The sequence below is a fragment of the Pinus tabuliformis genome, chromosome 2_2 (assembly GCF_031772625.1).
Source record: "Pinus tabuliformis cultivar Carrire ecotype Pingquan chromosome 2_2, CPIR1, whole genome shotgun sequence".
NCBI classification, from domain to species: Eukaryota; Viridiplantae; Streptophyta; class Pinopsida; order Pinales; family Pinaceae; genus Pinus; species Pinus tabuliformis.
Genome location: NC_142300.1, coordinates 603,837,395 through 604,125,752, shown reverse-complemented (window position 1 = coordinate 604,125,752; position 288,358 = coordinate 603,837,395).

The following is a 288,358-nucleotide window of genomic DNA, read 5'->3' as shown; positions in this document are numbered from 1 at the left end:
CTCGGTCCTTTTCATGTTTAGAGAATTTGAAAAGGGACAAAAAGAAAACTCCACAAGTTCTTTTTCGTAGATTTGTCTCTCAAGCCTAAAAAAGTGTAAAACAATATGAGAGATAACCTATTGACCATGTTTGGTCAACGTATTCCTTTTTGTTAAATAATCTATCTCAGCGCGAAAAAGGGTTAAACTTATACTGAGTAGATTTTGTTTCCAATCTGTTAACAAGCTGAAAAGGACAAGCACTTGACAATATTTTCATATTTAGAGAGTCTAAAAAGAGCTTAAATAGGACTCTAAGGGGGTTCCCTTTTTGATGTTTAATAGATCCCAAAAAAGAGATAAAAATATGCTCTGTGGTCAAAGATGCAATTTACAATTGAGCATGTCAAATTCTATAAGTCAGCTGTAAAACCTACTCAAAACAACACGAAATGGATTAAACATACTTGTTTTATGAATAAAAATATATTAATACTAAGGTTTATTCGATTAATTAACATGAAATAAACATAAAACAAGTATTTACCATTTGATATTTACCATTCAGTTTTGTGCTCTGGGCTAGTTTTTTACCTTGAAATTTAGCAGCTGATTGCGATATATTTTGTGGACGATTTCTCGAGCTGTCTAGACCAGGTAGGAGATCTACCTCTCCTCTTTCTTTTTATGTCATTCTTTTACTGTTTCATGCAAGTTTTAGGGTTTTTTGGGTCCTCTGGGGTTTGATTTTTCACCCTGAGATCATCACAGGATTTCCTGTCAAAAAATGTGCTAAATAGCACCCAGATAAAAGTTTTCTTTCTTTGCAGTGCACTGTCTCCTTGCCTGGGCTGCGCTGGGTGAGTTTCCCAAATTTGTTTCACTTGTTTGCTCCAAAATTTGTCCTGTTTTTTGCTTGGAAAGGATCCTAATTAAGCTTATGGTTTGATTGAAGCCTTTCATCGGATAAAAATGACCATTACTTGGTGAGAAAGAGAGCATCAAGAACAAGACATGATTTCCATAAATAATCCAGGTATAGTTGAGGCACTCAAAAATTGTGGGTTGCTCAAATACTTCAGGTTATCTGGAATGAGGAAACAAATAGAACTATTGTAGTTCCTTGTTCATGCATGGGATTCGATAGATCAGGCTTTCCACATAGGGGAAAGAGTGGTCCCTATTATAATCGATGATGTTTACTTTCTTACCAAACTGTCGAGGTGAGGTGTCCCCATCTCACTTTCAAGATTTTCCCGTGGAGGTGAATCAGTGAGAGATTATATTCAACAATTTTGTCAGCCAGGTACATAGTCTAGCAAGGATGGAAAAATAAACATCAGAGATGTAAGTGATTTTCCTTTGAGAACTATCCTTTTCACTATTGCAAAATTGGCTGGAAGTATGACACTTCATCTGGCGAACATATAATATATGCAATATGCACTAATGTGTCTTTAGCCAAAAGTATTCAACTGGTGTGAGACCGTACTTTATTCACTAAAAGAACAATTGACAAAGGTAAAATGTGGTAAGATGAAGAATTTTAGCTCTGGTTCGATCTTAATTGCTTTTACCTTAGAAAGAACTCCATTGATGCAACCACAGCATGTAACACTGGGTGTTGTTGGTCCTAGAGATCCACAGATGTAGAGGTGGGTCAAATTGATGGCTAGACATGCGGGTCAGACAACAATCATTTTTTCCACTCAATTCTTTAGTCGGATTGATCAAAAACCCATTGTCATCGAGGAGCATCCATACTCAGGGATGGATTTTCGTGGAGATCCAAATTTGATTTTACTAGTGGGCACTCAATGGGGTGCTATAGGTAAAATTTTGACCAAAATATTTTTAATTTTCAAGTTTCTACATGTTTTTCTGTTTTTAATGTTTCCAATACTAAACTAAAATCATTCTCATGCATGCAGATGTGGGTATTTTTCGACCTATGAGGCACCAACAAGAGGCAGGTGGGCCAACGAGGATGAACATCGGGAGAGCGGTTCTCTAGGAATTGGATTTGGCCAAAACCTTGGCAGAGTTGCAGGATCATGTGGAGGGATTAACCCTTGGTATTCCAGATTTATAGATCGAGGAGTTACCTATGAGGCTGCATCGCTATACTATTGGTGTTCCAGGCTGTTGGATGCAGCTCTTTCACATGATAGCTCAGGTTGTGACCTGTTATCATGAGCATCACTAGGTCTACTTAGGATGTTTTTGCATGCATTTTGAGATTTTAGGTCAGATGACCAAACTTATCTTGGACACAAGTTTTGTAAAAACTTTTAAAACATCTATATATTTTACTTTCTGATTTTTTATATGTATGGCTATATGCAATCCTATTCAACTAATGATGTGAATTGAAAATTTTACTTTTACATGTGTCGCAAATGTCGATTTAACACATAGTTTGCTAATGAGTTGGTTAATGTGTTAAAGATTATGGAAATATGTTGATATTGAATGTACTCAAAATGTCTCTCCAAAAGATGAACTCTAGGGAACATACGAATAATTATTGGATTTCAGACAATATAAATGTTTGTTAGTTGTAGTACAACAAGTTACGAATCCAACCTAATGATGATTCGATGGATGCAAAATGAAATGGAATCAAAGAGAAGTTCAATCACTGCACTATACTCAACGATATTGTTCATCGATCGACTGATAAAAATCCCTTGAAAACTCACTAACTTGCCACTTGGAGCGAAAATGGCCCATGCTGTAGAAGATAGGTTCTACGTCCTATGACTAGCACCATCAACGTAACCAACAAATGGTTCCAAAGGTTTCGACATCTGCAACAAATGCAAAGCAGATTACTTAACCACATAAAAACTCTAAAAGACACACTGACACACACATATGCAATTAAAGCATATATACAGTGATTTTTACTGCACTTAATTAAGCATAGTAATGTTTGAGATACAACCCATTTCGGGGCTGTGACAATGGGATTCCATCATAATCCACCAACTCATAGGCTCATTTTTCCAAAACACGCTTGAAAATATAAGGACCCATCCAAAGTAGTTTAAATTTTCCTACTCCAAATTTATTAGCTTCTTGATCGTAAAGCAAGACCAGGTCTCCTTCTGAGAAAATGCAAGGCTTGACATTTCTATCATATTGTGCCTTGATTCATTTCTTGTGCACTTCGTTAGCCAATGCGGCTTCACAACGAGTTTCATCCTAATGGATAAGTTCCAAGAAACACACTTCTTCTTTAGAAGTGTCGGGTAAGAGGTCAATCACGAGTTTGAGAGATGAAATTTGGCATTGTATCAGCAAGATTGCCTCCAGACCATACACCAATTGAAAGGGTATGAATCCAGTTGCATTTCTCACCGAGGCTCAATATGCCCACAAGGCAGAGTATAGGATTAAATGATAGTTTCGTTTATGAACCCTTATCATTCTTTGAAGCATTTGCTTCAGGACTTTGTTGATGGCCCCGACTTGTCCATTCACTTGCAATAATAAGGGGTAGAACTATCATGTGACATTTCTAACTTAGCAATCAACTCAGCCATCATGTGACATTTCTAACTTACCAATCAACTCAGCCATCATGTGATTGCGAAAATTTGACCCATGATATGTAACTATAGCCTGTGGTACACTAAACCGGGCAACCACGTGGTTGAAAAATAAAAGAGCAGTTGTTTTGCCACTATTGTTTAATGTTGGCATCGCCTTAGCCCATTTGGTAAAATAGTCAACGACAACTATAATTTATCCATGCCCCCCGACCAAGGTGGGGTTACATGTCATGAAGTCAATGCCACATTTGGCGAATGGTCCAACAACAATGACAGGATGCAATGGTGCAAGTGGTAATCTAGCTTTACGGTCATGATCTGGCACACGTGACAACTTCTGACGATAATTATGCAATCTTTGAATATACTAGGCCATAAGTAACTAGCACGAAGAATTCTCTGTGTTGTAGCATAACCAGATAAGTGTCCACCACAAGCACTTGAATGAAAATCATTCAAAACTTTCTATGCTTCCTCATGGGTTAGGCACCTTCGTAAAATCGTATCAATACCACGATGATAAAGAGTGTCACTAATAATAAGATAATCTTTGGCTTGGTATCAGATACGTCATTGTTGTGAGCAAGAGGTGATGGCTAGAAAGTTTGGGTCTGGAGATAAATTAGTATATCTCCATACCAGACATCAGATGATGAAATCATGAATAGTGACTCATCTAGAATTGATGGTTCTGATCTTGAATCGATAGAAGTCGAGGGAAGGTCACAAAGTAGCTCAGTGAAAACTAGAGAATTCTTTGATTTCGACTTGATTAATTCCATATCAAACTCCTACAAAATGGCTATCCATTTTAATTAGTCCCCCCACCAACAATTGATGTGACAAAATGTATGTCATAGGGTTACAATCTGAAATGAAAATGGTCTTTCGGGGCAGGATATACTGCTGAAATTTCTGTACAGCTTGAACAACTGCCAAAGCTAGTTTCTTGACATAAGAGTACTTACTTTCGGTATCATTGAGATTGAAAATCAAATAATATATAGGATGTTCAATCCCATCTTCCTCTTGGACTAAAACCATTCCAATGGTTGTATCTGCAGCAGCGAGATACAAGAAATAGTTGTTTTGATAATTCGGGGAATACATTAAAGAGGCTCTAATCAAGGTATCTTTAAGATCATAAAAGGAAGCTTGCACAACCTAATCCCAATGAAAGGGTATCACCTTTTTCAATAAACGAGTAAATCCTTTAGCTATTTTAGCATAATTGGGAATGCACCTCCTCAGAAAGTTAGCGTTCCCTTGGAGTCTCTGTAATTGTAGTAGATTTGAAGGTGGAGGAAAATCAAGGATTGCCTGAACCTTAAATGGATCAAGTTGAATTCCCTCTTTAGACACTACGAAACCAAGAAAACGACCAGAACAAACAAAAAACACACATTTGTGTGGATTGAGTCATATTTTGTAGTGTCGACACCGTAAAAATATAGATCTCAAATGCTGCAGGTGACCCGTCCGCTTTTGTGAATGAGTAGGTCAATCATCAAGGTAAGGTTGAATAATATGGTTGACATCATGAAAATCATAATTCATTTCCCTCTGAAATGTGGCCCTTGCGTTTCTCAAACCAAATGGGAGTTTTCAATAGGAGAATGTGCCCCATGGATAAATAAAAGCAGTTTTTGATTGGTCCTCTAGGCGAATATTGATTTGATTGTAGTCGGAAAATCCATCCATGAATGAGAATATTTCACATCGAGCACATTAATCAATAATTTGGTTGATAGAGGGAGTGGGATAGTTGTCTTTTTTACAAGCCTGATTTACATCCCTATAATCGACGCACACTCATATTGTCCCTTGTTTCTTCATGACAGAAACAATATTGGAAAACCATTCAGTAAGAGGAATAGGGTAAATGAAACCACCGTGAAAATGTTTTTCAACTTCTGCCTTAATGGAAACAACCTTCTTTGGATGAGTAGCTCAGAGGCACTTTCGTATTGGTTTGACATCAGAATACATTTTTATTTCATGTTCAACTATACTAGAGTCTATACCTTGCATCTCCTCATATGACCATGAAAATATATCTCGAAATTCATGAAAGATAGCATGGTAAATATCAAGTTCGGATGGAGAACAAGATTTACCAACATGAATGTTTTCTACAATGCTAGATTTGGTCAAAATATTGATAGAAATGGTCTCTTCAATATTTGATAGGTTTCGCTCGGAATCTACTCTATTTATGAATAGAATTTGAAAGGAAATCGACAACAAGGGTGATTAAGTTCATTTGAATAATCTTCGATGTGATATGGAAGATGGGAACGATGATGATAATCCTCCCATGGTTCTCCTTCCATCATCAATGAATGACCTACCTATACAATTGACGAAAATGGATTTGGGTTTGTTGCGCAAGCTAGAAAGATTGAATTTTATGCTAGCTCAATAGGGCTTAGCGGCGTGATTTCAGAAATACCATCAACTTCAAAACTATTGGTAATATTCCTCAAGTCAAATGAAGTGGAAGATATCATGTTGCAAGTCTCTACTTTTGCCACTTTCACCAAATTTGATGGTGGTGGTAGTGAAAAACTACCCATTAGGGAAGAGTCTTTAAAGAGACCTACACCAATGTTTTGGAGAGATAGCGGGGGTCCGTGTACCAATGAAATGCTTCTAGTAACCTGTGAACTAGAGGTGAAGAAGGCAAGTTGGTTGATAATTGTGATACCACCTTTATGAGGAAATGCAATCATATGAAAGTATGTTGAAACCACAACAGTCGTGGAATAAACTCATGGTCTTCCTAGAAAAATGTTGTAGTCAAGGGGTTCGTCAACTACCTCAACTTCAACAGTTACCGTTTTGCCTCCTAGTTCGATCTGCAGATTACTCAATATTCCACAAGGCATATATGTACGACAGTCAAAAGATTTTAATGTTGTAGGTGAACATGACAATGACGGTGAACCAAGTGTTTTCCAGCAACTCATAGACATTATACAAGTAGATGCCCCCTCGTCAATAATAGTTTGATGAACAAGTTTATTGAGAACGTTTACTTGAATAAAAAATGCTAATTGTGCTGGTAACTATGGTGTATAACCTGCATGGTTGAAAACCACAAGATTGGAACCAGTTGGATCGATTCCACCAATTTCTGACAACAAAGCCTGCTTTTGGGAGGGATAGTTCTACAACACCTCAAGCATAGACATAGTAGAAGGTGACTGAGACAAATATTCTACTATGTTATAATTCTGTGCAGCTCGAGCTCGAGGGTTAAATTTCAATTTGTGTACAACTCCCTTGGGATGTTTTATTGTTAACTCTGGTGCAATAGGTGGTGGAATAGGATCATTCGAAGTTGCAGTCGAAGGGTTAGGTAGATCAGCCTAGTTATTCGACGATGAAGGTTGATTTCCATAATATTTACTTCGTGTTGACACCAAAACATCATGTTTCAGCTTAGAGGCGGATAACATAAGCACTTGGGAAGTGGAAGCTTGGTCTGTAGCAACCATATTTGTCTTCGGTTTTGGAAAAGGATCAGTCAATACCACAGATGTATTAGAATTCTTCAAAAGCTTTGAGACTTTGGAGCGGTGCAAAAAATCTCACATAAAATTCTCATCATTACAGATCAAACAAGGGTAACAAGGTTTCCTTGCTTAAGGAGAGGAATCAGATGATTTCTCTTGAGGGGAGTTGTTTTGTTTCTTCTTGTTTTTCCCCTTTTTCTTACCTTCTAGTTGATTTTCATTCTTTCCCTTGTTAGATGACATGGCATTTATATCCGAATTAAGAGTGTTATCAGGTGCATTTGTAGTTTGATTGGTAATGGCAAGTGTTTGACCAGATGGTCTACCTACCATTTGTGTGCTCGAAGAACAAATCACACCGTCACTAGCATGAGATTCCTTACTCAATGGTGGAGGAGGAACAGTAAAAGTTGGTTGAAGTGCATTCAAGACCTTGTCATAGAGCATGTCGGATTGTGTATAAATCAAATCCAAATATTGGGCACGAGAAATTACTTGCTCTTCTATGACAACTCCACATTTCGCACATCCTCAGTGATAGATGGGAGCAAGGATTTTATAAACCACTCAGCCAAAAGCTAATTAGGAACAAAATTTTTAACCATGTGATGATGACGATTCCAATCATGAATATGATTAGAGATATGAGTAGAAGTAGTATATTTAAAGTTGGTTAATAGTTTAGTTCCAGTCTCATATCATATGGGTAATTGGAAGTGGGATAAAAATGTGGTAGCTAAGGAAATGAAGTTATCAAAAGGAGCTCATGGTAACTCGATGTACCATTTGGCAGCTCGACCAATAAGCATTCTTTGGAAAAGACGAAGTCTAACAGAATCATCATTCAAGGAGTTTGATGAACACCATAAATGAAAGGTCATGACATGGTTGGATGGGTCTTCTCCAGGATTTCCATTGAATTTTGGAATATTGGAAGGTAACTTATGAGGAATCTGACCACCAAGGTGCATAAATAATTGGGTCATTGGTGAGCCAATTTAGATCTGGTAACTCAAGTGTTGGAATGAAAGGCAACTTTCTATTAAGTTCAAGTTGAGCATATCCAGGCTAAGATGGAATTGCCTGGGAAATGGGCCTTTCTTTACCAACATAAGGCATCTGCTGCTAGTAACCTTGATATGGGTAAGTTTGTTGAGCAAATCCGATGTAAGGTTGTTGTTGTTGTTCACCAAGGTAAGCTTGCTGTTGTCCAAACCTAGCATAGGCTTGTTGACCAGGACCTGGATAAACTTATTGTCCAAGTCCATGTTGAGGTTGGTATTGCTGGAATTGTTGTTGTTGATATTGGGGTTTCCAAGGCTGTTGAATCAACTGTTGTTGTTGTTGGTATAACGGTTGTTGGTTTAACAGTTGTTGTTGCCCACCAATGTAAGGTTGACTAGGTTGTGAATACACTAAACCAATTTAAGTCCATGTCATTCGAGTAAAAGGTAAGCTAGCCTGAAGTTGTTGGGATCCAGACACAAGTGGTTGTTGTAAAAGTGCCTGAGAAAGCTAGATCTGTATACCTAAACATGGGGGTCTGAGGTTAAAGGGCCAGCTTACATAGGTTGCGATACAACAATGTGGGCTTGTGACTGCGGCACAGCTGTAATAATAGGTGTTGTAGGTATGGATGAGACAAATTGCATAGGTTGTAATGGATACACAAGCCTAGGTTGAACGAGCATGGTTGGCTGCCACTGACAGAAAGTCATTCTAGGCTGACCTAAAGATGATGACATACTGACATATGGTTGCCCCCCAGAATATGGAGGATAAGGAGAATATGCATATTTTTCTCCATATGGGGGTAGTCCAGTGTTAAGAGGATACAGAGGATGATAACTAGATGAACCAGCTTGATATGAACTTGATGGGTCTAGCTGTTCGGTACCTATAAATGAGGAACCAGATAAAATTCAAGTAGAGGACATTGGTGAACACCAAGGGCTAGAAGCAACACCTAAGTGGGTTCCCAATAAATATTGGTAACCCAATGGGATGGATGGAACACCATAAAAATTTGACTCAGGTGTTGTAGTAAATATCGAAGAGTTTGTGACAGAAAATTCTACCATAGTTGTAACAAATGGTACGGTCTGGGATGTTGACTCTGCCATAGTCAAATGTCCAAATATGTTTCCTAACGAATCAATAGGTGTATGAAAGTAATCAAGACCAAAATGAGCAGTAAAATGAGGAGTATAAGGATACAAATGCAATCCAGTTCCAAAATGGAATGGAGTTTTGGGTGATTATACCTCAGGTTCCTCTTCTATTGAAATCAAACCAGGTGGAAGAATTTCACCATCTAGTCTGTAATAGATTTCTAGTTGTTGCTGGGGTAAAGAGAAGGTCTCGACAGTTACGAATGTCTGAGGATCTACCAATATGTCTTCTTCCAATAGGGTAACAACTTCTAATTGTTCCACCTCAAGATCCAAATGTTCTGGTAAAAGAACAAGTTCAGGTTGGGATTCATGAACAACTTCTTGCTCAGAAGTAACTTTTGATTTAATAATGATAGGTTCAGGATCCAGTTCTATTTGAACAGATTCAGGTTTAGAAGTAATTTCTTGTTGAACAACTTCGGACTGAGAATCAACTTGTTGTTGAACAACTTGGGTTACCGTTTCACTATATTCAGTTCTAGTTTCCTTAAGTAATTGTGGAGATTCCACTTCAGTAACAGATGTACCAGTAACTGTAGGAGTAACTGGGGTCACAGTACTGACTGGTATAGGTGTTTCTGGTAATTCAGATGAAGAACCAGATGCTTGTGAAGTACTGGATCTAGTCAAACGAGACCTCTTTGACCAAATAGGTGCAGCTTCGAGCGGTAAAGTTGGTTTACTCACTGCTCTTCGCGAACGACGGGGTAAGGGTTGATTTTCCTCCATGATTGCTGATTGATTTTATTACAGAAAGAAATAAACAAAAAGGGGTAAGCTAGGAAAAAGGTTTACCAAGAAACTATGAACTATAGAATACCTCCTGGAAAACCAAGAAGTACGGGCAAGCAATCTCCCAGAATGTTGTTTTCAGCGTATCATAGTGTACAAGGCAGCCGAGTCATTTACTTAAGGATGGATAGCAACGTAGTGTTGTCCTCCCATATATACCTGAAAGTACGTGGAGGCCTAATCCATATTATCACTTTCTAATGCAAAACCGTACAGTGAGAGCATTCCCTTATACTTTACGTAATGTAACACCACCCTACATACCCGAAGGTACGTGGACAAGCTACGATATACTCAGATACGTGGAATGAGATATCACACTCGTGGTGTATTGCAGACAAGTTAATGACAACTGCTATGTTTTATGACATTGGAACACATCTCTAGCCTATAACCTTTAAATGTTATTCGTTAGGTGACAATGCTCCATTAGGTAAATTGATGTTAATTTTAAATTGATCTTGCTTAAGAATTTTCCTTTTATGATTCACCACATGATGTATTTTCAATTCCTAGAATGCAACAAACATGATAAGCATTCTTTCCATTCAATTTAGCAATGAGAATCTTAGCTAGTAGGGATAGAGCGATAAAATTTCTTTCGATCAAAGAGCAAAGAGCACAATCTAATGAAATTTACCTAAACTATTCGTCTGAGCACACACAAAATTTCTATGCACGATGCAAGATTTTCTTTTTGATTCCCTTAATGTTTAATGAAAAAAAGGAAAATAATGCACATACAATCAATCAATTTTTTTATAAGAACGAAGACTTAATGACAGTTCAATTTCAAAGGAAAAGAAGACTTTTACGACACTTCCTTTCAAACAAAGATTAATTGACTATAATCTAACTTTGATGATGAATAGATAATGACAAAGAAATCATTTAAGAAACATTAATCAATCAAGTGAAAGTAGGGCTAGCAAAGGAGATACAATGTTGATTTCAGAGACATGGCATTCATTGATCATTCAACAAGCAATCAAACAGAAGAAATTTGGTGAAAAACCCTATCCAAAGGTGAAAAATTGACCCAAGGAGGATCAGTGCAGCCATGAATGGGAGACAATGCTCCTCATAGCACTGTCCCTAAGCCAAGGGTGCTCTATAGCGCACTGTGTCCCTCACAAGCCAGCCATTTCAAGAGGAAACTAAACACAATTTTTACCAAAATTCACTTCAACAAGACTGAAATGCAACCAATGATAGGAAGTAAGGTATATCAGATTGTCCTAGCATGTGATAAGCTACATGGAATGAGGATCGTTCCCCAGTATGGTCGCCAATTTGTTATGAAGAATTTGTATCCATGGATAAATATTAATTCCCTATATAGTTGCTATATCTAGAACAACAGTTTAAAGCACCTTAACCTTTCTTTATAAACAATATATAATACAAAGAGAATGAGAGGACCTACTTGTAATTTCACTTTCCACTTGTCTCCTTTGTATCGATCCTATTGCTCCTTCCCATACTTAACACTCTTGAGAAGTACCTATAAACATTAACAGAAGACAAAGAACCGATCAAAGAAAAAGATCTATTGATTACAAGTAAATGGAATAAGATACATTCATACATATAAGCATCACATATCAAGATACGCATATGGAAAAAGGTGAAACTACTTTATTGAATAGAAGGAAGAATTGCAACCATGAAGCTTGATTCGAAGTCACTCCTCCAACTTTGGTTCCATCCACATCACATCATAAGCATGACAATTTGATAGCATAATGTCACTTACAATAGTCTCAATTCTCAAACTATGATTATCTCCTTACGATCATCAAAGTCTAGCCCCTGATCACTTAGATGAGTGCTCAATTTATGGGAAGATGGAGGAGGTTTTGTCATCAATGAGGGTATTGAATGGCCTTCCAAAATTAGAATTAGTTCCATGGAGTAAGGGATGAGAGCATAATATGTATCTTAACTCATTCCTCATCCATTTTCGAGCTCATAGGAGATGATAAGTGTGGGAATCATCTAGAAGGCTCCAAAAGATAAGAATATTCCCGAAACCCTATGTGAATTTCACCCGATCTCGCCCAGCGCAGGTCAAAGAGTGCTTAAGTGCTCTGTCGAGAACTCTGGCATGGACACAACTGCTCTGTATCGCACCCTTGCATGGGCCTAGTTGTGTTGGTCCCTCTAGAGGTCATTTTAGGATGTCTTCACGCCACAAAACTGTCTAGGAAGGAGGCATTCAAAAGGTTGACTTGTTTAGGGCATGTAGCAACTGAAATTAGGGTTTTATGAGCCCTAAAACAACTGATCTAGATGATGGGAGTGATGTGCCCAAATGGATCTATAGAACCCGCATAACATCTTTATAAATGGTTTTGGAGCCTGTATGTACCTCATTCCATAGTAACAAAAACTTAATATTAACCTTAGTAGGTCCAGCTATATACCTATGCATATTCTATCTATTGATCTCCAAGTCCTCCTTGGTTGTGACCTACTTTAGAATGTCCAAAAACTATTTGATTTCTTTTCTGATGATTTTTTTAACATTTGCCTCGGAAAATGGTCCAATTGAAGGGATATTGTGTTTTCTAGCCAAATAATCTAAACTATTAAATAATTGTGCATAGGCAGTTATTATGTTGGCCCAAAAAGTGTTGATCTGTTTGTTACTCTAAATGAGCATTCTGACCTTGGCCTTACCCAATTGTGCTTCTTTCCTTGTCTTTTTATCCAACTCCATAGATGCATCCCTATAAGTATTGCCCCATTCTTGGATCGTGTTGATGGCTACTTAAATTACTTTCAAAAATTTCACATTTTATTGTGACCTCTTTTGCATATGATGTAGGGGCACTACTGTCTTATGCAAGGTGATCATATCCTCGTAAATATACCTCATTGTGTCTTTCAATTCTTGGATTTCACCATATATTACTTCTTGAATTTATTTCAAGTAAGAATCCGTGGAAGAAAAACATTGGTTCTCAGATTGGAGATATTCTACTTGCTTTCTTGTAGAATCTAGATCTTTAGCCATTTTCCATTCTCTTCCATTAAGAAATCTATATTTTCTTGTGTAGCTCCTACAAAGGCTAAGTTTACTTCTATAATTGTCCGTGGGTTTCTCCTAGTGTTGGAAACAATCACCCTTTCAGTGTGGATGAAAGTACGATGGACCATATCATTAGGGAAGTATTTCATCCTTTCCTATACTATTTTGTTTTCGAGCTGGTTAAAGGTATGGATGGAAACATCCATGATATTGTGAGCATCTTGAGGCGAGACTCCCATTCCACCACCTGGGATGTTCCCATCTGTGAGGGGAGGTGAAGGTTCATTGGTAATCTATTCTACAATGAGCATGATGTTGACCTCTTGGTTCTACTCCACCTTCTCAAAATCCATGTCTTGGGCTAGTGTTTTATCCTCAATTTCTTGTGCAAACTCCTAATATTGCATTTTTTTTGTTATCTTCTTCTTCTAGTGGTTTCAATCTTACTTCTTCTTCTTCCTTTCTTTTCAATTCTTCCTATTCCTGCATTTCCTCCTATTCTTTCCTTTTTTCTCTTCCTTCTGCATTCACTCTTCCTCACTGCTTCTTCTTCCTCTCCACTATCATTGCCACTTTTAGAATGTTTGGATCTGCTTTGAATTTATAGCTTTTTTCCTCTCCTAAGTTATGAGAAACCTTCCTCTTATAGTTGATGCTCATTGGGTGTGCTCTTTTGGCTGATTTTCTTACTCAGTAATACTTTGTTTTAAAATTTCACTAGAAGGGCCTGTCTCATTTCCTAGTGCATGTGACCAAGAGGAATTATAAAAATTCTTGACATTTTCTTCCTCCAACCTATCATAGGTCACATACGGCTAGAATAAGTGCAACTTGGCACAATGTGTCTTGTAGAATCCTCTGGGATCATACCCATGAAAATCCATTGTACCAAACCTAAGGCTTCCCAATTATTTAGCTTCAACTTCTATGACCTTAAAGTTATTAATCTCATAATATCCCACCTACAAAGGAAAGGAACGCTAAGATGCCTTATTATTTCTCTGAAATACTATAGATAGACCTGTGATAAGATGATAGACAACCTCTTACATGATTATTTTATCCATGGCATACCTTGGAAAAAGGTGAGCTGGTTTCTGATAGCTAAACACTTTGAGGTATGTACCATCTCATGAGGCAAGCCAATCTGCTACTTCCCCCACTCACTTCATTGCCTCACGAGACATGCAAGGGGTCTCTTCTTCAAAGATCAGTTATTATAATACATTGAATAAATTCTTAGTAAGTCTATCATAAAATCCTTGGTAGTTGCATTTTGCAAGTAGTTTGCAATAAATGTGGATAAAATGCTCTTTAGGTGTCCATTTCCAATCCAAACTAGGGAATTCATTATGAGCACATATTCTGTCTAGCAGTGTTGTATCTTTATAGACAATCATCAAGTAAAGAAATGTGCCAAAGAATTAACTGTGAGGGGTATGTATGGAATGGGAGATCCAAAGATACAAATACCTATTTATGCTTATAATCCTTATTCCATAAGATCGATCAAAGTGATTATGTTCCAAAATAACAACATACAATCCTTACAAGTACTTTGAAAGAAGAATTAGGAAAAGCTTAGAAGATAAAATATCCTCCCTATATAGCTAATCATCTAAAATGAGAAGAAACATATAGATAAATCTCTCTACTAAACAAAAATACATCTAAATATATCATAGAATTAATAACTTAATGATTTATGGGTGATCAATTACACGAATTGTTCAATATTTTACTTAGTATATAAAATAACATTGCATTAGGCATGTTAGGGAGGCTGATACTCAACCTAGCCCTTCCCAATGTACTACACTACCTCAAATATATGCAGAAAAAAATTATAAAATCACTATCAAACACTCACAAGTACGCAAATTTTGTCACAAGTAGAAGCCAAAACCCTTTGATTATCCTCAAATCGAAAGTATTACAACAATTTTACAAAAAAATTCTCAGGTATCAACCTTTTTTCATTCAAAAATAAAGGTATATAGAGTTCTTTACAAAATATCCTATCCTCTAAAGGATTTACATAAAAAATAATTATTTATCCAAAACTTTGGATAATGTTTAAACAACTTTGACTAAGAATAGAAAAATTGCTCCAAAAATGTCTCCAACTGTGCTTGATTGTTGCATTTGGGTTTGATGTATTTGAAAATATTATGTTTTTGTTGCTTGAGACCCTCATTGGCTTTGATCAGTTGTTGATATGCTGCATTGATATGTTAAACTTATCCAACTACTTTAACTAAATTCTCCCACTCTTCATCTATTGGGTAACCAAGATCAATCATCTGTCTATATGATTCATCTACCTCAGTGTTCTTCTCAAACGAAGTTTTTATTATGAATAAATTTTTGACTTCGTAGCAAATGAAAAGATCATTAGCTAACATCTGAAGTATATTTGGACCACTAATTTATCCATTGATCCAAACAAGTTATGACCTATTCAATGCTTCCCTATTCAATAGTCTTTGCTATTATTCCTCTGTTACCATTTGACTTTGTACATTCTTGAAGGATGGAAGACCCGTTTGCTATAGAATAGAAAATTTCCTGTAGAATTTATTAATTTGTACTTGTAAATTTTCACATTTCTCCTTTGTCTTTAGCATCAAGGTTTTATGCATTAGAAATTTTCTGGTATTAATTACTAATTTTATTCTATCTTCAATTCCCAATTCTTCAAGTTCTTCTTTGGAATTCATGTTTATAGCTTTAATGATTTGAATTCCTTATCCAATTTTGTTTCCATGTTCTATTTTGATTTCATTAATGGCTTCTTTCTCCCTCTATAACAATTCCTCTTGCTCTACAATAATATCAATAGAAGACCAAATGTCAGACACAGAGGACATGATCTCCATCCAAATTTGTTCTTTGGCCTGTGAAAAATGTTGAACACTTTTGAATTAGTGATCGGAGAATCCACAGTTTGAACATCTTGAACACTATTAGAAATACTGAAATAATGTTCTAATTACTTTTGTAAACATGAATCTTTTTGTATCTCGACCACTAAAGAATTATCTAACTTGATTTTATTTTGTTATGCTCTATCCAACTTTTCTTTTATTTTTTCAATTACAACATTCATTAGGGAAAGAGAAGATAATGTTTCAGATAATCTTTATATAGTATCATACCCCGTTGAAACTGTCTCTACTACTAGAATCGATGTATTACCAGTTTGTTCCTTTTCTCTTAATAATTCTTCCATATTTCCTTCCATCTTTTATATTTGTAGGTTTTGTTCAATTACAAAGGATAACAAAGTTGCCTTCTCTTTTTCTAATTCACCTATTTCCTATGTTTGTGGATGTTATATTGTATGTAGTTTCAAGCTTTTCCTCAGTGCCTGAATCTCTTCATTACTCATCTTGATAATCTCTTAAGCTGACTCAATATCTTTAGGATTCAATCCTAATTTAATCACAATATATTTAAGAGACTTAATCCTAGTATCCTTTGCAAGAAAGGATTCTCTTTCCATATTAAGCTTTTTCCAAATAGTATTATGTAATTTGGACATCCTGATAGCAAAATTAGTGAGAATGGATTAAATCATCTCACTTATGTGTATTTTCAAATCTATTTGATCAATTGGGTGAATCTTTTTGGCATCAAAATAAAGCACAAAGATTTTAAAATCTTCATATGCTTTAGATACATGGAATTTACCTTCCAGAAATGCTAATTTAAATTGACCTTTCTTAATATTTAAAGCTAAAATAAACCTATGTTTGTGGAAGAAGTTTTCTTCCAGAATTGACTATAAGTTATTGATTTTAGAGATTCTTTCTTGTTCTTCATTTCCAAGAATTAGAGAATATGTTTTGGTTAGAGGAAGAAGAAGAATGTTCCTTTTTCGCTTCTCCTTTTTGCAGTTGGAATACAAGCTCACCTAAAAGGACCAAAGTAGTAGGTGAAGAGATATTAGAGGACAGTTTCTGAAATTGTTCCCTCCACATTATTTTTTTTCGTCCTCTTATATACTTTGAACTAATCCATTTTTTACTCTGATACATTTTGAATTGTTCTCTTGATCTCCTTTTCATTCATTTGAGGTGTATCTAATACCTTTGGTGCCATTGACTATTCCATTGTTCGCTTTTCTACCAATTTTTGCAAAGTGTTTTCTTCCCAAGTGTCCTTATTGGCGAACTTATCTATCTCTAGTTTAGGAACATGAATATAAGGAGCATAATTTTTCTCAATCCTTAGTGTTGAAATTCTCCTTATTGGGTCATAGGGCCAACTAAAACTCATCTTGAACTTCATTTGTGTTAGTAAACTATTCACCTCTTTATCAACAACTTTAATATTAAGAATAAATGGACCAACTTGAGCCTTAAGTTTGAATTGAGCTTTTTGTGTCCTTGATACAAAATGAATTTCATCAACATTTAAGTTTTGCCTTATGAATTCAAGGGAAAAATTCTCATTGGGAGAAATATTGGTAATTTATATGGTGGGAGCTCACAACCGTAAACTTTGATCTCTGTGAAATTTTGGTACAAATACCAGTCTCCAACCCTGGTTTGTTCACTCAACTATAGAATTCTTTTGATTTCAGTTGAAATCCTTGGAACTACATCACTATTGAGGAGAAAAAATGAAGCATATAGGAATTGATCAACAAAATAACTTAAAGAAAATTCCTTTGAATTCTTCCTCACTAGTGAAGTCCACTAAATGGCATACTTCTGCTTACCCTGCATGATCCAGGTGGATATTGGTGACCACCCACCTATCCCATTTGGAACCCCACAACTGTCTCTTTCAATTTCCTAAATTGTAGCACAGTTTACTATTTTTAGCAGTTTTTCGGGTCCTAAACTTTCGGAGCCATTTTGAGGCCCTAAACAACGTCTTTTTGGGAATCTGGGGCAACATGGGTCCATGGACCGATGTTTCCTCCCAAAGTGGTAGTACTCGGATATATCTTTCTAACGAGCTATCGTACGCGTCAAACGGAGATCGTATGCCAAAGTTACGACCCCGGGAAATTGATGTACCAATTTACCCAAACGGGGCCCATAATTTGGCATTTCATCTTCTAGGGTTAGGTTTCGGGAAGTGAAGGGTTTTCCATTGTTTCTCAATAATAAATAGGCCTTCGAGCCTCATTGTAACTCAGTTCGGAATAGTTCAGAGGCATGTAGCCGCCACATCTCTCCTCAGAGATAAGCTACCATCGCCCTAACTGGTTTCTTTCCATTTCTATTTGTAAGAATATTTCAGTATTTTCCATTAATGAAATGAAGCATTATTTCCACTGCATCTCTGTGTTTATGGTTATTGCATCTCTGTATTTATGGTTATCTCTGTAATATATTGCGTTCCTGCTTAAATCTGGATCAGTGGTATCAGAGCGATCTGCTTTTTCTCTGTTTTTCTTTGCATGTCCCCAATGAGGTCGGGATATAAGGAGTTAGGGCTTGAACTGGTTGAACCTTTGCAAGACCAGCCTCGCAAATTCCGACGGCCTCCCATGGCGGATGAGAAGAAAGACAAGGGGGCAGGAGATCATATCAAAATCTTGCTCGAAGAAGCACTCGAGCGGCAAAGGAATGCGATGATGGATAGCTTTGTGCAGATCCTTCAGCGGCTACCCAGAGGCGACGCATCGGCTTCCAACAACGACTCTGGAAATGCCACACCCTTCAAGGTACAAGTTCATTTTGAAATCCCCATCTTCGAGGGTCAAATAGACGCAGATGTCGTAGATAAATGGTTAAATCTGCTAGATGGGTATTTTTTTGTTCACGAATTTTCAAGTCGGGAAAAGATTGTTTTTGCTCTTCTTAAAGCAGCCCCCCACGTCAAGGACTGGTGGGAAACCTACTGCGAGAAGAAGGATGAAAGTACAGGCTCACTATTTTCAGCCGCACCCACTTGGAATGACTTTCGGGATGCCATCAAGGAGCAGTACTACCCTGTCGGAAGCTATGAGGACAAATCCATCAAATCGACCACATTGCGGCAGGGACGAGACCAAGATGTGCCGGAATTCACAAACATTTTTCATACCCTTCGCACACAGTTGGGTATCAAATATTCGAAGCTGCATCTGGTACTCAAATACCGCGGTTGCCTACATAGATACATCCAGGAAGAGATGGGGTTCTTGAACATCTCCTCACTTGGCACAGCATACCAATACGCTATCAAAATCGAGCAAAAGTTCAAACAGAAGAAGCGAGACTTTGGATCTGCAAATCTGAAGCCCAAAGGACAAAGACAAGGCGGGGTGACCCAAGACAACCCATAGAAGCCGCAAGAAAAGAACAACACCACGAAGCCGAGGAAGGACACAGGAAAGTTGTGTGAGTTGAACAAGAGTCCGACTCATAACACAAGTGAGTGTCGGACCAAGCAGTCACTGGTGGCCGAGTTGAAGGCTTCCGAATCAGATGCATGTTCTGACCCTGAGCTAGAACCCGACAAGGGGAATGGCAAAGGGAAGCAGATCATTGATGCGGATCCCAGCGCCACTGTTGCCACTGCCAAGATCCAGAAGAATGAATCTACAGATCTAGAAGAGGGGGAGCGTCTTTTCCACTCACAGATGTGGGTGAAGGGTTTGCCGCTACAATTCATTGTCGACAGTGGCAGCCAAAAGAACCTCGTTTCAGTAGAGGTCGTGAAGCAGTTGGGCCTACCGACTACACCACACCCACAGCAGTACAGTATCGGGTGGCTTCACGAAGGACGAGATCTGAAAGTTTGCCAGCAGTGCCGCCTTCTCTATAGCATCAAAGCCTTCACATACGAGGTATTGTGTGATGTTACACCTCCGGATGTTTGTGATGTATTATTAGGCCAGCCATACTTGTGGAGGCGACATGCTGTGTATGAGTCAAGGCCTCGTGATGTCATTATTTCTTTGAGTAATTCATTATACAGGATACCAGAGGTAGCCCCACCTACTGCCACATCCTTGATCACTGCTAAGAAAGGCAACAAGCTCATCTCACAGACCAGGAAATTTATCTGTCTGGTTCACTCCCAAAGTAAGGGGAAGATCGTTGCTACCTCCATGACCCCTGCAAAGGGTTCCTCCATGCAGCAGCAGCAGCAAAGGGATACGGTCATGACAGAACACAGGAATAACTTCTCCTCACCCACAAAGATACCACACAAGTTTCAGGTGGGAAACAAAGTCTGGTTGCATCTGCAGAGAGAACGCCTTACGAGAACCCATCAGAAGCTCAAACCACTCCGACCTGGTCCTTACAGCAGCACCAAGGTTGTGGGGAACAATGCTTTGGAGCACATCATTCCTCCATTCCTTTGCCTGCACCAAGTGTTCAATATGGACCATCGTCGACCATGCTTCCCACCATTACTGGACACGTTAGAGATTGCAGGACAAGTTCACCAGATGGAGGAACTCAGCGCAATGGGGACCATTGCTTCCTAAGGGGGGAGGAATGATCCAGGTGGATATTGGTGGCCACCCACCTATCCCATTTGGAACCCCACAACTGTCTCTTTCAGTCTTTTCAATTTCCTAAATTGTAGCACAGTTTACTATTTTTAGCAGTTTTTTGGGTCCTGAACTTCCGGATCCGTTTTGAGGCCCTAAACGACGTTTTTTTGGGAATCTGGGGCAACATGGGTCCATGGATGGATGTTTCCTCCCAAAGTGGTAGTCCTTGGATAGATCTTTCTAACGAGCTATCGTACGCATCAAATGGAGATTGTATTCCAAAGTTACGACCCCAGGAAATTGATGTACCAATTTACCCAAACGGGGCCCACAATTTGGCGTTTCATCTTCTAGGGTTAGGTTTCGGGATGTGAAGGGTTTTCCATTGTTTCTCAACAATAAATAGGCCTTCGAGCCTCATTGTAACTTAGTTTGAAACAGTTCAGAGGCATGTAGCCGCCACATCTCTCCTCAGAGATAAGCTACCATCGCCCTAATTGGTTTCTTTCTATTTCTATTTGTAAGAATATTTCAGTATTTTCCATTAATGAAATGAAGCATTATTTCCGCTGCATCTCTGTGTTTATGGTTATTTCATCTCTGTATTTATGGTTATCTCTGTAATCTATTGCGTTCCTGCTTAAATCCGGATCACTGCATATCCTGATTTTGTAATGGCATTTTGGATATTTCTGATTGATGATATAGAAATAAGTAAACCAAAATAGGTTGATGCTTGAAGGCCATTTCATTCCCAAATCTTAAAACCTACTCATGAATTTTATTGGAAATAAATTGGTTGAAATAGAATAAAAGAGGATCTTTCTTTCTAAATGAAAAAATTGACAAAAACCCTAAAATAGATTCATCGACCAATTCAGCATTTTGATATCTTAATAGTCAGCAAAACATGGAAATTATCTGCATAGACATCTTAGGAAACATATCTGAAGGTTAGGGTGGATTTTGATGAGGAATTTCTTATCCTTCTAGAAAAAAAAAAGACTCAAAAAAAAAAATCTCTTTGGTGGAATATGAGCTTTTGATAAACTTCTAATAGGGCTTCAGCCGAAAACAAATGTAGAGAACTTGGACACTTATATGCAAATCTTGGATAATATATTCAGGGGTTATGTAGAACAAGGGTTTTCCATTTCCAACTATAATTCTTGTTTCACTAGGTACATATATATCTACACACCAGGTTACAAACTTGGGGAAATGATAAGTCTGAGAAAAAAAACCATGGTAACATAGATTCCCATAGGCTAAACTCGTCATTGTTATCTTCAAATTTATGAAAGGCCCAATTGTGTAGCTCATACAAATAAAATTCACACTTAATTTCTACAATATTGGCATCTAAATATATCAAAGGTAATTCATCAATTTTAGGATTTGCATATCACACATGCTTTTCAGATGATTTTGCCTTTCCTTTCTATGTGCTCATTTTGAAAGAAAATGGAAGATACATAAGAAATTTCATACTCATGGAAAAACCGTTGAAGCCTATACAATTGATCTCTTCGATTAGCTACAATCCACTGCTTAGGTTCATTGCAAATTATAGCGAAGGTGGCGAGAGAAATTTTTATAATAGATACGTGAATCAAGATGAATTGAATGTCATATATGTTGACAAACAACAAAATTGTTTCAAACGGTTACCAAGAAATAAAATGGAGACAAATATAGTTGGTGAAAGTTTAAATTGGTCGAAAAACTAAATTTGGCGAGAAAGATAACATATACTAGAGGGCTTTTCCAGTTGGGGGTGTGTAGTTCACCAACACGTGATACATCATTTTTATGGTTTCGGGAAAACCGTCAATTGCAGGACACCCCCCCCCCCTCTTAACCATCAAGCAATTGAATATTGCATGTTGATCTCCGCGGATAGGATCATGATCGTTGAAAAGTGCATCATGCCTACCAAGCGCTTTTTATTTGGAAGAAAATAATAAACTCAACTTTTTCAAGAAAATCAAAGTTTATTATATATGGAATTTATAAAGTCATGCCATATATTTAAAAAATGCATATAAAAAAATATTTTTATCATTTATCAATAAAAAAATTGAATTTTTTCGTAACAAGAAAATGTTACAACATTAGCTCCATTCGGGGACTGTTTCCCCTGTGGGATGCACAAAACCTACAGATCCATTTGCCTTGACGTTGGGCTATGGAGTCAATACTGTAAGAAAATTTCACATCTGATATGGAAAGGTAAATCACACCGATTATCTACAATGAAAAAGAAAGAAACTTGCTTAGTATTGAATGTAGTTATTCAAATATTGATCTGATATGATCATATATTAAATACTGATGTAGAGTTGATTAGCCATTATTGAATTGAATGAAAACCGAAAGCACGGAAAACAAGGAAATCTATTGGAGCAGAACACTTTACAATAACTGATAAACCATAAGAAAGATGCAAAATAGAAGTGTAAATAGTGAAAACGCAGATATACAAGATAGTGATATTGATTACGGTGTTTTCCCCTGATGGACTACATCTTCGGGTCCACTTTCAAGATGGGCGATCGTTTTATTAGGAATGGGAAGAAGAAGTGGATTACACAATGATTTAGTCATACTAAACTTGCACATGGGCAATTATTACCTCTATCATCAGATAGCTCTCTGAACCAACTTTCCAACATCACTTACGGTTTCCGAATCCGACTCCCGATGCTCCCGAAACTCATAAAATTAAATCTACCTCTAACCTCCAAAACCTGCACATGAAAACTGAAAGAGTACTCCCCTTGCCTTCAAAGAACAAATCTTCCTTTATAACCCTGTAAATACATCAAAACCTGCTTGACTGCATTTGAGGTGTATGGGCTGACTTCTGGGTTTGAATTGGTTTTATTTTTCCACCTTAGGGGACACCTTGGTTCATAGTCATGGTGGTTGAATTAATTTAAAAATCAATTTACAAACAAAACCCAAAAATAACATTGGGTTAACCCGAAAGCCGCTAATATCTTGCTAACTGGGCAGATGCATGGATAGCTCATGTGAGCGCTGGACCAAGCCTGCGGTCAGCGCGCTGATGGTTCCGTTGGGGTCACATTCAGCCTTCCCCATGCGGTTATCTCCCAACTAATCACTTGAATGACGGTCCATGTTTCCACGTGGTCAAGAGATGGTGGTTTTCTTCTACTACGATAACTCTGATGGTTTTAGCAACATTGTCCACATGACCTCCGACACGGTTAGGTTGACCACGCGGTCATGTGTCTGTGTATGTTTTGTTTTGTGTGTTTTTCGTAATGTTTAAACATTTTCAAAGGCCGAGGGGTATTAGAATAGGTTTAGGGTTAGGTTTAATACATGTTTGATAGGTTTAGGTTTGGTAATGGATTTTTTTATGTGTGTTTAATACATAGTAATAGGTTGGGACTTGTATTAGGTTTTAGAAATGTGGATAGCATAGGATGTAGGCATAGAATGCATTAGTTTATACTTAGGGAAAAATTCATTACGATTCTTTAGGGTAAACAAAGATAAATAGGATAGCTTAGGAGTTAGGGTTTAGGTCTTAGGCTTAGGTAAACATTTTCTTTTAACTATGCAAAGACCCATGTCAGCTCTGCACAGTAACATCGGCGAAACTGAAAACCTTTACTGTACGATCGACTCTGGTACATCCTTGTGGTCTCCGTGCAACATTCGTAAACATTGCACGACGACGACCATCATATCTTTGAAACTAACACTGGTGGTGATGACATGAAGGCTATGTCGTCGACCAGGTACTTTAACATGAACCCTTTTACACAATCAACTATATCAACCATAAATCCTGCAAAGTTGAATGACAAAACAAATGTCGTCTACCAAACCTTGGTGGAACTGTCGATGACATAAGTTGACATCCAGGTACAACATCACATCAACTGAATGCCATGAAACCATACCATTACCTGAATAACCTGATCATTACCAACACTGTCGATCTGTCGAAACTGAATTGAAGTGACGACAACACTGAATGACACTTATGAATACTGATGACAACACTTTGAACACTTGTGCATTTGGATTGATGGATCCTCCTGGATCATTCCTCTCCACTTGAAAGCTTTTGGACCACAAAGTTTTGACTAATTAAATAGTCGATGAGGGTGGAACTTGTTAGAACTCATAATGAACCTCAAGGCTGAGAAGAGGCAATTCCAAGGTAACCACAGACCAAGCTTTTGATCTGGCATCTAGTCCTGCTAGACCAGAGAGGTCTCTCTCTTTGCTTATAAAACATGGCTATGATAACTGAATCTTAGGCTAGCTATGAAGAATAAGGATTTGGTTCAAAATTGTGGGTTGAAAATAGCAAGAGAAGGGACTATTGGGCTATGGATTTAGGGCTAGTTTCTGTCGGCAAACTTAGGGTGAAGTAAGTGCAATGTACAACCAAATTAAAGATATAATGAGAGAAAAAAAGAAGGAAAATAACGCTACCCTATAGGCATCAATCAGGCGATCGATATATAGTGGTAACTTTAGAAGAAAGAGAAGCACAGGGTTACTCAACAGAGCATCTAACAGAGGATGGATTTTGAAAAGATAACCACTACATCAAAAAACATAATCATTATGAAAGGAGCATAATGCATGGATGGATTTGTAACACTTCCCTTAGAGAATGTTGTAACCAAATTAGCAGAAAAAATAAAGCATAGAAATGAATTTACAAGAAAAACATGTTGCACATTAAACACCGTGATGAATCCCAAATTTAAAGAGTAGAAAAGGTTTCATTAAAATAATATTCAAGGAACACTTTACATAGTCCAATGGAAGCCTCTATTTGCTGCAAAAATCCAACCATTACGCTCTGAAATTCATCAAATATATTCAATTAGCTCATCCTTTTTCTAAGGGATTTGAGCTCAACCATCTCTCTTAAGATAGAATCAGTTACATAAAAATTGGATCGAATTTCTGAAAATAGGTCTCAAATATGAACTTGTATCTCTTGAACCATAATACCTGTTACAAAAATGAAAGAGGTTTTTGTAGAAAAGGTCATGTGTGAGAAAAACCTCTCTCAAATTCAGGAAATTCGTTTCCAGTTGCTCAGAATCTATGCCACAAAATAATATCTAAACAAGAAATCACTAAATATTTAAATCTATAAACGTATGCTGTAAAGATATAGTCAAATATTCGAATTCACGACACTTGTGAATAAACTGAAAGAGGTTTGTGTTCAATGGCTCATCTTTGATAGAAACTACCTTGGGTTTCTCAAAAGTACTTTCCATCTGTTGTAAAATGGTGCCGCAGTACAATGACTAAAACAATAAAACAAACACAAAATTTGTTTTGTTTTAATGTAGGCTTCAATGTCATTGTATATATCCCACATAGTAACACTTGTGCATAAACTAAAAGAGGTTTTTGTTATTTGGTATGTGATGGACAAAAACCTCTTTCACTTTTGTAAAATTCATGTCCATTACTAAGAAGGGTCACAAGAGTTGCAAGAACCTAATTGCCAACCAGACCTTGGGTGCCATTATAAGTTCTTCGAAGTAGGAAAAATAATACCTACCAAGTTTGTAGTTCCAATCCTTCTTTAGGTAGAGAAAGAAAGAGGTAGAAGCCATTAATGGATGAAAAATTCAAAGTACAAAGGGGTTGAGGATGTGGGTTTGATGGAAGAAAAGATGACGAAGATGGGTGAGGAGATGGATAACTTGAGATTCAAAGAGTAAAATATGAGAGAGAAACTACAAATAAAAAATAGGAGACTAAAGGACTAGCTACAAAAGAAAGATGGGAAACTTACAACCATGGAAATCCTTACTATGGAAGAAATTCAATGGAGTAACCCCTAAAAAACCTATGAAATTTTCTTTAAAGAATAGTGGATCCGGTTTTAGATCAAAACACTAGCACAATATGGTTCACCCCCTTTTCAAGATTACAAAAAGTTTATTGAATATTGTCATAAATCTAGTGTTGAGGACAAAGTTGAATGGTTGAATTCTATATGCATAACCTGATATTGATTGATATGAACTTTTGGGATCCAAACTCCAGGATGGGAGATGTACAATTAATGGAATTAGCCTCTTGGCTTACTCATGAAGAAGCAAGGGTTGAGGAGGCCAAAAGGATCATGACTAGGGAGACCAATGAGCGTTTATGGATCAGAGCATAATTGAAAGCCCCTAGACTTGTCACAAACAATCATAGACTCATTGTTGAAGACCCTAGATTGACACCATCCTACACAGAAAACAAAGAAAAAGCTATCTTTCACTTTGAATATATTTTCAGGTTACTAGGAACCGAGAGCTTACAAGCTTGACAAAGTAATGGCACTCTTTACCACATAGCCTAAGAATCAGAAAGTACCACTCTCCATAAAGACTAATAAATGCCTTGTGTTACACTAAAAAATGTCACCTTGACTACTTACAGTTAGTATGGCTCAAAATCAACAGTCATGCTACCCTCTTAGGCAAGTCTATGCCTCTGTTATCCATCTCAAACTCAAAGAAGAGAGAAAGTCTTGTAAAAACTTTGTTTATCTCTGGGGTCGCAGGTTCTCTCTAGCCTTACCTGCGGGGACGCAGGCCATGTTCACAAAAACTGCGTCCAGGGACGCTCTGTATGTTAAAGGACAGGTGCGTCCTCCTGTAAAAGGCAAAATGCGCAAGTTTTATCTTGAGAAAGTTACTTGTGGTTACTTCTAGAACATTCTAGAGGTCGGTTTGATGAAATGGATGCGCCTCCAGTTGGTTCATGTATCTCTATAAAGAGGGAACTTATCCCATCAATAAGGGAGCTATCCCACCCATAGAGGGGGATGATCCCATTGATAGTGGACCTGAATAACCTCTTTACAGCACTATAAATAAAGGCATTGAGCCAGAAGGAGGGGAGGTTGGAGCTATACATTTTCTTTGGGTAAATGCTGCAGGATTTAGGTCTTCCATTAGAACCTTTGTGAGGAGAGATTGTCTTTACATGATTCTACTTGGAAGTGGGTGAGCTTTGTCAAAGTAGAGGAAAACACTTGATGGACCCTGGGAGGAACTTGCACAACACCAAGGCCAGGTTGTAAGAGTTTCTTTGTTTCGTTATTAATACAAACTGGTTTATTTTTCTCAATAGCTTGTGTTAATGAGTTATTTCATGTGTTCCTTGGTCTGCATGTTGAATGTATGTTTTATTATATGAAATACAAGTGCTCGGTAATTGTTTGATTGTTTGTGGTTGCAGGAATTGACTTGAAGGGGGAGCTCATCCGGATCGTCAAGAACGGACTTCAACAATAGCGTTTTGGAATAAGGTAAGCCTAAACACTTGTACTTTTCATATTGTAAAAGGTATATTTAGAGAAAGATCACTCCATTTTGTCTTGTTTGTCGCTAGAGAGTTTATACTCCTAGGGAGGTCAGTTGTGTCAGCCCAAATGACTTTTTCCGCCACGACAAATTGGCGACTCCGCTGGGGACTCCATTAATGGATAAGTCTTTTCCTTTATATGAACTTTGCTTTGTGAAAATCATTTTTATTTTCTGGTTTTTGGCTGTGGGAATTAGTATTTGGGTGGTTTAGCTGTAGATTTAGTTGGATTTAGTTTTTCTTCCTTTTTCCAGAAGGACGCAGTCTCTGTGTGCTGCACAGTGCGTCCTTGGACGCACTGTTGTCGACTGCACAGTGCGGGGCCGCACCTGTGACAACGGGTGGCCTGCGTCTTCCTGTAAAAGTTAAGAAAATTCCATTTTTGCTTTAAATTACTTTTAGATTTTGTTTTTCCTTAGTGTTTTCTGCCCAGATCCTTTAGTACCCTGTCAAGAATTCTCACCTGAACTGGTTTTGTGAGCTTTGGTTGTTTTAGTGGATTTCAACGAAGTTTAGGCCTAGGGTTTGATTTTTGAATAGGTTCTGTAGTGACTTTGAGCTTAGAAAGTTGTCCAGCCTTAGATATCTCTGGTTAGTCAACCTTCTTAGAAGTTGAGCCTGTCGTAAAGTCTCCTTGTTTGAGCAACTTGTCATTTGAGTTGTTTTGGGTCAAATTTCGCATTGCTTGTTTTTAAAGTATTGATTTCCATTTTCAAAAAAGACAAAAAGATTAGAATTTTGTTTTGACTAGTTTTTGGTTCTGCGATAAGCTAGTCCTTGATTCGTTCATAATCAAGTAAAACACCTTAGAATAATCATTGTTAGTTTTGACCTTGTTAGAATTGCTTAGAATAAATTTATCTTTAGTTTGCTTATGAGTGCATTTTCATAGATTTTGATAGTTGTCAAAGATTGCTTTTTGGTTATATTAGTTTTATTTGCTTTATTAAAAGAAAAATACAAAAACATCTTCTTTAAAAGTCTTGTTTCAAGTAGCTTTTTGTTTTTCAAAGAAGAAAAGAGTTTTTTCGTGCATGTAAAGAGAAGTTATGTTTTTATGCTTGGAAAAGAAAATCGAATTGTTTCTTTGATTGTCTTCAATTAAGAAGTTGCTTTTATAAAGATTGCATTCTCTCAACTTTTTAGTTAAAACAATTCATCGAAAAAGCAAAAGTAGTGGATAAATCATCCTAGGTGCATTTTGTAGTGGTTTTCGAGTCGAGTCAACACACCACAAGTTTCACTTCCATCACCTTTTGACTTAAAGAACAACCTTAAAAGTAACGCTTAAATTAAAATTGAACTAGTAACTTTTATTTTTTAGGGTTCTGAAGCACCAACATAGCTTAGGCTAGGGTCTTGGAGTAGGTGAGTACTTAACTCTCCAAGACTACAAAACCAAACAGTTAGTCTATCTTGAGTAGAACAAATCCAATTATTTCAGTTACATTCTGGGAAAGCTCCTCTTAAAGGAAAAGCACGAGCTCGTGTCCGAACCAGTGAGGGGATCATTCCTCCCTCGTTGGGAACGACGCCAGGCAGTACGTATTAAAAACGGTAAACCTCGGATTAACCATTGTCGAGGAGCCAGGGGTCACTTATCGGTAAACCTTGGATTACTGTCAAGGAGCCGGTAAGGGGATTGGAGCTTGTTACTCTGCCCTTGCGTGCTGTCGGAGTTTAGACTGTTCCCCCAGGTGTAATTGTTGTGATTGGTAACCTTAGTGGCCATAATATCTAGGATTCTACCCAAGGTGACGGTGGAGGGAAGGTCCCACTGTACCTGGAGCAGACGTCGGCTATACTCACTTGGATTTTCTGGGGGGTACGCTTCACTTCGAGACGGTTAAAGTGGAGGTACTTGGTCCAGTCTATTCATTAAGCAGGTTGTCGGCGTAACTGTTCCACCCGCCATTTCTGTACTGAATCCTGCGAGGTTGGGCCTAATCACCAACTAGCGCTTTTGGTCCGGAAGATACTATTTGTGTGTGCTTTGACACTCTAGATTATTTAGGCGTATGCTTCAAATTTGTTTGGTTCTTTAGAAGACTTAGGTGGTTTGATTTGAAATTTTTTACTTTGTTTTCGTGTGTTGTAGTTAAAATCATTAATTGTGGCGGAATTACCGAGACGGTCCCGTCGCATTGCGGGCCAGTCTCCTGAAGTTGTTTCTGTGGCCGAATTGTTGAGAAGATCCCGTGAACTTAGGGGTTCACCTCCTCGAGACGACCCCAGTGTTTTAGAAGGTTTAAAGGTCCTTGTAACTCCTAGTGGCAGTAAAGTAGGTTCACCTGAAGAAGGAGAGTCTGCCTTGGTAGTCCATCCAGATTACCAAAGTTTAGAAACAGGTTACAATCCCGAAGCTGTTACAGTTTCCGAGCTTACTGGTAGTTTTTCATCTGCCAGTGAAACAGGCGAAGAACCTGAAATTTCCGAACCTGTTACTCCAACTCCTAGTGTTCCTGATTCACCAAGAATAGAAAGAATTATCACCGAAAATCTTCCTGTTGGGTTAATTGCAATAGAAGAACTTGTTCCAGAGGAAGAACTAGGCGTTTCTGATTCTGAAGATATAATTACCCTTGATCTAAGGGAGCGTGAGTCCATCTTTTACAGTCCTCCTAGAAGTGAACCTTGGTACCTTGCTTTAACCAATTTTTTAGACAACTCAGTAGGTTTTTCTACACCTCGTACTCCTTTTCCACCCGGAGGAATTCATAATCCTGTCAATATGTCTGGTCCGTCATCTATGTTTTCACAAAGTCCTGAATCATTTTTACATGGTGGTCCTTCTGTTCCTGCTGGGTATCAGTCACTTTCTGGTACTTTTTCAGGAGCATCTCCTCGACCCATTGAGCATGGGTTATTCGTTGGAAACAGTGGTAACGTTCCATTGAGTGTAGGTGAAGTTTATATGATGTCAGGTTCAACTCCCGTTAACCAACCTCAAGGTGGCCAATTACCGCCTGGGGGGCAACCTTCGTTAATGCCTGGGGGGCAACCTCAAGGTACTTCATTCGCGTCTGGGGGGCAACCTCAAGGGTATCAACCCCAAGGGTATCAACCCCAGCCTCAATATGTACCCCAAAGTCAACCTCAGTATCAATATCAACCTCAAGGATGGCAACCTCAAGGATGGCAACCCCAAGGGTATCAACCCCAAGGGTATCAACCTCAAGGATACCAACCCCAAGGTCAAGGTCAACCCCAGTACTCGTATTTACCTCAAGGTTATCAACCTACGGGTCAATACCCTGGTCAAAGTTATCAACCACCTCAAGGACAGTCATATGGGACTGCACCTTACAGTTATCAACCCTATCCTCAATACGGCTATGGATCTCAGTATCCTCAACCTGTTACGAGTCAATACCCTGGAATGTTAACATGGGACCCGTCACAAGGTCAACAGATGTTGCAGCCAAGTATACAGTCGGTACCTCAAGCAGGACAACCTGTGGTTCCTGGTCCATCCCAGCAACCGCAACCTGTCCAGTCAAGTGTTCAGACCCCTGTAACTTCGGTAGTTACTCAGCCGCCAATTGCACCTGGTACTCCACCTCACACGGCTGCAGCAACTACCGCTTCATCTACCATGGTTACTTCTGGAGTATCGGCAGCTCCGGTTTCTACAGTCCCTGTAACCACACCTCAGACATCTATACCGTTGTCTGGACCTACGGTCCAAACCACAGTCCAGATGCCTGTAGGCCCACCTGGTACAAGTACGGTTGTTACTACTCAACCTCAATTTGTTCAACCTCCGTACCAGGGACCGTATCAACCTGCGCAAGCTGCCCAACAACCGGCTTACCAGTATCAACCGTATCCTGGGTACACTTATCAACAACCTCAGCAACCCCAGTACGGTCCGGTTAATCCTGGTTTTCCAGGAGGATATAATATCCCCAATGCAACTCCTGTTCCTAGTTATCTTGGATATCCTCCTCCTGGGGCTGGTCTTGTGACTCAGAATTTTAGAGATCCTAACCGTCAGTTACCGTTTATTGCAACTTTAGATTTACCTGACTTGACGCGCCTAACGAACGATCCAATTCAATATCAACAATTCTGGCCGCCAATGCCAAACAAGTTACCCAGTGATATACCTAAGTTCGAAGGTAAGTCTGGAGAGGATCCATCCAATCACGTGATGACTTACCACCTTTGGTGTGCATCAAATTCCATCTCAGATGATTCCATCCGCTTACGTCTTTTCCAGCGTACACTCATTGGTCTCGCAGCCAAGTGGTACATTGAGTTGCCACGGGCTTCTTTTTACAACTTTAGCCAGTTAGCTACTTCGTTCTTAACTCATTTTCAGTTACCAGTCAGATACGATAATGGTACAGAATTATTAACTTCGCTAAAACAATCGACATCCACGTACATTTCTGATCACATCCATGAGTGGAGACGTCGAAGAAGATTAGTGAAAGTTTTTATCCCGGACCAAATCTTAGCTAAATGGTTTGTAAAATCATTATTACCACGAATTACTGAAGATGTAGCTAAGGCCGGAGTAGTTACTGAGGAGCAAGTCATTGCTCAAGCACAGTACCTTGACTTAGTTTATACTCAGTCGGGTACGTTACACGAGAAAATACCGGATCTTCCCAAGTCAAACCAAATCGCTGCTGCTCCTTCGGGATCTCATGCCGCTGATGGTATGATTGGTATCGTGACTACGAAGAGCAAGAAGAAGTCTTCCAAGGCTTCAACTACTCCAATTATCACTTTGCCTGATTCTCCGACAGGAGAGTCTTCTCCTGAACTCACCGCCGACATTCACGCCATAGAGTCATCTACGGCCAAACCAAAAAACGGTGGAAAGAAGAAAGGAAAGAAGAAGACCAAAGCAGACAAGGCTCCAAAGGAGAAAGTAGAAAAATCGGAAACCAATGACGAAAAACGCAAACCTCGTTATCCTTGTCTCATTTGTGAAGAAGATCATTTTACGAGAGACTGCCCTCATCGGGCCGAGGTAGTGAAAATAGTTAAAGGTTCTTCCACTCCTGCTGTGTTAAAGAATCCATTTCCCGAGCAGGAAAATAAGATGATAGGTTCTTCTTCGAATGCCAGTGAAGAACCCATTTTGATGATGTCTCATGTCAGGATTGCGACTCGATCGCAAGATTATGGTAGTAAGGCTCCTGTTGATGGTAAAGAAGCAGAATCTTCTCACTCTAACCCATCAACCTCAACTCCTGGTTCCGATCCACTACAGATCGAGAAACCTAACCCAGACTTAGTGATTAAGCCGCCCGCCAAGGGTGTACTTCGAAGGTCTGCTTTCAATCCACATGCGAGAGCAGCCCAGAATTACAACATTGTTGAAGACTTAGCTGTTTCACCTTCAGCAATGTCGGCACTCGAAGTGCTGCAATCATGTCCAGCGCAACGAAAATTGCTTTTGTCGGCTATCGGAGCTGTCGATGTTCAGGACCCGAACCTAATGATCTTTGATCTAGAAAATAGTACACCACGTCTCCCCCATCAAATGGCTTTCCAAATTCCAGTGATAGTCAAAAACAGGCCTATTCATCGGACTGTGATTGATGAGGGAGCTTCTACGTGTATTATGTCGATTCAATGTTGGAGATCGCTTGGTTCTCCTTCGTTGAACCAATCCCCCACCATCCTTAAGGCCTTTGATGGCCGTGGGTTCCGTCCGTTTGGTATTCTACAAGAATTGCCTATAGGGGTCGAAGGTAAAACCGTTAGTCTGGATGTGGAAGTGGTTGATGCCCCTCTAGACTACAACCTTCTTTTGGGTCGAAGTTGGTCATATGCTATGACAGCGGTCGTTTCATCGGTCTTCAGAGTCATTAAATTTCCACATAACGGTAAGATCGTGACTATTGATCAGCTGACATACTTTTCATCCGACCCATCCTCTTCAGAAACTATCCAACATGTTGGTAAAACGACAATCCCTTATAAGGACATTGGTGTAGGTTTAGTTAAGGATTCCGGTTTACTGGGAACTTTTCCTCTCCCTCCACTCAATGTAGATCCTTCATTTGCAACGATTCATATGATCACGTCAGAAAACATTATTTATGATGATCCTTGGTATGTTTCCTCTGACTCTGAGCTAGACTCACTCGGTGATGTTATGCCGTTGAGTCCGTATGAAATTGCTTATGAAGCTCTTATGTCTTTTACCGATTTTCATTCAACCGAACCCGACCAAATGAATGTGGTCAGTGAAGAGTCACTTTTCACCTCACCTTTAGAACGGATAACGTTTCCCGAAGAAGTGTCATCTGACGAACAACTTCGCGAAATCCTAAGTGTAGATGATCTACCATGGGAAGATCTCCATCACAGATCTTCGTTTTTACCTAAGGGCGATGCATTTGAAAATGATTTTTCATCTATCTTTACCGCTGAATATGTCAAAGACGCTCAGGATCCAACGAAACATTCTGATTCAGAGCTGAATTTAGGGAATATTTCTCGTACTATTCCCATTGATATTTCAGTGAAGCCCGGAATTGAGGAGAACATTCATATAGGTGCCGCTTGTACTGAAGAAGAAATCCAAACTTACAAGGCCCTATTCCAAGAATTCCGCGACGTGTTTGCCTGGTCCTACGAGGAAATGCCAGGAATCGATCCTGCCATTGTTGTTCATGAAATCAAAACCTATCCCGATGCTAAACCCATTCGGCAACGGTTGCGTCAGATTCACCCTCGAAAAGCAGCTGCAATCAAAGCCGAAGTCGAAAAGCTGTTGAAAGCAGGTTTCATTTATCCGATCCCGTTAACGGATTGGGTATCGAATATTGTTCCCGTCAATAAAAAACAAGGAACAATAAGAATCTGTATCGATTATAGGGATATCAATCGAGCTTGTCCAAAAGACAACTATCCTACGCCTTATATCGATCAAATAATTGATGATTGTGCCGGAAGTGAGATGTTTTCCTTCATGGATGGTTTCTCAGGTTATAATCAAATCAATATTCTACCTGCCGATCAACCAAAAACGGCATTCATTTGTCCATGGGGGACATTTGCTTATTGCAAATTACCTTTTGGGCTTAAGAATGCCGGCGCTACTTTTCAACGGGCCATGTCTTATGCATTTCATGACATCAAGCACATTGTGCAACCCTATCTCGATGATTTGCCTGCTCATTCTTTACGTCGAGCTGATCACCTTGTCCATTTACGAGCAATCTTTATGAGGTGTAGGCATTATCGAATTCGGTTGAATCCCCACAAGTGTGTTTTCTGTATAGAAACAGGTCGATTGCTGGGATTTGTTGTTTCCAAAGCCGGCATTCGCGTCGATCCCTCGAAAGTCGAGGCTATCATCCAATTGCCTCCTCCTTCGAGTTTGCGCCAACTCCAAAGTTTGCAAGGGAAAGCAAACTTTTTACGCCGATTCATCCCTAACTACGCCGAGGTCACTAAAGGTTTTACACGGTTGTTGAAACAGAACGTACAATTCTTTTGGGACGAGATTGCCCAACAATCTTTTGATGCACTCAAACACGCGTTGACCCATGCACCGTTATTGCATCCTCCCAACTACAACCAGGACTACTTCTTATACCTCGCAGCTTCGCATTCCACCATTGGAATGGTGTTAGTTCAAGAAGATGAATTCAAGGCAGAGCATGTGATATATTATCTTAGCAGAACCTTAAATCCAACTGAGTTAAAATATTCACATGTGGAGAAATTGGCCCTGGCAGCCGTTCAAGCTGTCCAGCGTTTTCGTCACTACATTCTTCTCCGCAAAACTACTGTTATTTCGGATTGCAACCCTATGATTTATATCTTGACAAAACAACTGCTAGGGGGCAAGTACTCTAAATGGATCGTCATCCTGCAAGAGTTCGACTTGGAGTTTGAGAAGTCCAAGTCTAAGAAATCTTTAGTCTTCGCGGAATTGATGTGTGATTTCCCGAGTGCTGACACAGAGACTGTGGCAGAGGAGTCCATTGCGGACGAATCTTTGTTTCTTATTAGCACTGTAGATCCGTGGTATGGGGATATAATCATCTATCTCCAAACCCAAACCTTTCGGCCTGAAGCTTCCAAGGAAGACCGTCGAAAAATTCGGTTTCAATCCCAGCAATACAGAATTATTGGAGATACACTTTATCGCCTGGGGGCAGACTTAGTTTTTCGACGTTGTTTAACTCACGATGAGGCTGAGAGAGTTTTGAATGATTGTCACTCTGGAGCATGTGGCGGTCATATGTCTGGGTATGCCACAGCTCAGAAGGTGTTGCGCGCTGGCTATTTCTGGCCGTCTATGTTTAAAGATTGTATCCTTGCCGTCAGAAAATGCCACAACTGTCAAGTGTTTGATCGCAAGATGCGCGCTCCACCTGCTCCTCTCCACCCTATAATTGCCGCTGGTCCATTCGCCAAATGGGGCATTGACTTTATTACTTGTAACCCTCACTCGGCCGGGGGGCATGCGTATATCATCCTTGCGGTTGATTATTTTACTAAGTGGGCCGAGGCGATGCCTACATTCGACGCAAGCGGCAAGACAGCTGCACTTTTCGTATTCAATCATATCATAACTAGGTTTGGTGTCCCACAAGCAATCATTACGGACCATGGAAGCCATTTTCGAAATGTCATGATGACTGAGCTTACAAGCCAGCTTGGTTTGCGCCACGATAGCTCTACACCTTATTATCCGCAAGCCAACGGTTTGGTTGAGTCAATCAACAAAGTTCTAGTCGTCATGATTCGACGGATCATTGGTATCCATCGAACGAATTGGCATAACATGTTATTTTCGGCGCTATGGGCATATCGAACTTCAGTGAAAAATTCAACAGGTTTCACCCCTTTTCAGCTAGTTTATGGCTTAGAAGCTGTGTTACCTATTGAGTGCGAAATCCCATCACTTCAAATGGCTGTCGAATTACTTCCAGCTACTTCCGAAGAGGAGAAACGGTTGTTATACTTGGCTAAATTAGATGAGACTCGACGTGACGCTACTTTAGCCATCGAGACTCACGCAAAACGAATGAAAGCCCAGTACGATAAAAATGTAACTCCTCGAAGTTTTTCAGAAGGAGACCTAGTACTATTATATGATCAAGCGAACGATAAGCTAGGTGCTGGAAAATTCGTTCCCATGTGGCATGGGCCCTACATTGTAAAGCGAAAGCTAGCAAAAGGGGCTTATGAGTTAGTTGATTTTGATGGGGACTCTTTGGGCAAACCCAGAAATGGACTTTACCTAAAGAGGTATTATGCTTAAAATGATGGATGGAGAAATTTTTAGATAGGTTAGATTTCTTTTCTAGCTAGCAAGTGTGTTAGTTTAGTCAGTGTGCTTAGTTTAGCGAGTGTGGTTTTTCGTCATTATCCTGGCTTATCTTGGTTTTACTCTTGATATTGTAGATGTCGACGCCTCTCCAAACATACATTGGATTCGCTGATGGTGCTTGTCGTAGTACACGGAATATCTCTTCCGCAGCTTGGGTTATCTATTCACCCTCTGACGAGTTAGTTTCTATGCATGGGGTAAGCCTCGGTCAAACAACGAATAACATTGCAGAATACAGTGCAGTGGTTGAATTATTATCCGAATCTATTTCATTTGGAATTCGACGTTTGATTGTGAGGTTAGATTCTGAACTTGTTGTATTACAGCTTAATAGAGTTTATGCCATTAGAAATCCTGTGTTGTTAAGGTTGTTTTTGAGAGTGCGTCTCTTGGAACGTGAATTTGATTACATTGAATATCAACATATTCCAAGGTCCTGAATACATTAGCAGATGCAATTGCTTCTCGAGTGTTGGACAGACATTTATAATAATCATGCAAGTAAATTTAAAGACATTTCATCATACATGTTAAACAAGATAAGCCGATAATAGTGATATATAGATATAGATAGAAGTGTGTCCAAAAATATATACATCGTCTTCGATCATAGGTTTAACACACCTTATGATCGGCAAAATGATAGTACAAAAAGTCAAAAATGTCACATGTGACTACAAAAGTGACTAGTCAATCACTGGTGGTGCTCTCTGTACGACACCACTGCGCGGGCTACCTTGCGCAGAAATCTCCTAAACGGTCCAGGGACCGCGACTACAAAACGCTGAAGCCTGATAGGAATATCGTCCATAGTAGTCTCAGGTATGTCTGCCGTGAGACGATCTAGGTCATGCTCCAACTCAGCTAGTACGTCCGCAGCCGCGTCCTGTGGGGCCGGTGCCGGTGCAGCTGGATGTCGTCTGTCGTAAGGCCGGAGATTGGCTGGACGCTGTGGTCCAACATCTGCATTTTTAAAATTTTACTGTTAGTTTGAGACGATATATATGAAAAATAAAAAAAATACATAATTAGAAAACTTGTGAAAATGAAAGTACCTCTGTCGTCCCATTGTTCTCCCTGTGGAAGAACCATGTCCGGATCACCTCTGAAATCCATTCCGGCATATGGAAAGTCTTGTATCACAAAAAGCTGGCCCTCTAGCCAGTCGAAGTAACTGTCCGAGAATCGAACCACTGCAGCACCCTCGTCAGGATGCCGGGCCATCACCGCAACCCATCGAACAAGCTTTGGCTCCCGAGGACCCAAGTCATCAACAGTGAGTTGCTGAGGGATCAGCATAGGAACTCTCTCCAAGGCAAAGCTCACGACTATAGGCCCATATCCAAAAGTCTTTAGTCGTCCGTTCTTTGCCTTGGTCAGTTGGCTCTTCATATGAGCCGACACAGCTTCGCACCAGTTGAAGATGGTGCCTTGGTAACAGTCAACTGCCATCCGCATTTGGGATCCGGAGGCAATGTGCAAGGCGGCCGCGCCACAAATCCTGGTGACCGTAAATGCAATAACTCTAAGTTCCGCCAGAGCGATGTGTTTTATCTCCACGCCTTTTTTATGGCGAGTCCCTGGTCTGCACCACTCCTCGCGGAGATCATCAAGGGATTGGCCACCCGGCCTGGTCCCCGCAAGGTTGAGTTGCTCACCTCTGTTTGGCAAGCCAGTGAGAAAGTATACATCCGAGGGCTCTATCTCGAGCTGGTGCCCTCCAATGTAAAAACATTGATCCTGAACGTTCCATCGCTCAACCAGCCATTCCAAAAATCTTACCTGGCCCCTCATGCCCGGTATGGTCCAATATTTGTACAATCCACATGTTCTTAAGGCATCCAGAGAGGATTGGTGGTTAATCGCAGCTTCATCGTCCTCTACGTGCTCTCTCTCTCCAGTCTAACATGTTTAAGGTCCTGCACATCAAAAGAGTCAATTAGAAATTAATTTGAGCAAATTTGGTGGTTTTTTGAGAGAGTTGGGGTTTTGAAATGCGCCCTTTGCAGAGGACGCACCCCGGCTTTGTAGCACAGGGCGTCCGGACGCAGCTTGCCTGAAGGCGGGCTGCGTCCCCCGACCTTTTTCCCGTATGAGAAAAAGTCGGGGGATGCAGGTCACCCGAAGGGCACCTGCGTCCGCCGAGGGGCGCATTTTGAACCCAAAACCCCCCCAAAAAATGAAACAGAGACCAAAAACAAAAAACTAAACGGATAGAAATGAAGAGTGGGATGTGTAAAATACCTCGGTGAAGCGGCGTTCGATTCCGACGGTCAGATTTTCCGCAACGACCACGGGAAGTTTCTTGTCAAAAGCTCCTTTTTCAACCTCCAAAGTCAAACGGTAAAAATGACATGGTAAAAGGTCTTTTTATAGGTTTTTTGGGTGAATGAGTTCATTTTTTACCATGAAAAGATGTTTTTCGATGTATTTTTGCCTATTTTAAACAGGTATGAGTAATGTGTCGCTTTTGTGCAGGACAAAGGGATTTTGAGGGAAATTGTAATTTTCACAAATAAAAATATCAGAGTCATCTTTTAAGCCCTTTTCTGACTCCTAAAACATGAAAAGATCGCCGAGTGTTTCTTTTTCACTCGTTAAAACGGAATTAAAAGACGGTCCCCTTTTAGCTCTTTTCTGACCGTAAAATCAGGAAAAGATTGCCGGGTTTTTGTCGTTTCAAACTCGATAAGGAACTAAAACGACGTGTCTTTGATCGCTTTTTACTTTTCAGGTCGACGACACTATTATGAAAGTACTCCTTGGTCGCAAGATCAAGCGGTTCCCCCAGGTATTATTTTATACTTTTTCGGGCTTGAGGGACACAAACTTACGAAAAAGTTCAACGTGGAGTTTCCTTAAGTTTTTCAGACTCTCTAAAATTGAAAAACGCCGAGTTTCTCCTATACTGGGCTCGTTAAACTTTTACAGTAAAGGACCTGTTCAATTACAAACAGGAACGAACCACTCCTTCCTAGGGTTCGAATTTAAACTAGGTTGGACTCGTCCGAAGGATGAGCTTATAACCAAGCATATGTTATCCTCCTCAAGCTTGTTAAAAATAAAGAGGTACTTGCCAGAAATGGTGGGGGAAAAGAGAGAAGAATGAACCTATTTGTCACCTTTTGTCTCAAATGAAACTTTATTACCACTCTTGGACACGACACTTTTGCATTTCACCTGGATTGGGAAATCTTTTACCTCACAGTTGACCAAATCACTTTGAAAATCTTTAACCGGGTTCAGGGGTTAACTTTGAGTTATTCGTCACCAAACCATTTGTCGTGTCGTTATGTGTTCAAGAGGTCTGTAAGAAAAACTTTCATCTGCAAAATACTTGTCATCCATTCGACCATCCCTGAGTCAGTCCTTACAGCAACATTTCTTCAACTTGAACAATGATTTCGTGTTGCGGGCTTCCCTGCAACGAGTCGCTTTCTATCGACATCGACACATTATCTAGAAAGATGACTTAGGAATCGACAGTACCTTGAAGTCTGCATGCATCAATGGCAGGTTTCTCGCCTTTGACGACAGTTTACATCATTGACTTTCGATCAAAGGATTCCGTGAAGTGTTCGACATCAAAACATCTATTCACATTTCACGGATTGTGCTTGGTACTTTGAGAACCATTGACATTACTGGTGGTCTCTCTCACGCTTGTTAACAGTTCACATCATCGACTGGTAATCAAGTGGTTTCTAACATGTTCGACATCAAATCATTTAATCACATGGTTAGAATCGTACCAATTCGGGAAGTAGAAGTGAAGACCCTGGATCTAGTTTCTACCATCCAGGCTGCGAGGAGTTTTGTATTCATTGTCTATGTAGACTAATCATAAACAGATGGCTGCGTCCATACTATGTCTACAAAAGTCTATAAAAATGATGTACTGCAAGATCATTCCTGTATCAGAATAGTTAGTCCATTAGTTAAAGTTTTGAATCTGAGTATGGGAATGCCTACCTCAGTGATGATATAATCTTATACATGTATTTTGTGTTGAAAATTGCAGGTTCTAACCAGGTCATCCACAAGTCAATCCTTGAAATGATAAAGCGCTTCACCCTTCCTAGAATTATAAAACACCAATCTATTCCAGGCTTCGCACTTTAGGGGGCAATCTGTTACACTAAAAAATGTCACCTTGACTACTTACAGTTAGTATGGCTCAAATCAACAGTCATGCTACCCTCTTAGGCAAGTCTATGCCTCTGTTATCCATCTCAAACTCAAAGAAGAGAGAAAGTCTTGTAAAAACTTTGTTTATCTCTGGGGTCGCAGGTTCTCTCTAGCCTTACCTGCGGGGACGCAGGCCATGTTCACAAAAACTGCGTCCAGGGACGCTCTGTATGTTAAAGGACAGGTGCGTCCTCCTGTAAAAGGCAAAATGCGCAAGTTTTATCTTGAGAAAGTTACTTGTGGTTACTTCTAGAACATTCTAGAGGTCGGTTTGATGAAATGGATGCGCCTCCAGTTGGTTCATGTATCTCTATAAAGAGGGAACTTATCCCATCAATAAGGGAGTTATCCCACCCATAGAGGGGGATGATCCCATTGATAGTGGACCTGAATAACCTCTTTACAGCACTATAAATAAAGGCATTGAGCCAGAAGGAGGGGAGGTTGGAGCTATACATTTTCTTTGGGTAAATGCTGCAGGATTTAGGTCTTCCATTAGAACCTTTGTGAGGAGAGATTGTCTTTACATGATTCTACTTGGAAGTGGGTGAGCTTTGTCAAAGTAGAGGAAAACACTTGATGGACCCTGGGAGGAACTTGCACAACACCAAGGCCAGGTTGTAAGAGTTTCTTTGTTTCGTTATTAATACAAACTGGTTTATTTTTCTCAATAGCTTGTGTTAATGAGTTATTTCATGTGTTCCTTGGTCTGCATGTTGAATGTATGTTTTATTATATGAAATACAAGTGCTCGGTAATTGTTTGATTGTTTGTGGTTGCAGGAATTGACTTGAAGGGGGAGCTCATCCGGATCGTCAAGAACGGACTTCAACAATAGCGTTTTGGAATAAGGTAAGCCTAAACACTTGTACTTTTCATGTTGTAAAAGGTAGATTTAGAGAAAGATCACTCCATTTTGTCTTGTTTGTCGCTAGTGAGTTTATACTCCTAGGGAGGTCAGTTGTGTCAGCCCAAATGACTTTTTCCGCCACGACACCTTGGAAATGACACACTTGTATAAGATAATAATTTAGAGGTTATAGATCAATTGGATTGGGCTTAAATTCATCCCTCCTTTTCTATTGGGACTATATGAAAGAAGAGAGCGGGAAAAAGAGCAACAAGAATGGGTAGAAATAGAGAAGAATGCAGGTTTCCACCCTCAAGAGGTAATTCCATCTAAGGTACCTTGGGATGTCAGGGAGGCCACCAGGGCCATGAAGGAGATGTGACTAAGTAGTTGACTTTCTCAAAGGGTGAGTAACATATTCAGTAGGGGGATGATGATGGGCCTCTGAAATAGGTATAAATCAAGGCCTAGTTGGCCATCCTTCAACATACATTTACCTCTCTCTTTGCATTTGATGACATATTTTTGGAATATAATGTGTTTATTAGGATATTAAGGAATATTTTTCATATCCTATAGCCTAAAATTTTGAATGTGTAGGAAAAATAGTATTTATTGTGCAGAATTACGTTGGAGACCAGTTGGAGGGAATGTAACATACTTGTTCCCTACATTAACACACCAACAACTTGGCTGTCTATTGGATAGTTACTTCACTCAATGGCTGCAGGATATTAGGGTGCTAGATCCATTTTTATAGGGGTTTTGGAGGGAATTAGCCCTCCTTTTAAGGAGCCTGCCCCCTCACTAATTTTGTATAAATAAAGGATCTAGACAGCTCAATGGGATTTGACTTTTTCAAGGAGCATAGTGATGGCTAGAGCTAGGAGTTTGTTACTTGTCATTTCAATTCCCATATCATGTACTTGAATACTTTTTGAGATAAATGAAAATAATTTTGTTTCCTTCAGTCTGAGTGTGTTTTAGAGGGTTGAGTTCCCTTGGGTTAGGGCCCAACCCAAGCACTCTAGTCTCTCTACCTTTTATCTTTTTGTCATGCAATTTCTTTCCTGCATTTAGTTTAGAAATATTCCCTTTTTGTAATATCTATTTATGTAAAAAATTTTCCTCTGTATATTTGTCAATCATTACTCTTGGAAAGTGTGGTTGTAGGTTTTGTAATGGAAAGCACAAAAATATAGTTCTTCTCTTGATGCAATAGTTAGATCTTGATTAAAATTCAACTCATCCTTTCCTTTATAATTTAATTTTCTGCAATTAATATTTTTGACATTCCTTATGGTTTGATACTTTGCTAGTTGAATAACCTTCTTGTATGCAGGTGCTACTACTCACTTGCAGGGAAGAGCACTGTCATTTTCATTTTTAACCCTACTATTAGCCCCCTCCTTCCATTCTTATCCATTTCTTCAAGAGGTATGGACAAAAAAAATCATCATAGATTTATTAGAGGCCATTATCTACATTTTCTCCTTGTGCAAGATGGGCTCTTGATGATTACTAACCTTGGAAAGGTCTTCCATACCCTTCTTCAACCTTCTACCATCATTCCTAACCTTTAGATAATTTTCTAGTCCCTTGGAATGTTATCGGATGTAACCCTATAACATTACAGGGCATCATGTAACATCCTAAATCACTATGCATAATCCATCAAAACTTGACCAAAATTGATCCTTAAGCCTAGTTTTTGCTTATTAACCCTTCCCAATGTCTTCTAGCATTTGGAACCAAGCTTGAGGAAGATCACAAACCACTTAGAACCCTTCTTTTCATCACTGCAATTTATTTCTACAATTAGGGTTAGTTGTTGAGATCATGAATTCAATAGCACAAGAATAATTTACATTGTTATTTCTTGAAGCATTTATTGAAGTTTGAAACTATAATAGGATTTATCTTGGATGTAGTGGTTTAGGTTTGATTTCATGTTATTTACTTTATGTAGCTAGACTAGGTTTATTTTCTTGTCATTTATTTTTGCAATAGATTAGATTTTCATTTCTAAGCATTTATTTCCTTGCAATTAGATGAGAAGTTTTCTCTCATGCAATAGGACAAGCAATATTATTCCTTTGTTGAAAAATTAGATTCAGTTTGGAAAATGGTCTATGTACACCTTGGTTTAATTCATTGCCTTATAGTAGCTTAAGTATAACCTATCTCACTTTGCATACAACATTTCCACCTCTTAAGTTTGAACAAATCCCATATTGATAAATTAAAGTTGGTGGCCCTAGGAGTTGCAACATTCTTGTTGCAATACCAGAGCTCATCAAGGTGTTGAATGGATTAAAGGCTTAAGGGGCTAAGGAATTTGGGTTCTCCGATGGAAGATCATTGATTGATTAGGGAATTCTTCAGTTGGGGCATCAAGGATTACTACAACAAAGAATTTTATCAGTAATATGCACCCATTTGTTGGGTGGGTTACTCGCACAAGTTGGAGGGCTTCTCCATTACTTGAAACTGAACCAAACCCTTTATGAGATTTTGTGGGTTTTTGGAGAGGGATTGGTGGGTGAAATATCAAGCTAATCCATACTATATTTAGGTAGGAAGCCATCATTGTATTTGACAACCAACAACAAATTATTCACTAGGGTAGTGCACATTCTCATCTAGAGCCATCACTCAAGTCAGAGGCATCTTTATGGGTTTTTCTTATCTTTCTTATAAATCCAAAGTTCCATTCATTCATCCCATTTTATGTACTCATATCCACAATTTTAATGTAATGGATTAGATTAATTGGCTGGTGTTAATTGCGTGTTAAATTGTGGATGTGCTTCTTAATTGTTTTTTGTTATAAGTTCATATCTTTTGGTATTTGTTGTTAATTTTTACATCAGGAATATTACAATGGTATCAAAGCATGATCTTGGCCAACTTTTGGGAAGCCAACAAGATCATGGTAGATTTGGGCATGCATGCACAGTGACCAGTGGAACTATAGGCATTCTAGTGACTCAAGGAAGGGGGAGTTACCACAAGGGAAGATGGACGAGATCCTCAGGAATAATTAGGATATGATAGAAATGTAAGTCCATATGAGTAGCAGTAAGGTGAACGACTAGAACTGTCCTCATTTTTATGACATATACCTTAGAGGTGTAGATTTCATGGGGGTGGAGCCATTTAAACCATATAGGAGAGGTCAGCCGAATCAGGACATGTAGAAGACATTAGGAAAAATAACCCTTCCCAGCTTCGATGGTTCAGCTAGGAGTTCTGCTAGAGAGTGGGTGCGAAAGTTGTACACATACCTCGATCTAAACCCCATGGGAGAGGTGGATGTTATTAAGTATGCCACCTTATATTTAGATGGAGATGCACATGAGTGTTGGTATCATGGGTTGATCACTTTGGTTCATGCAAGCATCATTGCATACACAAAGTTCACACAACAAATCATAGAGTGATTCAACTAGAAGTACACCAGACCTCCTCAAAAGGAGTGGATAGGATGAGGATAGTTAGATGATGAGACTAGGAGGGACCTCCAAAGGGGTGAAATTTGCTTCACCGGTCAGGGGTTGTGGACCCTAGGATGCATGTACACTGAGGGTGAGGCCCACTACATAGAGGTGTTTCCTAATGGCGAACCTTAGGAGGATGTTGAGCACGAGGTAGATAACACTAGTGGTTGTGAGGAGGACTTGGATCGACCTAGTGTGACATGGAAGTCCTCACTATTGGAGAACCCATTGATGTCTTAGGTGGATACATTTGCAAAGAGAGTAGGGCATGTAGTCGTAGGGCCATCCATTAATGAGGTGTTAGTAGGCACAAAGGTATTCAAAGCGGTGACAAAATTTTTAGACAATAATTGCCAATAACAGATTTAGCAGCTTAAGGCTAGCCTTATAGTGATGAAGAAGAACAATGAGACATTCTAGGAAACCTTATCACAACATAAATATGAACTAGAGGACATGAGAGAATTTTTTGCCAAGTCAGTGGCCGAGCCAACTCACGTTGGGGAATAGTTGAAATCTCTAATGATGTAACGAGAGGAGTATATATGAGAGTGCCACAACAACCCTATTCAGGCATACATAGATGGGCCTTGCAACACTGTTAGGTTACCTATGCACATTGGACATAGAGAGATAGAGTTACCTAGATATAACATATGTATTGACCAGAACAGTGAGACGAGGTGATATGAGTTGCGCAACATTTGCATGGTAGAATTTTACGTGTACTGGTGTTCTTGCATTCAATCCCTCTCATGGGGTTGGGTGGAGAGATGTATTGAGTAAGTATCCAGTAGAGTAGGCTAGGTGTCTAGATATATCCATAGCCAAGGACATCATTCAGTAGGGTCCATGGGTTATGAGAGGAGCTTGTGGGTCAGATTATGGTTGGGATTTGGTCAGTGATGGTATTAATGGAGTGGTGGATCCAGTGACTGATCACAAACACACTTTCATATCTCCATCAAATCCCTGGACAACACTAGTGATAGGCTGGATTAACAAGGGAGTAGGTAGACTTTGTGAATTGTATTAGCATGTTGGTCATGCTTGTGGTCATACAATGATCAATGTACTCTAGCTAGAGCTTTTCAGAGGAGGTGGCATTGACAAGCCACTTGACAGTGCCTTGTATGGAGATGAGGATTTCTCATGGATGTATGGGGAATAGGGGTCACTAAGGAGCAACACCGTTGTGACACCACCACTAGCACATAGGAAGATTTTCCTATCAAATATTTTAGGGAGGATTAAGAGGGGAGGTCCACTCACCAGAGGTTATGGAGATGAGATAGTGGAGATGGTGATACTAATAGGATGTGGGTTGAGGCATATTGACTCAGTCTTAGACCGTGGCATCCAATGGTGTATAGGGATATGTAGTGAGGGGAAGTGGTATGCAAAGGAGCATGGAGGTGCATGGTGGTTTGTAGTGGTGTGTGTGGTTGCATCGTGGAGTAGGAGGAGTGATTCTCATCGTATTGAATTTCCTCATGGAGTGACAATTACATTGACACAACATGGATACCAGCTAATTCAGAGTGATATGGTAGCATGTAGTGGTGTCAACCAGTGCATAAAGGTGTGAAATTGGGGGCAATTGTATGTCAAGGTGCATATTTTTATGTAGTAGTGTATGAGGCTACACAACAAACTGGGGAATGCTGCTAGTAAAGATATTTATTGATGAGAATGCCAGGCATGCCATTGGGGTGGGCATACCCGAGTTTGAAAAGCAGGTCAGTCATAGGGCTAGTCATGAGCATCCATATGGGTTCTTGATCATACCCATCAGAGCCCACACATATTTCACTCTTTAGCATCACATTTAGTTGAGGGGAGCATTGTTGTGTCTAATTGATGCCCTCAATGTGGGTAGCAGGACTATGAAGATTGTCCAGAGATAGTTCTATGAGATTCAGTGCATCAAAGACACGATAAAGATTCTCTAGAGGAGGAGCAGGGTCAGTGCATGATTTTGTAGCCATAGGTTGGGGGATGAGGTTATCTTCAACAAAGGTGGAATATGTTTCATCCGTGAGTCTACACTTGAGGAGATGGTCATGTGGGAGACGTGTGCCACTCCTTCCATAGGACATGTTGGGATCCTACATGAGTAGAGGATACCATGTATGATTGTGGTAGTTTCAAGTGGGCATTTAGAATTTATACATTGTATTAGTACATTGCGAAGAGTGGGGATAATAGATTGAGTTGTGATGGTTGTCAGGAGCATGATAGATCCGCATGCACTAAGAGATTACAAGTATCATATATCCATCTATGTGCAATATTTAGGGGGTAGCTATATGACACATGTGGTTTCCAGTGGCCATTGATATTATGCAGTGGAAAACTACAAAATTTTGAATTGGTGAGCTTCCAATCTAGCTGTGGGATCTCAGGATCCATTGGGTAAGCGGACCACTTATTTTCTGGAGGGTCATGGAGACTACAACAATAGGACTGCACCTTCTTTGTGATGATAATTTAGGGATTGTCAGGATCATCACTATGGGCTGAGGAAGTCCTTCCCTACCATTATTCTGGTCAGAGTTTGGACATGGATTGGTAGATTATGGCCTTTTCGGGATGCCTTGGAAGGATAAACTTCAACTCTATAGATTTTTCCCTTATTGGTGTTGTGATGTAGGTTTACGAGAATGGATGACTTGGCAGGAGCATGAGAGCATCACAATTATGACTAGATCGATGCAACACTCACATGGTGACCTCACTTCAAGATTATTATGGGACCCTTGAGCTACATGGTTAAGAAGTTAGGTCATAGATTGGGAAGAGTAGGTTCCCACAAGGGAAGTTCACTTGGATCTTCCATTGGGCCTCCATTTGGTAGCAAGCATTTCACTTCTTAGGGACATGTTGAGATGGGATAGCACTTCACTTGGGTAGTTATATGACAGTTAGGAGATGACCGTGATTAACTCATAGGGACGAGGGATCTATTCTATAATACTTGATTTGTACCTTTAGGAGTTCACTCTTGAGGTACCTAGGATCAATTTCTCAATGGGACAACTTCTTAAGGAGTTGAAAAGGGCTTGGATGTATTGAGGTACCCCAATTGTCAATAGTATTTGGGAGGTCTCTTTCACCCATACATTTTAAGATTATGCATGGAATAAGGGGTGATTCACATTGAGCAGGATGAATTGGGATCCTGGTATCAAGGCATTCATTTATGAAAGGATAGTGCATAGATCTGAGATGAACCGGTGGCACATTTGGGAGCCTGGTATTGCTTTTAGTGATAGTTTGGGTCAGCAAATAGAAAGAGCGCTTGTTTAAGCATTGCTTGAGGACAAGCAATTTTAGGGAGAGAGGACTATCATGTACCCAATTATTTATTTACTATATGAGGAGTTTAGTAGAGACTCTCGGGGTTGTGTCAATAGTCATTGGAGCCAGGATATACCATTGATGGGTCAGAGGGGCCAATACAAGGATACAATGTGTGGCGCTAGAGAGAGAGAGTGCAATTTTGAGAGGAAAGTGGGGGCCACCAAAGAGGAAATGGGCACCCCTAGAAAGGGAACACAATTTTTGAGGCAAGGTGGGGGCCCCGCAAGGAGAGCATATGATACCAAGCTTATTTAAAGGCAGGGATGGGGCATTCTAAAGCATTTTTTGGACTACTACACTTATGAATTTCAACCTCTTGTGATTTGTTGAGGGCAAGAGCTTGGAGTGTTGCTTAGCATAAGGATTTCAAGCAGAATCCATAACATTTTCAAAGAACTTCAAGTGTCTCCCTAGGTGGGAATTTGGGGATTCTATTGTCAGGATTCCACTAGGCATCAACTTCATCATATGGAGTCTGTAGTGCAGACTTCCTTAACGCAGAGGCAATTCATATTAGCCTATCATTTGGTCTAGGTTAAGTAATTTGGGAGTGAGATTTGAGGGGTTTATTCCTACCCTTTGGAGCTAAAGTTTGTGAAGATTTTGTAGGTAGAAGATGAGGGAGTTTGTGGGGGATGAATTTCACAACTTCTGGCACTATGTGGGCCTCTTTAGGAAAACCATGTGCATCCATAAGAGTTGAATCGATTAAAGGCTTATGGGGCTAAGGAATTTATGTGTTCCAAATGGAAAACCTTTGATTGATTGGGGAATTATTTAGTTGGCGCATTGAGAATTACTGTAGAAAATACTTTTATCAGCAATACACACTAGTTGGTTGGTTGTGTCACTCACACTAGTTGGAGGGCTTATCCATTACTTGGAATAGACCAAACCCTTTCTAGGTTTTTGTGGGTTTTTGGAGAGGGATTGGTGGGTGAAATCTCAAGCTAATACATGTCGTATTCAAGCAAAGAACCATCATTCTAGTTGGCAACCAACATCATATTATTCACTCAGGTGATGCACATTCTCATCTAGGGCCACACTTCACTTGGACCAGAAGCATTTTTCTACGTTCTGCTCATCTTGCTCAGCAAGTCCTAGTTCCACTCATCTCCTTTTATGTACTTAGATCCACTTTTTTAATGTAATGGATCAAATTAATTGGTTGGTGTTACTTGCATGTTAAATTATTGTTGTGCTTCATAATTGTTTGTTTTTCTAAGTTCATTGTTTTTGGCATATGCTATTAATTTTTCCACTATGAATATTACACACATGTTAGCATAGTATCAAACCACATGTTATCATGCATCAACATGACATAGTGGTGTGTTTGCATAACATTCGACCACATGTTGCTACAGTTTATCCATATTATATATCACCATGTTTTGATATAGTATAAGGTCATGTGTTTATGTAGCATTAATCCACATGTTGCCACATCATTGGAAAAAAATTGAGGTCTAAAATGGGTCCCTTAAGAAATATTATGAAATAATAGTGGAAATAATAAAATAAGATTAGATTACCTCATCAAGTTTTGGAGGGGAAAAAATGCTTTTCCAACTCGTATTTTCAACTTATCTCCTTATGGTTTTACTCAAATTTTGAGTGGGAGTACTTGTTGGATGTCAAACTTAATTTTGCATCCAAGGAATATCCATGTTGCATACTTTTGATGGACTCTACTACACGAAAAATGTGAAATACATGAAAATACATGATTGCAATGATGTTTATTTATGTATTCACATTTTTCGTGTAATAGGGCCCATTGAAAGTATGCAACATGGGTACTCCTTAGATGAAAAGTTAAATTCTGCATCTAATGAGTGCTCTCGCTCAAAATTTTGAGTAAAATCGTAGAGAGATAAGTTGAAAATATAATTGAAAAAATAGTTTTTTTAATTTTTAATTTTTTATCTTTTTACTTTTTTACTCCGAAAAAGGTGAATTATCCTCCATGGTTGAAAAAATTTGTGAATCATCCCCCATGGTTGACCTTAACATATTGAATCCTATTGGCTCATATAAAGTTAATTTTAGTTGTACAATTTTGTTTTGAGGCTCAGTTTTTACCTAAAAATTTCACTAACGGTTGGTCTAGCATAAGGCCACATGTCACCATGTACCAATGTATTAGAGGGCCACATGTTGACATATCATATTATGTACACTTGTTGCCACATGCCGCTCTAAGATAAGGCCCTATGTTAATGTCTATAAAGCCACTTGTTTCCATGTGTCACTCAACTACAAGGCCATGTGTCAACATAACATAAGGCCAATTATCACATTGTTAGTGTATTGTAGGGCATCATGTAATGTGGCACAGAGCCACTTGTTTCCATTTACGTGCATGCCATATGGCCATGTGCTAGTGTAGCACATGGCAACAATGGCCTATAACACCACTTGTAACCATGTCTTAGTATAGAATAAAACCACTATGTTAACATAGCATTAAGCCATGTGTTGTCATATGTCTATGTAACATAAGAACATATGTCAATATAGCATTGGGCCATATATCAGTCTATGTTAGCATAGTGTTAAATCTTGTGTGGTTGTAATCTAAATTTACATATCAACATAACATTCAACGAAATGCAAGTACATTTTGACCAAACCATATGTTACTATGTTTTGATAGAGAATAAGACCACTTATTCCACATATCAATTTAAGATAGAGCAATATGTTGGCATATCATAGTTCCTCTCGTTATTGCATATTAATGCAATAGACATCCATATGTTGATGTAGCATAAAGTGCGTTACCATGTATGAGTATAACTTAGTATGATGATTAGTGATAAAATATGCTACCACATGTCACTATAGGTTGATTAATCACTAACGTGAATTGCCACATGTCATGTCAATATAACATAATCCCACGGATTAACCACAAATCCACATAGTATAGAGCAATCGACATAACATATGGACATTTCTTTACGTAACATAAGGCCACAAGTCTCCTCGTTCGGAGTCCCGCTGATGGCTAGAGGTTGCAAGGATGTGGCTCATTCTAACGCGATATACATCCTTGGGGAAAAAGGAAACCGAAAAAAATTGGTGGAAATATACCATAAAATCAGATATCGCAGATGAAGATTGTGACATTGAAAATCGATTACTCACGGAAATACAATATATGGCCAATAACGTAGAGATTACAATTGTATTCACTGTTGAGCGCGTGAGTCTGGCCTGCTTTTAGACTTTGTATTATTTCTGTTGCCGCTCACCCACTTCTTTTCCGGCGGCCTTATCGGCACTTCCGTGTTCTTACTCAAATTCTAGTTTCCACGCTTATAATCCAGTGGGATCAAAGTGGCAGCCCACGTTTGTGGTTTCATTTTCTGTCCCTACATAATATTTAGCTGATCTGGTTTGATGAATCGTATTCTCATTAGCCTTTATGCTAGAGTTGGTGGAGAACAAGAACAGTTCTTTATCAATCCCTGTCAATCACGTGACAGTAAACAAACTAGACAACTCGAACAACGGCAGTTGTTTTAATCAATCCCTGTCATTCACGTGACAGTAAAGAAACGAGAATCTAAATGGAAATAAACAAGCCACCAGAAACTGATATGTTTTCACATTCAGTTGTGCAGTGTGTTTTAATGGATGATTTTAGAACTTTCCGTTTGTCTAGTGGAACTTCAACTAGTCAGCTGAGGATGATCTCACAAACATGTAAAACAAAATTGGATATTGGTGGGTTGTTCAGTAAATTTAAGGTCTTTGTTTTTGCTTTTACTGGGGTTGATTTTTTTGATCAAAGCAGATGGTTTCAAGGGCATGTAAGGATGGCATAAATGTCACGACACTTCTCGGAAATAGTCGTTCCGTCGAAAACTAAGGAAATTCAAGAAGATTGATTCATGGATATATGGTTCGTCCAATTTTTTAATTTTGGAAAAATATTGGAAAAAATGATTATTTAGGTAGTGTAGTGTTAATTGGGTTGGTTATAAGGTTTTTTTCTGGAATTAGGTTGAGTTTAGGCCATGGTTAATCTTAATGTTGGATGGAAGAACAATATATTTATTAAGCTTGGATATCTCTTGAGATAGTGTAATTCTCTCAAGTGTGGTTTCCATCATCAACCTCTTTCCATGAAATTTGAAACTTTGATCTAGTGGGGACTAAACCTCATACAAACCAATTGGTCTACACCTCATCAGTGGTTTGATAAGGTTGTCTATTACAATCATATTACACTTGAACTATCTATAATTTCACCTTAAATTACTATCTGTCAAATGCAACTAATTTCTATTCAATTAATTTTTTTAATAGTAGACACACATCCAACAACAACCTTCAAAACCTCTTAGCAATTCTTAGCTAATACAAGGAATAATAACATTTAACAAATAAAGAGTCCAGAGCAATGTATAAGTGACACCAAAGGTAGGTGCTTTAACTTTATTTAGATGAAGAATGTTACAAATGTACATCAAGGGAGTTTTAGCCTCTTGCCTGCAACTCTATTATAGATGTACAATGAGTCTAAAGCAATACATCCTTCTCTATACTACCCAATAGACTTGTGCAATCCAACCCCTAAAGCAACCACATGCTTGCCTCTTACAAGCCCCATTTTCATCTTTCTCAGTTAGCTATTGCAATTTTCCCCACTATGCCTACCTAAACTTAGAGAAAACCAAAGTTCCTTTTCACTCTTTGTGAATGATCATTCAATGATTGATTCCTTAGAAACTTTGAGGTGTCCACTATTTATGCAAGGCTTGTCTTGCACTTGCAAGCCCGTCTAAGCCTAAGTAGACCCAAGTTCCAATATTGCCAACTTCAATTGTATGTTGGGCCCTCCACCCCTTCATGATTTGTTCATGGACCACCCAATAGCCAATGATGTTATGGTCAAAGTTCCATGCACCTCACTAGTGTGCCCAATGCACCCAAGTACATCTAGTTCATGTGTGCCTAGTGGATGTATACTCAATGAGTGCATCCCAATATTATGCTCCATGGACGAATGTGCTCAAAGGAACTTCTACCATCCACCGTAACTCCAAGTGCCAATTTCCTAACTCCTTGGGTCTACATATAGTCTAAGTACCCAAGTCTATAAAATCTAGTCAAGTTCTCTATACCAATTTTATTTATCAGACATCATACTTGTGGATTGGACAAATTCCTTGATCACCCCCCCTTCCTCCCCTCACCACCCTCCCCCCCCCCACTTGTCATTCCCTCTCCAAGTTCCCTTCTAAGATTTTTATGTTCTCTCAAACTAGTGTGAATTACCAAGGTCAATGATGTGCCTAGTCTAAGTAAGGGCACCTCGCATATCCATGGTGCTCATTTCCATTATGCAAGGGCACCCAAAACTAAATATTCATGCGATTGAACTTCAGGCCCGTCCATCCACGTCCGTGAATGACCACCAAGGTGATCATGTGGTAGAGGTGTTTGAATTCATTCAAGGCTATCCCCTCACATCCTCTTCCATTAGAATTCATTTTTATCCCTGAAAAGATCCCCAGGAACTTGTTGTCCAAGAGATCTATTTCCTAGACCCATGCATCCACTTGCAATTGGATCCTTCAATATCCTCTAAACTATCAATGCCATAATTTCTATACAATTTCCCAATGTTGATTCTTCCTTTGAATGGAGTACCTTTTCCCATTGTCCACTAGAAATGCCTCTTGGATATCTTTTGTTGCTGCTATTGTCTTCTAATGTGGATGTAGTCTAAATCCTACATTGCTAGGCCTACCTACTATTTTTGTAATCCAACCTTCATCAAGAAAATTAAAAAATGTCGAATTATTGTACCCTCCGAGCCTACTACTAGATTATTACTTCAAGTGAATTTTCCATGCTTTTGTGTGTTGAACTCTCCATGCCTTGAACTAGTTAATTGGCCAATCCAACTACCATTCCCAAGCCATAAGAATGCACTTCTTTATGATGAGGATGGTAACTTCCTTCTATACTCAATATGCTTGTAAAATTATACTAGACCAAGGCAAGGTCATCATTTCCACCTCCAAACTATCATGTCACCCTCTACAATCCAACACTCTAACTTCTTAATTGAGCCTATCACCTTCTCTTAGTGCAATTAAGCTCCATTTCCATATTTTTGGCAATAAATTATGCTAAGATCTACAATAGAGAAGAGGGTTGTATAACTCCTATAAACTCTACTACACCTAAGGAAGGCCATCATTTCTACCTCCAAATTATCAACTCCCCTCCTACAACCCAACACTTTAACTTCTCCATTAAACATAACACCTTCTCTTAGTGCACATAGGTTCCATTTCCATATTCTAGGAAATAGATTATGCTAAGATCTACAATCAAGAAGAGAGTGGTAGAATGCCTATAAAACACTACTAGACCAAGGCAAGGTCATCATTTCCACAACCAAATTATCAAGTCATCTCCTACAACCTAAAACTCTAGCTTCTTCATCAAACATAACACCTTTTCTTAGTGCACGTAGGATCCATTTTCGGCTTCTAGGAAACATATCATGTTAAGATACATAATCAAGAACAGGGTGGTAGATGGCCATCACTACCACTCCACTCAAATACTCTAATTGATCTGATTTAGAATATTAGTTTGCAGTGCTAAGATCTTCCTCATATTATAAAAAAATGCTTTCATTGTGCTTAAGGATTCAACAATTTTTGCAAATAAAATGAAGAATTTTTATGTTAATTTTGTGAAAAATTTAACATAAGCGAGAAACTTAACAACATCATAAACATGTACAGAACATCATCAAAAACACATTACAACAAACAGATAATAAAGGAGTCTACCCCTCTTGGGATACGTCTCCCTGGTCCAGCTTCCATTGGCTTCCACCTCTGTATTATGCTCAAAAGTGTAAAAATATGTGTTTACAATGCCCAAATGCTTTTGAAACATGCTCCAATCAGTCCAGAATACTCAAAAATGGACATCTAGCCTTTTTTTGCATCAAATTTGGTGGAAAACTGAAGAAGTTATGACTTCTCCTTGTTTTCCCACTATTTGTTCCACAAATTGCTCCAAACCCAACATGATCCTACAAATTAGCTCTGGAAATCCACTAACTGCGCAAAATTTTTGCTGCGCATCATGTCATAATCTACCGCCACTAATTGTCTTATTACAAATCATAATCAGCGGATTCCTGTAGGCTTATGGTCTATGCACAAGGCATGCAATGTGAAACTGCGATGTACGGGAGTATTAACTGGAACCGATAAACATTTCACATCCGGGGACATCACATTTCGCATTTCGGCAGATAACTTGGTTTTATTTATGCCAAAAAAAATTGACCATTGCGATTTGTGATTGCGATATCTCATCAAAACACGGTACGTTCCGGGGGCTACTTCTGTAACATCGACCCTTGTCCAATCTGCAATTGTGATCCATCACATCGCACCTTTGGTCATTTCTTAAAGACATTCCCACCTGCCTTATCGCATCACACCGTTCCCTACTCAAGGGCTGATTTCTAATGCCAACCTACCTACTATTGCGATTTGCGACATGTGGGGGCCAATATCAGCTTGCCACTTGGTGCCTCGTCATTTGTTGAAGGGCCTTGCCACATCATCCAATCTTGCCATGTGAGTAAGTCAAACCTAAACTTTGAATTTCTCTAACTTCTGCATACGAGGTCGGATTTGAGTGACATTTTCAATGTTGGAATCAAAATGGCGAGCTCTTCGATCTGAAGCTAAGTTTAACAACATTCTAACACTTTTATTTTTTAGCCTAATTTAAAACACCTAATCACTCCTCCCCACTGAAAGCCTTTTGGACCCAAAAAGGATCACTTTCAATTGTTCAGCAGGTGAGGGTATAGTTCCCTCACCCTTCCAACCTCTATCCATTTGGATTTTGAAAGAATTTTACCCTTGAGCCCTAATCGAAGATAATCAATACTTCCCCTTTTTGTCATCCTGGTTCTTCTGTCAATTATAATGTCTTGTTGAAGCACATCAAGAAATTCTAGAGAAAATTCCTCAATAGATGGAATTTGGATATTCTCTCCTTGATCTTCAATAAAACGAGGCTCATACAAACCTTAAATTCTCAACATTAACAACAACATAAATTTGCATATATGAAGGCAAATCCAACCTGAAGGCATTATTACCAATCCTTTCCAAAATTTTGAATGGACCATTGTCTAGTCAATTTAGTGTCCTAAATTTATTTACATAAATTATCAATCCGGATATCATAAATTGATGAAGTGTGGTGCACCATATGTTCTTAGTTAACCCTTTTTCTTACTTCATTGTTTTATAGTTTATTGTTGTTTTTAGGGGTTTTGTTTCTTATGCCTAATCTAAGAAAGAAAAGCTATGCTTCTAGGTGAAATCTCTAAATGTTAATGGACAATTAAATCTAATGACTTCTAATGTTAGAACCTAATTTTTAAAGAAAGGAGAAAATGAAACAAATCAAAACTTTAATCTAAGCCGGCAAAATGTCTATGAAATGAAAGCAAAAATGATAACAGCTAAATGAAATCCAAGAAAGAAAAAATAAAACTACTGCAATTAAAAAGTAAAAACTTGAAACTGCTTTTAATGGTTAGCCAATAATCTCATCTATAATCACAACATTTCGCCAATTAAATTCTAAATCGGTGTTAAGCTAAAGACTCCAGAAATATCATCATATGGCATAAGAGAAATGATATCTAAACTATCTGATTTCACACTAATGAAAAGCAAAGCCAATTATCTCACCTATAATCACAATATTTTTCCAATTAACTTCTAAAATAGTGTTAAGCTAAACGCTCTAGAAATATCATCATATAGCATGAAAGAAATGATATCTAAACTATCTAACTGCACACTAATGAAAAGCAAAGCCAATCATCTCACCTATAATCACAATATTTCGCCAATTAACTTCTAAAACGATGTTAAGCTAAAGGCTCCAGAAATATCATCATATAGCAAGAAAGAAATGACATTTAAATTATCTAATTGCATACTAATGAAAATCAAAGCCAATAATCTCACCTATAATCACAATACTTTTTCAATTAACTTCTAAAATGGTTTTAAGGTAAAGGCTCCGGAAATATCGTCATATAGCATGAGAGACTAATCTAATAAGAAAATACAAGAAACGTGTAAAGAAAACTAATCTACAATCAACTGGTTGAACACACTTGCATGAATTAAAATTGCATGAATGAAAACTCTAATCTATCAAACTTGAAAGCAATCAAATGACATACTTGAATGAAATCAAAGCAAAACTACAAAACGAAATCTACTCTACCTTACGTTCTAATATTCTCCATGACATTTACTTCACATCTCCTTCCATGTTGAGAACATCAAAGCTTTATTCAAATTCTTCAAAATCACAAAGCTCAACAAAACTTTCCAAAGCTATCAAGACTAAAAAGATACAAGCTTAAGAACTAAAAAGCTAATCTAACAAATGAAGGAAAGAGATATCCTATTTATACAAAAAGATGAGAAGCCATCTCATTAATGAGAGTCCATGAATCTCTCCCTCTACCTCTAGAGTCCTAATCAAAATAGGAATTGATAAGACACATGTCTTCTTAGAGTTTCAATACAATTAGGATATGTGACACATATCCTCATGATCCCATGATTCTCTTCACTCAAATTCGAATTTGGCCTTAGAGTGCCACATAAAGGTCTTCTAGAAGCCTCCTTTTGACCTACACATATCAACGATCTCAACCCACTTGTTAGGTATAAGCATGTGCGCATTATTTTCTAATTTTAACCACAAATTCACTTAAAAAGGCTAAGAATTAATAAAGTTTGGAAAAACATAAATGTGGCCCAATGATAATGAAAGTGGGATGAATATAGTGACATAGTAGTAAAACGGAGGTGATATAATGGACATAATAATGAAAGTGTAATGGAAATGAATGACATTTTTAGGACCCATCATACCCCCCAACTGAAGCTATTGTATGTCCTCATGCAATATATATTACATTAATTCTTTTGACTCTTGAGCTTTGGCTTAACTTTGCATGATATCATTTGATAACTTCATACTTTCGCAAAGTGTTTTTCTTGAATTGCAATATGGTTGGTTCTTGTGTAACAACCATATTTTGTTGTTGCATTCTATTTTGATCTTTGAACTTTGAATAATTATATTTTGATTATTGTTGCAAAGTATATCTTTATTGGATTGCATGATGGTTGGTCCTTGTGTGACAACCATGATTGTGTTTCTATCAAATTTATCTTTTAAGCAATTTTTGAAAAGCCATCATATGCTCATAATAACAATATAATAGTTAATATATTTTGGAAGTATGTGGGCTTCTGAATATGATATGGACATGGCAAGATATGAATATGAATGTATTCCCCCCCCCAACTGATGGTATTGGCAATTTTATGAAATGAGGAAGAGAAATGTTTTTCCAACAATTATCATTCTAGCTTTTTATGGAATTCTATGGTCAAAAGTTAGAAAATGACGTACCTTAACTTACCCTTTGGAATGGATGAGTTGTATGTGTGGTGGCTGGAAAATTCTGATCATATTCTTCTTCAAGTGGCTAAACAAGAAGAGTCATGGATAAAGAGTTAAGATGACTTTTTATTGCTTCTACTAAAACTTGTTGAATCTGCTTCAAAATGTTGAAAATAATAGTCTTCATGTCTTCAAAACTCATTGGCAGAATTCATACTATGTAAAAAGATGTTCTGATGTTGAACATAGCAGGAAATTGTTGACTTAGTGGTCATTAATGGATGCCACTAGTCAACATGAGAACTCCCACCATTGATGACAATGAGAGTCAAGATGCCCAAACACATCTTGCTAGGTATGAATAGTTTTTCCGATGTCGAGTCACCTAGAAGATCTGATGACCAAGGGATATTAATGTATTCCCATTGTTTGTCAGCATGAGAACTTGCCATTAAGGCATGCAAGACTCAAGGTGTCTTTAGAAGGAACTTAGACTCAAAGGACTATGGACTCAATAATTTACATTGAAGTAGGGCTTATTTGTGAAATGAAAATGACAAGAAAGGGAAGATGAAAATGGAAGATGGCAATGGAGAGTAGAAATGGTAATGGGCAATAAGCATGTGAATGAGCCTCTTGCTTTTATTTGTGGGTTATGAATGGACAAAAAGAAATGGAAAGTGTATGTGAATTTAAATGGAAAATATGAAAAGAAATGAGGTGAATGGTTTATTATGAAGTATGGATGTGATGGAGACAATAGTATCTGAAAGTTTTTTCAAATACTTGGATCTGATTTGGCATTAGCATATTTCCTCTTTGTTGTTGATAATCCTTTTATGAAACAAATTGGTCTCTTAGAGAGACACCACTCGCTTATAGTCATTTGTCCTTCCTCCTGGAACCTGCAAAAAAACTAATACTTCTTCTGCAATGGAGTGTAAGATTATCAACAGAGAGAGGTGATCAATCTCTCTAGTTATGATATTTACACACAAAACGAAGAATTTGTATTAATGAAACAAGTTCTCAAAGGAAAAATCAAAATAATTAATACCTGCTTTGGAATTGGTGCCTCAAATTGAATTTTTCTTCTTTTTAGCAATTTATTTCATTATTTACTGTTTCAAGCTCTGATGATGGATTTCTCATTGTGTAGATCTTGTTGAGATCTTTCCAATGACACTTGATGTTGGAAATAATACTGGGGGGGGGGGGGGTGAATTAGTATTATCAAGCCAAATATTCCCTTTTAAAAATCAGAGGATATACGCTACTTCAGTTAGTAAAACCCGCGTATATACGCAACTATCTAGAAGGAAACCCGCGTATACAATGAAAACTTATGATTTACTTTATCTTTCAGATGTTGATTATTAATCTATGTATCTGAGTGAAATAAATAGTAACCAGACTAGTAAAACAAAACAAAAGATAGTCACACACAAGAACACAAGATATAAGGTGGAAACCCAATGTGGGTGAAAACCACCTGCTGCAATTCATCTCTATCTTTCTTTAATTAGAAACTTCCTTTTACAATGTACTAGTGCAGTCCTTTACCAGTACGCAGGCTACAACCTATAGAGAGCTAAAACCCTCTCTCATTTTCCAGCTTCTCCTGGAAGGGAGCTACAACCCCCTTAGCTCTTGTACTAGCCAAGATACTAGTACGTAGGTGCTGGCCTACTGAAGGCTACAACCTTCTCTTTCTTCCAGGGACCACGTTTCATAAATTTTCAGACTGGATCCATGAAGATCAATCAATCATCAAGTATATCTGCATCAAACAATCTCCTTTTCCCCAATTAGCACTGAATCAAGTAAACACTTCTCTGACAGCTGTATCCAGAACACAGTAACAGTAACCACACACCAAATTCTGAACCAAGAATACTGCAGCAATAAACACAGGCAGCTAGATCATAATTTAAAAGATATACGCTACTTCAACAACCTAAAACTTGTGTGCATACGCTCCTGTGTTTGGACCAACCTGCGTATACATCGTTTTCATTCACTGAACCAAAGTGTATACACTATTTCACTTCACTGAACCTGCGTACAGATCTATAAAGGATAATTCATTCTTTCAAATATTCAGACACTAATTAATCAAGATTGTCAGATTTATAGATCAAGCATGCGCCTCATATAACAGATCAAAATCATACAAAGATACTATTATTCAAGCTTAAAGATTATGACCCATCAATAGAACTTATCCTTCTTTATGCGCTAAGGTTCCTCCTTCATTCAGATCCAGATCTGCACCATAACCCCAATCACAAATATTTCAGATCTAGCACTTATTAGATATTCAATTCATTCAAATTAATTGCCTTGCCAAATGATCTCCTTCCTCTTTTATAGTCTTAGGCCTTTCACAATACCACGGTCCAAAACCATAATAGCACAATACCATGAACCCAATACTTGGGGTCAACACATTTGGATGCAATACCACGGACCAAAACCATAGGATCAAAAACTGTCAGAATAATACCATGAGCCAACCATGAAAGTGCGTGAAATTTTCTCTTCATGAAAGGAACTTTTCTCCACATGAAAGTGCGTGAACTTTTCTCTATATGAAAAAAACTTTTCTTTGCATGAAAGTGCACGAAATTTCCTCTACATGAAAGAAACTTTTCTCTGCATGAAAGTGTGTGAACTTTTCTTTACATGAAATAACCTTTGATCTTCATGAAAGTGCATGAACTTTTCTCCACATGAAAGAAACTTTTATCTTCATGAAAGTGCGTGAACTTTTCTCTACATGAAAGAAACTTTTATCTTCATGAAAGTGCGTGAACTTTGCTGCACTATAATTTATCATCTGAGATGAGTGGGTTGCCATCAAGTACAACATATGTATCATAATGCCAACAATCTCCCCCTTTGGACTTGATCGCAACAATAACCAATCACTCTCCCCCTTTGTCATCAAGGGCAAAGGGCAAACCAAGATAATCTCTTTCCTAGATAAACTTTCCGTTGCCCATACTCCCCTTGAGTACCTGCTGAAATATCTGAATGAGCTCCCCCTTTGTATATGCCAAGGTGTACCACTTTGTCCATGCTTCCTCTGAGTACATGTTGAAGTATCTGCTCTGCTGAAGTGTGTTGTTCATGCTCCCCCTGACTATAAGCAAGGTCTGCAAAAAGATGTTTTACAAGAAGAATGATGACTTATACATCATAAAAGACCTTCGTATCACCAAAAGACTCAATACGTACATCCATCACCCAACCAAGCGGGGATACATCAGAGAATTACAGGTGACAACCAAATACATTACATTTTCATCCCAGGCATAGTGGGGAACCAAAAATAGGTCATTACATGACCTTGACACCATAAAAGAGATACATGACATAGAGACGAAATATCTAGAGAAAGGCTTATGAAAGTCACAATAACTGATAGCAGTAGCATCTGTCAATCACCATTCAGATCAGCAACCATGATTTCCTTCTATTCTCCCTCTGCATTTGTTCCTCCTGAATCCAACAACAGTTGTGAACTAGAACCAACAACTTCTGAGATAATGTCAACAATGCATCATTAGAAGTTTATCTGCTCCCCTTGAACGTGTGCCAGATGGTCTCTATCAGACCCATACCAGATTATCTTCAACCAGAGCCTGTCCCTACTGATATCCATCAAACCTCCATATACGCGACTGTCTCTACACAAACCTGCGTATGTACGCGGATCCTCCTTAGGCAACTCGCGTACCCCCATTCTTCTCTGAAACAGACAAGATTTAACAGCAAGATGATGCATCAACTACACCCAACTTCTGTCTGAGGTATTCAAATGTCTCCCTGGGTAATGGTTTGGTGAGAATATCAGCAAATTGTTCCTTAGAAGGAACATACTCCAACTTGACCTTTTGTTCCAACACTTGTTCCCAGAGAAAGTGATACTTGATTGGTATGTGCTTGGTTTTTGAATGCATGACTGGGTTCTTTGAAATGTTGATTGCACTTGTATTATCACATAAGATGGAGATAGGTGGTGTACAACTGATTTGAAAGTCTTGCAAGGTTTTCATCATCCAAAGAAGTTGAGTGCAACAAGATGCAACAGCCACATATTCCGCTTCAACTGTAGATAAAGCAATCGAACTCTGTTTCTTGCTGAACCAAGATACTAATCTGGAACCCATAAAGAATGCTCCACCACTTGTGCTCTTTCTATCATCCATGCTTCCAGCCCAATCTGCATTTGTATGAGCATGTAGAGTGAGATCTGTATCTCTAGGATGCCATAAGCCATAGTTTTGAGCTCTTTGAAGATACTTGAAAATTCTCTTTACTGCCTGAAGATGGGTTTCTTTAAGATTTGCCTAAAATCTTCCAACTATTCCCACTGCATGCATGATGTTTGGTCGAGTACCTGTCAAATAAAGAAGACTTCCAATCATGGACATATTCTTGGATATTTCTAGTAAGTATTCCTTGCATGGAGAAGGATCTATTATAGGAGACTTGAGGACTTGTGGCCTATATATTGAGGCCTAGGTATTCCATGATTTTCATCTTCTGATTGAAGATCATCAGAGTACAGAGAGAGTAGGATAGTTATTGAGCTAATTCTTTTTGTATGTTGAAGAGGATTTCCACTTGATTGATAATATAGTGTTGGGGTATTATGTTGGTGCTTTCCCCAGTGATATATTTTGTGTTATGTGTGATTGATTTCTCTTGATCAGTTATGCATGTTTCTACTTGATGTTGCTCATGAATTCGATTATGATTCCACTTAATGTTTTGTAGAAGTAGAACAAGTATTATTCTTTAGGACATTGCATATATCGGTTTGTTCTACAGGTGAAAATTCTACATTGTATTGGAGAACAGGTGATCAAGCAAGAATAGTATACTAGAAAGAGAAATTCGAAGTTTATTATTCGGGATATTGATCTCAACTTCTTATCACATTTATTTCATCGATGTTGTTCTATGGTTTGAGGCTTTAGTATGCCCTTGATGACAACTCAAACTATATAGCTTGGAAGGATCGCATGGAGGCAGTTTTAGAAGATAATGGCCTTAAGGATTTCATTGATCAAGAAATCCCTAAGCCTACTGACAAGATTGAGCAGGTGGAATGGAGGAAGTTTGTGGCTAGAGCTAGGAGAATTCTCTTGGAGGGAGTGCGGGATCACATTGTCTCAAGCCTCAATGGGAAGGAGACTCAGCATGCAATGTCGAAAACATTGAAAGATTTATATCAGAATAGCAGTGATCAGAGGAAGCTGACATTGAAGGACAAACTTCGAAAGATCAAGTGTGAAAGGGATGAGATGATCTCTATGTATCTGACCAAGCTCATCACATGCAGGGATGAGCTTGCAAGTGTAGGGGTCGTGACATCGGATGAGGATATGGTGCGTCTAGCACTCCTTGGCCTTCTTAAGAGCTGGCATAGCTACCAGGAATCGGTGAATGGAAGGGAGAAAATACCAGATTAGGAATGACTATGGTCATATTTGATGCAGGAGGAGATTAGACGGAGCACCAGAGACAGTTCTTCATCCATCCATGATGAGGAGAATTGTGCCTTAGCGAGTAAGGTGAAGAAGGGGAAGGAGAAGGTTTCTCTTTCCGAATCTAGTTCTTCCAATGATGGGAAGAAGGTTGACAAATCGAAAGTGCGATGCATTCCTTGTCATGAGGTGGGACATTATGCTGCAAATTGTCCACGGAGCAAATCCAAGAAGGGATCCGGGGAAGGATCTGAAGGTGAGGCGCTTGCTTCACAGTTTGAGTTAGATTTCACACTCTTCGCATGCATGGTTTCATCCATGGTGGGAAGTGGTTGGTTTCTTGACAGTGGAGCTTCTTTCCACATGACCGACAACAAGAGTTTGTTCAGTACTTTGGAGGAGAAAGATCTCCAGATACTCATAGTGATGGGTGATGATGAGAAGTATAGTGTCTCAAGTGTAGACACGGTTATTTTTTAGAGGGAGCATGGATCTCGCCTTACCTTGACCGATGTCAAGTATGTACCAGGACTGAAGAGAAACTTGGTGTCGATCATGATGATCAAAGACAGAGGCTATGATATAGTCTTCAGTAAGGGAAAGGTTTTCCTTAGACGCATCATCACTAGACAGGTGAAGCATATTGGTTCACGGGTCAAGAACCTATATGTTCTTAAGGTTCAAGATGCATGCGAAGCCTTGAGGAGAAAAGCAAAGGTTAGAGACTTGGTGGTTGAGAGGGAGGGTATATTACCTCTCAACATGCAGAGCCAGAAGAAGTATCAGACAATTGTGGAGGAGCCACGATTGGTGCAGCAGCTTCAGGAGGTTGTGCAATAGCCACAGTAGGGGAAGCTGAGAGGAGATCGAGTAGAGACATCTAGTAGGGGGAAACTTCGAGCCAGGTGGGCAGAGGGATCACATGTAGCCATACCTCCAGGTAGGAGGTGGGGTAATATAGAGTGATTGTCCCAAGGAGGAGGGGCAGGATCCTTGAGGTACCCAACCTCTTGGATGAGACCTTGCTATGGTAGCCCCAATGTGGAGTAGTCAGAACTAACTAATTGGGTAGAGACAGATCCGGATGGAGTGGTAGAGAGAGCGACGATGCAGGTAATCCCAGGATAGCGCATAGCTAGCAGGTTGCAGTAATGTGATAGGCACAAGTGTTTTTCACAGTGTTAGGTGTCACAGAGAGGTGTGCAATGGTGCAAGATGCATGGAGATGTTGCAATAGCACAAATGTCAGAGAGGGAGCACTTGTCAGTAGCAAGTAGAGCTTCAGCATCAAAGTATGTTCCTAGCCCAACAGAGTGGTCAGTTGGGAGTGTTTTTGTTCCAAGCGTTGTTGGAACAAGTGGACTGGGTAGATGTGTTGCATGCAGAACATTTGAGAGTTACAAGATCAGGTTCGAGAGAAAGCCTTTCTTGTTGAGAGGGAGCGTTGAAAAATGTGCAACAAGAAATGTTAAATTTATAATGTGCTAAAAATAGACCTGCTAAAAATAGCATGTCTAAAAAGAGCATGCCTAAAAATAGCAGTTTGGCCAGTGAGGTGATTGGCCACATTGGGTGAAAGGTGAAACTGCTAAAAATAGAAAGTTCTAAAAATAACATTTCTGGGTCCCTTCCTATTTATAGCAGTCCCTAGTCTATCTATAGGAAGTAAAATTAATTTTGGTCTTAAAAGTAGTTGGAAATATTAATTAATTAATTCAGTTGAGTTAATTAGTTAAGGAAATTCGAATTTGAAGTCTTTGTGAGCATGCACATGAGTTGTCCCACTGATTGGGGAATTTATCCTTAATTTCCTCCACTAATTGAGGGAATAAGTATGAGTTCTATAACGAGAGAATTAGTTGACTTAGTTCTAACTATTCAGGTCTAGTTTGATTATTTTAACAAGTTGTTAAAATAATAAAATATAGTTTGTTAATGCTTGGATGCATGTGACAACTATTATTTTAGATAACTGAGAATTCACTCATAGATAACTGTTGCATGTCAGTTTTGTCACAAACCCAGTTGAGATCAGATGTGGGACAATGTACTATCAGATGCTTGGATATTTCTAGTAAGTATTCCTTGCATGGAGAAGGGTCTATTATAGGAGATTGGAGGACTTGTGGGCTATATATTGAGACCTAGTTAGTCCATGATTTTCATCCTCTGATTGAAGATCATCAGAGAACAGAGAGAGCGAGATAGCTATTGAGTTGATTCTTTTTGTATGTTGAAGAGGATTCCCTTTGATTGATAATACAGTGTTGGGGTTTTATGTTGGTGCTTTCCCCAATGATATATTATGTGTTGTGTGATTGATTTCTCTTGATCAGTTATGCATGTTTCTACTTGATGTTTCTCATGAATTCAATTATGCTTCCACTTAATGTTTTGTAGAAGTAGAACAAGTATTATGCTTTAGGACATTGCATATATTGGTTTTTTCTATAGGTGAAATTTCTACAGTCACATGCACCAAGAAATAAGGCAGTGCCTTCTAGTGAAATTTTAGAACAAAGTATTACCAAGTAAGAAAATCAACCAAAAGAGCACACCCAATGAACATCAACTATAAGAGGACGGTTTGTCATAACTTAGGAGAGGAGAAAAGCTATAAATTCAAAGCGGATCCAAACATTATAATAGTGGCTATGGTAGTGGAGAGGAAGAGGAAGCAGCGAGGAAGAGTGAATGTAGAAGGAAGAGAAAAAATGAAAGAATAGGAGGAAGTGCAGGAATGGGAAGAATTGAAAGATAAATGAAGAAGAAGAAGTAAGACTAAAACAACTAGAAGAGGAAGATAACAAAAAAATTCAAGATTAGGAGTTTGTACAAGAAATTGAGGATAAAATACTGGCCCAGGACACGGATTTTGAACAGGTGGAGTAGAACCAAGACGCCAACCTCATGCTCATTATAGAATAGATTACCAATCAACCTTCACCTCCCCTCACAGATGGGCACATCCCATGTGGTGAAATGGGAGTCTCTCCTCAAGATGATCATAATATCATGGATGTTTTCATGCATACCTTTAACCAGCTCCAAAACAAAATAGTACAGTAAAGGATGAAATACTTTCCTAATGATATGGTCCATCGTACTTTCATCCACACTAAAAGGGTGATTTTTTCCGAGACTAGGAGAAACCCACAAACAATTGTAGCAGTAAAATTGGCCTTTGTAGGAGCTACATAAGAAAATATAGATTTCTTAATGGTAGAGAATGGAAAATGGCTAAAGATCTAGATTCTACAAGAAAACAAGTAGAACATCTCCAAGTTGAGAATCAATGTTTGTCTTCCATGTACTTGAAATAAATTCAAGAAGCAATATATGGTGAAATCCAGGAATTGAGAGACACAATGAGGTATATTTACAAGAATGTGATCACCTTGCATAAGGTAGTAGTGCCCCTGCATCATATGTAAAAGAGGTCACAATAAAATGTGAAATCTTTGAAAGTAATTTAAGCGGCCATCAAGATGATCCAAGAATGGGACAATATGTATAGGGATGCATCTGTGGTGTTGGATAGAAAGACAAGGAAAGAAGCATAATTGGATAAGGCCAAGGTCAGAATGCTCATTTAGAGTAAAAAATAGATCAACACTTTTGTGGCCAATATAATAGCTACCTATGCATAGTTATACAATAGTTTAGATTATTTGGTTAGAACACATAATATCCCTTCAATTGGACCATTTTACGAGGCAAATGTTAGAAACATCATCAAAAAATAAATCAAAGAGTTTTTGGACATTCTAAAGTAGGTCACAACCAAGGAGGACTTGGAGATCAATAGACAAAATATGCATAAGTATATAGTTGGACCTACTAAGGTTAATATTAAGTTTTTCTTACTATGGAATAAGGTACATGCAGGCTCCAAAACCATTTATACAGATTCTATGGAGGTGTTAGAGATCCATTTGGGAACATCACTCCCATCATCCAGATCAGTGTTTTAGGGCTCATCAAACCCTAATTTTAGTTGCTACATTCCCTAAACAAGTCAACCTTTTGAATGCCTCCTTCCCAGACCGTTTCATGGCCTGAAGACATCCTGAAATGACCTCTATAGGGACCATCATAGTTAGGCCCATGCAAGGGTGCGTTGCAGAGCAATTGAGTCCATGCCAGGGTTCTGTGCAGAGAACTTAAGCCTTCTTTGACCTACGTTGGGTGAGATTAAGTGAAATTCACATAGGGTTTGGGGAATATTCTTATCTTTTGGAGCCTTCTAGATGATTCCCACACTTATCATCTCCTATGAGCTCGAAAATGGATGAGGCGTGAGTTAAGATACATCCTATGCTCTCATCGCTTACTCCATGAAACTAATTCTAAGTTTGGAAGGCCATTCAATACCCTCATTAATGACAAAACCTCCTCCATCTTCCTACAAATTGAGCACTCATATAAGTGATCAGGGGCTGGACTTTGATTATTGTAAGGAGATAATGTTATTTTGAGAATTGAGACTATTGTAAGCGTCATTATGCTGTCGAATTGTCATTCTTATGATGTGATGTGGATGGAACCAACGTTGGAGGAGTGACTTTGAATTAGGCTTCATGGTTGTAATTCTTCCTTCTATTCAATAAAGTATTTGCACCTTTTTCCATATGCTTATCTTGATATGTAATGCTTATATGTGTGAATGTATCTTATTCCATTTACTTGTAATCAATAGATCTTTTGCTTTGATCAGTTCTTTGTCTTCTGTTGACGTTTACAGGTACTTCTCAAGCGTGTTAAGTATAGAAAAGAGCAACAGGATCGATACAAAGGAGACAAGAGGAAAGTGAAAGTACAAGTAGGTCCTCTCATTCTCTTTGTCTTATCTATTGTTTATAGAGAAAGGTTAAAGTGATTTAAATTGTTGTTCTAGATATAGCTATTGTCTAGGCAATTAGTATCTATCCGTAGATAACAAATTCTTCATAACAAATTGGCAACCACACTGGGGAACGATCCTCATTTCGAGTAGCTTACGACATCCTAGGGCATTCCAGCAGACCTTACCTCCTTTCATTGATTGCCTTTCAGTCTTGTTGAAGTAAATTTTGGTCAAAAACTGTGTTTAGTTGCCTCTTGAAATGGCTTACTATCATCAATGCAGGCTTGTGAGGGACAGAGTGCACTGCGGAGCACCCTTGGTGTTGTGGGGAAAAATGCCTATGCAAGACGATCCTATCCACCTAAGGTGTGACAGTGCCTTAGCAACAAACAGAGACAGCTATTCTGGTTTCTTCCTTTATGAAATGTGAAAGAAGAGAGATCAATAGACTTACCGGTGTCTTCCGTTTGTCCCTCGATCTGGTCTCTCTTATCTTTGGGAGTTCACAGCTACTTGCCTTCTTGCTTGTCCAGCTTCAACGGGTTCCTGCAAGATCACAAGAGAACAGCTACTTGCGACAAGAGAAGAACACTACACAAAGATAGATATTCACATTCATAACTAGTTTAGGATTAGAAATAAACTAAACATACTAATGCATTCATACATAAAAAATACATCAACATATAGGAGAAACCAAGATAGCTTTATTGATGAATAACAAGGTTCAGGAAGAGATACAACCCAAAGGGCTCCAATCCAGCATCTCCTTCCCAGCAAATGGAATTCCTATCTTCACCCCTTTCAAAGCATTAAGCACCCAATGATTCCAATCTCAAACCAACATCAATTCTTTGCAATAACAAAATTCCAGCCTCTCGATCTCATGGAGGAGAGATCTATATATAGATGTTTGGAGAGAGGATGAGTCAGCTTGAGATATGACTAGTGTCCTCTCCCTCTGTCAGTTCTTGAGTCCACTTGGAGGTTCTTTCTTCCACTTGGAGATTTGGAACCTCTTACTCATCACTAGTCGAATTCCCTGAGGCAAGTGTCATTTTGGAAGCTCCCTGGGTTTTGACACCTTGAGAAATGAGCCTGCCACATGTCCACTCTCGTTCAGCGCAGGTAGCCAGTGTTCCAATTGACATTAAACGCAGGTAGCCAGTGTTGGCTTTGACATTCAGTGCAAACAACTAGTGTAGCCACTGAAATGATCCTGAATTGACTTGCTTTTGAGCAGTTTCTGGTGGAGAACTTCTGTGAATTGCTGTGGTTTGTTAGCCTTGTTCCTCTAGGGGTAGGAACAACATGTTTAGGGACTTTGGATCCCTTAGATTATGGACATTTCATGCTCAATGCTGTAAGGCACAAAAATGTCTATAACAGTTGCCCCCTAAAGTATGAGGCTGTTTATCGGGTGAAATGCTTTATCAGGGGGATCCGAAGTTCATCCAATGCTGGGAGGAGACCTGTAATAAGATACAATACAATACATTATTTTTCATACTGCTTTCATGATCTAGATGAGGCGGGCATTCCCATGCTCAACTTTATAAATTCATTTTTCTGTACATAGAACAGACAATCGTCTGATGGCAGACTGATAATTTTGATGAAATTATCATCCTTTGAGTAGGATGATTATCTGCTGCAATGATGTACATGTCAATGTCTTTATCTTTCCTGAATATATATCACAGCTCGGATGGATGAAACTAGATCCAGGGTCTTCAAACTCGTTCGATCTTCACTCTAAGTACAAGTCGATCCATGTGAGATATGTTCTGAAGTCGAACATGGAAAGACATCGCTTGATTACCGGTCAATGATGTAAACTGTTAACAAGCGTGAGAGGAATCACCGATAATGATAATGACCCTCAAGGTACTGCAGTACAATTCACGTGGTGTGAATAAAGGACTTGGCATCGAACACCACGCAAAATCTTTCGGTCGAAGGTCATTGATGTATACCTGTCGCCGGAAGTGAGAAACATGCCATTGAGGCACGCAAGCTTCAAAGTACTGAAGGGAGTTGTTCCTAGATCAGCTTCTTGGATAATGAGCTGATGTCGACAAGAAGCGATCCATCAAAGGAGGGCCTTAATGAATCCCACATCAGTGACACGGAACGGAGCTAATGATTTTAATGGAGGTGAAAACGATATGTGACATATGATTCAGGGTGGCGGTCATGAAAGGATGAAGGATAATGTATGGCAGTGGATGGGACACAGCTGACTTTTCTGAATGACTTCTCTTGAACATATGGCGACACTGATGTGATGGATCGGTAGCATTACCCCCAAATACGGATGGTATGGCGAGACCATGGATGTGACTGGTGAATGAAACAACCCAACCCGATTTGTGGTACGGAGGAAAAGTGTCATGTTCAAGAGTGACTTGCTACCATCAAAGTTTTCTTTAGTTTCTCCCAATTTTCCTCCAGTCATTGCTGACCAGTACCTCTTTATTTTTGTCAAGCTTGAGGAGGATAACATATGCTTGTTCTATAACCTGCCCTTCGGGCAAGCCCATCTCTATGTTTTAACGAGCCTAGCGATAGTGAAACTCGTTCTCGTCTAAAGACAAGTTTGTCGCTATTTAATGATTTTAACGAGTCTAACGACAAGGATAACTCGGTCCTTTTCATTTTTAGAGAGTCTGAAAAGGTACATAAAGTTAACTCCAAAAGTCCTTTTTCGTCATCTAATCCCTTAAGTCCGAAAAAAGTATAAAGCAATACAAAAGGGATGAGTTTTCGATAGTTTTAACGAGCCGAACAAAACAAGCGCTCGATCTTTTTGTGCAATAATCCCTCAGGTCCAAAAAGATTAAAATCTAGAGGAGGGATAGCTCTTCTTGTCCCTTTAACGAGCTGGAAGGCCAAGGACTCAGCAATCTTTTCATATTTTGCGAGTCAGTTGAAAAGAGCTTAAAGAAGACTCGTCTTTTGAGGAACGATTGATAAACAGGGTTAGCAGCTGATTCCAGGTACAGGTTGGAATTTTCCAATCATGGCAGTGTCACAAGGATGGCTAGGTGAAATCACTCTTCGCAGCTGTTCCTCAAAATGGGTAAACAAACATATGGAGGTGAATGATCGGCCAATGGAAAAGTAGAGGTGACGGTGCAAACACGACCAAGGCTTTAATGGCTGATGATATTACATTCACAGTGGTTATTTACCGGGATAGTTCATTTTTTAATGAGATTAAGCGCGGGTGGAAACATTTGCTCGATCTTATGTTTATTTTTTAACGAGCATGAACTATGTGCTAAAACTGCTCGGATCTTGCGTTTATTTTTTAACGAGCATGAACTTTGTGCTAAAGCTGCTCGATTACCCAGTCATATGATAAGAGTGTCTCATTAAGATTCTATTTTTATGGAGCTTCATCTCACAAAGCTATGCCCCGCATCCTTTCTTTATGCAAGTTAGGAAACGGCTAACCCAAAAAACAGATAAATAACCACTCTTTGCTTGCACTCCAAAAGGTTTGCATGCCCCCAGGTATAAAGTATGATTTCAAGGTTACCTCTACTTCTCTTCCGTCAAAACATTTGTTTTAACGAGAGAGGCTTACCTCTTTCAGGTTACCCAAAGATTGTCTTGTTAATCTTTCAAACAAAACACTTCCTCGGCAATGACTACCGAAATAGACAAAGGTGAGAGACTTAGATCGTCAACTCACATAACTTTGACAAAATAATCTTATTCTAGAACAACCCCTCTTCCTAGACGGACGGGGTACGGACTAGTCATATTCTCCCGCGGAAACCTACCCTATACCCAAACTTTTCCTGCCGAAGCAGGCCAGGACGCATGCCCCCTGGGTTCCAGTCATATCCTCCCGGATTACTCGCGCTCATCAAGAGGACGGACCGTGGGTTGAGACACTTCTTGCGTGAATAGACCATTTAGGGATGGTACATGACTATTTGCGATGCGTGATCCAGGAAATGAAAGTTGGTCCACGAGCTTGACCACTCTTCCTTCATGCGGAAAACACATTACTCTAAAGAGTGAGGAGACGATGGCTCCCATGCAATATATATAGTCTCGTCCAAGAAGTAGGTTATAATCCAAGGGTCCTTGAACGACCATCACGTTCATTTGAACGGTCTTCCCTTTCAATGTAATAGGCACATTGGGGAGGATCCCTATAGGTCGACTGGTTCCTTTATCAAAGCCTGATAGATTTCTCATTTCAGGCAAAAGCGTCGGTGAACCAAGTGCTTTCCAAGCAATAGAGGAAAGGATACTCACAGATGCCCCCTCATCAATGATAGTGTCAGCCATTACCATTCTGTATATTTGAACGATAATTCTGAATGGTATACTGGCTGGCAACCGGGGTCTACCTAGTTGGTTCCAGTCAAAGGACACAACCAGGTTGCTTGGTGGTGGTACCGAATAGACGGCCGGGTATGACTTTGACGAAGTTCCTTCCTGCGATAAAGGAATGGGCGAATTGCCCCCTTGTTCGTCGGAGTATGTGTTGATGAAGAGAATTTGGACGGTGTCGTCTTTATTCTCCTCTGTGATAGTATCATTCGAAGATAGAGCCTCTGAAGGCAAAATCGGGTCAACTGCTGTCTCAACCTTTTGACTTTCGTCAGGCATGGATCCAGACAGTTCATCTTCAATGATAGGTGCTTCGGCTGACCACCTGGGCGGGCCAGCCGGGTTCTCAACTAGTGAAGGACTTGGCAGGAGTTTTTGATATCCAGGAGGAAGTTGCGCTTGTAAAATTGGGCGATCTTCCAAAACTCTTTTGGCCTCGTCTAAGAAGGGACAACGGTGGATGGCGTGATCGCCTTCACACAGTTTGCAGGGAAATCTAGCTTTCCCTCTCTGTCCTGGGACTTCACTTTCACTAGTCGACAGTGAGCAGTCAACATGGCTATCAGAGGTTGATGCTACCGAATTGTGCAAACGGGGAGACCAGTCCCTTAGTATCTGAGGGATGCAGGGACAATCTTTTTGGAAGTGGTCTCCCTTGCATATGACACATGGCGATTTAGGCCTGGTCAGTGCTATGTGTGGATTTTTGTTAGACGACACTTGTTTGCCCCTAGTCGCCTTTGGCTCCTTCTTCTTCTTCTCTTTCTTCTTCTTTTCCTTCTCCTTAGGAACTTGGTTTTTTGTTTTACCAGTTCCGTCAAGTGAAGAGGAAGGAGGAGAGGAAGAGTTAGATGAAGTAGAAGGCTGGTTGGCAACTCTGGTCTGGTCTAACTGTTGACTCGACTGTTCAGGAATGGTGGTGTTCTAAACGACATTGGTTGAAAAGAGCCAGACTGGCAGGCCAATTTTCAGTCCTGGAAGCGACAATGTGGCCATGTGGGGCGCACCAACATTTCCCCAAGAGGAGAAGGGACTAGGATTTCCACCAAGGGGAATTCCTTGGTTGGTGTGCTCCATTTTTTCAACCTAAAGATCAACGCAGGAATAAAGGGTGATTGTTCCGTTTAAAATAAATTTTAACGACGCTTTAGAAACAACTTACTTTTTCAGTTTTAAAGAGTCGAGAAAAAGCTAAATATGACTCTAGTCTCCTTCGATGTTTTAATGAGCCCGAAGTGACAAATGCTCGAATGGACTTTTTCCGTTATAGAGTCTGAAAAAGGCCAAAAGGAACTGCTATGGAGTTCTAGGCAGAGGGTGTGCCAAACTTTTCGGAAAACCGCAGAATACTTTTTAGGGTACGGGCGATCGATCTTCCTGAATGCTGTGTTCAGTGCATTGCGATCAGTAGGGCAGCCGACACGGCTTCCTAAGGATAAAGGTTTTATGCCTATAGGGGTCTCCCAATATATACGCGACGATACGTGGGAGAAAAATCCGTACTGGCGCTATCGTCCCTCAGGAGGAATCACCCACCATCCACGAGATCGACAGTCACCAGGCTTAACGACGCCGGAACACGTCTCTAGCCTAGACCTCTATGTTGTGCGTTATGTTGCAAAGCGTTGTTAAGTTCATTCAATTTATTTTAGGTTGATCTTTTTAGAAGTTTCCTTTTCAAGTTTCACCACGAGATGTATGATACAATTCCTAAATGCAGTCTAAAGATGATAAGCAAGCTTTATATCTTTTCAACTTTGAAAATCCTAGCTACTAAGGGAAAAGAAAGACACCTTCTTTTCTCAAAGAGCAATTAGCACACTCTAATGCACTTTTCCTAAATCAAGCATGCAAACTATCAAAATGCAAATGCACAATGCAGGGGTTTATTTTCCGCTTTCTTAGTATTGATGCCTACAAAGAAAGCTTTTTGTACAACTTTGAATTTGTTTTTAAATGACAAATACAAACAAGTTTACTTTATCGAAATCAGAGAAGATAGAAGAGATTACAACACTTAACGATTTTCGAAATGAATACTTGTTTCGACACTTAAAAGAGACAAACTCAAACCAATAAGCAAGAGTAAATGTATAATCAATCTGCAAATAGCCAATGAACTCTCTTCTAAGATCACAATCAACAGATCTGAATCAAGGGCTACATGATGATTATTTCACTCATGCAAAGGAAAACTGTAAATGACGCCACAAACACATAAAAACACTCACAATATTTTTGTACAAAAGGAGGCGGAATTTAAGTAGAGAAAATGAGTTATCAGACTGGTACCTATGCTGGTTACAGGCTGCAAAAATCAGAGATCAAAACAAGGCAAAACAGAGCAGAGAACCCCAGCTGCACAAGGGAAAACTGGTTCAGCGCAACCTCAACACAGGGGTTTTGACATTCAGCGCAAGTAGCCTTCATGGGAACTGCATTGAAATGCAGAATCCCTTCACTGGGTCTGCGCTGAAGGAAAAACTCTCGTTTCCCACAGGTTTTGGGTCACAGATTGCTATTTAATTCACTGTTTTAGGCCAAATAAAAGCAACAAGCAAGGTGTAATCAAAGGGATGCTTTGAGGGGCTACTAAGATCTATCATAAGGATCATCAAATCATTTCTGAATCCATTGTTCAGATCATAGACAAGTCTAGTGATTGGAACAAAGTAGCAACTGTCTACTTTGCATCCCAGAAAGATGCAGTTCGATTGTTGCTGTCAAGTCTATGAAGCAAACAATGATAGAAACAAAAATAAAATGACTAAACAAATGTCCCCAGCGGAGTCGCCAATTTGCTATGGGGAAAAATGCCTATGCAGGACGATCTTATCCACCTAAGGTGTGACAGTGCCTTAGCAACAAACATAGACAACTATTCTGGTTTCTTCCTTTATGAAATGTGAAAGAAGAGAGATCAATAGACTTACCGGTGTCTTCCATTTGTCCCTCGATCCGATCTCTCTTCTCTTTGGGAGTTCACAGCTACTTTCCTTCTTGCTTGTCCAGCTTCAACGGGTTCCTGCAAGATCACAAGAGAACAGCTACTTGCGACAAGAGAACAGCTACTTGCGACAAGAGAAGAACACTACACAAAGACAGATATTCACATTCATAACTAGTTTAGGATTAGAAATAAACTAAACATACTAATGCATTCATACATCAAAAATACATCAGCATATAGGAGAAACCAAGATAACTTTATTGATGAATAACAAGGTTCAGAAAGAGATACAACCCAAAGGGCTCCAATCCAGCATCTCCTTCCCAGCAAATGGAATTCCTATCTTCACCCCTTTCAAAGCATTAAGCACCCAATGATTCCAATCTCAAACCAACAACAATTCTTTGCAATAACAAAATTCCAGCCTCTAGATCTCATGGAGGAGAGATCTATATCTAGATGTTTGGAGAGAGGATGAGTCAGCTTGAGATCTGACTAGTGTTCTCTCCCTCTGTCAGTTCCTGAGTCCACTTGGAGGTTCTTGCTTCCACTTGGAGATTTGGAACCTCTTACTCATCACTAGTCGAATTCCCTGAGGCAAGTGTCATTTTGGAAGCTTCCTGGGTTTTGACACCTTGAGAAATGAGCCTGCCACATGTCCACTCACGTTAAGCGCAGGTAGCCAGTGTTCCAGTTGACATTCAACCTAGGTAGCCAGTGTTGGCTTTGACATTCATCGCAAATAGCTAGTGTAGCCACTGAAATGATCCTGAATTGACTTGTTTTTGAGCAGTTTCTGGTGGAGAAATTCTGTGAATTACTGTGGTTTGTTAGCCTTGTTCCTCTAGGGGTAGGAACAACATGTTTAGGGACTTTGGATCCCTTAGATTATGGACATTTCATGCTCAATGTTGTAAGGCACAAAAATGTCTATAACACTTGGCTTAGGGATAGTGCTCTAAAGAGCACTGTCTCCCATTCAGTGTTGTTTTGATCCTCCTTGGGTAAGTTTTCCACCTTTGGATAGGGTTTTTCACCAAATTTCTTCTGTTTGATTGCTTGCTGAATGATCAATGAATGTCATGTATCTGAAATCAACATTGTATCTCCTTTGCTAGCCCTACTTTCACTTAATTGATTAATGTTTCTTAAATGATTTCTTTGTCATTATCAATTGATTGTCAAAGATAGATTATAGTCGATTAATCTTTGTTCGAAAGGAAGTGTTGTAAAAGTCTTCTTTTCCTTCGAAATTGAACTGTCATAAAGTCTTCATTGTTATAAAAATATTGATTGATTGTATGTGCATTAGTTTCCTTTTTGTTCATCATAACATTAAGGGAATGAAAAAGGAAAACTTGCATCGTGCATAGAAAAAGTTTGTGTGTGCTCATAGGAATAGTTTAGGTAAATTGACTTAGATTGTGCTCTTTGCTCTTTGATCGAAAGAAGTCTAATTGCTCTATCCCTACTAGCTAAGATTATCATTGCTAAATTGAATGGAAATAATGCTTATCATGTTAGTTGCATTTTAGGAATTGAAAATACATCACGTTCTGAATGCTAAAAGGAAAATTCTTAAGCAAGATCAACTTAAAATTAACATCAATTCACCTAATGGAGCATTTTCACCTATCGAATAACATTTATAGGTTTTAGATAGAGGAGGAATGACTTGTTGTAGAGTTTTGTAAACCCAACGTTTTGGACTACCAAGTGAGTCCATCATCAAGGGAGGATGCGTCAATAGATATTCTCCAGATCTTAATGATGTATCCAAGAGCTATAATTAGGGTATATATATAGGTTATTAAAGAAAATAAATAAGAAAATAGGTTGGATCTTATCCTACTAGAGCCGACCTATTTTCTTATTTCTTTTCTTTAATAACCTATATATATACCATAATTATAGCTCTTGGATAAATCATTAAGATCTGGAGAATATCTATTGACGCATCCTCCCCTGATGATGGACTCACTTGGTAGTCCGAAACGTTGGGTTCAAAAAACTCTACAACAGGTCATTCCTCCTCTATCTAAAACTATCCTCACTTGTATGGATTCATTATTTAACAAAATTTAGAGGTTCTAGGCTAGAGATGTGTTCCGGTGTCATAAAACATAGCAGCTATCACTAACTTGTCTGCAATACATCCTGAGTGTGGTATCTCATTCCACATATGTGAGTATATTGTAGCTCGTCCATGTAACTTTGGGTATATAGGGTGGGGTTGCATTACGTAAAGTGTATGGGAATGCTCTCACTGTGTAGTTTTGCATTAGGCAGTTCTAATACGGATTGGGCCTCCACTTACTTTCAGGTATATATGGGAGGACAACACTAGGTTTCTATCCATCCTTAGGTAAACGAGTCAGCTGCCTTGTACACTGTGATACATTGAACACAAAATTTAGGGAGATTGTCTGCCCATACTTCTTGGTTCATCAAGAGGTATTCTACAATTCACAGTTTCTTGGTAAACCTTTTGCCTAGCTTACCCCTTTTTTTTATTTCTTTTTGTAATAAAATCAATTAGAAATTGTGGAGGAAAATCAACCCTTACCTCGTTGTTCACGAAGAGTATCAAGTAAACTACCTTTACCACCCGAAGCTACACCTATTCAGTCAAAGCGGTCTCATTTGAATAGATCCAGTACTTCACAAGCATCTAGTTCTTCATCTGAATTACCAGAAACACCTATATCGGTAAGTACTGTGACCCCAGTTACTCCTATGGTTATCGGTACATCTGTTACTGAAGTGGAATCTCCACAATTACCTGAGGAAACTAGAACTGAATATAGTGAAACGGTAACCCAAGTTGTTCAAAAACAAGTTGATTCTCAGTCTGAAGTTGTTCAACAAGAAATTACTTCTGAACCTGAATCTGTTCAACTAGAACTAGATCCTGAACCTATCATTGTTCAATCAAAAGCTACTTCTGAGCTAGAAGTTGTTCATGAAGCCTAACCTAAACTTGTTCTTTTACCAGAACATATGGATCTTGAGGTGGAACAATTAGGAGTTGTTACCCTATTGGAAGAAGATCAATCGGTATATCTTCAGACATCCGTAACTGTCGGGACCTCCTCTTTACCTCAACAACAACCAGAAATCTATCACAGACCAAACGGTGAAATTCTTCCACCTGGTTTGATTTCAATAGAAGAGGAACTTGAGGTAGAATCACCCAGAACTCCATTCCATTTTGGAACTGGATTGAATTTGTATCCTTACACTCCTCATTTTGCTACTCCTTTTAATCTTGATTACTTTCAAAAACCTATTGATTTGCTAGGAAACTTATTTGGACATTTGACTATGGCAGAGTCAACAACCCAAACTATACCATATGTTATGGCTATGGCAGAATCTTCTGTCGCAACCTCTTCGATATTTACTATGACACCCGAGTCACATTCTTATGGTGTTCCATCCATTCCATCAGGTTACCAATCTTTATCGAGAACCCACTCAGGTGTTGCTTCTAGCCCTTGGTCTTCACCAATGTCCTCTACTGGAATTTTATCTGGTTCCTCATTTACATGTACCAAATAACTAGACCCATCAAGTTCATATCAAGTTGGTTCATCTAGTTATCTTCCTCTGCATCCTCTTAACACTGGACTACCCCCATATGGAGAACAATATGCATATTCTCCTTATCCTCCATATTTTGGGGGGAAACCATATGTCGGTATGCCATCATCTTTAGGTCAACCTGGAATGACTTTCTGTCAGTGGCAGCCAACCATGCCCATTCAACCTAGGCTTGTGTATCCATCACAACCTATGCAATCTGTCTCATCCATACCTACAACACCTGTTGTTACAACTGTGCCGCAATCGCAAGCCCAGATTGTTGTATTGCAACCTATGCAAGCTATCCCTTCAACCTGAGACCCCCAAGTTCAGGCATAAAGATCAAGCCTTCTCAGGCAGTTTTACACCAACCACTTGTGTCTGGAGCCCAAAAACTTCAGGCTAGTTTACCTTTTACTAGAATGACACAAACTTACACTGGTTTCGTGTCTTCACAACCTAGTCAACCTTACATTGGTGGGCAAAAAAACTGTTAAACCAACAACCATTGTACCAACAACAACAAAAATTGATTCAACAGGCTTGGCAGCCCCAATATTAGTAGCAACAATTCCAGAAATATCAACCTCAACATGGACTTGGACAACAAGCACAATCTGGGTTTGGTCAACAACAAGTTTATCCAGGTCCTGGTCAACAAGCCTATGCTAGCTTTGGACAAAAGCAAGTTTACTCTGGTGCACAACAACAACAACCCTACACTGGATTTGCTCAACAAACTTACCCATATCAAGGTTACCAGTAATAGACATCTTATGTTGGTATGTAAAGGCCCATTGCCCAGGCAATTCCATCTTACCCTGGATATGCTAAACCTGACCTTAATAGACAGTTGCCTTTTATTCCAACAATTGAGTTACCAGATCTAAATCGGCTCACCAATGACCCAATTCTTTGTGCACCTTGGTAGTCAGTGATTCCTCATAAGTTACCTTCTGATATTCCGAAATTCAATGGAAATCTTGGAGAAGACTCGTCCAACCATGTCATGACTTTTCATTTATGGTGTTCATCAAACTCCTTGAATGATGATTCTGTTAGACTTCATCTTTTCCAAAAAATGCTTACTCGTCCGACTACCAAATGGTACATCGAGTTACCACGAGCTTCTTTTGATAACTTCATTGCCTTAGCTACCACATTTTTAACCCACTTCCAGTTACCCATATGATATGAGACTGGAACAGAACTATTAACCAACTTTAAACAGACTACTTCTACTCATATCTCTGATCATATTCATGATTGGTGTCACCGTCATTGCATGGTTAAAATTTTTTTTCCTGATCAGCTTTTGGCTGAGTGGTTTATAAAATCCTTGCTCCCGTCTATCAATGAGGATGTGGCGAAAGGTGGAGTTGTCACAAAAGAGCAAGTAATTGCTCATGCCCAATATTTGGATTTGATTTATACACAATCCAGCACGCTCTATGACAAGATCTTGAATGCATCTCAATCAAATTTTACTATTCCTCCTCCACCATCGAGTAAGGAATCTCATGCCAGTGATGGTGTGATTGGTTCTTCAAGCACACAAACGGAAGGTAGACCATCTGGTCAAACACTTGCCATTACTAATCAAACTACAAATGCACCTGATAACACTCTTACTTCTGAAATAAATTTCGTGTCATCTAACAAGGGCAAGAATGAAAAGCAACAAGGAGGTAAGAAAAAGGGGAAAAACAAGAAGAAACAAAACAACTCCCCTCAAGAGAAATCATCTTATTCCTCTTCTTTAGCAAGGAAACCTTGTTACCCGTGTTTGATCTATAATGATAAGCATTTATGCGAGATTTTCCGCACTGCTATGAAGTCTCAAAGCTTTTGAAGACTTCTAATAAATCTACGATATTGACTGATCCTTTTCCAAAACCAAAGACAAATATGGTTGCTACAGACCAAGATTCCACTTCCCAAGTGCTTATGTTATCTGTCTCTAAGCCGAAACATGATGTTTTGGTGTCAACATGAAGTAAAGATTATAGAAATCAGCTATCATCGTCGAATAACTAGGCTGATCAACCTAACCCTTCGACTACAACTTAGAATGATCCTATTTCACCACCTATTGCACCAGAGTTAACAATAAAATTGTCTAAGGGAGTTGTACACAAATCAACATTTAACCCTCGAGCTCGAGCTTCACAGAACTATAACATAGTAAAATATTTGGCTCAGTCACCTTCTGCTATGTCTATGCTTGAGGTGTTACAGAACTGTCCCTCCCAAAAGCAGGCTTTGTTGTCAGCAATTGTTGGATTCGATCCAACTAGTTCCAATCTTGTGGTTTTCAACCATGTGGATTATACACCACAGTTACCAGCACAATTATCATTTCTGATTCAAGTAAACGCTCTCAATAAATTTTTTCATTGAACTACTATTAATGAGTGGGCATCTACTTTTATGTTGTCTATGAGTTGTTGGAAAACACTCGGTTCACCGTCGTTGTCACATTCACCAACAACATTAAAATCTTTTGACAATCATACATATACGCCCTGTGGAATATTGAGTAATCTTCAGATTCAACTAGGAGACAAAACTGTAACTTTTGAAGTTGAGGTAGTTGATGGACCCCTTGGATACAACATTTTGCTAGGAAGACCGTGAGTTTATGCCATGGCTGCTGTGGTTTCAACATACTTTCGTATGATTGCATTTCTTCATAAAGGTGGAATCACAGTTATCAACCAACTTGCCTTCTTCACCTCTAGCTCACAGGTTTTTGGAATCATTCCATTGGTACACGGACCCCCGCTATCTCTCCAAAACGTTGGTGTAGGTCTCTTTAAAGACTCTTCCCTAATGGGTACTTTTTCACTGCCACCACCATCAAATTTGGCGAAAGTGGAAAAAGTAGAGACTTGCAACATGATATCTTCCACTTCATCTGACTTAAGGAATATTACCGATAGTTTTGAAGCTGATAGTAATTCTGAAATCATGCCGTTAAGCACTATTGAGCTAGCTTAACAATCAATCTTTCTAGCTTGCACAACAAACCCAAATCCATTTACGTCATTTGTATGGGTATATCGTTCATTAGAATTTGGTACTTCTTCTGATCCTTTTTCACGTATATGTTCTATTGATGAAGGAATCATCCAATAAATGATGATGGAAGGAGAACCATGGTAGGATTATCATCATCATTCCCATCTTCTAGATCACATCAAATATTATTCAAATGAACTTAATCACCCTTCAGTTGTTAATTTTCCTTTCTAATTTTCATAGATAGAGTAGATTCTAAGCGAAACCTATCAAATATTGAAGAGACCATTTCTATCAATATTTCGACCAAACCTAGGATTGTAGAAAACATTCATGTTGGCAAATAGTGTTCTCCATCAGAACTTGATATTTACAGTGCTCTCTTTCATGAATTTCGAGATATATTTTCATGGTCATATGAGGAGATGCCAGGTATAGAGTCTAGTATAGTTGAACATGAAATAAAAAATGTATCCTAATGTCAAACCAATATGATTGTGCCTTCGACCCATTCATCCAAAGAAGGCTGCTACCATTAAGGGGGAAGTTGAAAAAAATTTGCATCCTGGTTTCATTTACCCTGTTACTATTACTGAATGGGTTTCCAATATTGTTCCTGTCATGAAGAAACAAGGGACAATATGAGTGTATGTCGATTATAGGGATGTAAATCAGGCTTTTCCAAAAGACAACTATCCCACTCCCTCTATCGACCAAATTATTGATGAATGTGCTGGATGTGAAATATTCTCGTTCATGGATGGATTTTCCAGCTACAATCAAATCAATATTCACCCAGAGGACCAGTCAAAAACTACTTTTATTTGTCCATGGGGCACATTCTCCTATCAGAAACTCCCATTTGGTTTGAAGAACGTAAGTACCACATTTCAGAGGGAAATAAATTATGCTTTCCATGACATCAAACATATTATTCAACCTTACCTTGATGATTTACCTGCCCATTCACGAAAGCAGTTTGATCACCCGCTAAATTTGAGAGCTATATTTTTACGGTGCCAACACTGCAAAATATGACTCAATCCACTCAAATGTGTGTTTTGTGTTGGTTCTGGTCATTTTCTTGGTTTCATGGTGTCTAAAGAGGGAATTCAACTTGATCCATTTAAGGTTCAGACAATCCTTGATTTGCTTCCACCTTCAAATCTACTACAATTACAGAGACTCCAAGGGAAGGCTAACTTTCTGAGGAGGTGCATTCCCAATTATGCTGAAATGGCTAAAGGATTTACTTGTTTATTGGAAAAGGGGATATCCTTCCATTGGGATTAGGTTGCGCAAGCTTCCTTTGATGATCTTAAAGATACCTTGATTAGAGCCTATTTAATGTATTCCCCAAATTATCAAAACGACAACTTCATGTATCTCCCCGCTACAAATACAACCATTGGAATGGTTTTAGTCCAAGAGGAAGATGGGATTGAACATCCTATATATTATTTGATTCGCAATATCAATGATACTAAAAGTAAGTACTCTTATGTCGAGAAACTAGCTTTGGCAGTGGTTCAAGTTGTACGAAGATTTCGTCACTATATCCTGCTCCGAAAGACCATTTCCATTTCGGATTGCAACCCTATGACATATATTTTGTCACGTCAATTTCTAGGGAGAAATACTGAAAATGGATAGTCATTTTGTAGGAGTTTGATCTAGAATTCATCAAGTCCAAATCAAAGAAATCTCTAGTTTTTGCCGAGCTACTTTGTGACCCTCCCTCGACTTCTATCGATTCAAGATTAGAACCATCAATTCTGGATGAGTCTCTATTGAACCTCCATTTTGTCCAAATTTTCAGGATTTACGTAAATAATTTTATGTCTATACTAAGTGTCTATAATCATTATTATTCGTTTTACGCATTATTAAGTTATCATTTAGAGGCATTTAGAGTTGACTATTGTCAATCTACGAACTCTTCTTGTTTTGTTAATTTAATGTGAAAATATCATTAATGTCAAGCTCTTTTGTGGCATGTGTTAACATTCCTATAGTAGCAGTTCCTATACTTTCTATGCCTGCACCAACATTCTTGTACCAGCGCTGCCTACAACAACATGCCTGCACTAATTTGGGGCTTTAATACATTGACACATCTATAGGGAAATATGAAAGAGTTTTTTGTTCAAAATGGTGTTTGAACACTTCCACATAAGCTAAGATACACCCAAGTCATACGGATTTATGTTTAGGCAATAATTAATGCCTCATCCCCAAATTTACAGTAATTTCCAAAATGCCAACTTCCGCCTCGTTTTCCATGCACTTGAAAGCGAATGAAGGAATTCTAGAACATGGGTTTTGGTCTCAGTATAGAAGATTGACAAAGCCTCAATTTTATTTCTAAAATTCGTAATGGTATAAAAGTTACATAACGGTATTTGAGGCAGTTTTCTAAAAAGAAATCGTTTTTCCATAATTTTATCATCTCAGATTTCAAACATTCATTTTCAGGAACGATTTATGAGGCAATGGATCTGAACCAGAAAATTCAGAGAGAAATTATTGTTGAAAATATAACAAGCTATATTTCCTCCAAATAGTTTTCCGGAACTCGTAATGGTTAAGGAGATACACAGAATTCTTTGGAGGCATTTTGTTAAAAAAACCAATTTTTCCAAAAGTGTAGAAAACAACCAGACTTGGGAAATTCGTGCCAGATCTTCATTCCTTCAATGGGTAAATGGTTGTATAGATATTATATTGATGAATATCAGTTGGGATTCAAACCGCATGTTATTTGCTAAAGAAACTATCATGTAAAAACCAATATAAAAGAGAGGAGCTACGTAGGTGTGCGGAGGATGGTAGTTTGTAGTTTGTAAATTTTATTTCATTTGTAGAATAGGGAATTAGATCATGTTGTGTAGGGAAAGAGGAGCTATGCACCAGTGGGATGATCCCTGGAGAGGACCAATGGAGCCAGCACTGCATTGTTTAATTAATATGTAACAAGACTTCTGAAATGAATTTCTTTGGCATTAAATTCTGAATTCTGCTTTCTACTCTGAAATGAGTTTATTTGGCAATCACTTATGAGTAATTTTTATTCTCTATAATGTTCTAAGATTGTGATTTAAATTTCTGCAAGGGCAATGAGCTGGATGGTTGGGCCCACCAGCGAGTCCGTTGCCCCAAACCTCTAAACTTTCATTTGCTACATTTTAGTTTGCTTGGTGTGAGTGTGATCTTAGATAATTTTGCAATTACTTTTCATCGCTCTTCTTTCAGTCATTTCATTTTCAATTTCATTCCAAAAGCTTTATTTTACTGTTGTGGTTATTTAAGTTTAATATCAATTCTTTTGGATGTATTTTCATCAAGGCTGAACTAAAGTAAACGATGAATGTTTTAACTGTGTCTCTTATTTATTCTTACAAAGATCTACCCTGATCTCATTACTGCGTAACAAATTTTATTTCCAAAACGCAATGGTGAAATAATTGCTGAGCAAGAATTATGGTTAACTTAACTGAACATATACTCATAATTTCCTTTGAATATTCTATGAGACAGATTCCTGCACTTTTGTTGAAAAACATTTATTCTTGCACTTTTGCAGAAAAACATTTATTCCTGCACTATTGCAAGAAAACATTTATTCCTGCATTTTTGCAAGCAGATGCTCGAATCAACAAGAGCAAAGATTGTGAATCTTGTTGACAAAACGCTCACATAATTCTTCATTATAATTAAATGTTGCATATATTATAAGGAAGTATTTAATAAGATCAAGGTAAACAACATGAATTATATATTGGTTCTTATTTCATATTTCTCTTACAACTAAGGTACCAAATTTTCTTTAAAAGAAGCAGTGCATTATTATTTTGATTCTTCTTAAAGCATTCAATTATTCCCTTAGATTAGTTGGAATGAAGTTGTTGTGTGATTTCTAGTTTAAATTCATGTTTGCAACATAGCAATAATGTTTTAGGAGGTTTCGCATTATTTATTTCTTGAATCACTTTCTTTTGAATGGGGCCTACATTCCCTTGTCCCCTGGACAATTGAGGAAGACTTACTACAGGAGTCAACTCAATCCAGAAGGGGAGCCAAAAGTAGATTCCCGGAGTGTGTTTACTTTTCTTGAAAGAGTCTTGTTTATTTTTCCTGAATGATGCTCCTTTTGAATTTCTTGCAAGAGTTTGGTTTTTATTTAACAGATCCCTAAGGTTGTATTCTGGCATATATTGTGCTATGCCTCTAAGTTTACTTACCTGGATTGACAAATTAAATGTTGGTGTAAATATTTCATTTATACCGCCCAACATTTTGGTGTCGTTGCTGGGGAGGTGTTGTAGGATAAGGCCTCAATGATTTGTCATGCTTTTCCCTTTCCTTTGCAATTGAATTTCTAGATTAACAAGTGTCAGGCGGAAAGAGTCGATTGTGCGGACACAACCGACCTTCCTAGAAGTCTAAGACATTCTAATGACAAACAAAACAAACTAGAGCTATCCTTCTCTAAACATGCATTATGATATGAGAAATCAAGTGTTTCATTCTTACCTTTGTCCAAACGCTGTTGTAGAAGTCCAAGCTTTGTTGATCTGGATGAGCTCCTCCTTTTCTCCAAAACCTGCAATCACCAACAGTCAAACAATTAAATAGCACCTGATTATAACATAAAACAAAGCATGTTCAACATATAGACCAAGGAGTACATGAAATAACTCATAAACAACAAGTTATTGAGAAGAATGGACCAATTTGCATTAAAGGTAATCAAAAGGAACCATTACAACCTGAGCCTTGGTGTTGTGCAAGCTCCTTCCAGGGTCCACAAGAGTCTTCCTCTACTTTGACAAAGCTCACCCACTTCCAAATAGAACAAGCAAAGATGGCAATCTCTCCTCACAAGCTTCTAAATGGGAGTCCTAATTCCTGCAGCATTTACCCTTAGAAATGTATAGCTTTCAACCTCCCTCCTTCTGGCTCAATGCCTGTATTTATAGTGCTCAAGAGGAAGTTAATCAGGTCCACCATCAATGGGATAGTCCCCTCTTTGGATGGGATAGCTCCCCTATTGATGGGATAAGTTCCTCTTTGGTAGGAGTGCATGAACCATCTGGAGGCGCTCAATACACGTCGAACAACCTTCTAGAATGCTCTAGAAATAACCACAAGTGACTTTTTAAAGATGAAACTTGTGCATTTTAACCTTTTCAGGGGGACGCACCTGCACCTTTACATACAGAGCGTCCAAAGACACAGCTTTTGTGAACATTGGGTGCGTCCCCACAGGTAAGGTTGAGAGAACCTGCATCCCCAGAGATAAATACATTTAGAAAGACTTTCTCTCTTTTTGGAGTTTGACATGGAGAACAGAGGCATAAGACTTGCCTAAGAGGGTAGTATGACTGTTGATAGAGTCATCCTAACTGTAAATAGTCATGGTGACATTTTTTAGTGTAACAGATTGCCCCCTAAAGTGCGAAGCCTGGAATAGATTAGGGTTTTGTATTATCTAGGAAGGGTGAAGCGCTTTATCATTTCAAGGATTATCTCATGGAGAGCCTAGTCAGAACCTGCAATTTTCAACACAAAATACATGTATAAGATTATATCATCACTGAGGTAGGCATTCCCATACTCAGATTAAAACTTTAACTAACAGACTAACTACTCTGATACAGGAATGATCTTGTAGTACATCATAATCATAGACTTTTGTAGACACAGTATGGACGCAGCCATCTATTTATGATTAGTCTACTTAGATAATGAATACAAAACTCCTAGCAGCCTGGATGGTAAAGACTCGATCCAGGGTCTTCATTTCTACTTCTCGAATTGGTACGATCCTAGCCATGCGAATAAATGAGTTGATGTCGAACATGGTAGAAACCACTTGATTACCAGTCGATGATGTGAACTGTTAACAAGTGTGAGAGAGACCACCAGTAATGTCAATGGTTCTCAAAGTACCCAGTACAATCCATGAGATGTGAACGAATGAGTCGATGTCGAACATTTCACGGAATCCTTCGATCGAAAGTCAATGATGTAAACTGACGTCAAAGGCGAGAAACCTGCCATTGATGCATGCAGACTTCAAGGTACTGACGATTTCTAAGTCATCTCTCTAGATAATGTGTTGATGTCGATAGAAAGTGACCCGTTGCAGGCAAGCCTACAACACGAAATCATTGTTCAAGTTGAAGAAATGTTGCTGTAAGGACTGACTCAGGGATGGTCAAATGGATGACAAGTATTTTGCAGATGAAAGTTTTACTTGCAGGCCTCTTGAACACATAACGACACAACAGATAGTTTGGTGCTGAATAACTCAAAGTTAATCCTCGGAACCCGGCTGAAGACTTTCAAAGTGGTTTGATCAACTGTGAGGTAAAGGATTTCCCAACCCAGGTGAATGAAAAGTGTCGTGTCCAAGAGTGGTAATAAAGTTTCTTCTGAGACAAAAGGTAACAAATAGGCTCATTCTTCTCTCTTTTCCCCCACCATTTCTGGCAAGTACCTCTTTATTTTTTAACAAGCTTGAGGAGGATAACATATGCTTGATTATAAGCTCATCCTTCGGATGATTCCAACCTAGTTTTGATTCGAACCCTAGGAAGGAGTGGTTCGTTCCTGTTTGTAATTGAACAGATCCTTTACTGTGAAATGTTTAACGAGTCCAGTATAGGAGAAACTCGGCGTTTTTCAATTTTAGAGAGTCTGAAAAACTTAAGAAGACTCCAAGTTGAACTTTTTCGTAGATTTGTGTCCCTCAAGCCCGAAAAAGTATAAAATAATACCTGGGGGAACCGCTTGATCTTGCGACCAAGGAGTACTTTCATAATTAGTGCCACTGACCTGAAAAGTAAAAAGCGATCAAGGACACGTCGTTTTATTTCCGTATCGAGTTTGAAATGACAAAAACCCGACAATCTTTTCTTGATTTTACGGTCAGAAAAGAGCTATAAGGGGACCGTCTTTTAATTCCATTTTAACGAGTGTAAAAGAAACGCTCGGCAATCTTTTCATATTTTAGGAGTCAGAAAAGGGCTTAAAAGATGACTCTGAGGTTTCACTTTTTCGTAAGTTTTAACAAGTTCGAAAAAGGGATAAAAATGTACTCATGGTTTTCATTTTTTCGCAAGTTTTAACGAGTTCGAAAAAATGATAAAAATGTACTCATATGGTCGACTTTCAATTTAATTTACAAGCAGGAAAAGACGGGAAGAACTCGGCATTTTCATTTGTTTTACGAGAATGAAAGATAGCAAAATAATCTCGAGATTTTCATGAGTTTAACGAGTCTTGAAAATAACCGAAATTGACTCGAGATAGGTTTCATTTTTACAAAAGCTTGAAACAGAGAAAAACTATGCTTTAAAGTAGTTTCATTTTTACACAAGCTTGAAACAGAGAGAAAACTGTGCTTGATGACCCCTAAGCATGATTGCTAGAGCGCATGCCCCCCAGCTTCATTTCATTCAACCAAGTACAAGCTGGATGGAATGAAGGTTCATGAATGAGATCTTTTGAAAGACTTGACCTAAAACTGTAAGAAAATTATGCAAAACACTGAAATAACTAACCTAAATATACAACTTTAACTTTTACGAGATCTAGTCAAACTCTCGATTCAAGTAGAGGAGGATTTGTTTCATTTTTTAACGAGCTTGACACAGGAAAAGAACCATGCTCGAGTTCGGTTTCATTTTTACGCAAGCTTGAAACGAAAAACTATGCTTTTTATAAGTTCACATGTCCCCAGCATAATGACGCAAAACGAGGTACATGCCCCCAAGCTTCATTTCATTCAATGAGGTGGATGGAATGAAGCTTTACTTTCAAGATCTTAGAAAGACTTGTGGGAGTTGTTTCATTTTTTAGTGAGGTTGACACAAGAAAAGAACTATCCTCAAAACCCTTGTTTCATTTTTTAAACGAGCTTGACACAAGATAAGGAACTATGCTCATAACTACTCTACAATCTACTTAACAAGGAACTCTACTCTAAAAACCTTGATTCATTTTTTAACGAGCTTGACACAAGACAAGGAACTTTACTCGAAAATACTTGATTCATTTTTTAATGAGCTTGACACAAGACAAGGAACTATGCTCATAACTACTCTACAATCTACCTACTTAACCTACCCTTGTTTCATCTTTTAACGAGCTTGACACAAGACAAGGAACTATGCTCAAGACTCCTTGTTTCATTTTTTAACGAGCTTGACACAAGACAAGGAACTATGCTCAAAAAGTTTGCATGCCCCCAGGATAATGATGCAAAGCGAGGTACATGCCCCCCAGGCTCCATTGTATTCAATGAGTTGGATGGAATGAAGGTTTACCTTCAATATTTAACTTGAAAAGGGAGTTGTTTCATTTTTAAGGAGGTTGACACAAGAAAAGAACTATCCTCATACCTGATTCATTTATAACGAGGTTGACTTAGTAACAGGAACTATCCTCAAACCCTACTTTCTACAATCTATCTACATATCTTAAAATCTACCTGATTCATTTTTTAATGAGGTTGACTCAGTAAAAGAACTATCCTCATGCTAGCCTGTTTCATTTTTAACGAGGTTGATACAGGAAAAACTATCCTCGTAAACTGATTCATTTTTTAACGAGGTTGACACAGTAAAAGGAACTTTCCTCGAAACCCTTGATCATGGCTTCCAACTGGAAGAAAGACATGTCAATGGACACACCTTGATCATGGCTTCCAAGAGGTCTTCATCAGAAGGAAGAATACTCCTCTGGAAGGTACACATGTCAAGGGACTCAAAAGGGATAAAAACATCGTGTTCAAGTAATCCCATAGAGTTTTCCATGTCAATTACCGGATCTAAATCAACAGTGAGAGGCTCACTTACATCGGTAACTGAAAACATGGGACCAGTCGCCACATAATTAACCCGTGGTAGGGTAGATACCACTTTAGAATCAGGAACATTTAGGGCTGCCATATTATTGGTAGTTGAAAAAAGACTAGCGAACGAAAGCTGGTCTACAGTCACAATACTGCCATTGTGAGGGAAAGACATCACACGAAAGAGTTTCGATACGACAGCTTTCATTGCATAAACATAGTCTCGCCCAAGGAGTAAATTGAAATCCAAGGGACCTCGAACTACCATAAGATCAATACAGACAGTTTTACCTTCCAAGGTAATAGAAAACTTAGGAAGGATCCCTAAAGGTTCACTAATGGTTTTGTTAAAAGCTTTCAGATTCTGCGTAATAGGCGCAAGCTGAGGGGAACCCAAAGCTTTCCAAACAGTTGAGGATAAAATACTAACAGAAGCACCTTCATCTACCTGAGTACGATGGATATCCCTACTACCAGCCTTGACAATGATTTGAAAAGGGATGGAGGAAGGAAGACGAGGTTCTGTCAGTCTATTCCAATCAAAGGAAAAGACCTTAGTGCTTGGAGGGGGTTCTGTAGAAACATGTGAAATGCCCCTCGGCATAGAAGAATCTGATGTAACAAGAAGAACCTGAGCGGTATGAAGTTCACTCTCTAAAGGGAAAGTGGGATCGACCGAATGTGAAATTGAATCGACCACTTGATCAACTAATGGATCATCAACCTGAGTAACATGAGTTTCACTCTCCAATGGAAGAGTGTGATCGATTGAATGTGAAATTGAATCAATCACTCCGTCAGTTGACGGTAGGTTGGGAGAAAGTTTACGGTAACCAGTTGGAAATTCTTGCTGTGGAACAGTAAGGTTTTCCAACAATGTTGAGGCTTCATCCATGTGAGGGCAAATGTGAGTTTGATGACTCCCTTTGCATAACTTACAAGGAAACCTAACGTTACCCTTTTTCCCAGGAACCTGACTATCACTGGTTGATGGATCAATAGAAAGTTGATGAGATTTTTCTGACCAAACTTCCAGGACCTTTGGAATACCAGGACAATTGACAAGGAAGTGGTCACGCTTACAAAGCCTGCAAGGGTATTTGGGTTTACGATGCATGTCGGAATTTTCCTCAACACAACTAACACTTACAGCCATGGTTGGTTGGTTGACTTCTTTCTTATCTTGCTTCTTCTTCTTCTTCTTCTTCTTCCCTTTCTTCTTCTTCTTAACCTCCTGGTTACTAGAATCAAGGCTTTTACCAGGCGAAGAGGAAGAAATGGAGGAAGAAAAATTAGGCGAAGAAGGTAAAGGGTCAACAGAAGGTTGGTGATGTTGAGATGGTGAACTCTGTTGAGGTGAAGCATCCGGTTGAGATGGAACAATTGGAGTATTTTGGGCCAACAAAGTTGAAAATAACCATATCGGTAAACCTATTGTAAATCCAGGTAATGACAAGGTAGCCATATAAGGAGGACCAACATTTCCAAAGTAAGGAAAAGTACTAGGATTCTCATTAGGAGGGGTTCCTAGGTTGATAAATTCCGGAACATTTGCCATTATAGTCAACTTCAGTGAATTTTATTAACAATTTAAAACTAAAAATAACAATTCACAATTCACACCTAACAATTAAAATTCACAATTCACACCTATGTTCTCTAAAACTAAAAACAAACAAATTAACACGCGCTATCAAATCTAGGAGTCAAACCATACACAAACAATAGCCTTCCGGACCGAAAACACTAGTTGGTGATGAAGCCCAACATCGCCAAATTCAGTACAGAAGTGGTGGGTGGAACAGTTACGCCGTAAACCTGCTTAATGAATAGACTGGACCAAGTTCCTCCACTTTTAACCGTCTCGAGTGAAGTGAACCCCCCAAAAAATCCAAGTGAGTCTAGCCGACGTCTGCTCCAGGTACAGTGGGATCTTCCCTCCACCGTCACCTTGGGTAGAACCCTAAAGATAATGGTCACTAAGGTTACCAACAACAACAAATGCACCTGGGGGAACAGTCTACACTCCGACAGCACGCAAGGGCAGAGTATCAAGCTCAATCCCCTTGCCGGCTCCTTGACAATAATCCAAGGTTTACCGACAAGTGACCCCTGGCTCCTCGACAATGGTTAATCCGAGGTTTACCGTTTGTAATACGTGCGTGTCTGGCGTCGTTCCCAACGAGGGAGGATTGATCCCCTCACTGGTTCGGACACGAGCTTGTGCTTCTCCTTTAAGAGGAGCTTTCCCAGAGTACAAATGAAACAGTCGGATTTATCCTACCACAAGATGAGCTACTTGTTTGGTTTTGCTGTCTTGGAGAGTTAATTAATCTCCTACTCCAAGACACTAGCCTAAGCTATGTTGGTGTTTCAGAGCCCTAGAAATGTAAAAATTACTAGATGAATTTTAATTAAGCGCTGTGTTATTAAGGCTGTTATTACTCAAATGGGTAAATGGAGATGAAACCAATGGTGTTATGACCCGACTCAACTGAATGAAATCGAATATGATAATGTAATCGTTTCAATTTGATGAATCCTAACTAAAGTAAGGAGAGAGTTTCCATTCACTTCCAACAATGCAAAAATTGATCACTAAGAGAAAATATAACAAATTCTCTAATGCACTAATTTCGTCAAGAAAAACTAATGCAAATCAATTCCAAATCATTTTTTTTATTTTTATTTTGTAAATTCAAATCAAAGAAAACTGATCTAAATCTACCATTGATTTTTCAGAATGTAAACTATGCAATTGTAATCTATGCACAATTCACTTGAAAAGTATGCAAATGTAATCTATGCACATTTTTCATTCATGTTATAAAAATGAGAATTCTCAAACACAAGACGATTCTAATGTAATCTAAGAACCAATCAAGTGCAAGTTGAGGAAATTGGGTGAGAGTTCCAAAGATCAAAACATAAAAACACTCAAAGGCGATTAACACTCATACACAATTTAGCCCCCCCCCGGCGAATGAGGGGGAATTTTTTTTGCAAAAACAAAAGCAAAAAGATGCAAATTTGTGAAAAGACTGAGAGAAACCTCCAAGTAATGACCAAAGGAAATCAAATTAAGAATTTCTCAAAAAAGAGACTCAAAACACCCAATTGATGAAAGCTTAGAGCAGGAATGCTAATGAAACAAGCTTAGGTGAAGATTTTTGACAAGAGACTAATGGATCTGGGCAGTAAAAAATAAGAAAAAGAAAAATCTTAGAGAAAAAATGCAAAAAATGGAATTTTCTTAAATTTTAGCAGGGGACGCAGGCAACTGGTTAAGCCAGGTGCGGGCCCGCTCTGTGCACACAGCGACAGTGCGTCCAGGGACGCACTGTGCAATACTCAGAGGGTGCGTCCTACTGGAAAATTCAAGAAAAACTAAAATGAATCTAACCCTAAGCTAACCCACCCAAAAACAAAGTCAGAGAGCCAAAAACCAGAAAATAAACCAATTTGCTCAGAACAAAGTTGCATACAAAGGAAAAGACTTTCACATCAATGGATTCCCCAGTATGGTCGCCAATTTGTCAGGCGGAAAGAGTCGATTGTGCGGACACAACCGACCTTCCTAGAAGTCTAAGACATTCTAATGACAAACAAAACAAACTAGAGCTATCCTTCTCTAAACATGCATTATGATATGAGAAATCAAGTGTTTCGTTCTTACCTTTGTCCAAACGCTGTTGTAGAAGTCCAAGCTTTGTTGATCTGGATGAGCTCCTCCTTTCCTCCAAAACCTGCAATCACCAATAGTCAAACAATTAAATAGCACCTGATTATAACATAAAACAAAGCATATTCAACATATAGACCAAGGAGTACATGAAATAACTCATAAACAACAAGTTATTGAGAAGAATGGACCAATTTGCATTAAAGGTAATCAAAAGGAACCATTACAACCTGAGCCTTGGTGTTGTGCAAGCTCCTTCCAGGGTCCACAAGCGTCTTCCTCTACTTTGACAAAGCTCACCCACTTCCAAATAGAACAAGCAAAGATGGCAATCTCTCCTCACAAGCTTCTAAATGGGAGTCCTAATTCCTGCAGCATTTACCCTTAGAAATGTATAGCTTTCAACCTCCCTCCTTCTGGCTCAATGCCTATATTTATAGTGCTCAAGAGGAAGTTAACCAGGTCCACCATCAATGGGATAGTCCCCTCTTTGGATGGGATAGCTCCCCTATTGATGGGATAAGTTCCTCTTTGGTAGGAGTGCATGAACCATCTGGAGGCGCTCAATACACGTCGAACAACCTTCTAGAATGCTCTAGAAATAACCACAAGTGACTTTTTAAAGATGAAACTTGCGCATTTTAACCTTTTCAGGGGAACGCACCTGCACCTTTATATACAGAGCGTCCAAAGACGCAGCTTTTGTGAACATTGGGTGCGTCCCCGCAGGTAAGGTTGAGAGAACCTGCGTCCCTAGAGATAAATACATTTAGAAAGACTTTCTCTCTTTTTGGAGTTTGACATGGAGAACAGAGGCATAAGACTTGCCTAAGAGGGTAGTATGACTGTTGATAGAGTCATCCTAACTGTAAATAGTCATGGTGACATTTTTTAGTGTAACAACAAGATTCCCCTTGTTATTGAAGAATACTTGATGACATTCCCAGAGAGCTCACAAGCAAGGTTTTCCTTTCTGCAAATGAATGATTTCCTTTACTGCAAATTGTGATGCCTGATTTGTTTCTTTTACTGCAATTTGGTTTTTATGAGTATTTTTCTTTCTACAAAGTGTGATGCTTGATTTACTGCAATTGATTTTTTATGAGCAATTTCTTTTACTACAAAGTGTGTTACTTTTTTTTGCAATAGAGTTTATTTAATTTTCGCAAGTGTGCTTTCCTTCGTTTATAATCTTGGTTTGTTCTTTTTACTGCAATTGATATTTTGAGTTTTTCAGGTGTTGAAAGAACCCCCCACCATACATATACACCATTCATATTCTAACAAATGTACCAGTTGGCTTGCTAAAAATAGGAAAATGGTATTTGGAGGAATCATCTAATGAGGAATCTTTATGCTGCTACAGAGACATACAATTCATCCAATGAAGAATTAACAATTGAAATTTTAATATTTTGTTTGAACATAAAAATGATATCATTAAATCTTTAATTTTGAAATTGGATGATTTGCAAGAAGAGTGGGAGCAGGATGAAAACCCACCACTTATCATTTGCGCCCATTGTAGAAAGAAACACCTACTTGGAAAGTGTCCACTTAGTAAGCTGAAAATTTGCAAAATTTGTGAAGAGGATCATCTAACAGAACGTTGCCCATTACTACCAGGATTACTAAAAGTACTCAGGAAATCAAGTAAGGATTCAAATAGACTACCAGGTATAACTCAAAACCCCTTACTATTTGATACTTGAAATAATGCTTATTTTCCTAAGTAGGTTTCTCAACATGTTTATAATCTTGCAATTTCATGGAAAACTTTTAATCCTCCTCCAATTGAATATCCTATTGCATGGTCACAATGGCCCTCATCCTCGAGCCAGATATCTCCATGGCCTCAAGAATCGTTTGGATCCTTATCTATATCTCCCATGCAAATTCAACCATATGAGCACCAACAACAGCCACAATTTCTTTCCAATGCACCATTAAGTTATCCTTCCCCATGGTCTCAGTTGTATGTGCAACCATACCCTAGCCTCAATCCATACCCTACCACTTATCCTAATCCTTACCCTACTCCTTATCCTTACCCATACCCTAGCTCTCATTCAAACCCTAATCCATACCCTTATCCATACCCAAGACCTAACCCTAGTCGAAACCCTAATCCCAATCCAAACCCAAGCCTTAGTCCAAGCATTAACCAAAACCCTAGCCCAAACGATATCATAAACTCTAACCTAAACCATGAGGTTGCACAACAGTTGGAACCACCTATTCTTCTGGTTGATTTCCATGTTGAACAAAATACTAAATCTTCCATGTTTGAAAAGGGAATGAATTTGGAAACCTCCCCCATTACTGTTGAACATTCACCCCAGGAAGTTATCATTCAAATACCACTAGAGGAGTAATATTTCATTGGAACTTGTTCTCAAAACGTTGTTGAAGCTCAAAACCCTAGAATCTCTCTCAACCATTCTTGTCAATTTGGAAATCAAATATTTGAGCCTAAATTTGAGAGATTTATCTTTTGTCTTTCACCAGATTCTTTGTGCCTCCAGGAGAGTGACTATCAAATTGTGGAAGACTTGCATCAGTTGGAGAATCATACATATGTGGATTTCATTGAATCCCGGTTTCAAGTAATCATCAAGCCACCTTATTTCCTCATTATTTGGAAACTCTTGGTACCATATCAATTGAAGCAATTGATTTCTCACGCTTTGGTATGTCTTGAAGTTTATTCTTTAAAACTAAGTGTGAGTATAATCAACATTTTGTCGCGCACTTGGTTCGAATGGAAGTCATCCTTTACTTAAAAGGGAGTCTTCTGCTTCTTAGGATAGAGTAGGGTAGAAGAATAAAGAACTGCCATGAATAAAGTTTTTACAGCAATGTAATTGGGATTTTGACTTTCAAAGAATAGCCACTGAAACCGCTTTTAATCCACATCAGTTTTTAACACACACATCTATGACAAATCTTGTTGAGTATGATTCACTCTAATACCTCATGATTTTTCAAAAGTAACCATGATTAACCACTCTAAAGAAGTTTTCATATGAGATATATACTTTCAGTTTCCCTGAGAAGGTACTATTGGAGAGCCCCCTATGGTGGACCACTCATGTAAAGATCATAATAAGCTATTCATAAGAATGCTAGCATTATTAACTTAAAGAATCTTTCATTCATTATCTGGGATATTTTTAATAAGTCTTTAAGATAGAGGAACTAGCCAGTAATGATTAGTCATTAGAAAAATTTCACGCCATCCCACACTCTTGAGTAGATCTGTCTCCCCACTTATTAAGTAACCTTTAAGGTTAATTACAATCAGAATTTATAAAATATTTAGGGGAGGATAGGAGGTCTAGTGATGAGCTGACCTACCATGATCATGAGACTTAACATGCATGACATTACTGTTGTTGGTCACCAAGCTAGAGTAATGGATTTCAGCTGAAAATTTGGAAGACATGAGGTCTCAGCATGAGCCGACTTGTTCATCTGTATTATTTCTTGTGAGTGGCACTTCCATCAGCTGGTTACCAAGCCAGGACAGTGACCTACATCTAATATTTAATTTTAAATAAGATAACTCTGAATCTATATCTAGTAAATGGGACACAGGCATTTCACTAGGTTAAAATACATCCCTACTGAGGTTATAAACAACTGTGGGCAGCAGGGCCATGTTTGTGGTATTAAAGTTAATTGCATACTATGATTTACTTGGTTATCTCTATCTTTCCCTAAAACCCATCATTTTATTTCTTGGATAATGGTTTTAAGATTCTTTGAGCATGATGCTTTGAGTTCTATCTTTCAAAAATTAGGAATCTTTAATGATGTGGTACCCTTAGTGAAGGTAATTCTTTGTACTGGATTAAGGAGAAATTTATTTTAGCATCTAAGTGACAATAAATTTAGAGTGTTAAATTTGTTTATTAGTCTAGGAAGGTGTCGTTTTGTTATAATTTTATCTTCCTTTTTCTGGTATCATAACTCACTCAATTTTTATGGTATTTAGAGTGATGAATTACTTAGTGATGATTACTCACCCGGTGATTGATTGACAATAATGTGTATTGATTTTGGCTGCCTCTAAATAAGCAGTATGTGACCTAGGTACAGGATTGTTGTATTAGGTGGAGGAATCTTACGGTAATTTTCTTCAAATTGCGCCTTTTGAACAAATATTTGATTTTTATCCTGATTGTGAATAAGACTCTGGACAGAAATAAGAGCTCTGAAATCTATGACAAGCATGGAATTCAATTGAAACAGGATAACAGGTATGTGATGTCTATCATAAAGGTGCAGTATTCATTTTCCATAATTTATGGTACAAAGCATTGCTTTCCTATACTTGATCTTGTTGTAATTATATCATTCCTACACTCGATACTTTCATAAGTGTTGTAACATGGTTTTAGTTGTCACAGTAATAAAAATGTTGCAGACTTGATGAATACTTTAAATGATGACATACCATGATATCTTCATATTTCCTTGCCAAGATTTTTTTGTTGATACTTTTGTTGGAAATCATAATTTGATCTTTAAAACATTTCCCCTACCTTCTTCCATGTTTTTATGGTCCTATGGTTTGGCTTGCATGAAAGAAGGTGGACGTGGGGGAGTGTTGAGCCTCCATTTTGTCCAAATTTTCATGATTTACCTAAATAATTTTATGTCTGTACTAAGTGTCTATAATCATTATTATTCATTTTACGCATTATTAAGTTATCATTTAGAGGCATTTAGAGCTGACAGTTGTTGATCTATGAACTCTTCTTGTTTTGTTAATTTAATGTGAAAATATCATTAATTTCAGGCTCTTTTGTGGCAGGTGTTAACATTCCTATAGTAGCAGTTCCTATACCATTTGTGCCTGCACCAACATTCCTACACTAGCTCTACCTGCACCAACATTCCTGCACCAGCTCTGCCTGCACCAACATGCCTGCACTAATTTGGGGCTTTCATACATTGACACATCTATAGGGAAATATGAAAGAGTTTTTTGTTCAAAATGGTGTTTGAACACTTCCACATAAGCTAAGATACACCCAGGTCGTATGGATTTATGTTTACGAAAAAATTAATGCCTCAGCTCCAAATTCGCAGTAGTTTCCAAACTACCAACTTCTGCCTCATTTCCATCCACGTGAAGGAAAATGAAGAAATTCTAGAACATGGGTTTTGGTCCCAGTATAGCAAATTGGAAAAGCCTCAAATTGATTTCTAAAATTCGTAATGCTCTAAAAGTTACATAACGGTCTTTGAGGCAGTTTTCTAAAAATAAACTCTTTTTCTATAATTTTAGCATCTCAGATTTGAAACAGTCATTTTGAGGCATGATTTTTGAGGCAATGGATCTAAACCAGAAAATTATGAGAGAGGTTATTGTTGAAAATATAACAAGCTAGATTACCTCCAAACAGTTTTCCGAAATTCGTAATGGTTAAGGAGATACATAGAATTCTTTGGAGGCATTTTTTTTAAAAATCGATTTTTCCAGAAGTGTAGAAAACAACCAGGCTTAGGAGATTCGTGCCATATCTTCATTCCTTCAATGGGTAAATGGTTGTAATGATATTATATTGATGAATATCAGTTGGGATTCAATACCCATGTTATTTTCTAAAGAAACTATCATTTAAAAACCAATATAAAAGAGAGGAGCTACGTAGGTGTGGGGAGGATGGCAGTTTGTAGTTTGTAAATTGTATTTCATTTGTAGAACAGGGAATTAGATCTTTTTGTGTAAGGAAGGAGGAGATGTGCACTAGTGGGATGATCCCTGGAGTGGACCATTGGAGCCAGTGTTGCATTGTTTAATGAATATGTAACAAGACTTCTGAAATGAATTTCTTTGGCATTAAATTTTGAATTTTGGTTTCTACTCTGAAATGAGTTTATTTGGAAATCACTTCTGAGTAATTTTGTTTCTCTATAATGTTCTAATATTGTGATTTAAATTGCTGCAAGGGCAACGAGCTAGATGGTTGGGCCCACCAGCCAGTCTGTTGCCCCAAACCTCTTAACTTTCATTTGTTGCATTTTAGTTTTCTTGGTGTGAGTGTGATATTAGATAATTTTTCAATTTGATTTCATAGCTCTTCTTTCAATCATTTCATTTTCAATTTCATTCCAAAAGCTTTATTTTACTGTTGTGGTTATTCAATTTTAATATCAATTCTTTTGGATGTATTTTCATAAAGGTTGAACTAAAGTAAACGGTGAATGTTTTAACTGCGTCTCTTATTTATTCTTACAAAGATCTACCCTGATCTCATTGCTACGTAAAAAAATTTATTTCCTGAATGCAATGGTGAAATAATTGCTGAGCAAGAATTCTAGTTAGCTTAACTGAACATATTCTCATAATTTCTTTTGAATATTCTATGAGACAGATTCCTGCACTTTTGCTGAAAAACATTTATTCCTGCACTGTTGCATTATTCCTGCACTTTTGCAAGTAGATGCTCGGATCAACATAAGGAAAGATTATGAATCTTGTTGACAAAACGCTCACACAATTCTTCATTATAATTAAATGTTGCATATATTATAAGGAAGTATTTAATAAGATCAGGGTAAACAACATAAATTATATATTTGTTCTTATTGCATATTTCTCTTACAACTAAGGTACTAAATTCTCTTTAAGAGAAGTAGTGCATTATTATTTTGATTCCTCTGAAAGCATTCAATTATTCCCTTAGATTAGTTGGAATGAAGTTTTTGTGTGATTTCTAGTTTAAATTCATGTTTGCAACATAGAGATAATGTTTTAGGAGGTTTCGCATTTTTTATTTCTTGAATCAATTTCTTTTTAATGGGGCCTACATTCCCTTGTCCCCTAGAAAATTGAGGAAGACTTACTGCAGGAGTCAACTCAACCTAGAAGAGGAGCCAAAAGTAGATTCCTGGAGTGTGTTTACTTTGCTTTAAAGAGTCTTGTTTATTTTTCCTGAATGATGCTCCTTTTGAATTTCTTGCAAGAGTTTGGTTTTTATTTAACAGATCCCTGAGGTCGTATTCTAGCATATATTGTGCTATGCCTCTAAGTTTACTTACCCGGATTGACAAATTAAATGTTGGTGTAAATATTTCATTTATACCGCCCGACAGTCTCTGTTCCTGATTTCGTCATCTGATGTGTGGTATGAAGATATATTGATTTATCTTCAGACCCAAACTTTCCGGCTAGATACCTCTCACCCACAACAACAACGTATTTGATACCAAGCAAAGATTATCTTATCGTTGGTGACACTCTTTATCATCGTGGTATCGATATGATTTTACGAAGGTGCCTCACTCATGAGGAAGACGAGAAAGCTTTGAATGATTACCATTCAGGTGCTTGTGGTGTACACTTATCTGGTTATGCAATCAAGTAGAGAATTCTCTGTGTTGGTTACTTATGGCCTATTATATTTAAAGATTGCATAATTGTCATCAGAAGTTGTCACATATGCCAGATCTATGACCGTAAAGCTAGATTACCACTTGCACCATTGCATCCCGCCATTGTTGTTGGACCAATCGCCCGGGGCATTGACTTCATGACATGTAACCCCACCTTGGTCGGTGGGCATGCGTACATTATAGTCACCGTTGACTATTTTACCAAATGGGACGAGGCGATGACAACATTAAACAATAATGGCGAAACGGATACTCTTTTCTTTTTCAACAACATGGTTGCCCAGTTTGGTGTACCACATGCTATAGTTATAGATCATGGGTCACATTTTCACAATCACATGATGGTTGAGTTGACTGCTAAGTTAGGACTGTGACATGGTAGTTCTACCCCTTATTATCTCCAAGCGAATGGACAAGTTGGGGCCATCAACGAAGTCCCGAATTGAATGCTTCGAAGAATGATATGGGTTCATAAGTGAAACTAGAATTTAATCATATATTCTGCCTTGTGGGCACATCGAACCTCAATGAGAAATGTAACTAGATTCACACCCTTTCAATTGATGTATGGTCTGGAGCCAATCTTGCCGATACAATGCCAAATTTCATCTCTCAAACTTGTGATTGAAATGTTACTCGACACTTCTGAAGGAGAAATGTGTTTCTTGGAACTTATCCATCTGGATGAAACCCGTCGTGAAGCCGCATTGGCTAACAAAGCACACAAGAAATTAATCAAGGCACAATATGATAGAAATGTCAAGCCTCGCCTTTTCTCAAAAGGAGACCTGGTCTTGCTTCACAATCAGGAAGCTAATAAACTTGGAGCAGGAAAATTTAAACCACTTTGGATGGGTCCTTATATTATTAAGCGTGTTTTGGCAAAATGAGCCTACGAGTTGGTGGATTATGATGGAATCCCATTGTCACAACCTCGAAATGGGTTATATATCAAACATTACTATGCTTCATTAAGTGTAGTAAAAATCACTGTATATACGCTTTAATTGCATGTGTGTGTGTCAGTGTGTCTCTTAGAGTTTTTATTTCATCAAGTAATCTGCTTTTCATTTGTTGTAGATGTCGAAACCTTTGGAACCATTTGTTGGGTATGCCAATGGTGCTAGTCATAGTACGTAGAACCTATCTTTTGCAACATGGGCCATTTTCGCTCCAAGTGGCAAGTTAGTGAGTTTTCGCGGGATTTGTATCAGTCGATCGATGAACAATATTGCTAAGTATAGCACGTTGATCGAACTTCTCTCGAATTCCATTTCACTTGGCATCTGCCAAATCATCATTAGGTTGGATTCACAACTCATTGTACTACAATTAACAAACATTTATATTGTCCGAAATCCAACAATTCTTCATATGTTCCTTAGAGTTTGTCTTTGGAGAGACATTTTGAGTACATTCAATATCAACATATTTCCATAAGATTTAACACATTAACCAACTCATTAGCAAATTATGTGTTAAATCGACATTTGTCACACATGTAAAAGTAAAATTTTCAAATCACATCATTAGTTGAATAGGATTGCATATAGCCATACATATAAAAACTTTGAAAATAAAATAGATAGATGTTTTAAAAGTTTTTACAAAATTTGTGTCCAAGACAAGTTTGGTCATCTGACCTAAAAACTAAAAATGCATGCAAAAACATCCTAAGTAGACCTAGTGATGCTCATGATCATAGGTCATAGGTTGTGCTATCATGCGCAAGAGTTGCATCCAATGGCCTAGAACACGAATAGTATGGTGATTCAACCTCATAGGTAAATCCTCGATTCGTACATCCGGAATACCAAGGGCCCTCCACATGATCCTACAACTCTGCCAAGGTTTCTGCCAAATCCAAATCCTGGAGAACCGCTCTCTCGATGTTCATCCTCATTGGCCCACCTACCTCCTGTTGGTGCCTCATAGGTCGAACAATACCCATGTATGCATGCATGAGAATGATTTTAGTTTAGTCTTGGAAACATTAAAAACACAAAAAATGTAGAAACTTGAAAATTAAAAACATTTTGGTAAAAAATTTACCTATAACACCCCATTGAGCACCAATTGGTAAAATCAAATCTGGATCTCCACGAAAATCCATCCCCACCCTTGAGTATCGATGCTCCTTGATGACAATGTGTGGTCGATTGAGCCAACTGAAGAATTCAATGGAAAAAATGATTGTTGGTTGACCCACATGTCTAGCCATCAATTCGACCCACCTCTACATCCATGGATCTCTAGGACCATCCACACCCAGTGTTACATGTTGTGGTTGCATTAATGGAATTCTTTTTATGGTAAAAGCGATTACGATCGAACCATAGCTAAAATTATTCGTCTTACCACTTTCTTCCTTTGTTAGTTGTTATTTTAGCGAAGAACGTATGACCTCACACCAGTTGAATAATTTTGGCTCAAGACACTTTAGTGCATATTGCATATATGATCTATTCGCTAGATGAAGTGTCACAGTTCCAACCAATTTTGTGATAGTGAAAAGGATAGTTCTCAAAGGAAAATCACTTAAATCACTGATGTTTATTTTCCCATCCTTGCTAGGCTGTGTACCTAGCCGACAAAACTATCGAATATAATCTGTCACTAATTCACCTCCATAGGAAAATCCTGAAAGTGAGATGGGGGCACCTCTCCTCAATAGTCTGGTAAGAAAGTAAACATCATCGATCATAATAGGGACCACTTTGTCCCCTATGTGAAAAGCCTGATCTATTGAATCCCATGCATGAATGAGGAACTACATTAGTTTTATTTGTTGCCTCATTCTGGACAACCTGAAGTGTTTGAGCAACCCACAATTTTTGAGGGCCTCAACTGTACCTGGATTATTTAGGGAAATCATGTCTTGTTCTTCATGCTCTCTTTCTCACCAAGTAATGGTCATTCTAATCCGATGAAAGTTTGCAGTCAAACCATAAGCTTAATTAGGATCCTTTCCATGCAAAAAACAAGACAAATTTTGGAGCAAACAGGTGAAACAAATTTTGGAAACTCGCCCACCGCAGCCCAGGCAAGGAGGCAATGCATTGTAGAGCAAGAAAACTTCTATCTGGGTGCTCTTTAGTGTAGTTTTTGACATGAAAGCCTATGTTGATCGCAGGGTGAAAAAATCAAACCCCAGAGGCTCCAAAAAACCATAAAACTTGCATGAAACAATGAAAGAATGACATAAAAATAAAGAGGAGAGGAAGATCTCCTACTTGGTCCAGATGGCTCGAGAAATTGTCCATAGAATATCTCGCAATCAGTTGCTGAAGTTCGAGGTAAAAAACTAGACCAGAGCACAAAACTGAATGGTAAATATCAAATGGTAAAAATGACATGGTAAATACTTGTTTTATGTTTACTTCATGTTAATTAATCGAATAAACCCTAGTATTCATCTATTTTTATTCATAAAACATGTATTTTTAATCCATTTGGTGTTGTTTTGAGTAGGTTTTACAACTGAATTGTATAATTTGACGTGCTCAATTGTAAATTGCATCTTTGACCACAGAGAATAATTTTATCTCTTTTTGAGCCCTATTAAACATCGAAAAGGGAACCCCCTTGGAGTCCTCTTTAAGCTCTTTTTAGAGTCTCTAAATATGAAAAGATTGTTGAGCGCTTGTCCTTGTCAGTTCATTAACGAATTGGAAACAACATCTACTTAGTATAAGTTTAACCCTTTTTTGGGCTGAGATAGATTATTTACGAAAAAGGAATACATTGACCGAAAATGGTCAATAGGTTCTCTCTCATATTGTTTTATGATTTTTTGGGCTTGAGAGACAAATCTAGGAAAAATAACTTGTGGAGTTTTCTTTTCCTCCCTTTTCAAACTCTCTAAACATGAAAAGGACCGAGTTATCTTTGTCGTTAAACTAGTTAAAACATCAAATATCGACAAAATTGTCGATTATGACAAGACTGAGTTTCACCTTCGCTAGACTCATTAAAACATCACATAGCGATGGATTCACCCGAAGGGTGGAATCATACAACAAGCATATGTTACCCTCCTCAAGCTTGATACAAATAAAGAGATACTGTTCAACAATGACTGGGGAAAATGGGAAAAGTGGTAAACCACTTTTGGTAGCAGGTTGCTCTTGAACATGACACTTTCACTTCATCACCATGACTATTTGGGTTGGGTTATCAGCTTGATGGTTATCATATTGTTGGTCTATCATACCATTCATAACTTTTTTTTGGGTCAATACTACCAATTCATTCCAGTGTCATTGACATGTTCAAGAGAAGTCATTCAGTTGAAATTCATCATTTGCAATACCATAAACCTTCATTTTCATGACCGTCATTCCTGAACATTTTGTCGTTAGTCAAATTCCATCTCCAAAATCATTACCCTCATTTCATGTCATTGATGTGGGATACATCAAGGCTCTCCTACAACGAGTCGCTTCTTTTTGAAATCAACTCACTATCCAAGAAGTTGACTTAGAAACACCCTTCCAGTACCTTGAGGCTTGGATACATCAGTGGCAGGTTTCTCGCTTCCAGCGATAGGTTGACATCAATGGCCTTCGACCGAAAGACTTTGTATGGTGTTCAACATCAAATCATCCATTCAGACCATGCAGAATGTACTGCAGTACCCTGAGGATCATTATCATTATCAATGATTTCTCTCGCATTCGTTAACAGCTCACATCATTGGCTGGTAACCAGATGGTGTCTTCCCATGTTCAACTTTAGATCACGTATTCACGTGGTTAGAATCATACTTGAGCGAACGATTTAACGAGATAGAAGACCATGGATCTAGTTTAACCCATCTAGGCTGCAACTTTAGGAAATGTACCAAATCATCTGTACAATGGCTTTACATGATGGTCATTCCGATCATGGGGCTATATCTGTAGAAGACTGTCTATGTACTTGTAATGAAATTTTATATGCTGAGAATGGGTATGCCTTCCCTCAGTGATTCATGAGAAGAAATCAAAATATCATGATATTGTATTATAATTGATGCAGGTTTCCAACCACTTCAGAACCTCCTCATCACATCGTAAAGCATTTCACTCGACATTACATTTTTCAACTTCATGCTTTATGGGGAAATTATTACAAATCCATTTGGGCACATCACTCCCATCATCCAAATCAGTGTTTTAGTGCTCATCAAACCATAATTTCAGTTGCTACATGCCCTAAACAAGTCAACCTTTTGAATGCCTCCCCAGAGAGTTTCATGGCCTGAAGACATCCTAAAATGACCTCTAGAGGGACCAGTGCAGTTAGGCCCATGCAAGGATGCACTGCAGAACAATTGAGTCCATGTCAAGGTGCTTTGCAGAGCACTTAGCCCTCTCTAACCTGCGTTGGGTGAGATTGAGAGAAATTCACATAAGTTTTGGGGAATATTCTTATCTTTTGGAGCCTTCTAGATGATTCCCACACTTATCATCTCCTATGAGATCAAAAATGGATGAAGAATGAGTTAAGATACATCCTATCCTCTCAACCCTTCCTCCATGGAACTAATTCTAAGTTTGGAAGGCCATTCAATACCCTCATTGATGATAAAACCTCCTCCATCTTCCTATAAATTGAGCACTCATCTAAGTTATCAGGGGCTGGAATTTGATGATTATAAGGAGATAATGTTAGTTTGAGAATTGAGACTATTGTAAGTGTCATTATGTTGTCGAATTGTCATGCTTATGATGTAATGTGGATGGAACCAAAGTTGGAGGAGTGACTTCAAATCAGGCTTCATCGTTGTAATTCTTCCTTCTATTCAATAAATGATTTGCACCTTTTCCATATGATTATCTTGATATGTGATCCTTATATGTGTGAATGTATCTGATTCCATTTACTTGTAATCAATAGATCTTTTTCTTTGATCGGTTCTTTGTCTTTTGTTTATGTTTATAGGTACTTCTCAAGCGTGTTAAGTACGGGAAGGAGTGAAAGGATCGAGACAAAGGAGACAAGAGGAAAGCGAAAGTACAAGTAGGTCCTCTCATTCTCTTTTTCTTATCTATTGTTTATAGAGAGAGGTTAAAGTGCTTTAAACTGTTTTTCTAGATATAGCTACTGTCTAGGGAATTAGTATTTATTCATAGATACCAAATTCTTCATAACAGGAGGCTAGAGTTAAATATTAGCCTAACCTTTTGACACAGTTTGAGGAGATATTTGAACAATAAAAAGCTTGGAATCAATATGTCACTATCGAGTTACAAGTTGAAGTTGTTGAGCTAGATTTTCCTCAATCTCAAGCTCAACATTTTTAGTTTGACTTATTAGGCTTTCCATTTTAGGCTCTATCCATTTTTGTCCTACATGGGGTATTGTCTTGTTGTATTTGAAAATAATAAGGTCTAAATCTAAGTGGAAGTCCAAGAGTTAAATGAGGAATGTGAAGAGTCATTAGTTAGAATAAAGAGAAAGGAAATCTAAGAGTCATGAGGGAAGCTCAAAGGTCACCAAGGAAGATGAAGAGTCATTTCATTTGTTATAAATAAACCATTATAGCTCAAGCAAAGGACTTGGAACCTAATATTTGGAGCATTGGATTCTATACTATAACATAGGAAGATTATCATTCTTTGGAGAAGAAAGTGTTGGCTTCGTGTTCCACTATTGGGGCTAGTGTCATATCAATGTAATTGTATGCTTGAAACTTTCACTTAATAATAAGAAGATCTAAGAATTGACACACATTCATGCATATGTCATGAATGTTGTAAGACTATTCTTTATATGTTTGCGATGTATGTTGTTTCATTTACACTAATGTTAATCAACTAATGCATTTTCCTTATTATGTATCTTGTTGAATGCATGTTGTTTATACTATAATGATCATTTTTATCTTGTGAACTATTTTTCAGGTTAACTAAAGATTCTTTTTGTTGCTCGTGTGTGTCTCTTCTAATATAGTACTATTACTTTCTTCCAAGGGTCTCACCTATTTCCCTTTGATGTGAATGAACATTTCATACATTGCATTTGATATCTCATAAAGTGCATATACTTGCTATCACAAAATATATGCATATGTCATCTTATGTGTTCATTGTAGCCAGGGAATATCTTTGACAACATTGATTTCGAAAATGTTTGTATTCTGGTTGGTGATCCTACTCCAAATGGTGTGGGGTATTATTGGTACTTCACATCACGGACACCTCCTTCCCTATTATCGGCTTCCAGCATCGTCAATACATTGCAACACATGTCATGGAAGTTCATTAGAGAAATTTTGGTCTAAAATGGGCGTCCTATGGAACATTATAAAATAATAGTGGAAATATTAAAATAAGATTAGATTACCTCATCAAGTTTTTTAGGGAAGAAAGAAAAAACTATATTTTCAACTCGTATTTTCAACTTCCCTCCCTACGATTTTACTAAAATTTTGAGTGGGAGCACTCATTGGATGCAAAACTTAATTTTACATCCAAGGAGTACCCATGTTGCATTCTTTTCATTGACCATAAGTCACAAAAAATGTGAAATGCATGAAAAATCATGATTGCAATCCCATTTCTCATGTATTTCACATTTTTCATGTAGTAGGATCCATCAAAAGAATGAAACATGGGTACTCGTTGTATTTAAAATTAAATTGCACATTCAATGAGTGCTCCTGCTCGAAATTTGAGTAAAATCATAGGGAGATAAGTTGAAAATGGAGTTTTTTTATTATTTATTATTTTTAATTTTTTATCCTTTTACTCCAAAAATGGTGAATCACCCCCCTCGGTTGACATAATCATATTGAATCCTATTGGTTCTTATAAAGTTAATTTTTGTTTTACTTTTTTATTTTGAGACTCATTTTTTTACCTCAAAATATCTCTAATGAAGGTCTCACATCCCTAATGCAGTAGATTGCCTTCAATATTATTTGTTTGTTAGTCTCAAAATTAAGATGTGATGTTTCTTCAAGAATTTAAAGCTATTACATTTACTCTCACCATAACCTTTCACTATATTCAGCATGACACTACTATATTTCAAAATAAGCATAGAGATGGGTGAGGGAGAGAAACTTCCCTAATTTATATAAGTTTGTTTCATCCATTATTAACCAAGGATGTTATTCATCTTGTAGAGTTGTTTGGCTAGGTATTAATGAATATTGGGTAGTGGGGGGTGTGGGAGGAGGAGTATTGTTCCTTTCTAACTTGCATTCACCCAATGATGTTGATGTTAGGTACAAGCTATGGGACTAGTTCATTGAATTTCTCATAGAGGTTCATTAGCTAGGCATGGAGATTTTAATAATCTCAACTCTTGGGATGAAAAATCGGTAGTTAACACCACCAACATGAATCAATGGTAACACATAGCTTGGAATCATGCCAACACCAAGCTTTATTTCTATGACCTCAAAAAATTTCAAAGAGATAACTCCTTAGATGTATAGGCCATATGGTTGAATTTTAGGGTTGGAACTAAGAAAACCATGAGATGGATTAATATGGCTATGATGTTCAAACATAATACTTTTCCTTAAACTCTAAAAGGGGTAAAATAATTGAAGTGATGAGAAATCCCACTCTCTCTCTCTATTGTCCCATTACAATCAACGTTTATTGAGATCTCACCAAAATTAGATTACCTAGATCTAGATACCTATTCAATATCTCTCATCTTTAGGACCCAAATTATATCTAGGGAATCTTACAAATATTGAACATTTTGATTGAGCCTAAGGGAGTTGATGGATGCATATAATGGTGGGAAAATAGATTATATTAAGACCTTCTTATGCAGGTTTGATTGATCTATAGTAGTTTTTCAACTTGTCCACCACAAAGGTGCCAAGTAAGAGTTCAAAGAAGCCTCATTCAACCTTCAAATCACTCCTTATGATATTTATCTCCAATATTGCATTAAGAAAAATCTCCACTTTCTGAGCTAGATGAAATTTGAAAGGCTAAATGGACTAAAAATCATTATAGGCTTCATTATCTAAAAATTAATATTGGTCTACAAGGGAATTTTTTAAAACTCCAACTGTTAAATAATATTCTTAAAATATTTGTAATTTCAAAATGATTTTATGTAGGGTCAATGGGCTAAGAGAAAATCAAATAGTAGCTTTTCACTCATTATTTTGTAGTTTTCCAATACCAATTAATGTCAAATGTACTAAATCTAGCCATGTAGATGTGGATTGACCTTCACTCTCATAAGGTTTCTTCCAAACAAAAATTAATATATGAATTATATTTGACCCTCATAGCCCTAAAAAATGTCTTGTCAGTGATGATAAACAAGAAATATCAAGGTCTCAATGGTTTCCTTTCTAAATTTTAGATAGCCACATGGGACTATACTATGTTTATCTTGGGACTCTATTGGGTCTGACTAGCTCAAAGTTAGGATTAATTATCAAGAAAATCTTATCATGTTATGTGAACCTCCACTAGTTACTAGTTAGTAGCTAATTTAATTTAATCGATTCTCAATGTGTTATATAATATTTTGGGTAAGGTCTTAGTTTTGAGAATTAGGTATATTATCGACCTTTTGATTATTCACCTTGCACAAACAATATTCATTTAAGGGTGTTGCATTCTAGAGAACGTTGCTCTAGTTTGAAAAAATATGGAATCGATTCATTGTATAGTGTTGAAAGCTTTGATCATCAAGATGGATTTTGAAATTAATTACAACTAAGTGGAATGGCCATTCTTTCTTTCTATGTTGGAAGTTATTAAATTTGGCCCATTTCTTGTGTAGGAAATTGAGACACTTTTTCCAAATTATCAACATGCATGTCTATCAACCAAGCCAAAACTAAGGGAACTAAGTCCTTTTGGTCAATAAGGTCAGGATTTTCCTTAATATTGGATATGATGGAAGCTTTGGGTTACTTGCTTCACTATATGAACTCGCATGGATAAAGGGTATTTCTTTCCCTAAGCCAAATGCTAGCATAATAGTTTATCATTTTGAAAAGGACCCCTTTATGGCCACCTTAAAGGAAAATTAGTAATTATATGAAACTCTTGGTAGTGTTTATATATCCAATGAAGCATCAAGATTCAAACTCCAATGGTTAAAACAATGCTTCAATCCATTGTACTAGGAAGGCCTTCCAAACTACATTATCAAGGGCTAGTTTTTCATATATCATGGGTAATTATTTAAAATTTTGGAGATCATGTTCAACTTTTAGGCCTCATCAAGGGTTGTGTGGGATGTTGTGATTTAATGAATAACCAAGAAATTGAAGAAATAGAAATCTCAACCTCTAGTATCCCTAGTAGCAAGATTCAATATTTTCTCCAAGGTACTAGCTTTTACCCGTGTGTATTACTTTCCATGCTTAGTACCCTCCAATGCAACCTATCATTGTCTAGAAAGGTTCTTTCTTGATTTTCTTCAAGGTATCCTCTTAGAGAAGAAGTTATTTCATCAGGTGATCCAGGTGGATGTTGGTGGCCACCCACCAACCCATTTGGACCCCCACAACTGTCTCTTTCAGTCTTTTCAGTTTCCTAAATTACACCACAGTTTACTATTTTTAGCAGTTTTTCGGGTCCTGAACTTCCGGAGCCGTTTTGAGGCCCTAAACGACGTTTTTTTGGGATTCTGGGGCAACATGGGTCATAGACCGATGTTGCCTCCCAAAGTGGTAGTACTCGGATAGATCTTTCTAACGAGCTATCATACACGTCAAACGGAGATCGTATGCCAAAGTTACGACCCCGGGAAATTGATGTACCAATTTACCCAAACGGGGCCCACAATTTGGTGTTTCATCTTCTAGGGTTAGGTTTCGGGATGTGAAGGGTTTTCCATTGTTTCTCAACAATAAATAGGCCTTCGAGCCTCATTGTAATACGGTTGGGAACAGTTCAGAGGCATGTAGCCGCACATCTCTTCTCAGAGATAGCTACCATCGCCCTAGCTGGGTTATTTCCATTTCGGGTTGTAAGCATATTTCAGTATTTTCCATTAATGAAATGAAGCATTATTTCCGCTGCATCTCTGTGTTTATGGTTATTGCATCTCTGTATTTATGGTTATCTCTGTAATCTATTGCGTTCCTACTTAAATCCGGATCAGTGGTATCAGAGCGGTCTGCTTTTTCTCTGTTTTTCTTTGCATGTCCCCAACGAGGTCGGGATATAAGGAGTTAGGGCTTGAACTGGTCGAACCTTTGCAAGACCAGCCTCGCAAATCCCGACGGCCTCCCATGGCGGATGAGAAGAAAGACGAGGGGGCAGGAGATCCTATCAAAATCTTGCTCGAAGAAGCGCTCGAGCGGCAAAGGAACGCGATGATGGATAGCTTTGCGCAGATCCTTCAGCGGCTACCCAGAGGCGACGCATCGGCTTCCAACAGCGACTCTGGAAACGCCACACAGTTTAAGGTACAAGTTAATTTTGAAATCCCCATCTTCGAGGGACAAATAGATGCAGATGCCGTAGATAAATGGTTAAATCTGCTAGATGGGTATTTTTCTGTTCATGAATTTTCAAGTCGGGAAAAGATTGTTTTCGCTCTTCTCAAAGCAGCCCCCCACGTCAAGGACTGGTGGGAAACCTACTGCGAGCAGAAGGATGAAAGTACTGGCTCACTATTTTCAGCCGCACCCACTTGGAATGACTTCCGAGATGCCATCAAGGAGCAGTATTACCCTGTCGGAAGCTATGAGGACAAATACATCAAATGGACCACACTGCGGCAGGGACGAGACCAAGATGTGTCGGAGTTCACAAACATTTTTCATACCCTTCGCACACAGTTGGGTATCAAAGATTCTGAACTGCATCTGGTACTCAAATATCGCGGCTGCCTGCACAGATACATCCAGGAAGAGATGGTGTTCTTGAACATCTCCTCACTCGGCACAGCATACCGATACGCTGTCAAAATCGAGCAAAAGTTCAAACAGAAGAAGCGAGACTTTGGATCTGCAAATCCGAAGCCCAAAGGACAGAACCAAGGCGGGGTGACCCAAGACAACCCGTCGAAGCCGCAAGAAAAGAACAACACCACGAAGCCAAAGAAGGACACAGGAAAGTGGTGTGAGTTCCACAAGAGTCCCACTCATAACACAAGTGAGTGTCGGACCAAGCAGTCACTGGTGGCCGAGTTGAAGGCTTCTGAATCAGATGCATGTTCCGACCCTGAGCCAGAACCCGACAAGGGGAATGGCAAAGGGAAGCAGATCATTGATGCGGATCCCAGCGCCACTGTTGCCACCGCCAAGATCAAGAAAAATGAGCCCGAAGATCCAGAGGAGGGGGAGCGCCTTTTCCACTCACAGATGTGGGTGAAGGGTTCGCCGCTACAATTCATTGTTGACAGTGGCAGCCAAAAGAACCTGGTTTCAGCAGAGGTCGTGAAGCGGTTGGGCCTACCGACTACACCACACCCGCAGCCATACAGTATCGGGTGGCTTCATGAAGGACGAGATCTGAAAGTTCGCCAGCAGTGCCGACTTCCCTACAGCATCAAACCCTTCACAGACGAGGTATTGTGTGATGTTACACCTCTGGATGTTTGTGATGTATTATTAGGCCAGCCATACTTGTGGAGGCGACATGCTGTGTATGAGTCCAGGCCTCGTGCTGTCATTATTTCTTTGAATAATTCATTATACAGGATACCAGAGGTAGCCCCACCTACTGCCACATCCTTGATCACTACCAACAAAGGCAGCAAACTCATATCACAGACCAGGAAATTCATCTGTCTGGTTCACTCTCAAAATAAGGGGAAGATCGTTGCTACATCCATGACCCCTGCAAAGGGTTCCTCTACACAGCAGCAGCAGCAAAGGAATACGGTCATGACAGAACACAGGAACAACTTCTCCTCATTCACAGGGGTACCACATAAGCTTCAAGTGGGCAACAAATTCTGGTTGCATCTGCAAAGAGAACGCCTTACCAGAACCCATCAGAAGCTCAGACCACTCCGACATGGTCCTTACAGCAGTACCAAGGCTATGGGGAACAATGCTTTGGAGCACATCATTCCTCCATTCCTTCACCTGCACCAAATGTTCAATGTGGACCATCGTCGACTATGCTTCCCACCATCACTGGACACATCAGAGATTGCAGGACAAGTTCAGCAGATGGAGGAACTCAACGCAATGGGGACCATTGCTTCCTAAGGGGGGAGGAATGATCCAGGTGGATGTTGGTGGCCACCCACCAACCCATTTGGACCCCCACAACTGTCTCTTTCAGTCTTTTCAGTTTCCTAAATTACACCACAGTTTACTATTTTTAGCAGTTTTTCGGGTCCTGAACTTCCGGAGCCGTTTTGAGGCCCTAAACGACGTTTTTTTGGGATTCTGGGGCAACATGGGTCATAGACCAATGTTGCCTCCCAAAGTGGTAGTACTCGGATAGATCTTTCTAACGAGCTATCATACACGTCAAACGGAGATCGTATGCCAAAGTTACGGCCCCGGGAAATTGATGTACCAATTTACCCAAACGGGGCCCACAATTTGGTGTTTCATCTTCTAGGGTTAGGTTTCGGGATGTGAAGGGTTTTCCATTGTTTCTCAACAATAAATAGGCCTTCGAGCCTCATTGTAATACAGTTGGGAACAGTTCAGAGGCATGTAGCCGCACATCTCTTCTCAGAGATAGCTACCATCGCCCTAGCTGGGTTATTTCCATTTCGGGTTGTAAGCATATTTCAGTATTTTCCATTAATGAAATGAAGCATTATTTCCGCTGCATCTCTGTGTTTATGGTTATTGCATCTCTGTATTTATGGTTATCTCTGTAATCTATTGCGTTCCTACTTAAATCCGGATCAATTGGAATCTCTGCCACATTTGGAAGGAGTAGGGAGGTTTGGGGGTGATTCAATCCATTTGAGAATCCTAGGTGTTATCAGTCAAGTGATTTCAAAGTCTTAGAATGGAAGGAAAAATAAAATACCCCTTGTGTAAATCCATTTCACCCAAAGAACCCATTATGGAAGAAAACTTTGTGAAACCTTAACTTTCAAATTTTATTTTTGAAACAATTAGGAATCCTAGGAACCCATCAATTTACATTTGAGCTTCACATGGTTTCCCTTTAAACCAACCTATCTTTAAATGATAATTTCATTTGGTGGTTTTCTTTAGTTCTATTTGAAGGAAAGTGTAAGGCCCTTGCATTGAGTGGCCTCATGCACCTTTTTCGCATGCTTAGTGGTCATTGACATACACAAATGGACAAGATGGAAGGTTGATGGATACAAGATTTAGCTATGGGTTCCCTTCCATGATGGAAATATGCACCATGCATATGTTAGGTTCCCTTGCTTAGATTAGACACACTGTAGACTTTCACAATTTGTGCTAGTTGGACACACCAAGAGAAGTTCAGAAAGGAAATTGATGATGAAAGGAAACTTGGGGGTTATAAAAAATGACCTCATTCGATCCAAAAGTATGATGCATGACCAACAAGATCGACAAATAGAATTGAAATAGATTTTATAGACTTGGATGCTTGGGCTACATGAAAAACCCAAAATTTGAGTGGTCCACACTTTGGGAGTTGTGTAGTCTACATCCACTAGCCAAAAAATTTGTTGGATGCAACTAGGTGCACTATGAACATTTGGGTGCCCTTGTTAGGTGCATGGGGACTTTTAGTGCAACATCATTGGACATTAGGAAGTTTGAAAGCAAGTCATGAAGGAGGAAGATGCACCATTGAGCATAGTCAAAGTCGATAATGTGGTCACTTGTGTCCACTTAGTCTTAGATGCACTTACAAGTGAAAAAAAGAAGTATTTTATAAATATTGGATACCTCAAACGTGTTAAGGGATAAATCATTCGCAAATAATCTAAATGAATTTTGTAGTTTGTGCTAATTTTAGGGTTGGCATAGTGACACAATTATATTCACTTGCGAGAAGAAGAAAAGCATAGGACTTGTAGGAGGCAAGCTTGTAATTGCTTCAAGGGTTGGATTGTGCAAGTATGTTGAACAATAAGTAGAATAAACTATTGCCTTGGACTCAATATACATATATCTCATATTTGTAGGCAAGAAGTTGCAACTCCTTTTTGTATATCTATAACATTCTTCATCTAGATAAAGTTAAAGAATTGCATTGGGTGCCACCTATACATTTTCATTGTGGAATCTTTATCTATTGGATGTTATTGTTCTTTGCTTTTCTTTTTGTTTTATAAGTGTTAAATAATTGTTGAGATGTTTTAAAGGCTTCAGTTGGAAAAATTCCTATTTTTTAATGAACTTGGTTTGTTAGGGCTTAGTTGCATTTGATAGATTATAGCTTAAGGTGATTTTATGGGCAAACCCTAAGTGAAGAGTTATGTTTTAGTTGTAGGAAGAACTAGGAAAACTACTATATGTGAGTCAAGGAAATGTTGGATGGCCTCAACTTTCCGAAAATATTTGGGAGAAACTCAATTTTCAATAGAAAAAATGGGAAAAATATAGGTCTCTGATAAGAGGTATCAGAGCATGCTTCTTACCCATTTCTAAAGGAAAGGTCATATGAGAGTTGATTTTGAAATAGTTTTGGTTCTCTTCACCACTATTAATACCATTGAAAGTGATCTCAAAGTAGTTTAAGCAATCTTCATCATTTCTACAAAATTTTTAGGAAAAGTGGAAAACTTTGGGATGAGTTTCTTAGTTGCTGCGAGGGTGACTTAAATGCTAGAAACAATAGACTCAATGCTTTTGTGCAACATATAACCAAGATAATATATATGCATATACCTTGAATATTTTATGAGCACATAATGATAATCATTTTTCCATTGATTTTCCTTTGAGAAAAAATACATAGCACAATTAATTTGGAAGGTGAATCCAACAACCTTTAGATGAGCTCAGATGCAACAAACTTCAAAGGTTATAGTGGAGGTTCTTAGTTCCTTCACCACTAGTTTAGGAAAGTACGAGGAAGGAAGTTAAGAACAATAGTTTGTTAAGGTGAATCCCATATTGTAGTCTAGGTACAACGTTGTTGCAGTTGTTGGAGGTGACTTTAGCAACCACCTAACATCTTCCTTTCATTGATCAAAGGCACACGTGGCTCACTACTTGGGAGAATGCAGTGGAGCCTAAGGTTCCATGTTTAGTTAAAGGATAGATAAAGGAGGATTTTTTTTCTCATGATGGTAGTAGGACATCCTATTCTCCACATTGATGTTGATTTAATCAATTTGTTGTCAAAGTAGGACAATGAGAAATGAGGTGTTGTGCATGAGTGCCTCGAAGAATGTTTTTTGTTGTGGGAGGAAACTTGCTAGCTTTTAGGAACGGATGGAGACCTTTACTTGGTGTAGCAACAATTACAATGCTAAAGAAATGGATACCTGCTTCATGGATTAGGGTAGTATATCTCTATGTGATTGGATGGAGACAATGAATGAGTTTATTAAGAAATGTGTGTACCTGAACTAAATGGACCAAGTTGACAAGGAATATGCTTTCCAACCTTCGTATATAGGGACCTTCGATGAGGCAAAGCACTCCTTGGGTGGTTTGAGGATGATTTCCAAAATGAATTGCAAATCATAAGATCATTGGTTGAAGGTGATGAAAAAATTAGAGGAAGCGTGCATCTCTTAGGCAAGATGTATGGAAGTCTTTTGGTTGAATTATTGAAATATGGGACTTTAGATTCACTATTTGAGTGTTGAGTGGACTGGTAGTGATGGCCATCTACCACCCTCTTCTTGATTGTAGGTCTTAACATGATTTGTTACCTAGAAGTTGCAAATAGAGCCTAAGTGCACTAAAAGAAGGTGTTATGATCAATGAAGAAGTTAGAGTGTTGGGTTGCAGGAGGTGATTTGATGATTTGGAGGTGGAAATGATGGCCTTGCCTTGGTCTAGTAGAGTTTTACAGGAACTTTATTTCCCTCTTATTGATTTTAGATCTTAGCTTAATCTATTACCTATAAGATGGCAATGGAGTCTAAGTTCACTAAGAGAAATTGTTATGTTCAATGAAGAAGTTAGAGTGTTGGGTTGTAGGAGGTGATTTGATAGCTTGGAGGTGAAAATGATGACCTTACCTTGGTCTATTAGAGTTTAAAAGCATATTGAAGTATAGAAGGAAATTATTATGCTTGTCATAAAGAAGTGAATTGAAGTGAATTCTTATGGCTTGGGAATGATAGTTGGATTAGTGAATTAACTAGTTCAAGGCATGGAGAGTTCAACACATCGAATCAATGCAAAGCCAATTGAAGTAATAATGTGGTAGTGGTGCAATACTTGATTTTTTTTTTTCTTGATGAATGTTAGATTAAAAAGGTAGTAGGTATACCTAGAAATGTTGGATTTAGACTATATCCACATTATAAGACAATAATAACAAAATAATATATCCAAGAGGCATTGCCAGTAAACAGTGGGAAAAGTTATTCCATTCAAAGGAAGAGCTGACAATGAGAAATTGTATAGAAATTATGGCATTGATAGTGTAGAGGAAATTGAAGGAGTCAATTGCAAGTGGATGCATGGGTCTGGGAAACATATCTTGGGGGGAACCAATGCTTGGGGATGTTGTCATGGCTAGAAATTACTTTTAGTGGAGGAGGATGTAAGGGGCTAGCCTTGAATGGATTCAACCACCTCCACCACATGATCACCTTGGCATTCATTCACTGACATATATGGACATGACTGGAGTTCAATGGCATGAAGACTCAGTTTTGGGTGCCCTTGCATAATGGAAATGAGCACTATGAACATGTCAGTTTCCCTTACTTTGACTAGGAACATAATAAACCCTGGTAACTCACATTAGTTGGAGACAACTTAAGAAGCTTGGAAGGAAACTTGGAGAGCGAATGAAAAGTGGGGGGAGGGGAGTTGATTAATGACCCTATTCAATCCACAAGTATGATGCATGATAGACTAAATTGGTATAGATAAATTGAGTAGCTTTATAGAATTGGGTACTTGGACTATATGTGGACCCAAGGAGTTAGGAAGGCGACACTTGGGGTTACAATGGATGGTAGAAGTACCTTTGAGCACAAGCATACATGGAGCATAATAGTGTTATGCACTCATTAGGCATGCATCCACTAGGAATACATCCACTAGATGCATTGGGCACAATTGGGCACACTTCTGGGGTGCATGACACTTTGAGCATAACACCATTGGATATTGGGTGGTCCATGAGCAAATTATGAAGGGGTGGAGGGCCCAACATTAGACACAATTGAAGTTGGAAATATTGGAACTTGGGTCCACTTAGGCTTGGAGGGGCTTGCAAGTGAAAAACAAGTCTTGGATAAATAGTGGACACCTCAAAGTTTCTAAGGAATCAACCATTGAATGATCATTCACAAAGAGTGTAAAGGAACTCTAGTTTTTTCTAAGTTCAGGGTTGGCAGAATAGGGAAAATTGCAATAGCTAAGTGAGAAAGATGAAAATGGGACTTGTAGGAGGCAAGCATGTGGCTTATTTAGGGGTTGGATTGCACAAATCTATTGGCTAGTAGAGAGAAGGATGTATTGCTTTAGATTCATGGTACATCTATAATAGAGTTGCAGGCACGAGACTAAAACTCCCTTCTTGTATATTTGTAACATTATTCATCTAAATAAATTCAAAGCACCTACCTTTGGTTTCACTTATACATTATTGTGGACTCTTTATTTGTTAAATGTTATTATTCGTTATTTTGACTTGTATTAGCTTAGTGTTGAAATATTGACTAAATGTTAAAGTAATGCTAAGATGTTTTGAAGATTGTTGTTAGATGTGTGTATACTATTAAAAAAATTTACTTCAACAGAATTTAGGCATTTGACATATTGTAATGTAAGGTGAAATTATAGACAATTCAAGTATAATCTAATTTTGACAGGAAAAACCTTACTAGAACACCCATGATGTGTAGGCCAGTTGGTTTGTATGGATTTAGTCTCCACCAAGTCAGAGTTTCAAATCTCATGGGAGGGGTTGAGAATGAGAGCCAACTTTGGAGTAATTAAACTATCCCAAAAAAAGTCCAAACTCTACCGAGCTTCACAAGAAGAAACAAAAAAACCACTATAACCAAAACAAATAACACTACACAACCTAAATACCACTTCGCACAAGGAAGAAAACCGCTATAACCAAAAACAAGTAACACTACAAGACATAAATAACACTATAACCAAGACAAGTAACATACACAACCTAAATACCACTATAACCGAGACAAGTAACATGCACAACGTAGATACCAAAATCGAGTAGACGAAATTCACTTTTACAAAATTAAAAAATTGGACAAACCATACATCCATGACAAAATCTTGTTGAATTCCTTCAGTTTTCGACATTACCTTTATCTCCGCCGTCATGACATGCCCTTGAATCTATCTGGTTTGACCAAAAATCTCGACCCCAGTAAGAGTAAAAAATAATGAAGGGTTAAATGCACTGAACAACCCACCAATATTGAATTTTGTTTCACAGGTTTGTGATGTCATCCTCCAGTGACTATTTGAAGTTCCACCTGAGAAACGAAAAGTTCTGAAATCAGCCAGTAAAACACAGTGAATGTGTAAACATGTCGGTTTCTGCTCGCTTGTTTCTTTCCATTTCGTCACATACAGGCGTGAATCGTCATCCATGTAAGGAGATTCTCGTTTGTTTACTGTCACGTGAATAACAGGGATTGATTAAAATAAATGTCCTTGTTCGAGCTGTCTAGTTTGTTTACTGTCACGTCATCGACAGGGATTTATAAAGAATTGCTGTTGTTCTGCACCAACTCTAGAATAAAGGCCAACAAGGATATGATTTATCAAACCAGATCAACTAAATATGATGCAGGAACAGAAAACGAAAGCAGAGACGTTGGCCGCCACTTTGATCCCATTGGTTTATAAGCGTGGGAGCCAGAATTTGCATCAGAACACGGAAGAGCTCGCCGGTAAGCCCGCGGGTAAAGAAGTGGGTCAGTGGCAAAAGAAATAATACAAAATCTAAAGGGAGGCCAGACTCACGCGCTCAACAGTGAAATTGCAATTTCTACGTTATTCATCATATTATATTTCCGTGAGTGATCGATCTTCAAAGTCACAGTCATGTGCGATATTTGATTCTATGAGATATTTCCACCAGTTTTTTTCTGGTTCCTTGTTCTCCAAGGCTGTATAACGCGTTAGAATGCCATGTCCTTGCAACTTCTAGTCATCAGTGGGGACTCCGAACGAGGAGACCTGTGGCGTTATGTTACGTAATGAGATGCCCATATGTTACCTCGATTGCACTATGCTATGTGGATCTGTGGTTAATCGTGGTATTATGCTATATTGACCCGACATGTGGCAACTCACTTTAGTGATTAATCAAATTGTATTGATATGTGGTAACACATTTTATCACCTATCATGATACAAAGTTAGACAACACACTTTATGTTACATCAAAATATGGTTTTATATGGTTTCAATATGCAATGACAAGTACAACTATGATATGCCAACATATTCGTGTCATAAATTGATATGTGACAATAAGTGGTCGTATTCTCTATATAGTAACAGGTGGTTTAATCAAAATGTGAGAGTATTTCGGCGAATGTTAGGGTAATATGCAAATCTAGGTTACAACAACACATGATCCAATATTATGCTTATACAATGATACATGGCCCAATGTCACGTTCACATATGACTTTATGCTACATAAACGCACGATACACTTACTTTAATATTACATTAATACATTGGCCTAATTCTACATACAAGTTGTGCTATAGTGCACTAACACATGGCCATCGTTGCCTTGTCTCATTAACACACAACCCACAGTGGGTAGGTTAATGGAAACAAGTGGTTATGTGCCACATCACATGATACCCTACAATATGCTAACACATGTGACTATTGGCCTTATGTTATGTTGACACATGGTCTTGTAGTTAATTGACACATGGAAATAAGTGGCTTTACGGAAATCAACACATGGTCTTATCTTAAAGTGACATGTGGCAACAAGTGTATGTAATATCATATGTCAACATGTGTTCCTCTATTACATTGACAATGGTGACAAGTGGCCCTATGTTAGACCAGCATGTGGTAACACATTGATTAATGTTACATAAACACATGACCCTATACTATATCAAAACATAGTGATATGTAATTGGGATAAAATGTGACAACATGTGGCTGAATGTTATGCCAACATGCAATCCTATGCTATGTTGATGCATGAAAATATGTGGTTTGATGTTATGCTAATATGTGACCATATGCTACATAGACATATGGTGACATATTGCTTGATGCTACATTAAGACATGGCCCTATCCTACACATGGTAACACATTGCTTGATGCTACATTGAGACATAGCCCTATCCTACACTAAGTGGCCTTATTCTACATTGAAACATAGTGGCACATGACCCTATGATACACTAGCATGTGGCCTAATGAGACAATGACACATGCCCCTATGCTATGATGACTTATGGAACTACACTCTACGAACATGTGACCACTATAGTCCTAAGCTATATGAACACACAACCCTATTATGCATTAACATACAATGAGGAGTGGCTTTATGATATGTCAACACTGAGCCCTAGAGTGTGTTGGCATGTGGTGATAAGTGGCTTTATGCTATGTCATATGTTTTGTTGCAACATGTTGACGACAATCATTAGCCTTATTATTCATTGACATATGGCCCTACAATTTATCGAATTACACTAAGAATTGAGCCAATATTATATATGTTGACTCATGACCCTACAACCTACTAACACATGGCAAGAAGAAACTTATGACATATGGACAGATGGTGAGAAGAACCCTAAATTCTTTTATAAAAAATATGAATTGTTTATTCGCATCGTCTTTCCATATTAAACTATCATAGCATCATCTTCATTTCAATTTCATATATAATCCTTCATAAATATGTGTAAAATTTTTGTCCTAAATAAATTTTAAAAACATAGAACCTATTAAAAAAAATTATAAAACACTGTTTTTATCACGTAATCATTTTAATATTTTATATCTTATACTATTTTTTACATAAAATATTTTTATTTTTAAATTATTATTTCACTAAGATAAGATAAATCATTATGAATACCTCAATTTTATTATATTCTATCATTAAATTTTATTAAAAAAGTAGTTGGTACTTAATGCTAGGAAGAGAATACGACTTTGGAATATACAAATTGATATATCACAAATATATTAATGAATCTCTATTGTATTGAAAATAAATTTTGTAGGATTTCTAGTTTGATCAAACATTATATTTATGACTTCGGAATATACAAATTGATATATCAGAAATATATTAATGAATCTCTATTGTATTGAAAATAAATTTTGTAGGATTTCTAGTTTTATCAAACATTATATTTATAAATATGGATATGTAAAATAAGGTTAAATAACATTTTTAATTTCAAAATTCATTAAAAACTTAATAAATCACAATTTATATAAATTTTGGTTAAAAACATATACCTACAATATTAGTAGAGTACATGCAATTTAATAGTTCAATAGCTATATAAGAATGTATCCCTTCATTCTAAAAATAAGAAAGTCAATCATTAAGTGTGGAATTTGAAAAAAGGAATGCCATTTCATAATCTAAATATTCAAATTTTTATTTTTAATATTTATTATTAATTTGAATAATTTTGCACGAAAAATTTTGTTGGAAATAGTAATTACTCCCATGTACATGTAATGTATGAAAAGATGAGTTATGTAAAATCCAACATTAGAAGTCAAATGTGACTTTGTCAAATGTGAGTTAGCTAGGGAAAAAAAGAATTAGAGTTTGCATGATCTCATATTTAATGGGTGTGTCATTGGATCATTGTAATGTAGGAAAGTCAAGAGCTAAGAAAAAAGTCAAAACCGCAACTCTGTGAATAGTTGTATATGAAAAAAATTAATAAATATATATCTATTTATGTATATTTTGTGTGTTTTATTTTGTTGTGTTTTTTTTATTGTGTTTTTTCTCTTTTCTTTATTTCCATCCAATTAATATCAAACCTGGGTTAAGTTGCAACATCCAAAAAGAACCTACAAAACTATCGAGAAGAGAGCCAAAAGAAAAAGAGACTTCGGAATTTTTTTTAAATCACAAAAAAGTGATCATCACAGCCCTAAAGGACTAACGACTAACACTGTGATGATTTGACATAGTCATAGCGCTATATTTTTATTTTCGCCTCGGGTGTTACCTGTCGAAAGATGCGTCAGCGAAAATTCATAAAAAAGGTGGCCAAGATTAAATGGTTGAAATTCTTTTAAATGTTTAAATGGTTTCGTTTGAAAAAGGTGGGCAAGATTTAATGGTTTAAACTTTTTAAAATGTTTAAATGGTTTGGTTTGAAAAGAGTTATTTTTAGTGTGATTTTTTTAATTATTTTGTGTTGGAATTTGACGGAAAAATTTGAGGTGAAATTTTGATTTTTTTATTTATACTGTTTTTTTTTATTGTATATATGGATTAGGCACTTTGAAAAACCTTTAAGGCACTTTGATTGTATAGAGGTTACCTATCAAGCTTGTGATTTCAATAAATTACTGCTAGAATTTAGAGAAATTAAACCATAAAAATTTCCAAAAAATAACACTGAAAACAACTGGATTTGAAAGAGTTCAAGCCAAAAAAACGTGGACTTTTATTGGAATGATATTAAAATTTCTTTCATTCTTGACAAGTCTATTTTTTGAAGTGATTTTTTTTTTAATTGTATAAAAAAATACAAAATATAATGGGGCTTATTAAAAGAGTTGGGTTATAAAGTTTTTTTTTTTTTTCTTTTTCTGAGTAGTTAGCTTATACTTAGTTGGGAGAGCTATAAAGAGTGTTTTTGAAAAAAAAAAAAAAAAAATTAATCTAAAAAGGGAAATGGTTTATTGTTAAAGAGTTTAAAGAGAGTTTTATAAAGTGATTTTTGATTAAAAGATAATAAAAAAAGAAAGGAGAAGGGGTTTTATTGGAAAGAGAGTTTACGGCTTTGAAAATGTTTGTCCATTTACAAAAAGAATAAAAAATTGTTTTTTCAAGGATGATAGTGTTTTAGGTTTAGAAAAATCTAGTGAAGATAAGGATACATGAATCCACTGAAGATTGTGCCTTACCAGGGTATATATTGAAAATTATATTTTTTTTTTCAGGGGCGATATGGAGAGAAGCCTCATGCAATAAGGAAAGAAGCCATAAAACAAAAGGTGAATGATAAGTGATAGATGGAAGCCATGGGTCACAAAGTGAGATTGAGGCAACATAAAATAGATTGAAAGGAGTAGCCATAGTATTTTAAAGAGCTCATAGAAGTTTTGGCTACAGCTGAGGAAACGAGAAGTCTAGCAAAATACAGAGAAGAGATCGAGGTTGATAGGTGTAGCATGGATTTGCTACCAACTCCTAAGTTTTTTGGTAAAAACTTTGAAATTTGGTCTATTAAGATGAGAACTTATCTATGTTGCAAAGATTTGTGGTATGATATTATGAGGAATGTTAACCCCCATGATGAGGCAAAAGATGCCCTAGCTTTGAATTTCATTCAACAAGCGATGGATGAAACAATTATGTGCAAGGTAGAAAAAGCTACATTTTCCAAGGAAGAGTGGAAGATATTGGAAGAAGAATTCGGTGCAAGGGGGAGTGACATACAACATCAAGTTATGTCACATGAAATGAAGTCTGCAATAGTAGCAGAATATAGAGAAGATGATGGTTAATCCCACTGTGACAAGACACATGTGGATGATGACTGCAAAGTGAGATGTGAATTGGAGAATTCAACAAAAACTGTTGAAATTGTTAATGAGCACATGTATACTTGGATATCCCACAAAATGGTTGATGAACATTATGTTAATGTCATTTGTGGTATATTTTTTGAAATAGGGTTTGATCGTGGAAATATGGAAAGTGTCGTGTTTGATGAAAAATTGAAGGTTGAAGTTGTCACTATCACAACAAATTCTTGGAACTACTCATAAAGAAGTGCGTAGAAACAACTGAGTTTGGCATAGATAAAGCTACCAATGGAGAAGCAAGTGGTTTGGTGAATCCAATAATTAAAATTGTTGATACTATCTTTGATGAAGAACAATTAACTCTCATTAGTGATTACACATGATGCAACAAAAAGAACATGCATTGATAGGTTGTTATTTGGTGAGAGAAACCCACTTGTGTCTAGAAGCCAAGTGGAAGAAAATTTGTTTGCATCAACAAAGCTTTGTAAATAAGTAGATGAGAAGCCAGAGAAGGAAGAGGAAGAGGAGAATGATCTCATTGCAAAGCATAATGAAGATGTTTTTAACGGTTGTTTTTTAATATGAAAGTGTTCAAAATAGCATGGAAGTTGAAGTTGAAAACAAATTTATTGACAAGTTTGATGTAGTTTTGAAGCTCATTAAAGAATGTATTAAGAAGCCAATTGAACAAAATGATTATAGTCTTAAAGCAACAACTGAAATACAACAATTAAATGAAATGGTGAATGAAAAAAAGGAGAGTGATTATGACCTTTCATGAAAGCCTAATGATGATTTTGAATGTGCAAATTACGGAAAAAAATCTGATGATGAAAGTGAAGAGAAAGACATGGAAATTTGTGGAGAAAAAGAAGAAAATGTTGAAAGAAATAAATAAATTTTGGAGTTTTGAAGAAATTAAATTTTACTAATGTTATGGCAACAATCAAGTGATGAAGTGTACGATAGTGATAAATTGAACTTTGGTTATAAGGCTTGATGATAGTGAGCATAAATGGCAGCAGACCACAAGTAAGTAGGTTATTGAAGAAGAAAGTGATCAGAACAGGGACAAGGATCCTAAGGTAATTTTCAAAATGTTAACGAGAGAATTCAAGAAGACATTGCAACAACAAAAGGTGAACAAGCATGGAGCTTTTAGCAAGAAAGCAAATCTAAAAATAACTCGGTGAAGTTGAATCAATTTTGAGGATATATAATTTGAAAGAAATGAAAAAGAAAATCCAACATTGTAAAAGTTTTTAGTCATTTTAAACCTAGTTGAGAGTTAGACGAGCATGCATGTTCAAGTTATGATTGAGTCAATTTTTATTGTAAGCCTAGGAGACATAGTTGAGTCATTATTAAGTTAAGGTCGAGTCATGTTTGAGTTATGTTGAGTCATACGGTCATAATTAAGGGGAGTGTTAGAAAAATAATTACTCTCGTGTGCATACAATGCGTGAAGAGATGAGTTGAGTCAAGTCGAGTCCAATATTAGAAGTTGACTGTGAGTTTTTCAAGTGTGAGTTAGTCAGAGAAAAGGCAAGTCTAGTTAGATTTTGTATAAGTGTGGCCCTGACTCCTTAATGGGAGTGCTGGAAATAGTAATTATTGGCGTGTGCATACAATGCATGAAAAGATGAGTTGAGTTGAGTTAAGTCGAGTCCAATATGGCAAGTCTAGTTAGAATTTGCATAAGTGTGGCCCTAGCTCCTTAATGGGAGTGTTGGAAATAATAATTATTGTCATGTGCATACAATGCATGAAGAGATGAGTTGAGTTAACTCGAGCCCAATTTTAAAAGTCGAGTGTGATTCTGTCAAGTGTGAGTTAGTTGGAAAAGAAGAAAATCTAGTTAGAATTTGCATGTGTGGGGTGACTTCATATATACCTATGATTGAGTCATTAATATATGAAAACCAAAAAACAAGAAAAAAAACAAAATCGCAATTTTGTAGATACTTGTATGTGCGAAAGATTAATGAATAAAAATTTATTTGTGTGTATTTTGTATTTTTTTCCTCTCTACTTTTCCATCAAACTGACCATATAATCTCATCCCGCAACGCAAAAAACAATGAATGTGTAACAATGAATGACAGTTATAATCTCTAAGAATTGAAACCGTTAATAACAGGGGCGTTATCCCGTGTATATGCAAACATTTTCTAATGAGGTGCGTACGGGTAGAGTGACACTAGTGTTTCTTGTGGACGTAGCTAAATTCATATGATTGACATGATGTGGTAGTGTTAAGTTGTTGATGGCCTGGTCTCACTTCATTAATTTAATGGTTGAATTTGATTGAATTTGATTTCAGAGAATTATGTATGCTCTATCTTGGGCGAGGTTAGTGAGCCGTTAATGTAAAGAGAGATCACAGTGTCAGTGGTGAGTGAGTTGATGAATTATTACGTACTAAACTTAAATTAAGTATTTAAAAATTGTGATATATATATAGATTTTATACTTAAGAATTAAATATAGTGTATATTTTATTTGTGGTTGTGGTTTTTTAATTATAATTTTTATTTTATTTTAACTTTATTTTAGAAGATCAAAAGTATCTCTTTATTTTAATTATCTCAAAGAAAAAAATTAATATCGGGAAGATTAAACGAATTCTCATGAGTTCTATATTGAAACAGGTAGTTGGTCAATTCTTAAAACACCATGGATGGAAAGGATCCACCATCTCTGTGAGAATAGGAACATATGAAAATCACTTCCTTTTAGAGTGCCACGTGTACAACCACATTAGATCTCAGTTTCATAATCTTTGTCGCAATATTGACCTTCCTAGCCTTTTAAGATGTCAAAATTATAGTGATCTCAAGAGGCTTCTCCAAACTCTTTGAGCATAGGAATAAAATCTTAAATCAAACTAAATAATTTGTCTCTTTAGGTTTGATAGACCAAAGTTTGGTCTCAGTGGACATTAACCATCATCATCATTAATTTCTTTCTAATTTAAAAATAATTATTTTTATTATTTTTTAACCTATTTTAAATCTTAATGTAATATTTAATTTAATTATATTTATAAGTTTTTATCTATATATATATTAATTAAAATTTTGATTTTATAACTGAAAATTAAATATGTTTCGCTTTCTGTCACTCACAAGCAGTGACTTAACCCCATAGGTTGATTTGTATGATATTTTAAATTTTAAAAAATAAAATCTAAAATAATAATTAATTACAAATCATTAAAATAAACATACAAATTAATTTATAATAAAAATTTAACTTTTAGAAATTTTCACATGGGACAAAATAAACAGAGGAATAGAAGGAAGAAACTCAAGGAATAGTAGATTTTTTAAAATAAATAATTAATAGGATTTTTTTTAAATAAATTATTATTATTATTATATAATTAATTAGTAGTTTTATTTATTCCAAAAATTAATTATAATAAAAAATATGTAATTTTATATGAAAGAGATTATCCACTCAAAAAAATTTGATAAGTAAATAATTTTTTTAAATATAACAATTAAAAATATAATTTTAAAATAGTTTATTTTTATAAATAATTATAAATTTAAATAAAAAAGTAATATATAGATGATGATGATTAATGTGTACTAAAACCAATGTGGCTTATTGGATCTCAAGAAAAGAAAGTCTAATTATCATTTTTCAAAATCATGTTTCTATGATCAAAGAGTTCCAAGAATAGACCACCACTGGGTCTCACTCCGAAGCTCATGAGAGTTAGTTCTAATCCTAGCAATGTTCATTTTCTTCTTAGTGCTAATCAACATAGAGAGATAATTTTGTTCTAATTTGTAGATGAAATTGCCGGTCTCACTCCGAAGTTCATGAGAGTTAGTTTTAACCCTAGCGATGTTCATTTTCTTCTTAGTTCTAGTCAACATAGAGAGATAATGCTATACTAATTTATAGATGAAATTGTCTTTTTCAGAGCATCTTTTTAAGTAAAATCTCATAGAGATTTTTAAAAAGTTGAGTTTAAGTTTTCTAATTTATATATTTCAAGTGCCCTGGAGGTTTTTCAAAGTATTGAATCTATTTATGCACTCAAAAATGTATTTTAAACAACAAAAAATCACAATCCTTTTAAAAATTGTATTGGTGAAAAATTGAGAGAGAGGGAGAGAGAGAGAGAGTGAGGGAGAGAGGAGAGGATGAAAGAGAGAGAAGAGGAGAGGAGAGAGATAGGGAGATAAGGGGAAGAAAGAGAGAGAGAGTGTAGAATTTTGTATATTTTTTCTACAAATCAACTAGCTCTGATACCATGTAGAACTTTTTCTACAAATCAGCTAGCTCCAATACCATGTATAAATTTCCCACCTGTAGATCACCTGGTAATGCAATGTACTAGAGCAAAACATTTGATATACTTCTACAAACAATTTAGCGGAAGCTTAATCAACCATGAGCAACATCAATAAGAACACATATAACTGATATGGGGAAATCAACACACATAACACATGATATATCCAGGGGAAAGCACCGGCATAAAACCCCAACCATGTATTCTCAATCAGGTGGAAATCCTCTTCAACATACAAAAAGAATCAGCTCAATAGCTATCCTATTGTCCGTGTACTCTGATGATCTTCAATCAAAAGATGAAAATCATGGACTACCTAGGCCTCAATATATAGGCCACAAGTCCTCCAATCTCCTATAATAGATCCTTCTCCATGCAAGGAATACTTACTATAAATATCCAAGCATCTGATAGTACATTGTTCCACATTTGATCTCAACTGGGTCTCTGACAGAACTGACATGCAACAATTATCCATGAGTGAATCTTCAGTTATCTAAAATAATAGTTGTCACATGCATGCAAGCATTAACAAACTATATTTTATTATTTTAACAACTTGTTAAGATAATCTAACTGGACTTGACTAGTTAGAACTAAGTCAACTGATTCTCTCATTATAGAATTGAACCTTATCTCCTTTAATCAAGGGATAAATTCCTAAATCAAGGGAGAAAATAATTGCATGATCTCACAAAGACTTCAAGTTTAATTTTCCAAAATTAATTAACTCAACTGAATTAATTAATTAATATTTCCAACTACTGTTAAGACCAAAATTAATTTTACTTCCTATAGATAGACTAAGGACTGCTATAAATAGAAAGGGACCTAGAAATTCTATTTCTAGAACTTTCTATTTTTAGTAGTTTCACCTCTCACCCAAGGTGGCTAATGACCTCACTGGCCAAACTGCTATTTTCAGACATGCTATTTTTAGACATGTTATTTTTAGCAGGTATATTTTTAGCACATTCTAAATTTAGCATTTCTTGTTGCACATTTTTCAACACTCCCTCTCAACAAGAAAGGCTTCCTCTCAAACCCGATCCTGTAACTCTAGAATTTTCTGCATGCAACACATCTACTCCGTCCACTTGCTCCAACAACACTTGCAACAAAAACACTCCCAACTGACCACTCTACTGGGCTAGGAACATAATTTTATGCTAAAGCTCTACCTACTACTGACAAGTGCTCCCTCTCTGATATCTGTGCTACTACAACATCTCCAGGCATCTCACACCATTGCACACCTCTATGTGCCACCTAGCACTGTGCAAAACACTTGTGCCTCTCGCACTTCTGCAGCCTAATAGCTATGCGCTGTCCTGGGATTCCTTGCACTGTCGCTCTCTCTGTCACTCCATCTGCATCTGTCTCTACCTAATCAGTCAATTCCTGCTACTCCACATCGGGGCTCCTGTAGCAAGGTCTCATCCAAGAGGTTGGGTACCTCAAGGATCCTACCCCTCCTCCTTGGGACAATCACTCTACATCACCCCACCTCCTACCTGGAGGTATGGTTGCATGTGATCCCTTTGTCCGCCTGGCTCGAATTTTACCCCTACTAGAGGTCTCTGCATGAGTAAATGTCTCTACTCGATCTCCTCTCAGCTTCCCCTGTTGTGGCTGCTCCATGACCTCCTGAAGCTGCTGCACCAGTCATGGCTTCTCCACAATTGTCTGAGACTTCTTTTAGCTCTGCATGTTGAAAGGTAATATACTCTCCCTCTCAACCACCAAGTATCTAACATTTACCTTGCTCCTCAAGGCTTTTCATGCGTCTTGTACCTCAAGTGCATACAGGTTCTTGGCTAGCACACCAATCTATTTCCACTTTCCCATCGTCACGAAATTTTCTAGAAAAGGAATTGATTTTAAATTAGTGATATCTCCCTCATCCGAACATTGATTCAACGGAATTTTTTTTTTTTTGGTATTTTTCTGCAAGGAATCCAAATGTGCTATTTATTTCTGAAAATTTTGTACATAAATTTTTAGATCTGCTCTACAAATTCTCAGCCCAAAACTCAAAACTTTGAAATCTCCTCTCAGTATATTGTTCTTGCTTGATCACATGTGCTTTGATACCATGTAGAATTTTGTAGATTTTTTCTAAAAATCAACTAGCTCTAATACCATATAGAACTTTTTCTACAAATCATCTAGCTCCAATACCATGTAGAAATTTCTCACCTGTAGATCACCTAGTAATGCAATGTACTAAAGCAAAACACTTGATCTACTTCTACAAACAATTTAGCGGAAGCTTAATCAACCATGAGCAACATCAATAAGAACACATATAACTGATATGGAGAAATCAAACACACATAACACATGATATATCCAGGGGAAAGCACCAGCATAAAACCCCAACCATGTATTATCAATCAAGTGGAAATCCTCTTCAACATACAAAAAGAATTAGCTCAATAGCTATCTTGCTCTCTCTATACTCTGATGATCTTCAATCAGAAAATGAAAATCATGGACTACCTAGGCCTCAATATATAGGCCACTATTCCTCCAATCTCCTATAATAGATCCTTCTCCATGAAGGAATACTTACTAGAAATATCCAAGCATCTGATAGTACATTGTCCCACATCTGATCTCAACTGGGTCTCTGACAAAACTGACATGCAACAGTTATCCATGAGTGAATTCTCAGTTATATAAAATAATAGTTGTCACATGCATGCAAGCATTAACAAACTATATTTTATTATTTTAACAGCTTGTTAAAATAATCTAACTAGACTTGACTAGTTAGAACTAAGTCAACTGATTCTCTCATTATAGTACTGAACCTTATCTCCTTTAATCAAGGGATAAATTCCTAAATCAAGGGAGAAAATAATTGCATGATCTCACAAAGACTTCAAGTTTAATTTTCCATAATTAACTCAACTGAATTAATTAATTAATATCTCCAACTACTGTTAAGACCAAAATTAATTTTACTTCGTATAGATAGACTAGAAACTGCTATAAATAGGAAGGGACTCGGAAATGATATTTTTAGAACTTTCTATTTTTAGTAGTTTCACCTCTCTCCCAAGGTGGCCAATGAACTCACTGGCCAAACTGTTATTTTTATACATGCTATTTTTAGCAGGTCTATTTTTAGCACATTCTAAATTTAGCATTTCCTGTTGCACATTTTTCAACATGAGACATAAAGATGGAGAGAGAGGAAGGAAGAGATAGAGTACTTAAGAGAGAAGAGAGAGAGAGATGGAGTTGGAGGTGGAGAGAGATGGAGGGAAGAAGAAATACATAGAGGAAGAAAGGTGGAGACATAGGAGTGACAAGGGAGAGAAGGAGAGAGAGTGAGGGAGAGAGGAGAGAGAAGGGGAAGAGAGAGAGAGAGGGAGAGAGGAAGAGGGACAAGGAGAGAGATTATGTATGTTTGGGGGGTGAAATAGAGAGAGGGAATAAGAAAGAGTCACAGATAAAAATATAGATATTATATAGTATTATATAACCATCCTAGATGCATCTTAACCCTAGATCTATCAAGCACCGAGAGGAATCAAATCTCTCGAGGTGCAAACATTTCCTCAAGTTTTGCACTCAAAAAAGAGGTTTTCACCACAAGAGGTTTGATCCCTCTTGGCACTTGATAGATCCGGGGTTAAGATAGATCTAGGTTGATTGCTTAATAAATATGTCTTTATATATGTAACATATTTTCTTTGCATTCATAAAGTGATGTTTCTACATATCTTTTTATCTTAGTTTTTATGTTCTTATCCTAATTGAATCATTAATAGTATTAGGATTTTAACACTTTGATATATATAATATAATAATGATATGTATTTTATGTAATTATGAATTATTGTTTTGGTCATTTAAATAAGAAAAACGGAAATTAGTATTTTTTATTTAAAATTTAGTAAGAACAATTTGGAACTCACAAAAGAGTATATTACATGTTAATATTGTACAAACCACTTGTAATACATGTATTTGAGACTCGTGAATATATATATGCATTAAAAATCGTGATTTCATAAAATCTTAAAGATTGAAAACATATAATGCTTAGCCATCTTCATAATACACATTGTATTTTAAGATTCATTTAGCTATTTATTATTTGTATTTATATCCGATTGTCTTTATTTATCTCTACCGTCTTATTTATCTATTTTTATATAGTTAATATATGGTTTCCTCTTTTTTTTTTAAAGTTATCTATGATATTTTCGCTAATATTTATGTCCTAATCACATTTATTGGCTATCTAATCAACACTTACACCACTCCATATTGTATTTACTACAATTTTTTGATCAATGGGCCATGCTTAATTATCATAAGGCCAAAGGGAGCCATATAACCTCCTCTTTGACAAATTATTCACTACAAGGTCACTCCATTAATGTTCCCAGCAACAACAACCTTGGTGCCATCAAAGGTTCCAAGGAAATTTGTTTCAAAGATCTTCCATAAGGTAATTAGGTTCTTCCTAATGAAATTTCCATTGACATTCTTGATGATCAATATTCTTTTGTTTTTTATGGATCAAGGTGCCACATCTTACTAGATTATTTTTTTTGATAGAGTTGTGCACCCTCCCCCCCCCGCTCCACACCACCACCAAAATTATAATTACATCTTTAGTTAAAGAACCAATGTATCCATATGGGTAGGTCTACATGGCTACTCTAATCCTCACCAAAGGTTCCTTTAATTCACTTTTAAGGGAAAAAAATGTTACCAAGGTGGCTATGTTGGATCCAAAGATGTATTACCAAACCCTTGTTTTACATGAATGATATAAGGACTTCTCTGCTAAAGATTCTTCCTAAATTCACTAATTTATCTAGGTTTAATTATTGAGCCTTTTGTTGCAATTATAACATTTCTTAGATCAATCTCATTTACCCATATATAATTCATATATGAGCCTCATAATTTATTTAGCCCTTGGAAGTGTATCTTCATTCAAATTAATCTATCTAAGGTTATAAATGAATAAGAATTCATAAAGGTTAAATCCAAGCTCATTAGGAAACTTTTTAGGTGTAATCACTTGATGTACGCTTAAATCTATAATCAAAACCTAAACCATAGGACTAGGGATTGTCCTTAATTGTCCAAGGTTGATTCCCTAAATACCCCTTTGGCGAAAACATTGTATTCTTGAATAAAAAAGGAACCAACATCCACTACCTGTAAATGGATTCAAGGGACAAAGATGGGAAACTAAGAGTGTGTTTCTTCCAAGGGTCTCCTTAATGACACAACAAGTTTTGGGTTGGTGCCCACCAAAGCCAATCAACTTAATTATGGATTTAAATTTCCCTTAAATATCTTCTCAAGTCATTTGCTTCCATAAGATGTTTCTTTGTAGGATCATCTCCTTTCTTGATGTTGGATAGATAAGACATTCACAATCTTGATGATGCACAAAGGCACCCCACGAAGAACATCATTGATAGTTGGGTGACACATGAATTATAAAAAAAGGAAATTTGATTCTCTAGAATATTTTTGTGTTCCAAAAGAAAAAAAAAAGTGAGAATATGGATGTCTATGTTGAAACATTCGAATGTAACACATGTCGTTGAAGTGAAGGGCCTGACATACCCAACCATGTAAATTGTCATTCACATAATTTGTTTGTTAATATCAAAATTAAATGTGATGTTTCTCAGAGAATTTAAATTTATTAGATTTACTCTCACCATAGCCTTTCAATATATTAAGAACAACACTAATGTCTTTCAAAATAAGCATAAAGATGGAAGAGGGGGAGAAACTTCCATAATTTCTTTAAGTTTGTTTCCTTCGTTATTAACCAAGGATGTGATTTTCCTAGTAGAGTTATGTGGGTGGGTATCACTCAATATTGGGGGATGGGGGGGCATGGGTGTGGGGTGAGGGGTATTTTTACTTAGTTGTATGCACCCAATGATGTTGATGCTAGGTCCAAGTTATGGGACTAGTTCATTAAATTTCTCTCAAAGGTTCAATAGCTAGACATGAAGATTTTAATATCCATGACCCTTAAGATGAAAAATTGGAATTTAACAACATAAACATGCAACAAAGGTAACACATAGCTTGGAATCACCCCAACACCAAGCTTGATGTTGATGACCTCAAAAAATTTCAAAGAGATAATTCCTTAGATGTATAGTTCACATGGTTGAATTCTAGGGTTGGAACTAGAAGAAAATCATGAGATGGATTAATATGCCTATGATGTTCAAACACAATACTTATTCTTGAACTCTAAATAATGTGGGAAACTAATTGAAGTTATGAGAAATCCCACTCTTTCTAGCTACTATCCCATTATGTTCAACATTTATTTGGTTCTAGCAAAAATTAGATGGTCTAGATTTAGATACATATTCAATATATCTCATCTTTAGGACCCAACTTGTATCTACAGAATATTACAAATATTGAACTTGTTGATTTAAACTAAGGGAGTTGATGGATGGATAAAAAGGTGGGAAACTATATTATATTAGATTAATATCTTCATACCCTAGTTTGGTTGATATATAGTAGTTTTTCGAAAAGTAGACCACAAAGGTGCCAAGTAAGACTTCAAAGAAGCCTCATTCCACCTTCAAATCACTCAACTTTTGTCTCCAAGTTCGTATTAAGAAAATTGTCCACTTTCTAAGATAGATGAAATTTGAAAGGCTAAATGGACTAAAACTCATTATAAACTTCATTATCTCAAACTATGACTGACCTACAAAGGAATATTTTTAACTCTAACTATTAAATAATCTTCGTAGAATATTTGTAATATCAAAATGATTGTATGTAGGGTCAATTAGATAAGAGGAAATCCAATAGCATTTTTCACTCATTATTATGTAGTTTTCAAATCCCAAGTAATGTCAAATACGCTAAAACTATCCATGTAGATGTGGATTGACCTTCACCCTCATAAGGTTTCTTCCAAACAAAAATTAATATATGAATTATAATTGACCCTCATAGTGCTGAAAAATGTCTTGATGGTGATGATTAGCAAGAAATCTCGAGGGCTCAATGGTTTCCTTTCTAAATTTTACAAAGCCATGTGGGACTATGCTAGGTCTATCTCGGCACTCTGTTGGGTCCAACTTGCTCAAATTTAGGATTAATTATCAAGAAAAAATTATCATGTTAGGTGAACCTCCACTAGTTACTAGTTAGTAGGTAATTTAATTTAACCCTTCTCAATGTGTTGTACAACATTTTGGGTAAGGTCCTATCTTTCAGAATTAGGTATTTCATCTATCTTTTGATTATTCACCTTGCACAAACAATCTTCATTTAAGGGTGTTTAATTCTAAAGAACATTATTCTAGTTTGAAAAAATATGGAATGGATTTGTTGTATAGTGTTGAAAGCTTTGATCATCATGGTTATATTTCGAAAATAATTATAATTTTGTGGAATTTCCATTCATTCTTGTTATGTTGGAAGTTATTGAATTTGGCCCATTTCTTATGTAGGAAATTGATACACGTTTTCCAAATTATCAACATGCATGTATATTAACCAGACCAAAACTAAAGGAATTAAGTCCTTTTGGTCAATAAGGTAATTATTCTCCCTAACATTGGATATGATGTAAGCTTTGAGTTACTTGATTCACTATATGACCTCCCATTGATGAAGGGTATTCCTCTCCCTAAGCCAAATGATAGAATAATAGTTTATCATTTTGAAAAGGACCCTTTTATGGCCATCTTAAAGGGAAAATGATCACTATATGAAATTGTCGATGGTGTTTTTATATTGAGTGAAGCATCAAGATTCAAACTCCAATGGTTACAAAAAATGGTTTAGTCCATTGTCCTAGGAAGACCTTCCAAACTAGATTATCATGAAGGGCTAGCTATGCATTTATAATAGGTAATTATTTAATTAGGAGATTGTGTTCACCTTTTAGGCCTTATCAAAGGTTGTGTGGGATATTGTGCTTTAATGAATAACCATGAAATTGGAGAAATGGATATCTCATCCTCTAGTGTCCCTAGTAGCAAGATTCAATATATTCTCGAAGGTCCTAGATTCTATCCATGTGTATTACTTATCATGCTTGATACCTTGTAATGAAACCTATAATTTCTAGAGATGTTCTTGCTTGATTTCCTTCATGCTATCCTATAGGAGAAATAGTGATTTCATCATGCTAGTTGGAATCTTTACTACATTTGAAAGGAATGGGGAGGTTTGGGGGTGATTCAATCTATCTAAGAATTATAGGCATCATCATTCAAGTGATTTTAAAGCCTTATAATGGAAGGAAAAACAAAATTTTCCCTTTTGTAAATGAAATTTACCTAGAGCCCCATTACAAAAGAATTTTTTATGAAACCTCAAGTTTCAAACTTTATTTTTAATCCATACAAATGGCTTGAATCATTCGGGAATCCTAGGAACCCATCAATTAGCAATTGAGCTTCATGGGGTTCCCTGTAAACCAACCTATCTTTCAATGAGAATTTAATTTGGTGGTTTCCTTTAGCTCTATTTGAAGGAAATTGTAAGGCCCTCACATTGAATGGCTTCAGCCACCTTTATCGCATGCCTTAGTGGTCATTGACCTACATAGATGGGAATGAAGGAAGGTTGACATCAAAAGAGTTATCTTTGGGTTCTCTTGCATGATGGGAATATGCACGATGTAAATATTAGGTTCTCTTGCTTAGATTATACACATTGTAGGCTTGCGCAACTCATGCTAGTTGGACACGCCAAGAGAAGTTTGGAACGGAAGCTGATGACAAAAGGAAAATTGGGGGTTATAAAAAATGTCCATGTTAGATCCACAAGTATGATGCATGACAAACAAGATTGGCATAGGGAATTGAACTAGATTTTATAGACTTAAATTGTTAGGCTACATGAAAACCCCAAAAATTGGGTGGTCCAAACTTGGGGAGTTAGGTAGTCCACATCCACTAGGCACAAAATCCATTGGATGCAACTAGATCCAATATGAACGTTAGGTGGACGGGGACTTTTGGTCCAACATCATTGGGCATTGGGTAGTTTTTAAGCAAGTTGTGAAGGGGGAAAGATACCATCGAGCATATTCAAAGTTGATAATGTGGGCGCTTATGTCCACTTAGGCTTAGATGCACTTACAAGTGCAAGAAAAGTCTTGTATAAATATTGGATCCCTCAAAGGTGTTAAGGAATCAACCATTTGCAAATTATTTACAAATAATTTAAATGAGTTCTATAGTTTGTACTAAGTTTAGGATTGGCATAGTAATGCAATTACATTCGCTATGTGAAAGGAAGAAAATATAGGAGTTGTAGTGTTCCGAATTGGATCCTAGAACACTCTCTAAGTTTTCATGAACTCTGTAAAATTCATGCCAAAGTTTCAAAGTCTTATAAAGATCAAGCTTATAAGAGATATCCTTGTAACAGTTGCAATTTGTGATCAGCGCGGAGCAACGAGGACCCTCAGTCAAGTGCGCAGACCATCAACCCATGGTAACGTGCATTGTCACGAATTAGCAGAATGGGAGGTCATTTCAAGAAACAGGGGCAGTTTCTAATCGCATATCATTGGACAAACCCCTCAAAGAAGGAAAATCCCCGAGCGCCTAGACCTGAAAAATCATGAAATGCAATGGATATCACGCCAACTCCATTAGAAGAGGGGCCCAAAAAAACCAACAGAGTATCGGAAGTGTTTCGAGCAATAAGTGGTTTCAACCAAGTCCCTCCTGCTGCCACAGAATGGGTGCCATGTGTCTGGTGGAGGAGGGAGAAACCCACTCACATCGGATGTGTAAACATCATGTTACTTGCCCACTCGATATGGATGGAGACCGTAGGATCTGAAGGCTCAAGATCAATAGTGGAAATGTGTTCCGATGGATGACTGGACCTGACGAGGTAAACATATAGAGTTGTAGAGGATTTGAAGTCTGACGTGGATGATGCGTTGGCAGAAGGACGTGTTTCGCGGGCATTCTTGGAGTTAACAGAATAAACAGTCGTTTTGAAAATGTCCAAGAGAACTGACACTCAGTTTGTTATGAAACAAGTGGCCACCTCCTTGTGAGGTGTTATACAGTGATGATGATGCAAGACAGAGAAATGCAAATAGACAGAGGCAGGGGAACTAGAAAGCCGGGAAGTGGAAAGGAACAATCAGAAAGTATATTGGCTTTAAAGCCACGAAGTGACAGAGAGATAGACAAGTAAGTTAAAAGTGGAAAGTTGAGAGTAGAGAATAGAGAGAAGAAGCCAAGCTGACCTGCAGGAGCAAAGGTAGCCTCGAGCCAGAGATAGAGTCAGAGAGAGTGAGAGAGTCTGTGTACTCTAGAGAAGGCTTGAGTGGTTCATGCGAACTCCTCTATAAATGCCTGTCATGTATTGAGTCTCAGATTGGACTCATACCATTGTGACCCATAAGAGGTCGAGAATTAGTAAAGAGAGTCAGTGTACTCCAGAGACTTGGGGTAGCCAAGTACAGTCTTGTTGATTTATATCTATTGAGTGAGACTCAAATTGAGCTCACTATAGTAAAAACTCTGCTTTGAAAACATAATAGAGAGGCCACCACTGAAGTCTAGACCAGGAAATGTAGCCCAGGAGTATTAGGTGAACTCCTTATTAAACTTGTTGTGTTTATATATTTTTCCTGTTGTGTTTTCTCTAACTGCTTTAGTGTCTGTGTATTTCTCAATCTTATCGATTCGTTGCATAAAGTAACATAGACACATCCATGCACATGAGTCTGTAATACCTAATTGTTTGTCTTTGATCAATTTCGAATCATGTAGGAGGTAAGTTTGCAATTTCTTTAGGGGTTGGATTGTGCATGTTTGTTGACCAATAAGTAGAAAAAAATATTGTCTTGGACTCATTGTACATACATAATAGATTTTTGGGCAAGTGGTTGGAACTCATTGTTTTATATCTATAAAATTCTTAATATAAATAAAGTTAAGGCATTTCCTTGGGTGCCACATGTTGGAAAAGTGCCTACTATTGGATGAACTTGGTTAAGAAGGACTTAGTTTCATCTGATAGATTGTAGCTTAAAGTGAATTTATAGGAAAACCTTAAGTGAAGAATTATTTATTGGTTGTACGAAGAATTAGGCCAAGCTAATATATCTGATTCAAAGAAATGATTCATCACCTCAAGTGTCCAAATAGATTCGGGAGAAACTCAATTTTGCATATAAAAACTAGAAAACTTCTAGGTCTTTGATAAGAGGTATTGAAGCATGCTTATTACCCATTTATAAGGAAAGGTCATATCAGCGGATATTTTGAAATTGTTTTGGTGCTCTTCACCACTATTAATACCATGGTAAGTGATCTCAAAGTAGTTTAAACATTCTTCATCATTTCTAGGAAAACTTGAGGCAAAGTGGAAAGATTTGGGATGAGTTTCTTGGTTGCTACGAGAGTGAATTGGACATTAGAAATCATAGAATGAATTCCTTTATGCAACAGATAACCAAGATATTATAGATGCATGGACCTTGAATACTTTACGAATTCATAATCATAATAATTTTTCCACTAATTTTCCTAAATTTAAAAAAAGGTTTGGTGTAATCAATTTTGAAGGTAAATCGAATAGCCTTTATATGAGCCCAGGTGCAACAAACTTGAAAGGTATAGTGGAGGTTCATTGCGCCCTCACAACTAGTTTAGGAAAGTATGAGGTATGACGTTAAGAACAATAGTTTGATAAGTTGAATCCCATAGTGTAGTATAGGTACAACATTCGTGTAGTTGTTGGAGGTGATTTTAGCAACCACCTACCATCTTCCATTTGTTGATAAAAGCCACATGTGGCTCACTACTTAGGAGAATGCAGTGGAGCCTAAGGTTCCATGTTTACTTAAAGGATAGATAGAGGAGGATTTGTTTTATAGAATGTTTGAAACTCATGATGGTAGTATGACATCTTATTCTCCACACTGATTTTGATTTAATCAATTTGTTGTCCAAGAAGTATGACGGTGAGCAAGCAAATTCTTGTGCATGAGTTCCTTGAATAAATTGTTGAGTTGTAGGAGAAAACTTGATAACTTTTGGGAAGGGGTGGAGACCTTTCCTTTATGTAGCAAAAATTACAATGCCAAATAAATTGACACTTTCTTCATGGAGTATGGTAGTCTATTTCTATGTGATTGGATGGAGACAATGAAGGAGTTTATTAAAAAATGTGTGCACTTGACCTAAATGGTTAAAATAAGAAAGAAAACCAAGTTCACAAGAATTATGCTTGCCAACCTTTGTATATAGGGACCTCGAATGAAGCAAAGCACTCTTTGGGTGGTTTGAGGATGATTTCCAATACGAATTGTATATCATAAGATCATTGGTTGAAGGTGATGAAAAAATAAGGGGAGACGTGCATCTCTTAGGAAAGAGGTATGGAAGTATTTTGGTTGAATTATTTGAAATATGGGACTTTGGATATACTATTAGAGTGATCAGGTGTTCAAAATTAGGCTCAAAAACAAAAGTGTCAGAATCTTGTTAAAATTAGCTTCAGATCGAAGAGATCATCATTTTGATTCCAACGATGTGAATGACACTCAAATCTGAGCTCGTATGTAGAAGTTAGAGCAAGTCAAAGTTTAGGTTTGACTTGCTCACATGGCAGGATTAGATGATGTGGAAAGGTCCTTCAAGGAATGAGGAGGCGCCAAGTGGGAAGCTACCATTGTCCCCCAAATGTTGCAAATCACAATTGCAGGTAGGTCGGCATTAGAAATCGACCTCCCAGCAGGGAAGGGTGCAATGCGATAAGGTAGGCAGGAAGGTTTTCAAGAAACGACAGGAGGCGCAATGCGATGGATCGCAATTACAGATCAACAAAGGGTCGGTGTTACATAATTGACCCCTAGCAGGTACTGGGTTGTGATGCAATATCGCAATAAAAAATCACAATGGTGCAAAATTTATGCATATATAAAACCTCGTTTATCCGTCGAATTGTGAAATGTGATAAGTCCGCAGATGCAAAAATTTTATCAGTTCTGGTTAATACTCTCGTCGGGTCCACCACATCACAATTGCGCATTGCCCACCTTGTTCACAAACCATATGCTCGAAGGACTCCACAGCTTGTGATTTGTGATAAGGCAGGCAGTTCCGGTAGATTATGACATGCCGCAAAATGAAATTTCCGCCCAATTAGCGGATTTTTGAAGCTAATTTGTAGGATCATGTTGAGTTTGGAGCAATTTTTGGAACAAGTAGTGGGAAAACAAGGAGAAGTCATAACTTCTTCAGTTTTCCACCAAATTTCATGCAAAAAGAGGCTAGATGGACATTTTTTAGTATTATGGATTGATTGGAAAAGGTTTCAGAAGCATTTGAGCATTGTAAACATAGATTTTTACACTTTTGATCATAATAGAGAGGCCCAAGCCATTGGAAACTAGACCAAGGAGACGTAGCCTAAGAGGGGTGAACTCCTTTATCATGTGCTTATTGTCATGTGTTTTTGATGATGTTCTATACATGTTTATTTTGTTGTTCAATTTCTCATTTATGTTAAAATTTCTCATAAAATTAACATAAAAACTCTTCATTTTACTTGGAAAATTTGATGGATTCTTAAGCACAATGAAAGAATTTTCTTTATATTATGTGGAAGATATTAGCATTGCAAACTAATATTCTAAATTAGATCAATTTGGTATGAGAGCACCAGGTTTCCTTTGTGAAATAAGGATTTAATTGTTTTCAATTTTATGTCATGCTTACAAGGTTAAAACTGAAAAGATGTGAAGGAAAGCTGGTTAGAAGCCTTGAAGTTGGGTCAAGGGGAAGAAGAGAAAGGTTGCCACAATCCTTAATACTAGTTCAACCTCAAGTTGTAGTTGAGACTCTAGAGATCATGTCTCATGAAGGAGAACCTACAAACATGACAGAATATGAGAAGACCTTCAAAAAGGCTTTCTTTGATATGATAGAGATGGTGAAGGTCCTCTATGAAGAGAGGAATAGAAGGTTGCAAGGAGAAATTTCCAAACCTCCCAACGGAGACGGATCTTCAGGAGGAAGTAATGGAAAATGAGGTAATGGGAATGGAGACAAACCTCCACCCTCTCCACCATCTTCTTCATCTTCTTCTTCACAAGCATCTTCACACTCTTCCACTAATACAACCCTTACTCATACTCATCATCATTCTTCAAAAGGAACTGGTAAATCACCTTTTTTAAAACTTGATGCTAAATTTGAGTTTCCCATGTATAATGGTGAAGTGAATGAAGAGAAGCTTGATAATTGATTCATCAATTGGAGGTATATTGCAAGATTCAAAACCTTCAAGAGGATGACATAAAGATTCAATTGTATTCCTTCAAAATGGAGGGTGCAGCACTAGTATAGTCGAAATCAAAGACCCAAGAGGAGATTAAAAAACATGGTAAGACCTCAATTTCTTTGAATGATTTCATTGATGGAATTAAAATACAATTCTACCCTCTACCTTATATGCAGAAAGCCATCATGAATTGTTATAACTTTAGACATTTAAAAGGTCAAAATGTGCAAGATGACACCTAAGAATTTAGAAAAAGGTCTTTGATGTTAGGTGTAGTTTTGCAGTCACATGACACTTTGTTGAAGTAGATAGGGGGTTTACACAATTACCTTAGGAACATTATCTTAATATTTAATCCCAGTAATCTAGATGATGCGTGTGTGCAAGCCACTCATCTTGAGGAAAGAGGGAAAAACACCCCACAAGTAGGTAGTAAAAAGACATTTAAGAGTAAGGGAAAAGAAAAGGCTTTCAAAGGGAAGGAAAAGGAAATTGAATTCATTAAAAAAGAAGGAGAGAAAATTACATGAAAACACTATTCCAGAGAGGGTCACGATGAAGCTCAATGTTGGAAGTTTGATCCCGAAATGAAACCAAAAAGAAACAACAACAGGGGAAAACAGAAGACAACTACAACCACTCAACAGGATTTGGGATCTAATTCAGGTGATGAAACTAAAATCACAACCACGGGATTAAAAGGGAAAGAGTCCATTTTCAACACTAGTTCTTCAGACTTGCAAAATGAAACTCCAAATGAAAATAGGGGAATAGAATTTTTTAACATAAGGGTGATCAAAAAACATAAAAATATTTATATGTTGTTTGATAGCGGCTCTCAAGCCAATCTTATCTCTGAAAACATTGTTAAAAGTTTAAATATGGAAACCTTTCCGCATCATAAACCGTATCCACTTGGAAGGGTATGTGACAATGCACAATTGCAGGTTATGAGAAAGTGTAAACTAAGATTCACTATTACTGCAAATTTCATAGATGAAGTGGAGCTTGACGTTGTGTCGTCATATATTTGTGGCGTGGTTTTGGGCAGCCCATATGTTTATGACAGAAACCTATCTCCCATTGACATGAAAATAAATATAATTTATTCAAAAATGGAGTAGAATATATTATGAGAGCTCACATCAAGAAAACAAATATTTCGCTTGCTAATGCAAGGCAGATGAAACTACTGGTGAATTCGAGCAATAATTTTGTGCTTCTCATGATCAAACCCAAAAATGATGTTGATAATGAAGCTTCTAAAGGTTGTGATTCGAATTTGAAATATGAATTGGTTGACGTAGTTAACCAATATGATGAAATGTTTCAGGAATCAAAGGGCTTGCCTCCCAAGAGAGGAATCCAACATAAGATACAGTTGCAGCGAGATTGTCCTCTTCCTAACATTGGCATGTATAGGATGTCAGTGATGGAAAGAGTAGAAATTAAGACACAAATCTAAGAGTTGTTGAATAAAGGAATCATCAGACCATCTTCCTCACCTTGTGCTTCACCTATTGTCTTGGAGCCACAGAAGGATGGAACATGGCACATGTGTGTGCACTTTCATGCATTAAACAAAATTACGATAAAGAACCGTTACCCAGTTCCTCGAATATATGATTGACTAGATGAATTGAAAGATGCAAAGTATTTTACTAAGCTAGAATTAAGAAGTGGCTACCATCAAATTAGAATAGTTGAAGCAGACATTTGGAAAACAATGTTCAAAACAAAACAACGTTTGTTTGAATGGCTAGTTATGTTGTTTGGTTTATGTAATGCTCCTGCTACATTCATGCATGTGATTAATGATGTGTTGAGGCCATTTCTTGATGAATTTTTCATAGTATACTTAGATGACATCTTAATTTTCAGTGAATCATGTGTTGAACATGTTATGCATTTAAGAAAAGTACTTGATGTCTTGAAAAAATAACAGTTGTATCTAAAGATGTCAAAATGCAAGTTTGGAAAGACTTCTTTATTTTACTTGGGTCATATTGTTGGAGGAGGTGAGTTGAAAATAGATCCCTACAAGGTTGATGTTATTGTGAATTGGCCAAGGCCCAAGACAGTTACAGAGGTAAGAAGTTTTTTGGGAGTAGCCCAATATTGGAGGAAATTCATTGTTAATTTCTCTCTTATAGAAACTCCTTTGCATGCGCTGACCAACGTGAAAAATGTTTTTGAGTGGGGAGGAAAATAGCAAAAGGCCTTTGATGAAGATCAGTACAGCTCCTGTACTTGCACTTCCAGACTTGAAATAATCATTTGAGATTCCAACAGATGCTAGTGACTATGCTATGGGTGCAGTCCTCATTCAACATGGTAAGCCTATTTGTTTTCATTCAGAAACTTTTAGTTGTGCAGTGATTAAATATCCTATGTATAACAAGGAATTGTATGCATTGCTGCAAAGTGTGAAAAAATGGAAACAATACTTGATGGGTAAGGAAACAGTCATTCATACTGATCATCATCCATTGCAATACTTACAATCTCAATCAAAGTTGAAGCAATCAAGGCACTTTCGATGGATGGGTTTCCTTTAACAATTCCACTTGGTAGTGATGTATAAGAAAGGTATCTACAATAAAGTTTTTGATATGCTTTCTAGGCCGATTTTTAGTGCAACTACTTTACTCAAGCATAATTATGTTTTACATGAAACTCATATTGAGCAATATTAATTAGATAATGACTTTCAAGATGTTTATGAAAGCTTGCGTTAAGGTAACCAAGTAGAGGAATTGGATTATCACTTGCATAATAACCTGTACCATCTTGGCAAGATTTGTAGTCCACAGGGAGAAAGAGTTAACATAATAAGAGAGGCACATACTTTTCTTATTGCTGGTGATTTTGGTGTAAGTAAGACGGTGGCATACATATAGAGGTATTTTTATTGGCCTTGTATGCTTGAAAGTGTGTCTCGTTTTGTTAAAGGATGTTCATTATTTGCAATTAGTAATCCTAGCAATAGGAAGTTAGGATTGTACACACCACTTCTGGTTCCTTCACGACTATGGGAGAGTGTTTCTATGGATTGTGTAAGAGGTCTTCCATTGTCAAAGATAGGTCATGATTATTTGTATGTAGTTGTGGATAGGTTCAGCGAAATGTTTATTTTGATGCCATGTAAAAAGCAAGTTACAACTGAACAAACTACTCAGATATTGTTTCAGAATGTTTGGGTGCATTTTGGATTGCCCACATCCATTGTTAGTGATCAAGATTCTCGCTTTGTGGGGAATTTTTGGTCAAACTTTTGGGGATTCATGGAAACCAAATTTAAAAAGAGTACAACCTTTCATCCCCAAACACATGGTCAAACAGAGGTAGTGAATAGAACAGTGATACATCTTCTGCATCGGTATTGCAACAAGCATCCTAAGTTGTGGGATGAATAATTGCACTATATTCAGGATGCCTACAAGTGATCCAAGCACTCTTCCACTCAAACTTATCCATTTGAGGCATGCATGGGATACTTGTCTAAATCTCCTTTGGATTTTATTTTTGGAAAATATGTTGCTATTGAAGGTCATAGCGACATAGACAAACCAAGAAAGTTCATTGAACAAATACAAGTAGTACACCAAAAGGTTCAAGAACATCTTGAGGAAAGCCAAGGAAAGTACAAAGAAAGCACGACAAGCATCTTCAAGATCACAAGTTACAAGTTGGTGATGAAGTTTGGCTTCACATCAACAAAGAGAGGCTCCAAGGAAAAGGTAAAAAGCTCAAACCAATTAGATATGGTTGTTGGGTCTTGAAAATGTCATTCATTTCAATTACACTTTCACTATTTAGTCCATTATATCACCTCCATTTAACCTCCATTTCACTACTATGTCACTACATTCATCCCATTTTCATTATCATTGGGCCACATTTATGTTTTTCCAAACTTTATTAATTCTTAGCCTTTTTAAGTGAATTTGTGGTTAAAATTACAAAATAATGTGCAAATGCTTATACCTAACAAGTGGGTTCAGATTGTTGACATGTGTAGGTCAAAATGAGGCTTCTAGAAGACCTTTATGTGGCACTCTAAGACCAAATTCGAATTTGAGTGGAGAGAATGATGGGATCGTGACGATATGTGTCACATCTCCTAATTGTATTGAAACTCTAACAAGACATGTGTCTTATCAGTTCCTATTTTGATTAGGACTCTAGAGGTAGAGGGAGAGATTCATGGACTCTCATTAATGAGATGGCCTCCCATCTTTCTGTATAAATAGGAGATCTCTCTCCTTTGTTTGTTAGCTTAGCTTTTTAGTTCTTAAGCTTGTATCTTTTTAGTATTGATAGCTTTGGAAAGCTTTGGAGAGCTTTGTTGTACTTTGTATTTTTGAAGAATTTGAATAAAGCTCTGATGTTCTCAACATGGAAGGAGATGTGAAGTAGATGTCATGGAGCATATTAGAATGTAAGGTAGAGTAGATTTCGTTTTGTAGTTTTGCTTTGATTTCATTCAGGTATGTCTTTTGATTGCTTTCAAGTTTGATAGATTAGAGTTTCCATTCATGCAAGTGTGTTCAACTGGTTGATTGTAGATTAGTTTTCTTTACATGTTTCTTGTATTTGCTTATTAGATTAGTCTCTCATGCTATATGATGAGCCTTTAGCTTAACACCGTTTTAGAAGTTAATTGGCGAAATATTGTGATTATAGGTGAGATGATTGGCTTTTCTTTTCATTAGTGTGCAATTAGATTGTTTAGATGTAAATTATTTCATGCTATATGATGATATTTCCGGAGCCTTTAGCTTAACACCATTTTAGAAGTTAATTGGCGAAATATTGTGATTATAGGTGAGATGATTGGCTTCGATTTTCATTAGTGTGCAGTTAGATGGTTTAGATGTCATTTCTTTCATGCTATATGATGATATTTCCGTAGCCTTTAGCTTAACACCATTTAAGAAGTTAATTGGCAAAAGATTGTGATTATAGGTGAGATAATTGGCTTTTCTTTTCATTAGCGTGAAATTAGATAATTTAGATGTCATTTCTTTCATGCCATATGATGATATTTCTGGAGCCTTTAGCTTAACACTGATTTAGAATTTAATTGGCGAAATGTTGTGATTATGGATGAGATTATTGGCTAACCATTAAAAGAAATTTCAAGTTTTTACTTTTTAACTGCAGCAGTTTTATTTTTGCTTTCTTGGATTTCATTTAATTGTTATCATTTTTGCTTTCATTTCATAGACATTTTGCCAGCTTAGATTAAAGTTTTGATTTGTTTCATTTTCTCCTTTCTTTAGAAATTAAGTTCTAACATTAGAAGTCATTAGATTTAATTGTCCATTAACATTTAGAGATTTCACCTAGAAGCATAGCTTTTCTTTCTTAGATTAAGCATAAGAAACAAAACCCCCAAAAACAATAATAAACTATAAAACAATGAAGTAAGAAGAAGGAATAACTAACCACATGTTGTGCACCACATTTCATCAGTTTACGATACCCGGATTGATAATTTATGTAAAGCAATTTAGGACACTAAATCAAATAAACATTTTGGCGAAGTTTCCATGGAAGTTTAATTAGGCGACCTTATTTCTTACATCTAAAAAAAATTAATAATTTCTAGAGTATGCTCTCCTCCTGCACTTTGTGTGATCTAGAGGATCAGAAAAAGAAATTTTATGTTAAAAAGAAAAAAGAGAGAGAGAGAGAGAGAGAAAGGGGACAATAAACTTCATCATTTCATTTGATTCAATAATAAAAAAAAAAAAATCCAAATACTCTGATAGGTTCAGCTATCCAAGATTGATTGGTTATGATTTATAGTGACTCTCAAAACACTGTGTCCTGTTTTAATAAGATTTTGAAAATTAGTTGTGGAATGCAACCTAATTTTGCAGCTAACTGTGAATTCCGCAGCTAATTCCAAGGTTTAGCAGGTTAAAGGTATCCAATGAAGAAACCAACCACATGGGCATCTCTGGAAATGTCCCGACATGGATCCTATCCTAGTCACCCAGCCCAGATCGATAAAAAATCAGCTTAAGACCTCAGTCAAAGTCCTGTTTTTAGCATATTTACCTTGAAGTCTTTGCTTCCTGAAATTGAAAATCATTAATCATTCTTATGAAATTTTACAATTTCAGAGAAAAAAAACAATCAATGGCTATCCCCAATTCCAGTTTCCATTATGGTCTCAATAGAAAATCTGCATTCTTGTTTGAGCTTTGGCCTTAACAAATCTGCAAAAGTATTTTAAAAAACAATAAAAATGAAAACCTGCAATTCATTTTTAAATCACACTTGTTCAAGGAACAAGATCTATGGCGTTAACTAAGATCAACTCAAATAATTATGCCATAGCTTGTAATAGAGTGCGTTATCTATTTGGAAGAATTCATGACAGGAGATGTCACAATGTTGCTGAATTGCAACGATGGCTTCCACACAGATTGTGTAGACAAATGGATTCATTCTAACTCTTCTTGCCCTACTTGTAGACATTATCTTCATTTTGGCTCTAAAATAAGGGGAAAGCACATTCAAATCAACAAATTATATCTTTAACAAGCTCAAATTCATCAACCAAGAACTTCTCAGGAGTTTGACGTAATCATCGACTTAGAGTTTGGGGTTAATCGATGTATAATTTCTTGATCAAATTATTCTGAGAGTGCACCTTTGTTTGAAGTAATGTTGCATTGGAGGAAGGGAAGTAAATCCATTCAAGCCAAAAGCTAAGCCATCTTATGCTACAACAGTTGTTTCTGTTCTTGATCCAGTCATCGAAGAAGCAATAGAGGCTATTCTTTGTGCTAAAAATTGCAAAACTACTCATAGCCCAAACATGTGAAAAGCCTAGTTTGTTTCTACGAGAACATGGGATAGTTACTGTAGAATAACTTTACTTGCTACTACTGGTTAGTGTAGATATCGCAAACTTTGAGAGGCTGGTGTTATAGACAATTTTGTGCCTTACAGCAACAAGCATGAATTGTCAATAATCCAAGGGATCCAAAGTTCCCTAAACATGATGTTCCTACCCCTAGAGGAACAAGGTCAGCAAACCAACGGCTCTCAGATCAGTTCTCCACCTGAAAACACTAAAAAACAAGCAATCCTGAAATCAAAGCAGGTGCTCCACTAGGTTTCTGCGCTGAAACTCAGTTGCTCCATGGTGTACCTGCGTTGCAAAGCAAGTGGAACAAAGGCCACCTGCGCTGAGCGAGATGGGACAAGTGGCAAAATGAGTCATTGCTTTGGAATCTTCCAAAAATGACACTTGGATCAGGTATTTCGACTTGTGATGAGTCAGAGGCTCTGTTTCTCCAAGTGGAAGCAAGGTTCTCCAAGTGGACTCAAGAACTGAAGATCAACTAAAGATTAACTGAAGAGAGAGAGGACACAAGGCAGCTACACATCAGTTGCAAGCTAACTCATCCTTTCTCAATTCATCTATATATTGAGCTCTCTCCTATGAGCTCAGGAGGCTGGAATTTTGTGCAAAGTAATGATATGTTGTTGGTTTCATTATCGAGTTATTGGGTGATTGTTTGAGAGAGGTGAAGAAGAGCAATTCTTTCTGCTGGGAGGTGTTGCTGGGTTGGAGCCTTCAACGGTTGTAATACTCTCAGAACCTTTATTTCTTCATTAATAAAAGCTATTGAGGTTCTTCTATGTGCTCTTGTTTCAATTATATATTGTGATGATTGCATGTTTGGTTTACACTAATCCATGAACCAGTTATGATTGCATGCCTCTTGTAGTTTCCTTCTTTGTTATTTTGCAGGATCTCATTGTAGCTGGGCGAGCAGAAGGACAAAGAGCTAGGAGCAAGCGGCCAAAGAGAAGAGTTTGGATTCGACATTAAGCGCAAGGCAACGGTTAGTGCTTTCTACATTCTCTTTTGCTTTCATAAAGAAGTAAACCTTAAGTAGTTTGTTTTACAGTTGTTGCTAAGGAACTGTCACCCTTAGAGTGGGATAGGGTCATCCGAGTCGGATACTTTTCCCTACAACAAACTGGTGACTCCGCTGGGGATCGTATCCGTTTGATTTTGTTCGTAGTATTTTTCTATTCATTTCCTGAACAAAAGAGTACCAAATCGAAAAGCTTTTGACTATATCAAAAGCGAAGTAGAGGGCAGCTACTCTAGCTCATTTCTGAGCAAGTTCATGATTTGAAGAGCTGATCTACAAGGATCCTTGTAAGCTCTTAGTGATAGCTTTGCACCTTCTTAATCATCCCTTTGAGTGTGCTTGACTGAATGTTTCTGATTTGAGCAAAAACCGTGCATTTTTGAGAAAATTATGACCCGGAAACTGTGAAAATGCAATTCTCGTTTTCCAAAGCAGGTAGTACACAGGCTACCTGCTTTGCAACGCAGGTCCCGAAGGGGCTACATGCGCTGAGAGCCAGTTTGGCTGTGCAGAGCCTGCGTTGGCCCAAATTTGCCTAGTGCATTTGGCGTTTCCTCCTTTCTCTTGCCTGTTTTCACTTAGTTTTGCTGCTAAGTGTCAGTCTTGTACCTGTTCTGAAACCAATATTACTTGCCATCATTCTGCCTCTGTTATATAACGAAATTGTACTTGTTCTTTGTATTTCTTACTCATTTACAATTTCCCATAGCGAAGAGTAAACTAGTCTTGCTTTTGGCCTCTTAGATCTGAACCTGTGTTAGGCATTTTGCTGGTCTAAAGAGTTAGCTTGTTTGTTGTCCATAGTTGATTAGCCATTTTACTTTCGTTAGTATGGTTTGATTTCATGTATTTCCAGTGATTAAGCAAGTGAATCTTAAGGTGTCTTTTGATTTTTGGACAAACTTGTTTGTTTTCGCTCTAAACCGAAATCAAAGTTATATAACCACTTTCTTTTTGTATCCATCCACATTAAGAAAAGGGAAAAGAAAATACATGCATTGTGCATTTTGCATTTGAAAAAGTTTGCATGATGATTTAGGAGAAAGTGCATTAGTTTGTGCCCTATTATCTGTGTGAAAAGATTTGCCTTTCTTTTCCCTTAGTAGTTAAGATTTTCATCAGTCAAAAAGATTTGAAAAAGCTTGCTTCTCATCTTAGGCTGCATTTAGGAATTTGTCATATACATCTCGTGGTGAACCTTGAAAGGCAAACTTTAAAAAGATCAACTTAAAATATACTGAATGAACCTAACAACGCATTTGAAACATAACGCAAACATCTAGAGGTCTAGGTAGAGACGTGTTCCGGCGTCGTTAAACATAGTGACTGTCGATCTCTACGAAGGTGGGTAATTCCTCCTGAGAGTCGGTGGCACTAATACGGACTTGTGATCCCACGTACCGTCGCGTATATATTGGGAGACCCCTATAGGCAATTATCCTTTATCCATAGGAAGCCGTGTCGACCGCCCTACTGATCGCGATGCAGTGAACACAGCATTCACGAAGATCGACCACCCGTACCGTAAAACGTATTCTGTGGTTTCGCAAAAGGTTTGGCACACCCTCTGCCTAGATCTCCAGAGCAGTTTCTTTTGGCCCTTTTTCAAACTCTATAACTGAAAAGGTCCAACCGAGCATTTGTCACTTCGGGCTCGTTAATACATCGAAGGAGACTAGAGTCATCTTTAGCTTTTTCTCGACTCTTAAAACATGAAAAAGCAAAGTTATGTTTAAAAGCGTCTAATAAAATTCATTCAAATCGGAAACACAAATTTTCCCCTTTATATTTTAGTTGATCGAGTAATCCGCAATCTTGGAAGAAAGTCAATTGGATATCCGTCGTTCTCGGAGGCTTGCGAGTCAACCGTCTTTGTCAACGGAATCGAAAACAATCCGGACAAAGCGAGCTCGTCGAACCAGTTCAAAATCTCCTTTAAAAGTTAGAACAAGTGTTCCAACAACATCTGAGATTCTGGTCACTCCAAACATTTCCGGAAACCCTGCCTCCATAGAAGAAGTTCAATCGCCACAGAGGGACAGTATTACTGATCCTAGTCTGGGGGCAAATACTTGTATGACTGAACCAGTTCCATCTGTAACCGGTCCAGAGAGTTTTGTTCCTCAAACATCTGTCGCGGTCGATACAACCCCTTCTTTGGCACCGGAAATCTTTTACGGACCTGACGGTCTTCCTCTTCCACCTGGTCTGATTGCGATAAAGGAAATTATAGAGGAACCGCAAGTATCCTCTCCAATTCAATTTGGAGTAGGGGTCACTCTATTTCCTGCTACAACAGAAGTTTTTCCATCACCAGTGGAAGTTCCTGTAGAATCACTAGGTGATCAATTGGATAGACTAAAAATGACTGAACAACCGTCGACATCTAGGACTGTGTCAAATGACACGGCGACGGCAGAATTACCTGCTGCAAATCCAACAATGTTCGCCGGCATACCATCTGTCCCAACTAGCGCTCAGCCGCTAGAAGGAGTCCACCAAGAGACTATCTCGACAGTATGGTCTGTTCCTCTTTGTTCCGGAGTACTGTCTGGTAACTCTCATGGTGAGACTCATCAAATTGACCCTTTTGGGAATCTAATTAGGCCATCCAATCCTCCAGGACAATCAATTGCCTTGAGTTCTAGATTGCTACCGTATGGGGGGCAGTATGCTTTTTCATTACCCCCTCCGGGAGGGTACCCATACGGAAGTTCTCAACCTTATTCAAGTTATGGCGGAATTGCAACGAGTAGTTGGGTACCTATGCTATCCCAGCCACCGAGAGTTGTATATTCTATGCAACAGTGTGTACCTGTAACAAACATCCCAACTACACCGGCTATTGTGACCGTGTTGCAAGTTCAAACAATGCCTGTTGTATGTCAACCTCAGATTTCTCAGGTTCTCATGCAACAGCCCCTTGACCTTGCAACCCAACCACAATCGCCTACTGGTGGGGCAACACAAGTACAGTCGGGTACAACTACCCCACATCTTGGTCCAATGGTTAGTGTAGCGTGACAACCCATGGTATCACAACCATGGATAGTGCAATACCAACAGCCACAATTCCAACAAGTATATCAGGGTTCTGAACAGCAAATCTTTGCGAATACGGGACAACCATATATCCAAAATGGTCAAAATCAACCACTTTATAGTGGTCAAGTCCATCAACCGTATTCATCATACCAACATCAACTCCATTATGCCGGTATGCAAAGACCGACTGTTCAGGCGATTCCATCATATCCTGGTTACGCTTCGCCTAACTTGAACTAGCAGTTACCATTCGTGGCGACTTTAGAGTTTCCTGATTTACATCGGTTAACCAATGATCCGATTGCTTACGCCCCTTGGTGGCCAGTGATTCCACACAAACTTCCATCTGACATTCCTAAATTCAATGGAAATCCAGGTGAAGACCCATCGAATCATGTGATGACGTTTCATCTATGGTGTTCGTCGAACACTTTGAATGACGATTCGATAAGGCTTCGCCTCTTTCAGAGGACATTGACAGGTCCAGCGGCAAAATGGTATATAGAATTGCCAAGAGCTTCGTTCGACAATTTTAGCTCCCTTGCCACGACATTCTTAACCCACTTTCAATTACCAATAAGGTACGAAACGGGAACAAAGATATTGACCAATTTCAAACAGACAACCGCAACTCATATATCAGATCATATACATGAGTGGCGACGTCGATGAAGAATGGTTAAAACATACGTTCCTGATCAGCTTTTAGCTGAGTGGTTTATAAAGTCGTTACTTTCGGCCATAACGGAAGATGTGGCGAAGGGAGGAGTCGTAACAGAAGAACAGGTTATTGCTCGTGCACAATATTTGGACTTAGTATATACTCAGTCCGGCACGCTCTATGACAAAATACCAGACGCCCCTAGACCAGAATTTTCAATCCCTCCTCCTCCTAAATCAAATAGTGACTCTCATGCCGGCGATGGCGTGATTGGCACGGCAAACACGAATCCGAAAAGGACCCATCAAAAGAAGGCCCGTAAGGATTCGAATCAAAATGCGCATGAAGAAATTCTTGCTTCGGAAGTAAATGCCGTATCGACGGATAAGGGCAAAGAAACCAATCAACCAGGAAGCAAGAAAAATCAAAACAAAGGGAAGAAGAAGAAACAAGGAGAGTCATCTCCTCGAAAAACTTCTTCAAGCCCTCCTCGAGATAGGAAACCACCTTATGGGTGTCAGATATGTGATGAGGATCACTGGACGAGAGAATGTCCATACAAAGCTGATCTAAAAAGATTCTTAAAGAGTTCGCAAACTCCAGCTGTGTTAACTGATCCGTTTCCCGATCGAGGAAAAAATCTGGTTGGTAGTGGAAATGCTTCACCGTCGCAAGTGCTTATGTTATCGATATCGAAGCAACAGAATGATGCTTTGATTTCGACAAGGAACAAAGATTACGGGAATCCACAGGTGTCGAACGATAAAGGTAAAGATCAACCTAGTAGTTCGACAACAACTTCGGTAGAAGTTGTAACCCCCATCACACATGAATTAACGATAAAACCGCCAAAGGGAGTAGTACACAAGTCGACATTTAATCCTCGTGCTAGAGCGGCACAGCATTATAATATAGTGGAAGATTTGGCGCAATCGCCGTCTGCTATGTCGACTCTTGAAGTACTACAAAATTGCCCATCCCAAAGGCAGGCATTGTTATCAGCAATTGGTGGGGTGGATCCTAAAGATTCCAATCTTGTATCCTTTGATCACAAAGGATATGATCCTCAGTTACCAGCTCAACTAGCTTTCCTCGTCCAAGTGAAAGCCCTCAACAAAACTGTTCATCGAACAATTATTGATGAGGGGGCATCGACATGTATTATGTCGATGAGTTGCTGGAAAACTTTAGGATCTCCAACCTTGTCGTGATCATCGACAACATTAAAAGCATTCGACGGAAGGACATATACCCCTTACGGTATCCTTAGTAACTTGAAAGTTGAACTAGGGGGCAAAACAGTAGAAATAGATGTTGAAGTCATCGATGGCAATCTTGACTATAACATCCTACTGGGAAGACCATGGATTTATGCCATGGAAGCTGTTGTGTCGACCTATTTTAGGAAAATCGCATTCCCCTTTCAAGGAGGGATTACGATCATTGACCAACAAAATTTCCTCCCTAATGGTTCCCAAGTTACAGGAAGCATTCCTCTGATCCATGGAAGCGACCATTCGTTTCAAAATATTGGAGTAGGACTACTAAAAGATCCTACATTAATGGGAACTTTCACCCTTCCGCCAACGTTCATTGTGGGAGAAGTGGCGACAGTAGGAACCTGCAATATGATATCTTCCGCACAAAAGATGTCAGAAAATGATATCAGCATGGATCATGCAAAGGTTTTGTCCCCAAGCCCAATAGAAGTATTGTAGCAATCAATTTTCTTGGCCTGGGGGGGAACCCCAAATCAATGCTCATCAAGCGTTTGGATAGATAGGTCTAGAGAATATGGCACCCCTTTAAGTCCTTGGTCGCGAGTGCATGGAACCGACGAAGGAATAGTCCAATCAATGGTAATTGACGGGGCACCATGGAATGATTCCCACCATCGTTCCCTTCTCCCGGGTTGTGGGTAAGATACTCAAAATAACCTTTATCATCCTTCAGTTTTCGATTTTCTATCGAGTACTGTAAATACAGTGGGCAATGAGGATAGTTCTTTTACTATGTCAACCTCATTAAAAAATGAAATGATCCCCTTTCCAGATCTCAATGGTAAACCTTCATTCCAACCAACAAAGTTGAATGCAATGAAGCTTGGGGGGCATGCACCTCGATTTGCGTTATTATGCTGGGGGCATGCAAACATATCATCGAGCAGTTTTAGCAATGTTCATGCTCGTTAAAAAATAAATGCAAGAATCGAGCAGTTTTGTACAGAGTTCATGCTCGTTAAAAAATAAACACAAGTTGTGAGCAATCTTTCCCTAGCAGTTCAAGCTCATCCAGAAAAAATGAACCGGTAAATAACCTGGAGAAATGTAACCTTTGAAAGCCATATTAAAAGCCCTTGGTCGTGTTTATATGCCATCACCTCCATCCGTTCATTTAGCCAATCGTTCACCTCCATATGTGTGTTTACCCATTTTGAGGAACAGTTGCGAAGAGTGATTTCACTTAGCCATCCTTGTGACACTGCCGTGATTGGAGAATTCCAACCTGTACCTGGAATCTGCTGCTATCCCTGTTCATCACTCGTTCCTCAAAAGACGAGTCTTCTTTGAGCTCTTTTCACTGACTCGTAAAATATGAAAAGTTTGCCGAGTTTTGGAGTTCCAGCTCGTTAAAAGGACAAGAAGAGCTATCCCTCCTCTAGATTTTAATCTTTTTGGACCTGAGGGATTATTGCACAAAACGATCGAGCGCTTGTCTTGTTCGGCTCGTTAAAGAAATCGAAAATTCATCCCTTCTGTATGGTTTTATAAATTTTCGGACTTAAGGGATTAGAAGACGAAAAAGGAATTGTGGAGTTAACTTTTCGTACCTTTTCAGACTCTCTAAAAATGAAAAGGACCGAGTTTTCTTTGTCGTTAGACTCGTTAAAATGATTAAATAGCGACAAACTTGTCTTTAGACGAGAACGAGTTTCCCTATCGCTAGGCTCGTTAAAACATAGCGATGGGCTTGCCCGAAGCGCAGGTTATAGAACAAGCATATGTTATCCTCCTCAAGCTTGACAAAAATAAAGAGGTACTGGTCAGCAATGACTGGGGAAAATTTGGGAGAACCTCATAGCATTAATGGTAGCAAGTCACTCTTGAACATGACACTTTGTCCTCCGTATCACATCGGGTTGGGTTGTTTCATTCACCGGTCTCATAACCATGGTCCTCGCCACACCATCCACAATTGGGGTAATGCTACCAATCCATCACATCAGTGTCGTTATATGTTCAAGAGATGTGGTTCTGTAAAAGAGTCAACCGTGTTCCACCCACTGCCATACATTATCCTTCATCCACTTCATGACCGCCACCCTGAATCATACATCACAGTTTGTTTTCACCTCATCACAATCACTAGCTCCGTTCCGTGTCACTGATGTGGATTCATTAAGGCCCTCCTTTGACGGATCGCTCCTTGTCGACATTAGCCCATTATCCAAGGAGTTGATCTAGGAACACCCCCCTCAGTACTTTGAAGCTTGCATGCCTCAATGGCAAGTTTCTCACTTCCGGCGACAGGTATACATCAATGACCTTCGACCAGAAGATTTTGCATGGTGGTCGACGCCAAGTCCTTTATTCCCACCATGTAGATTGTACTGCCGTACCTTGAGGGTCATCATCCTTATCGGTGATTCCTCTTGCGCTTGTTAACGGTTTACATCAATGACCGGTAATCAAGCGATGTCTTTCCATGTTCGACTTCAAGAAATTCTCACATGGATCGACTTGTACATCGAGTGAAGATCGGAAGAGATTGAAGACCCCGGATCTAGTTTCATCCATCCGGGCTGCGATATATATTCAGGACATAAAAACATTTGATATGTACATCATTACAGCAGATGATCATCCTTCTCAAAGGATGATAATGTCAGAAGAGAATTATCAGTCTACAATCAGACGATCGTCTGTTCTATGTACCGAAATGTATTTATAAAGCTGAGCATGGGAATGCCCGCCTCAGCTAGATCATGAAAATGTATGAAAAAATAATGTATTGTATTGTATCTTATTACAGGACACTTCTCAGCAGATTGAATGAACTTCGGATCCTCTCAATAAAGCATTTCACCCGATAAACGACCTCGTACTTTAGGGGGCATCTGTTATAGACAATTTTGTGCCTTACAGCAACAAGCATGAATTGTCAATAATCCAAGGGATCCAAAGTTCCCTAAACATGATGTTCCTACCCCTAGAGGAACAAGGTCAGCAAACCAACGGCTCTCAGATCAGTTCTCCACCTGAAAACACTCAAAAACAAGCAATCCTGAAATCAAAGCAGGTGCTCCACTAGGTTTCTGCGCTGAAACTCAGTTGCTCCATGGTGTACTTGCGTTGCAAAGCAAGTGGAACAAAGGCCACCTGCGCTGAGCGAGATGGGACAAGTGGCACAATGAGTCATTGCTTTGGAATCTTCCAAAAATGACACTTGGATCAGGTATTTCGACTTGTGATGAGTCAGAGGCTCTGTTTCTCCAAGTGGAAGCAAGGTTCTCCAAGTGGACTCAAGAACTGAAGATCAACTAAAGATTAACTGAAGAGAGAGAGGACACAAGGCAGCTACACATCAGTTGCAAGCTGACTCATCCTTTCTCAATTCATCTATATATTGAGCTCTCTCCTATGAGCTCAGGAGGCTGGAATTTTGTGCAAAGTAATGATATGTTGTTGGTTTCATTATCGAGTTATTGGGTGATTGTTTGAGAGAGGTGAAGAAGAGCAATTCTTTCTGCTGGGAGGTGTTGCTGGGTTGGAGCCTTCAATGGTTGTAATACTCTCAGAACCTTTATTTCTTCATTAATAAAAGCTATTGAGGTTCTTCTATGTGCTCTTGTTTCAATTATATATTGTGATAATTGCATGTTTGGTTTACACTAATCCATGAACCAGTTATGATTGCATGCCTCTTGTAGTTTCCTTCTTTGTTATTTTGCAGGATATCATTGTAGCTGGGTGAGCAGAAGGACAAAGAGCTAGGAGCAAGCGGCCAAAGAGAAGAGTTTGGATTCGACATTAAGCGCAAGGCAACGGTTAGTGCTTTCTACATTCTCTTTTGCTTTCATAAAGAAGTAAACCTTAAGTAGTTTGTTTTACAGTTGTTGCTAAGGAACTGTCACCCTTAGAGTGGGATAGGGTCATCCGAGTCGGATACTTTTCCCTACAACAGCTGGCTACGTTGATGTTGCCTTTCGTAGAGCTGACTTCACATCTCCTCCTAGACATTCATATCCTTCACTAGTAAGGTCATCTTCACTGTATCGATACTGATTGAGATTTTATAATTTCCAAATGTTTTGGTAGCGTACATTTTTGAATTATCTCTTGAGACTGGAATCATAACCTCTGATTCGAAATTTTATAGCCGAATGCAGTAATTTAGGAAAACACAAAACACTGAAAAACATCAAACTTTAACTGCACCATTCGGCCAAATAGAGACGAATTTGGGAAAAATAAAACATGGGTGTTTTTGGCAATAGGGTCAATTAGATAACCCAAAAATTATTTTAAGGAATTTGAAGCAGTTTGGGAGATTTTCATAGTTATTTGAAGCCCATTTTTATAGGTAACGAGAGGAAAAAACAATATTTGAATTAATATATTGGCAGTTTTATTTAATTCGGCTACTTGGGGAGGGGAATTTCGATTTGGAATCAACAACGAGCTGAAAATTAACCATGATTACATGTCTCCTGCCTTTTGCCACCCATCTGTAACTCATTAACACCTGCTATGTCACTCCCCGTTTAACAGCAAGATGATCGAATATGACACTTCTCCAAGCACCTATATAATAGCTATTCCTATGCTCGATGTTTTACTTGCTAAAATATCGACATAGGAGTTGGTACTCATGGATCTTGTCTTCATTGACAAGTTATGTGTACGTGTTTGACTTTATTATGACATGCTTGGCAGTCTGACCATACTTTAAGCCAAAAACTCTGCAATAAAATGACCTTTGTCAACCTGTAATCCCACAAAAAGCGTCGATCAAGCTCATGACTATTTTCCACTTCATCTTTATCAAACTACACTTACAGCTAGGTTGGATTATATGCTTTGGTCTCACCTCTTTGACATTGATCCAACCATTAAAGCTCTTAGGAAGTAAATATTTGACATCATAATAAATGACAAAAAAATATACATCGAATAGATATCCTTAAGGAAGTAGAGAGCTATGTTGTGCTTCGGTGGTAGTATACTGTAACAAATTTGAATAAATCAATAATTAGTATACAACTGAATCTAGTTTCTAGAATTCCCTTAATTAGTGGCCTTGAGATTGTTTTCTAGCTATGGATTGTAGCTCTATTCCATAGCTAACTGGCAATTCCACAACCATTTTCATACTTTTGTAAATTATAGGTGTCGAGAGACAAAATGAGCCACATGGGTAGCTGGGAAAATGTCAATACATGGATGGTGTCCTATCCATTTGATCCAAGTTGATGAAAAAGACTCCGGTAAAAGGGAATTCAAGGTGTGTGATATCATTAAGTCGCCGCATGTCAAGAAAAAAAACAATTTTGAATCGATGAAATGAATAAGTTATTTGCTCAATTTTCTGAAGGTATTGATTAATTTTGGGCTGATGATGAAAAATGAATGGCTAACGTTTTCTTCAAGATTTTTAGCTACAAAAACTATGCACATTCTGCAGCTAAAGTCCAATTCCGCAGCTGTTCTCCAATTCCGCAGCTGATCTAATTCCACAACTAAATATCAATTTGCAGCTGGAAAACCTCATTGTTCAAATCAGCCTAACTTTCTCATGCAAAATTAGATTTTGATGATTCAAGTGTTGGCATTATGATACATATGTTGTACTTGATGGCAACCCACTCATCTCAGATGATAAATTATAGTGCAGCAAAGTTCACGCACTTTCATGAAGATAAAAGTTTCTTTCATGTAGAGAAAAGTTCACACACTTTCATGAAGATAAAAGTTTCTTTCATGTAGAGAAAAGTTCACGCACTTTCATGAAGATAAAAGGTTCTTTAAAGTAAAGAAAAGTTCATGCACTTTCATGCAGAGAAAATTCTCTTTCATGTAGAGAAAAGTTCACGCACTTTCATGCAGAGAAAAGTTTCTTTCATATAGAGAAAATTTCACGCACTTTCATGCAGAGAAAAGTTCCTTTCATGAAGAGAAAAGTTCGTGCACTTTCATGGCTGGCTCATGGTATTAGTCCTGATCCTATGGTTTTGGTCTGTGGTATTGCATCCAAAAGTGTTGACCCCAAGTATTGGGTTCATGGTATTGTGTTATTATGGTTTTGGACAATGGTATTGTGAAAGGCCTAAGACTATAAAAGAGGAAGGAGATCATTTGGCAAGGCAATTAATCTAAATGAATTGAATATCTAATAAGTGCTAGATCTGAAATATTTGTGATTGGGGTTATGGTGCAGATCTAGATCTGAATGAAGGAGGAACCTTAGCGCATAAAGAAGGATAAGTTTTATTGATGGGTCATAATCTTTAAGCTTGAATAATAGTATCTTTGTATGATTTTGATCTGTTATATGAGGCGCATGCTTGATCTATAAATCTAAAAATCTAGGTTAATTAGTGTCTGAATATTTGAAAGAATGAATTATCCTTTATAGATCTGTACATAGGTTCAGTGAAGTGAAAGAGCATATACACGTTGGTTCAGTGAATGAAAACGGCGTATACACGTGTTGGTCCAAACACAGGAGCGTATGCACGTAGGTTTCAGGTTGTTGAAGTAGCGTATATCTTTTAAATTATGATCTAGCTGCCTCTGTTTATTGCTGCAGTATTCTGGGTTCAAAATTTGGTGTGTGGTTACTGTTACTATGTTCTGGGTACAGCTGTCAGAGAAGTTTTTACTTGATTCAGTGCCAGTTGGGGAAAATGAGATTGTTTGATGCAGATATACTTGATGATTGATTGATGTTCATGGATCCAATCTGAAAATTTATGAAATGTGGTCCCTGGAAGAAGAGAAGGTTGTAGCCTTCAGTAGGCCAGCACCTACGTACTAGTATCTTGGCTAGTACAAGAGCTAAGGGGTTGTAGCTCCCTTCGAGGAGAAGCTGGAAAATGAGAGAGGGTTGTAGCTCTCTGTAGGTTGTAGCCTGCATACTGGTAAAGGACTGCACCAGTACATTGTAAAAGGAAGTTTCTAATTAAAGAAAGATAGAGACGAATTGTAGCAGGTGGTTTTCACCCACATTGGGTTTCCACCTTATATCTTGTGTTCTTGTGTGTGATTGTATTTTGTTCTGTTTTACTGGTCTGGTTACTGTTTATTTCACTCAGATACATAGATTAATAATCAACATATGAAAGATAAAGTAAATCATAAGTTTGCATTGTATACGCGGGTTTCCTTCTACATAGTTGCGTATATACGCGGGTTTTACTAACTGAAGTAGCGTATATCCTCTGATTTTTAAAAGGGAATATTTGGCTTGATAATACTGATTCACCCCCCCCCCCCCCCCCCCTCTCAGTATTATTTCCCAAAATTGGTATCAGAGCAGGTCCTTCTGAAGAAGCTTGATCGCTTGGAGGAAGATCCATCATCAGGAGCAACTACGAGAGAGAAGCATCTATCAGGCCACCGATTTTTGATGGGACAAACTTTGTATATTGGAAGGTAAGAGTTACTGCCTATCTTCAATCTCTTGGTACAAAAGTTTGGGATATCATCGATACAGGGTACACTTTTCCATCGGCAACTCCTATAGATCCGGCTGAGAAGAAGAAATATGAAACAAATGCAAAGGCAATCAATACCTTATTAGGATGTCTATCTCAATCAGAATTCATCAAGGTTATGCAGTATAAATCTGCAAAGTAAATATGGGACAAGATTGTTCTGAGCTATGAAGGATATGAACAGGTAAAACGAGAAAAACTTCAAACCCTCAGAATTTAGTATGAAAATCTCAGAATGCACAATGATGAAAATCTCAGATTGTTAATTGTATGAAAAACTTGGGTGAAGAAATAAAAGAGGTTGTTGTGGTTGAAAACGTTCTAAGATCTTTGTCCCCTAGGTTTGAATCTAAAGTTTCTGCAATAGAAGAAAAAGAGAATCTATGAAACCTTACCATGTCACAGCTGCACGGGATTCTAACTGCTTATGAAATGAGGAAAGGAGGACCATCAGACATGAGAGAAGTTGCATTCAAGGCTTCAGGCAAAGGAGACTACTATGAGTCAGGACACGTGTCAAAAGAAGAAGAAGAATCAAATTTTGTCAAGAATCTTCAACGGGGTGCTGGAAGATTCCGAGGTAAGTTACCTTTCAAATGCTTTGCTTGTGGTAGAGTTGGTCATTATGCTGCCAAGTGTCCTCATAAGGATAAGATTGACAAAGGGAAGGAACCTGTTAGATGGAACAAGAAACAGAATGCAACTAAGAAAAGTTACTACACTCATGAAGACAGTGATGGCCTATCAAATAGTGACGAAGATGAACGAGGTAATGATTATAAACTTTTAATGGCTTTTGAAGATGATGATTACATGGATGCTATAGATGTAGATGGTTTTTATGAAGAGATTTCTAGACTTAAAACATGTTTAGAAGAAAAAGATATGATCATTGATACTCTGCAATTCCAACTTGATGAAAAAGAAAAATTTCTTGAGAAGTTAGAATGTGAAATTATTGGCCTTAGAAAAGAAATTGAGAAAACAAAGGCCCTTAATCTTAAATTTGTTAACGGATCTGAAACTCTGGATGAGATTATCAATGTACAGTGTTCTCCACTAATCAAGACAGGTCTGGGGTATAATGGAGAAGCATCTCAAGCATCCACCTCAAAGAGTTTTCTTGATGCAGCAAGGAGGAATGAGAAAAAGCCTAATGGAGATCACCAGGTAAAACAGGGACGAATTACATCAATAATAAACAAAGACTACCAGGTAAATCAGGGGCAATCCATCTTAAGGGTGAACAAAAGCTACAACCAGCCATATGTAAAAACTTCTCAATTTGCTTCAAGAATGGATGACAATAGAAACTACAATCATTTTGCTGGTAGATTTGATAATGCATAAGTTTATTTAATGGCCAATGTTTCTCTTGCCATAACTTTGGTCACAAAGCAGCTCAATGTGTTGCCTATAAAACAATCATGACTAGAGAAGCTCAAAAACAAAGAAGTATGACTGGGATTACGAAAATGACCTATAACAACTTTTCGGCCCTTGAAAATGAAATTGCATGTTCTATCTGTAATAACTTCAGTCATGAATATTCTGAATGTAGGAGCAAGTTTCGGCAGACAAAGGAACAAGCCTCAAGCACCAGAACATGGAGAATAAAGGAACCACAACCAGAAAGATGTGGGATAGCTTTTTATGCAGAAGGACAGGAAAATCTATGGTAAATCGACAGTGGATGTTCGAAGCATATGATAGGTGATAAGGAAAAACTTGAATCATATAGTGTTTTAGAAAAGGGAAAGAAAGTTTCTTTTGGAAATGATACCCCTGCAGTCATAAAAGGAAGAGGCACTGCTTAGTTTAAAGAAAAGGTCAAAGCTGGAAATGTTTTGTATGTTGATGGCTTGAAGCATAATCTACTGAGTGTCAGTCAAATGTGCGATCAAGGAACCGAGGTAATATTTCGATCAAATGGATGTAGTGTTCGTGATCTTGATACAGGAAAAACAGTGATCAAAGGTAGAAGAACTCCAAATAATTTATACATATTTGAAGAAGGACAACAACAATGCTATTTGAGCAAGGATGATGAACACTGCTTATGGCACCAGAGGTTGGGGCATCTAAGCTTTTCACAAATAAGGAAAGCATGAAAATACCAGGCAGTTCGTGGTCTTCTAGATATCAAAATTCGAGACAACACAATATGCAAATCATGTCAGTTTGGTAAGCAAACTAGAACTAACTTCCCTGAGAAGGAAGGATCAGCTAGCATGCCTCTTGAGCTAGTATATAGAGATGTATGTGGTCCATTTAGGACAAGGTCACCTCAAGGAGAAGAATATTTTATATTATTCATTGACGACTTCTCCAGGATGGTTTGGTTAGGACTTATGAAGCACAAAGACGAAGCATTCGAAAAATTCAAATCCTTCAAAGCCTTGGCTGAAAACGAATCATATCACAAAATTAAGTGCCTCAGGGCTGACAGAGGTGGGGAGTTTACCTCAAATGAATTTTTCGATTTCTGTGAAGAACATGGAATAAGAAGGGAATTATCTACAGCTAGGACTCCTCAGCAAAATGGAGTGGTGGAAAGGATGAACATAACAGTCCAACAAATGGCTTGTGCTATGCTTGATGAGTCTCGAACTCCTGCAACCTTTTGGGGTGAAGCTGCATTTTTTTTGGTTGTTATTCTCAACAAAACAAATTTCTTAGTGAACAGCACTCAAACTCCTCATGAGCTCTGGTATGGTGAGACTCATTCGGTAAAGCATTTCAAAATTTTTGGAAGCAAATGCTATATTAAGAATAATGATGAACATATTGGCAAACTTGAACCTAGAGAAGATGAAGGCATTCTCATTGGTTATTCTCCCCACAACAAAGCATATAAGTGTTACAATAAAAGACTTGGAAGAACTGTTGACAACATTGATGTAGTGGTTGATGAAAAAGGATACATTCCTAGGCAAGTAAATTATGAATATATCGAAGAGGATGAAGACTACTCTCCAAATCAGACTGATGATGAAGAAGAACCTCCAGAGGCACCAAAGGAACAGATAAGGATAGAAGAGAAGACTCCATCTAGGTATGTTCAGAAGAATCATCCAGAATCTCAAATTTTGGGGTAGAAAGAGGCAGGTATACAAACAAGAAGAATAATTGCAGAAGCCTTAAGCTATTTGGCTTTGCTCTCCTCCACTGAGCCACAAAATGTACAAGAGGGATGCAAAGATGAATGGTGGGTCAAGGCAATGGATGAAGAACTTGAGCAGATCGAAAAGAACAACACTTGGGAGTTGGTTCCTAGACCAAAAGAGAAGAATGTCATAGGGACAAAATGGATCTTTAAAAATAAGTTGAATGAAAATGGAGAAGTGATTAGAAACAAGGCCAGACTTGTTTATAAAGGGTATGTTCAACAAGAAGGAATAGACTTTGAAGAAACCTTTGCGCCCGTTGCTAGACTAGAGGCCATCTGAATGTTCCTTGTTTTCTCAAGCTTTCAGAAGTTCAAAGTATTTCAAATGGACGTGAAATCAACCTTTCTGAATGGAGACTTAGAAGAAGTGTACATTGAGCAACCAGATGGTTTCATTCTTGGGAATGATCCAAATATTGTATGCAGACTAAAAAAGGCTCTCTATGGTCTTAAACAGGCTCCAAGGGCTTGGTACTACCGTTTGGACAAATATCTTCATCAATAAGGATTCTCAAAAGGATCAGCAGATAGCAATCTTTATATAAAAATTGAAAATGAAAAATTGCTAATACTTGTTGTGTATGTAGATGATATTATCTTCGGCAGCAATGAAGAAGCTATGAGTCAAAGCTTTGCCTTGGTGATGCAGAAATAATTCGAAATGTCTTTGCTTGGAGAACTGACATACTTTCTTGGATTTCAAATTCAACAAAATGAAGGCGGTATCTTTTTGTCTCAAACCAAGTATCTGAAGCAGATCTTGAAGAAATATGGCATGGAAGATTCAAAACCAGTGTGTACCCCTATGGTTACAGGATGCAGTCTCAGTGAAAATGATGAATCTACTGACATGCAACAGTTATCCATGAGTGAATTCTCAGCTATCTAAAATAATAGTCGTCACATGCATGCAAGCATTAACAAACTATATTTTATTATTTTAACAACTTGTTAAAATAATCTAATTGGACTTGACTAGTTACAACTAAGTCAACTGATTCTCTCATTATAGAACTCATACTTATTTGCTCAATGAGTGGAGGAAATTAAGGATAAATTCCTCAATCAGTGGGACAACTCATGTGCATGCTCACAAAGACTTCGAATTTGAATTTCCTTAACTAATTAACTCAACTGAATTAATTAATTAATATTTCCAACTGCTGTGAAGACCAAAATTAATTTTACTTCCTATAGATAGACTAGGGACTACTATAAATAGGAAGGGACCCAGAAATGCTATTTTTAGAACTTTCTATTTTTAGCAGTTTCACCTCTCACCCAATGTGGCCAATGACATCACTGGCCAAACTGCTATATTTTGACATGCTATTTTTAGCAGGTCTATTTTTAGCACATTCTAAATTTAACATTTCTTGTTGCACATTTTTTAATAGTGACCAAGAGGAATTATAAAAATTCTTGATATTTTCTTCCTCCAACCTATCATAGGTTACATACGGCCAAAATACATGCAACTCGGCACAATGTGTCTTGTAGAATCCTCTGGGATCATACCCATGAAAATTTGTTGTACCAAACCTAAGGCTTCCCAATTCTTTAGCTTCAACTTCTATGACCTTAAAGTTATTAATCTCATAATATCCCACCTAGAAAGGAAAGGAAGGCCAAGATTCTTTCTTATTATTCTGTAGTACTATAGATAGACCCGTGATAAGATGATAGACAAGCTCTTGCATGATTACTTTATCCATGGCATACCTTGGAAAAGGGTGAGGTGGTTTCTGATAGCTAAACACTTTGAGGTATGTACCATCTCATGAGGCAAGCCAATCTGCTACTTCCCCCACTCACTTCATTGCCTCACGAGACATGCAAGTGGCCTATTCTTCAAAGATCAATTATTATAATACACTGAATAAATTCTTAGTAAGTCTATCATAAACTCCTTGGTAGTTGCATTTTGCAAGTAGTTTGCAATAAATGTTGATAGAAGACTATTTAGGTGTCCATTTCCAATCCAAACCAGGCAATTCATTATGAGCACATATTATGTCTAGTAGTGTTGTATCTTTATAGACAATCATCAAGTAAAGAACTATGCCAAAGAATTCACTGTGACGGGTATGTATGGAATGGGAGATCCAAAGCTACAAATACCTATTTATGCTTATAATCCTTATTCCTTAAGATCGAGCAAAGTGATTATGTTCCATAATAACAACATACAATCCTTACGAGTACTTTTAAAGAAGAATTAAGAAAAACCTAGAAGATCAAACATCCTCCCTGTATAGCTAATCATTTAAGATGAGAAGAAACATATAGATGAATATCTATACTAAACAAAAATACATCTAAATATATAATAGAAGTATTAATTTAATGAGTTATGGGTGATCAATTGAATGAATTGTTCAATATTTTACTTAGTATATAAAATAGCATTTCATTAGGGATGTTAGGGAGGCTGATACTCAACCTAGCCCTTCCCAATGTACTACACTACTTCAAATATATGTAGAAACAAATTATAAAATCACTATCAAACACTCACAAGTACGTAAAATTTGTCACATGTAGAAGCCAAAACCCTTTGATTATCCTCAATTCGAAAGTGTCACAACAGTTTTACAAAAAAATGCTCATGTATCAACCTCTTTTCGTTAAAAAATAAAGGTATATATAGACTGCTTTACACAATATCATATCCTCTAGAGGATTTACATCAAAATTGATTATTTATTCAAAACTTTGGACAATGTTTAAACAACTTTGACTAAGAATAGAAAAATTTCTCCAAAAATTTCTCCAACTGTGCTTGATTGTTGCATCTGGGTTTGATGTATTTGAAAATATTCTATTTTTGTTGCTTGAAACCATCATTGGCTTTGATCATTTGTTGATATGCTGCATTGATATGTTAAAATTATCCAATGATTTTAACTAAATGTTGGAAATAATACTAAGAGGGGGGGGGGGGGGGGGGGGGGGGGTGAATCAATATTAGCAAATCAATAACATTTTCATTTCCATAATCAGATTCATATACGCTACTTCAGTTAAGGTAACTTGAGTGTACACACAACTTTATTTAATGAAACTAGCATATATCCAACAAACTTATGATTCAGTTAATTCATCATATGTTGATCTTTAATCAGTGCATCAGAACTTCATTAACCATGTAAATAGTAACCAGGTGCAGTAAAAATAGAATATATCATCACACATAAGAAACACACATGAACACCATGATATAAGGTGGAAAACCAATGCAGGACAAAAACAACCTGCTGTTGTCTTCCTTTTAATATAAGAAAAACTTGTTTACAATATTGTACTAGCATAGACTCATACCAGTATGTAGGCACCCACATGAAAAAGGCTACAACCTTCTCTCGTTCTCCAGCTTCTACTGGAAGGGAGCTACAACCCCTTGGTTCTTGTACTAGCCGATATATTTACTAGTACATAGGTGCCAACCTATAGAAGGCTACAACCCTCTCTCATTTTCTAGCTACTACTGGAAGGGAGCTCCCACCCCCTGGCTCTTGTATTGGCTGATATGTTTACCAGTATGTAGGCACTCGCCTACTGAAGGCTCCAACCTTCTCTCTTCCTCCAGGGACCACGTTTCATAAATTTTCGGACTGGATACTCCTAGATCACAACACCATAATTTGAAGACCACGTTTCATCCAATTTTCATACTAGACCCATCAACAACATTGAAGGTCAAAATAAAGCACCACTGCAACACAACCATCACACTAATCATCAATCTCTGAATCACCCAACAACTGAATCACGAAGCCTTGTCATCAAAATACAATCACCAAAACATAGAGCAAAACCCAAAACTCTGCAACACCCACTATAACCAACAGTAAATTCAGATATCACATTTCATAATGTATACTCTACTCTGATGAACCAAACCAGCGTGTATACATGCTTCTACCAGAGGGAACCTATGTACAGATCTGCAAACACTAACTTAGCATTTCACAACTATTTCAGAATTCAGTGATACCAAGATCATAACATTTGCAGAAGAAAACATGCGTCAGTATTCAAATCTAGTCTATCAATGATCAAACCACATAATGATAATACATTCCAAGCCTTATGATCTCGATCCATCATCCATCATCATCCACAGAGGTGCTTCCTTGGTTCAGATCAAAAAAAGCATCACAAACCCATTACTTGCATACTGGATCTCACACTTCATCAGATATTCAATCCTTGCAGACATTGACCTAATGATTTTCTCCTCCTTTGATAGTTTTAGGCCTTTATTAATACCATGGACCAAAACCACTTAGTATCAATACCTTGGACCAAATACCCAGGGTCAATACTTCGAACCAGATACCTTGGACCAATACCATGGATCAAAATACCATGGACCAAATACCTTGGACCAAAACTTAGTTTTCCAAGATATACGCACCTTTCCTTCTATAAAAGTGCATGTGTACGTTATACACCTCTTTTGGTTTGTTAACCCACGTGTATATGCTTCTTTGTTAAGGTGAACCTGCGTATACCTCTCTCTGATCATTAATTCTTTGCTATTGATCTGTTGCATTGTGATCTGTCATGTGAGTGAGTTTCCATCAAGGACAACACCTGTATCATAATGCCAACAATCTCCCCCTTTCGACTTGATGGCAACAACAACACCAAGTCACTCTCTCCCTTTGACATCAAGGGCAAAGGGTGCACCAAGATATTCTCTCCCTTGATATACAATATGTTGTCCATACTCCCCCTGAGTACATGTTGACTTATCTAATTGAGCTCCCCCTAAGCATATGCAGAGTCTGCAAAAACATTTTCTATAAGAATAACATGAATCTATAGCTCAACTAGGTGAGTATGACCTTCCTATCACCAATGACTCTTACAAACATCAATCTCCCAACCAAGTGGGGATACACCACTTTTGACTCATCCACCAATCCAATTGGGGATATACCAAGTGTTTATACATGACTAAAATTAGAAATTATTACATCGTCCTTCCCATGCAAAGTGGGGGTACAAATTACATCATATGAATCATGGGTCCTTAAAGGATATACATGACATTTAGACCAAAGACCTAAACAACAACATGATAGTCATCAACAACTATCATACACCATATATGATCTGCACCATAAGCATCTGTCAACAACATCCAGACCTATAACTTGCAATACCATTCTCTTGACCAACCAACAATAAGTATCAATATGTAGCATTTATCCACATAAGGATCATAACCAAAGACTTCTAACCATAATGCCAACAATGCATTATTCGAAGCATATGCTCCCCCTGAACTTGTTCCATCTATTCACTATCAGATCTGATCATGCATATATCAGCAAGAAGTATCAAGGCATCATCATTAATCAGATATAAAACAGGTTAACTTCTGAGGATAAAAAATCACTTCTAAATAACATCTTATGAGTACCAACACATTTCCACACATTAACAGTAGATTGTAAGCATCATCAAACCGAGCAAATAATTGACTGAACCATATCAGACCCATTTTCCTAAGTCTGTCCCACTACTTTTCCTCAAACTAACATATATGCGACTTTGCAGCTTCGAACTCACGTATACATGCGACTTGTCTTCATGAAACTCGTGTATGGTATTTAGAACACTGAAGTTTCACTCTTTCAGCTCCCTTTGAGTCTGTCATGTCTGTATACTCTGCTATGCCACATCTTTCTGACTATACTTCCTTCTTCTTCCATATCTTCGACTGTGATGATGTTTTATATTTTGGTATGGTGCCGAAATTATTCTCCTACATTCCTTTGTTGTATGTCCAAGCTTGTTACATGCATAACATCTTACATGTTTCATATTCCTTCTATAGCAGTCAATGGCTTTGTGACCAAACATATTGCAAGAAAAACAATATCCCTTAAAGTACTTGGAACGTGATGATCTTTCCGTGTGATGGTCTTGAACCATTCTACTTCTGCATCTGGCTGCAACATTTCCAAAATTATCACATATGAAACTTTCAACATTATTCATTGGAGGAAATAACTATCTATCACTTCCACAGTTAGAAGTAAAAGATTTTCTTTGGAAAATTTCTTTCCTTGGTTGTTGATGGGATTGACCTCTTATCTCCTTCTTGTGAATTTTAGGTTTTGCATTAGAGTTCCTTACCTCACCTTGTGAGCTAGATTTACCTTCAACAGATTCATGAAAACCAAGACTAGTTTTGATGGTGGGAGACCTTTGAATACTAAGAATATTATCTAAAATATTAGTACTATCTTGAAATCATAACAGTTTATCTTTTTCTTGTAGTTTACCTTTTAAGATATTTACCTCAACTTGATGTTGTTCTTCCTTTTCCAGATATTTCTTCTTCAAGATTTCTTCAACCTTTCATCTTTCTTCTACTTGTTGCCTTAATTTGAGAATCTCATTTTCTTGTTCTTTATCTGCTTGAGGTAGCTCTTCATTTTGCTAATTTTTTAATGATATCACTTCATCCTGCAACATTTGACGTACTTTGAAGGCACACTCCAGTTGAGATTTTAATCTGGAAACTTCTTCTTGGAGGGAACACTCCCTTTTGTTAAATTGATCTTGTTGATATATGATTTTATCTGATGGTTCATTTGTTTTTTCATCTTCAATCTGAGGTGATTTAGAATCTAAATAATTGCTTCCACCTAGCAACAAGTTGTCGCTGTTCCTTAGAGTTTTCTTCTTCTTCTGAGGAACTTTCTTCTTTAGCTTCTTTCCCATTGTTCTACAAATCTCCTTCAAGCAATCAAGCTTCTACCAAAGGACCTGCTCTAATACCAGTTGTTGGAAATAATAATGAGAGGGGGGGGGGTGAATTAGTGTTAGCAAATCAATAACTTTTTCATTTCCATAATCAGATTCGTATATGCTACTTCAGTTAAGGGAACTCGTGTGTACACGCAACTGTGTTTAATGAAACTAGCGTATATCTAGCAAACTTATGATTCGGTTAATTCATCATATGTTGATCTTTAATCAGTGCATCAGAACTTCATTAACCATGTAAACAGAAACCAGGTGCAGTAAAAACAGAACAGATCATCACACATAAGAAACACACATGAACACCATGATATAAAGTGGAAACCTAATGCGAGACAAAAAACACCTATTGTTGTCTTCCTTTTAATATAAGAAAAACCTATTTACAATCTTGTACTGGTGCAAACTCATATCAATATGTAGGTACCCACCTGCAGAAGGCTACAACCTTCTCTTGTTCTCCAACTTCTACTAGAAGGGAGCTACAACCCCCTGGCTCTTGTACTAGCCAATATATTTACTAGTACGTAGGCATCGGCCTACAGAAGGCTACAACCCTCTCTCATTTTCTAGCTACTATTAGAAGGGAGCTCCAACCCCCTAGCTCTTGTACTGGCTGATATGTTTTCCAGTACGTAGGCATCGGACTACTGAAGGCTCCAACCTTCTCTCTTCCTCTAGGGACCACGTTTCATAATTGTTCAGACTAGATACTCTTGGATCACAACACCATAATCTGAAGGCCACGTTTCATCCAACTTTCATATTGGACCCATCAACAACATTGAAGCTCAAAATCAATCACCACTGCAACACAACCATCACAATCAATCATCAATATCTGAATCACACAACAACTGAATCAATGAAGCCTTGTCATCAAAACACAGTCACCAGAACATAGAGCAGAACCCAGAACTATGCAACACCCACTAGAACCAACTAAAAAGCTAGATATCACATTTCATAATGTATACGCTACTTTGACGAACCGAACCAACGTGTATACACTCTTTTACCAAAGAAAACCCATTTATAGATCTGCAAATACTAACTTAACACTTCACAACTATTTCAGAATTCAGTCATACCCAGATCATAACATTTGCAGAATAAAACATACGTCAGTATTCAGATCTAGTCTACCAATGATCAAATGACATAATTATAATACATTCCAAGCCTTATGATCCAGATCCATCATCCATCATCATCCACATAGGTGCATCCTTGGTTCAAATCAAGAAAAGCATCACAAACCCATTACCTGCATATTAGATCTAACACTTCATCAGATATTCAATCCTTGCACACATTGGCCTAATAGTCTTCTCCTCCTTTTATAGTTTTAGGCCTTTCTCAATATCATGGACCAAAACCACTTAGTACCAATACCTTGGACAAAATACCTAAGGTCAATACCTTGGACCAGATGCCTTGGACCAATACCATGGATCAAAATACCATGGACCAAATACCTCGGAACAAGACTTAGTTTTCCAAGATATACGCGCCTTTCCTTCTGTGAAAGTGCGTGTGTACATTATATGCCTCTTTTGGTCTGTTAACCCACATGTATATGCTTCTTTGTCAAGGTGAACCTGCATATACCTCTCTATGATAATTAATTCTTTGCTATTGACCTGTTGCACTGTGATCTGTCATCTGAGTGAGTCTCCATCAAGGACAACACCCATATCATAATGCGAACACTAAATTATCCCACTCTTTTTCTATTGGGTAACCAAGATCAATCATCTATTTATATGATTCATCTACCTCAATGTTCTTCTCAAATGAAGGTTTTACTATGAATAAATGTTTGACTTCGTAGCAAATGAAAAGATCATTAGCTAAAATCTGAAGTATATTTGGACCACTAATTTCTCCATTGATCCAAACAAGTTATGACCTATTCAACACTTCCCTATTCAATAGTATTTGATATTGCTCCTTTGTGGCCATTTTACTTTGTACATTCTTGAAGGATGGAAGACCCCTTTGCTATAGAATAGAAAATTTCCTATAGAATTTATTAATTTGTACTTGTAAATTTTCAGATTTCTCCTTTGTCTTTAGCATCAGGGTTTTCTGCATTAGAAATTTTCTGGTCTGAAATACTAATTTTATTCTATCTTCAATTCCCAATTCTTTAAGTTCTTCTTTGGAATTTTTGTATAGAGATTTAATGATTTGAATTCCCTATCCAGTTTTGTTTCCATGTTCTATTTTGATTTTCTCCCTCTATAAAAATTCCTCTTGCTCTACAATAATGTCAATAGACCAAATGTCAGACACAGAGAACATGATCTCAATCCAAAATTTTTTCTTTGGTTTGTGAAAAATGTTGAACACTATTAGAAATACTCAAATAATGTTCTAATTACTTTTGTAAACATGAATCTTTTTGTATCTCGACCACTAAAGAATTATCTAACTTGATTTTAGTTTTTTATTCTCTATCCAACATTTATTTTATTTTTTCAAGTACAACATTCATTAGGGAAAGAGAAGATAATGTTTTAGATAATCTTTCTATAGTATCATACTCCGTTGAAACTGTCTACACTACTGGAATCAATTTATTACCCGTTTGTTCCTTTTCTCTTAATAATTCTTCCATATTTCCTTCCATCTTTTATTTTTGTAGGTTCTGTTCAATTATAAAGGGTAACAAAGTTGCCTTCTCTTTTTCTAATTCACCTGTTTCCTATGTTTGTGGATGTTATATTGTATGTAGTTTCAACCTTTTCCTAAGTGCATGAATGTCTTCATTACTCATCTTGATAATCTCTCAATCTGAATCAATATCTTTAGGATTCAATCCTAATTTAATCACAATATCTTTAAGAGAATTAATCCTAGTATCGTTTGCAAGAAAGGATTCTCTTTCCATATTAAGCTTTGTCTAAATATTCGCTAAAGTATTATGTAATTTGGACATATTGATAGTAGAGTTAGTGAGAATGGATTAAATCATCTCACCTGTGTATATTTTCAAATCTAGTTGATCAATTGGGTGAATATTTTTGTCATCAAAATAAAGCACAAAGGTTTTAAAATATTCATATGCTCTATATACGTCGAATTTACCTTCCAGAAATGCTAATTTAATTTGACCTTTCTTAATATTTAAAGCTAAAAGAAACCTATTTTTCTAGAAGAAGTTTGCTTCCAAAATTGACTATAAGTTATTTCTTTTGGAGATTCATTCTTTTTCTTCATTTCAAAGAATTTAGAGAATACGTTTTGGTTAGAGAAAGAAGAAGAATGTTCCTTTCTCATTTCTTTGTTTTGCAGTTGGAATACAGGCTCACCTAAAAGGACCATAGTAGTAGTGAAGAAATATTAGAGGATAATTTTTGACATTGTTCCCTCCACATTATTTATTTTCATCCTCTTATATACTTTGAACTAATCCATTTTTTACTCTGATAGATTTTGGATTGTTCTCTTGAGATCCTTTTCATTCATATGAGGTGTATATAATACCTTTGGTCCCACTGACTATTCCATTGTTCGCTTTTCTACCAATTCTTGCAAATTTTTTTCTTCCCAAGTGTCCTTATTGGCGAACTTATCTATCTCTGGTTTAGGAACATGAATATAAGGGGCATAATTTTTCTCAATCCTTAGTGTTGAAATTCTCCTTATTGGATCATAGGGCCAACTAAAACTCATCTTGAAATTCCTTTGTGTTAGTAAACTATTCACCTCTTTATCAACAACTCTAGTATTAAGAACAAATGGACCAACTTGAGCCTTAAGTTTGAATTGAGATTTTTTTTTCCTTGATAAAAAATGAATTTCATCAAAATTTAAGTTTTGCCTTATGAATTCAAGGGAAAAAATCTCATTGGGATAAATATTGGTAATTTATACAGTGGGAGCTCACAACCATAAACTATGATCTAAGTGAAATTTGCTACAAATACGAGTCTCCAACCCCGGTTTGTTCACTCAACTGTAGAATTATTTTGATTTCAGTTGAAATCCTTGGGACTACATCAATATTGAGGAGAAAAAATGAAGCATACAAGAATTGATCAACAAAATAACTTAAAGAAAATTCCTCTGAATTCTTCCTCGCCAGTGAAGTCCACTAAATGACATACTTCTGCTTGCCTTACATATCCTGGTTTTGTAATGGCATTTTGGATATTTCTAATTGATGATATAGAAATAAGTAAACCAAAATAGATTGATGCTTGAAGGCTATTTCATTCCCAAATCTTAAAAACTACTCATGAATGTTATTGGAAATAAACTAGTTGAAATCGAACAAAAGAGCATGTTTCTTTCTAGATGAAAAAATTGACAAAACCCCTAAAATAGATTCATCAACCAATTCATCATTTTGATATCTTAATAGTCAAAAAAACATGGAAATAATCTGCCTAGAAACCTTAGGAAACATATCTGAAGGTTAGGGTGGATTTTGATGAGGAATTTTAGATCCTTCTGGAACGAAAGACTCAAAAATAAAAATCCCTTTGGTGGAATATGAGCTTTTGATAAACTTCTAATAGGGCTTCAACTGAAAACATATGTAGAGAACTTGGGACACTTATATGCAAATCTTGGATAATATATTCAGGGGTTATGTATAACAAAGGTTTTCCATTTCCAACTATAATTCCTCTTTCACTAGGTACATATCTATTTACACACCAGGGTACAAACTCAAGGAAATGATAAGTCCGAGGAAAAAAAACCATGGTAACATAGATTCCCATAGGCTAAACTCATCATTGTTATCTTCAAATTTATGAAAGGCCCAATTGTGTAGCTCATACGAATAAAATTCACACTTAATTTCTACAATATTGGCATCTAAATGTATCAAAGTTAATTCATTGATTTCAGGATTTGCAGTTGACATGTTTTTTAGATGATTCCCCTTTCCTTTCTACATGCTCATTTTGAAAGAAAATGGAAGATACATAATAAATTTCATTACTCATGGAAAAAACGTTGAAGCCTTTGCAAGTGATCTCTTCGATTAGGCACAATCCACTGCTCAGGTTCATTGAAAATGATATCAAAGGTGGTGAGAGGAAAATTTATAATAGATACGTGAATCAAGATGAATTAAATGGCACATATGTTGACAAACAACAAAATTATTTCAAATAGTTATTGAGAAATAGATGGTGACAAATATAGTTGGTGAAAGTTTAAACTAGTGGAAAAACTAAATTTTGCAGGAAGGATAACATATACTAGAGGCCTTTTCTGGGTGGGGGTATGTAGTTCACCAACACATGATACGTCATTTTCCCGGTTTCGGGAAAACCATCCATTGCGGACCCCCCCTCTCTTAACCATCAAGAAATTGAATATTGTGTGTTGATCTTCGTGGATAGGATCATGATCGTTGAAAAGTGCATCATGCTTACCAAGCTCTTTTTATTTGGAAGAAAATAATAAACTCAACTTTTTTCAAGAAAATCAAAATTTATTATATATGGAATTTATAAAGTCATGCCATATATTTAAAAAATGCATATAAAACAAATATTTTTGGCATTTATCAATAAAAAAATTGATTTTTTATTGTAACAAGAAATTGTTACAACATTAGCTCGATCCGAGGATGGCTTCCCCCCGTGGGATGCACAAAACCTGCAGATCCATTTGCCTTGACATTGGGCTATGGAGTTAATATTATAAGAAAATTTCATACCTACTATGGAAAGGTAAATCACACCGATTATATACAATGAAAAAGAAAGAAACTTGCTTAGTATTGAATGTAGTGCTTCAAATACTACCCATTGACTGGAAATGAGAAGTATTTTCCCTCTAGGTTTTAAAGAACGAAAGTATTATTTCCTTTGATCTCTGCAATATTTAGAGGACCCAACTAAATATTGTCAAACTTTCCATATTTTCCTTTATCCTCTCTCCTTGCATCCCATATAAATACTATATCTCCTTTCCTAAAGTCTCTTTCTCTGCGTTTCCTATCAAACAAACTCTTCATCTTATCTTGATACTGGAGAAGTTTGTGTTTAAATTCTTCCCTTTCTTAGTTAAGTTCAATAATTTGATTGAATATTTTTGAAAAATCATCAGTCTCCTCATAAGATTCTTGCAAGATATTCACCACTAAAAGGTATTTGAATTGGGAAAATGGCTTCAGTTGCATAACCCAATTGAAATGGAGATTTACAAGTAGCTCTTTTAGGTGAAACTATGCTTTCCGAGACTACATATTTTATATGGCTATCATAGTTCCTTTTGTGATCTTCTTACACTCTTTTAATCACCTTGATCAAGCTTTTATTTGATGACTCTACTAGTCCATTCCTTGTGGATAGTAAGGTATAGAATATTGTAAAGAAATCTAGTATTTCTGGAAAAAATCAGCCATTTATATAGAATTGAAAGCTTGAGAATTATCTATAATTATTTCTCTTGGAATACCAAATATGGATATAATATTTTCACCAATAAACTTCATAACTACAGAATCAATTGCATTTCTGACATGGATAACTTCTACCCATTTTGTGAAATAGTTTGTTATCCACCTATGTTGATTGCAAGATTTTCACCAATAGAATATAAACCCCACTCCAAAAAATGAGCTTCTACTAATACATGAATCAAAGGAAAAGAAGATAATTTATGTTTACCTATAAAAATTTGTCAAATAATGTAGATCCGAACTTTAAACCAAATTGAGAAAATAAATTTGGCCAATAGAATCCAACCCTCAATATGTTATGTGTAGTTTCTGTCCAAGCATATTTACCTCCACATACTCCATGAATTTCTCAATCACTCCCTCTATGTTATTTTTAGTCAAACACAACAAAACAATACTCAAAGGAACTCTCCAATACAGATTAGCATTAACTATACAATATTTCATGGACTTGAGTCTGAGACATATGCATTGATTTTTTGTGAACTCAGGAGGACAACTGAAAGTTTGTAAAAATGAATAATATCCTTATACCAATATGATAGAAGGAATTTGTCATTAATGTGAAAAATAAGTTTTCATGGGCCTGAACTAGAAGAGGTTTCTTGTGGGTTCTTCTTCTCTTCATTAGGAGAAGGTTCTTGTGTATTCTTCTCCATAGTTGTACCTGATAGTTGCATAATTGAATTAATACCTTAAAATTTGTAATTTGATTATGCTAGGAATTTAGGCAATCCTTGTCCTTTCACTAGCTTTGATGGTTTGATGTCCAAATCAAAATCTAAAATTTTGGCTATCCACCTTCCCATTTTCTTATCTGTATCAGGTTGAGTCAGTACTATTTTTATGACATTTTTGGGCACATATGTTTTTATTTAGAATACATTACATAGGCTTTGAAAAACTTCAAAGCCTAAACTAAAGCATAGGCTTGATTTTCAATAATATCATACTTTATTTTTGCATCCCTCATGACTTTATTAAAGAAAGAAATTGGTAGCTCACAATTATCTTCATTATTATGTAGTAAAACAACTACTAATGTGGTATCTGATGCAAAAGAGAAAATACAAAAGGGATTTGAGTAGTCTAGATTGGCTAACTCTGGTACTTCTGATAGCGCCTATTTGATTTGGGAAAACACAAATTTGGATTGTGCATTCCATTTAACTTCATGAATTTTCTTGAGCATTTCAATGATGTCATTTACAATTTCAACATAATTAGCTATGAATCTTCTTAGGAAATTAATCCTCCCTAAGAATTCTTGAATCTCTTTTCTCATTCTGGGAAATCTGATCAATTGAATGGCTAATACTCTTTTGGAATATATTATGACTCCCTTTGAAATAATGTGTCCCAATAATTTTCCTTCCTTCATGGAAAAATTGTTGGGCCTCCAAATTGTCATAATTCCATTAACCGAACTATCCATTTTACATCATTCCATTCATCCATTGTTAGCATTTTTAACCATATTCCTCCATAAAATGCACCAAATTTCTGCATACATGTTTACATGGTTTATTATTATTATTTCCATTATTTTTAATGAATTAAGAAGACTTTTGCATGGTTTTACTAATGACAGTTTAGCAAGTTCAAGTTGCTGCAAATTGGTCAAGTTTCCATAGCTACTTCGATAGTTGAGGTAGTAGCGCCACTCTAGAATGAAATCCAACACTTGGGCATTATTTCTAGAATCCCCAATATAGATTGTGATTAGTCAAATTCCAACCAGTTCGCACAAGTGGACCTCGAGGCAAAGATCAACTTCAAACATTTTTTTTGAGCAAATGAAAGTGAATATCAGAAAAAAAACATGGGTATTGTTTAGAACGAGACCAATTAGGTTTGCAATGAGTAGTTTTTCCAAATACATTACCATTTGGGAGATATTTTAGGCTCTTTAGAGCCCTATTTTGTAGTTGCATGAGCAAACATTGCACTTATCTGTCAATAAACGACCCAAATCAAGCATGAAATTGCTAGATATGTGGTCAAAGGAGTGGTCAACCAGCGTTGGAACAAGCGAGCTAGGAGTCCAAAGCCAATACAATTCATGATTTTCTCTGCCACGTAGCAAATCGTTAAGAAAAAAACCTCTATTTTCTAAGTTTTAGATAGAATTTGTTAAGTCTTAATTGGTGTTAAAACCTCCAAACAATTATTGAAAGGCTTTTATAAATATCATGCCAGCAATTGTATTGACAGTATGTGAATTATGATATGAATGCAAACTTTGTTTTCTTATTTGCAATGAAGAAGTATTTTGGATTTATAATGCACAGTTAGTAAAGATTAGATTCAAAACCATCTGTTGTAGAGGGTCCGAAGAAGAGAAGAGGTTCAATTTTATATGCTTTTACATTTAGATGTTTTTTCATAGTTTTGTTTTTATCATTTATCACTTCATTTTCAAGTTATTCTTTCACTATATTATTTCTAGAATTCCATAGTGTAAATGCTTGATTGGTTTTATGATTTATTAGTATAGATATTTGATTTGTTTGGTCATTTTTCATTACATTAGATGCCATAATCATTTCCAAGATTTCATTTTGTTATATAGATGTTCAAATGATTTGTTTTTAGTTCATGTAGGTTTATTTTCTGAATGGTTAAAATGAAGGGATAATCATAGTTTCTTTTCATTCAACAATAATTTATAGTAGATTAGTTTTAAGTTGTGAGACATATTTTAAACATCAATAGAAGATTTACTTCGTAGTTTTCAGCAAGTTCTATCTTGCAAGATTAAATAGTTCATATAAATTTTCTCTTTTGAGGCATAATAATTACTTTATAATGATTCAGAAAATTTATTGATTCATCTATTCTTTGATTTAAGTTTCCATTTACATAAAATTTCTAAAAAGACATAAAAATATCAGAGTTGTTTCTTTTATAGAGTTCTAGTTCTCTTAAATTATTTTTTAGCTACTAACAAATAAACTAGTTAGGACTTAAAAAAAGAGATTTGTTGTAGTTTTTAGAACTTAGTCAAATTCAAATTTAGTTAAAGTCCTCACAATATTTAGTTCAGTTCATCAAATTCATTAAGGACAAAACATAAAATGACAATCATCATAATAAATTGAGAGTAAGAATGGCTTCTAGCATATATTGTGCACTTGCACTTCACAAGTTTACCAACTCTGGTTGATAATTTATGTTTGCAATTTAAGAACATTAAATTGACTAAACATTTTGGTGCCATTGCTAGGGAAGTGTACATAGAAGTCTTTTTCTTTCTTAAGAAAAATTAAATAAATAAAAAATAAAAACCTTCAATCACCTACCACCCCCATTATATCACGTGGTGCAATAAGAGCCACACATCCACATCATGAATTCTCATTTTTGCAAGTAGAAGAAGAGATGCCAAAGGAGGTTGAAGAAATGGATGAAGGTGATGAGGCTGAGGAAAATCCTTTTGGATTTCCCATTCAAGAAACTGATGTCAATGTTCATATGAAGAACATCCCTCCATCCACACTTCCTAACTTCAAAGGTATGAGATCAGAAGACCCAGAAACTTTTCTTTTTGAATTTGAAATTATTTGCAAATCTTATGGCTACTCATTACACATTCAAAAATTGAATTTGTTTCTGGCAACATTGAAGGATAAAGCTCTTACATGGTTCATGAATTTAGGAAAAATTCCTATAAGGACATGGGATGATATGAAAAGAGTATTTTTGGAAAAATATAAAGATTATTGCATACACCATGACCTTAGAAATGAAGTCTTTAATATGAACCAAAAAGAGGATGAAAACCTAGAAGACTTAGTGGAGAGATTTACTTATAATATCAAAAGATCTTAATTGCATAATTTAGGATCAAACACATTAAAAACTCTCCTACTAAATGCTATAAAGGATGAATGGATTGATCTTCTTAACCTGGTGGGAAAAAGAGATGTCTATCAATTGCCATTTCAAGATATTTGTGAACTATGCAAGAACATATCAAGAGGAAAAGCAAAGTATGTAAGATCCCCTCAAGATCCATTTATGGAAAGAGTAAGTAAATCGACAACAGAATTGGTAAGTCAAACTAAATTTAACAATTTTCTAGACATTCTTGGTAATTTAAATGAACAAAGAGATATTATAAGAATGCAAAACAAGAAAAAAATTGAGAATGTTGCTTCATTTATATTTTGACCTAAATGTAGAAAGAAACATCCTTTGCATGAATGTCCACTTGATAACATTAAAATTTGTAAAATTTGTGCAAGATCACATACTACTGAATATTTCCCATCATTACCAGGGTTAAAGACAGTTTACTAGAAGGATAACAGAGTGAATCAAGTAGAAGAACAACTCTGTTATGTAGCTCCAAGAGGGCTATGGCAGCCTCATCAACCCAATATGATGCAATATCCTTATGCACAATTTCAAGGTTATGCACAACAGTCTCAAGGTAATTGGAATACACCCTTGCCTTTGCAACCTTGGCCATCCCAACCTCAACACCAATCTTGGAAACAAAGTTGGCAAAGGCCCTACAGAGGAAATCCACCATATCCTCAATCTTTCCCTCACTATCCTTAATACCAATATCAACATTATCCATATCATTCACCTTCACCACAACATCAATTTCACCCTTAGTTTATCTGAATTCAACCTTTCCCATTACCATGCACACAAACACCCCAAAGATCCATTCCCACTCCACTACCTGCACAACCATTTTGAATTCCTAACAATAAAGCACCTCAATTCACTTAAACTGTTGAGGTATTGAAAAATGATTCACCAACTACCATTGAAGAACAAAAACCAAAAGAATAAGACTCGGATAAGGTCGAAGAATCATGGATGCATGTTGATAAAGAGTAGTTGTTAGAATGTGAGATTGAAAAGTTTCATGAATACGTATCGCCAAATACTATGAATGAAGATCAAATTTCTTAAGACTTGCATGGCACGATAGCAGGAAGCCAAGGAAGACAAGATTACATTGAATCTTGGTTTAAGACAGTCATTGGATCCCAGTGTTCCATTCTTCAGTATCTTCTAACATCATCTCAATCAAGGCAGTTGGTCTCTCATATACTAGTACATATCAAAGAGTATATTTCAAACCTGCATATGAGTTTATCTATCATCTTGTTACACACATGGTTCCATTGGAAGTATTCATATACTTGAACGAGATTTCTTTTTCAAGTAGAGTAGGACACACACACACACACACACACACACACACACATATATATATATATATATATATATATATATATATATATATATATATATATATATATATATATAAAGGTAAAGAGAAAAATAAGTCCTATTGTGAAAACTAGCTTGCTAGCGCAATTGGACATGAGATTTGCTTGAAAACTAGGAAACTAGCGAGAAACGTTCACAATAAGTTTTGCAATTTCATGATGGTTTCAATATTTTATTATGGTTCTTCAAATCATTTTTGGTTTTATGCTCAAGTTGGCTGATGTGGGATTCCTTAAGGCCCACCTTCCAACAGATCTTGTCCCATCGACCTCAACACCTTATCTGGGATCAAGATCAAAGATTATTTGGAGTGCCTTGGAACTTGCATACATCAATGGCAAGCCTCCTCGTTGACAACAATGGGAATACAACAATGTCTCTTGATTGTCAGATCTTGCAGGTGACTCGACTTCAACACATTCATTCATCCCTGTCAAGATGCACTCAGGTACCTTAACACTCATTTACATTATCGGTGAGTTGTCTCCCATTGGTTAACGATTTTCATTAATGATTAGTAATCCAACGATTTCTTTCCATGCTAGACATCAGCACATTCATTCGCATGGTAAGAATTGTACCATGATTTTTTGTTTTCAATGAAGACTAATGGTTTTATGGAATCAACAACAACTTGCAACAGCATATTTTATTGGTTTTTTGTAGCACAATGTTCATATTTTTGTCATTCAACAGCGGCATGATGACACCATTACAAAAACTTTTTCATTCATTTCATTTTCAAGCAAACCAATAAAATGGAGCCTATCTCATTCAATATGTATTATGTTTCATGGTTTCTACTTCAGCATGTAGTACGCAATCCAAATAATAAGTTCAAACTTGGAGAAAACTACTTTTTGAAAAAATTGACATTTTCCGCAAACAACTATGGATAGTTTCAGTTTTGCGGCTATTGTTGTAGTAGCTTGTTTTTGCTGTAGCATTTTTCTTGAGGTAGTTTTGGCACAAATATTGCAGAATATTGGAGCAGAAATAAAAAAAATTATGAGCTTTTTGGTTTGCTCAGAATATGGTAAATTGAGTATAGCACAGACATAATTCCAAAAAATTTCAAATTTTCTGGGACTTTTCAGCGGATTTAAGGTAGATTTTCATTTTTCACCATTATGGACAGATTAGGCCAAATTTTGGTATTTTTGCAGAAAAACATATTTTCTTCATCAAAATTGGATTATGAAGGCATGAAGTGGTAAAAAAGGTAAAAATACACCATTTCCCTTTTGAATCACTCAATTTGGCCTTAAAATGAGTTCGTGGCATATGTTTTTGTTGCAACATTGGGCAACGTGAAGGGTGAAACATGGCAGAAATTGATTTGATCATATCTTGCAAACCGTGCATCCGTTGGTCCTAAAATTTTTATGGGAAATGCATTGAGGTAGGGTAAATAAATATACAAAATTTCAAGAAATTCTAGTATGTATTTTTCATGAAATTAGTCACTTTCACCTACAACCATTTCTTAATTTTATTGAAATCTGTGCACCCATTGGCCGAGATATTCTATGGGAAGATGTATAATATTAATGTAACAATCTAAGAAAATTTCAAGAGATTATGATTTACTATTTGAGAGAAATGGGAAAAACAAGTATACTACATGAAAAAGATACATTTTGTGGAGCTAGGTCAATGCATCATGGAGCAGAGTAACTGAGCCAAGTTAAAGCCGAATCAACCATCAGATCGTGTTCTCTTCTCCAATTCCAAAAGATAAACTTGAGGTAAAAGGAGCCTTAAAATTTTTAAGCTGTTAAAAATTTTGGAAATTGTAATAACAAAAGCTATTGTAAAACATGTGATCTATGTATTTCACCTTATCATATCCACATTCATCAAACCATTTTCTCAATCCTTCATTTATATTCTACTTTGCATGCATAATCAATCCCAATAATTTTTTCCATCCTTCATTCCTTATTGGATACTCTACAAGCCTTCTTATGGTTGAACCCCATCCCATGATTGCATAATATTTTCCTTAATAAGGTCTTATGTTTGCCCTAGTAATAATGTTGTCTCCCACCATTCTCATGTTTAACTTTCTCTTATTGATGCAATATAAATTGACTCATATCTTCTTGATGAACAATTTGACCTTTTTGGCCTTCATATGAGACTAATTCAAATGTGGAGATGATTTTCTTAATGAACCATCATAGTACATGGTTGTAGCACATGATCAAAAAGTACATGGGGCATTTGGATTATGTGTCATATTGTTCATCTTCAAATTTCTAATGGAAGCCAAGAAATGATGAGTACAAAGCCACAAGAAGAAGAAGGTTGCAAGAAGGCTTTGTTCACACTCTTGAAATCACTTGGAAGTATATTTTAGGCTTTGATAAATTGTACAACCCTCACCTACAACTCTTATTTTGTGTTATGTACAACTCATATTGTCAAAGCTTCACATTGGAAAGTCTTCTTATTTCATTAGTTTGTGAGTTCTTGAAGAACCTATTTGATAACATTGTTGAAGTAGGATTGATTTCTATAAAAAAAAAGTTTCTATGCAAGGATGATAGGAAGACAAGCATTATGGGTTGCAATTTATGATCATTTCCAACCATGCTAATGAGATGACTTTTACAAGGAGGGAAAACACATTATATGGATGTAGTAAGAGTCTTGATGTGTTCTTCACAATATGACATTCTACCAAGGATTGAACAAATTGTGCATAACTCAGTAGTGACAAGAACCTCATAAATAGTTTCCAAGTTATTGAAAGAGTTATATTTGAAAAAAAAACATGAATTTGCAAAGGCTTTGACAACAATGAAAATGTACTTGGATGTGCTACTTTGTGGGCACCCTTTCCCTTCACACAAGTTGTATATGATAATGTGCAAGGAGCTAATAAGTAATGGAGGGATGTTTGTTTTATTGGAGAAGAACAAATCAACAAGCATTGCTTCTACCTTTATAGCATCCATGAGCAACCTAGTATGTGAAGACTTCAACTTATTTGAATTTCAAAGGAGGATGGGTAACTCTTCTTTCTTACGACACAACAAGCAAATGTGGAAACAAAGAGTTATGCTACCAGATCTGTAATCTTGAAAAACTAAGAGAGAAAAGTGCATCTTATTGAGATAGAGGGTCAATATTTCTCTCTTGGAGCTTTGGTCAAGGATGTAGTTGAAATGACAGAATAAAGGAACACAAAGAACTGGTTGGATTATAAAACTTTGAAATGCTTTATTTGCATGAGGACATGCAAAATCTTCGGTGTGGGGGAATGTTGGGCCTCCAAATTGTCATAATTCCATTAACTGAACTATCCATTTTACATCATTCCATTCATCCATTGTTAGCATTTTTAACCATATTCCTCCATAAAATGCACCAAATTTCTGCATACATGTTTACATGGTTTATTATTATTATTTCCATTATTTTTAATGAATTAAGAGGACTTTTGCATGGTTTTACTAATGATAGTTTAGCAAGTTCAAGTTGTTGTAGATTTTTCAAGTTTTCGTAGCTACTTCCATGGTTGAGGTAGTAGTACTGCTCTAGAATGAAATCCAACACATGGGCATTGTTTCTAGAAGCTCCAATATAGATTGTGATTGGTCAAATTCCACCCAGCTCGCACAGGTGGACCTCTAGGAAAAGATCAAGGGAAACTCGCAGTAGTTTTGACCAGTCAACTTCAAACACTTTTTCTGAGAAAATGAAAGTGAATATCGGAAAACAAAAACATGGGTTTTGTTTATAATGGGCCCAATTAAGTTTTCCATGAGTGGTTTTCCCAAATTCATTACCATTTGGGATATATTTCAGGTTCTTTGGAGCCCTATTTTGCAGTTGTGTGAGCAAACAATGCACTTATGTGTCAATAAACGACCCAAATCAAGCAGGAAATTGCTAGATACATGGTCAAAGGAGCGGTCAACCAACGTTGGAACAAGTGAGCCAGGAGTCCGAAGCCATTACGCTTCATGATTTGCTCTACCATGTAGCAAATCGTTAAGCAACAAAACTCTATTTTCTGAGTTTTAGATAGAATTTGTTAAGTCCTAATAGGTGTAAAAACCTCCAAACAATTAATGATAGGCTTTTATAAATATCAAGTCAGAAATTGTATTGACGGTACATGAATTATGATATGAATCTAAACTTTGTTTTCTTATTTGGAATGAAGAAGTATTATGGATTTCTAATGCGTAGCTAGTAAAGATCAGATTCAAAACCATCTATTGTAGAGGGCCCCTGCAACAAAAGAGGTTCTATTTTATATGATTTTACATTTAGATTCTTTTTCATAGTTTTGTTTTTATCATTTATTGCTTCATTTTCAAGTTATGCTTTCACTGTATTATTTCCATAATTCCATAGTGTAAATGCTTGATTGGTTTTATGATTTCTTAGTATAGATACTTGATTTATTTTGTCATTCTTCATTACATTAGATGCCATAACAATTTTCGGAATTTCATTTTGTTAAATAGATGTTCAAATGATTTATTTTTTGTTCATGTAGGTTTATTTTCTGAATGGTCAAAATGCAGGGATAATCATAGTTTCTTTTCATTCAACAATAGTTTATAGTAGATTAGTTTTCTGTTGTGAGACACACTTTAAAGAGCAATAGAAGATGTACTTTGTAGTTTTCATGAGGTTCTATCTTGCAAGACTAAGTAGTTCATAGAATTTTTCTTTTTTGAGGCATAATAATTACTTTATAATGATTCAGAAAATTTAGTGATTCATCTATTCTTTGATTTAAGTTTCCATTTACACAAAATTTCTAAAAAGACATAAAAATATCAGAGTTGTTTCTTTTCTAGAATTCTAGTTTTCTCAAATCAATTTTTAGCTACTAACAAATAAATTAGTTAGGACTTAAAAAAAGAGATTTGTTGTAGTTTTTAGAACTTAGTCAAATTCAAATATAGTTAAAGTCCTCACAATATTTAGTTTAGTTCATCAAATTCATTAAGGACAAAACATAAAATGACAATCATCATAATAAATTGAGAGTAAGAATGTCTTCTAGCTTATATTCTGCACTTGCACTTCACAAGTTTACTAGCTCCATTCAATAATTTATGTTTGCAATTTAAGAACATTAAATTGACTAAACACAAATACTGATTTGTTGGGATTAAGATAAGTCCCAAACTTCCTGCATTTTTTCAAAACTTGTTTCAAGTGTTTAATATGTTGGGAACCTGGTTAAGAAAAGACAGTAAGATCATCGAGGTAAATAACCATGAATTTATTTGTCTCTCCAACAAAAGGCAAGTCAATAGCTCTTTGGATCCTATTTGATTGTAACATGAAAATCCATCAAACATTGAAATCTTATTTGATCCTATTAACTTTTGAAGTAGATAATTCATGTTTGGTAAAGGATAATCATCCTTCAAAGATAATTTATTTGGATTCCTAAAATCAACACACAACCCTATCTCTCCATTGTTTTTCCTAATAGTGATCAAATTTGCTATCCAATAAGAATATCTTAGTGGAACTATAAATTTTGCATCAAGGAATTTCTTTACCTCTTTTTCACTTACTGGTAACAATATTGGATTAAATATTTTGAACTTTTTCTTGAATTTTTTGGCCTATGTTTTTAAAGGAATCTTTTGTTCAATGATAGATGTATCATATGTTTTCAGGTCTTCATACTTCAATGCAAAAACAACCTTGTATGATTTGAACAATTCAATGTACTCATCCTTGATTTCTTGTGGCACTGTTCTTGAAATTTGGATGTTTTCAATTTCTTTTTTGGTGCCAATATTACATTCATGTAGATCATCTTTTTGGGAATTTAGTAGTGAAGAATTAGGAGCATCATTTTGATAAAAATAAAATCAAGGGGAACTAATCCTTTTGGAATATGATTATTGGATAATTGAATAATATCATGATCTGCTATGTTTTTCTTGAAATTCATATCCCGATTATATGTATTTTCCTATATTTCCTCATCATTTTCCTCATCAATATTTAAACATGAAAAATATTCAATTTCTTGTAATAATTTATTCAATTGTTCATCATCTTTGAATACTTGCCAATGTTTCACATTGTCTAGGATAGAGGGTCTATATCTAACTTCACCTTGATACTATAGCTGAAAAGAATTTGGAACTTTGAATGTACTTGGTGAAAATGCCAAAGAATATTCCTATGAGTTATCATCCTTGGTATAGCTATAATGTTGAAAGCTTGAAAATAGTTTTCTATGAAATCCCATACCTCATTCCTATAAGATTTCAATCTGGGATGTTTAGTTTGACAAGAGTTCCTAACTTGTCTCACCACTAACTCTGAGTCACTAAACACTGATAATCTCTAAAATTTCATTTTCTTAGCTAATTTTAATCCAAGAATTAATGTTTCATATTCTTCTACATTATTGGTGACCTCAAATTCTAATTTAAAAGACCGACCGATAATTTTATTTTCTAGTGAAATAAAAAAAATTCCAGCTCCAAATCCATCTCTGGAAGAAGCTCCATCAAAATACATTTTCCAAATATCATTCTCTAAAGGCTCAAGAATATTTACAATGTCTTCAATTTTATTTTGTACATTACATTCATCATTTATAGCCAAAATGAAGCACCCTAAGTCTTGATTAATGGAATAAATAGGGTGGTTCATATATTTTATAACATCACATACAAATATTTAAAATCTATCCTCGGTTTACAATCTCAAACAAAATCCCCCATAAACTATAATGGTGGCATATGACATGTCCATTTGTAAGCTTCCTCCAAGATTAGCACACCAAGATCTTGAGAGTAGCATACAAAACTTGGAAGGGATGTTTGTGACCACTATATCAATTACCACACCTTTTGCATGGATCTAAGGGTCACTACCATATCTTTAATTAATCCTAAAAATTGCACCTTCTTTGAATCAAAAGTGTACATGTAATGATAAGGTATTGTCACCCACAACTGTAGATGATCCATAATTGTTTTTGGCATCTAATTATGGGATGCACCATAATATAACATACAAGTATAAAGAAGAAATCATGGATCTTCAAAGTTAAATAAAAAGGTGGAACAATTTCATCCTGAATATCATGACATCGACCAAAAATATTCGAAGGTTTCTCATCTTGCAAATTGATCACATCACCCTCAACATCCACACTCAGAGATTCAATCCATTTAGACACTTGTTTTTTATAACAATGATTTCTTGTCAATTTCAATATAGGAATACAAAATTTAACTTTTTCTAACTCCTTTTCTACAATAAAAGAAGAAGAAGTGAGTTTTTCTACTTTTGATTGATCTTGTGTCTGATATTTTTGTTGTGAATATGAAGCTTTTATAGTCTTATCTTGTGGCACATAAAAAATAACTTTCTTAGGTTGCCTTACTATATTTTTTCTATGCTTTAAATCATATCTTTTATTAACACTAATACAAAATGGATAATTAGTTAATAAAAAAATGACTAAAGTTTGCGTATAAAATACCATTTTTCATTTGGTTACCAATAGTGGCTAATTTACAGTTTCATATAACAAAACTAACCTTTAGTCGTATTTAGCTTAATCGTTAATTGGTTGTCTCAATTTATTAGCTAGTAATATATTTATTCATACATATGGTAATTAATTTAGTCTTGATTTAGTCATTAATTATCAGAATTAATGACCAAATATGCAACAAAATATACTACTACTTGATCACCATAGAAAATCAATTAATAACCAAAGAAATATGACCAAAAAGTTGGTCATGTTAGAAGACACTATAAAATAGATACTAATAGTCATATATATGAAAATTTAGTCATATTTTCAAACCAATTAATTACCAAAGAAATATGACTAAGTTTTGGCCGTGTTATAAGACATTGTAAGTTAACTACTAATAGTGATATATATGCAAAATTTAGTCGTCATTTGTAATTACAAATTTATCATTTACACTAGTCATTTATATTTTTTAGTAGTTTCATATTTATTATATAAACGACTGATTTAGTAGTTTATATTCATTTCATTTTCTTTCATTAATAATCATTATAAATTACTACTTTAGTCATTGTATATTCATTTTATTTGTGCTTATTAAGCTATTAATTTCGTAGGTTTAGATTGATTTTATGTGTTTACTATTAATCAACATAAATTAATTAGTATAATTTTGCGACTAAATAAAAAAAATGTCGTACAATGTGAATGTTCATTTGATATGAAAACACAAAGTTACATACGTTAATCACAATATTAAATAATGTCAAGTACAACTATAAATAATTTCAACCACATAAATTATGTTACATGAAATATCAAGTATTACAATAGGAGTTTCCCACTTAATATTGGTTGGACTAAAATTTACACATGAAATATTGTTTCATCACTTCAAAGCAATATCATTGCATTGTCAAGGCATTGTAGGTGAATTCACCAACTCTAAAGAGTTGACCATCAATATATATGTGTGTGTGTCTCATATGGGATATTGGATTTAAGGGTATTAGTAGACCAGTTATTTTCTCCCACTTTCTACATTTGTCACTCCAATGCTATTGTTCTCCTCTTGAACTTCAATTCCAACATCTTACCATTAATACTCAGTTCCTCTTTTGAAAATGAAAGAGGATACAATTCAGAGTATAAGACATGAAATACAATGAGCATTGGAATATAAAATTAAGTATATTATAAATTATTTAATGCCATATACCTCAACATGATCAATGTCAATGACATTTTTCCCTAGAAAAGCAAGAAACTCGAACAAGTTTTCTTCATAGTGGTCCCTATGTGGCTAGATGACCTGTATAAATGTTGGAAATAATACTGAGAGGGGGGGGGTGAATCAGTATTATCAGATCAATCAAACTTTTTCAATGCTCAGAAACATATACGCTACTTCAGTTAAGTGAACCAGCGTGTACACGCTACTGTGACTAAGTAAAACAGCGTATAAGAAGAAAACTCACAATTTAGTTAGCTTATTCCTCAGTTAAGTGCATCAGGACATTATTCACCACATTAACAGTAAACATGTGCAGTATAACAGAACAGATCAAAAAGCCACACACATGAACACCAAGATATAAGGTGGAAACCCAATGTGGGTGAAAACCACCTGCTGCAAGTTGTCTCTATCTTTCTTTAATATGAAACTTCAGTTTACAATCTTTTGTACTGGTGCAGCCTTATACCAGTACGCAGGCTACAACCTGCAGAAGGCTACAACCTTCTCTCGTTCTCCAAACTTCCTTGGAAGGGAGCTCCAACCCCCTTTGCTCTTGTACTAGCCAAGATACTAGTACGTAGGTGCTGACCTACAATCTTCTTTCTTTCAGGTATCACTTTTCATACATTTTCAGACTTGGATATTCCTGAAGCACAACATTACAATCTGAAGACCACAATTCATTCAATTTCCACAACAGATCATTGAAGCATAAAACAACCAAACTTTGAATCACTGAACCACTGAACCCTGTCAATCACCAGTTACCAGAACACAGAGCAGACTACAGAACTCTGCAATAACAGTCAGACCCCACTGTAAACCCAAAATCAAGCTTCAAAAGATATACGCTACTTCAATGAGCAAAACCCGCGTATACACGCGCTTTTACCGAAGCCAACCTGCGTACAGATCTAAAAATAAACTTTCTCAATTTGCAGCTGTACCAGACATTAGTTAGACCCAGAACATAACATTGCGACAATATGCAGATCTAGAAATACGCATAATCAACCATATCATGATAGTGCATTTCAAACCATTAGATCCCGATCTATCCTTAGATCTAGTCTTCCATCAACCGATGTGATCTCTCCTTGGCTTAGATCAAGCAACCCAGAACCTGCATATCAGATCTCTTTCTCTCTTAGATATTCAAGCCTTGTCGAAAGATGATTTTGCCTAATGATCTTCTTCTCCTTATATAGTCTTAGGCCTAGCTCAATACCAAGAGCCAAAACCATAGTAACACAATACCATCAACTTCAAAACTAGGGATCGACACGCCCGTCGAGACACAATGGTCCGAAATCATAGGCACAACTTCCAAGGACTAACCACCATGGACCAAAGATACTTTTCCACATACACGCGCTTTTTCTGAATCCAACTAGCGTGTACACGCGACTTGGGCTTAACGAACATGCGTATATGAACTTCCTTGGCATGCTGTACTAAGATCTGTCTTCTGATTAAGTTGCCATCACCTGTACCAACCTCTGAGCACCTGTACCATCCTCTGAGTGAGTTGCCATCAAGGACAACACTTGAATCATAATGCCAACAATCTCCCCCTTTGGACTTGATGGCAACCACCACACCAAGTCACTCTCCCCCTTTGACATCAAGGGCAAAGGGCTGTGCTCCCCCTGAGGACATGCTGATACCTCTGCTTGGCTGTGCTGACTCGTGCTCCCCCTGACAGTAGGCCAGATCTGCAAAAGATGTTCTTCAACAAGAACCAAGACTTATACACCATAAGGGACCTTCCTATCACCAAAAGACTCAATACATACATCCATACTCCCTACCAAGAGGGGACATATCAGAAACAACCAATTATATTACAGCATTCATCCCAGGCATAGTGGGGAAACCAACATAGGCCGTTACATGACCTTGACACCATAAAAGAGATATGACAAGAGAGATACATGACATAGAGACAACAGATCTAGACCAAGACTTAGGAAAGGCACCAGCAGCATCTGATAAACATCTTGTTAGATCAGCAACCAGGATTTCTTTCTGAGCTCCTTCTCCTGAAACCAACAACCAAAACATCTGAATGCCAACAATGCTTTATGAGACTTTTAAGCTGCTCCCCCTGAACCTGTGCCTGTTGCACTCCCTGAAACTGTGCCTGAAGAATTCTGACATTCCCATTGCTGTTCAGAACTCCAGAGTTTTCCCTTGCTGTTCAGAACTTCATATACGCGATTTCTCCTGTATAAAACAGCGTATGTACGCGGATATTCTTTCTGCAACAAGCGTCCAACATACACGCGACTTACCCATCATTAATCCGCGTATATACACGCATATCCCTTCCGTAACCTGCGTATACCAACTTTCTGTAGAACAAAACAAACTTCAACAACAGGATGAAGCATCAACTACTCCCAGCTTTTGTCTGAGATATTCAAAAGTTTCCCTGGGCAGTGGTTTTGTGAGAATATCAGCAACTTGCTCCTTAGAAGGAACATACTCCAACTTGACCTTCTGCTCAAGCACTTGTTCCCGAAGAAAATGGTACTTGATTGGTATGTGCTTGGTCTTTGAGTGCATGACTGGATTCTTTGAAATGCTGATTGCACTTGTATTATCACATAAGATAGAGACAGGTGGAGTGCAAGTGATTTGAAAGTCCTGCAAGGTCTGCATCATCCAAAGAAGTTGTGTGCAACAAGATGCTGCAGCCACATATTCTGCTTCAGCTGTAGATAAGGCAATCGAACTTTGTTTCTTGCTGAACCAAGATACTAATCTGGAACCCATGAAGAAAGCACCTCCACTTGTGCTTTTCCTATCATCCACACTTCCAGCCCAATCTGCATCTGTGTAAGCATGAAGAGTGAGATCTGTATTTCTAGGATACCATAAGCCATAGTTTTGGGTCCCTTGAAGATATTTGAAGATTCTTTTGACTGCCTGAAGATGAGTTTCCTTTGGGTTGGCTTGAAATCTTCCAACCATTCCTACTGCATGTGTAATATCTGGTCGAGTACCTGTCAAATAAAGCAAACTCCCAATCATGGATCTATAAGTGGGTTGGTGAACTGCTGCTGATTCATCATTTGCACTGAGGCTGCATCCTGTAACCATGGGTGTACATACTGGCTTTGACTCTTCCATGCCATACTTCTTCAAGATCTGCTTGAGGTATTTGGTTTGAGACAAGAAGATACCTCCTTCATTTTGTTGGATTTGCAATCCAAGAAAATATGTCAATTCTCCAAGAAGTGACATTTCGAATTCTTTCTGCATAACCAAGGCAAAGTTTTGACTCATAGTCTCTTCATTGCTGCCAAAAATAATATCATCTACATAAACAACAAGAATTAGCAATTTGTTATTTTCAACTTTTATATAGAGATTGCTATCTGCTGATCCTTTTGAAAAGCCTTGTTGGTGAAGATATTTGTCCAACCGATAGTACCAAGCCCTTGGAGCTTGTTTGAGCCCATAGAGTGCCTTTTTCAATCTGCATACAAGGTTTGGATCATTCCCAAGAATGAAACCATCTGGCTGCTCAATATATACTTCTTCTTCTAAGTCTCCATTCAGGAAGGCTGATTTCACGTCCATTTGAAATACCTTGAAGTTTTGAAAGCTTGAGAGAGCAAGGAACATTCGGATGGCCTCTAGTCTTGCCACAGGAGCAAAGGTCTCTTCAAAATCTATTCCTTCTTGCTGTGCATACCCTTTACAAACAAGTCTGGCCTTGTTTCTAATTACTTCTCCATTTTCATTTAATTTATTCTTGAAGACCCATTTTGTTCCTATTACATTCTTATCTTTTGGTCTAGGAACTAATTCCCAAGTGTTGTTCTTTTCGATTTGCTCAAGTTCTTCATCCATTGCTTTGACCCAACATTCATCTTTGCATGCTTCTTTCACATTTTGTGGTTCAATGGAGGAGAGTAGTGCCAAGTAGCTTGAAGCTTCTGCAAGTGTCCTTCTTGTTTGTACTCCTGCTTCTTTCTGCCCCACAATCTGAGTTTCTGGATGATTCTTTTGGACATATCTGGATGGAGTCTTCTCTTCTATTCTTGTCTGCTCCTCTGGTTCTTCTTGAGATTCTTCTTCTTCTTGAGGTTCTTCTTCATCATTTCGCCTTTGAGAGTAACCTTCATCTTCTTCAATGTCTTCATGATGAACTTGCCTAGGAATATATCCCTTCTCATCAACCACTATATCAATACTGTCAACAATTCTGCCAAGTCTTTTATTGTAGCACTTGTATGCTTTGCTATGTGGAGAATAACCAAGAAGAATGCCCTCATCTGCTCTAGGTTCAAGTTTGCCAAGTTGCTCATCAGTATTCTTAATATAACATTTGCTCCCAAAGATTTTGAAATGCTTCACGGAAGGAGTTTTACCACTCCAAAGCTCATGAGGTGTTTGAGTGCTGTTTACTCGGACATTTGTTTTGTTAAGAATGATAACAGCAGCATGTGCAGCTTCACCCCAGAAGGTTGCAGGAGTACCTGATTCATCGAGCATAGCACGAGCCATTTGTTGGATAGTTCTGTTCATTCTTTCCACAACCCCATTTTGCTGAGGAGTTCTAGCTGTAGAGAATTCTCTTCTTATCCCATGTTCATCGCAGAAATCGAAAAATTCATTTGATGTGAACTCCCCACCTCTGTCAGATCTGAGGCACTTAATTTTGTGTCCTGATTCATTTTCAGCCAATGCTTTGAAGGATTTGAATTTTTCGAATGCTTCATCTTTGTGCTTCATAAGCCCTAACCAAACAAACCTTGAGAAATCATCAATGAATAATATCAGATATTCTTCTCCTCGAGGTGTCCTTTTCCTAAATGGACCACATACATCTGTATGGACTAGCTCAAGAGGCAAGCTAGCTGATCCTTCCTTCTCTGGAAAGTTAGTTCTGGTTTGCTTTCCAAACTGACAAGATTTGCATATGGTGTTGTCTGGAATTTTGATATCTGGAAGATCGCGAACTGCCTGATATTTGCATGCTTTCCTTATTTGTGAGAAGCTTAGATGTCCCAACCTTCGATGCCATAACCAGTGCTCTTCATCCTTGCTAAGATAGCATTGTTGTTGTCCTTCTTCAAATATGTACAGATTATTTGGAGTTCTTTTGCCTTTGAGAACTGTTTTACCTGTATCAAGATCACGAACAAGACATCCATTCGATCTGAAAATAACCTCGGTTTTTTGATCACACATCTGGCTGACACTTAGAAGATTATGCTTCAATCCATCAACATACAAAACATTTCCAGCCTTGACCTTTTCTTTCAAAGGAGCAATACCTTTTCCTTTTATAGTTGCAGGAGTATCATTTCCAAAAGAAACTTTCTTTCCCTTTTCTAAAGTAGAATAAGATTCAAGTTTTTCTTTATCACCTGTCATATGTTTCGAACATCCACTGTCAATGTACCATAGATTTTCCTGTCCTTCTGCATAAAAAGCTATCCCACATCTTTCTGTCTGAGGTTCCTTTATTCTCCATTTTTTGGTGCTCGTGGCTTGTTCCTTTTTCTCCTGAAACCTGCTCCTGCATTCAGATTCTTTATGACCAAAATTATTGCAAATAGAACATTCAACTTCATTTTCAAGAACCGAAAAGTTGTTATAGGTCCTCTTTGTAATCCCTGTCATACTTCTTTGTTTTTGAGCTTCCCTAGTCATGATTGTTTTATATGCAACACATTGAGCTGCTTTGTGACCAAAGTTATGGCAAGAAAAGCATTGTCCATTGAAGAAGCTTCTGCGGTTATTGAATCTACCAGCCAACTGATTGTAATTTCTATTTTCATCTATTCTTGTGCCAAACTGAGAAGATTTTACCTGTGGTTGGTTGTAGCTTTTGTTCACCCTTAAGAAGGATTGTCCCTGATAGTTTCTGTTTGTAATTCGTCCCTGCTTTACCTGATTATCTTCATTGTTCTTCTGCTCATTTCTTCTTGCTGCATCAAGATAACTTTTTGAGGTGGATGCTTGAGAGGTTTCTCCATTATAGCCCAAACCTGTCTTGTTTAGAGGAGACCGCTGCACATTGATAATCTCATCCAAAGTTTCAGATCCTTTGACAAACTTAAGATTAATAGCTTTTGTTTTCTCAATTTCTTTTCTGAGACCAACAATTTCACCTTCTAGTTTTTCAAGATGTTTTTCCTTTTCATCAATTTGAAATTGCAAAGTATCAATGATCACACTCTTTTCTTCTATGCATCTCTTGAGTCTAGTAATTTCATTATAGAGATTATCCACATCTACAGCATCCTCATAATCATCATCTTCAAATGCCATTAACAGCTTATATTTATTACCTTGTTCATCTTCATCACTGTTTGATAAGCCATCACTATCTTCATGGGTGTAGTAGCTTTTCTTATTTGCACTTTGTTTCTTGTTCCATCTAGCAGGTTCTTTTCCTTTATCCTTATAAGGACATTTTGCAGCATAATGACCTACTCTTCCACAAGCAAAGCATTTGAAAGGTAGCTTACCTCTGAACCTTCCAGCACCCCTTTGAAGATTTCTGACAAAATTTGATTCTTCTTCCTCTTCTTCTGGAACATGGCTTGCTTCATAGTAATCTTCTTTTCCTGATGCCTTAAAAGCAGCTTCCCTTCTGTCTGATGGACCTCCCTTTCTCATTTCATAAGCAGTTAGAATTCCATGTAGCTGAGACATAGTGAGAACTTTGAGATTTTCCTTTTCTTCTATTGCAGATACTTTAGATTCAAACTTGGGGGATAATGATCTTAGAATCTTTTGAACTACTATAGTCTCTTTTATTTCTTCACCCAAATTTTTCATACAATTAACAATCTCATCTACCCGAAGAAAATAATTAGCCACACTTTCATCATTATACATCTTGAGAGTCTCATATTGAATCCTGAGAGTTTGAAGTTTAGCTTCCTTTACCTGTTCATCTCCTTCATAGCTAGTGATCATTTTGTCCCATATCTCTTTTGCTGATTTGAAGTGCATGACCTTCATGAATTCTGTTTGGGATATACTTCCTAATAGAGTACTGACTGCTTTTGCATTTGTTTCATATGTCTTTTTCTCAGCTGGATCTGTAGGAGTAGCTGAAGGAAAAGCATAGCCTGTTTCTACAATGTTCCAAACTTCTGTACCAAGAGATTGAAGATATGCAGTAACTCTTACCTTCCAATAATTGAAATTTGTTCCATCAAAAACCGGTGGCCTGATTGATGCTTCTTTCTCGTAGTTGCTCATGATGAATGATCTACCTTCAAGCGATCAAGCTTCTCTGAAGGACCTGCTCTGATACCAATTGTTGGAAATAATACTGAGAGGGGGGGTGAATCAGTATTATCAGATCAATCAAACTTTTTCAATGCTCAGAAACATATACGCTACTTCAGTTAAGTGAACCAGCGTGTACACGCTACTGTGACTAAGTAAAACAGCGTATAAGAAGAAAACTCACAATTTAGTTAGCTTATTCTTCAGTTAAGTGCATCAGGACATTATTCACCACATTAACAGTAAACATGTGCAGTATAACAGAACAGATCAAAAAGCCACACACATGAACACCAAGATATAAGGTGGAAACCCAATGTGGGTGAAAACCACCTGCTGCAAGTTGTCTCTATCTTTCTTTAATATGAAACTTCAGTTTACAATCTTTTGTACTGGTGCAGCCTTATACCAGTACGCAGGCTACAACCTGCAGAAGGCTACAACCTTCTCTCGTTCTCCAAACTTCCTTGGAAGGGAGCTCCAACCCCCTTTGCTCTTGTACTAGCCAAGATACTAGTACGTAGGTGCTGACCTACAATCTTCTTTCTTTCAGGTATCACTTTTCATATATTTCAGACTTGGATATTCCTGAAGCACAACATTACAATCTGAAGACCATAATTCATTCAATTTCCACAACAGATCATTGAAGCATAAAACAACCAAAATTTGAATCACTGAACCACTGAACCCTGTCAATCACCAGTTACCAGAACACAGAGCAGACTACAGAACTCTGCAATAACAGTCAGACCCCACTGTAAACCCAAAATCAAGCTTCAAAAGATATACGCTACTTCAATGAGAAAAACCCGCGTATACACGCGCTTTTACCGAAGCCAACCTGCGTACAGATCTAAAAATAAACTTTCTCAATTTGTAGCTGTACCAGACGTTAGTTAGACCCAGAACATAACATTGCGACAATATGCAGATCTAGAAATACGCATAATCAACCATATCATGAGAGTGCATTTCAAACCATTAGATCCCGATCTATCCTTAGATCTAGTCTTCCATCAACCGATGTGATCTCTCCTTGGCTTAGATCAAGCAACCCAGAACCTGCATATCAGATCTCTTTCTCTCTTAGATATTCAAGCCTTGTCAAAAGATCATTTTGCCTAATGATCTTCTTCTCCTTATATAGTCTTAGGCCTAGCTCAATACCAAGAGCCAAAACCATAGTAACACAATACCATCAACTTCAAAACTAGGGATCGACACGCCCGTCGAGACACAATGGTCCGAAATCATAGGCACAACTTCTAAGGTCTAACCACCATGGACCAAAGATACTTTTCCACATACACGCGCTTTTTCTGAATCCAACTAGCGTGTACACGCGACTTGGGCTTAACGAACATGCGTATATGAACTTCCTTGGCATGCTGTACTAAGATCTGTCTTCTGATTAAGTTGCCATCACCTGTACCAACCTCTGAGCACCTGTACCATCCTCTGAGTGAGTTGCCATCAAGGACAACACTTGAATCATAATGCCAACAATAAATAAAGAAAATAAAATGTCACCATAGAAAAGAACACCTTAGAAACTCAATATTCAACCTTGAGGAAAAACTTAGGCACAATCATGCCAACTAATATTTAGATCCATCCACCTTACAAATATTTAGTTGTTGAAAAAGAAAGGAAACAACTCTTATTTCCCTTTTTTTGGTTGCACAAAGTCACAATCAAATTAGTCATGGAAAAAGAATTCGCATATGTACCTTGCAACAAATTCATACATGTAGTTAAAATATCCTCAATGAGAGGATTTTGTAGAGGTTTCTTTTCATAAGAAACCTCCATTTTTCGTTGGCATTGTCTTTGGGAACCTCAAAATTACCTAGTGAAAAGGAAATAGGTTGGGAAAGTTCATCATCTTCTTGCAGTGACTCGTCAATATGACTAAAGAGCCACTCCATAACCAACTCACCATTATTTTTTTCAGCATGCCTCAATGTTTCCTCTTCAATGAACCTTGGAAATCCCATGTCAACCATCATAGAAATGGAAGCCTCATCAGGTGGATGACCTCTAAAATATTGACCTATTCTTCTAGGAATACCATTTTTTTCTTCCTTTAAAATCACCTATGGTAGTATATACATTGGTAATAAAGGATACAAATATGATAATAAAATATGGACTATAACAATAAAACATTGGATTTATCTAGATAGGTAGAACAACATTGATAACTTGAGCTAGTAGGGTGTGTACAAAAAAATTTGGATCCCTTGGAATAATGATAAAGCCTCCAAAACTTTGTTGCACTAACAACTATGATGTAGAAGAAATAGTTCATAGCAAATAAGAATTCACAATGTACTCCAAAAGCCTACAATAGCTTTGTAATGTCTCTAACAACCAAGGTGCATGCTCTAGCTTGTCATTTTCAATACCTTGTCATTTTCTGTTTCCATTCCTCGCTGTGACAAAATGGTACTATCGACACTAAATTACTTGTTGCTTCAAAAGTAGTCAAAAGACTTTTAATTGTAGCATGATAATAGAAAAAATTCACCACTATTGTATTGCACATTCACTTACAGTTGCCATATATAATTGTTGTCATGTCATCCACAAATTTCCCTAAGAAGCAACACTTTGAAGAAAGTGACAACTCAAACTCACATGAGCTATAATTCTCATCCACATCAAGACTTATGAAAATTTTTGGCAAGAGAAACAACCACACTTTTGGTTGCTGCACTAAGCAATCTTGTAGCATCACAACATTGATTAGGCACTACCAAAACCTTCACAAGAGTCACATAGAATGATCACATTACAGACACAACCTTATTCATAATGTCAAATTCTATGAGATCATATGACTTCCTTTTAATTTCCTGGGCATGTAGAGATGTTTCACCTACACTTACAAAGCCTCTAATGTCAACCTATGATGCATTTTCATGTCACCCAAGATGACCAAGCCACATTCTTGAAATCCATTCGATTCCATGGTCCTTTTTTCTATGGTGATGAAGTCATGATTTTATAACATAAAGATATTCAGGTTCAATGGACCAATGAGAATTAGGTCCATTCCACATAGACATTGGGTTCACATACCGAGCAATCAAAACTATGTTAGTGTCATTTCCAACTTCTATACCTACTACATTTGGTGCTAAATTTTTAGTTACAGGCACGTTGCAGGTCCTTGTTCAGCCTCTTTCTTCACATCTACTTTTGAATCACTAACAAGATATATCTACCAAACTATTTTTTTAGACAGCTTCCCTACATCCGTAGTACCAATTTTATGCATCATTTTTGTTGTGATTTTCAGTAGACATGTTTAAAAGGCTAAAAAACCATCTAGACTTGAAAGGCATCTCAAATTTTCATGCATTGTGCTACCTCAATATATGCCAATTTTATTCTAACTAACAAACATATAAATTCATTAGCAGGTTTCATGTGTTCTCACAAAGTAGTACAAACAACCCTTGTGAGAGGACATGAGTGATGTAGTAAAAAATTCCTACATGCAACAACAATATTATGGCCTCCTACAAATGAAAATGGTAAGAGGGGTAAATCAAATAGTTGCAACACAACCTCTATAACTTTTTTCTCAACTAACACCCCACATGTATTTCTATTATGCAGAATATTCTCTAAGAGAAGTGTAACATTACTTATATAATATGGGAGAAAGGATTCCATGTTTGAAGAAACATTTTTTAGAAAAAGTATCAATCCCCAACTCAAACTTTTCCATCAATGATTCATTTCCATCTATTGAACTAACTATTTTTTGTTCTAAATCAGTCTCTGTTGATCAGTGGTTGTCATTAATGTCAACCCAAGCAGCACCAACGGCTACTGCAATATTGCACGGGAATTTTGACTTGACAACTCATCCTATTATGAGTCAAGGATATTCTAGATGGATTCTACTCATCGATATGTTTCTATTGATATATGGCATGCCACATGGTTCTTCACGGTTTGAGAGTTATTTTTGTTTGAAGTTAGTAACCCCGGTTAGTGGGGTAAAACCCCATGGGCTTGTGGCATGACACTCATCATTGGTTGTAGTCATTAAATGTTCAATAATTAATAATGTTTTATGCTCCTAAAAGAACTTCAATGTTCACTTTTTGAGTACCCTCTCAACTCAAGACATTTCTATAACTAGTGACCCTCATATCCTCCACTAGCAAGTACTTTCAATGAACTATCTTATGAGAAGACCTCTGTAATTTTTTTTTCCTCATGAGATTCTAAAAAAGGATCTATTGTAGGGAGTTTAAGGTTTTGTTGAGGTCTGTTTAGGGCACAAAATTATGATGAAGTTTGAAGGTTTGTTTTGAAGCAAGTTTAGAGCTTTGGATTCTAGGATTTCTCTACTTCAAACATGTCATTGTGAAATTTTCTCTATAAAGTTTTTTCTAAAAATATTTAAAAGATGAAATTAAAACCCATTTGATCTGAAAACATGATGGACCTTGTGACTGAATGTCAAATCTTGGTTTGCTATATTTTCAGAGATATGATCTGAGGGGGTTAGGTTTTTTGCAGACTCCTGAATTCCACATCAAACTGGGAACTTTGGAAAAGTCAGCATAACTTTCTCTCTGAGTATTGGATTCAAATTTTGTAAATAGTGATAGAAAGAGGATGGAATTTATTTTGTTGTGTATCGTTTTCAAGGCCAAAGGTTAAAATAGTGACATATGGTCCTTCATACAAGTTCGCTCTACTGAACCATTCTACAACTAGGTTATCGTGGGAGATTGGGAATAACTCCTTCTTGAAGAATTCAATATCTATCCGATCTATGGGGTTGGAAAGAGGACTCAGTGGAATACCACAGGACTAAATGTTAGACCTTGGAGATCTAAAAATTACATAGATACAACAGATTCAATATCGAGATCCTAGAAGGCAAGACAAAGTATGCATTCATGGATCACTGCAGCAAGGACCACACATCAACTGTCAAGGGTAAGTTTGCTACAACAAGGTATGTATAATTAGTGTTTTCATTTGAATTTTGAATATCATCTCTGACATGTGTTTTTGGAGGACAACGTAAGTATATTGTTTTTTAGTATTTTGGGTCTTTCTTGTTAATGCATGTGCAGGAAGGAGAACACATTAGGACAACTCAGACACATACTAGAAGGATGTGCAGCACCAAAGTATCATTACTTGAAGCAAGCATGACAATAATTTAGTAGCTGAAAATTATCCAAGAAGCCATGTCAATTCAAGCGTCAGTTCGTGTCAAGAGTTAGTCTTGTAAAATATCATCATTGTAAAATTGTAAAAGAGTCAATCTGCCTAGAGTTGAAGAGGCATTGTTGGGAGGAATTGAAGTAATTGTTAGGATGATGTCATGGTTGGGTTGTATGTCATAGTTTGATTGGGTGTTCGGTCAAGTATATGAAAATGATTGTAAATCATATTGTGTCGTGGATCATTGTCCCTAGTAAGGGAGTCCACACTCTTGTCTCATTTATGATCATTATAGGGTGGCAGGGAGGTGTTAGGAAGGTGCATGAAGTCACCTACAGGTTGGAGCATGTGAACACTTCAGGGTAGTAGGTTGGCCTAGGATATTGGGGCATCCATTCAGTTGACTACCGATCTAGGATTTTTTCGCTTATAGATGCATAGAAAAGAATTTCATATAAAATTGCAGCTTAACACATAAATGTGCACATATGAAAAGAAGAAGAAAACACATAAAAGGACACAAAAGAAGACACCAAGGCTTGATAATGGAGTTCGTCCAATTTGGACTACGTCTCCGAGCCTAGCTCGATAGATCCTAAGGCCTTTCTTATTAAATGGCATGAATAAGCAGAGTTACAATCATCAGTCTGTCCATAAGAGGCTTATACCTCCAATCTGAATGTTGGCTATGAAATGAATGCCTGAGATGGAGTGTTTTGCAGCACCAAAGCTTCCCACAACAATAGAATAGGGCTAGAGTCATATAATTGTCCATAATAGATCAAAATATGATCTCAGCCTCTGTGAAACACTATGCTACCGCCATTAAAGAATGCCTCCTCCCATGCTCTTCCATGGATCCCTTTTTATAATGGTTTCTCAGACAAAATCCCATGTAAAATGGGGCTTGCCTAGTTAATAAGGGAGGTTGGTAGAGTGGAAGGATCGGCGGGCGCAATCGTTACTAAAAATGGACTTCTTATCGTTGCTTTGATAAGGCTTCAAAGCATCAGAAAACACTGCAAATGTGTCTAGAAACCATATGTCGAACCTCAAATATTATTAAATTGGGCATGTTACCTATATCGGGTCTATGCTGAAGTCACAGATTGGCATCAACCAATCGTGTTGGCACCCTGCAAATATCGCTTCGTCAGTCTGTTGGAGGTTCCGCTGATCGGTGTATCGTTGATCCGACAGCCCTATCACCGATATAAGCATATATATATATATATATATATATATATATATATATATATATATATATATATATATATATATATATATATATATATATAATTGCTGATTGTGATGCCTTCGATCCGCCCATCCGATCTGATTGGAGATCAAGGATCAGGGGTTCCATGGCCCCAACGCTTAAGTCTACCCTACTGTGACCTCCGATTGAGTTTGCCTTTAAGGCTTTAAGACCCACTTCTAAAGGAAATTCCTCTTTTTCCTAAGGATTGAAGAGCCCTTCTTTTTGCAATAACTTCATCATCCGGACTCAGATTGAAGTACCATCTGTGTCGTTGGAATCAGGAAGATGAGATCTACATTATGGTCTTGAGTTGACTTCATTCAAATCATTTTTGATTTCTGAGTTTCCATGCCATTGTATCTGAATATCCACCTGGATCAATCCTCCTCATTGAGGAGCTTTTGGATCACCAAAAGCTTTTCATTAATAAATTGGCAAGTGAGGGTATTGTGCCCTCAATTTCTCTTTCTCTAGCCATCTGGCATTGCTGGGATGCATTCCCCTGAATCCAACTCGAAGGTATTCTACATATCCTTGCCATGAAGTCTTGGTTCTTTTGTCGAGGATGATGTCTTTCGACAACTCATTGAGATATTTAGGTGCAAAATCGTCGATGGTAGGAACTGTACCCACCTCACCAATGTCCATGATCAAAGGAAGTTCATATTGCTTCAGGTTCTCCACATTCACTACTAAGTACATCTACATATATATTGGTAAGTCAAGACAGAAGGCATTGTTCCCAATCTTTTCCAATATGGTGAATGGTCCATACCAAATTGGCCGTAATTTCTTTCTTTCTCCCTTCATCATGTCTTTGCTGATGTGGAACCACACCTTGTTGCCCACTCAGAATTGATGGTTAACCTGATGTTTCTTATGTCGAGCCTTGTAACGGGCTTGACTCTTTTCCAACTGCTCTTACACTGCTTGGTGAATCATTTGGATTCGCTGAATGAACTACTGAGCTTTATCTTTATCATTACATCCACTGGAGCCATCCTCCCTTCCAAATACCATGTCTAAAGGGTCCTTTGGCAAGTAACCAAAGCATGTCTCGAATGGTGAATGTTATGTCGATGAATGCATTGCTTGGTTATAAGAATGTTGTATATAGGGGAGATGTTCATCCCACAACTTGGGATGCTTCCCACAATAGCCTTGTAATAGATGCACCATGGTACGGTTAACAACCTCTGTCTGCCCATCAGTTTGTGGGTGAAATGTTGTGCTTCTTTTCAGTTTGGTGTCCATCATCCTCCACAAGCTGGTCTAGAACTCTCCAAGGAAATGAGAGTCTCGATCTGACACAATTGACGTGGGTAATCCAAAGTGGACCCAAATATACTGAAAGAAAAGAGAAGCAGTTTTCTCTGTGGTAATATTCTTTTTACAAGGCATAAGAATACACATTTTGATAAAACGGTCAACAACGACATACAAATAGTTGTGACCCTTACTAGACAAAGGTAGATCTCCTACAAAGTCCATTGACGCACTTTCCCACGGACGACTCAGAATAGGGAGTAGTGTGTAGAGCCCAATTTTTCTATTAGAGGGCTTTGAAACAAAACACATCACACAACCCTTTACATAGCGAGTCACAATGTTTTTCATATGAGGCCAAAAACAAAATCTTTGTACATGACATAAGGTCTTTTCGACACCAAAGTTTCCAGACATAAGAGAGGTGTGGGTCTCTCGAATTACATGCAATCTTTATCCTATGGGAATACATAATTTACCAAGGTGATACAACAATTTCCCCTACAAGTGGTTGTCCACCTATGAACCATGGGTTAGTTTTTCATAAACCTCCTTAAAGTCATCATTGTTAGCATATTGTTTAGCATAACTTTCAAAAGAAAACGAAGCATTATGAAAAATGATAGAAGCAGAAATAATAGGGCGAGATAGCATATCGACCACTTTATTGCTAGTGCCCTTCTTATACTTTATTACCAAATGAAACTGTTGAAGAAAGCCCATCCACTTGAAATGATTAGTTTGTTGCAACTTGGTTTGTGACTGAAGATACTGCAAGGGATGATGATCTGTATGGATGATGGTCTCCTTGCCGATCAGGTAGTGTTTCCAGTTTTTCACACTCTGTACCAAGGCATAAAGCTCCTTGTCATAGGTGGGATAGTTTATCACAACTTGAGAAAACATCTAAGAATGGTAACAAATTGGCTTCTTTTGTTGCATCAGTACAGCTCCCATGGCATAACCACTGGCATCGGTTTCGATCTCAAATGGTTGTTGGAGATCGGGTAAGGCTAAGACTAGCATGATGCTAATTTTCTCCTTCAATGTTTTAATGTTTCGAAGGACTTCTATTGTCTTCCTCCCCATTGGAAGACTTATTTCACACTTGTCAATGTGTGCAAAGGTGTCGCAATAATAGAGAAATTAGCAATAAATCTCCTCCAATACTATACTGCACCTAGAAAGCTACAAACCTCAGTTACACTAGTAGGCTTAGGCCAATTTACAATTGCTTCAACTTTAGCGAGATCAATTTTTAACTGACAATGACCAGCAAATGACCTAGGTAACCCAAAGAGGTTTTCCCGAACTCACACTTCAAAAACTTTACAAAGAGTTTTTATTTCTTCAGCACATCAAGCACTTTCTTTACATGAATCATATGTTCAAACCAACTCTTGCTGAAAATGAATATATCATCTAAATATACAAGAACAAACTCATCAATGAAAGGATAAAATATATGATTCATGACTTGCATAAAGGTGGCTGGAGTGTTGCAAAGCCCGAATGGAATTACCATCCATTCGAACATCCCCTGCTTGGTTTTGAAAGTTGTTTTCCACACATCCTGCTTCGCAATTCGGACTTGGTGATAGCCACTACACAGATCAAATTTTGTGAAATATACAACACTTTTTAATTGATCTAATAAATCATCTATGCATGGGAGGGAATAGTGAATTTTTACTAATATTTTGTTGAGTGCGTGGCAGTCCATGCACATCCTCTATTTGTCGTCCATTGCTGGGTTACATTCAATTTAGCTTTATCATGTATCCATCCCAGCGAGTAAGGCTTTGGGTGTAGTTTTGTTTCTCAGCCTAGCTTATTTACTAGAGATTCTGCAATTAAATTTTCTTGGGACCCCGTATCAAACAGAGTTTCTACTTTGATATGGTTTACTACTACTTTGATATGAAATAATTCAATCCTTTTTCTATCATTTGAAATGGACTCATCTACAAAAATGATGCTTCCCTGTGATTTAGAATCAACAAGAGGTGTAAAGGTACCTTTTGTTCCCGCTGCTGTGACCAATGCTTCATCTCCTGAATCTAATCCAAGGTCCTGTTGTGCTGCGGCCACTATTTTATGCTTTCCTTTTCCTCCATACTACTTTGGACGCGTTTTTGGGTGCTGCTTCCAACAGTGATCATCATTGTGGCCTTCTTTCTTGCAATGATTACAATAAGGCCGCTCTCCCTCTTTGGCTACTGTTGTTTTCTTCTCCTTCCCTTTCCATTTTTCTTTGGATTTGCCATTGGGAGATTTGAACGACGGCTTTCTGGACTGGTCCTATCTTTGATTCTTGCCCCCATTCTCAATATGAATTGCTTTCACACTAGCTACGTCAATAGTGGTTGGTTCAAACAACAATAATGAATGCCGAATATAACTATGCAGTGAGCCAATATACTTAGTTACAACTTCAGGTGTATCTAGTGCAACAAACAAATTCAGTTCATGCTTCCTAAATTCTTCTGTAAAACTCTGAACATCCTGCCCTTTTCCTTTCCTTAAATATTGGCAATTCATCAAAGCTTTCTATTTATATCCTAAGGGATAAAACTATTCCCTTAAAGTAGAAGTAAAACAAGACCATGAGGAAAAGAGCTTACCCACATTTTTATTGCTCCGCAATTTACTCTCCCACAAAACAAGAGTTGTGCTGCCCAGCCATAGGGAGGCCAGCTAGATTTTCGCCTCATCCTCTACAATTTGCTGAATCCTGCAATAAACCTCAATCTGCCTGATCTAATTGTTAAGTTTTTCTTTGTTACTTTCACCATTAAACACAAGAAGATCAAATTTAACATGTAATTTAAAAAAAAGGTTTCTTTGATGCATCCTTTGGATTTCTCTGATTATGGTGGTGTGGGGAAGAAGAACCTTCACCACTAGAAGGAGAAGGAGGGGGTTCTTCTCCATCATTCTCATGTGTTGAACCTTGTCCTTTTGGATTCCCCTCTTCAACTTTTTCTAGTCTTATAAATAACTGACTAATATTATTTGCCATTGAATAGAAAGTCTTTCTTGTGCTCCTCTTCAATATGAGCTTCCTCTTCAGCCATGTTTCTTCTTTGAGGTGCACACCTTGCCTCTGGATTGAAAGGTTCTAAATTCCTTTCACTTCTTTGAATCCAGCCTTTTTTTTTCATACAAAAATGCAATTCACATCTAAAAAGCCCTACTCTTATACCACTTGATCTAGGATTTGTTCGCTTATAGATGCATAGAAAAGAATTGCATATAAAATTGCAGCTAACACATAAATTTGCACATATGAAAAGAAGAAGAAAACACATAAAAATACACAAAAGAAGACACCAAGGCTTGATAATGGAGTTCGTCCAATTTGGACTACGTCTCTAGGCCTAGCTCAACAATGGGGAGGCCTTTCTTATTAAATGGCATGAATAAATAGAGTTACAATCATCAGTCTGTCCATAAGAGGCTTATACCTCCAATCTGCCTATTGGCTATGAAATGAATGCCTAAGATGGAGTGGTGTTCAACACCAAAGCTTCCTGCAACAATAGAAGAGGGCTGGAGTCATATAACTGTCCAAAATAGATCAAAAGACGCTCTCAACCTCTGCGAAACAACGTGCTACCACCATTAAAGAATGCCTCCTCCTGTGCTCTTCCATGGATCCTTTTTTATAATGGTTTCTCAGACAAAATCCCATGTAAAACGAGGATTGTCTAGTTAATAAGGGAGGTTGGTAGAGTGGAAGGATCGGCGGGTGCAACCATTACTGAAAATGGCCTTCTTATCGTTTCTTTGATAAGGCTTCAAAGCGCAAAAAATGCTACAAATATGTCCAGAAACCATATGCCAAACCTCAAATATTATTAAATTAGGGATGTTACCTGTATTGTGTCCACGGTGAAGTCGTAGATCGACATGTTGCTGGTCCATGGTCCTATTCCTCCGGAATGACTGACTACTGACCGCTGATCATCGACATTAGCGTCGGCCGATTGTGTTGGCACCCTGCACATATCACCTGGTTAGTCTGTTGGAGGTTCCACCAATCAGTGTATCGCTGATCTGACTGCCCTATCACTGATATAAGCATAAGTATATATATAACTGCTAAATGTGATCCCTTTGATCTACCAATCTGATCTGAGTGGAGATCGGTGATTGGGGGTTCCATGGCCCCAATGCTTAAGTTCGCCCTCATGTGACCTACGATTGCGATTTTCCTTTAAGGCTTTCAGACCCACTTCTAAAGGAAATTCCTCTTTTTCTTAAGGATTGAGGAGCCCTTCTTTTTGCAATAACATCATCATCCAGACTCGGATTGAAGTATCGTTTACACCGTTGGAATTAGGAAGATGAGATCTACATTCTAGTCTTGAGTTGACTTCATTTTGATCATTTTTTATTTCTAAGTTTCCATGCCATTGTATCTGAAGATCCACCTGGATTAAATACCGAGGAAACTAGGGCCTTAGAGCGTCCTTCTAGTGGGAGCTAGAGAAGAATGATTTTGTGGAATTCTTGGAAGTTGTAACTTTCATTTTAGTTGGGGTTGAAGATTAAAGAATTTATTAGAAAATCGTTCGGTGGTTTTTGACTCGGAGGGGGTTTTCCACCTAAAATTATTGTGTCTACTGTGTTTTATTGTTTAATGTTGTTACTGGATAAACATTAATAATAATTAAAGATTAACTAATGTTCTGAAAAATATTTAAAAGTTCTAATTGCAAAGGACTAATGATTCACACCCCTCTACATGTTTCCAACAATTGGAATTAGAGATTGGTTCCTTCAATAACAATATAACAACTGGACGGATATCATGGAATATACTAATAATAGAGTTCCTTTGTTAGATGGAAATAACTATTCACTTGGGAGTGGAAGAACGCAGGTTCATTTTCTAGCACAAGGATACAAAGTATGGGAAATCATTGACAAGGGCTTCACACTGACCTCGGATGAGCACGGTGAGAAAAATATTGTATATGATGCAAAGGTTAAAGATCTTATTATCAATGGGTTTATCGAATCTGTCTATCTTAAGGGATTAAGTTGCAAAATTGCTAAAGTGGTATGAGGCAAGCTTGAAAATATATATATAGGTGACTCAAAGTTGAAAGAAGAAAATATTTAAATTTACAGGGAAAAATTTGAACTACTCAAAATGAAGGAAGATGAAAATATTGCTGCATATTTTCAGCTTGCTGATGAAACAAAAAACACATTGGAAGCTTTGGGAGAACATATCGACATGAAAATTGTTGTCTAAAAGATCCTTAGAACCTTGCAAACAAGATTCAACCCAAAGGTATATGCCTTCGAACAAAGATTGGATCTGACCAATCTCAACATAAATGAATTGCATGGAATTCTCACGGCATATGAAATGAGAATTGAAGAAGAGGATCGTACATCTCACTTAGAAACAAAATTTCCCGCATCCAAGGAGACTAGTAAGGAAAAGTAGACTCTGAAAGAGAAAACTTGCAGTTGTAAGCAGTTGTAAAGATGAAGAAAAGAAAGAAGATGAAGAATAATTTTATTATAAATAATTTTCCTACTTCACACGAAAGATGAGAATAGGTACGGGAAAATTCAAAGATAAATTTCCATTGGCATCTTTTGATTGTGGTGAGGTTGGGAATTTTATAGCCAAGTGTCCTCACAAAAATGAGGCTGTTATAAAATTAAAGAAAGGTTCTAGGAAGTTCAACAAGTAAGGAAAAAATAAATGGTTTAAGAAGAGTTTCTTCTCCAAGGAAGATAACTCCTCATCCAATGAAGACAGTAATGACAAAGAAGAAATCAATGTAAAATTATTGTTTATGGCCAAGCACAATAAGCAAGAGGCGTCTGGAGAAGAAGGAGACAAAGAAGAAGAGATGAATGAGGTTTAGTTTCAAAATAAAGTAATCAGGGTTCTCAAAGAACTCAAGGCCGAGAAGAAGTATGTCAACAGTCTTGAAGATGAATTAAAGATAAAAAGGGAACATGTCCTAAATCTTAAAATCAAGGTTGAAGAATACAAACAAATTAAATAATCTCTAAGGAAAGAATTAAAGGAAAACATAAAGGAAAGAGAAGCATTGGAAGTTGAAATAGGCTCTCTATGAAAGGAAGTAACAAATGGAAAAAATCTTCAAAACTACGCCAAGAACTCAAATGCATTGGAAGAACTCATCAACAATCAATGATCATGTAGTGACAAGACTAGTCTTGGTTACAAAGAAAAAATTTAAAAGGATTTAAGTCCTACTATGACAACAAAAGATGATGGAAATGAAAAATCTAATAAGCAGACAGGCCTCCCAGATAAATCAAGAGATCAAGGCTCATAGGAAGAACCTTGGAAGACAATTCCTTGAAGAATATTTCCTCCCAGGTGTCAACCTATCTTTTATGGTCATTGTTATTTATGTGGAAGATTTGGAGATAGAGTTGTAGAATGTCACACATGTTTGGAATGAATATATTTCAGAGGGACATTTTCGAAATAGATATTCCAGAACTCAATAGATATCAATAGATTTTATCATTTGAGAGATGATGTTGAATGTTACAAATTTAACAATTTTGGATACCTGGCTAAAGATTTCATACTTGGAAGTTCTTCAAAGGAATTCTCGAAAATAAGAATGAAGAAATATGGAAAAAGAAGACTGAAAAGTGTACTGTGACTCTCAAGGATCAAAGAAACATAAACGTTTTGTATGTTGATAGTGGTTGCTCAACAGATATGACTGTAACTAGAAATAAGTTCATATCCTTGAAGGAAAATAAGGACAGAACAATGTCTTTTGGAAATGACAGATCTCCAAACATCATAGGAGTGGGTATGGTCACACTTGGAAGTAAGGATGCATTAGCGAAGGATGTGTTGTTGGTTGAAAATATAAATCACTACATGGTCAATGTTGGACAAATGTGCGATCAAGGACACTTGATGCTATTTAACTCTGAGAAATGTGAAAACAGGAAAGACAAGTTTGGTAAAATTGTGATTACAGCAAGCATAGCTCCAAATGACATATATATTTTGGACGAGGCAAGTGATTTTTGGTGAAAGAAGATGAAATTTGGTTATGACACAAATGAATGGGAAATATAAATTTCAACAATTTGGCGAGGATCAACAAAAATGAAGCAGTAATAGATATGCCAAACATTTCAAAACCTACCAATACGATATGTACTGAAGCTTGTAGGCATGGAAAACAGACAAAATTTGAGTTCAATACAAAATAACACTTTGCATCACGTCCATTGGAATTAATAAATACTAATCTATGTGGTCCTATGAGAACAAAAGGTGTAGATGAAGAATTATACTTTATGATAATGATAGGTGATTACACCAGAATGACAACTGCCATTTTCTTAAAGAAAAAGTCAGAGGCATTTGAGTGTTTTAAAATCTACAAGGAATTGGTTGAAAATGAAACCGATTTTAAGACTAAGTGTTTGAGATTAGATAATCGCGGAGAATTCACTTCCAAGGTATTTCAACAGTACTATGACAACAATGGAATAAAAAGCAACTATCAATAGACATAACATCACAACAAAATGGAGTTCCTGAAAGAAAAACAAAACCACATAAGAAATGGCTAGAACAATGTTAAATGACTCAAAATTTGATTATAAATTTTGGGTTCAAGAAATCCATACAACTGTATTCATTATAAACAAAGGTTTTCTCAGGAACAATTGTAACATGACTCTGTATGAACTATGGAAAGGAAGATTGGATAATGTCAAATACTTTAAAATATTTGGAAGCAAATGCTACATCAAAAGAGAAGATAAAAAAATGGGCAAGATCAATTCCCATGTTGATGAATGTATTTTTGTTGGTTATTCAGGAAAAAGGAAGGCTTATAGATGCTACAATCTAAGGTGAAAAAAAATAGTGGAAAACATAGATGTTACTTTCGATTAAGATTGTGTTCTAAAGGATAACAATGAGATTGTCCCTTCAAGAATATCTAAGGGATCTAAGGTAGAATCTATGAAAGATGAAGAAGAAGCTACAAAGCAAGACCAATCAAATAAGGAAACAACAATCAACCAAGACGAAATAAGAAATGATTAGTAGGATGGACAAGGAACTTCTCCAAATTTTTTAAAATAATGGTGTCAAAAGAATCATCTGTTAAATCAAATCATCAACAACATAAATGAATGAATTGGAATGAGAAGAATTCAACAAATTTTCTCATCACTACAAACCCACCTTTCTCTTTTAGCAACTTTGAGCCTAGCAATTTTGAGGAAGCTAGGCAATATGAACAATGGGTAGCAGCTATGAATGAAGAATTGGATCAAATTGAGAAGAACGTTACTTGGGAATTGGTTCCATGACCAAAGGATAAAATTTTTATTGGAACTAAATGGGTCTTCAGAAACAAATTGAATGAGGATGGACAGGTTACCAGGAATAAGGCAAGATTAGTATGCAGAGGATATGCACAAGTAGAAGGAATTGATTTTGAAGAAACATTTTTTCCCATTTCCAGAATGGAAGTTATCATGATGTTTCTCGCTTATGCATGCTTGAGAAAAATCAAGGTGTACCAAATGGATGTTAAGTTAGCCTTTCTAAATTGTGAATTGGAAGAGGAAGTTTACATTGAACAACCGGAAAGGTTTCTGCTCTCTGACAAGGATGACTACATCTGTAGATTAAATAAGGCACTATATGGTCTCCAGCAAGTTCCTAGGGCTTGGTATGCTCGTATTGATGGATATATGCATTAACAAGGATTCAAGAAAGGAAGCGCCGAAAAAAATATCTATGTGAAAGTGGATCAAGATAACCTAACAATTATTGAGGTATATGTAGATGATATAATATTTGGAAGCAATGATGAAAGATTAAGTAAAAATTTTGCCACAAAGATGTAAAGTGAGTTTGAAATGTCTATACTTGGTGAGCTGACATAACTTTTAGGCCTTAAGATATCTGAGAAGGATAAATGAATATTTATATATCAAACCAAGTACATCAAGGAAATTCTCAAGAAATTCAAGATGGATGATTGAAATCCTATCGTTACCCTAATGTTAATGAGTTGCAAGTTAAGTTTATAAGATTTGTCAAAGGATGTGGATCAAAGGTTGTATAGATCTATGATTGGAAGTCTTCTATATGTGACAACTTCTTTGCCAAATGTAATGCAGGCAGTTGGACAAGTAGAAATATTCCAAGAAACACCAAAAAAATCTCAAATTATTGTCGTCAAAAGAATTCTTTGATATCTTAAGGGCACATCATAATATGGTTTATTGTATCCCAAAGGAAATGATCTAGCTATCCAAGCTTATATATATGCAGATTGGGGAGGAAGTGTTTATGATCGAAATAGTACTAGTAGAGAAGCATTCTATCTAGGTAGTTTCCTTGTTTCATGGTTAAGTAAAAGGAAGTCTTCAATCTCTTTATTGAGAATGGATGCATAATATATCACGTCAACAACTTGGTGTACTCAAGTTCTCTGCATGAAGAAAAATTTGCAAGATATTCATGTCAAGTGTGATGAACCTATCCCCATCTTCTGCGATAACACCGTTGCCATCAGTATCTCGAAGAATCCTGTGATGCATTAAAAAAAATCACACTTCCATCAAATATCATTGCACTAGAGACAAGGTCACCGAAAAGAATATCAAGCTTGAATATGTTGGCACAAAGGAGCAAATTGCTGACATATTTACTAAATCATTACATGATGAAGCATTTTAGTATCTTTGCCAAAAGCTTGGGATTCTCCCAAGTTCTCATTAGACTCTTTATCTTATCTAACTAAGTAGAAAGGGGGAGTGGAGGTGTGTACAGGTCTGTAGGATGACAATTTGTGAGGGATAGTCACCCTTTCCCATTGATGACAATGGGGGAGAGAAGGAAGTAGGAAAAGGTGTCATGATCACAGGGGGAGTACTTGTGTTGCCATCACTACCAAAGGGGGAGATTGTTAGTCAATCGTTGTCATTGATGTCAACCGAAGCAGCACTAGGGGCTATCCCAATCTTGCATAGTCATTTTGAATTGAAAACTCAGCCTATTCTAAGTCAAGGATATTCTAAATGGATTCTACTCATCAAGATATTTTCGTTGATATATGGCACGCCACATAGTTCTTCACGGTTTTAGAGTTATTCATGTTTGAAGTTAGTAACCATAGTTAGTAGGATAAAACCCCATGGGGATGTGGCATGGCACTCAACATTGGTTGTGGTCATTGAATAGTTAATAATTAATAATTTTTTATGCTCCTAAAATCCCTCCAATGTTCACTTATTGAGGACCCTCTCAACTCAAGACATTTCTATATATAGTGACCCTCATATCCTCCTCTAGCAAGCACTTTCAACAAACTAACTTGCGAGAAGACCTATGTAATTTCTCAGCTCTCATGATCTTCTAACATAGGATCTGTTGTAGGGATTTTAAGGTTTCATTGATGTTTAGTTAGGGCACAAAATTATGATCAAGTTTGAAGGTTTGTTTTGAATCAAGTTTAGAGCTTTGGAATCTAGGATTTCACTTCTTCAAACAGGTCATCGTGCAATTTTTGCTAGAACGTTTTTTATAGGAAGCTTCAAAAGTTGAAATTAAAACCCATTTGAGCCAAAAACTTGATGCACCTCATGACCAAATTTCAGATCTTGGTTCTCTATATTTTCGAATATATGATTTGAGGAAGTTAGGGTTTTTGCAGGCTCCCAAATCCCATATCAAACAGGTGACCTCGGGAAACTCGTCATAACCTTCTATCTGAGCATTTGATTCAAATTTCATAAATAATGATAGAAATAGGATGGAATTTAGTTTGTTTGGTATTTCTTTCAAGGTTGAGGGTCGAAACAGTCAGACGTGGCACTTCGTACAAGTTTTCTCTACTGAATCGGTGTATAATCAGTTCATCGTGGGAGATTGGGAATATAAAGAATCCAATCTCAATAAGATCTATGGGCTTCGAAAGAGGACTCAGGGGGCTACTACAAGACTAAAGTTTAGACCATGGAGATCTGAAATTACATATATACAATAGATTCAATATCGAGATCCTATAAGAAAAGAAAATGTATGCATTCAAGGATCACTATAACAATAACCACACAACATAGGTTAAGGCTAAGTCTACTAAAAAAAGATATGTATAATTAGTGTTTGCATTTGAATTTTGAATATCATCTCTGACATGCGTTTTTGTAAGACAACGTAAGTATATTGTTTTGTAGTTGTTTGGGTCTTGCTTGTTAATGCATGTGCAGGAAGGAGAACACTTTAGGACAATTAAGACACATACTAGAAGGATGTGCATGACCAAAGTACTATTACTTGAAGAAAGAACAATAGTACCTTAGTATCTGCAAGTTATCCAAAAATTTGTGTCAAGTCAAGCATCAGTTCAGGTCAATTTTTAGTCTTGTAAAAGATCATCATTGTAAAATTTTGAAAGAATCATTATTGTAAAAGAGTCAATCTACCTAGAGTTGAAGAGGCATTGTTGGGAGGTATAGGAGTCATTGTTGGGATGATTTCATGGTTGGGTTTCATGTCATGGTGTGATTGGGTGTTTGGTCAAGTATAATAAAATAATTATAAATAATATTGTATCGTGGATCATTGTCCCTGGTATTGGAGTCCACGCTCTTTTCTCATTTCTAATCATTATAGGGTGGCAAGGAGGTTCCAGGTAGGTGCATGAAGTAGCCTATAGGTTGGATCCCATGAACACTTTAGGGCAGTAGGTTGTTCTAAGATGTTTGGGCATCCATTCAATTGACTACTGAAGAAACCAGGGAATTCGCACATCCTTACAGTGGGAGCTGGAGAAGAATTCTTTTCTAGAATTCTAGAAAGTTTTAACTTTCATTTCAGTTGGAGCTAAAGATTTAAGAATTTATAAGAAAAGCATTCAATGGTTTTCGATCTAGAGGGGGTTTTCTACCTAAAAGTTTTGTGCCTACTGTGTTTTAAAATTTACTGTTGTTATTGGATAAACATTAATAATACTTAAAGATTAACTAATGCTCTAAAAATATTTAAAACTAATAATTGCGAAGGAATACTGATTCACACCCCCCCCCCAAGTATTTCCAACAATCTCCATGGAAAAAAGCATAAAAGAGTTGGTAGATTCTTGTAATAGGGAAGACATGTTAATGCCATATCCAATATTTTCAATAGTATTTAAGATTTCCATCAATACATCCACCCCAGGCCCCATTAAATAAGTGACATTTCACATCATCTCATCCAAGGCAGATGATAAGGACCCATGAATGTCACTTGAAAAAGCTTGTAATTAGGATTTCGATGTAAAAATTTCACAACAAACATTATAGCACCACGATAATTAATAGCTTGAAGGTTGAGGTTATTAAGGAAAAAAACATCCAAGCATTGTGGTATACAATTTGTTGCATCTGCAGAAGGGAGGACAGCAACCATGATGGCATCTGTTAGTTATCCATAATTACCCCAAGTTGAGGAGAGAAATTTAGAGGTAACCACAAACCACTTGGAAGTTGGAATCTAGCTCTTCAAAATTAAGAGAAGGATCTCTCTATATAATTTTCAGTGACTTAGATGTTAGGCTCGATATGATGCTCAATGGGTATGATTTTTAAAGATCTAGTGGCAGAAAAGAAAAGGAATCCATTGGGAAATATGATTAATAAAGTTGATGGTTTCTAGTGAGAGGAAAAGAGAAAGAGGGATCTTCTACAAGGGAAAGGTAGCTATTGTTTTTGGATATTTTAGTCAAAATCATTCTAGAAGGGTGATTTAAATATAAATGGAAAATTACATGTAGAGCATTAGACAACAGGATGAATTCTAAACATCATTTTAGCAGAAAAATATATGTTTAGGAAATTGAAATAGAGCACCATTTAAAGTGAATGATGAGTCAATATATTTGTTCAACTAAATAAGAAGACACATTAAAAATAATTATGGATAACATAGTGAACTTACAAAACCAAGAAGCACATCTCCAAAGAAACTAACACAAGAATCCTTGTAAAATTCGGTTTTTGTCCTTTCATTCATTGGAAAATCAAGAAAGTATAGTGCACACAGTGTTCCTCCTTCTCAAACATGATCAGCCCTTTGTTTAATTACAGTTAGATCATAAATAAACTAAATAAAAAACATTTTCCACCTCTATGGACCGAATTCCTCAATAGGATTTTTAGTTTCTACCTAATGCAATGAAAATATAATCGATTTCTAAAAACTGCTTGACTAAATCCTTGTTTAAGCTTATTTACATTAAATATTCAGTCAAAATCAAGCCTATAAGTCATTAGATGCTTCATTACATTTACCAAGACCATAAAAACAAAATACAAGAGGTTTTTACTTTTATAACTCGATCAAAATGATGACTATCTCGAAGCATAACCTTGGTGCTACACAACCTCCTAATTCACCAGAAAGGAAAAACGTAGTAGAAAAGTGCAACGTTCCTAGGTTGAATTACATCTAGTCAATATATAGGTTTCTTTATGACTTTAGGACATGTGAAAAAACCTGGACATGGAAAAATTCCTCAGAATATTTCTTCGACTATGTAAATCCCTCAACTTTAACAATTTCATCTACAACCAAAAATACATCGCAATTGAGAAAACACAACGCCATCTATTTTCCATGGTTTTGAGGAACATGGAGGTCCCTAAACAAGCTTCACATGTTTGTGATGATGTTGACACAATGCAGATCCTACTATAGACTCCTTTCAAGCCCCCTTTCATGAAAAATGCAAAACTTTCAGCTTCACATCAAAAACATTAACCCTAATGCTTGGCTAGGACAAAAAAATGTTTTATGGGCTGCTTCTTTTGAAAATGACTTTAAAATACTGACTAACTATGTTTACAAGAGTGATTTCATGCAAAATATAATCATCTTTAATCTCAAGCCCATTAACAGGCATAATTAGGCAAAAAAACAAAAATCAAATCTTCTTTTCTTAACCCTTTTCCAACATTCAAACTTTGGATGCTTCAGCCAACAAGTCCAATTGGCCTCCACCCTTCTCTTTCATCTATTTCAACTGTTGTCTCGTATCCTTTAACTCCTTCCTCATGGTAATATTTTTCTTGCATATATTCTTTAGCTTCCTATGTAGTGGAATAGACCTCTTCAACATATATTTGACATTATCCATTACTGGCTGATAGATGTCCAAAATATCACTCATTTGTTTCCTGGCCATTCCATGTTGCTGCAGGAGCTCATAAATATCCTTGCGAGCCTTCCTCAATTGCATTCTAAACATTTTATCCTTCATCTATCTCTGTCTTCTCTTCTTCTTGCGCTCTCTTCTCTTCTTGAATTTGTAGCTTTTTGGCTCAGCATCTAGTGACTCTGACTACTAGAGAATATGCCTCTTTAATATCCTCTTTTACTCTCTTTTATTTTCCCTTGGATTTGGTAAAAACTGGTGTAGATTTCTCCACTGGTTCATCTTCAGGTCTAGTTGTCCTTTCTAGAATAACCTTCTTTAATTCCCTATTTTCCTGCTGCAATTGTGCAATAACCATATGGGCCTTCTTTAGTTGCTCTTGCAACTATGCAATCTCTTTTTCTTTATCATCAATAACCTCATCTTCTGGTATAGTTTCCATGGCTTCAAATGTCTTCTCCAAGGGAAACTTCTTTGCAACAGATCTAGTAAGGGGCTTCTTGGGGACAACCACTTCTTCAAAAGGAAAATGCAACTTCTTACCTTTCTTCTTCTATGATGAATGAACTACAATTAAAGTCCTTTTCACATAACATCTAGTTGGTGATTGAATGTATTTTGCCACGGCATAGGGTGTTCCCTTCTTCCTCAAGGAATTGGTTGGTAAGTTAAATACTAGGTTTGAAGAATCTACAAATGATTGCCATGATTTATTTCTCTTGTTTAGCTCCTCCAACACCAGCAATTTGGTTAACAAAAAGTGGAAAAGGCTTGGTTCCACCTAGCTTTGTTTTCCCTCCACTTTGTCTGCCATCTTACTGAGATTCTAGAATAGATAGAAGGGTAGATCGAGGGGCTCTTCCCTATACAATACATCAAAATTCTAATGTGGTATTGATATATCCTCCCAAACCTAACCTCACAAGTAAAATGCATTTTAATTTCTTACAAAATCTCGTTGTGATGTTCAAATAAATACTCTTTAGGAACAATGGATCTATACCATTTATCTCTATACTCAGGCCTCAGAAATATTTATAATTGGAAATATCAAGAGACATGCCCTTGAAACATTTCTCTCCCTGAAGGGGAATATTTGTTCTAGCTGACATTGTGACATATGAAACTCGAAAGGCAATTTCTCCAATATTCACCTCCAACCCATTAAAATTCATAGCAAACTCCTTAGTGACTTGTACATTATACCCTTGAATTTTTCACAATGTCTAATACATCAAAATTTCTCAAAGGAAAATCTAATAGTCAGGTTTGCATTGATGAATGTGAGGTTTTGGGGTTCAAACCTAACAATGGAGCCTCCCTTATTTCTCCTTCCCTTTTTAATTGACATGGTTTTTTGAAGTAGGGGAATAATCTAGGGTTTCTAAAACGCCATCTCAGTGTAGCTTTATTTTATGCAACAAGTAGGATGGTAATGGTGATAAGGAGTTGCAAAATAGGGTTGTGTAACAATTGATAATGGGAAACCCTATGAAACAATTCAATCAACACAAATTGCCTCTCAAAAACACCCAAAAAAATTATTGTCGGCTTGGTCACAGTGGTAGAATTTTAAAAACATAGGCGCAACAGTAGAAGCACAATGCGTGGAAAAAACAAGCTCAATCACATTTGAGGAACGTAAAGATCACAAGAAGAATATTTAATTTAATTACATGGCATGGTAAACATTCCATATGAATGTTGCAAACAATAACTTGGCAGTTTGGAGAGGTAAAATGTAGTGGACAGGTAAAACACAATGAAATTGGAGAAAGCTTAGCAAGTGTGCGGAAAACACAAGAAGCATAAAATTTAGGAATTTTCAAGGTTCCTAGGTATTCCTTGAGCATATGCATGCAATTTGAAAATAATACAAAACCAAGGTTTTATACAAGACTATAATTCTCACCTAGATGGACAATTTGATCCTCTTTCAAAACAAACGCAACACAATAACCTCCAAACACCATTTATCTTGGTTTGGATGAAGAAATGAAAAGTTATGTATTTTTTTTTGAATATAAACCATGCATTCAAACTCCTAAGGTGGTTGAGTGTGGATTTGATGGGCGATGATTGCAATTTGAACTTTAAATGACGAGTGTGCAACTCCTTGTCAGAAGTGAAACACTTATCTTTCTAACTATTGTACCAATAATTATGTCATGAATGATCAAGATTTGACACGCTAACTAACTCAAGATACTCTACAAATTTGTGCCCATGATGATGAGGCATGACATCATGACCTTTCTCATGATCTCTTCATGTAACTTGACCTTAGACCTACTTAACTTGACCCCTTGGGATATAAAATACCATTTTTGTAACTCTTCACACAATTTTCCATAATTATATTGAATAATGCCATTTTTATTCTAGATTGAGACTCATATCTTGACCTTCAACAAGATCATAGCCAAACCTTTATACATTTGTGAAATAATTTAAAAGACAAAACTTGTTTTTTGAATACTACGACTATAGGATACTAACAACATCCAAAAAATAATTAGGCAAGCCAACAATATCTAGAACATAATAGCAAGTTGGATCATTGTGAATAAGATCACTCATAATTGTAACTACAAGTGAAAAGAACCCACCACCAAATTAATTTGATATTGTGAATATAGTGAACAAGGAAAATGGAAAAGGACTCTCTTCGTATCCATATAGTCATGTAGTATTTATAGGAGCATATGTGACAAGATATATAGCCCGAAGCAAAGGCTTCATAAGAAGTCTTCCAGCAATGTGTTAGGTTGAGCTATTTGCATTACCACTGACCCAAAAACATTATTTTAAGGAGACATTCCCTTGGAACTTGATTATGATTCTCAACTCTACTTCCTTATTCTCTCCTCAAAATGGTAGACTTCAAGCTTCAAGCGTGCAACGGTTCTACCCATGCCTCCTAAATCCATAAAGGAGGTTGCAACATGATTACTATGGTCTATAAAATCCTCAAGAGCATGCACACCAACTATTACCAAGTGTATGTGTTGTGGATCCAAATATTCGATAAGAGGGAGAAAAGTTGGCATTAAACCCACATCCCTTAAAGTAGTGCAACCAGAAGCAGAAGAAACTAAAACCGTTACAAGAGAAATTAGTGCTTCTAGGAAAGATATCAAATAATAAGATGATTCACTAGAAATGGAAGTTATTGCCTTCTACATTAGACTAGGTAATATTCTACAATGTACTCTTAACGTGATGACATTTAAAACCATTGACTAACAAGGCCTATCATGATAGAGGGCCCCTAATGCCAATATTTCCAAAATATAAATCTCTTCAAGAACCACATAATCAAATCATACTAATGTTATAAGTTTATTCACAAACTCATGTTCATTGGTGAAAAACGTATATAAATCACTGGTTTCATTACTTGCTTGCACTAACACTATAAAATCCAAAAGATGAATATAGATGTATTTCCACTTAGTGTCTAGACGTGAAAAGGTTCTTGCAAAACGTAATCTTATTAATAAAGAAAATCTAAGGCCAACATGCACATTCTATTCATCTAATAGATGCTTCAAAGCCTGGAGGTCATTTTTAGAATTCATACTTAAATTAGGTATATGAATAACTTTCAGCCCTCGGTCTCTTGATAGTTCCACTTAAAAATCTCCCTTTTGAATAGTTTTTTCAACATAAAATTCAAAATGAAGGGAAAAACCTAGCTGATATGCAACAGGGCCGGTTCCATTTTTAGTAGAACTAGCTAATAAAATTAGAAGTTCTTCTTTACCACCCCATCCTTGAGACAAGGAAAATAACTTCTCATCAAGTGAAGTATATCTAATTGAGCATTTTCCCATTGGTTTCTCCACAAATGTAGTAAATGTATGTAGACTATAAATTACTACATCTACAGCTGAAGAAGTAAGAAAAGTCGAAATATGTTGCAACAATTTTTTTTATCATAAGAAATCAACATCAAAACATAAACAAGCATGCATCATTTGAAATGCCACAAGTTGGAAAATATATAAAATAAGGAAATAATTTCACCACGAGTACAAAAAAAATAATCATAAAATGTGTGCATTACCATGAAAATTATACAAAAAAATAAAGAAAAACTAAAAATTATAGAATTCATGAGTAGAAGGTTTTTATGCATAAATCATGAGAATTTATATACTTCTTGGGATGAGAATCAAAACAATAGAAAATATTACCTATATTGAAATTACAAAAGATAGAGAGAGAATATATGTCACCTATAACCTCTCATCATATTACTACTTCCATTGGATTTTTAATATATTTGTCAATTTCAAAAACCTTCAAATATTTCCCTTGACCAACTACTTGGGAAAAGAAAGAGAGGGAACTTTGGGTAGTAAAAACATGAAAGTAATGAAAAAAGCCATAATGCATATAAAACCTCAAACTAGGAATGTTGATCATTCATAGATGTTAAAAAGAGAATGGTATCAAAGAGAGAGAAAAAAGGGCCTACATAGTAGAGACATTTTATGAGAAGCTTCAAGTACAATATCATGCAACATCACTGTCCAATTTTCCAGGCACTGACTTATGTTCCTGGAATTTTATAGACCATTAACTTACTAATAAAAAATAATAATTGATAAAAATGACAAGCATTCCCCACGATAACTTACATGGTTTGAATTGACCAGCAATGTGGAATCAAAGATAGAATTAGGCACATACTTTTTAAATTTTTTAGGGTTTGGAAACATCTAGTCATCTGTTCAGATGTGAGGGTATATGAAATGAATCAGTGAAGTATCCAAAGGTTAATTTAATGATTGTGTGAATTTGAGGAAATGTCAGTTCTACTACCTCTAAATTAAAATTGCTAAAGTGTGGTGTTTATGGTGACACTAAGCCATTACAATAAACCCCTTTCATATTCATTGGTCTAGAATACTACAAGGATCCTACCATACATAGTGCTTTAGGCTTCCTATACTTGGTTTATTTTAGTCATTTTATTTTACTGTTTGCAGTCCAAGGATAGATAAACAGAGAGAACCTTAAGGCGAGACAAAATGAACATACCTGCCTATCATTACATACAAGGTTTTCTAATTTTTATATGACTGGGTTAATAAAAATAGTGAAGGGCATGCCAATCCACAACAATGACAAATGCCATTCATTCACTTTACAAGAGAATAAGACAACTTGTGCACCATTCTTGATATGGAAACCACACACAAATAAGGGATTAAAATAGAAGATAAATGGATGTTAAATAAGACATCACGAATGTATGTGATATTTGATATTGACAACAAAATTACTCTTTCAAAATAACCTAGCAAGCACAAACGTAACAAATAATTGCAAAGACAACAAAATATATTGGAAAATAGTGTTGAAGAAGGTTTCAAATTATTGGAGTTGTTGAAATGTGCAAATTAGCATTAAAAACGCACAACATAGAACACTACCAATTATCCAAAATTAGTAAACCAACATAGATCCATCTTAACTCTGGATCTATTAAGTAACAAGATGGAACACAAAAAGAATTGAGATGCAAATCTCTTGATGCTTAAACAATCAAAAATTAAAATGTATCACACTGTTGTGCTTGTCACCTTTGATATTATGGATTGATTAAAAAAACATCTAAAATGATGAAGCAGTTGACTGGACCATCTAGGGGTAAAAGCACTGTTTCGGTACGGGCCACGAGAGCGGTACCACAAAATTGCCTTAGATTCCTCTTCTTCCAATATATGATATGATTTTGTTTTTAGTGTTGATTTTATATTATAGCCCATGGTAAATTTACTTTACGATAATTTTAATTTTGTATAACATATTATATCGGGAAAACATATGTTGACATCAATGTTACAAACAAAAGTATGGGAAGGACATTAGACTCTCTTCAATACTGGGTTATAGAATGCACCTTGTTTATCTCAATGCGATAATATGGAGGGAAACAATACTATGTACACCATCTAATTTCTAAACCAATAGGGCACAAAGTGATATATTTGTGTAAATTATTGAAATTTATGAACATATAAAAGGCAATGGCCTCATTTCTATGCATATTAATGCCAACTTAAAATATGTACCTTTTATAGCCTAGAAGAAAAGTCATCATCATGCTCAATAGAAAGAAACTAAGTTTGAACAAAAAATTTGGTATTATAAACTTAAATGGGATAGATATAAATTAGGGAGGCATTAGTCTTTAAATAGGATAGATGTATTATGGAAACTTATAATATGCAGTATACATTGTTTCTAGCCTAGAAGAAAGTCATTATCGTGCTCAACAGTGAAGACACTAAGTTTGAACATCTAAATTTCTGTTGGAAACTTAGGTGGGCTAGGTGTATATTAAGGTTTCTTTAGTCTTGGAACACGATAGCTTAGTTAGATTTACTAGTTGCCTGATTGGGGCCACCTACCCAAATACCCCTTTGTAGAAAATATTTTATATGCTTTTTGGATAAGCTTGTTGGAAAAGTATGTGATTATTGGCCTCTTGCTTGGAGCCAACCGTGGAATTTGAATTAGAAATTTCATGTATCTCTTCACTTATTTATAGAAATTAAGAAAAAAATGATGGTATGTAGAGTTTTGATCTTTCAATTGCTAAGGAGACTAAGCTAGGCCTAGGGAAACATTCCCTTAAAGTACAAAAAAATCATGCAAGAGATTTCCTAGATATTATATCTCATAAGTGGTGCCTTAACTAAGAAACTACTTAGGTTGGAGTACTATGGAGGGATTAAAATGCAACACAAGCTCAGTTGATGTTACCAGTGTCTATAAAAAATGAGGATTGTATAATGAAATTCCACTACCATGAAAGTGGAATCTAGAATTGAACAATGAGGGTATCTCTAATGAAAATGAATCAAATAGGAAGTGGGAGATGCAAGACATCTTTGCCTAAGGAATTCACACTAAAGCGAAAAACATGCATGCATAATGGAAAATGTAGAGATATGAACTTATGTAGCATGAGCACGTAGAGACTCTGATGCTATGTTGTCGTATACTTTGTTACTCCAAAAATAAGTTATGGAGCATGATAATACTGAGAAGATATGTATGATATATTTGGCTCACCCTTAACCTATTATAGTTAGCATAATGTTACGAAGACTAGGGATGAAATAAAAAATTGCCAAAAGGAAAAGAACCTAACCTTAACCAAGCAACAACCACCACAATGTTACTTTCAAATCAAAATTCATAGATATCTAAAGAGGCAGAGAAGATAATATTCGAAATAAGGCTAGAAAATTCAAGAACTCTCACAATAACTCCAATAAACTATCAAAATTATCACCAACACTTTTTCACTTCCAAAGTCACAAAGCTTAAGATAATGAGTGTGAGGATTGACTTGTTGAAGGTTTACTTCAATTAATGGAGGAAACAATAAAAGGAACCCTACATCATGATAAATTACAAAAACAAGAAACAAGATGATTAAGTGACATACCAAAATATTTAGTGGTTTTATTTCCCTGTGACCTACTCTAATACCACCATGAATATAGGCCAAGGCACTACAGATCTAAAGCCAAACATTTCAAATTAAGATATTTCAAAGTTTAGAATAAAATGTCGAAATCATTTTGACAACAAATGGTAGGAAAGGAGGATCTCCAAACTTGATAAGTATATAATTTTACATAAGGATAGGAATTTATTGATTCATCCCACCCTAATGTTTTTCTACAAGATAAATAGCCTTTGGTACACACCCCAACATGAGATTGAGATAGAGCTCATCCTTATCTATTGTCGAAAAAAAAACAATGCTTTATAGAGACAATATTTGGATGATCCAAAAGGCACATTATTTGCAATTCATGGTTCTTATATCGATTGTCCTACATAACTTTTTTTATTGCTACAGACTCCCCCATCTCTAAGAATTTAGCCTAGGTAAGGGAGAACACACATGATTGATATTGATTTGTGCATACTTAAAATCACGCATGTTCTGATTGGCCCAAAATGTCTTAAGAAATATTCCAAATAATTGACATTTCATCCATTCGAGCATCTATAGAATATGTTAGTAATAGCCCTAATCTAAAAATAAATTAGGATCACTGATGTTATATCCTAATATGTATGAACTAAAAAATGTTGCCACTATTAACCTAGTTAGTGTTACTCTATGGAATGGATTAATCTTGACTGTATTTTCACTACAGATGGGCACACTTTCTATCAAAAAATTAAAGATGCAACAAAACTAACACATTTTCAAATATTTTATTTCTATGAAATACCATGCATTTCCAATGCAACTATGTATAAGAAACATCTCAAACTATGAAACAATGAATATAATAAGTGTTGCAATATCTAATCAATACTGTGAAATTTGAAGGGCCTCTAAATTAGACATAAATTAAGGCCCATACCTCTAAATTAAACATAAATAAATGCCTATGACCATCCTTCAGCACATTAAATCTCTCTTTTTGCATTAGATAATGTATTTTTAACTTTAATATATTCATTATGAAGGTTTACGAATAATTGCATATTTGTGCCTAATATTATTTATTTTTGTGGAATATTATGAGAATATTGGGCAAATTATGAAGATTTGGAGGAGGAAATAATTTAGGGACTTGGTCCCTACTACAGAAGGATCAATATTAAATAATAAATCAACAAAGATATTATGGAATTATGAAACAAACTGTGAAACTCCAATGATTTAGAAAATCCAGGAATGTGTTCCCTCCCATTTAATGCAAATTCCTAGTATTGGGAACCATATCCACTAATTAAGGGATTTTGGTGGGGAAAGCTTCCTCCTTTAATGGGAAAAGATTTCTAATCATTGTGTATAAATACCAAGTTGAATTTGCATCTAGATATATATTTTTATTGTTCGTTGTGGAGCCTGATTATCTTCTGTATTCAAAGGTTTTAGCCGAATGTATACTCCAGAAAGATTGTACACCCCTCCATGCGGGGGGGATTTGTCCCCCCAGTGGGGGTCTGGGGGCCAGCAATCTCCCGGCGATGGGTTCAGGGGCAGTGCCCTCGAAGCTAAAACAGAGGTAAAATTGCTAGTAATTTCTAGTTAATCCGGACCGTTCATTAGGCAGATGATCTAATAGTAGAAGTTATGTTTAGTATAGCGTTTTCTGCCCTAGAAGGAAACCCCTCACTATATATGAGGGAATTGTATTGCATATATGTATATCTGTATTCTGAGTGAGGAAGAGAGAGGAGATTGAGAGTGAAGAGGGAGTTACAATGGATACGCTATAGGTTGTATCTCTTCAGTTTGTTGGATAATATAAAAAGAAGGACTGGTCGTTTCTCCGTGGATGTATCCCAAACTGGGTGAACCACATATATCTGTGTCTCTCTTGTTTTATGCGTTTTCTGTGTTTATATTTCCACAATATTTTATGTGTTCCATTTCTTTGTAATATATAATTTTCTAAGATTTATTAGTCTTATTGTGGAGAGAACTCATATTTTTGCAGCTCCATTGTATTTTCTTGCAGGGATGTAATTGTATTGATGAAAATAATGAAGATTGGTGTCATGTTCAACTTGTAATTCTTGTTCTCCTCCATAGGTCTCTAAGTTTTCTTGGGCTTGGCCATCCTAGGAGCCTCAGAGCCCTTTTGTATCATTCTATTTTCTTCTTTTCGCTTCTTATTCACATGCATCTCTTGTTCTTATTTCTTTCCATTTCTACATTTAGTATTAATGATTTCTTGTTGTAGGATTGGGCTAAATGGTTGATGTAATGTTAAAATTTTCAACCAGGGAAAAACTTCATGTGGGTCATCTTATTCATGGATGATAATATTTTTATTATATTCCTCTCATCAAGAGGTGTAGGATTGATATAAAGATCATCCAATTTCGATAAGTATTCATGGAGATATGAATTTATTTTGATTATGGAATTATTATCAAGCCGACCTACAACTCATGTAGGCTCAGAAGCCCAACAGTCGCATCTATTCACCCACCAACGTTGTGTATAAATAGAAGAGGACTTTTCCTCATTTGGACTCACTCATCTCATCACATCTCTCTCTCTCTCTACTACGCAGAAATCAGTCTCTTCTCTACTGCACTGAAATGGGTCTCTCTCTCACAAATGTGAAGCCGGAAGCTATTGAATTTGAAGCTGCAACTGCAGAATTAAAGATTGAATTGCGTGGCCTAGAATATCTCCTCTTTGGAACTGCGTTGTAGGTTCATCTGAACCTCCTTTGAAAGCCGCAACTTTTGGTGGTGGAATGAAGTCAATTCGATGAACAGTTTGCAAGATATCGACTGTCGTAGTTTGAAGCCGGAAACTGTTGAAACTGAAGCTGCAACTGCAGAAGTAAATATTGACTTGGTGGCCTAGAAGATATCCTCTTTGGAACTGCGCTATAGGTTCATCTAAACCTCCTTTGAAAGCCGTAACTTTTGGTGGTGGAATATAGTCAATCCGACGAACGGTTTGCAAGATATCGTCTGCCCTGGTTTGATAATGAAGCCGCTAATGCTGATGCTATTGATCTAGGGTTTGCTACTGCTGATATGAATCAGATTTATTGTACTATTTCTCTCTGTTGAATTATTGAAGATAAAAGAAGATTTGATCAAAGGGTTTCCCCACACATTGTGGGGTTTGTCCCTGGCTAGCCGCCACATCTTGTGTCTCTTGTCTTGGCTTGTTTTCTGTCGATCGTTTAATGTTCTATCTGCACTTTACTTTATGTACGTGTGATTGCTAATCTTTGGAATATAATAAGGAAAAGAAGTAAACTGTTATAAGCATAGAACATAGCATAACTTAACATGGTATCAGAGCTGAGGTGAAGACAAAGCCCGAGAAAGAGCAAGAGCAATCATCGGAGAGAATATTGGCAAGGCTATCCTAAAAGAAATATGGGGTCCTCAACACTCTTTCCTACTGAAGACAAGCTCCGTGAGAAAGCTGACTATCACGGATGGAAGATGTCTATCGATCTAACCCTTGAGAATCAAGGAGTGTTGGATCATGTGAGAGGCAATATTGTTGAGCCTCCATCAAATGCATCCGCTGCTGCCTGGAACAAATGAAAAAATGAAGAATTCAAAACAATAGAAGATCATCCGGGACTCTATCGACAAGCACTTGGTGGCCTACATCGCTAAACTAGACACCTCCAAGGAAATCTACGATAGACTGGTGAGTTTATTTAAATTTAATGATGCAAATCAAGTTTTATTTCTTAGAAATAAGCTGAGGGAAATCAAGAAGGGTAAAGATGAAAGTATGCAAGCATACTTCTTAAGAATCACCGAGATCAAGAATGATCTCCTATCTATTGGGGAAACTATTACTGACAGAGAAATGGCACTCACAACTCTTGGAGGATTGCCATTTGAATGGTATGTGTTCAGGATTACTCTTTTGAACTATAATGTAATTCCTGGTTTCGAGGAATTAATGGCTAGATGAATTCAAGAAGAAACAAGGGAAGAAGTGCAAGAAATGCCCTTGCCTAAAGGTCCTCCTGCTGCCTTTTCTTCTCATGCAAAGAAAAGAAATAATTCCGGGGCTAAATCAAAAGGAAAGGCTAGACCTAAGGCTAGAAGAAAATGACGATGTTACATTTGCGATAAAGCAAGTCACTATGTATGAGATCATGAGCATCATGATAAATGAGATAATGGAGATAAGGGGCAACATGAGATCATGGACATATAGGATAGCATGATGATGATGCACACTAGTTTGAGAAGCATTATGATGGATAAAATCATGGACATGGGCAGCATGATGATAATCATGATTAGAGAAGCATGGTACAGTATGCAGTGGTGCAACTCGAAATCCCTATGATGGCAATCAAAGGAATGACAAATTCAACAACAAAGGTAAGAGGAGAGTTGGGAATGAAGGAAGAGGACAAGCATTCAAGGAGGCTAGAAATTCTAGGATGTATTAAATGCACCTGACCTCAAAAGGAACCTAGTGTCCATCTTGGCAATGGAAGTCAGAGGCTACAAGGTAACCTTCAGCAATGGCAAGGTATGTATATGGAAAAATAATGTTAAACATGCCTCTACTCTTGGGTTTAGTGTTGATTCATTATATCAGGTCGATGGAAGTCCGCTAGGTGTCATGTCTTGTGACACAACTCTTCAGTCCGAACTTTGGCATCGGAGGTTTGCCCACCTTCATTACAAATCTCTACCCGATGTAAGACATATGGTAACAGGGATGCCCGAATTCCAAGTAGAGAAAGAAGGTGTATGTCTAGGATGTGCCAAAGGAAAGCTCAAAAGGGGACCATTCCCCTCAAGCCAAAGCAAGACCTCCGATATATTACAATTGGTTTACTCAGGCATACCTGAGGTTGGTATTAAGAGGGAGACTACTACACCACATACTCCTGAGCATAATGGTGTGGTGGGAAGGAAGAACCACACGATGATGGAAGCTATTCGGGCCATGCTACATGATCAAAGACTTCCAAAGTTTCTATTGGCTGAAACTACAATCACCGCCATATATGTACAAAATCGATGCCCTCATCAAGCATTGGGTTCCTAAAATCTTGAAGAAATGTTCACCACCAGTCAAAGGGAAGTCGTGATTAGTCATAATGTCACCTTTGACAAAGATATGGCTCTCAGCAAGGTGGACAATCTGCTAACTTTGAGTAGCTCTCAAGAAGCCGACACCAGGGAACCGAAAGAAAAGGATGATGAATCAATGCCTGATGTAGAAGAACCCATGGATCCGATTGATCCTCATCCACATGAGCCTTCCTCTTCTAGGAAGAGGCCTTCATGGCTTAGGGGGATACTTGATGATGCTGAAGGACATGCTGCACCCTGAGGAACCTTCCATCAAAGTAAGAAACTTAACAGGTATCAGGGATACCTGACCATCATGAGCACGATCATACAAAACGATCCTTCATCATTCTCAGATGTCATCAAGCATTAACTATGGAAGGATGCTATGACCGTAGAATATGAGTCTATTATGGAGAATGATGTCTGGGAAGTAGTTCCCAAACCCTGCACAAGACAATTGTTACGTAAAAATGGCTTTACAAGATAAAGCATGCAGCAAATGGAAGTATGGAAAAGTATAAAGTTCATTTTGTTACTCGTGGTTTATCCCAGAAGGGAGGTATAGACTATGATATTTGCACCTGTTGCCAGATATACGACCATCCGCTTGATCATAGCCCTTGTGGATTCACAAGGATGGAACCTACATCAGATGGATGTTAAGACCGCGTTCTTGCATGGTTCTATCAAAGAAGAGGTCTATGTGGAGCAACCTGAAGGATTTGAGATTTATGATTAAAAATCTCATGTATGCAGGTTGAAGAAGGCTCTCTATGGGCTGAAGCAAGCACCCTGAGCATGGTATGAGAGGATCGATAGCTACTTGATGAAGTTGGGATTCACTAGGAGTGAAGCTGATCCTAACCTTTACTTTAAGGCTGAAGATGACAAGCCTCTCATACTGGTGTTGTATGTGGATGACCACATTCACAAATGTAAGAAGGAGATGGCTTCTAAATTTGAAATGAAGGACCAAGGACTTGAAGTGTGGTAGAAGCCAAGGGAAATTTTCCTATCTCAAGGAAAATATGTGGTAAAGATATTGGAAAGATTCGGTATGATGGACTGCAAGCCTGTGACTACCTCGAGGATCTTAAATTTTAGAAGTTATAAGGTGGTGATGTTGGATCAGACTTGGGAAATGCCTCTGAGTTTCAAAAACTCATTCGCATTGATGTTCTTGATGAACCTTCGTCCGAACATATGTTTTGCAGTTAGCATTGTGAGCTCATATTTGGTTGAGCCTCACTGGATTGATGCTAGGAATCTTCTGAGATGTCTTCAGGACACAATCTCTCATGGATTAAGATACACTACCGGAGATGTGAGACTACTTGGATATACTGATGTTGATTGGGCAACAGTGTGGTGGACCGTAAGAGCACTTCCGGGTACTGTTTCACCTTGGAATCTGCTTCGATATCCTGGATGAGCAGGAAGCAGAAGTCGGTGGCTTTGAGCACTGCCGAAGCAAGATATATTGTTGCTAGCATAACCTCGTGTGAGGCAGTCTGGTTGTGAAAGCTCTTCAGTGAGCTGTTTGGATTTACATCGAATACCACTGTGATTCTTTGTAACAACCAGAGGTGGGATTCGATTATTGAGGAATCCCATATTCTTCAATTGCTCCAGCAGATGGAAATCATCTGGGATATGGTAAGTCAATGAGCAAGGAAGCTCCATCACATTAAGATGATGTACAGGTTGATAGATCTTGTCAAAGCCCCGAGGAAATATCTAATCTGTGATTGTCCCAAACGACTTGGAGTCGGCAAGAAACCCTTGTACAAGGGTCCTGCATGTTGCATACATTGAGCTCTGGGAGCTCTGAGGGCTTGCAGTTCCTACTGGAGCAACATATGACCACAGGGTGACTCACCCTCCCCTGGTGGTCCACACTGGAACAAGATGATTGGCTCTTTTGTGGGACAAGATGATTCGTTCTCTTGTGGAACAGGATGATTCGTTCTCCTGTGTAGCAAGATGATTAGTTCTCCTGTGAGGCCTGGATTGATTTTTTCTCCATGGCAGCTTGGATTGATGTGTTCTCCATGGTGATTGTAGCAGGATTGATGTGTTCTCCTATGAGGACAGGATTGATTAGTTCTCCTGTCGAGGCATCCTACCCATGCAGTCTGGGACTCATGGGAAGTACCTCTCATCTGATCAATGAGCAAGGAAATGAAGTTAGGGACCATAGTAGTACCGATGGACCCATCGTTGTATCTACCATACTCCCTACGCTAGGATGACCTCCATTGATCTGGGACCAGTGGTAGGAGTTGTACCATACTATGACGCTGACTTCGGGTCGGTCGAGACTGGTCTGGGACCAGTGGTACATAATCTAAGACTGACTTCGTGTCAGTGCAATACTGGTCTGGGACCAGTGAGAGTAGTACATACTATGACATTGACTTCAGGTCGGTTGAGACTGGTATGGGACCAGTGGTACACTCTCTGAGACTACGATACTGGTCTGGGACCAGTGGCAGGAGTGGTACTTACTATGAAGTTGACTTCGGGTCAGGTGAGACTGGTCCGGGACCAGTGGTACGCACTATGAGGCTGACTTTAAGTCAATGGAGGATGATATTGGTCTAGGACCAATGGAGTTGTACTCACTATGACGCTGAATTCGGGTTGGTTGAGACTGGTTTGGGACTAGTGGTACATACTCTGAGACTGACTTTGAGTCAGTATGATACATCCTCGATCATTTCTTCTTCTTCATAATTCGGACAAAAGCATAGCAGAACAGAGCAAAACAGTACAGATCAGTGCAAGGCAGAACAAGACAAAGTAGAATAGGCAGAATAGGGCAGAGTAGGGCAAGGGTCAGGCTATATAGGGCAGTGCATTTGATGGATGAATAGTAACGACCGATAGACAGATTGCAGATGAAGTTCTCCATGGTTGAGAGGGAGTGTTGAAATTGTAAACCAGGGCAAAACTTCATGTGGGTCATCTTATTCATGGCTGATAATATTTTTATTAGATTCCTCTCATCGAGAGGTGTAGGATTGATATAAAGATCATCTGATTCCGATAAGTATTCATGGAGATGTGAATTTATTTTGATTATGGAATTATTATCAAGCCGACCTACAACTCATGTAGGCTTAGAAGCCCAACAGTCGCATCTATTCACCCACCAACGTTGTTTATAAATATAAGAGGACTTTTCCTCATTTGGACTCACTCATCTCATCACATCTCTCTCTCTCTACTACGCAGAAATCAATCTCTTCTCTACTACGCTGAAATGGGTCTCTTTCTCACACATGTGAAGCCGGAAGCTATTGAATTTGAAGCTGCAACTTCAGAAGTAAATATTGAATTGCGTGGCCTAGAAGATCTCCTCTTTGGAACTGCACTGTAGGTTCATCTGAACCTCCTTTGAAAGCCGCAACTTTTGGTGGTGGAATGAAGTCAATTCGATGAACGGTTTGCAAGATATCAACTGCCCTAGTTTGAGGCCAGAAACTGCTGAAACTGAAGTTGCAACTGTAGAAGTAAAGATTGACTTGCGTGGCCTAGAAGATCTCCTCTTTGGAACTGCGTTGCAGGTTCATCTGAACCTCCTCTAAAAGCCGCAATGTTTGGTGGTGGAATGAAGTCAATCCGACGAACGGTTTGCAAGATATCGTCTGCCCTAGTTTAATAATGAAGCCGCTAATGCTGATGCTATTGATCTAGGGTTTGCTACTGCTGATATGAATCAGATTTATTGTACTATTTCTCTATGCTGAATTATTGATGATAAAAGAAGATTTGATCAAAGGGTTTCCCCACACATTGTGGGGTTTGTCCCTGGCTAGCCGCCACATCTTGTGTCTCTTGTCTTGGCTTGTTTCTGTCGATCATTTAATGTTCTATCTGCACTTTACTTTATGTACGTAAGATTGCTAATCTTTGGAATATAATAAGGAAAAGAAGTAAACTGTTATAAGCATAAAACATACCATAAATTAATAGTTCTTTTGTGGGATCAAAAGCATCATTTCATCCTTGGAAAATATTTGGAAGGTCATATTAATCATTGAGCTACTTGGAGTCTTCTTATTCCCACATCTAGATTTTTGGAACTCCTTTTTAGCAAAGAACAATAATTTTTTCTTATTTTTTAGAGCATGCTAACGAGTTTCAAACGAGTTGGTTCCCCTTGAATTAGATGAAAAAAAAAATTATATTTAATAACAAAAATTACCCCATTTCATTTGCACTTGATTAGGTGAGGAATTTGATAGATTTACTAGCTCACTAGTTCTCGAAATTATGATTTTTAGACTACTAATTTTTCATTATTTAATAAATCTTTCCTATGTATAGGTGAATTTGTGGATAGATTCAGACAATAATGTGTGTTGTTGTAGGGGCTTTGACATTTCAGGGAGACCTAATCTCTCCTCATCCACCCATGTCGCCAAAATGTTGGGTGTGGAGCCTGATTATCTTCTATAGTACTGGCATATTGGACCCCAGTTCAAAATGGGGCGGCAACGCCGCCCGTAAAATGATCGCTGCCGTGGGGGGTCCAGGGGGGGGTGGCAGCGACTTTTGGGAGCCCCCCCCTGGCAGGGGGTTTCGGGGGCAGCGCCCCCGAAGCTAAAAACAGATGTAAAATTGCCTTGTAAAAGTATAGTAATTTCTAGTCAATCTGGGCCGTTCATTAGGCGGATGATCTGACAGTAGAACTTATGTTTAGTTTAGGGTTTTTTGCCCTAGAAGGCAACCCCTCTCTTTATATGAGGGAATTGTATTTGAGGCTACGAGATAGATGTGTATTCGGTGAGCGAGAAACATAGAGGTGAGACTGTGAGAGAAAACAGAGGATATTACAACGGTTTTGTTGTAGGTTGTATCTCTTCATTTTGCTGGATAATAGAAAGGAAGGACTGGCTGTTCGGGGTGGACGTAGCCCAAACTGGGTGAACCACGTATATCTGTGTCTCTCTTGTTTTGTGTGTTTTCTGTGTTTATATTTCTGCAATATTTTATGTGTTCCATTGCTCCGTAATATATAATTTTCTAACACAAAATCCACTAAAGTCTCAAATTTGATTTCTTGTTTTATAAGCAAAAATTGCCATTTCCATTGAACAAATCTACCCATCTTGAAGCTCTTTCTTGAGTTCTAGGTAGTTTCCACCACCTCCATGCCTTATTCTTCCATTATCTACCTTTACCAAGCTCCATTCCACCTTCTAAACTGCTTCGTAAGCTTTCGGCCTGCTTTTTGTAATAAAATAGGGGATCTTGTAGACATCTTGTAGGAACTAGTACTTCCTTTAGACATCCTGTAGGAAAACCTGTAGTGGCCTGTTTTGCGCCTGATTTGAGAAAAATCGTCATTAGAGGCCAAGATTAGGCCCCTGCTTGCCCTCCAAGCTATATGAACCATTGTACTCCTTTTCCTCCACACTTGTCTCCCCTGCCAGAGAACTAAACAAGATTAGCATTCACATTTTTCAAGCAGAAAAGATAAAAAGAAAAAAGTTATTTTATATTTATTCATGCACACATCAGTTAGCACTCTTTAGATCGAATTCCATGCTCAGTTATTTTAAATCATCACATGTGATAAATAGGGTTAAGTTAGATTTCTTTTACATTTAGTTCATGATCTTTATGCGATTAGAATATCTTTCTTTCCTTGTACTTTATTTCTTGTAGTAGGTTAGGGTTTTCATTTCAGTTCATTTTCTGCAATTAGTTTAAGGTTTGATTTCAGTATATGCACTCCATTACATCACGACAACAAAGGAAGGACACATTGTATGCTGCACATATAGTGTCGATACCTCTTAAGTTTGTACGAACCCCGGGTTGATAATTAAAAGTCGGTAACCTTGGGAGTTGTGGCATTATGGCTACAATACCAAGGCTCATAAAAATTATAAGCTATATTTACTTACATGGGAACATCAATGTATAAGTCCATAAAACCTAAAATTTCCTTGATACCTTTTCTCACTAATAGTATAAAAAATCCACCGAAAACAAAGCAATTGCTGAAGAGAGATATTTGTAAGAATACATTTTTCTATACTACTTCTGCATCCTTCTGTTTTTACTTCAATGTGTTCTTATCATCCCAACTTAGATTATTTAAAAAAATCATTTCCAAAACTGGTGGTCAAAACTTCTACTGAATCGACTGTTCATTATTCAGTCATCGCTTCGAGGTATATGAAATTGTACAAGGATATTTCTAGGAACAACACCATGCATACTAGGTTAAGATACAATGATTGCATGCGTTTGTATGCCTATGTTATGTTAAAGTGCCATGCTAAAGTTCACTTTTAACAAATCACAAGCAACCAAAAAAATAAACCAAAAAAGCAAATATTCTTCCAGTGAACGGTAAAATTAAAAATAAATAAATAAATCTGATAAACAATTACCAACTTTGAGGAAATCAAAATATAATCGCATCTATCCATAAAACAATTGATGCACAAACAATTATTTACAAGACTTGAATACAATATGAAATGAAAGTGTGAGTTTTAACCATATGTAATTTTTAGAAAACTGTAGTAAAAATGAAAAATACCTGGGTTAGGCTACCAAGGAAATCCACTGAACCCAACTAAATGTTGTGTAGTATTTTGCACTTCAATTCCATACTTAAGTTCTTCATCAATTTGAATACCAGGACAAGGAGCTGGAGGAAGAGGATGACCTTCTCTATATCATTCTAGCAAATAGAATGCAATGAAAAACTCCCTTAGAGAAAGCATACCATCCCCATCCTAGTCAGAGAAATCTGGGACCTACATTAAAACCTCTACATGATACACCCAAAATAACACCAACAACTAAAGTTAGGATAGTGTGATGGAAATATAAAACAAGCATTTCCTTCAAAGTCTCCATGAAAGGCAGATCTTCATTATATATATATATGTCAATGATAACATGGATTTTAGTCCTCAAATGATGGAACCAAAATATCTAATGGCTAGCTATTATGATAGCATTATTGATTGAAACAAGATAAAACAAATAATGAAATGAGAATTAAGAAATTCAGAGGTTGACTAATTATTCTTTCATGCAAAATTGAGAAACTTTAGAAAAGTTTCACATGTCCACCAACATGTCCATATCAGCCTTCATAAATGTTTCATTAAATTCCGATTTTAATAAGACAACAACCATGAAGATATCAAGTAAAATGACATAACAACTCAATTAATTGAATACTTAAGTCAAATGACAGAGAAATAATGAAAAACTTTATATTCTCATTTATCTTTTCAATACCTATTGGAATATTTAATCTCAAGAAAAGAACATGAGCTTGTTCACCTGTTATTTTACTATCCCTGTCTATGTCTGACTTAGAGAAAAACCATTGTATAATTTTGAGCATTAGACTACATCATCATTGGCTGGGACAATTGGGTGTTTCCTACCATCTTGAAGCTATTGCACCAACTCCAATATATACATGCATAATTAATGATGCACTTTATGATTTATCTAGTTGATTCTTATTAGCCAGAGCTGGAGCAGGTGCAGCCAGTGTTAGTATAAGGGCCATGGAAAATGAAACATCTTTTATTAAATATAGAGGTTGGGAAGCTACAATCTATTTATATTGAGAGGGGGTAGCAGAAAAAAACATCTCTAGTGAAAATTGAATATGAAGAAAAACTATTTCCATCAATAGACATGGCTTTAACATCACTTAGTCTTGCAAACAAGCTGGATTTTAAGTTACCTTGTAGGGGTTTTGATGGTACTGATGGAATTAACCCTTCTTGAAAAGATGAAATTTCTTTCCTGAGACCATCTTTTGTAAGTGACAAAAGAGAATTCCCCCTAATTTCAACACCCTATGCAGTAGAAACATTACGAATTGGTCCAACAAAAATTGGTCTAACAATCCTTAAACTTGGCCACTCTACCTAACCACTAGATATTTGTGGAAACTGTCCTATTTTAATAACTCTAGGAATTCCCATGGAAACCCCCTACAATGGGATTGGTGTTGGAATAGTTGGTGGAGACACAGACCGTAAAAACTGATTATTTCTTAAAGGCACATACTGTTGAGAAGATCACACTCAATTGTACTGTGGGACCTCTAATGCCTGCTATGGGAAGAAGGAGGGATGGTGTAGCTGCAATGGGTGGTGAAATTTGAGGTGCAAGAATTTGAGATACTACTGGTCCAATCAAAGCTTTCCTCACAATATCTTATAAAAAAACTCATGACCACTTTGTGTTACTGCTACTAACTTTAAATAATTATAAAATTGTACCCTTCCAAGGGAGCCTATGCCATTTTGATCAACATAGATCCATATCTAACATACACATAATTATTAGATAATGAAAAAGGTAGTGAGATCATCCAACTTCAGATCCAAGTATGCACATTTCTGTCACAATTGTGACAGTCAACGCATATTTCTCTTTCTCAAGGTCATATTTTTTAAGATCTTAAACTAAGGTACAATTATCACACCAATTTAATTATGCAAAAGTAGAGAATCCTTGGGAAAACCCTATCAATTAATTGAATTCTAAAATTGAGCATAAAATGTTTTATTAATGCTTACAGTAGTTGTGTTATTGTGGATGTGTAGATACGAAAGTCTACAAATTCAATGATCTCATCATGTATACACTAATGGGCTATGTATCATTGTCATTTATAGTCTAGATTTATAAGAGGTTGCAACCATAATGAAATATTTCGTTATAAGTGGCACAAGAAGAAAAAAGTTCTAGAGATATGCTTATTTATTAGCAACAAAAAGGAAGAAGGGAATTTTTCATACATGTTTACAAGGTTGAATTGGGTAGATTTAGAATTCTATTTTCTCCACCAAACACTACCAAACTAGATAACTTTTAAACATTTAATTGTGTAGCCTTCTCTTTAACTTTTTAGGATAACTAAGTGGGAAAGAGAATGAATAGTTGAGCAAAGGAGTTGTAAGAGTAGAAACTGATTTGTTCCCAGTGCTACTTGATATGTTGCATCCTACTCCTCTCTTAGCCATTGGTTTGATAACCTTTTCTCTTCTTCTTCTAGCCTTTAATTTATCAAAGTTGAGCCTTGTTCCTCTACTTCTTTCTATAAGATATTAACCAGTTATTGTGGATATACTAGGCCTTCAATCTAGTTCAAAGAAGAAATAATTCCTTAGCGAAGGAAACATGGATGACTTAATGGCTAACAATTCTAGTGATAATTGAAATTTCCTATGCAACGAAGCTGAAGTGGATTGAAAAACATCACTAGCCTTGGTGAGTGAATCATGGAAGCAAAAAAATATTGACAAAGGTGTATTTCTTATAGAATAGGTGTACAAGTAAAGGTCATGTATACCTTCCAAATAATAGGAAATATAAGATTTTTATGTATACAAGGAATATACATGTAAGGGGAATTAAAGAAATTACATCCAATAAATTCCTTTGATAATATCACTTATTCTTATTCATAGCATGCTCAATTGATCAAATGAAGGCATATTTTAACTAGGGATGACAATAATAATAACATGTATTTATTAAACATATAAATAGATAAATATAAAATCCATGCAATATATGGATCTCCAATGTGCACATTATATGGGTATAGATATTAGCAACTTGTTTTGTACATTACTCAAGTTTCTATACATGTTAGATTTTATCTTCCATGCATATTCAATTCCCCCTCCATAATATTGCAATTCAACTAATCAGTTTTTTCTACTTCATCGACAAAAGTATATTTGTGAGCACATCATTGCTCCTCATTATCTTGTTATAAGATCACAATACCAATATTTCAGAGGGGACAAAGTAGCAAGGCCCATTTCATGGGAATTAAAAGACATGTTATTCAACATTGTGAGGTCATAGAACCTGTAACACACCCTTGCTAAAATAAAGTCTTGAAAAGGTATAAAGACCACAAGAGGGAATACAAAAAGACTCACTACACAATTTTAGTAAAGGAAGAAAAATGGTCAGGTATATTTCGCCTTCCAAATTATGCAATTGTTGGAATTCCAATAACCAGAAACCACATGCGCATACACACATATACAAAAAAGGTTGTACACGCATAAAATATATCGTTTTTTGTAATCTAGGCTTCGTTCAATCATAAAAGCTTTGGTTTTATCTAATCTAAGCTTCATTCAAGCATTAAAGCTATGGTTTTCTCCAATGCAAGCTTCATATACAATATTCCCTTTGTAAAATTATGGGTATGTGCACCATTTATGTTAATTCCTTGTATGTGATATGATTCTAGCTTTGTAGGCTAGAATAAAAAGGAAAGTATTGGGCATAGAGAAACTTAGTTTTCTAACACCTTGAAAAAAACATTCAAGCCATGAGTTGAAAGCACTTGAAAGTTGACTAGAAAAGTCGTAAGTTTCAATACCACATGCACATTAAAGTCCAAACCATCTGGTATCTCAGAGGTTCAAGTTCCTTGGAAAATAGTGTTAGAAATTATATATTACGGAGCAATGGAACACATAAAATATTGCAGAAATATAAACACAGAAAATGCACAAAACAAGAGATACACAGATATATGATGTTCACCCAGTTTGGGCTACGTCCACCCTGAACAGCCAATCCTTCCTTTCTATTATCCAGCAAAATGAAGAGACACAACCTACAACAATTCTGCTGTAATATCCTATGTTTTCTCTCACAGTCTCACCTGTCTGTTTCTCGCTCACAGAATACACATCTATTTCACAGCCTCAAATACAATATCCTCATACAAAGAGAGGAGTTGCCTTTTAGGGCAAAAAACCCTAAACTAAACATAAGTTCTACCGTCAGATCATCCGTCCAATGAACGGCCCAGATTGACTAGAAATTACTATACTTTTACAAGGCAATTTTACATTTGTTTTTAGCTTCGGGGGCGCTGCCCTCGAGCCCCCGCCGGGGGACCGCTGGCCCCCGGACCCCCCAGCCGGGGGGGGATCGGCCCCCCTGGACCCCTGCGGGGGGGACAAGTCCCCCCCACACCCCCCCGCGTGGAGGGGTGTACAAGATTTCTTGCGGTATACATCCGGTTGAAACAAAGACCTTTGAACAATCATGCTCCACACAAAACAAATAGTCCTATTCATATCATTCAATTCCTTGAGGAAAAGTCACCAGTACACTTGGTTGATGGTTTGCATTGGAAGTAAGTACAAGGAAAACAAAGAAGAGCTAGATAAAGCCTGAATAACTGGAATGAGGAAGGATTAAATATAAGATGTATATACATGGAAGATGGTAGAAGAGAAGTTCACGGAATCCCATCCTTACCTAAGAGGAGGCTAACTCGATTGTATGGTTTCTAGGATCTCCAAATTTTAATCAAGGTGAGTACACAAGTGCTCAACCAAAGGACGGCTTTCATGTCCCCACAACACCACTTTGTAAATATCCCAAGTAGTAACCCAACCTGGTAGTGCCAAAATTCCTTCTATGCCAATTAGAGGAACCATTTCTAGCCCTATTACTTTAGCATCATGTTAGAAAACTCCTATTCATCCAATAATGTCTACTTAAATTATAGATGATATTGGCAAATGACCTTTTGAAGGAACTGTGAATTTCAAAAGGCTTGAAATTTGAATTTGGAATTTAGAAATATATATTGAATGACTATGGTTTATCACCTCATATAAAATCTCAGTTGCTAGGCTGAAGATGAAAATTTGTGCCTTGTTATGATGGAAATGTTTTTTCTAACGGAAAAGGCACCGAGGAAGACTCTTCCTCCTAAATTAGGAAGACTATAGATGAATAGCTGGAATAAGTTCTACCTAGAAAGGCATGAATGTGAGCTAAGAATCCAATTATAGAGTCTTAGGCAAAATCCAGGCAGAGAGTTGATGATTATGTAGATGAATTCCAAAAGTACAATATTCTATTTCATATCTTCTAAGTCACCTAACACGATGACACAAATATATGAGTATTTAACATGAGATACAACAACTTAGGAAATATGACACAAAGGACAAATGAATCTTCGTTGATATTTCATCTTTGTATCTTTAATTCACTATATATATATATATATATAATTTAGAAACTAAAATATTTAGTTGATGAGATAAAAATTCAATCATACAACTACTACTATGTCAATGGTGATAAAATGACAAACAGAGAGGAAATTAGAACCATAAATAATGAATCACTACAACTATAAGTGGGAGCACCAATGGAAAAATACAAAATAAGGTAGATACTAGAACCATTGATGGAATAATTTCATAACTCACAACCTTTAGTTGTCCTCCATGTCATTATCATCAAAATTAACATCATTCCCACTACTCTCTCTTCTATCCTCCTGCACTATATGTAATCCAATCTCTACATCTACTGGTGTGGATGATGACCCCTCGAGAGGAACACCCTTAACTCAAAAATAGGTGCTCGTAAATTAACTATGGAAAAAGCTACATGTCTAAAAAAATTCCCTCCTCCCTTTAACTTTGTCCTAGGCACTTGATGTACTGTAACATACTTCCACAATGGATGTTTTTTCTCTTGAGTTTTTTTTCTGGTTAAGGCAATGTTTTTTTCAACATTTCAAGCTGCTTTTGGAGCCCCACTTCTAACAGATGGAACATTAGAAGACTGATGAAAATGAATGGGGGAAAACATCAGTGGGGGAATTCCTCCCTTTCCATTTCCCTTTTCCATTTGTCCTTGATAATAGAGCCATGATTTATGTGAAATGAAGAATTAAATGAATTGTTATAGAAAAAATATTGAAGACTGGTGAAAAAATCTACTCACCTAGTGTTACCTCTCAATTTGCCTTAAGATATATGCAAGGTCAGGGCTATGAATAAATGAATGGAAACATAGAAGGGGACCCACTATCACCTAGGCTCCCACTTCCCCATTCCTCTCGGATGAATATAAGTCACCTAAAAGGAGGCTTCCCTATGGATGAGACTCTTAATATGAAACACAATAGCAAAAAGGTGCCAACTGATTTCATTAATAAAAGAGGCAAAAAAATACTATTATTTTAATCACCAGGTTTGTTTTTTGTTTTTTAATATAAAATCCTTGAAAAAAATTCTCATGGGGAGATTTCCTTTTAACATCAAAAGAAAAATTCGAAGACTCTTCCAATATTATAATTTCAAATGGTAAATTGAGAATTTATTCATGAGACACTAAGATGACACAAGGTTTGTGGTGTATTATTACAATCATCTATTTCAGCAACACATATAATTAATAAAATAATTACATTAGTTATGGACCCTGAACCACAAAAATCATATTACATACATCCAATGTAACAATGAAAACTATGTGAGAAGGTTCAAATGTTGTTGATAATGAGTAATGTTTCTAGAGACATGTAATACTTTCAACAATTTCTAAAGAGACACACCTTTCTAAGATATTCTGGGTAAACGAAAGCTTCCTTTCATAAACAAGATACAAAAAAATTTGAGAAGACAACTTATCGAATTTTAATTCCTAGGTAAAAATAGGAATAACCAACCTATAATTATGGTCCCAAAGTAAGCATGCAAAAACCATAGTAAATGGTGCTAAGCAAATATACGCTTTTCATACACAATTTTCTTCAAACAAATGTGAGGCAACTCAACACCTTGTTGGTTATACACATAATTTTGTGGTGACCTTGGTTCTATATCTATATATGTATTTTATTATTGTTAAATCACTACTTTAAACATAAAGAAAACATAATATTTCAGGGTGAAAAATAGAGTTACCAACTCTAATGTGCCACTCAATATTAACATGCAAACATTTTCATGATGGCTGTAAGATAGTAAGGGGGGATTTCATTTAGGCATTTCATCAAATAGTTATCGAACATTTCACCAAATAGTAGAGACATTTTATGAGAAGCTTCAAGTACAATATCATGCAACATCATTGTCCAATTTTCCAGGCACTGACTTATGTTCCTGGAATTTTATAGACCATTAAATTAGTAATAAAAAATAATAATTGATAAAAATTACAAGCATTCCCCACGATAACTTACATGGTTTGAATTGACCAACAATGTGGAATCAAAGATAGAATTAGGCACATACTTTATAAATTTTAGAGGGTTTGGAAACATCTAGTCATCTGTTTAGATGTGAGGGTATATGTAATGAATCAGTGAAGGATCCAAATGTTAATTTAATGATTGTGTGAATTTGAGGAAATGTCATTTCTACTTTCTCTAAATTAAAATTGCTAAAGTGTGGTGTTTATGGAGACACTAAGCCATTACAATAAACCCCTTTCATATTCATTGGTCTAGAATCCTACAAGGATCCTACCATACATAGTGCTTTAGGCTTCCTATACTTGGTTTATTTTAGTTATTTTATTTTACTGTTTGCAGTCCAAGGATAGATAAATAGAGAGAACCTTAAGCCGAGACATAATGAACATACCTGCCTATCATTACATACAAGGTTTTCTACTTTTTATATGACTGGGTTAATAAATAGTGAAGGGCATGCCAATCCACAACAATGAAAAATGCCATTCATTCACTTTACAAGAGAATAAGACAACTTGTCCACCATTCTTGATATGGAAACCACACACAAATAAGGGATTAAAATAGAAGATAAATGGATGTTAAATAAGACATCACGAATGTATGTGATATTTGATATTGACAACAAAATTACTCTTTCAAAATAACCTAGCAAGCACAAACGTAACAAATAATTGCAAAGACAACAAAATATCTTGGAAAATAGTGTTGAAGAAGGTTTAAAATTATTGTAGTTGTTGAAATGTGCAAATTAGCATTAAAAACACACAACATAGAACACTACCAATTATCCAAAATTAGTAAACCAACATAGATCCATCTTAACTCTGGATCTATTAAGCAACAAGAGGGAACACAAAAAGAATTGAGATGCAAATCTCTTGATGCTTAAACAATCAAAAATTAAAATGTATCACACTGTTGTGCTTGTCACCTTTGATATTGTGGATTGATTAAAAAACATCTAAAATGATGACACAAAATTGCCTTAGATTCCTCTTCTTCCAATATCTGATATGATTTTCTTTTTAGTGTTAATTTTATATTATAGCCCATGGTAAATTTACTTTATGATAATTTTAATTTTGTATAACATATTATAGTGGGAAAACATATGTTGACATCAGTGTTACGAAAAAAATATGGGAAGGACATTAGACTCTCTTCAATACTAGGTTGTAGAATGCACCTTGTTTATCTCAGTGCGATAATATGGAGGGAAACAATACTATGTACACCATCTAATTTCTAAAGAAATAGGGCACAAATTGAGATATTTGTGTAAATTATTGAAATTTATGAACATATAAAAGGCAATGGCCTAATTTCTATGCATATTAATGCCAACCTAAAATATGTACCTTTTATAGCCTAGAAGAAAAGTCATCATCATGCTCAACGGAGAAGAAACTAAGTTTGAACAAAAAATTTGGTATTATAAACTTAAATGGGATAGATATAATTAGGGATGCATTAGTCTTTAAATAGGATAGCTCTGTTATGGAAACTTATAATATGCAGTATACATTGTTTCTAGCCTAGAAGAAAGTCATTATCGTGCTCAAGAGTGAAGACACTAAGTTTGAACACCTGAATTTTTGTTGGAAACTTAGGTGGGCTAGGTGTATATTAATGTTTCTTTAGTCTTGGAACATGATAGCTTAGTTAGATTTACTAGTTTCCTGATTGGGGCCACCTACCCAAATACACCTTCGTAGAAAATATTTTATATACTTTTTGGATAAGCTTGTTGGAAAAGTAAGTGATTATTGGCCTCTTGTTTGGAGCCAACCATGGAATTTGAATTAGAAATTTCATGTATCTCTTCACCTATTTATAGAAATTAAGAGAAAAATGATGGTATGTAGAGTTTTGATCTTTCAATTGCTAAGGAGACTAAGCTAGGCCTAGGGAAACATTCCCTTAAAGTACAAAAAAATCATGCAAGAGATTTCCTGGATATTATATCCCATAAGTGGTGCCTTAACTAAGAAACTACTTAGGTTGGAGTACCATGGAGGGATGAAAATGCAACACAAATTTAGTTGATGTTAGTAGTGTCTATAAAAAATGAGGATTGTATAATCAAAGGCCACTACCATGAAAGTGGAATCGAGAATTTAACAATGAGGGTATCTCTAATGAAAATGAATCAAATAAGAAGTGGGAGATACAAGACATATTTGCCTAAGGAATTCACACTAAAGCACAAAACATGCATGCATAATGGAAAATGTAGAGATATGAACTTATGTAGCATGAGCACGTAGAGACTCTGATGCTATGTTGTCGTATACTTTATTACTCCAAAAATAAGTTATGGAGCACGATAATAGTGAGAACATATGTATGATATATTTGGCTCACCCTTAACCTATTATAGTTAGCATAATGTTACGAAGACTAGGGTTGAAATAAAAAATTGCCAAAAGGAAAAGAACCTAACCTTAACCAAGCAACAACCACCACAATGTTACTTTCAAATCAGAATTCATAGATATCTAAAGAGGCAGATAAGATAATATTTGAAATAAGGCTAGAAAATTCAAGAAATCTCACAATAACTCCAATAAACTATCAAAATTCTCACCAACACTTTTTCACTTCCAAAGTCACAAAGCTTCAGATAATGAGTGTGAGGATTGAATTGTTGAGGGTTTACTTCAATTAATGGAGGAAACAATAAAAGGAACCCTACATCATGATAAATAACAAAAAAAAGAAACAAGATGATTAAGTGACATACCAAAATATTTAGTGGTTTTATTCCCCTGTGACCTACTCTAATACCACCATGAATATAGGCCAAGGCCCTACAGATCTAAAGCCAAACATTTAAAATTAAGATATGTCAAAGTGTAGAAGAAAATGTCAAAATTGTTTTGACAACAAAGGGTAGGAAAGAAGGATCTCCAAACCTGATAAGTATATAATTTTACATAAAGACAAGAATTTATTGATTCATCCCACTATAATGTTTTTCTACAAGATAAACAGTCTTTGGTACACACCCCAACATGAGATTGAGATAGAGCTCATCCTTATCTATGGTCGAAAAAAAACAATGCTTTAGAGAGACAATATTTGGATGATCCAAAAGGCACATTATTTGCCATTCATGGTTCTTATATCGATTTTCCTACATAAGTTTTTTTATTACTACAGACTCCCCCATCTCTAAGAATTTAGCCTGGGTAAGGGAGAACACACATGATTGATATTGATTTGTGCATACTTGAAATCACGCATGTTCTGATTGGCCCAAAATGTCTCAAGAAATATTCCAAATAATTGACATTTCATCCATTCGAGCATCTATAGAATATGTTAGTAATAGTCCTAATCTAAAAATAAATTAGGATCACTAATGTTGTATCCTAATATGTATGAACTAAAAAATGTTACCACTATCAACCTAGTTAGTGTTACTCTATGGAATGGATTAATCTTGACTGTATTTTCACTACAGATGGGCACACTTTCTATCAAAAAATTAAAGATGCAACAAAACTAACACATTTTCAAATATTTTATTTCTATGAAATACCATGCATTTCCAATGCAACTATGTATAAAAAACAACTCAAACTATGCAACATTGAATATAATAAGTGTTGTAGTATCTAATCAATACTGTGAAATTTGAAGGGCCTCTAAATTAGACATAAATTAAGGCCCATACCTCTAAATTAAACATAAATTAAGGCCTATGACCATCCTTCAGCACATTAAATCTCTCTTTTTGCATTAGATAATGTATTCTTAACTTTAATATATTCATTATGAAGTTTTATGAATAATTGCATATTTGTGCCTAATATTATTTATTTTTGTGGAATATTATGAGAATATTGGGCAAATTATGAAGATTTTGAGGAGGAAATATGTTATGAAACTAGCTCACAAAAAGATAGAAAAGAGAGATCCACGCCTTAGAATTCAGCCTCTTCGAGGGGGCAACCTCCTTTACATTACATAAATGAACAATTCTTGGATGATACAAATGACAAAACCTCCTTTCTATATATAGGAGTCTAAGGAGTCACAATATAATCCAGCCGACCTAACAATAATAATATAAAGCCACAAAAATAACAATAGGGGATTCTATGGGGCACAGAAATAACAATATGGGGGTAATAGGGGCACAACAATATAAATAAGGGGTATAACTACAATAGTAATGGGGTAATCACTAGTATTATAGGGACCCAACATGCCCCTCTCCTTCAAAAAAGTGTTGTCCTCAACGCTTGAGTAGTTCTGGATACTTCTGCATAAAATTCTCATCCTCCCATGTGGAATCTTCAACGGATAAGTTCTTCCACTTGATAAGATACTCTGAAATTGATCGATTTCGTAGCTGTCGAGTTCTTGTTTCTGTGACTGCTTCCGGTTCCAATATAATTTTTCCTTCCTCGTCAAGTTCTGGCAATATTGTTTGAATTGGGAGCTTGTCACCTATAACCTTCTTTAAACATGAAACATGGAAAACTGGGTGCAATCGAGAAGCTGCAGGAAGCTCCAATTTGTATGCCATAGTACCAATCTTTTGCAACACCTTGTACGGACCATAATACTTTGGTGATAATTTATTATCCTTCTTAGCTTGCTTTAGGGACATTTGCTTATATGGTTGTAGCCGTAGGAATACCCAATCACCTACATCAAAACTTCTTTCACTGCGATGTTGATCTGCCTGTTGTTTCATTCTATTTTGTGCCAACACGAGGTTATCCTTTAAGAGTTGGAGGACTTGTTGTTGATGTTCGATGTGATGTTCCACTGCCTGAACCTTAGAATTTTCTCTTAAATATGATGTGATGGATGGTGGTTGATACCCATAAAGGGCCATAAATGGGGTCATTTTTGTTGCTGTATGGAAGGAAGTGTTATACCACCATTCAGCCAGAGGCAACCATTTGACCCATTGTGTCTGTTTATCAGATACAAAGCAACGAAGATTTCCTTCCAAACATTTGTTTACTATCTCAGTTTGCCCATCAAATTGAGGATGATAAGATGAGCTATGAGCTAACTAAGAAAATAATTCTGTCCAAAAATTTCCAGTGAAAATGGGATCTCTGTCACTTACAATAATCTTTGGGTTTCCATGTAGCTTTTGAACTGTTTCCATAAATGCAGTAGAAACTGTACTGGCTTTAAATGGATGTGATAATGCACAAAAGTGTGCATACTTGGTAAGTCTGTCAACTACCACCATGATGACACTCTTTCCCTCAGACTTGGGTAAACCTGTGATAAAATCCATTGAAACCTCCTCCCAACGTTGGCTTGGAATGGATAAAGGTTGTAATAGACCCGGTGTCTTAATTGTTTCAACTTTATTTTGCTGGCAAACCAAACATTCCGCCACAAACTTTTGAATATCTGATTTAAGGCCATCCCAAAAAAATTCCTTCTTAACCCTGTGGTAAGTTTTTAAAAATCCTGAGTGCCCTCCTAAGGGAGAAGTGTGCAATTCCATAAGAATCTTTTGTTTTAGCTGGGAATTCTTACAGAGGTATAAGCGATCTTTGTACCATAACGAATCATTTTTCCAGCTAAATGTATCAGAAGTACTGGAATCTTGTTGTAGCTTTCGAATAAGTGCCCACACTTCTTCGTCATTCTTCCATTCCTCCCTTGCTTCGTTTATCCAATCTGGTTGGATAATAGAAATGGCACACAACAATGCTTCCACATCCTCATCCTTTCTTGAGAGTGCATCTGCCACCACATTTTGCTTCCCTTTTTTGTAGATGATTTCAAAGTCATAACCCAACATCTTTGTGACCCACTTTTGTTGCTCTTCAGAGGATAATCTTTGTTCTAAAAAGTATTTAAGGCTATCATGATCCGTTTTTACCTTGAAGTGTCTTCCCATTAGGTAGGGTCGCCATTTCTTAAGTGCATGGAGTATTGCCAACATTTCCTTCTCATAAATAGCTTTGCTTAAAAACTTTCCCTTGATTGGACGACTTTCAAAAGCAATGGGTCTTTCATCTTGCATTAGAACAGCACCAATTCCATTTCCTGAAGCATCACATTCCACAATAAAGGTTTTTGTGAAGTCCGGTGTAGCTAAGACCGGTGCTTGGCACATTGCCTCTTTAAGATGTTCAAAGGCCTTTGTTGCTTCCGGAGTCCATGAAAATGAATCTTTCTTCAATAATGTTGTTAGAGGTGCTGCTATTCTCCCATAATTCTTAACAAACTTGCGATAATACCCTGTCAACCCAAGAAATCCTCGCAGATGCTTTATGGATGTGGGGATTTTCCATTCCTTAATGGCTTTAATTTTGCTAGGGTCTACCTTAACTCCTTCATGAGATACAATATGACCCAAATATTCCACCTCCTGGACTCCAAAGAAACATTTGGATCTTTTTGCATATAATTGTTTCTCCTCCAATAGTTGTAGCACCCTGTCAACATGTTCAACATGATCCTTCCAAGACTTGCTGTAGATTAGTATATCATCAAAAAATACTAACACAAATTTTCTAAGGAATGGTTTGAAAATTGAATTCATCAAACCTTGAAATGTTGAAGGTGCATTGGTAAGGCCAAAAGGCATGACCAAAAATTCATAATGACCCTCATGAGTTCTAAATGCCGTTTTTGGAATGTCTTCAATCTTCATTCTGATTTGATGATATCCCGAACGAAGATCCAACTTGGTGAAGTAAATTGATCCATGCAATTCATCCAGTAATTCATCAATAACAGGAATGGGGAACTTATCTTTAATAGTGAGCTTGTTGAGCTCCCTATAATCTGGACACATGCGCCATGATCCATCCTTCTTGTGCACCAATACTACTGGAGCTGAGAAAGAACTTTGACTCGGTTGAATTATACCAGCCTCTAGCATTTCTGCAACCATACGTTCAATTTCACTTTTTTGGACATAGGGATATCTGTACGGCCTGATGTTTGGAGGAACACTTCCTGGAATCAGATGAATAGCATGATCATGATCACGCATAGGTGGGAGACCTTTGGGAGTCTCAAATACCTTGGAATGATTGTCCAAGACTTTTTGGAGATCTGGAGAAATAGATGATTCCAATGTGGAAACATCTAGCGAACATAATTGTGCAATTACACCTCTTTGCTCCTTTTTTAGAAGCTTTGTCATACCATTAGAGCTGATTATCTTTCCTGGTTTCCCTGCAATACCCCTTAATTCAACTTCCTTTCCTTCCGAAGAAAATTTGATGAAAAGTTCTTGAAAATTAAAAGCTATTGTACCCAAGGATTGTAGCCATTGGACTCCTAGTACAACATCGCACCTCCCATTGGAATGGAAAGCATTGGGCTAGTCAATACATATTCTCCCATGGATAGCTTGATATTATGGCACTTTCCAGAGCAATTTATTGTTCCTCCATTTGCAATCATCACTTGACACTCTGGTGCTGGATATAGGAAGCAATTCAATTCTTTTGCTACCCTACAATGAATAAAATTGTGGGTGCTTCCTGAATCAATCAACACTATTACCTTTTTCTTCTTGATTTGTCCTTCTATCTTGATGGTTTGAGGAGTGGTAATTCCCGCCAATGCATTACAAGATATGGTCGGATTTATTTTTTCTTCATCTAGGCTTTGTTCCTGGAATATATCCTCTTCTTTTGACCTTTCTTGCTCCTTTTCTTCTTCCTCTTCACAATCTATGTAGAATAATTTCTTCTCAGCACACTTATGACCTTTTGTGTATTTGCTATCACAATTGTAACAAAGCCCTTTTGCTCTTTTTTCTTCCAATTGTTGTGGTGTCAACCTTGTAGGTTGTGGAAGACTATGGGCAACAACACTTCCATCTTTATAGTTGTGAGTGGTATGCTTCCTAGTTGCCATAATTTTGCTTTCCATTTTTCTTGCTAACCTGAATGCCTTCTCTAATGAATCAGGTTCCCAAAGGCGCACATCATGTTGGATATTATCCTTTAAAGACCCTATGAACACATCAATCCTATGCTCCTCTGGAATATCTTTTACCCTTATGTTCAATTTTTGGAACTCCTCAATGTGCTCCATTATTGAACCCTTTTGTTTGAGACTTATCAATTGGCTAAAAAAAGTGTTGCTTTTTGTATCCTCATAATGTGCTATCAATTCTTCCGTAAAAATTGCCCAAGTGATAAATTGTTTACGAGAACAAAGCCATTGATACCATACAAACTGATTTGGTTCCAAATATAAAGTTGCCATACGTACCTTTTGTGTGTTTTGCACATTATTGAGATCGAAGAATTGCTCCATCTGTAATATCCATGTGGCGGGATCCTTGCCATCAAACTTCCTCATATCGATTTTTGGAACATGGTGAGTCTTCGATCCAACATTAGAGTCTATGGAATCATGATTAACATTTCTTTTGTTCTCATCATGAGTTTCCTTTACTACCTTTTCACCATTAGTGACCCTTTCTTGTAGCAACTTCTTCAATTCTTCCATGTCTGTCTTCAAATCTATCTTCAAATTTACCATCGAATCATCCATCTTAGTTTCCATGCCCTTTATCTTAGATTCCACGCCATTTATCTTAGATTCCACGCCACTTATCTTAGCTTCTGTTAGCTTTTGTGAGCGTGACATTTGTTGCACTTGTTCTTGTAATTTTGATATATCATGTAGCATTTCTTCCTCTTCTTCATGAGTCATGCTAGAGCTTTCAGGTTCCTTACTAGGTGTTTGCATTTTCTTTCCTCGGGGCATCAGTTACCGATAATAATGCTTTACTATGCCCTTTGAATTCTGTTAAACCAAGCTTACATAAAAATTTAAAAAAAAAAACTACACACCTTTTTTCACTTTATAGAAGCCTGATATTGAATCTGATGTATCTCTGTAATTTCGGATCATCCAGTTCTGAAATTGCTACCTGTAGTAGCCTTCTGTGTCCTCTTTCCAATGCCACAAGTCTGAGCCAAATTGGATTCTCCAAGGAAGAGTTATGTGAAATCTCCCACAGTGACTTGCTTTTAGACTGGTTCAGTAGAGCGAACTTGTACGACGTGCCACGAGTCACTGTTTCAACCTTTGAATCTGAAACACACATACAAGAAACTAAAGTCCGTCCTCTTTCTGTACCTTTTTACGAAATTTCAATCCGATCCTCAGAGAGAGAGTTATGACGATTTTCCCCAGGTCACCTGTTTTGAATGTAATTCAGGAGTCTGCAAAAAGACCAACTTCCTCAGATCATATCTCCGACAATATCATGCAAAAGCTCTGAAATTCGGACCCAAGGTTCAGCGCCAATTCTTCTCAAATGGGTTTTTTTTGCGACTTCTGAAACGTCACAGAAAAAAAGTTATAGCGAAAATGCCACGATGACCTGTTTGGAGCAGCGAAACCCTAGAATCCAAAGCTCTGATACCAAATGTTATGAAACCAGCTCACAAAAAGATAGAAAAGAGAGATCCACGCCTTAGAATTCAGCCTCTTCGAGGGGGCAACCTCCTTTACATTACATAAATGAACAATTCTTGGATGATACAAATGACAAAACCTCCTTTCTATATATAGGAGTCTAAGGAGTCACAATATAATCCAGCCGACCTAACAATAATAATATAAAGCCACAAAAATAACAATAGAGGGATTCTATGGGCACAGAAATAACAATATGGGGGTAATAGGGGCACAACAATATAAATAAGGGGTATAACTACAATAGTAATGGGGTAATCACTAGTATTATAGGGACCCAACAAAATAATTTAGGGACTTGGTCCCTACTACAGAAGGATCAATATTAAATAATAAATCAACAATGATATTATGGAATTATGAAACAAATTGTGAAACTCCAATGATTTAGAAAATCTAGGAATGTGTTCCCTCCTATTTAATGCAGATTCCTAGTATTGGGAACCATATCCACTAATTAAGGGATTTTAGTGGGGAAAGCTTCCTCCATTCATGGGAAATGATTCCTAATCATTGTGTATAACTACCAAGTCAAATTTTCATCTAGATATATATTTTTATTGTTGGGTGTGGAGCCTGATTATCTTCTGTATTCAAAGGTTTCAGCCGGATGTATACCTGAGAAAGATTGTACACCCCTCCATGCGGGGGGGGGGATTTATCCCCCCCGTGGGGGTCCGGGGGCCAGCAATCTCCTGGCGATGGGTTCAGGGGCAGTGCCCTCGAAGCTAAAATCAGAGGTAAAATTGCCTTGTAAAAGTATAGTAATTTCTAGTTAATCCGGGCCGTTCATTAGGCGGATGATCTAATAGTAGAAGTTATGTTTAGTATAGCGTTTTCTGCCCTCGAAGGAAACACCTCACTATATATGAGGGAATTTTATTGCATCTATGCATATCTGTATTCTGAGTGAGGAAGAGAGAGGAGTTTGAGAGCGAAGAGGGAGTTACAATGGATACATTGTAGGTTGTATCTCTTCAGTTTGTTGGATAATATAAAAAGAAGGACTGGTTGTTTCTTCGTGGATGTATCCCAAACTGCGTGAACCACGTATATCTGTGTCTCTCTTGTTTAATGCGTTTTTTGTGTTTGTATCTCCACAATATTTTATGTGTTCCATTGCTTTGTAATATATAATTTTCTAAGATTTATTAGTCTTATTGTGGAGAGAACTCATATTTTTGCAGCTCCATTGTATTTTCTTGTAGGGATGTAATTGTATTGATGAAAATAATGAAGATTGGTGTCATGTTCAGCTTCTAATTCTTTTTCTCCTCCATAGGTCTCTAAGTTTTCTTGGGCTTTGCCATCCTAGGAGCCTCAAAGCCCTTTTCTATCATTTTATTTTCTTCTTTTCACTTCTTATTCACATGCATCTCTTGTTCTTATTTCTTTCCATTTCTACATTTAGTATTAACGATTTCTTGTTGTAGGATTGGGTTAAATGGTTGATGTAAGCTATTTTTCAAGATCAAAAGCATCATTTCATCCTTGGAAAATATTTGGAAGGTCATATTAATCATTGAGCTACTTGGAGTCTTCTTATTCCCACATCTTCATTTTTGGAACTCCCTTTTAGCAAAGAACAATAAATTTCTATTATTTTTTTGGAGCATGCTAGCGATTTTCAAACGATTTGGTTCCCATTGAATTAGATGAAAAAAAAATTATTTTTAATAACAAAAATTACCCCATTTCATTTGCACTTGATTAGGTGAGGAATTTGATAGATTTACTAGCTCACTAGTTCTCGAAATTCTGATTTTTAAACTACTAATTTTTCGTTATTTAATAAACCTTTCCTATGTATAGGTGAATTTGCGGATAGATTTAGACAATAATGTGTGTTTTTGTAGGGGCTTCGACATTTCAGGGAGACCTCATCTCGCCTCATCCACCCATGTCGCCAAAATCCACTAAAGTCTCAAATTTGATTTCTTGTTTTATAAGCAAAAATTGCCATTTCCATTGAACAAATCTACCCATATTGAAGCTCTTTCTTGAGTTATAGGTAGTTTCCACCACCTCCATGCCTTATTATTCCATTATCTACCTTTGCCAAGCTCCATTCCACCTTCTAAACTGCTTCGTAAGCTTTTGGCCTGGTTTTTGTAATAAAACAGGGGATCCTGTAGACATCTTGTAGGAACTAGTACTTCCTTTAGACATCCTGTAGGAAAACCTGTAGTGGCCTGCTTTGAGCGTGATTTGAGAAAAATCATCATTAAAGGCCAGGATTAGGCCCCTGCTTGCCCTCCAAGCCATATGAACCATTGTACTCCTTTTCCTCCACACTTATCTCCCCTGGTAGAGAACCAAACAAGATTAGCATTCACATTTTTCAAGCAAAAAAGATAAAAGGAAAAAAATTATTTTATATTTATTCATGCACTCATCAGTTAACACTCTTTAGACCGAATTCCATGCTCAGTTAGTTTAAATCATCACATGTGATAAATAGGGTTAAGTTAGATTTCTTTTACATTTAGTTCATGATCTTTATGCGATTAGAATATCTTTCTTTCCTTGTACTTTATTTCTTGCAGTAGGTTAGGGTTTTCATTTCAGTTCATTTTTTGCAATTAGTTTAAGGTTTGATTTCAGTATATGCACTCCATTACATCATGACAACAAAGGAAGGACACATTGTATGCTGCACATATAGTGTCGATACCTCTTAAGTTTCTACAAACCTCGTGTTGATAATTAAAAGCCGGTAGCCTTGGGAGTTGTGGCATTATGGCTACAATACCAAGGCTCATCAAAATTATAAGCTATATTTACTTACATGGGAACATCAATGTATAAGTGCATAAAACCTAAAATTTCCTTGATAACTTTTCTCACTAATAGTATGAAAAATCCACCGAAAACAAAGCAATTGCTGAAGAGAGATATTTGTAAGAATACATTTTTCTATACTACTTCTGCATCCTTCTGTTTTTACTTCAATGTGTTCTTATCATCCCAACAGAGATTATTTAAAAAAATCATTTCCAAAATTGGTGCCCAAAACTTCTACTGAATCGACTATTCATTATTCAGTCCATCGCTTCGAGGTATATGAAATTGTACAGGGATATTTCTAGGAACAACACCATGCATACTAGGTCAAGATAAAATGATTGCATGCAGCTGTATGCCTATGTTTCGTTAAAGTGCCATGCCAAAGTTCACTTTTAACAAATCACAACCAACCAAAAAAATAAACCAAAAAAGAAAATATTCTTCCAGTGAATGGTAAAATTAAAAATAAATAAATAAATCTGATAAACAATTACCAACTTTAAGGAAATCAAAATATAATCGCATCTTTTCATAAAACAACTAATGCAGAAACAATTATTTAAAAGACTTGAATACAATATGAAATGAAAGTGTGAGTTTTAACCATAGGTAATTTTTAGAAAACTGTAGTAAAAATGAAAAATACTTGGGTTATGCTACCAAGGCATTCCACTGAACCCAACTAAATGTTGTGTAGTATTTTGCACTTCAATTCCATACTTAAGTGCTTCATCAATTTGAATACCAGGACAAGGAGCTGGAGGAAGAGGATGACCTTCTCTATATCATTCCAGCAAATAGAATGCAATGAAAAACTCCCTTAGAGAAAGCATACCATCCTCATCCTAGTCAGACAAATCTGGGACCTGCATTAAAACCTCTACATGATACACCCAAAATAACACCAACAACTAAAGTTAGGATAGTGTGATGGAAATATCAAAAAAACATTTCCTTCAAAGTCTCCATGAAAGGCAGATCTTCATTATATATGTCAATGATAACATGGATTTTAGTCCTGAAATGATGGAACCAAAATATCTAATGACTAGCTATTATGATAGCATTATTGATTGAAACAAGATAAAACAGATAATGAAATGAGAATTAAGAAATTCAGAGGTTGACTAATTATGCTTTCATACAAAATTGAGAAACTTTAGAAAAGTTTCACATGTCCACCGACATGTCCATATCAGCCTTCAGAAATGTTTCATTAAATTCCGATTTTAATAAGCCAACAACCATGAAGATATCAAGTAAAATGACATAACATCTTAATTAATCGAATACTTAAGTCAAATGACAGCGAAATAATCAAAAACTTTATATTCTCATTTATCTTTTCAATACCTATTGGAATATTTCATCTCAGGAAAAGAACATGAGCTTGTTCACCTATTATTTTACCATCCCTGTCTGTGTCTGACTTAGAGAAAAACCATTGTATACTTTTGAGCATTAGACTACATCATCATTGGCTGTGACAATTGGGTGTTTCCTACCATCTTGAAGCTATTGCACCAACTCCAATATATACATGCATAATTAATGATGCACTTTATGATTTATCTAGTTGATTCTTATTAGCCAGAGTTGGAGCAGGTGCAACCAGTGTTAGTATAAGGGCCATGGAAAATGAAACATTTTTTATTGAATATAGAGGTTGGGAAGCTACAATCTATTTATATTGAGAGGGGGTAGTAGAAAAAAAACATCTCTAGTGAAAATTGAATATGAAGAAAAACTATTTCCGTCAATAGACATGCCTCTAACATCACTTAGTCTTGCAAACAAGCTAGATTTTAAGTTACCTTGTAGGGATTTTGATGGTACTAATGGAATTAACCCTTCTTGAAAAGATGAACATTCTTTCCTGAGACCATCTTTTTTAAGTGACAAAAGAGAATTCCCCCTAATTTCAACACCCTATGCAGTAGAAACATTGCTAATTGGTCAAACAAAAATTGGTCTAACAATCCTTAAACTTGGCCACTCTACCCAACCACTAGATATTTGTGGAAACTGTCCTATTGTACTAACTTTAGGAATTCCCATGGAAACTCCCTACAATGGGATTGGTGTTGGAATATTTGGTGGAGACACAGACCGTAAAAATTGATTATTTATTAAAGGCACATACTGCTGAGAAGATAACACACTCAGTTGTATTGTGGGACCTCTAATTCCTGTTATGGGAAGAAGGAAGGATGGTGTAGCTGTAGTGGGTGGTGAAATTTGAGGTGCAAGAATTTGAGATACTACTGGTCCAATCAAAGCTTTCCTCACAATATCTTATAAAAAAAACTCATGACCACTTTGTGCTACTGCTACTAACTTTAAATAATTATAAAATTGTACCCTTCCAAGGGAGCCTATGCCATTTTGATCAACATGGATCCATATCTAACATAGACATAATTATTAGATAATGAAAAAGGTAGTGAGATCATCCAACTTTAGATCCAAGTATGCACATTTCTGTCACAATTGTGACAGTCAACCCATATTTCTCTTTCTCAAGGTCATATTCTATAAGATCTTAAACTAAGGTATAATTATCACACCAATTTAATTATGCACAAGTAGAGAATCCTTGGAAAAAGCCCTATAAATTAATTGAATTGTAAAATTTAGCATAAAATGTTTCATTAATGCTTACAGTAGCTGCGTTATTGTGGATGTGTACATACCAAAGTCTACAAATTCAATGATCTCATCATGTATACACTAATGGGCTATGTATCATTTTCATTTATAGTCTAAATTTATAAGAGGGTGCGACCATAATGAAATATTTCGTTATAAGTGGCACAAGAAGAAACAAGTTCTCAAGATATGCTTATTTCTTAGCAAAAAAAAGGAAGAAGGGAATTTTTCATACCTGTTTACAAGGTTGAATTGGGTAGATTTAGAATTCTATTTTCTCCACCAAACACTACCAAACTAGAGAAATTTTAAACATTTAATTGTGTAGCCTTCTCTTTAACTTTTTAGGATAACTAAGTGGGAAAGAGAATGAATAGTTGAGCAAAGGAGTTGTAAGAGTAGAAACTAATTTGTTCCCAGTGCTACATGATATGTTGCATCCTACTCCTCTCTTAGTCATTGGTTTGATAACCTTTTCTCTTCTTCTTCTAGCCTTGCATTTATCAAAGTTGAGCCTTGTTCCTCTACTTCTTTCTGTAAGATATCAACCAGTTATTGTGGATATACTAGGCCTTCAATCTAGTTCAAAGAAAAAATAATTCCTTAGCGAAGGAAACATGGATGACTTGATGGCTAACAATTCTAGTGATAATTGAAATTTCCTATGCAACGAAGCTGAAGTGGATTTAAAAACATCACTAGCCTTGGTGAGTGAATCATGGAAGAAAAAAAAATATTGACAAAGGTGTATTTCTTATAGAATAGGTGTACAAGTAAAGGTCATGTATACCTTCCAAATAATAGGAAATATAAGATTTTGTGTATACATGGAATATACATGTAAGGGGAATTAAAGAAATTACATCCAATTAATTCCTTTGATAATATCACTTATTCTTATTCATAGCATGTTCAATTGATCAAATGAAGGCATATTTTAACTAAGGATGACAATAATAATAACATGTATTTATTAAACATATAAATAGATAAAAATAAAATCCATGCAATATATTCATCTCCAATGTGCACATTATATGGGTATAGATATTAGCAACTTGTTTCGTACATTAATCAAGTTTCTATACATGTTAGATTTTATCTTCCATGCATATTTAATTCCCCCTCCATAATATTGCAATTCAACTAATCAATTTTTTCTACGTCATCGACAAAAGTATATTTGTGAGCACATCATTGCTCCTCATTATCTTGTTATAATATCACAATCCTAATATTTCAGAGGGGACAAAGTCGCAAGGCCCATTTAATGGGAATTAAAAGTCATGTTATTCAACATTGTGAGGTCATAGAACCTGTAACACACCCTTGCTAAAATAAAGTCTTGAAAAGGTATAAAGACCACAAGATGGAATACAAAAAGACTCACTACACAATTTTAGTAAAGGAAGAAAAATGGTCAAGTATATTTCGCCTTCCAAATTATGCAATTCTTGGAATTCCAATAACCAGAAACCACATGCGCATACACACATATACAAAAAAGTTTGTACAAGCATAAAATATATCGTTGTTTGTAATCTAGGCTTCGTTCAATCATAAAAGCTTTGGTTTTCTCTAATCTAAGCTTCATTCAAGCATTAAAGCTATGGTTTTCTCTAATGCAAGCTTCATATACAATATTCCCTTTGTAAAATTATGGGTATGTGCACCATTTATGTTAATTCCTTGTATCTGATATGATTCTAGCTTTGTAGGCTAGAATAAAAAGGAAAGTATTGGGCACAGAGAAACTTAGTTTTCTAACACCTTGAAAAAAACATTCAAGACGTGACTTGAAAGCACTTGAAAGTTGACTAGAAAAGTCGTAATTTTAAATACCACAGGCACATTAAAGTCCAAACCATCTGGTATCTCAGAGGTTCAAGTTCCTTGGAAAATAGTCCTATTCATATCATTCAATTTCTTGAGGAAAAGTCACCAGTACACTTGGTTGATGGTTTGCATTGGAAGTAAGTACAAGGAAAACAAAGAAGAGCGCGATAAAGCCCGAATAACTAAAGCGAGGAAGGATTAAATATAAGATGTATATACATGGAAGATGGTAGAAGAGAAGTTCACGGAAGCCCATCCTTACCTAAGAGGAGGCTAACTCGATTGTATGGTTTCTAGGATCTCCAAATTTTAATCAAGGAGAGTACACAAGTTCTCAACCAAAGGATGGCTTTCATGTCCCCACAACACCACTTAAATATCCCAAGTAGTAACCCAACCTGGTAGTGCCAAAATTCCTTCTATGCCAATTAGAGGAACCATTTCTAGCCCTATTACTTTATCCTCATGTTAGAAAACTCCTATTTCATCCAATAATGTCTACTTAAATTATAGATGATATTGGCAAATGACCTTTTGAAGGAACTGTGAATTTCAAAAGGCTTGAAATTTGAATTTGGAATTTAGAAATATATATTGAATGACTATGGTTTATCAACTCATATAAAATCTCAGTTGCTAGGTTGAAGATGAAAATTTGTGCCTTGTTATGATGGAAATGTTTTTTCTAACAAAAAAGGCATCGAGGAAGACTCTTCCTCCTAAATTAGGAAGAATATAGATGAATACATGGAATAGGTTCTACCTAGAAAGGCATGAATGTGATCTACGAATCCAATTATAGAGTCTTAGGCAAAATCCAGGCAGAGAGTTGATGATTATGTAGATGAATTCCAAAAGTACAATATTCTATTTCATATCTTCTAAGTCACCTAACATGATGACACAAATATATGAGTATTTAACATGATATACAACAACTTAGGAAATATGACACAAAGGACAAATGAATCTTTGTTGATATTTCATCTTTGTATATATATATATATATATCTATATAGAATTTAGAAACTAAAATATTTACTTGATGATGATACAAATTCAATCATACAACTACTACTATGTCAATGGTGATAAAATGACAAACACACAGGAAATTAGAACCATAAATAATGAATCACTACAACTATAAGTGGGAGCACCAGTGGAAAAATACAAAATAAGGTAGATACTAGAACCATTGATGGAATAATTTCATAACTCACAACCTTTAGTTGTCCTCCATGTCATTATCATCAAAATTAACATCATTCCCACTACTCTCTCTTCTATCCTCCTCCACTATACGTAATCTAATCTCTACATCTACTCATGTGGACGATGACCCCTCGAGAGGAACACCCTTAACTCAAAAATAGGTGCTCTTAAATTCACTTGGAAAAAGCTACATGTCTAAAAAGATTCCCTCCTCCCTTTAACTTTGTCCTGGGCCCTTGATGTCTTGTAACATACTTCCACAATGGATGTTTTTCTCTTGAGTTTGTTTTCTGGTTAAGGCAATGTTTTTTTCAACATTTCAAGCTGCTTTTGGAGCCCCACTTATAACAGATGGAACATTAGAAGACTGATGAAAATGAATGGGGGAAAACATCAGTGGGGGAATTCTTCCCTTTCCATTTCCCTTTTCCATTTGTCCTTGATAATAGAGCCATGATTCATGTGAAATGAAGAATGAAATGAATTGTTATAGAAAAAATATTGAAGACTGGTGAAAAAATCTACTCACGTAGTGTTACCTCTCAATTTTCCTTAAGATATATGCAAGGTCAGGGCTATGAATAAATGAATGGAAACACAGAAGCGGACGAACTATCCCCTAGGCTCCCACTTCCCCATTCCTCTCGGATGGATATAAGTCACCTAAAAGGAGGTTTCCCTATGGATGAGACTCTTAATATGAAACACAATAGCAAAAAGGTGCCAACTGATTTCATTAATAAAAGAGGTAAAAAAAATACTAGTATTTTAATCACCAGGTTTGTTTTTTGTTTTTTAATATAAAATCCTTGAAAACCATTCTCATGGGGAGATTTCCTTTTAACGTCAAAAGAAAAATTCGAAGCCTCTTCCAATATTATAATTTCAAATGGTAAACTGAGAATTTATTCATGAGACACTAAGATGACACAAGTTTCATGGTGTATTATTACAATCATCTATTTCAGCAACACATATAATTAATAAAATAATTACATTAGTTATGGACCTTGAACCACAAAAATCATATTACATACATCCAATGTAACAATGAAAACTATGTGAGAAGGTTGAGAGGTTGTTGATAATGAGTAATGTTTCTAGAGACATGTAATACTTTCAACAATTTCTAAAGAGACACACCTTTCTAAGATATTATGGGTAAACGAGAGCTTCCTTTCATAAACAAGATACAAAAAAAATTGAGAAAAGAACCTATCGAATTTGAATTCCTAGGTAAAAATAGGAATAACCAACCTATAATTATGGTCCCAAAGTAAGCATGCAAAAACCATAGTAAAGGGTGCTAAGCAAATATAAGCTTTTCATACACAATTTTCTTCAAACAAATGTGAGGCAACTCAACACCTTGTTGGTTATACAAATAATTTCATGGTGACCTTGGTTCTATATCTATATATGTATTTTATTATTGTTAAATCACTCATTTACACATAAAGAAAACATATTATTTCAGGGTGAAAAATAGAGTTACCAACTCTAATGTGCCACTCAATATTAACATGCAAACATTTTCATGATGGCTGTAAGATAGTAAGGGGGGATTTCATTTAGGCATTTCATCAAATAGTTATTGAACATACCCATATATTTCTAGAAATGAACACAAATGTATGATTGATTGATAGTTGTGGCCTCTAATAAACATTTCTAAGGTAAATTCAAAATAAAACGAAGACAATTGTGCAAATGTTTAGAGAATTCATTTTCACATTTCTTCATATAGTTTATGTACAACCTTATCCTGTGAAATTATTGATGACAAAGAATATAAAATTCAAGTTTGGATATTCACAAATATTTATAGAATAATGAATTTTCTTTTTCCTATCATAAATCGTTTACCAATATAACTTTGGACAACCATACAATGAATATTACTAAAGCTTGTTGTTTAAATGTGAGGTATTTTCAAAAATGATATTTAAGCAAACATTTGCGTGCAAACTATTTCTTCAATGATTATATGTCAGACCCCTTTGGAAGATTTTTAATGATCATGTCATGGGAAATCTTGTGCTATGTTACTTATTTTTATCCCTTATAAAAAATCTACATTCTAAGGTATTTGGCCTGAATTGGTAGCAATAAAGCAGGTGATACATGTTACAACTAGTGGCCAGTGAATAAGTATGTGAAGAATGGAATGTGGTTCAAAACAAAAAAAAGAGTTACACCACCTATTTCCATATACAAGTTGGGAAAATGATGGAGGATATGAAGGCTGGCACTTTTCATTCTATGCAAATGGATAAGTTGTAGATGAAGATGAAAAAATATGAAACAAAGAATAATTTTTCCATTTTCTGTCCTAGATGTAGAAAGAAACATGATAAGAACACATAATGGATACCTTTGATATTTCTAGGATATGTGTTGATCAAAATCATAGAAATTCCTTGTAGATTCAGACGGCATATTGTAATATGCTAAGACAATTGACTTGAATCTACTCTACTCATCAGCGGAAACAATAAACAATCGATGAAATCACGAAGCATAAAAGAGAAATAATTAAATCACACATAACATAATAATTTTCTAGGGAAAGCCATAGCTAAAAACCCCTACTATATGTGTATTGCATTAATAAGAAAATATGAGAAGATTAAAATGCCTTGCTCAAGCCCGAGCAACCTTTGCACTATCTCAATCTATTTCACTACTTCCCACACAAGTTCAAGCCAATACTTAGCCAATTCTTCTATCTTCTAAGCTCCTATTTCATTGCACAGTTTCCTAGGGAATTAGCCTGTATTTAATTAGGAAATTCCAAAAATATGAGTTGCGCAATCCTCATAGGCCTTCCTTTAATTGCATGAACCACTTGTATAATTTAGATGATTATAAAACTGATAATTCATTGTCCCTGAACTCCAATCTCAATTGGGCGTTTCTCGGATCTGAGATGCATGAGTTAATTATGAGTGAATATTCAGTTTACTAGTTGATCATTGCTGGTTACACTCGAGTACTGTAGGTTACACCCCACTACTAGATCTCCCACTAATTCCTCCATCAGTTGGAACTAGTTTAACTGACTTTAACTCAGATAGATTGAATTAAATAATTACAACTCAAAATAAACTCAACTAGGTCTCATAAAAAGTAGGAGACACTCTACATGACTCTAGTTAGATCCTCAACTTGAATTAACTGAGCCAACTTAGTCAAGTTAACTTAGATAACTATTATAAGTTGTCATGAGATGTGGAATTACAATTTAATTCCTAATTTAATTCAAGGACAAAATTAAATTATGATTTTCTTGTTGCATTTTTCAACACTCCCTCTCAACAAGAGAGGGATTATTTTCTACCCCAGTCCTGCCTCTACAAAACCTGAATTTGAATCTTGACATTGCCTTTATCAAGATATCTACATTGTTCTCCTATGTAGGAATGCACTCTAGCAACATGATTCTCCTCTACACATAATCTCATAGATGGTGATACCGGATGTCAATATGCTTGGACCGATCATGAAAAACTAGATTCTCATAGTGTTTGATACAACTCTAATGTCATAGTAACTCATTGTAGGATCCATACGCTGACTAAATAACCCAACAAGGATATTCCTAATCTAGATAATCTCACAAGCTACTTGACTAGAAACCATGTACTCTGCTTTTTCTAAACTGAGTACAACTAATCTCTGCTTCCTGTTGTACAACAAGAAACAACCGCTGACCTAATACTAAAGATTCCGCCTGATTTTTTCTTCCTATCAGATGGAATCCCTATTCAATATGCATCTGTGAATCCTTGAAGATTCACTCCCTCTGTCTGTATATACTAAAGAAAAAACTGAGTGGTTCCACTAAGGTAACTAAGCGCATGTTTAGTTTCCTTCCAATAGATATTGGTTGGCTTAACCATGGATTGAATAAGGTGGTTAACTACAAAACACATGCTCCATCATGTGTTCACCAATTACATAATTGAACCCATGAGCTATCTATAAATATTAGCCTCCACTACTTCATCTGAAGTAGCATCTTCCTTCCTCCAATTACCTACTAGAGGAGTCTCCATGGGTTTGCCTTGAGAGACAAATAATTCCTTATCTCCATTCCATACTTCCATACCAAGAAAGTAATGCATGAGGCCCAAGTCCTTCATCTCAAATTCTCTTGCAAGATCCTATTTGGAATATTTTATCAGCTTTTCATCACATGCTAGAATCAAATCATAGACATATAATATTATAATAAACAATTTACCTTCAACCAAAATATGGTAAATGTTCGCATCTTCTTCAATTTTGTGGAAGCCCAACCCAGTGAAATAGTTGTCAATTCTAGTACACCAAGCATCGGGTGCTTTTCTTAGTACATAAAATGGTCACTTGATTCTTCGCACATTTGACTCTATTGAAGGTCTAAAATCCTTCCAGCTTCTCAATATACATCTTTCCTCAATCATACTGTTGAGGAATGATGTCTTCATATCCATCTGATGTATCTTCCATCCCATCTACGCTGACAGTGCTAAAATATATATGAATTGAAGAGTACCTTGCTACTGGAGCAAAGTTCTCCTTGTAATAAATTCCCTCCAACTGGGAGAATCGTCTGGCCACAAATCTGGTCTTATCTTTCTCCACAGTCTCATCTGCTGCTTGTTTTACCTTGTAAAGCCAACTAGAACTCACCGGTGACATGTCTAGTGGTCTTGGGAACACTTCCCAAACACTATTTCTAATCATGGATTCATGATCAACCATGGCATCAAACCATACTATTTTTCATACTTCTTCCTTGAATGAGGATGGCTCAACCTATACACTCTTTCTCATCATAGACATGTAGCCAATCTACCGATATGGTGACTTCCTCTCCCTACGTTGTGATGTGGGTGCTCCCACATTGTCTCTAGCATCATGCATCAATATGTCAGCTTATCTAGTGTGATTCCTTCCATCTTTGGAAGTCTCTGCATGAATGGGTGTATCCACTCTCTGTTCCTCTGCATGTGGCTACTCCACATCATCCTGTGGTTCCTCCTTTGGAGCGAAAAGTTCCTCATATGCAGGTAGCTGAAGCTTCCTTTCAAGGGAACATCTCGTGGCCTTTTCTTCATCGAAATTCACATATATATGAACCACTATCATCCTATTGGATGGAAGGTAGACCTGATAGTTGTGAGGTGTATCAGTGTACCCCACAAATATGCCCAGCTCAGTTGTTGGCTCTGAAATTTTCCGTGCATCCTTTGTAACATGACTATAGACTAATGAAACAAAGATCCTAAAGTGTGCCACATCTGGTTTCTTACCTTAAAAGTATTCTTTTGGTGCATTCATCCTAAGAATTCGATGACAGTGTTGGCATTATGATTCAGGTGTTGTCCTTGATGGCAAACTCATTCAGATGATAAATCAAGAAGGACGCAGAAAATATGTTCAGCAAGTGCGTCCCCGCAGGTAGACCATGCAGAACCCGCGTCCAGGGACGCAGGCCAGCCGTTCAGGAGATGCGTCCGCCCAGTACACACATTTCAAGGCAGAGAAAAGCACGTGGGGGTTTCTTGTGTGGTATCTAGCCGACGGTTTTTGTGTTTCTATGGTGTCGGCTCGTGGTATTGTTCCACACTTTGGGGAGAAGCTTGCCTATATAAAGCAAAGGAGTTCATTTGGATTTAAACATCATCTTGGTTGAATATCTCTTGGTGAGATCTAGTCCAAATCTATAAGGGCGAATCTTCTAATGGACTACGATCTATATGGCGCATGATCAGATCTGTGGATCTGAGTGTTTGGGTTGGTTCTGAAGTCCTCTTATCTTCTATATCTGAAGGGACGCAGATTCAGTGAAGGGAAAGTGCGCCGGGACGCAGTACAGTAAAGGATCAGGTGCGTCTCTGATGCAAAGGACGCGGCGCGACTGTGGTATTGGGTGCGTCTCTGAAGCGAAAGACGCGGCGCGATAGTGTTGCTGTGTGCGTCGGTCGCAGACAAGCAAAGAGGAACAGTGCGTCTGCACGCAGAACAGCATAAGGTATACTGCGTCCAGTCGCAGGCCACAGAAAGAAAATATGCGTCCCTGTCTTAAGATGATCTGTTGACTGTATATTTCTGTTCATAAGGTGTTCTGGGTTGTTTATGTAATTACTGATCTGATATCTGTAGTAGACTGTATCTGTTGTATACTTGTTGATCATTTGATTCTTCATAAAAGGAAGTAGGGGGTTGTAGCTCCCTTCCAGGAGAGACTGGAAAACGAGAGAGAGTTGTAGCTCTCTGCAGGTTGCAGCCTGCGTGCTGGTAAAGGACTGCACCAGTACAAAATCATTGTAAAAAGAATTTCTTGAAAGAAGATAGAGACATATTGCAGCAGGTGGTTTTTCTCCCGCATTGGGTTTCCACCTTACATCTTGTGTTCTTTGGTGTGACTGTCTATTTTCTTTATTCATGCTCATTGTTTTATGGTACTGATATGCAAGAATATTTCAAAAGATCAAATAAGGAAGATTTGGTAAATTGCTAGATAATACTGATTCACCCCCCCTCTCAGTATTATTTCCAACAATTGGTATCAGAGCAGGTCCTTCAGAAAAGCTTGATCGCTTGAAGGTAGATCGTTCATCATGAGCAACTACGAGAGAGAAGCATCAATCAGGCCACCCGTCTTCGATGGGACAAACTTCAATTATTGGAAGGTAAGAGTTACTGCATATCTTCAATCTCTTGGTACAGAAGTTTGGAACATTGTAGAATCAGGCTATGCCTTTCCTTCAGCTACTCCTACAGATCCAGCTGAGAAAAAGCAGTATGAAATAAATGCAAAAGCAGTCAGTACTCTATTAGGAAGTATATCTCAAACAGAGTTCATGAAGGTCATGCACTTCAAATCAGCAAAAGAGATATGGGACAAAATGATCACTAGCTATGAAGGAGATGAACAGGTAAAAGAAGCTAAACTTCAAACTCTCAGGATTCAATATGAGACTCTCAAGATGTATAATGATGAAAGTGTGGCTAATTATTTTCTTCGGGTAGATGAGATTGTTAATTGTATGAAAAATTTGGGTGAAGAAATAAAAGAGACTATAGTAGTTCAAAAGATTCTAAGATCTTTATCCCCCAAGTTTGAATCTAAAGTATCTGCAGTAGAAGAAAAGGAAAATCTCCGTGTTCTCACTATGTCTCAGCTGCATGGAATTCTAACTGCTTATGAAATGAGAAAGGGAGGTCCATCAGACAGAAGGGAAGCTGCTTTTAAAGCATCAGGCAAAGAAGATCACTATGAAGCAAGTCATGTTCCAGAAGAAGAGGAAGAAGAATCAAATTTTGTCAGAAATCTTCAAAGGGGTTCTGGAAGGTTCAGAGGTAAGCTACCTTTCAAATGTTTTGCTTGTGGAAGAGTAGGTCATTATGCTGCAAAATGCTCTTATAAGGATAAAGGAAAGGAACCAGTTAGATGGAACAAGAAACAGAGTGCAAATAAGAAAAGCTACTACACCCATGAAGATAGTGATGGCTTATCAAACAGTGATGAAGATGAACAAGGTAACAAATATAGATTGTTAATGGCATTTGAAGATGATGATTATGAGGATGCTGTAGATGTGGATAACCTTTATGATGAAATTACTAGACTCAAGAGATGTATAGAAGAAAAGAACATGATTATTGATACTCTACAATTTCAAATTGATGAAAAGGAAAAACATCTTGAAAAATTAGAAGGTGAAATTGTTGGTCTCAGAAAAGAAATTGAGAAAACAAAAACTATTAATCTCAAGTTTGTCAAAGGATCTGAAACTTTGAATGAGATTATCAGTGTGCAGCGGTCTCCACTAAATAAGACAGGTCTGGGCTATAATGGAGAAACTTCTCAAGCATCCACTTCAAAAAGTTATCTTGATGCAGCAAGAAGAAATGAGCAAGAGCACAAGGAAGATCATCAGGTAAAGCAGGGACAAACGTCAAACAGAAACTATTAGGGGCAATCCAGCTTAAGGGTGAACAAAAGCCACAACCAGCCGCAGGTAAAATCTTCCCAATTTGGTTCAAGAATAGATGAAAATAGAAATTACAATCAGTTGGCTGGTAGATTCAATAATCGCAGAAACTTCTTCAATGGACAATGCTTTTCTTGCCATAACTTTGGTCACAAAGCAGCTCAATGTGTTGCATATAAAACAATCATGACTAGGGAAGCTCAAAAACAAAGAAGTATGACAGGGATTACAAAAAGGACCTATAACAACTTTTCAGCTCTTGAAAATGAAGTTGAATGCTCTATTTGCAATAATTTTGGACATGAAGATTTTAAATGCAGAAGCAGGTTTCCGGAAAGAAAGGTACAAGAACAAAAAAAGGAACAAACCTCAGGCACCAAAACATGGAAAATAAAGGAACCTCAAACAGAAAGATGTGGGATAGCATTCTATGCAGAAGGACAAGAAAATCTATGGTACATTGACAGTGGATGTTCAAAGCATATGACAGGTGATAAAGAAAAACTTGAATCTTATTCTAATTTAGAAAAGGGAAAGAAAGTCTCTTTTGGAAATGATACTCCTGCAACTATAAAAGGAAAAGGTATTGCTCCTTTAAAAGAATATGTTAAGGCTGGAAATGTTTTGTTTGTTGATGGACTAAAGCATAATCTTCTAAGTGTAAGCCAGATGTGTGATCAAAGAACCGAGGTTATATTCAGATCAAATGGATGTCTTGTTCGTGATCTTGATACAGGTAAAACAGTTCTCAAAGGAAAAAGAACTCCAAATAATCTATACATATTTGATGAAGGACAACAACAATGCTATCTAAGCAAGGATGAAGAGCACTGGTTATGGCATCGAAGGTTGGGACATCTAAGCTTCTCACAAATAAGGAAAGCTTGCAAATATCAGGCAGTTCGCGATCTTCCAGATATCAAAATTCCTGACAACACCATATGCAGATCATGTCAGTTTGGAAAACAGACCAGAACTAACTTTCCAGAGAAAGAAGGATCATCCAGCATGCCTCTTGAGCTAGTACACACAGATGTATGTGGACCATTCAGAAAAAGAACACCTAGAGGAGAGGAATACTTGATATTATTTATTGACGATTTCTCCAGGTTTGTTTGGTTAGGACTTATGAAGCACAAAGATGAAGCTTTCGAAAAGTTCAAATCCTTCAAAGCTTTGGTTGAAAATGAATCAGGTCACAAAATTAAGTGCCTCAGATCCGACAGAGGTGGAGAATTTACTTCAAATGAATTTTTCGATTTCTGTGATGAACATGGGATAAGGAGAGAATTTTCTACAGCTAGAACTCCTCAGCAAAATGGAGTAGTGGAAAGAATGAACAGAACAATCCAGCAAATGGCTCGTGCTATGCTTGATGAATCAGGAACTCCTGCAACCTTCTGGGGTGAAGCTGCACATGCGGCAGTTATTATTCTCAACAAGACAAATGTCCGAGTGAACAGCACTCAAACTCCTCATGAGCTCTGGAGTGGTAAAACTCCTTCGGTAAAGCACTTCAAAATCTTTGGGAGCAAATGCTATATCAAGAATACTGAGGAGCAGCTTGGCAAACTTGATCCTAGAGCAGATGAAGGAATTCTTCTTGGCTACTCTCCACATAGCAAAGCATACAAATGCTACAATAAAAGACTTGGCAGAATTGTTGACAGCATTGATGTAGTGGTTGATGAGAAGGGATACATTCCTAGGCAAATACATCGTGAAGACATTGAAGAAGATGAAAGCTACCCTCAAAGACAGAATGATGAAGAAGAAGAACCGCAAGAACAATCTCAAGAAGGACCTCACGAAGAAGCAGAAGAAAGAACAAGAATAGAAGAAAAGACTCCATCCAGATATGTTCAAAAGAACCATCCAGAATCTCAGATCATGGGACAAAAAGAAGCAGGTATACAAACTAGAAGAACAGTTGCAGAAGCTTCAAGTTATTTGGCATTACTCTCCTCTACTGAACCACAAAATGTGAAAGAGGCATGCAAAGATGAATGTTGGGTGAAAGCAATGGATGAAGAACTTGAGCAAATCGAAAAGAACAACACTTGGGAGCTGGTTCCTAGACCAAAGGATAAGAATGTTATCGGAACAAAATGGGTTTTCAAAAATAAATTGAATGAAAATGGAGAAGTAATTAGAAACAAAGCCAGACTTGTTTGTAAAGGGTATGCACAGCAAGAAGGAATAGACTTTGAAGAAACTTTTGCTCCTGTTGCAAGACTTGAGGCCATCCGAATGTTTCTTGCTCTCTCAAGTTGTCAGAACTTCAAAGTATTTCAAATGGATGTGAAATCAGCCTTTCTGAATGGAGACTTGGATGAAGAAGTGTACATTGAACAGCCAGATGGTTTCATTCTTGGAAACGATCCAAATCTTGTATGCCGATTAAAAAAGGCTCTCTATGGTCTCAAACAAGCTCCAAGGGCTTGGTACTACCGGTTGGACAAATATCTTCATCAACAAGGTTTTTCAAAAGGTTCAGCAGATAGCAATCTTTATATAAAAGTTGAAAATGACAAATTACTAATACTTGTTGTGTATGTAGATGACATTATTTTTGGCAGTAATGAAGAAGCTATGAGTCAAAGCTTTGCCTCGGTCATGCAGAAAGAATTTGAGATGTCCTTGCTAGGAGAACTGACATACTTCCTTGGTTTGCAAATCCAACAAAAGAAAGGAGGAATCTTTTTATCTCAAACCAAGTATCTCAAGCAGATTTTGAAGAAATATGGCATGGAAGATGCAAAACCAGTATGTACACCCATGGTCACAGGATGTAGTCTCAGTGCAAATGATGAATCTGCAGCAGTACATCAACCAACCTACAGATCTATGATTGGAAGTTTACTATATTTGACAGGTACCCGACCAGACATCATGCATGCAGTTGGAATAGTTGGAAGGTTTCAGGCAAATCCAAAGGAGACTCATCTTCAAGCAGTGAAGAGAATCTTCAAATATCTTCAAGGGACTCAAAATTATGGCCTATGGTATCCTAGAGATACAGATCTCACTCTTCATGCTTATACAGACGCAGATTGGGCCGGAAGCGTGGATGACAGGAAAAGCACAAGTGGTGGTGCTTTCTTTATGGGTCCCAGACTGGTATCTTGGTTCAGCAAGAAACAGAGTTCAATTGCCTTGTCTACAGCTGAAGCGGAATATGTTGCTGCTGCATCTTGTTGCACCCAACTTCTTTGGATGATGCAGACTTTGCAGGATTATCACATCACTTGTACACCTCCTATTCCTATCTTATGTGACAACACAAGTGCAATCAGCATCTCAAAGAATCCGGTTATGCATTCAAAAACCAAGCACATACCAATCAAGTACCATTTTCTCCGGGAACAAGTACTTGAACAGAAGGTCAAGTTGGAGTATGTTCCTTCTAAGGAACAAGTTGCTGATATTTTCACCAAACCGTTGCCCAGGGACACTTTTGAATACCTCAGGCAAAAGCTGGGGGTTGTTGATGCATCATCTCACTATTGATCCTCTTCCTATTGATGGTATAGGCTCACAGGGAGCACATAATGCATTGTTGGCATTATGGAGAAGGAGATCTTGGAAATAGCTGCAATATGTCTCTGTCTCCTTCATGATGGATTTCTGGTTACAGATCTGGAGAAGCATGAGCTTAGGGGGAGCATACCCTTTGCCCTTGATGTCAAAGGGGGAGAATGATGAAGCTGAAGATTATGTGGTTGCCATCAAGTCCAAAGGGGGAGTTTGTTGGCATTATGATTCAGGTGTTGTCCTTGATGGCAAACTCATTCAAATGATAAATCAAGAAGGACGCAGAAAATATGTTCAGCAAGTGCGTCCCCGCAGGTAGACCATGCAGAACCCGCGTCTAGGGACGCAGGCCAGCCGTTCAGGAGATGCGTCCGCCCAGTACACACATTTCAAGGCAGAGAAAAGCACGTGGGGGTTTCTTGTGTGGTATCTAGCCGACGGTTTTTGTGTTTCTATGGTGTCGGCTCGTGGTATTGTTCCACACTTTGGGGAGAAGCTTGCCTATATAAAGCAAAGGAGTTCATTTGGATTTAAACATCATCTTGGTTGAATATCTCTTGGTGAGATCTAGTCCAAATCTATAAGGGCGAATCTTCTAATGGACTACGATCTATATGGCGCATGATCAGATCTGTGGATCTGAGTGTTTGGGTTGGTTCTGAAGTCCTCTTATCTTCTATATCTGAAGGGACGTAGATTCAGTGAAGGGAAAGTGCGCCGGGACGCAGTACAGTAAAGGATCAGGTGCGTCTCTGATGCAAAGGACGCGGCGCGACTGTGGTATTGGGTGCGTCTCTGAAGCGAAAGACGCGGCGCGATAGTGTTGCTGTGTGCGTCGGTCGCAGACAAGCAAAGAGGAACAGTGCGTCTGCACGCAGAACAACATAAGGTATACTGCGTCCAGTCGCAGGCCACAGAAAGAAAATATGCGTCCCTGTCTTAAGATGATCTGTTGACTGTATATTTCTGTTCATAAGGTGTTCTGGGTTGTTTATGTAATTACTGATCTGATATCTGTAGTAGACTGTATCTGTTGTATACTTGTTGATCATTTGATTCTTCATAAAAGGAAGTAGGGGGTTGTAGCTCCCTTCCAGGAGAGACTGGAAAACGAGAGAGAGTTGTAGCTCTCTGCAGGTTGCAGCCTACGTGCTGGTAAAGGACTGCACCAGTACAAAATCATTGTAAAAAGAATTTCTTGAAAGAAGATAGAGACATATTGCAGCAGGTGGTTTTTCTCCCGCATTGGGTTTCCACCTTACATCTTGTGTTCTTTGGTGTGACTGTCTATTTTCTTTATTCATGCTCATTGTTTTATGGTACTGATATGCAAGAATATTTCAAAAGATCAAATAAGGAAGATTTGGTAAATTGCTAGATAATACTGATTCACCCCCCCTCTCAGTATTATTTCCAACAGACAGATTGTGTTCTGCAATAAACAACTGCGTTGCATGTTTCAACCCACAAGTATAATGGTAGGCCCTAATCATATAACATCACCCGTTCAACTCCCAAAATACTTATGTTCTTCCTTTTCGAAACTCATTCTGTTGTGGTTTATGAGGTTCTATTAACTCTCGTTGAATGCCTTCTGGTACACATAAGTTCTTGAATTCATTCGGCACATATTTTCCACTATTATCACTTCTGAAAGCTTTAAATTTCATACCAGTATCTTTCTCGACCAATGCTTTAAATTCACAAAATTTATCGAATGTATGATATTTATTTGTCATGAAGAAAATCCAACGCTTATGAGAAAAATCATCAAAAAATATTACATAATACCTATGCTTGGCTATGGATGCCGTCGAGAACGCTCCAAACACATTTTAGTGAACTCTATCCAGGATTTCTTATGCTTGATTGTCCTTAAATTTAAAGGAAGCTTTGGTGTACTTCCCTAATGTATATTCAATTGTATTTATCGTGAAAAGAAACTTTGGTGCCTCTCTACTTTAGTCTACCCTTTAGAAGATGTATAGAAATTTTCTGCATGATATTCAAAGATCCATGGTGCAAGCGAACCAATCTTCTATGCCACAACTCACCAATGTCTCGGCTTTGCATCGTCTCTACTTTTGTACTTAAAGATGTGCAATATTTTACATCTAATTTGTATAGGTTCTTTACCTGAACCCAAATATGCTTCACCTATCCTAAGGCTATGTGATGAAAGAAATCATTTACCTTGCTAAATATCACATTGTAGACAGGGTCTTCCAAGATGGTAACTAGAACCAAATTCTTCTTCAAACCCAAAACATACATGACATCTTTAAATGTGAAAGGAGAACCAAAATCCCTCTAGAAGGTAACAATACCGATGTCAGTTGTGCTATACCTACCATCGTCTCCCATCTCAATGTGCATTTTGAGGTCCTTCTCCTCCAAGTCACTGAAGAACTATTTGTTGCTGATCATATGGAATGAATTTCCACTATCCAGGTACCACACACTACCCATCACTAATGTTACCATGTAAGCAATGAGAGTGAAATATAGCTTGAATTTTGAAGTAAGAGATTCACCTACCGCTCCTCCTGAGGGATTCTTACCAGCCTTCCTATGTGGGAACTTTGTGGCACAACGTTGCAGTTCTTGACAGTGAAAATATTTAATCTTCGACATGTCCTTTTTCTTTCAGCCCTGACTAGAATTTGATTTAGAGTGGGATGAATTCCAATTTCCTTTCTTTTCCTTTCTAGCTAAGGCATAGTTCTCCTTATCATCATGCTTGGATGAGGATCCATCTCTGGTGTTCCACTGAATCTCTTCTTGTGCCAAGCTAGACCACACTCACTCCCACTTTGGTAGCTTCTCCCTCCCATTAACTAAGTCCTCATAGCTGTGTCAGCTCTTTGGAAGGACTAGAGGTTCCAGGATCATCAAATCATCTTAAGAAACTAGAACATCGACACTTCCAAGCTCATCCCAACATAGGGTGAACTTGGTCAAGTACTTCAGTATTATGTCTCCCTTCTCCATATTGATTTTTCTGAGCTTTTCCTTTAGTTCCAGCTTCCTGTAGTCACTTTTTTTTTGAAATAGGTCTGTCAAGGCCTTCCACATTACAAATGGGTTTTCCTTACCATGGAGTTTCGAGAGAATATGATCTCAAAGTCCTTCTGGGATAATCTTTCTTGCCTTTGCCACACACTTTCTCCACTCTGCCAGATCTTGAGCATCAACTGGATTAGGAATATATTTGTTTATGAATTCCTTAAGCCCATTGTCTTCCAGCACTGTCTCCATACTTTCCTTCCAATAAATATAGTTTTTAACTACCCTCAAGGGAATATTCGAGTCTCAATCCATAGAACAACATCCTACTGGCTCTGAAGTATGATACTACAAATTTGATTTCTCTTGCAAAATACAAACTCATATTCACCTCTTCTATAGTGATTTCACCTCTAATACCCTGTAGAAATTTCTTGTATATTCAAACTGCAGATTCTAATATGCTAAAAAAACTGACTTGAATCTACTCTACTCATAAGAAGAAACAATAAACAATCGATGAAATAACGAAGTGTAAAAGAGAAAGAATTCAATCACACATAGCACGATAATTTTCTATGTAAAACCAAAACTAAAAACCCCTGATATCTATATATTGCATTAATAAGAAAATATGAGAAGATTACAATTATTTTCTCAAGCCTGAGCAACCTTTGCACTATCTCAATCTATCTCACTGCTTCCTAAACAATCTAATGCCAATACTTAGCCAATTCTGTTGCCTGCCAAGATCATATTTCCTTGTGCAATTTCCTAGGTAATTATCCCATATTTAATTAGGAAATTCCATAAATATGCATTGCACAATCCTCATAGGCCTTCCTCTGATTGGATGAATCACATGTACAATTCAAATGATTATACAATTGATAGTACATTATGCCTGAATCCCAATCTCAACTAGGTCTTTCTCTGATATAACATGCATGAGTTAGTTATGAGTGAATCTTAAATTTTTGGTTGATCATTGATTGTTGTAGCCCACATATGCAGGTTAAACCCCACTACTGGATCTTCGACTAATTCCTCCATTACATGGAACTAGTTTAATTGACTTTAACTCAGTCAGACTAAGTTAAATAATTACAACTCAAAATAAACTCAACCAGGGCTCCTAAAAAGTAGGAGACACTCTACATGACTCTAGGTAGATCCTCAACTCGAATTAACTAAGCCAACTAAGTCAAATTAACTTAGTTAACTATTACAAGTTGTCACAGGATGTGGAATTATAATTTAATTCAAGGACAAAATTAAATTAGGATTTTCTTGTTGCATTTTTCAACAAACATGTTACAGATAAATTCCCATTTCCACCACCCCTAAAGGAAGTATTAAGAGATGAAATCCCAGAGGAACCCATGGAAGTTTTGTTCTTTACGAATCACGTAATAGAATGACCCTCTAGGCCTTTCCAAGGGTCCTACAGCCATTCATATTATGATCCTTACGGAAATACAAATAAACAACTCGAACACATCCCAGTTTGGTAAGCCCCACTGCTAAATAAACTCTTTTTGTAGTCGAAAAACCCTCAAATGTAATTTGTATAGGTTACTTCTTTTCGGTTCCATGAAATTGATCAATTCTCTAACCCATATCCACCAGTAGGATGGAGACCCCAACAACAACTACAATAGGAAGGTCTCGTGCCTCAACCTATAATGCCTTATGTTGTAATGACTCCTCAAAATGATAGCCAACAACAATCACCAAGAGATCCAAATGTGCTAACCCAGTCTGCACCTAACACAAATAATAGGTAGGCCCAAACCATCTACAACACCGATCCTTCCAATTTTCAGAATCACTCAATGATATTGGTTGAGATTAATGATGTTCACCTCAAGTCAAGGAAAAAATCTTAGAATTGTCCACCTCCTGTCATTATTGAAAAAAATGAAAGTGTTGAACCCCAAGGGACAACCTGATATCAAGAGGAGGAGGATAATGTATACTAAGAACATGCAACAAGAATTTCAACTTTTGTGCCACCATCTCAATAAAGATTGGAAGATAAGAACCCTAATAAAGATACAACCACTCTATTGGATAGGCTTAAAAATATTTATGTGAATGTCCCCCTTCTTCAAGTCATCAAATAAATACCAATTTACAACAGGTTCATCAAGGATTCCTGCATAAAAGGGCCAGGAAGAAA